We start from the raw sequence: 277,098 nt of genomic DNA, 5'->3' as shown, positions 1-277,098 counted from the left end.
CAAGGCCTCTCCCCAGCCTCGTTGCCCTTCTCTGGACACGCTCAAGCATCTCAATGTCCCTCCTAAACTGGGGGGCCCAGAACTGAACACAGTACTCAAGGTGTGGTCTAACCAGTGCAGAGTACAGGGGCAGAATGACCTCCCTGCTCCTGCTGGCCACACCATTCCTGATGCAGGCCAGGATGCCACTGGCTCTCTTGGCCACCTGGGCATACTGCTGGCTCATGTTCAGGTGGGTATCAATCAGCACCCCCAGATCCCTCTCTGTTCATGTTTATCAAGATGTGCAGGGCAGTGTCAGGAGGACAGAGCCAGGCCAATGACAGGACAAGGAGCAATCACAGAATGTTAGGGGTTGGAATATTATCTGGTCCCAACCTCCCTGCCATGGGTGGGGACACCTTCTACTAGAACAGGCAGCTCCAGGCCTTATCCAACCTGGCCGTGAACACCTCTGGGCAGGGGGCATCCATGACCTCCCTGGGCAACCTGCTCCTGCTTCCCCTGAATCCATTCAGTACCAACATGAGCGTGGCCCAAACAATATGACATCTCATCTCAAACCTCTGCTAGCAAAAAGTAATGGCAATTAATTGTATTGTCTCAAAGTACAGATTACCCAATGCTTACCTGGTCAGGTCAAGCCTTCCTGCAGAAGCCAAAGCTCCAGGGACGCCTAACAGCAGCCCTCCAGTACCTGAAGGGGCCACAAGAAAGCTGCAGAGGGACTGTTTGCAGTGAGAGGAGATTTGGATTGGATGTTACTAACAAGTTCTGCGCCATGAGGGTGCTGGAACACTGCAACCAAACTAAGCCACAAAATGCCAGTGCTCATCTCCCTCCTCCTCCACTGCCTCCCGTTAGGCCCACACAGGCCTGACTGCGCAGCAAGACATTCCCTGCGGCCTTGAGGGCCACAGGCAGGTTACGCCCTCCTGGGTGTGCCGGGTGAGGACTCTCTGCAGAGAGCCAAAGGAAGGGGGAGAGGGAGAGAAAAAGAGGAAGGTTTGGCTTTGCTGCCCACTTGTAAAGTGACAGCAGGATCACAGGGTGGGATAACAGAATTATGATTGCCAGGGTCCACCTCCTGGGCCTCTCCAGTCCTCCTGGAGACCTCCATGGCTTTCTTAAGGGGACCTGGGCCAAACCACCACATTAATCATAGAATCATAGAATCAACCAGGTTGGAAGAGACCTCCCAGATCATCCAATCCAACCTAGCACACAGCCCTAGCCAGTCAACCAGACCATGGCACCAAGTGCCTCATCCAGGCTTTGCTTCAACACCCCCAGGGACAGTGACTCCACCACCTCCCTGGGCAGCCCATTCCAATGCCAATCACTCCCTCTGGGAAGAACTTTCCTCCTAACATCCAGCCTAGACCTCCCTTAGCACAACTTGAGACTGTGTCCTCTCATTCTGTTGCCTGTTGCCTGGCAGAAGAGACCAACCCCCACCTGGCCACAGCCTCCATTCAGATAGTTGTAGGCAGCAATGAGTAGCAACATCTCACAGTATCACACAGTATCACCAAGGTTGGAAGAGACCTCACAGATCATCAAGTCCAACCCTTTACCACAGAGCTCAAGGCCAGAGCATGGCACCAAGTGCCACGTCCAGTCCTGCTTTGAACAGCTCCAGGGACTCCCAGTGGAGCCCTTCTCCACTGGATTTGGTGGGATTGCACCTGACACAGGTTTTGTTTAAGGGTGGACTGAAGGGTCTTTTAAATGCCTATACAAGCTTTAGTCACATCTTGAATGGTCAGTGGATAGGGCATTTCCATGTGCTGCTGAGCGCCTATGTGAGAGAAGGACATGGAAGACATCTGGAGACTTATTCTGCCTCCTTGTTCTGTTGCTGGTTGCCTGGGAGAAGAGACCAACCCCCACCTGGCTACAGCCTCCTTTCAGGTGGTTGCAGACAGTAATGAGATCCAGTTCTAAAATATCTAGTGAAACCACAGTGCTTCTTACCTGTTAAAAATGTGAGAGGCAGCGGGATCGTTGCCCACATTCTCCACCAGCCTGGAGAAGAGGAGGCTCAGAGGTGATCTTATTACTGTCTACAACTACCTGAAGGGGCATTGTAGCCAGGTGGGGGGTGGCCTCTTCTCCCAGGCAACCAGCAATAGAACAAGGGGACACAGTCTCAAGTTGTGCCAGGGTAGGTATAAGCTGGATATTAGGAGGAAGTTCTTCACAGAGAGAGTGATTGGCATTGGAATGGGCTGCCCAGGGAGGTGGTGGAGTCTCTGTCCCTGGAGGTGTTCAAGAAAAGCCTGGCTGAGGCACTTAGTGCCATGGTCTAGTTGACTGGATAGGGCTGGGTGCTAGGTTGGACTGGATGATCTTGGAGGTCTCTTCCAACCTGGTTGATTCTATGATTCTATGATTCTATGATCTCTCTTCAGGTAGTTGTAGGCAGCAATGAGATCCAGTTCTAAAATATCTAGTGAAACCACAGTGCTTCTTACTTGTTAAAATCTCTCTTCAGGTAGTTGTAGGCAGCAATGAGATCCAGTTCTAAAACATCTAGAGAAACCACAGTGCTTCTTACTTATTACAACCTCTCTGGTGTAATAATTCTCCATAAAATGTGTTTAAAAGCAAAAATTAATTCACAACATTTACTATTTGATATCCCCAACCACCTTTTGGAGAAGGTAACTGAAACTACTTTTTCAACCTTTTGAAAGCCTAATTCCAAATAAAAATATGTTATTCCAATTCTTGGATACCAATTCAGTGCTGGCCTGTCAAGAGCTCTTTAGTTTCTCTGCAAATAAATCCTTTCAAAGTAAAAGCTGAGGGAGTGCTATAAAAAAATACTGAAAACAGAACTGTAAATCAAATTCTTTGTTGCCATGCAAACATCCCAATCGTTTCCAGGCTGGTGGCTTTTTTTACTGCTCTGTTTTTTCTCCACCAGAACTGACCTCTGTGTGGAATTGTGGGGAGAGATTATCAGGTTTTCAAATTATCAGCAAACCATGAGGCAAAAGTTCTCTGACTCTAACAAATGAGCAATGTGCTGATGTTGTTTTGGTAAGATAGCTTAGACTGTTGGCTTGGATGAAGTTGTGGAGTTCAGAGAAGCTTCCAAATGTAACCTCTCAAGAGAAGAGAGATGTTTTTTTCTTTTAACATCTTCATCTACTTACTCCATAGTTATTAATAATTATTCACTATTCATAATATCTGCCTACTGCCAGACACTTCCCATGTAAACACGACAGATATTCCTAGCAGGAGCTGTTTATTCCTCTAATATAATAAGCCACATTCTGAAGAGACTATAAATAGGCAGGAATTACATATATATAAGTTTTAAAACTAGTTTCTGTTTGGTGTAATTGACAATCATCACATGCAAGATGCCTTCTTTAATTTTCCTTGAACAGAGAGCTTTTCATCCTAGGAATTCCTATCTCATACATTCAGAGATCCATAAAATGGGTTAGATTGGAAAGAACCTTAACGATCATCCACAGCTCCCCTGCCATGGGCAGGACATCTCCCACTAGACCAGGCTGCTCAAGGCCTCATCCAACCTGGCCTTGGACACCTCCAGGCAGGGAGCACTCACAACCTCCTTGGGTCTGTTCCAGTGTCTCACCACCCTCACTGGAAAGAATTTCTTCCTAGTATGCAGTCTAAATCTGCCCTCCTCAAGCTTCAGTCCATTCCTTCTCATTCTATCACTACAAGCCCTTGTCAAAAGTCCCTTCCTGGCTTTCTTGTTGGACACCTTGAGGCACTTAAGGACTTTTAAAGTCCCTCTCCAGCTTTCCTGCAGGTCAGAAGCTGGAAGGCCACTATAAGGTCTCCCTGAAGCCTTCTCCAGGGTGAACAGAGCCAACTCCCTCAGCCTGTTACCTCGTTGTACATTCCACTGCCCATACATTCCTCCATTCCCATGTACCTATCTTAGTCTGTTTGACATATAAATACATTCCAAGGCTGTCCATCCTCCAGATAACAGGTATAAACAAGTAATGCTCCTGCTCTGGCAGGGTGGTTGGACTAGATGATCTCTGTAGGTCCCTTCCAACCCCTAACATCCTGTGATCCTGTGAATGAACAATGCCAGCTAGCGCCAGGGGAAATTTCGGCTCGAGGTAAGGAGAAAGTTCTTCACTGAGAGAGTCATTGGGCACTGGAATGGGCTGCCTGGGGAGGTGGTGGAGTCGTCGTCCCTGGGGCAGTTCAAGGCAAGGTTGGATGTGGCACTTGGTGCCATGGTCTAGCCTTGGGCACTGTGGTAAAGGGTTGGACTTGATGATCTGTGAGGTCTCTTCCAACCTTGGTGATACTGTGACACTGTGATACTGTGTGACTCTCAGATTTACTCCTATTACATTGCTTGGTTTTTCATTTACTTCAGCATTTTCTGACTGTACCAGCTTACATCCATAAATATCACTGAAAACTCCAGTCAAATATTTAGCTATGTAACCAAGGAACTAACGCAGCTCGGTGTAGAAGGCAAGGTCCACAACCACTGCTCTTCAGCATCACAGCAGCAAATGCCCCCAGGCAGTATATTCCTCCAAAAGCAGAAAATCAGAGATTCATATTCAATGGTTTCAAGCGGTTTGTCATGCTAGCTCATTACTCCTTCAGCAGTACCAGCTACAACTATCAGACTTCTCCATCAGAGGCAGGAATGTACTGCACAGTTTCATGGCTGAATCTTTCAGGTGTGGGGCCATCTTCTTCTCCACAACATCTGAGATTTGAGGGCTCCAAATTCCTAGTTATTCTGTGAGATGACCTTAAGACAAGAGCTCTTCCATCATAGCACAATCTTAATGTAACCCTCATTGGTGACACAAGTGTTGATCTCCTGCCAGTAAGAGGTGAGCCCTCAAAGGGCAAAGCCTTGTCCTAGAAGAGGCTGTGGGAGCCAGCAAGGTGTGCTGCACCACAAGCAGCAGCCAGGGCTCAGTTCTGGACAGGTTTGGCTGGAGAATCACTGATCACCAAGCCTGTGAGTAGAGGCAGCTTGGAGTCAGCCTAATGCTGTTCAGACTACAGCAAGCTCAGGCCTGCTTAAAGAGCTAAGGACATGCTCCAGGGGGTACAGCTGGTGCTGCCACTTGAGAATGGAGCTCTTTCTTCCCCATGCTACTCTGGGAGCAAATACAAAGATGGGAGATACCTTCACCACGGCCAGCACTGCCCTCAGCTCACCCAGCTGCAGAAGCTAAACTGGAACACACCCCATCTGCTAACTGGTGACTACAGACAGGGGGAGAGAGATACTAAACTCCTGGTGATAAATTAACCAGGCTCCATTTGTCAGCACTGGAAGTACCACAACAGAGATTTAAAGAACTGTCAACATATCAAGGGTCGACAGCCTGTATCCCATAGCCTGACACACAGGGAGAAATCAGAGTACCAGATTTTGTCAAACAAGGCTGCTTCCTCATTTCCAAACCAGATAGTTTTTACTCCTCCTGACAGCAAGCCCACTGAACATCTCCAAACTTCAATGTGTGCTTTAGCAACATTGTATGAGGAGCAGCTGTTGCACATCTCTTTTTGTGATCAGGACTATTTTTCCTCCTGCTGTTTTTGCATGAAACGGGAGGAAAATAAAAAGCTGTTTCAGGCTAAAAGATGCCCTTAGTCTGCAGTTTCTGCTCTTTCATGTTTGATGGATGTCTTGCAGTTCATCTGGGGAAGGGAGCATCCACGAGATCCAAATATGGCTTATCAGCTTTGTGTCTTTGTGGAAGCCTTGCACTGAGTGCATGACATCTCTGGACGCCTGCAGAGTCATCCTATCTCTAAGCTAAGATTACAATTTCAAACAAAACTTATTACAAAGCAGGATTTTCTGACAGGGCTGGACACAGCTGTGATGTGGAAATTCCAGATTCATGGTTCAGTATGTCATTTAATCCACGTTTAGATAGGCATAATTGTCAAGTGGTATTTGCCATAATATCAGTGACTCCAGCGGGTGGAGGGGAAATGAAACAGCAAGGAGGGAGACGCATGATGGCCTTGAACAAAACCTGGACCCAAACCTTCCATCTATTCTGATCATTTTTTTGCCTGAAAAGGCTGTGTTCACAGCACTCAGACATCCTGTTCCTTATAAAATGGGTTAGAAGACATTTGGGGAGATTTACCCAGCTCTTACTTACATCTCAGACTTAAATGTGTATGTGGCAACCAAGCAAGCATTTAGATGGGCAAAGGGGAACATTTTTAGTAGCTGTCACTCTCCAGAGCATGTTCACACAGTGTAACTTGGGGAAGTGGTTGTTGTGCACACATCTCAGAATGTTTAGCCAGGAAAACAGAAGAGTTCTTCTGCTCTTGATCTTCACATCCCAGCAGTCATGGTCCAGCAGGCTTCCATGAAGCTAATGTCAAGTGGAAGAGAGGAGGAAAACATCCCCTCTGGTGACAGCAAAGCTCTTTCTGTACTGAACAGGCAGAGAGGGAAAGAGGATTTTAAGAGCACTTTTCTTCCAGTGCATGATGACAGGCAAAACAATCAATAACTTCTGTTTAGGCACATTTAGGGTTGTGCCAAGCGTGAGAGGTGGAAGCTCCCCTATCTCAGCTTCTGCATGGTGCCCGGAGAATAAGGAGGAACCTCCAGCACATTAGCAATGGAAACAGAAGGGGCTGAGAGGCAGCAGTTGTCTCTGTCAGAACTGGCACTGACAGCAGCTTCTGTTCCACAGGATCAATTCGAGGAAGGTCCCCCCTTGCTCCCACCTGCCCTCAAAGATAATTTTGATCAGTTTTGCCAAGCCAGCAGTTAATCAGCACATTAACTTTGTGTCACAAGGTCACACTGGCAGCTGAGGGGCCTTGGCATGCTGAGAAGTGGCTGAGACTGATACAGCCACTGTGGCAGGTTATGTTCTAAAGTGGCAAGTAAATAAGTGACATTCCTGGGTGCATCTATGCCCCTGTTTATAAAGCTCTGGATTTCAAAAACTTCAGAGGAAACTGTGCAATCAAGCAAGCAACCTGAGCAAATCTGTGTCAGAAGCAAAATGATACAATCCAAGGTTCTTATGAAAAAGGAGGGAGGTTTACACAGAATCACAGAATGATTAAGGTTGGAAAAGCCTTCCAAGATCAAGTCCAACTGTCAGTCTAACACCACCACGGCCACTAAGCCATGTCCTGAAATACCATGTCTTTTGAATGCCTTCAGGGATAGTAGCTCCACCACCTCCCTGGGCAGCTTGTTCCAGTGCCTGACCATCCTTTCAGTAAAGACTTTTTTCCTAATATTCAATCTAAACCTCTCCTGGGGCAACCAGAGACTGTTTTCTCTCACCCTATCACTTATGACTTGGAAGATGAGATCAACATCCCACTTCACTCCAATCTCCTTGCAGGGAGCTGTAGAGAGCCAGAAGGTCTCCCCTCAGTCTCCATTTCTCCAAACTAAACAATCCCAATTCTCTCAGCTACTCCTCACCAGAGCTGTTCTCCAGACTCTTCACCAGCTTTGTTGTCCTTCTCTGGACATGCCCCAGCACCTCGATGTCTTTCTTGTAGTGAGGGGCCCAAAACAGAACCTAGTATTCAAAGGATGGCCTCACCAGTGCCAAGTACAGAGGCACAATCCTCTATACCACACTATTCCTGATACAGGTCAGGATGCTGGTGGCCTTCTTGGCCACTTGAGCACACTTCCGGAAAATGCCATTCCCTGACAGTTCTCTCTCCTTTGAGATGCAGCTAGCAGCCATACTGTGCAACACCAACCTTGATTCTAGCCTTCTCATGGAACAAATATTTCACATAAGCTAAAAGAGAGAAAGGAGTTATAGGGTAAGGAAAATAACAGATTTACTTTTTACCCTGTGTGTATTGAATCACTCATTTCTCATAGTTACATTCAAGTGAGATGCACTTTTGGAGGCTGCATCCAAAAACGTAAGTCAGCCTTCTAAGACCAATCTCTGCCACTCCATTTCTAGCAGGAAAATGTCCTGCAGGACAAAGTTCTCCAGCTGAAGCCCATGAAGTGCCATGGGTGGCACCAATTGCATTGATCCTGCAGATACTCATCCAAGTGGCTTTATGCAGGTGTACTCAAGAGTCTGCTTAGAATCTAAAGGTGACAGCTTGAGATGCTGATTTTTCAGACTGGACCTGTCTACAGTCATTTTCAAATAAGTGTTTGGCTAATTACCTAATATGACTTGGGGAGGGAAGGGAGAGGGGGGGTTGAGTCTGTTTCTTTTCTGACTATTGGATATCTGGGATAACAAAAGGATAGTGGATATCTGGGATTACATAAGGATAGTGCTAGAAAAGTTTCCAGGAGTAACTCATCTGTTTAAGGCTGAGCACATGCATGTGTTCGACAGGGTGGATATCTTCAAGCTGAGGACTACACTGCCTGTCAAATGTGCACTCTCCATTTTTCCATGCCTGAACACACTCAAAACCCTCCTGATGGCAGCAGGCCTGTGCCAAGTGCTTCTTTGTTTCTCTAGTTTACAGAGAGATGTAAGCTGTTTTGCCCCGTGTAAATTTCGTGCTGCATAGGTCATTTGCTTGACAGAAACACCAAGAAGTTTAGAAACGTCCCTACTGTACACACACACATTCCTTGGGCATGGGGTAGTTAATCCAACACAATGAGATCTCTGCACTTTGCTAAGATCTAAATTTAGATCTTGTCATAAAGTTTATTCTCCTTCCTACATACCCTAAGACTCTGGGGGGAAAGCAAAAACAAAAAACCCAACAGCTGCAGTTTCCAAGAATGCAAGTTTCCACTCAACAGAAAAGCCAAAATTGCAAACCTTGACCTGTGGGGAAAAGAATAAGCATAGGGAAGAGCCAGCCCGCGAAGTTCTCCAGTCCTCATCCCACAAACACGCCCGGGACAGCAGCTGAGCGTTGCCACGGGCCTGACTCCGCGCCCAACAGGAGCTGAGAGGCGCAGAACTGAATCTCTTGCTGCTTCTCTTGCAGAAACAGGTAATGCAATTTGTCACAAGCAGCACAGTCCGCAAGATTTTGGCTTCGGTCCTGCAAGCGCTTACGCACACGCTTCGCCTTCTGCCTGCCAGTCGTCTCGGGGCGAGTGGAAGAAACACCGAGTTAAAAACGGCACAAAGCTCTCGGCTGACCATAGGGAGCAAGCAAGGCTGCCGCGGCCGAGACGCAGCCAGGGCTCGGCTTGGCGTGCCCACAGCCAGCGCCTTGCAGGAGAAGGCACAAGCAAGCACTGCAAGCTGCTCGCTCCCCTGCCACATTCGCTGGACCCAGCCGAAAATGCCCCATCACCCTTCCAGCCGCATGTAGGGCTCGGCGCAGGGCGCGGCGGGGGACGTGCCCGTGCCCCGCACCGGGCGCTCCGGGCTGCCGTGCTCGCCGCTCTCTCCCACCGCCGCCCACTGCCCAGCCCGGCCCCGGCCCGCCTCAGACCGGCGCTGCGGAGCCGGACCGGCCGTGCCCTCGGCTCCGGTCCGCTCCGCTGGGCCCGGCCCGGCCGCGTCCCGCCCCGCCGCGCTCTGCTAAGTGCGGCCGGGCCGGCGGCTGGGCGCGGGCTGGCTGAGCCCTCCGCCCCAGGGCCGAGGGGACTCCGCGCAGCCCCTGCCCTCCCCCGGTGGGACGGGCCAGGCGGCGGGGAGCTGCGGGCAGACCGGGCTTGCCGGCGGTTTGTTCTGTCATCCGTTTGGGGACAAAGTTTGGGAATAAAGGGAGGGTTCCGCCGCCTGATCCCGGAAAGGAAGGAGAGCTGCCAAGGGAACGTGCGACCGCCTGCTCCGCGCAGTCCCCTTCCCTGCCTCCCGCAACGACAGCGCAGCTCCTTCCTGTGATGCTTGCGGAGCGCTGGAGAGAAGCTCTCGGCAGGGCTCTGCTCTGCTCTGCTGGACTAAAGCAACCAGAAATGCGTCTCCGGGGTCTCTCGGCAGAGCAGTCTTGCTGCTAACCAGAGAAGTTCGATTCTTCGTGTCTGGAAGGATGTGAGTAACTTAGCGCTCCGTGTTGCAGTACCCCCAGGGCACTGCAATCTCCTGGAGGAGCCAACCTGTGGTACATCACGTTACTTTTCCACAAGTCTGCAGGACCGTAGTGCAGCTTCCCTTCTTGCAAGGAGTTTGAAAATAGCGCCTTTCGTTTCTGTTACGAGCTGATACCAGCTGAATTCATTTAAATGATGGTCTGAAGGAGGGAGGGTGCTGCAGAACACATAACTGTACAGTGACATTTAATATCATGCTTGTTGGAACAGGGTATCTAATCAAGGCTTCTTCTTGTAGCACACAGGTGACAAATCTGACCACGTTCTCACTATTTTGCAGGGTAGAGTGAGCCCTGCAGAGGGACCACCCCCCTTTTTGCATCTCACTGAGTGGACTATGGTGGCAGGAAGATGTTGGCTCGGAAGAGTATCATCCCTGAAGAGTATGTGTTGGCACGGATCGCTGCGGAGAACCTGCGCAAGCCACGCATCCGAGACCGGCCACGCAAAGCCCGCTTCATTGCCAAGAACGGGGCATGCAACCTGGCACACAAGAACATCCGCGAGCAGGGGCGATTCCTGCAAGACATTTTCACCACTTTGGTGGACCTCAAGTGGCGTCACACGCTGGTCATCTTTACTATGTCCTTCCTGTGCAGTTGGCTGCTCTTTGCCATGATGTGGTGGCTGGTAGCTTTTGCCCATGGCGACATGGACCCCAGCACAGAAAGTGCTACTAACAGCACCAAGTGGACACCCTGTGTGACGTGTGTCAGGTAAAGTCTAGTCTGTGGGATGAAGAAAGGGGGGAGTAGAGCTGCCTGCTGTCCTGCCAACGCCTGAAATGCAGCTTTTGGTTTACATGAACGGTTGTGTTGGGTTGAGACCATTGAAAAGTGCAGTGTTTTCCTCTAGATTACATACATTCAGCAAGCCTTCTGGGCTTGGAAAATACTGTACTGTAGATTTCTTTGATTCCTTACAGGATCTGAAAGAGAGGGAGACCTGCTGCTTTTCATGTGTCTCCACACTGTGGGTAACATACCTTGCCTGTCGAGCTAAGAGCCTGCTACAAGAGTGGGGTATGTGTTATATGTGTTGTAACGTTTACAGCAGCAGGAGCATCCCCAGCGTGGTGCCTGCTACACATTGCACAGGAGAAAGGTGGCCACCAGAGGCAGGGTACCAGCCGTGGGTGTCAGGCAGGGCACCATTCAGGGCTAGCAGGAAGAGTGGCATTCAGGGCAAAACTAGACATCTTTCAAGATTACTCCCACCAGACAGTAAAATATGAGGTGCTTCAAAACGTTTTGATGAAGCCATAGACTGGCAATTTGACAGAGGAATAGTTTCCACAGAGTGTGTGTGATGCGAAAGCTTAAGGGAGTGCTGGATAAAATGCCACCTGTTAAAGGATTTTGCTTTTCATCCCCAAAGCCATGACAATTTTCCAGGCACTGATAAAACTGATAGGCACGTGGAAGAGAAGAGTGTTTGTTAACTGGGGGTAGAATAAGTGGGAAGATTTCTTTGTCAACTCATTGGTAAAACCATTTTTTATGCCATTGGGTTTTTAATTAGAGGAATCCAGGTTGGGTACCACCAGGCTGCCCCAGAGCAGCTGCCTTTACACATTGCTGTGCTGCAGGGTCAGCTGAGACATCAGACTATCTGCTTCCCTTTTCTCCTGCACTTAGTTTTAAGGTAGCTCGGAAAGTTTGGAGGGATACTGTGTGTGGCTCACGAGGGAGCAGACACTGCATTCTCTCTTTTTCTTTTTTTGATACTTTTCTGCTAAATGGTGATTTTTTCAAGCTGAAGGAAATGGGGATTTCTCCAAGAATTAGGTTGGAGGTCCGGGGCAGGGGGGGGAGCATGAGTTGCTGCCTATTCATTTCCCAATAACTGCTCACAAGCAGTCACCTCTGAAATGAGATGTCATGCTCCAGCTTGCGCCTGCTGAGATGCCACCCCAGATGTTTCTATAACCTGTGGAATTTTGGGAGAGCTTCCTGGGGTAGGTGCCATTACAGGTTCATGGGAAACCTGCCTTTGGCTTTGGAAATTTTAACCAGTGCCTAGAATTTGAGCAGCACTTTAGTTTTTCAAAATGCTGTAGGCATTTCTAGGTCTCATAGCTCTTTGCAACAGAAAGTGAACATTATCCAAAGAGGAAGATTGTTACACAGCTCTGAGGGGAAGGACCTGGGAATAGTGTGGAGTTTTTGGCTTACTCTCTTCATGTGGTCAGAATGCTGTACAAACTTACTGCCTCAGGAATTCAATAGTAAAAAGGTGGATTCTCTTTTCTTGTTTGGGTTTTGTGTGTGTGGGTGTGTTTTGTTTATTTTAAGAGGAGGACTGCTGAGAGAAAACAGAATCTTTACTCCTGAGACCTTTGAGTTAACTTGAATTAAGTTTAAACTAGAAGCTTTGCTCTGCGTGATGCTAAGTATTCATGAACGTAATTAATCATTACATGGATTCTGTTAATTAACTGTTTCATCCCTTGATTTCTTCAAAGGGAAATGCAAGTACAAACCACTCACTACAAGAGAATCTACCAAAGATTTAATAACATAATAGAAAAGGATTTTCTTTTTTTAAGGACAAAGTTCTTTCAAAGAGATCTCTGCAGAAGCTGATTGATTTTCTGAAAGATGAACTTCCTCATTCCACAGAAAATGATCTCTGATCTTGCTTATGCTGTTTTAATGCCTCCTCATGATCCCAACTTTCACTGAAAATATGAATTTGGGAGGAAAGGCAGATTAATTGAAAATAAAACAAGCCCAACAAATGGTTTAGAACCATCTCCACGGACAGGACATTTTTCCACAGGTAAAACCATCTGAAGCATGACAATGCATCAAATGTTGGTGCATTGCACTGTGTTAAAAAGATGGCTGTTGTAGTAGTTCATACGAGAACTGGATCAACACCAAGATCTATTTTAGACATAATAGATTTTGGTGGAGATTATAACTGCTTATAAAAGGACATTAAAGATCCTGGCATATACCCTATGGCGTAGTGGATAATGCACTTGGCAAAGCTTGCAGGCAGCATCTTCTAATGTCCAGCACTGTAGCATATTAAGAACCTTTAACTGAATCCTGCTAAAGGGGATCATGACTCAGGCAGCATGAGCAAAACTGTTTTTCCCATTTTCTTTCCCTGCACAGGCTGGTGAAGGAATCTCAAGGTACCAGCTAGTTGCTCACTGTTAAAACCACTGCTTTCCACCAAGGGCTTTGTGGGGTGGAGAAGGTGGCAAGCCTAGGTGTTACAGCACTGATGACTAATACTGTGGGCTGCATGTGTTCCTGAACAGAGACTCTAGTGATCTTCTTAGGGTGAGCTAATGGTACAGATGCTCTTTTAGGAGCTCAGAACCTGAGGTCTTCCCTGTCACCATCAGATACACCAATCATGCAAAACTAGAATCATTAGGTCTGCAGTGCTTTTGTTGGTGTTAATAGAAGGCTTCCCTCTACCAGGACTGTACAATAGGTCCTTACACTGCTTTCTAGAAAGTGTACCTCAATAGCTTCTCGGTTTGCGTTCAATGTCCTCACAGTTAACTTTGTCCAATCTTCTTCTCCAGGTCTTTCACCTCTGCTTTCCTCTTCTCCATTGAAGTTCAGGTGACCATTGGTTTTGGGGGCAGGATGATGACAGAGGAATGTCCCTTGGCCATCACAGTGTTGATCCTGCAGAACATTGTGGGTCTGATCATCAACGCAGTCATGCTGGGCTGCATATTCATGAAGACTGCGCAGGCTCACAGGCGGGCAGAGACCCTGATCTTCAGCCGGCAGGCAGTCATCGCGGTGCGCAACGGCAAACTCTGCTTTATGTTTCGAGTGGGAGACCTGAGGAAGAGCATGATCATTAGTGCCTCGGTGAGAATCCAGGTGGTGAGGAAGACTACCACCCCTGAAGGAGAAGTCATACCCATCCACCAAGTAGACATCCCTGTGGATAACCCCATTGAAAGCAACAATATTTTCCTTGTGGCTCCTTTAATCATTTGTCATGTCATAGACAAGCGGAGTCCTCTTTACGATATCTCCGCTGCTGACCTGGCGCTCCAGGACCTGGAGCTCATCGTGATCCTTGAAGGAGTCGTAGAAACAACTGGCATCACAACACAGGCCAGAACCTCCTACGTAGCAGAGGAGATCCTGTGGGGCCACCGCTTCGTGCCCATCGTCACCGAAGAGGAGGGCGTCTATGCAGTTGACTACTCCAAGTTCGGCAACACGGTCAAAGTGGCAGCACCACGTTGCAGCGCTCGGGAGCTGGACGAGAAGCCATCCATCCTCATCCAGACCCTGCAGAAGAGCGAGCTGTCGCACCAGAACTCCCTGCGGAAGCGCAACTCCATGAGGAGGAACAATTCCATCCGGAGGAGCAACTCTATGCGGAGAACCAATCCCTCCCTCATTGTGCCCAAAGTGCAGTTTATCACACCCGAGGGGAGCCAAAGTGCCTCAGAAACGTGATACACAGCTTGGTAGGAGGTCGGTGGGCTTCAGGAAAAGGAGGAGGACGCACCTGGGTGCTTCTGTTAACATTTTCTTTTACTTCAGAAAGTGAGGACCCGATGCAGAAAAGAACTGTGCAAGGACTTTTGAGGCTGTTACTGAAAGCACCACCCCGTGGCATTAGGACACACTTGAGCACTTAGTGTATGGGTTAATAAAAAGCGGCACACACGCTGCAGAGAACACAGATCACTCCTGTAAGATCATGTCTCCTGATGCTTGCTTTAAGGGCATGCCATGTTTTTCCATTGTACTTTTCCTGTCAAGGGTTTCTTGCGTATCTTCCCCTGCTGGCTGTCACAAAGTGCTTATTTTCTCCTGTGTAAGTTACTCACCCGCAGGCAGACACGAGTGCTTCTCCCAAACTGCTACACACAGCAGCTCCCACAGAGTTTTTTTGAACAGGACATTTGTATATCAGTCTGTGGGAGTGAATTCCTTGATCTCTTGATCCCCTTCAGCCTGGGGAAGAAAAGGCTCTGGGGAGACCTTGGAGCTACACTTCAGTTTCTAAAGGGGACCTACAGGAAGGTTGGAGAGGGACTGTTCAGAAGGACTTTGAGTGATAGGATGAGAGGCAATGGTTTGAAATTTGAGTAGGGCAGATTTAGGTTGGACATCAGGAAGTTCTTTACAATGAGAGGGGTGAAATACTGGAGCAGGATGCCCAGGGATGAGGTTGAGGCCTTGTCTCTGGAGACATTCAAGATCAGACTGAATGTGGCCCTGGGCAGCCTGATCTAGTTGGAGGTGTCTTTGCTGAGTGCAGGGGGTATTGGACAAGATGACCTTTGAGGGTGCCTTCCAAGCCAGTGCAGTCTGTGAATCTGTAAATTCCTCAATGATTTGAGTAGGGAAGAGCCAGTCTTTTGCCTTCAGTTTTCCATATCTTTTCTTTCCATTGGTTTATATCAGAGGCAAATTCAGGTGAGCTGAAGTAACCTAACCATCCCACAGGAAAACTGGTGACATTCTGGGTAGCACCAGCAGAGAAACCAGTGAAATGACACAGGCTCTTGCAGGGCACTGCTGCTCTTCTCAGGGTGTGGTACTCCACCACAGGACCTCATGCTTGAAACAGTCAAGTCCTCCCAGCTACCATTGGAGGATCTGTTTCATTAAAATTATTCAAGCTGGAAAAAACACATGCCTCTTTAATATATGGCAGTGGAAGACCAAATCCTGGGTTATTTTTCAGAGGATTAAGGCTGTTTGCTTTAGTAGAAGATCACTTTTTGCTACTGGAATGGGAATGAGAGGGAACCATGGCAGTAATAGTAAAGTTAGCATTTTCTTAGATTCATAGAATGGTTTAGGTTGGAAGGGACCTTAAACATCATCTAGTACCAATCCCCCAACCAGTCAAGGTTGCTCAAGGCCTCATCCAACCTGGCCTTGAACACCTCCAGGCAAGGAGCATCCACAGCCTCCCTGGGCAACCTGTTCCAGTGTCTCACCACCCTCACTGGAAAAAATTTCTTCCTAATCTCCAGTCTCAAACTGCTCTCTTCAAGCTTCAACCCATTCCCCTCATCCTATCACTACAGGCCCTTGTAAAAAGTCCCTTCCCAGCTTTCCTGTACCTGAATCACCTTCAGAGACACTTGGATGCTGCTGCTAAATGACTGTTTTTCAGCAGTGTATCACCAGTGTCTTTTTATATGTGATACAGCATGGAGCATTGGTGATAAGCAGCTTTTCTCTTCAAATTTAAAAGGGCATTTCTTATCTAGAGCCTTCCCAAAAATGTCATCACAGCTTTTTCTCTGCAAGACTAAGTAAAAGTATGACAGCTGATTGTATCACAGTTGGTAATGCTAAACTGATGTGTCCTTTTTTTCCTCTCTGAATAAGAAATGTAATTACAGACAAATTCTTGTTCAAATTTCTTACAGAGATTGCCCTGCTATGTGTGTGGCTCATGTGCTGTCACTCTAATCACTTTCCAAGCCACTCAACCTTTTAAATACTTTTGTATTTGCTTATTCTTATCAGGTAAAATATTCAAAGGCACTGCTGAATGCTCATTCTCTGTGGAAAGCAGTTCCTCAGCACTTGTGCAGGCCGTTTGCATGCTTTGTGTGGTGTTAAGTTTTGGCACAGAAGGGCATTGCTCTGTAGTGTAAGCTCTCCAGAATATAAACATTAACAAAGTACTTCATCTGAAGCAGCAGTGGAAACTGAAGTTTCTGCTGAAAGCATTCATTCCCTCACCTACTTCTAAAGTTGTGGGAGGATGGGTGGTGAACATCTGGAGATACTAATCTGTCTATTGTGTGTCCGAGCAAGGAACATCTGCAAAGCATATAGGATTTGTCTCTGGCCTCTCTTTTCAGGGCTGTGAATTTCTCTGAGGCTGTCCATCTGATACCTGGTTCAGTCAAGATGCTATACAAAAGCAGCTTTCCTACAAAATAAAGTGTCAGTAATGATTTCTTCTGTCTCTGATTTTTTTCCCTGTAATTTGCCTTTTTTCCCCCTTTGTATTCTCCACTCATTCTTCTATACTTCTAATGTTTCTCGTAACCCAGCCTTTTCCATGGTACTTTTAAAGACCAGTTGCTTGGCTCCACCCCCAGAAGAGCTAACTCAAGCTTTCTGGGATACTCAAGACATCCTACAGCAAGAGAGCCAGAGGTATATTCAGCTTTAGTTAATACTCATGTATGCAGTAGGCCTATACCCTAACACCACGTCCTAATGTGGGTCTATTGGGTCATTTCAGAGGCACAGAACTTGACTTAGCCTCTTAAATGTATGTCACAGAACCGAGTGCCTCTATCTGTATTGCCTAAAGTTCAGGCAAGGAATTGTCCTTTTGCTTTTCCATCAGGAAAGGAATATGCACACAGCAATCTCATTGACTAGAAAACCATGGCTAATTCTGCTTGTCTTTTCTTCCTTCACAATTAAGATTGAGGACATGTTGTGCAAGCTCTCCACGGATTATTATTAGCAAATGCTTGTTGCTGCAAGCTGAAGAAGTATTTAGTCCAAGACCAGAAGGGAAATTTGACTAGAGAAAAAGACATTAGCCATTATATAATAAAAGGAACAAAGCTTTCATTACTTTTGACAAATTACATTCTCTGTGGTGCCTGATGTTTTCAAAACACTGGTGAGGTTTTGGAAAGCATCATGAAGCAATAAATCATGTCCTGCCAGACTCTTTATTTTATGCTTTGCCACAATTGGCAGAAGAGTTTTGTAGCCCCAGCATGGCATCTTACAACTGTTGTGTTAGCCTGGTGTTCAGATGCTTGCAGTCACTGAACGTGGCACTGGGGATTTGTGGTAGCTGGCTGGCAGCTGACTCCAGGAGCTGTGGTCACCAGACTAAGGGTGGATGTGGGGTTGGGGCTGGAGTCAGCAAGGATCCCAGTGTCAGTGCATTGGGTTGGTGAGTTGTCCCCATAAGCAGACTGGGAAGCAATGCAGCTGCCCAGGTGCTTTGGACGGTGTCCTTCACAGGAAGGTATTGGTCTTCATGGCAAGCTGATGGAGGACACAGCTGCGTGTGACAGGTGGCAGTGAAATAGACAGTGATAAATTTCCACTACTCTAAACCAGATTTCTGACTGTGAGTTGCTTGCATAGGGAGGTAAGAGTTAACGTTTTCTCCATGAAGTGCTTATGTCAGAAGATAAGTTCCATATATGTGTGTTTAGATCATAAACAGACTAAGCTAGGCTGGTAGGTAAGAATTTCTGATACCCCTAGCATATTATTAATCATTCTTGGCTCTATCTCTCTGAATTATGTTTCCTACTTCCCCTTAAGAATTCCATAAACTTGGGGGGGAAAAAAGATTTCTCATGCGATAACTGGACAGTAAAGATAAAATATGTTCCCATATTCCTTTATTGGATGGTGTAGAGGTTTAGCCTGCAGAGACAAGATCAGTACTGTCCAAGAAAAACAGGCACCAAGGCTGGGGCACTGGCAGCACACATCACCAGGAGGCTTGGCTTGGATTAAAAGAAATGTTTTGAAGCAGAAGTAATCAGAAGAAATGTTTTAAAGCAGAAAATCCCATGTTTAAAGTGTGAAGGACTATGCTGTACGTCGCTTTCAGGGGGAGCTGGACAAGTTCCAGGGCCTCAGTCATACCAATTCAAAGAGGTAAAGGCACAAAAATCAGAGAAATTAGAATTTTCAGATGACTGAAATAAGGCTTTATTGGCCATCACTGAATGGTTAGTGGAACAGTCTTCAAAGCAGGGATAGGAGAAACTTTGCTGATGGAGACATTTAAAGTGAGATCATGCACAGTATAATAACTTGGCATGGGAACATGCTGAGAGACAAAAGCAGCCACATCTTGCTCATTTCAAATGCCAACACATGAACACCCATTCATTGAGAGGCTGCTAGTGATGGCCACAAAAGAGAAAGGTCACCTTAAGTAGGTGGCCACCCCTTGTCCAGTGCTTGCAGTTAACTGCAGATCCTACAGCTAGCTGCTAGTCACCATTCCTTATGTTTTCCCAGCAGAGCACATCTGTGTATATTAATGCATTCTTTCCTATTCCACTTCAAGCAGAGGGCTCTTCACTAATCAGTAAATTCCTTCAACTTAATTACTCAGTAAACTCCTTCAACTTAAATTCTCCTTGTATACATTACCAATTTAAAGGAGAAACTCTGGGTTAGGTTGGCTTTTCTATAAATAAGTGTGTGTATATCTATAGCTGTACACTTCTATAAAGGGGTACATGTTTGCACTGCCAGATTTCACACTAAGCTTATTGTTACTTGGGTTTTTCTGCCAGAAGATTCCATGTAAAGCTTAGCAGCTTGCCACACACACACACAAGTTACATATAAATGTTATAGATCCTTATGTCTCAGAGACCTCATTGTGTGCTTCAGAGAGGGAATAACCATCACTGTGATGGACTTCCCTCCCATCCAAGGCCTTAACTAACCTCGCTGACCTTTGAGCAAAGCTACCAGCTCCAGCTGTTTTGGCAGACATAAAGGAAGATCCTACTCAGAAGATGCATTTTTGTTTGGGAGAATAAGCTGTGAAGGGGGAATTTTCATCCTTATATGGGCAACCTAGAAGTGATTAATGTGACCTGATGTCACACGAGAAGCACTGGGTTTGAGACCAATTTTTGCTTGTAACTCTTTGCAATGTGTTGGTTTAGACTTTTGTCAAGTGTCTCAGAAAGTTTCACACAACCACTTTCCTCTTTCAAGTTTCCAAGCTTGACTTATGTTTGGAGAGGTGGAGAAAGGCTGGTACAAGCTGTGTGCCACCTGGACAGAAAATGGGGCAGGATAGTTACAAACTGAAACCTGGGGTTTTTTTTTCTTCCTGCATTAGGATTTCCAGACATTCCTTAGGGGCAATTTGGAAATGTGGTTTGGGTTCTTACATGGGGGAAATAAACTGTGGTGGATGAGCGTGTGTGCATGTGCACATGCAAATACACAAGCAAAGGTTCTTTATGCTTTGTTCCTGAAGTCTGGGGAAAGGTTGCTTTAGTAAAAGGAGTTTTCAGACCTCCTGTTTAGAAAATCTAGCCCTTAGTAATTTGATACATGAAATCATCAAAAGGTTGTGGCCATGCAACTCAGGGAAACTGCCATGTCTGTGGACCCATTGTCCTGAGGTACCCCTTTCTTGTCCCCCCGCACTTCTGCAGGTTTAAATGGGAAAAGAAGGTGTGAAAACTGCTTCTCCTCCCCCCACCCTGCAGGCTTGAAAGGGAAACAGCACAAGGTGCCTTTCGTATGTGGGCTGGGCTGTGTGCAAGCCTGCACTGGAATCAGGCTGGTGGTTGGCTGGGTTTTTGCTCCCAGTATAAATGGTAAATGGATGCTTTGTTTAGAAAAGGATAAATAGAGCAAGGGAGAAGCTGAAAAAGCTCCCTGCCTTGAGAGGTCCCGTCTTGAGAGCTCCTCACCTTGAAAATAGCTCCTGATAGAGTTCCTGACAGGACAGATTCCTGCCGTGACTGGACCCTCCCCGCTTTTGGATGGCTCCTACCTTTTTGTACAGCTCTTGGTTTTACCCCATCCCTGCTTTTGGACAGTTCTCCCCACTTTTGCACCCTTCTCTGCAAACTTGTAGGCTTGGCAAGCCCTGGGATACTTTGAGAGAGAACCACTGGTGACACCCAGACTGGCCCCTCTTGGACCATATCAGCAGCCAAGTTCCTGGCTGCCTGCTGGACTGGGGGGCGCTAGCACTTTTGGCCCTTCCCTGCTGCTGTGAAGGCAGCACCATTCCACAATCATCCCACTCATGGAAGAAGTGCTCAAGACATTTCTGAGTTTGGCAGCTCTGCCACTAGCCTCAGGCTTCTGTTGTGTGGATTTCTTTTATTGGCTATTGCCTGCAGTGTCAGAAGGCTGCTCCTGCCAAGGAATCCAGTAAGGCAGCATTGCCGAATGCCTATCTCACCTCCATGAGTAAGATCTGCTGTTCCCTGCTCAGCCTGGTTGATAGTGGGGTAAAGCTGTGTTTATAGCTTAGCCTTTTCCATTTCCTGACTTCCTAAATATCTAAATTTATCTGTAATATCCTTTTGGAAGAAATTCCTGAGTGAAGCGAATCTGTCAATAAACTAAACTAATTTTTGTGTATAGCTTGGGGGTGAGGTTCCAGGAAAATAAAATAAGTCTATTTTTATAATTCCTGACTCAGCCACATTAATTCCCTGCCTCCACCACACCCATCTACCCAAGAGTATCAGTCACAGCACACACACAAAAGAGGGCACAATTGAACCTTCCAAGGAGTGAAATATCTGTTAGCAAAGACACAGCAGGCTTACCAAGTGGCTTCCTCCAGACAGCTGGGTTGTAAAGGCTAACACTTGCTCTCAGTACCAGCTCATGGCCTCAGGGAGCTCCACAAGTGCTCAGAGCCCTGTGGAGCTCACTGTGCAGGACACGTGCTTCCAGTCACGAGGAATGGTGGTGGCCACACAGCTACGTGCCTCCCTGTTCGCATCAGGCAGGGGCCACTTCCAGCTGGGTCGCACGCTCTGGCCCTGCGAACTTCACAGCGACAGCAGGAACCAGCCCTGGATCCTCTTGTTCTCAAACACATGTGCCTGATGTCCCCCCCAGGGAGGGCTCACTGGGAGCTATCAGAGCACAGTTCGGGACTGTCAGAGACAAAACAGACTTCTCATTCCTTTACCCAGCTGTGCTTTTCCTCTTGCTAAAGACTTGATTGTTGTGTGTAAGGTTCTTGAAACCCTCTGAACTAGGCTAGTGCCTTCTGCCCTCGAACCTGAATTCTCTCTAGGGTGCAAGCTTAAACATATCCTGCAGTGTCAGCAATGATACTGTGGTGATCAGTTCAACAAAAGGTCACTGGGCAAGGAAAGAGAAAAGCCAGGAATGGTAGGACAAGCCACCTTCAGCACAGAGACAGTGCCAGGGCAAGCAGGAGTACTGAGATACCAGAAACCAAAGTACTGTAGCAGACTTGAAACAACACAGCATCCAAGGGAGAAGAAGACAGCTCCCCCAGGCAGCCAGGCTGCTAGGGGAGTGCACTGAGAAGTTCAAGGGAAGGATGACTTTTAAGGAAAGTAGTGGTTCAGTTTTAAAAACACTTCTCTTCTCAACAGTCTGTCCCCAGCCTTTTTACAGGCTCCCTTCAGATACTGACATGTCTGGCATGTAGCTGTAAGGTCTTCCCAGAGCCTTCTCTACTACAGGCTGCACAGCCCAAACTCTTTCAGGCTGTCTTCATATGAGGGATGCTCCAGTCCTCTGGTCATCTTGGTAGCCCTCCTCTGGACCCACTCCATCAGGTCCACGTCTCTCTTGTGTTGGGTGCTCCAGAGATGGACACAGTACTCCAAGTGAGGTCTTCCCAGAGCAGAGCAGAATGGCAGAATCACCTCTCTCCATCTCTGGCCACGCTGCTTTTGATGCAGCCCAGGCTGCCATTGGCCTTCTGGGCTGCAAGTGCCCATTGCTGGCTCATGTACAGCTTCTTATCCATCAGCACTCTCAGGTCCTTTTTTTGCAGGGCTGATTTCCATCACCTCATCCCCCAGCCTGGATCAATGCAAGGACTGTTCCAACCCAGGTGCAGGATCCTGCACTTGCTCTTGTTGAACCTCATGAAGTTCACCTGAACCCATCTCTCCAGCTTGTCCAGGTTCTTCTAGGTGACAACCCATCCCTCTAGCATATTGACAGCACCACTCAGTCCTTTCTCACCCCAAAGTCCCTTTCTGCAGGGCTGCTCTCCATCTCATCATCCCCCAACCTGGATTGATACCTAGGATTGGCCTGACATGGGTGCACAATCATGCAGTTTGCCTTATTGAACCTCGTGAGGCTCGCCTCAGCCCACCTCTCTAGCCTGTCCAGGTCCCTCTGGATGGCAGATTGTCCTTCAGTCTTATCAACCTCACCATTTACCTATTTTATACCTTGTGGTTCAGTACTCTTTTTGAAAGAATTATCTCATTCCAAGTGACCCTGGAAGGGGTTGCCCAGGGAGGTGATTGAGGCCCCAGCCCTGGAGGTGTTTAAGGCCAGGCTGGATGAGGCTGTGGCCAGCCTGATCTAGGGTAGGGTGTCCCTGCCCATGGCAGGGGGGTTGGAACTGGATGATCCTTGTGGTCCCTTCCAACCTTGTCAGATTCTGTGATTCGGTGATTTTTGCCAGAGACAGAACTCCAGACAGTGTTGCTGTTTGCAATGACAGATGTGAAAACAGTACACTGACAATACATTTAGGTGCACCTTTGTGTATTTATTAGACCTGCCCTTCCTATCAGTCTGCAAATGCTATGACTGTAAACAGCTCATATCAGAAAACTGTGCCAGGTAGAAAGTAGAGGTTCAGGTTAGCTTCAATTTGTGATTAGTTCAGACTTTACCTGGATCTTTCTAATCCTGACTCCTAACTGCCTCAATGTGGAGGTCTTCAGGTTCTAGAGGCAATTCTGATGTATTTTACAAGCATTACTCACAGTAACTATCCTGTGTTTGGAGAAAATCGAGTAAATATGTGTTTCCATTTTAGGTACCAAGCAGAGTTTGTTTCCAGTTCAAATATGTAGTAAGTACATCATAGTTATGTCAGACACAGCACTATTGCTGCCCCTGCATGTGTTCCTGTGCTCCTAGATGTTGCTGCTCTGGCAGAGGGGTTGGGCTGGATGATCTTTTGAGGTCGCTTCCAACCCCTAACATTCTGTGATTCTGTGACCCCTAATAACATGGATACTGCCCTGGTTTGCACTCAAGTCTTTTGGCTTTGGCCCCCAAATTCCCTCTGGGATTATTTATGAAAGCAGGGATGGACAACAGCCCAGTATTGAACTGGGGGTTTATGAGCTCCCATGCTACCTGCCACCAAAATGTAGGCAAAGCAGCCCAACCTAACTCAGCCCTGCTCAGAAAAGCATTGAGAGGGTGAACCCCTCTATATCCACTGTCATAAGCCGGTTTAGCTTTAAGCTGTCAGAAAAGAGCCTTACAATTACATCATTACATGCACTTCTTGGAGTCAGGACTTCTCTCATCTGAGCAAAGGCCCAGGAATCACATGAGAAACAAATTGTCAAGTAAGAAACATCTCCAGGGTACTGAGCATTCCCAGAGGAAATAAGAGACACATTTCTTCTCAGGAGATTTTCCCACCAGCCAACAGCAAGGCCATCATGTAGTGTACGTAAGAAAATGTCAGGAAAAGCCCTTTTTGCTTTGGGATTGTTTTGGCTTTTAACTAGTTCATAAACCTGAAATTCAGTATCTACAAAGAGTATTTTCTATTAATTTACTGCTGCCATGGCTTTCTCTTTGCCATTTAAAAGAGATGATTCAAGAATGCAGTGCCAAATCTCATCAGTATCAAAATCAAGCCTCAGTGCACACATCGCTTTCTAACAGACATTGTGGTCTTGTATTGTCTGGAAGACATTGGAACGTGTAATTTAATTTACATGGGCTGGGATACTGCTGAATTCTCCTCCAGAACATAGAAACATAGAATGGTTTGGTTTGGAAGGGACTTTCAAAGGCCATCTAGTCCAACCCCCCTGCAGTGAGCAGGGACATTATCTTTAAGGTCCCTTCCAACATAAACTAGTCTATGAATCTATGAGTCTATGAATCTAGATGAGGGGGCTCAGAGCCTTGTCCAGCCTGACCTTGAATATTCATCTCTAAGGGTGGAGCCTCAATTACTTCCTTGAAGATGACCTTGAATATTCATCTCCAGGGATGGAGCCTCAACTACCTCCTTGGGCAACCTGTTGAAGTGTTCCAGCACCCTCGTGGTAAAGAACATTTTGCAGAGTACAAGAAAGGAAAGCTCTATCTGCTCTTTCTTACATCAGCCAAAACTGGATTTCTCACAAAACCAGAAAAACACCTAAACACCAACAATAGACACCAAAACCAAATAACCTTTCTTTACTGAGGGTCAAACCCCAACATGCTAGGAAGAAGGGTAATTCCTTGTTTTCTCTGTGTGATAAAATGAAGCCCTGGAAACTGACCTTTCTGTTCTCAGTTTGGGTTTCTCACACATGCACACTCCCGTTTTTCCTCTATGATCAGCCTTGTCCTCTCCTACTTCTTGTCCCCATGTGGACAACTCAGAGTCATGGAGCTCCTGATCTAGAGCAACCAAGCCTGGCTTGGTTCACCCTTCTACTGAAGGCAGTGCAACCACGGCTCCACACAGTGATCCAGCACTGACAGTCTTCTGTGCTGGAAACAAAACTAATAATAATTAGAGATGTAATTGAATTCCAAGAATTACTAAAAACTAAATCCTGTACAAAAGGTTGGGAGAAGACAGGGAGGTAAGGTTTAAATTCCATGTCTTACCTCTTTCACTGTTCAGGTCTCCAGGATAAGGCAAAGCTGTGGGAGAATGGAACAGAGTAAGTGGAAAGGAATGGGCCAGGTTGGAAGAGACCTCCAAGATCATCCAGTCCAACCTAGCACCCAGCCCTAGCCAGTCAACTAGACCATGGCACTAAGTGCCTCATCCAGTCCTTTCTTGAGCACCTCCAGGGACAGTGACTCCACCACCTCCCTGGGCAGCCCATTCCAATGCCAATCACTCTCTCTGGGAAGAACTTCCTCCTAACATCCAGCCTATACCTACCCTGGCACAACTTGAGACTGTGTCCCCTTGTTCTGTTGCTGGTTGTCTGGGAGAAGAGGCCACCCCCACCTGGATACAGCCTCCCTTCAGGGAGCTGCAGACAGCAATGAGCTCTGCCCTGAGCCTCCTCTTCTCCAGGCTGCACACCCCCAGCTCCCTCAGCCTCTCCTCACAGGGCTGTGCTCCAGGCCCCTCACCAGCTTTGTTGCCCTTCTCTGGACACCTTCCAGCACCTCAACACTCTTTGGTTTCTGTGCATTTACCTACATAAACCATGCATCTATGTAGCTAAAGGAACAATTCCAGCAGTGAAGATTAAGTTCTCTTGAGTTATCTTCTAAAATCTTCAATGGATTTCTTCTGAATGCCTTTAGAACATGGATCCTGACCTCTGCTGCAGCACTGCCGGGATGGAAGAGGAAGCAGAATGAGAAGGTCTCAACTCCTGGGAGGTGTACATCATAGAATCATAGAATCAACCAGGTTGGAAGAGACCTCCAAGCTCATCCAGTCCAACCTAGCACCCAGCCCTAGCCAGTCAACCAGACCATGGCACTAAGTGCCTCATCCAGGCTTTTCTTGAACACCTCCAGGGACGGTGCCTCAACCACCTCCCTGGGCAGCCCATTCCAATGCCAATCTCTCTCTCTGGGAAGAACTTCCTCCTAACATCCAGCCTATACTTTCCCTGGCACAACTTGAGTCTGTGTCCCCTTGTTCATATTGTCTTTGATGGAACAGTATTAAGAAATAAGCTACTGAGACAGTATGTCATCCTGCAGTGATAAGGAGCCACTAGATCATGCTTCAAGCAGAAGAGAAAGCATACTGCAGCACATTTCTTGTTGCATTCATCAGCAAGAAGGGCCAATCATTTACCAGATGTTTCAGCAACCCAAATTTCCCAGCAAATGTATTGTTCCATACCTTAGCAATGCCATCAACAGTCATCCCTGAAAGTTAGGGGAAGGAATTCATATGAAACTCGCTTGCCTTCCCCATGCTTTTATCCCTGTTTTCACTGAGGCAGATACAGCTAATCAGGGAGAAACAGAAATATTCAATAAACAGAACTCTCCTTTGGTTTGATGATGAGAAAAATGGTAGATGGCTGACCAAACTTCCCAGACTTTTAAGGGTAGCTGGGAGCATTGCATTTTCCAGTAGTATTCTCTGGCCTGCCACCTTGGGGAGTTCATTTCCACATAAATCAAACGTTAACGGGACAGGAGAAAACTGTTCTCACTGTCACAAAGGAGGCAGCTGTCCAGCTCCAAAGGACTAAATCTCTATTCCTCAGGGACATATGGAAGTGGTCATTACAAGACGATATTTATTTATAAACACACTTGGCCCCATCAGCTGGGCTTGAATATATAGAGGAATGGAGCTTATTAGCAAGATAAAGCTTTCCCATGACCTATAGAGGACACTGCATAGGGACCACAGATGTTCTGTATTAGAAAAGCTGGAAAATTCATGTAAATGCCCAGGAAAAGCTCCGCTTGGAAAGAAGTAAATAAATAAATAAGGAGGTCATCGGCAAAGAGAAGGTTATGAGCACTGGAAAATGGATCTTCCAGGATGTTTGACTTTTATTGGTGTCATTAAGTGGAACCCATCTCAGCCTCAACTGCTTCTGTCTCTCCTGAGCGGCTCTGCTGAGGTTACTGTTCAGAACTGGCAGCAGTGCAGAGGCAGGCAGCAGTCTCTGCGCAGAGCACACCTTGAGTGCTGTGTTCAGTTCTGGGCCCCCCAGTTTAGGAGGGACATTGAGATGCTTGAGCGTGTCCAGAGAAGGGCAACGAGGCTGGGGAGAGGCCTTGAGCACAGCCCTACGAGGAGAGGCTGAGGGAGCTGGGATTGGTTAGCCTGGAGAAGAGGAGGCTCAGGGGTGACCTTATTGCTGTCTACAACTACCTGAGAGGTGGTTGTGGCCAGGAGGAGGTTGCTCTTTTCTCTCAGGTGGCCAGCACCAGAACAAGAGGACGCAGCCTCAAGCTACACCAGGGGAGATTTAGGCTGGAGGTGAGGAGAAAGTTCTTCCCTGAGAGAGTCATTGGACACTGGAATGGGCTGCCCGGGGAGGTGGTGGAGTCGCCGTCCCTGGAGCTGTTCAAGGCAGGATTGGACGTGGCACTTGGTGCCATGGTCTGGCCTTGAGCTCTGTGGTAAAGGGTTGGACTTGATGATCTGTGAGGTCTCTTCCAACCTTGGTGATACTGTGACACTGTGATACTGTGATACTGTGTGTGTGTGTGTGACTGCTCTGTCGTGCAGGTGCAAACACACACACAGAGCCTGCCTTGACAGTACAGTTCACACAAATAGTGCCAAGAAAGGGGCAGGGAGGAAATGTATTTCTGATTGTGGCACAGATTGCCACAATCTATGCCACTTTCTGATGCAGATATGGAAAATTCTCTGTCCTCATTGGATAAGCTCCTAAGGACTCAGCTTCAACTGTGTAACTTAAGTCATGAAGCTTCTTAACACAGAATTTGTGGTCTAGGCAGAAAATACTACACCAAAACATCAAGGTCTAATTGTGCCAGCTGGCCTGTCTAAGCTTGCAGATCAATTCTCCATCTGAATCTGGCCCTGACCAAATGCAAACTCTATGGCACTCTGGCTGGCCTGAAGCCTTGAAGCAAAGGTTTTGTGTAGCTGTGCAGCCTGTGCTCAGTGCACACAAGCTGACACTGTTTGCACAGCTGTGGGCTCCTGCTTACAGCACCTCAGCTGCCTCTCCCTTCAGTGTGACATGGAACAATTAGACCAGCACCTCCTCACCTATCTGTATAGCAAGGTGTGCCAGTTTGAAGCTAGCTAGAATGTTTTGGTGAGAAGGACTAGATTACAGACTGTGAAAGGAAAACAATGGTGATGTCTGCTGCCCTCATAGGCTTGCTGAGATGTGTAAGAACAAGATGTGTTTTGATAAACATAGATAAGGCACTTCTCTTGCTGGGGAGCTCTGAGCTGCATCTCTCTCTCTTACCTCATCCTCCATTTCTCTGACTAATCCACTTTGCTTCCTAACCCCCTGGCCAAAACTCCATTCTTCCTTGGGACTGGGGTAAGGTTGAGAGGGGTAGGGGAAAGGTGAAGGAGCAGTTGGGAGCCCCTGCTGGGGACTCAGGTTTCTGGGAGGGCTGTTGTGTTTCTGTATTCCCTTTTACCTTGTCTATTTCTGTCTATAACTGTACATACTGTAAATATCTGCTTGTATATTGTGCTAGCTGTAAATACAAGCTTCATTCAATTTCCAGAGCTGGCTGAGTCTAGTCTGGGTGATTTCCAAAGTGTGGGGGGTGGGGAACACCCAGACCATCACACAGGGACTTTTTTTGTCACATGCTAGCTCCTTGGGCAGTATTGGACTCCCCATCTGGCTAATTACCTTTCAGCAGAGCCTTATGAGATGTATCTAACATGGTCTGCAAGGGGTTTTTTTCAACCACTAGAATGGCCTTGTGCTCAGGTGTGCCAAGCCACTCACTGGTGCAGCAGGAACTAGAGAAAAAATGCCTTTTTTTTTTTCTACCTAGGACTGAGAGAAGTCCCAGTAATGCACCAGGAGTGAGTGTAAGCCCTCAGACCACTTGGGGTGGTGAGACATTGTCCCTACCACAGTTTTGCAATGAAAATGCTGCAGCTGTCTCATGGTTGAGATCACCACAGATGTGTGAGTGTTGGGCTGACCATTACCAGGCATCCAAAGCTGAAGTCTTTCTAAAGCCCTGTGGTGGTGCAGAAGGCTCCCAGCTGTTCCTGACCAGGCAAGCATTCCCAGAAGTGCAAAAGTATGGGTGCACATCTGCTTCAATTTGCCTCATTTTCTCTTGTTTCCTAAGCACCTAAGCAGACACCTCCAACTTTCAGCTCACTGCTGTTTTCCCACAGCACAGAGCTACTGAGCTTGCACTCTTGTCGATTCCCTGCTCTGCAAGAGCAGGAAAGTGTTAAGATGGAAGTAGGGACCCTGTCTCTCCAGAAGCAGTGGTTGGTGAGGCAATGAAGGAGCAGAGGTCTACAAGTACCCCAAAACTGAAGCAAGTTCATCTGTGAGGAAGTTAGAGGGGATAGTGTCAAATGCTTTGCTGAAGACAAGGGACACAATAACCACTCTCTTCTCTCATCAACCAAGCTGGTCACCTGAGTTTGGTCAGGTGTGATTCCTCCTTTGTATATCTGTGCTGACTATTTCTAATCATCTTCCTGTCCTTATTTCCAGCTCCATCACCTGCACAGGAATCAGAGTGAGGCTGGCTGGCCTGTAGTTCCCAGGTGGTCCTTCTTGCCCTTCCTGAAGCTAGGGGTGACCTTTGCTTTCCTGCAGTCCTCAGGAACCTCTGCTGATTGCCACAACTTTTCAAAGATAACCAGGAGTGGCCTCACAATGACACTGGCCAATTCTTGTGGGAGCAACCCCTCGGGCTCGTTTAAATACAAGTATTTCTCTTTGGGGAAGGAAAGTACTGACACCCATTTGTTTTCCTTGCTATTTTCCTCATTTCTCTGTTTTACTTCTCTGGGCTTTTGCTTGGAACAAAAGCCCCGAGCCTGCCTGTCTGTGTGCATTAGTTACACTGGCTCCCCCCTTCAATTAGCCAGCAATATTTTTAACACCACTTTTAACCCCATACTGATGTTAACCTCTCTAGTTCTCACAGGCTGTACTATGTAGAATTAGATGCATGCCAATTAGTCTGTGATCAGAGCCGTTCTTCATCTTCCCATATGATTTTCTGAGCAACCCACAAAGAGGAAAACACTATCACAATGCAACCTTTCTTTCCAAATCCTCTGCTGTCCCTGGATACCATGGGAGATCATTTCAGCCACAGTAGAGACAAAGATATTTATTTTGCTTCATGCTTTCCTATCTGCTTCCTCTTAGCCACAAGAAGCTGATCTCCACCATCTCTGCGTATCTCTGCTCCCCAACCAAACAGTGACCTTAATTCAGGAGTCAAACTGAGATCAAATGTTCATGGGTAAAAAGCCTTTGACTCACAAGAGGAACTAGAGGAAAAAGACATTCATCCTGCACACTGCTGTGCTCACAGCGAGTATGGCTGTTTCCTTTCCCACACAGCCTTGCTGTTTATTTGGGGTTTTTTATTAAGCTAGCATGCATTTCAACAGCTGCTTCCTTGAGAGTTTTAAAACATGTCAAAGACTAGGCCAACCCATTCAGGAGAAAATAGTTCTAAGAGAAAGAGAAATTGTAAACTGTCAGAAGCTGAAGCTTGTTTTTCTCCAAGGGGCTCCATATATTCAAGGAAGTGGAAAGGGAAATGCAGGGAAATGCACATGGGAAGAGTTCACAGAGCATGCAAATGACGACATGGTGTGTGCTGATCTGGCTGAGAATTTGTTACATCTGTGTGATGGCTTGGGTGTTACCTGCCTCCCCCACACTTTGGAAATCACCCAGGCTAGACTCAGCTGCTCTGGAAATTGAATGAAGCTTATATTTACAGCTTAGCACTAGATACAGGCAGATTTTTTATATATATATATATATATATATAGTTACATACAGAAATATACACATTAAAAGGTAATACAGAAACACAACAGCCTTCTGTGATGGTTTGGGTGTTACTTGCCTCCCCCACACTTTGGAAATCACCCAGGCTAGACTCAGTTGCTCTGGAAATTAAATGAAGCTTTGTATTTACAGCTTAGCACAATATACAGGCAGATATTTACAGTATATATACAGTTACATACAGAAATATACACGTTAAAAGGTAATACGGAAACACAACAGCCTTCTGTGATGGTTTGGGTGTTACTTGCCTCCCCCACACTTTGGAAATCACCCAGACTAGACTCAGCCAGCTCTGGAAATTGAATGAAGCTTATATTTACAGCTAGCACAATATACAAGCAGATATGTGCAGTATTTACAGTTACAGACAGAAACATACAAGGTAAAGGGTAATACAGAAACACAACAGCCCTCCCAGAAACCTGAGTCCACAGGAGGGGATCCCAACTGCCCTTCCACCTTCTCCCATCCCTCTACCTTACCCCAGACATTGCCTTGTGCCCAAGGAATAATGGAGGGTTGGCCAGGGGGTTAGGAGGCAGATGGATTAATCAGAGAGATGGTAGGTGAGGTTAGAGAGAAAATGCAGCTCAAAGCCCAGGCAGTGCCTGAATGCCTTATCTATGTTTATACTCCTGTTCTTATACATCTCAGCAAGCCTATGAGTGAAGTAGACATCACCATTGTTTCCCTTTCACAGCCTGTGATCTAATCCTTCTCACCTAAACATTCTAACTAGCTTCAAACTAGCACAGTAAGCAAGGGCATGCTCAACTAGATCGGGTTGCCCATACCTCCATCGTTTGTTGTTTGGATCACTTGTCTTTCTAAACCAGGTCTGCCAGTTATTTATCTTAGATTAAACCAGTGAACCATCCAAAAATAGCTTTAGAAAAAAAGGAAGCATTTGCCTTGGAATTAAGCAACTTCCTAGTACCTGCCCCAAGCTTGATCAGTCCAAACCTATGCCATTTTTAATGGCTGCTCATATTCCTGGTACTGGAGTTTTGAAGTAATTCAGTAATAGGGGCTCAGCCTGACTCCAACAGAAACAAAAGGGAAAGAGTGATTTCTCATATATTGCCCTAGAAATAGCCAACACCATGTGAAAGGCTCTACTTTGTTATGAAACACTGCACTAACACTGTCATATGGCCGCAGTTTGTTTAAAGAGCAGTGGAAACAGGGGGAACCTAAAAGAAAACACAGGTTTACATCTACTCAGGATGGAAGCACAGTTATTTCCAAACACCCAAAAGATAACGTTGCTAAGAGCAGTTTCAAAGTTGACTGGCTTGTTAAACACATCAAGGACTGAAAAAAGAAAGAAAGGGGGAACAAGCAAACGAGTGGGCCAGCTTTGTAATTATAAAGGCATGGTAATCACAAGTAAATGTTCCAAAAGCAATTTGTGTGTCAACTTAAACTAATTCCTAATACACACAGACATATTTTCTCCTAGGACATAGCATGCTAGAGGAAGAACCCTGAAAATGAGCTCTGCAGTATGTATGATGGAGGGGGTTGAGGGAGAGGGCTCTCTGGAGCTGTCCTGGTGTCCTGGGCTAACACAGCCCACTCTCAAAAGCAAGCCACTCACACAAAGATTGGGAGGGAAAGTAACCCAAGTCCTGGGTTGCAATAAAGAGTTTAGTGAGATGATTACAATGCACAATTATCTTAGCAAGCTTTGCAGGAAAACACAGCAAAAGCAGAAGCAGCACCAGAAGCCAGTGGTAAAATGATCCCTCCACCCCTAAACCTGCAGCCAATCCATTGGAAGAAAAAAAGCCAAAACACCACCCAGAAACCAGAAGCAGCAACGGGAGCAGGAAGCCTCTCTTGTCACAATCTGAACTACAAAGCCCATGATGTCCTGGCAGCACTTTCATTGTGAAGCTGGCATGACAGCAGCATGGGATGGAATAGCAGATTCAATTGGCTGAGCCATGACACCTGGCCAGTCCTGAGGCATCAGTTCTCATATGTCCTACAAACCCATGAAAACAGAGGTTGGAGGGGATAAACCACTAGATCAGAACTAGCAACACTTGCTGGACAGACACTGGTGAGCAATCTGCAATGGAGCAGCCCAGGGAAGGTAAGATACTCACTAACAAAAATCCCCATTCTACCTCATACAGAGAATTTTTCTGGTATGTTCCAGCTGCTCCATTCGGATCCTGTTAAAAAGAGTTAAGGCTGCACAGCTTCATCCAGCTTTTTGAGCTTGTAAATTCAGATCACCCTTACTAAGAAGAAGACCTTCAATTTAGCCTAAGCTATGCAGACTCACTAGCTGACCTTCTCATAGACATCAGGCCCTGGGCTGGTTTAACTGGCACACTATGCACGTTGGTAAGTCTGCTGCAAATAGAATCAAAGAATCATAGGATGGTTTGGGTTGGAAGGGACCTTTAAAGGGCATCTATTCCAATGTCCCTGCAGTAAGCAGGGACATCCCCAACTGGATCAGGGTGCTCAGAGTCCCATCAAGCTCCGCAATGCTACAGGTGCTGCCATGAGGACTTGTCATTAAAAGGTTTGGTTGATGTGGGAGATGGATTCACACTCTGCCCATTCTCTTGTGAAGCAGCAAGACAGATTTGGGCATTTCTACCCTAATCCAGTTTTGAACCACTACTCCTCTCCCTATCACTGCAAGCCCTGCACTGTCCACCCATACCTAGCTGCTGTGCTCCCACAGATTCTCATCTCCCATGGACTTGCAGCGTGGGGATAGCTCTCTATGGTTGCTGAACCTGCAAACTCTCTATCAGCTCGTAGAGCCGCTGTTGTTGAGCAAAACCCTAATTTACCTGCCAAATGCAATGACAAATGATAAAGCTTCAGTGCACTCTGCCTTATTTGTTACTAGCTATGGTGTAAGTGTCCTAGGAGGACAATGTTTAATACCACCATCAGCTAACAAAACAGCTTTTTCAGTGTGATTTCCTGGAAGGGCTCATTTCCTTTCAGTAAGTTTGCTTTGACGTTACTGGGAGGTGGTTTGTGGCAGGTATTTACACTCGGCTGAATTCCTGTGGCATCCTCCAAGCTCATTTGACACAAGCTTAGGGCCTGGGCTGCCAGAAGAACAGCAAGCACTTTGCACAGCACCTTATCAATTTGTTGTGCTGAGTGCTGTGATTACTTTGCCGTGGCTGGGGATGCTGACTAAGCCTCCCTGAACTGTTAATCTCAGGACAGCTTGGGCTAAGACAGGTTTCTGCAAAAGCAGACCACAAAGAATGCGCCAGCAAGGAAAAGGTTTGCATCTTTTACAGCTTCTTGACCTCTTCTGGGTGGATTTTTTTTTCCTAATGGGAAGGATTAAACAGAATAGCCTGGTGCCTCAGCACAAGGCAGTGACTGATCTGCACAGCTGGTCTTAGGCACGTCTCCAAACAGCATGGCTGCAAGCACACAACGTAAGGGCCTGACTCGTTGCTGCTTCAGTGTGGTGTCTGACCAGTAGCTCAGATTTTGGGGTCTCAATCCCTGACTTATGCTGGTTGGTTTTTTTTTCTTGGTTTCACTGAGATCAAGATGGAGGGGGGAAATGGAATAAAAGAGCAAAATCAGAAGACCTGAGAAGACTTCTGTTTCCCTAGCACATGTCTTTTGTCTAGTTGGTGATCAGCTATTGGTGGTAAGCCACCTGAGTCCAATAAATCACAACATTGAGTAACCATTGCACACGCAGTAATGTGAGATTTATGATAACAAAACAATGCAACATATCCTACAGTTACAAAATATGAAGTGCAAAAGGGCTTGGAACAATTTGACTCAAGCTGGAAAAAACAAAGCCTCCTACTTTTTAATACTCTGCTAGTTACATAAGTTTCTTTCTTCTTCTGTCCGACCTTTTGTCTGATACTATAGAATATAGCTTATATCTTGGAGGAGAAATGCACTCACCTTATCAAGCAAGTCTCACAAAGCTCCATAAAATTAAGATTTGAAGCAGTAAAGACTGCAAAATATGGAGGTGGTTCTTTCACCAAACCCCATTTTGTAACTGCAATAATGACGTGAGTCTTCATCACAGCTTACAAGTAAGCATTTAACAAAGTAACTCCCTTTATTTTCATACAGTCTTGGGTACAACATCAAATTCACTGTTAAGTGCAATGAACACATAACCAGTTGCACCAGCTGAAGTGCTCACACCAGAAGACATACTAATGGCATTTATTAATGACACTTAGACACAGGAGGAATTAGAATTTTACATCTCAGTATGATCTTTTCCACGCTATGGTTGTTAGCCGGTGCAAGCACATGGCTGCAAATACGAGGAGAACACCTTTGATGACACCAAGTTGAGTGGTGTGGATATGCTAGACCAATGGGATGTCATCTGGAAGGACTTGGACAAGCTGGTGAGGTGAGCCCAGGTGAACCTCATGAGGTCCAACAAGAGCAAGTGCAGGGTCCTGTACCTGAGCCAAAACAATCCTCATCAATACAGACTGGGAGATGCGGTGATAGAAATCAGCCCTGCAGAAAAGGTGCTGGTGAATGAGAATCTGGACATGAACTGACAGTTTGTGCACTTGCAGCCCAGAAGGCCAACGGCAGGCCGGGCTGCATCAAAAGCAGGGTGGCCAGCAGATGGAGAGAGGGGATGCTGCCACTTTGCTCTGCTTTGGTAAGTCCTCACAGATCCATTCTCTTGATGAGCTTTCTGTTTGAAAAACCTTAGTTTTTGGGAAGTGCAAGAAGGAGGAATTGTTCAAGGCAGACTTGAGGGTTCATCAGCTTAAATTTTGTTCCACTGGCACTGAACCAAAGATCAGCAGCAGCCTTATGGCCCACAGCTGCAGACAAAGAAATAAGAAAACAGTAAGATTTTTTTTTTCCTTTAATTACCCCCTTTTGAAAAAAATTCATTTAACATTTTAAAACTTTTTTTTTTTTATTAATTATAATAAATAATTAAAGAAATTTGGGTGGACTTCCAAGTTTTAAACCTTTACACCAGCCGAAGGTGGTGAATATTGCAACACCTGGGTGCTGCTGGAAAAGTGGGAGACAGTGCAAACGTAGGAATTTAGCCATGAATCTAAGCCCTCCAGTCCTTTAAATAGGGAAGGCATTAAAAAAGTGAGTCTCCAGTGAGCAAGCAAACATCCCCTTCCCTTTCCAGTCAGCTGCTCTGTAATTAGCATTATCTGCTCATCTCCAGTTGCTGCAAGTGAGCTGTTTGTGGGGCAGCCACATTCTTTCCCACGGCCAGCCCCCGCTTTCCCTTTCACATCTGAAGCCTGGTGGCTGTTTCCCCCTCGTGTACCAAACTGTCCCCGCAGTGTCACGAACGGCTGCAAGTGTCACTGCTGCCCTCCGAGGGAACCGGCGAGCAGGCAACCGCGTCCTTACCGCCCTCTAGTGGGGCGCTCCTGGCGGGCTGGCAGCAGCCGCTTTGCGTGCAAACCGACTTCAGGGACAGGCGGGACGATGCACACCACTTGGGTGAGCTTCCTTTGGAGTCCTGCCTCTTTGGTGTGGATACAAAAGACTCGCTCGTTTTCCCCACTCCTGCTGCTTTGAACTTGTTCTTAATTCGTAGATTCATAGAATGGTTTAGGTTGGAAGGGACCTTGGAGATCATCCCGTTCCAGTTCACCTGGGCACCTCCCACTAGAACAGGTTGCTCAAGGCTTCATCTAGCCTGGCCTTGAACACCTCCAGAGAAGGGGCATCCACGACCTCCTCCCTGTTATGAAGGGGGCTAGCTGAAATCTGAGTTTGGGGTGAAATGCAATGAGGCAGATTCAAAAGTTATTAAATATTTTATTAATATACACAAAATAATTCGCCCAAACTTACTTACAACTCTGCACACAAGTTCTTGGATGCTGTTAGCAGAACTGTTCTACAGACTGTCTCTGTACAGTGGAATGTTGAAAGGTTTCAGCACTGTCTTTGATGGAGAGTCTGGCAGCTTCATTCACTGCTTGTGAGGCTGATTAAAATCCTTTAGCCACTAGAACAAAGAGTTAAGAATACTCACTGGTCCTGATGTCTGTGGCCCAAAACACAGGCGGCAAAATATTCAACAGAAGTCCTGTGGCGAATTCCACCTGGGCTGCGAAGTGGAATCAGCTGCTGGCTGAGGCGGCTGAGGAGGCTGAGATGGCTGAGGCGGCTGAGGCGGCTGAGATGGCTGAGATGGCTGAGGCGGCTGAGATGGCTGAGGCGGCTGAGGCGGCTGAGATGGCTGAGGCGGCTGAGGCGGCTGAGGTGGCTGAGGTGGCTGAGGTGGCTGAGGCGGCTGAGGTGGCTGAGATGGCTGAGATGGCTGAGGCGGCTGAGGTGGCTGAGGTGGCTGAGGCGGCTGAGGTGGCTGAGGTGGCTGAGATGGCTGAGGCGGCTGAGGTGGCTGAGGCGGCTGAGGTGGCTGAGATGGCTGAGGTGGCTGAGGTGGCTGAGGTGGCTGAGATGGCTGAGATGGCTGAGGTGGCTGAGGTGGCTGAGATGGCTGAGATGGCTGAGGTGGCTGAGGCGGCTGAGGCGGCTGAGATGGCTGAGGTGGCTGAGGCGGCTGAGGCGGCTGAGGTGGCTGTGAGGTGGCTGAGGCGGCTGAGGTGGCTGAGGTGGCTGAGGTGGCTGAGGCGGCTGAGGCGGCTGAGGCGGCTGAGGCGGCTGAGGCGGCTGAGGTGGCTGAGGTGGCTGAGGCGGCTGAGGTGGCTGAGATGGCTGAGGTGGCTGAGGTAGCTGAGGTGGCTGAGGCGGCTGAGGTGGCTGAGGTGGCTGAGATGGCTGAGGCGGCTGAGGCGGCTGAGGCGGCTGAGGCGGCTGAGGTGGCTGAGATGGCTGAGGTGGCTGAGATGGCTGAGGTGGCTGAGGCGGCTGAGGCGGCTGAGGTGGCTGAGATGGCTGAGGTGGCTGAGATGGCTGAGGTGGCTGAGGCGGCTGAGGTGGCTGAGGTGGCTGAGATGGCTGAGGTGGCTGAGATGGCTGAGGTGGCTGAGGCGGCTGAGGCGGCTGAGGCGGCTGAGGTGGCTGAGATGGCTGAGGTGGCTGAGGCGGCTGAGGCGGCTGAGGCGGCTGAGGCGGCTGAGGTGGCTGAGATGGCTGAGGTGGCTGAGGCGGCTGAGGTGGCTGAGGTGGCTGAGATGGCTGAGGTGGCTGAGGCGGCTGAGGTGGCTGAGGCGGCTGAGGTGGCTGAGATGGCTGAGGTGGCTGAGGCGGCTGAGGCGGCTGAGATGGCTGAGGTGGCTGAGGTGGCTGAGGCGGCTGAGGCGGCTGAGGTGGCTGAGATGGCTGAGGTGGCTGAGGCGGCTGAGGTGGCTGAGGCGGCTGAGGCGGCTGAGGTGGCTGAGATGGCTGAGGTGGCTGAGGCGGCTGAGGTGGCTGAGGCGGCTGAGGTGGCTGAGGCGGCTGAGGTGGCTGAGATGGCTGAGGTGGCTGAGGCGGCTGAGGTGGCTGAGGTGGCTGAGGTGGCTGAGATGGCTGAGGTGGCTGAGGCGGCTGAGGTGGCTGAGATGGCTGAGATGGCTGAGGTGGCTGAGATGGCTGAGGTGGCTGAGGCGGCTGAGGCGGCTGAGGTGGCTGAGATGGCTGAGGTGGCTGAGGCGGCTGAGGTGGCTGAGGCGGCTGAGGTGGCTGAGGTGGCTGAGATGGCTGAGGTGGCTGAGGCGGCTGAGGTGGCTGAGGTGGCTGAGGTGGCTGAGGTGGCTGAGATGGCTGAGGTGGCTGAGGCGGCTGAGATGGCTGAGGTGGCTGAGGCGGCTGAGGCTACAGGTGGGTGAGCAGCAGGTGAGCGAGGAACAAACGAGCAGGCCAGCTCCTTATTCACCTGTTCATCCCCTTTTATAGGACAAATGGCTGAGGCTGATGGTCTCGTTGGCCACACAATCACCCAATCACCTCTGGCAATCATCCAAATGGACCCAAAAATGGAAGGACCCACAGGCCGTTGTCTTCCAAAAATGGGGGGTGCATGCGCCTTGCGCACAACAGGGGCATGGTCCCCATGAAACCCCTCTCAGGCAACCGGATTAAACCAGACTGGCTTGTCTGGGTTTCTTTTGTGCTGTTTTCCTGCCTCTGGCTGCAATGCAGACAGGCAGATCACACAGGATCACAGGATCACAGGATCACAGTGTCACAGTGTCACAGTATCACAGTATCACAGTATCACCAAGGTTGGAAGAGACCTCACAGATCATCAAGTCCAACCCTTTACCACAGAGCTCAAGGCCAGACCATGGCACCAAGTGCCACGTCCAGTCCTGCCTTGAACAGCTCCAGGGACGGCGACTCCACCACCTCCCCGGGCAGCCCATTCCAGTGTCCAATGACTCTCTCAGGGAAGAACTTTCTCCTCACCTCCAGCCTAAATTTCCCCTGGCGTAGATAAATGTGTCTGAACAAGACAGGACATGCTCAAGCCCATTTTGTGCCCTTTTGGACTATTCACCACAGGGACCTGTGCCAGTGTCTCACCACCCTCACTGGAAAGAATTTCTTCCTAATCTCCAGTCTAAATCTGCCCTCCTCAGGCTTCAATTCCCTCTCATCCTGTCACTCCAAGCCCTTGTCAAAAGTCCCTTCCTAGCTTTCTTGTAGGACCCCTTTTGGGTACTGGAAGGCTGCTCTAAAGTCTTGCTGGAGCCTTCTTTTCTACAGGCTGAGTAGCCCAAACTCTTGCAGCCTGAAATGTCAGATTCCAAACACTGACAACTTCTCAGTAAATGACTTTAAAGCATCTTTTGCACAGTTTGAAGTTGAATCTGTTAAGAAGCCAACTCTTAGGTTAGACATTAGGCAAGTTTTCTCTACTGAAGGAATGGTAAATTATTGGAACAAGCTTCCCAGGGGAGTGGTGAAGTCACCATGACTGGAGGTGTTCCAGAAACATGTAGACACAGCACTTCAGGACAGGGTTTAATGGCCATGGTGGTGTTGGGTTGATGGTTGGACTTGATGATGTTAAGGATCTTTTCCAACTTTAATGATTCTATGACAATGAGCAAACTTTCACAGTTACTGCCACATACTTCAGTGTCTCTTTGTTCATGGGGGTTTTCAGTAGCCAACATACCCTTGATGAAAATGGAGTCTCAAAGATTGAGAGCAAACTCATCTGTAAACTCTAGCAAAAGAGAAATTGTTTTCTTCATATAGAGGAAGCTGGCCACTGTCTTGACCAGCTTGAAGATGATCAGAGGGCTGGAGAGCCTCCCTGTGGGGACAGGCTGAGAGAGTTGGGGCTGTTCAGCCTGGAGAAGAGAAGGCTCCAGGGAGACCTTAGAGCAGCCTTCCAGTACCTGGAGGGGGCTACAAGAAAGCTGGGAAGGGACTTTTCACAAGGGCTTGTAGTGATAGGATGTCAGGGAATGGCTTGAAGCGTGAGGAGGGCAGACTGAGACTGGAGATAAGGAAAAAAATGTTTACAGTGAGGGTGGTGAGACACTGGCACAGGTTGCCCAGGGAGATCGTAGATGCCCCCTCCCTGGAGGTGCTCAAGGCCAGGTTGGATGAGGCCTTGAGCAACTTGTTCTAGTGGGAGGTGTCCCTGCCCATGGCAGGGGCTTTACAACTAGGTGACCTCTAAGGTGCCTTCCAACCTAAACCATTCTATGAATCTCAAATAGTTACATCCACAGTTGTTTTGCACTGTAGGTGACACCATTGTAACCTCTCCTTATAAGGACAAGCAAAACAAAGGCTCGGTAGGAGAATTACAACGTCTAGAACTCCTCGGGTTGTAATTCATAGTGGCTGGTCAGTCTTCCACAAGCAAACCGCCAGGTCTGCTTTTTAGAGATTGTTTTAAAGCAAACACTTCTGCCCAGCCTCCTGCCTGCTGCTTTGCAGGCTGTGGCAGGCTTTGCCACCAGAGGTCAGCGTGCACCTCGTTAAGAACAGTTTATCCTGGCCACTCTAGTATGACCTAAAGAGGAAAGTTCTGGGCATCCTCCAACCCCGAACAGCCACCTTTCAAAGATGAGAATTAGTCGTGGTGAGCAGAGAAGGGGCTGGGACACTTTTAAATGCTGAGGATGAATGGATGGAGGGAGGGAGGGAGGGATGGGCCAGAGCTTGAGATTTCTCACCACTCGGTAAGACACTCTCCCTTTCCCCCCAGCAGAAGGACATGGAAGATGCAAAGCATACATTTACTGTGAAAATTAAACGAGAAACACAGGTCTGGAGTTCAGCTTTGCTCTGTGTTATCCACAGAAGCATGGCACAATCCATGTTCAATGACAAGAGTTTCTCATCCTTGGCAGGGGACATTTTCCCAAGAATGGTGCTCTCCTTGCTGCTTTCTGGAAGCCATGGTCAAAATGTTCTGTCCTTTCTCCCTCTTCCTCAACCTCTTTCCTCCTCAAGAGAACCCCAAACCCAATGCCAAAGCATTGTGCAATGGCAATTGTCAAGTGCAAATGAAATTGCATTACTTATACAGCTGGAGTCTAAAATGAGTCTTGAAAATACGATGTCCTGTACTGGCAGAACCCTTTTCCTCATCTCTGGACATGGTTTGGGGCTGATGATCTGATCTCTAACTATTAAAAGGAGTCAAAGTCTCATGGAAGATACTGGGGTTGTTTACTGGGGCAACTTGACAGTGTAGCATGAACCCTTTGACCTAAACTTGTTCGTTTCAAAACAGCTATGTAGCCATATAGTCTCTTTATCCTATGTTCATGGAATATCTTCCTTACTCAGTTCCAGGAACCTCAGGACCCAAGGTTTTTTTTCTGTGTGCACTCCTTTCAGGCTGACTGATGCTGCAGAGCAGCTTTGCATCATCAGGGAAAACCCACAGCAAACAGGACTTAGCTCTTCTGTACTGTGGACCTATGGATGGGTCTCTATTACTTGCAGTCTGTGTGCTGTAGAACATGCTTTGGTTAAGCTTGACATAAGCATATCTGCACATTGGTTTTAGCAAGGACAAGATTGTGATTTCTTTTTAATTTGGTGAATGGAAAGGAAATTTGTGAGCTAATCACTAACCTATGTCTGTCATAATCATAGATTGCACCCCAAGTTTAGATAAGGAAATGAAAGCTACACCTCTAAGCCCAGCTTCCTCAGGCAATCTGCATAGCAGAGATGCAGACTGAAATCAGTGAACGCCCTGGTCTGTCAGGTTTAGCAAGGCTGTCTGGACACAGCCAGCATACTACAGCACCTGTAATAGCTCAAAGGAGGGCACTTGAAATATATGCAGGAAGATTATCACAGTATCACAGTATCACAGTATTATCAGGGTTGGAAGAGACCTCACAGATCATCCAGTCCAACCCTTTACCACAGAGCTCAAGGCCAGACCATGGCACCAAGTGCCACGTCCAATCCTGCCTTGAAGTGCCCCAGGGACGGCGACTCCACTACCTCCCCGGGCAGCCCATTCCAGTGTCCAATGACTCTCTCAGGGAAGAACTTTCTCCTCACCTCCAGCCTAAATTTCCCCTGGCACTGCTTGAGGCTGTGTCCTCTTGTTCTGGTGCTGGCCACCTGAGAGAAGAGAGCAACCTCCTCCTGGCCACAACCACCCCTCAGGTAGTTGTAGACAGCAATAAGGCCTCCCCTGAGCCTCCTCTTCTCCAGGCTTAATCCCTTCCTGACTGCAAAGCTTCTGTCATGGTTTAACCTCAGATTGCAACTAAGAAGCAAGAAGCTGCTCGCTCACTCCTGTAATTATCCCAGAGTGGGGAGGAGAATTGGGAAGAAAGAAAGAAAGGGAAAAGTAAAACTCATGGGTTAAGATCATAATAAAGTATCATAAAATAATAATAAGAAGAAAAAAGAAGAAAGAAAATAACAGCAACAACAAACTAGACCCCCAAGAAAAGACAAGAGATGCACAATGCAGTTGCTCACTACCCACTAACTGGTGCCCAGCCAGTCCCCAGGCAGCAAGCAGCTCCTCCAGGCCAACTTCCCCCAGTTTGTGTGCTGGGCATTATGTCCTCTGGTATGGAATATCCCTTTAGCTAGCTCGAGTCAGCTGGCCACAGACACTCACAGCTTCTTTTTCTCCTGCTCACTGGGGCATAGGAAACTGAAAAATCCTTAAGCCCTACTCAGCCACAACTAAAACACCAGGGTGCTATCAGCATTATTCTCATGCTAAATCTGAAGCACAGCACTCTGCTAGCTACTAGGAAGGAAATTAACTCTGTCCCTGTCAAAACTGGGACAAAGAGTTACTAAGAAGTGTTGTAATTGCAGCACAGGACAGCATCCTGGCATTGTTTAAACATTGTAGTATCAAAAACCAGCAGGCTGGCTTCATGCAGGCCCAGTAAGAGTCCTTTCCCTGCTTCTTCATGTGTGTACCTAACTTGGAAACACCTTGGAAATGCTTTCTGCAAAAGAAAGAAAACAAACCTGTGAAACTGTGGTTTGGTCGTAGAATCATAGAATGGTCTGGGTTGGAAGGGGCCTCAAAAGGTCATATAGTGCAGCCCTGTCTGCAGTAAGTGTGGTGGTTTGGGTGTTCCCCACCCCCCCCTCCACTTTGGAAATCACCCAGACCAGACTCTGGAAATTGTATGAAGCTTATATTTACAGCTTAGCACTAGATACAGGCAGATATTTACAGTATGTACAGTTATAGACAGAAATAGACAAGGTAAAAGGTAATTCAGAAACACAACAGCCCTCCCAGAAACCTGAGTCCCCAGGAGGGGCTCCCAACTGCCCTCCCACCTCTCCCATCCCTCAGCCTTACCCTAGATGTTGCCTTGTGCCCCAAGAAAGAATGGAGGTCAGCCAGGGGGGTTAGGAAGCAGGTGGATTAATCACAGAGACAACAGCTGAGGTTAGAGAGAGAAATGCCCAGAGCTCAGGCAGTGCCCCAAGTGTGAATACCTTATCTATATTTGTACTCTTGTTCTTACACATCTCACCAAGCCTATGAGTGAAGTAGACACCACCATTTCTTTCTCTTTCACAGCCTGTGGTCTAATCCTTCTCACCAAAACATTCTACCTAGCTTCAAACTAGCACAAAGGGATCTACTAAAACAGTGGAAAAGGGACGTGGCAGTGCTGCACTTGCAATTATAGAATCACAGAATCGGTCAGGTTGGAAGAGACCTCCAAGATCATCCAGTCCAACCTAGCACCCAGCCCTAGCCAGTCAACCAGACCATGGCACTAAGTGCCTCAGCCAGCCTCCTCCTGGCCACAACCACCCCTCAGGTAGTTGTAGATAGCAATGAGGTCACCCCTGAGCCTCCTCTTCTCCAGGCTAACCAATCCCAGCTCCCTCAGCCTCTCCTCACAGGGCTGTGCTCAAGGCCTCTCCCCAGCCTCGTTGCCCTTCTCTGGACACGCTCAAGCATCTCAATGTCCCTCCTAAACTGGGGGGCCCAGAACTGAACACAGTACTCAAGGTGTGGCCTGACCAGTGCTGAGTACAGGGGCAGAATAACCTCCCTTGTCCTACTGGCCACACTGTTCCTGATGCAGGCCAGGATGCCATTGGCTCTCTTGCCCACCTGGGCACACTGCTGGCTCATCTTCAGCTACTATCTACCTGTACCCCCAGGTCCCTTTCCTCCTGGCTGCTCTCAGCCACTCAGTCCCCAGCCTGTAGTGCTGCTTGGGGTTGTTGTGGCCAAAGTGCAGAGCCCTGCACTTGGCCTTGTTCAATCTCATCCCATTGGCCTCTGCCCACCCATCCAGCCTGGCCAGGTCCCTCTGCAGGGCTCTCCTACCTTCCAACAGATCAACACCTGCTCCTAGCTTGGTGTCATCTGCAAACTTACTGATGCTGGACTCAATGCCCTGGTCGAGATCATCAATAAAGACATTGAACAGGACTGGGCCAAGCACCGTCAGACATCATTAAAGCCTACTCCCTGCCTATTTTTAACAGCTGCCCTCTCTAAAACCTCCTGTTTTCCTAACCATAGCACAGAACACGGTGGAGCACTTCTGAGGCAAACTTTCATGCCCTTGCCCTTTTTTCTAACCACTGGTTTAATGTCATTTCTACCTTTTTTTTTATTTTTTACCTTTTGAAATGGATTTCTTCTCATGGCACCCAAATTTTAGCAGCAGCCTGATGGAATTGCAGGCAGCTGAGTCGTTGCAGAGGACACACAGGCTTGGTACAAAAGGGAGGATTTGGGGTGGTTTGTTTTTAAGGAACATAAGGGTGAGGAGTGTTTTCAATTGGGTTACAGACCAGTTGCTACATGGGCAGGGAAGGTGTTGTAAGCTACAACCTAACAACCCAGTGGGACTTTTTAGTAGTCTGATTAGCTCCTACTGTTTAAAGCCATTCCACAACTGCTGTTCTTGAAGTACTGCAATTTGTTTAAGGTTGTTTTCTGTTGTCTCCCTTGATTTGACTGCTGGCAAGATTTACCTGGGCATTTGTGAGTTTTGCTTCTCTTCCCTTGCAGAGGGAGAGCATGACTTTAAGGCCAGAGACCAGTTCTGGTGCCCCCAGCATAAGAGGGATGTGGAGCTGCTGGAGAGGGTCCAGAGGAGGGCACTGAGATGATCAGAGGGCTGGAGAACCTCCCCTGTGGGGACAGGCTGAGAGGGTTGGGGCTGTTCAACCTGAAAAAGAGAGGACTTTTAGGGAGACCTTAGAGCAGCCTTCCAGTACCTGAAAGGGGGCCCACAAGAAAGCCAGGAAAGGACTTTTGACAAAGGCTTGGAGTGATGAGAAAGGGAATGGATTGAAGTTTGAGAAGGGCAGATTGAGACTGGATATTAGGAAGAAATTCTTTGGAGGGAGGGTGGTGAGAACCACTAGAACAGGTTGCCCAAGGAGGTTGTGGATGACCCTCCCTGGAGGTGTTCGAGATCAGGCTGGATGAGGCCTTGAGCAACCTGTCCTAGTGGGAGGTGTCCCTGCCTATGGGTGATCTGGATGATCATTAAGGTCCCTTCCTACCTAAACCATTCTATGAATCTATGCAGCTGCCTCTTCAGTATGAAAGTTGAGGCTGTTATTTGGGTAATTCCAAAGGGAAAAAAATCCTTAGCCCTTTTGTGGACTGGCAATTCTGAGGTGGATTCCCCTTTGCTCTTCCTTTTCTGTCATGCTGTACCTCCAGGACAGCAATCTGACTTTCAAGTCGGGTGTGTGTTTTTGCTCAACCTACGCAGGTGTTGCAGGGTGAGGAGAGAGGCACAAGGCAATGAAGTATGGGATTGAATTCCTGCTGAACTTTTCCCACCAGTAATTTACATGATCACCTGAAGTGTTTAGAGGGCATTTTCTTGTTATTGTTTCTAAGCAACTCTTGGGCAATTGAGGGTGCAGAAAAGAGGACAAAACAGGAAAGCAAGCAAAAAACCAGAAGGAGAAACTTTCTCTGGGAACTGCATGTTTTTCTACTATCTATTGCCTGCTTCTGTAGGCTATTTTGTGCAGCTACTCTGTATCAGGGGAGGTTTAGGCTGGGGATCAGGAAATATTTCTTCACTGAAAAGGTTCTAAAACATTGGAATGGTCTGTCCAGGGCAGTGGTGGAGTCACCATCCCTGGAAGTGTTTAAGCAGTGTTTGGACCTGGTGCTTAGGGACATGGTTTAGCACTGACCCTTTGGTTCTGGGTCAAGGGTTGGACTGGATGATCTTGGAGATCTCTTCCAACCAGATGTATTCTGTGAATCTGGGATGCTGTGACTGTTTACAGCTAACCAGAAGATTTGTAAAGCATCAGGCTCTGTGTTGTTAGTAAAACAGACTCAGCAAATTCAAAGGCACAGCTTTTTATTTCCCCCAATCCTCCTCCTGCAGCGTGCTACAATAATATTGCACATGCTTGACAAACTCAATTGCAGCAGGCAATTAAGCCAAAGCTTTTATCCTTAGCTCTGGTTATAAGCTAAGTTTGTTAGAATGCCTGTGCTGACAGCACTCTACCAATGGTGTATATACTTCAGCAATTTTTGCATTTGCCCTCTGCTATTTACACTGTGCACTCAGCCATGTGGGCAATGAATTTTGTGTCCCTTCTGCACACGGGTGACTGAACTGTGACAAAGCTTGTGCCTTCCTGAGGCCTGAGCAGCTGCATTTGCTGTCAGTGCCTCACTTCATTTGTGAGCATGCTATTCAGACCAAGCAGAGTCATGCTGCACGTTCACAGGCATCAGTACCTGGTTGTGCAAATGACCAAACAGGGGCCAGATCAAAGTGGTTTAGCAATACCACACTGCCACACAGAATCACAGAAGACACCTCAAAGAATCCAACACTTGATCTAGCACTGAAGGGTCAACAATAAACCATGTCCTTAAGCACCTCCTGGTGTGGCCAGCAGGAGCAGGGAGGTCATTCTGCCCCTGTACTCTGCACTGGTTAGACCACACCTTGAGTGCTGTGTTCAGTTCTGGGCCCCCCAGTTTAGGAGGGACATTGAGATGCTTGAGCATGTCCAGAGAAGGGCGACGAGGCTGGGGAGAGGCCTTGAGCACAGCCCTACGAGGAGAGGCTGAGGGAGCTGGGATTGGTTAGCCTGGAGAAGAGGAGGCTCAGGGGAGACCTTATTGCTGTCTACAACTACCTGAGGGGAGGTTGTGGCCAGGAGGAGGTTGCTCTTTTCTCTCAGGTGGCCAGCACCAGAACAAGAGGACACAGCCTCAGGCTGTGCCAGGGGAGATTTAGGCTGGAGGTGAGGAGAAAGTTCTTCACTGAGAGAGTCATTGGACACTGGAATGGGCTGCCCGGGGAGGTGGTGGAGTCGCTGTCCCTGGAGCTGTTCAAGGCAGGATTGGACATGGCACTTGGTGCCATGGTCTGGCCTTGAGCTCTGTGGTAAAGGGTTGGACTTGATGATCTGTGAGGTCTCTTCCAACCCTGGTGATACTGGGATACTGTGATGCTGTGTTACCAGGTCCACACACTGCTTGAACATCCCCAGGGACAGTGATCCACCACTGCCCTGGGCAGACCATTCCAAGAATGCAAAGCAGAAGAGCTGTGGGAACAGAGTGAAGAAGGACGACAACAACAGATGGATCCTGACCTTGGTTCCCACCAGCTGCTGGCTACCTTATCTCAGAAGGGATAGATAAAGGACACCTCACTAATGAAAATAACAAGGCATGGTTTATGCTGATGGAGTGGGTTGTCCTTGGCTAACTATGCTCATGTGTGGGCTTGTGCTCTACTGGCTGAGTGTTTATATTCAAGCTGTAATGCAACAAGACTGTCTCTGGCATAATTCACACTGAATGGTCTGGAGTCCTGCATGGCAAGGCCTTGATCACACTGCTCTGCAGGCCTTTGAGCCATGGTTCCCACAGCAAGCAACCATAACAAGCAGCACAGTCTGCAACAACATCTGAGAACCCTTTCAGTGGAGAAGTATACTGTGATACTGTGATACTGTGAACCTGGTGCAGATTGAAACCATTTCCTCTAGTTCTGTTGCTTGCTACCAAGCAGAGGCTGCCCTCTCCTCACTCCAACCTCCCTTCAAGGAGCTGTAGAGAACAATAAGGTCTCCCCTCAGCCTTCTTTCCTCTCTCTCAACCCCATTTCCCTCAGATGCTCAGCACAGGCCATGTGCTCCAGGTCCCTCACCAAACTCATTGCCCTTCTCTGGACATGTACAAACTCTCAATGTCCTTCCTGTAATGAGTGGCACAGAACTGAACAAAACACTCGAGGTGTGGCCTCACCAGGGCTGCAATCTTCTGTGGTGTTTTGAGGGGTTTGTGATGTGTAGGTTTCCCCCCTCAAAAAAAAAAAAAAAGGCAGAATAAGCAGAGGGAAAAAATTGCTGTTTCTTTCTTTTTTTAGTAAGTAAATATCTTGCCCTCTGGTGCACAGACAGATTGTGACAGTGACAAGAGTTTGCCAGATTCTCCTCTGAATATTGCATTGCAAAGCCATCTTCCAAAATCAGCACCTTTGAAGTCAGAGTTGGGAGCAGTCAGATTCAACTGATGGCTGCCCCTGGGGGAGACTTTTTCTTGTGTTTGCTACAAAAGTAGATAGTGCTACAAACATTTGGACTTGTGCTTACCCAACAAAGAGCAGGAGCTGGGGTTGGTCACACTGGAGAAAAGAAGGCTCCAGATAGCTCTAATAACCTTCCAGTACCTGAAGGGTACAAGAAGGCTGCAGAGGGACTGTTTGCAAAGGCCTGCAGGGACAGGACCAGGGACAATGGTTTGAAATGAGAGAAGAGCAGATTTAGATTGGATGTTAGGAACAAGCTCTGCACCATGAGGGTGCTGAAACATTGCAACAGGTTGCCCAGGGAGGTAGTTGAGGCCCCATCCCTGGAGATATTCAAGGTGAGGCTTGACAGGGCTCTGAGCAAGGTGATCTAGTGGAGGCTGTCCCTGCTGACTGCAGAGGCAGTTGGACTGGATGAGCTTTGGAGGTCCCTTCCAACCCAGATCACTCTGATTTGCAGGCACTGCAGCTGTAAAATGTAAGCCTCTCGAATGCTGTGTGAGGTATAACTGGTCCAAATATTTCTGGGGAGAAAGTGTTGCTCAAGACATCTGCTGAACCCTTCTTCCAATGTGTGCATAGCTGTAGAAGAAAGGAGATGACCCCAGTAGGATAGAGACAAAAGTCAGGACCCTCTAACATGACCACAGATGAAGTTGCCCTCCCCTGGGGAAGCAGACTGTCCTGCTCCATCCAGGCCCACAAAACCTCTTCCAAACAAGATTCTCCCAGACCCTAACCAAGATGTGAAATGGCATTAAGGTAAAATGATTCTCCTGGAGTCTAGGTAGCTGGAAACATCAGGTCCTCTTGCAATATCATGAGATTAAGGTTGTCCAGCTTTGGGTTACATCTAAGTTCTTCATGTAACTACACAAATAGCCTTGTGTTCATAGAATCATAGAATCAACCAGGTTGGAAGAGACCTCTAAAATCATCCACTCAAACCTATCACCCAGTCCTATCCCGTCGTCTAGACCATGGCACTAAGTGCCTCAGCCAGGCTTTTCTTGAACACCTCCAGGGACAGCAACTCCACCACCTCCCTGGGCAGCCCATTCCAATGCCAATCACTCTCTCTGGGAAGAACTTCCTCCTAACGTCCAGCCTAGACCTCCCCTGGCACAACTTGAGACTGTGTCCCTTTGTTCTATAGCTGGATGCCTGGGAATAGAGACCAACCCCTACCTGGCTACAGCCTCCCTTCAGGTAGTTGTAGACAACAATGAGGAGGTCACTCCAGAGCCTCCTCTTCTCCAAGCTAAACACCCCCAGCTCCCTCAGCCTCTCCTCATAGGGTTTGTGTTCCAGGCCTTTCATCAGCTTCATTGCCTTTCTCTAGACATGTTCCAGCACCTCAACATCTCTCTTGAATTGAGGGGCCCAGAACTGGACACACTCATTTTGTTATTCATACCAGTTTCCAGACAGGCTTCCAGCTCATTATCTTTCCCATCTAAGCCCTTCCTTATCTATTGCCATCTGAAATCTTAATCAAAAAGTCTTCTAAAAGAATGTAAGTAAGTTCTATGTATCTTCTTCTCTTTTGACAGTCATCCTGAAAGTTTAAGAGATAGATCCTTTTACCTTTTTTTTGTTTGCTGGAAATTGTCCTGGCTTTGTGGCTACACAAATAAATCACTACAGATGTCTCAGCACCCACATGGAGTTACAAGAACACCACATCCAGCCATAGTCCAGAAGCTATGGGGATGCTGGGAGCTGAGCAAGGGCTCCTGTTTGTTTTCCAGTGGGTAATTGACTTTAGGTAGAAGGAGGCAAGACCCCTAGCTCTTGCAGAAACAGCTGCTCATTTGTGGTGCCTCTGTCCAGGGTGAGTAGCCCCAGCCCAAGCAAATTCCACATAGCAATGAAAACCAGGCTTTTCCTACTCAGAGTTGGGCAATTAATAGCACCAGCTAATTTTTTCATCCTTTTTGTGCCATTTTGTGTCTGACAACAGGTAATACTATATGCCTCAGTGTGGGAAGCTTCCTCCCGCAGCGGAGCATGAAAGGTAAACATCAGACCCTGTGATGAGAAGTGTCCTTGGAGCCTTGAGGCTCCCAGGGGCCTGAGCCTGCAACTATGAGCAACCCACGCACAGCTGTCAGGGGGTGGAATCTGCCCGCCTCTGAGGTGGGCACGGCCCAGGGGGCTGACTCTGGCCACCCCCCCTGGGTGGGATCCTTAAGGTGTTTACTGTAAGTTAACCTATCTCTGCCTTACACTTAACCTGGAGCCAATCTGTACCCTCCACTTGTACCAATCTTGAACTAAGTCAGTTGTCTACACCCCCTTTGGGGGCTATAAAGGTCGCTGTATCGCCCTAATAAATTGCACTGCTGCGCAGAAGCCACAGAGTCGACTCTCAGTGCCCCGATCTCTCGCCGCACCGGTCTCCGACCTCCAACAGATGGCGCCCGAACACACCGATTGAACCTCCGGACAACTCCAGGTACGGAAGACCCGCACCCCGGGCCCCCCACCGCCAGGCCGCGGAGAAGACGGCCAGGCCGCTTCCCCCCCCACCGCCAGGCCGCGGAGAAGACGGCCAGGCCGCTTCCCCCCCCACCGCTAGGCCGCGGAGAAGACGGCCAGGCCGCTTCCCCCCCCCACCGCCAGGCCGCGGAGAAGACGGCCAGGCCGCTTCCCCCCCCACCTCCAGGCCGCGAAGAGAACCGCCAGGCCGCTTCCCCCCCCCACCTCCGGGCCGCGAAGACAACCACCGCCAGGCCGCTTCCCCCCCCCACCGCCAGGCCGAGAAGACTACCGCCGCCAGGCCGCTTCCCCCCCACCGCTAGGCCGAGAAGACAACCGCCGCCAGGCCGCTTCCCCCCCACCGCTAGGCCGAGAAGACAACCGCCGCCAGGCCGCTTCCCCCCCACCGCTAGGCCGAGAAGAAAACCGCCGCCAGGCCGCGTCCCCCCCACCGCTAGGCCGAGAAGACAACCGCCGCCAGGCCGCTTCCCCCCCCACCGCTAGGCCGAGAAGACTACCGCCAGCCAGGCCGCTTCCCCCCCACCGCTAGGCCGAGAAGACAACCGCCGCCAGGCCGCCCCCCCCCCCCCCCCCCCCCCCCCTCCGGTCACGAAGGACATAGAGGCTCCCACATAAAAGGAGCTGGTGGAAACGCAAGAGATCGGACGCTACTATACCCCCTGCTGGGGAAACACGTCTCCTTTTTTTTTTCTCCTTTTTCCTTTTTTTCTTTCTTTCTATTTTTCCTTTTTTTTCCTTTTTTTCTTTTTTCCTTCCCCCTCGTTAAACCCGTTACTAACCAAGGGAAAGGTGTCTGCCGATACGGACGGCCTATATAGATAGGCGTTTATTAAAAAAGAAAAAAAAAAAAAAAAAAAGAAGAGTCGCCGCCCATAAAGATGGGGGCAAAAATTTTAATAACGGCAGCTGGTGTGACGACAGGTGTGACCATATAGATGGGCACTTCTGGGGGCAGTGATCGTGCATAGTCAGATCCCCCCAGGGCAGTTGCCGCCGGAAGGCGAACGCACCACCCACACCCCCCCCCCCACCCCCCCCCTTCCTTCCTTCCTTTTTTTTTTTTTTTCTCTTTTTCCGCGCGCTTACGGAACCTTGCCGTTACCATGGAACCTCCCAGCCGCCCCTCCCTTCTTCCGCGGTTTTTTCAAAGTATTGGTGACTCCCTTTGGGGAGCTGGCGAACCGACCACACAAGCACTTTTGGATAAACAAGTAGCAATTTCTCTCCTCTTGAACTTTTTGGAAAAGCGAGGAGTTTCCATGTCAAAGAAAAAATTGACTTCCTTAGTAGCATATGGACTAGTAAGAGGACACTTTCAAACTTCAGACTCTCTTTTTGATGAATCTGAATGGCGCCGCTGTGGCGATACTATTTTTGACCAGGCTATTGACGGTGACAAAACAGCCAAAAGCGTACAGAAGCAATGGCGTGATGTCATCAATTGCTTGAAGAAATACAGACTGGAACAGACCCTTGCAGCTACAGCAGCGGCACGGCTTGCTGACGGCTTGGACACTCGGGGGGAGAGACCACTAGAGGCAATGGTTACCCCAGCTAGCTCTCTCTTTTCCGACCTGAAAATTTCTCCAGGCACGGTGGTGCCTTTGATGACTCTCCCCAGTGCATCTACTGTTCCGATGCTGTCCGCAGTGCCGAAGCAACCGGTGCTGCCAACTCCACACACTCCGACGCAGCCAGCAGCGCCCCAGCAACCGGTGCTGCCAACTCCAAACGCCCCGACGCAGCCAGCAGCGCCCCAGCAACCGGTGCTGCCAACTCCAAACGCTCCGACGCAGCCAGCAGCGCCCCAGCAACCGGTGCTGCCAACTCCAAACGCCCCGACGCAGCCGGCAGCGCCCCAGCAACCAGCGCCGCCTCAGCAGGACGTCCCAATGCAGCCAGCGCCGCCTCAGCAGGATGTCCCAATGCAGCCGGTGCCGCCGGCTCAGGACCCTTCGTTATACCCTGCGCTGCCTCAAGACGTTCCCGACGTTCCTGCCGTTCCAGTGCAACCACCAGCACCCCCGATGCCAGCGGCACCAATTCCCCAAAACATCCCTACCATCCCTGCCGTTCCGGTGCAGCCGTCTGCCCCCCCGCTCCCAGCGCCACCGCCCTACAGTGGTCCATTTTCCCCACTCCCGGCTTCCGCTACCATCTCGCCACGTCCGGCGCAAATTCCTTCTGCTACATTCCGACCCGCCCCCCCGGCTGCAGCGGGCCCGAGTTGGACTTCCGCTACGGAAGCCGGTCCTTCCTCTCAAGCCCGGGAACCGCCGCCTGTGATTAACTCGGACGCTAGCGACTCCTCACAGTCCGATGCCGACGACACTATTGACAATGTTGCCGACGACTTACAGAAACTTAGAATAATGCCTTCTGGCAATGCCCAGCCCCTGGCGGCACCACAAGCTACAGAGATCACCGGGAAGACTCTCCAGCTTACACCCGTTGGTCCACAACATCGGTGGCGTGCCGTTATTCGCGACGCCTTGTTACAAGGTGATTGGGAGGCAGCTGCTGCTCTGGAAGGTGCAGCGGCATTCCCAGTTGTGGCAGCACGGACTGCAGATGGACAGCCAGGAGCCACTCACACGGCTCTTGATTGGAAACTGCTTATGCAGTTGAAAACAGCAGTATCTTCCCATGGCTTACACTCACAACCGACTAAGCAATTGCTGAATTACATCTTCTCCGCCTATGTGCTATGCCCAGCAGATTGTGAGACTGTTGCGAGACTGATTTTAACACCATCCCAGTTTATGTTGTGGGAAAGGGCATGGCGCGATGAGTGCAGGAAGGTGGTGGAGCAGCCACGACAACTAGGCGACCCCTTACTCAATGTTCAAGCAGATATACTGCTGGGAAAAGGGGCTTTCAGCTCGCTGGATGCCCAGATACGTCATCCCTTTGAGTGGCATCATGCATCCATGACAACTGCCAGAGCAGCTTTTAATATGGTGCCTACAGAGCCAAAAGCACCCAGCTATACCGCTGTTAAGCAAGGTTTGAGTGAGGACTATAACCATTTCATTGATAGACTAGCAGCTGCAGTTGAAGCAGCCACTGAGTTAGATGCTGCAACCAGACAAGCCTTTTTTCGAACCCTAGCTTTTGAGAATGCTAATAATAAGACCAAGCAGCTGTTGTCCATTCTGCCTAGGGAAGCCTCAGTGGACGATATGTTGGAGCGAGTTGCTCGAATGCCTACAAACCAGCAGCAGACATTTGTTGCAACCCAAATGGATCAAGTTCTAGATAAGCACACGCAGCTCGTAATGGCAGCACTGCAATCCGCAGATGCAAGGAATCGTGGCCGCCGAAACAACAACCCACGGAACCCCTGCTTCCGCTGCGGTCTAACTGGGCACGCGCGCGATGATTGCCCACAGGCTGCAGTCTGGTGTGACCACTGCCAACTTGACTCTCATGCAACTGCGGCCTGCAAGCGCTCGGGAAACTACCAGCGCAGCGCGGCAGGCAGCCGCGCGAGGACACAAGTTGCTGCCCCAGTGATGCTATCTGCCCAGCAACCTCCGGCAGCCTCGGGCTGGATCTTACAACAGCAGTAAGCATCACTTTGATTGACAACCGCCCAGTCCCTATTGCCACCTCCATGAAAGGCCCATTAATGATAAATGGCAAGCCCACTGGCGCATTACTCCTGGGAAGATCTTCTGCCGGGCTGAAGGGATTAATGATTGTTCCCGGGGTGATTGATGAAGACTACACCGGTATCATACAAATTGTCGCATACACTAACAACCCACCTATCGTGGTGCCGGAAGGCAGTCGCATTGCTCAACTGGTGCCCCTGACCAACCTGCTGCAGGACGTGGCCCAGGGCCGCGCCTTGCCACAAAGAGGAGATCAGGGTTTTGGATCTACGGGTGGCCTAGCCATGCTGACCCTGTCCCTGAATAGACGACCACTTGCATCAGCTATCATTAGTAATGGTCAGGACACAATAACCATGGACGTTCTCCTAGATACAGGTGCCGATATAACCATTTTTTCCATATCTGCCTGGCCCTCGCACTGGCCAGCAGGCCCAGCTAAAGACGGTATTGAAGGTATTGGTGGAGTATCTCAGACTCTGACAAGCTCACAGCGAATCAGTATAACCATAGATGACAGGACAGGCCACGTCTTTGCAACCATCGCACCTCTCCCGCGAGGTGTAAATGCGCTGATTGGTAGGGATGTCATGACACAGATGGGAGTCGTGATGACTACTCCGCAGGTAATTTTTCAGCAGCGGCCACTGGACGGCAGCCGCCCATAATCAAACTCCAGTGGCTTTCTAATACACCGATCTGGATAGATCAGTGGCCGCTGCGAAAGGAACGGCTGCAAGAAGCACACAAGCTCGTCGAAGAACAACTTGCTGCAGGCCATATTGTACCTTCAACCAGCCCATTGATTTCTCTAGATATAGACTGGGGTCTTGATAACTATGTTGGACTCTGGGACTTTACCGTTGTTTTTGACTTTAATTGTAATATATTTTGTATTTTGGACATTCGTTGGATAAGGTACTGATACTTATTAATAATATTGAATTTTTAGGATAATGTTGATAATGCAGTAATTCTTAGGCAATCATGATAGAACATAATTAGCTTTTGATAGATATTATACTGATATACTATGGTAAGGCATCATATTTTATACTTATAAGTCCCTATTCACCTTTTCTATACTAAGGATAATATGGTACCATATTCTCTTTTACACACTCACTCACACACCTTTTTTCTTTTCCTTTTCTACTAGGCTTATAAGTTAAGACAGTATTGTAGTTATATGATTTTTTTTTTTTTCTTTCTTTAACGTATAGAAATGTAGAATTTTGTCTTTTATATAAAAAAAAAAAAAAAAAAAAAAGGAGGAAAAGGGGGCGAGGTGGAAGAGGAGCTAGTAAAATAAGAAGAGAGGCATGGAGAAACACTGCAGCCTTTTTGGACACATCATACAAGTAAGATCAGTGGATTTATCAGCTTAGGTATTGAATATGTTCGTATTATGCTTTATCACCTGTCTGTACAGGCCCTAAGGTGGATACCAACTTGAATATGATTGGTTTGTCCTTTCATGAAGTGAGCAGAAAATCTTGCTCAGATGGCAGAATTGTGGTAAGATCTTGGGAGAGTCATAGAGATGATGATCATGAGTATTTGGATTATAAGGCATTGGATCTTGGCTAATGAATTTGGGTATTTTCATGAGCTTCAATGATTGTAGCTTAATGGAATAGATTCGGTCTGGTCCCTTTGATGAAGGCCAAAGCCCACTTAAAATTGGCATAACATGGCAAGTGATTTCTTTGTCTCTTGCAAGGGCCCTGCAAGGGATGAAAAAACACTGCTCCAAATTCTTGAAGTGAATCGAGAGCTGTGGGAAAAGGCCTAAGCAGAATAGCCTGAAAGCAACATCTAAGACGCACTCTTGTATTGTATTTGGGGGTTGGTAGTTCTTAAGCACAATCGTCAGACGCAGCTCATAGCCGAGGACTGCACTGGGAACATCAAGATCTCTGAGAAGTATGAAGTGAACTTGAAGCTATGGAGAGATACTGGACAATTCACTCGCCCACAACATCGGCTACCACAGTGAGCTAATGAAGATGTGACAGACTTGCACCCTCCAGAAGCTGTGATGTTCGTCTGGACTTTTGGGTTTTTGAACATTTGACTCACTGTCGCTTGCAGAAATGGCTTTTGGGATCATTAGCTAAGCTTGGGTGGCTGGTTTGCCAGATTGTTGTCACTAGCAAAATTCTTAACAAATGTATTCTCTTTACTTTAGCACCATTGACCTGCGCTCCCACTGAGCACAGCTCGTTTAAAATCAAACGTGGGTTGCTCAAAAGAAAAGAAGGGGGTATTGTGGGAAGCTTCCTCCCGCAGCGGAGCATGAAAGGTAAACATCAGACCCTGTGATGAGAAGTGTCCTTGGAGCCTTGAGGCTCCCAGGGGCCTGAGCCTGCAACTATGAGCAACCCACGCACAGCTGTCAGGGGGTGGAATCTGCCCGCCTCTGAGGTGGGCACGGCCCAGGGGGCTGACTCTGGCCACCCCCCCTGGGTGGGATCCTTAAGGTGTTTACTGTAAGTTAACCTATCTCTGCCTTACACTTAACCTGGAGCCAATCTGTACCCTCCACTTGTACCAATCTTGAACTAAGTCAGTTGTCTACACCCCCTTTGGGGGCTATAAAGGTCGCTGTATCGCCCTAATAAATTGCACTGCTGCGCAGAAGCCACAGAGTCGACTCTCAGTGCCCCGATCTCTCGCCGCACCGGTCTCCGACCTCCAACACCTCAGGAGGTGCTATGAAGCACAAATTATCTCTGTTTGTAAAGCACTCCAAGGTACTTGACTGAAAGCCATTACACAAGTGTCACCCCTGGCTACCAGCAGAGCTAGGAGCTACAGGAGAGCTTGGCTCTGGAAGCAGTAATGCCTGTAAAACCACTTGCCAGTAGTTGCTGATTAAATCTCAGAGCAGCCAGCTCTGTAAGGCACATGCCCTCTTTGGAGGGGCAATCCAGCATGGGTTTGTGTGCAGGAGCTTTAGCAGCCCCAATGGGGTGTATGCAGCAGCAGGTGTCCACACAACACAGCAACCTTCCACCGTGAATGGACCAGAAGTGGCCATTCTGACAGCAAGCCTGGACCAAAGTGGATCTAAAATATCCCTACTGTTAGTTCATAGAATCATAGAGTCACCTGGGAAGGGACCTCCAAAGGTCATCTACTTCAGCCCCCTCTGCAGTCAGCAGGGACATCTTCCACTAGATCACCTTGCTTAGAGCCTTGTCGAGCCTGACCTTGAATATCTCCAGGGATGGGGCCTCAGCTCCCTCCCTGGGCAACCTGTTGCAGTGCTCCAGCACCCTCATGGTGCAGAACGTTTTCCTAACATCCAATCTAAATCTTCTCTCATTTCAGACCATTGTCCCTTGTCCTGTCCCTGCAGGCCTTTGCAAACAGTCCCTCCACAGCCTTCTTGTAGCCCCCTTCAGGTACTGGAAGGCTGCTACTAGGTCTCCCTGGAGCCTCTAGGCTGAATAACCCCAGCTCCTCAGACTGTCCTCATAGCAGAGGTCCTCCAGCCCTCTGACCAATTTCATGTCCCTCCTCTGGACCTGCTCCACCAGGTTAATGTTCTTCCTGTGTTGAGCACTTCAGAGCTGGACACAGTACTCCATGTAAGTCTAGAGCACTTATAAGCCTCAACATGGATCAGGATCTTGTTGCAGTAGGAACTGTCCAGAGGCAGAACAAGGACAACAGTGGCCTGGGCTGCTTGCTGTCTCAAACAGGAGGTAATAGATGGATGCAGGTTGAATGGAAAATAGAAGGAAACAAGGAGGCAGCATCAGACAGTGCAAGTTATGTCACCCAGTGGTCTTAGCCATTTTCCAAACTCTTGCTGATGTCCCTGCAAGAAAGTTCTGTTGAGGTCAGATGCACCCGGGAAATGGGAAGGGGAACGCCATGTGTGATGGTTTGGGTGTTCCCCTCCCCAACTTTGGAAATCACCCAGACTAGATTCATGAATGAAGCTTATATTTACAGCTAGCACAAGATACAAGCAGATATTTACAGCATATACAGTTATAGACAGAAATAGACAAGGTAAAAGGTAACACAGAAACACAACAGCCCTCCCAGAAACCTGAGTCCCCAGGAGGGGCTCCCAACTGCCCCTTCACCTTCCCCCTACCCCTCTCAACCTTACCCCTGTCCCAAGGAAGAATGGAGGTTTGGCCAGGGGGTTAGGAAGCAAAGTGAATTAATCACAGAAACAGCAGAGAGGTTAGAGAGAGAGAGATGCAGCTCAGAGCTCCCCAGCAGGAGAAGTGCCTTATCTATGTTTTGATTCTTGTTCTTATACATCTCAGCAAGCCTGTGAGGGCAGCAGACATCACCATTGTTTTCCTTTCACAGTCTGTGATCTAGTCCTTCTCACCAAAGCATTCTAGCAAGCTTCAAGCTAGCACACCCTGTTTCTTTGAATGCTCTTCAGAGAGTTGGGCATCTTGCATTGAAGCTGGGGGACATAATGTATGGCTGCTGTGCAGCGTGAGCAGAACTGTAAGTGGCTAAACAGTCTTTGACCAGCAGAAGGGGGACAACAGAAAAGCAACAGAAGACAGCAAAAATACTTGGCAGACACTTACTAGATGACCCTGGAAGACTTCTAAGGGGTCAAAATAATAAGGGGGGGAAAAAGACCATTGTCCTAGACTGCTAAATCCCTAATCCCTAACTTGCTGGATACAGGAAGGAGGAAGCAAGATGCAAAAAACACGAGCAAGTATTTTATCTTAAAAGTTCACTGAAAAAACGTTTGCCATTTTTGTCTTTCACATCTTACAGAGGAATTTAAACTTCTACATGAAGATCAAATTTGGTATCAAAGCTGAGAGTCCTGTTTGAAAGCAGAGGTCCCCTAAGGAAGCATATTAGAAGTCCTAAGCAGCAGGGGGATTTGGGACATTGCAGACATTAGTTACTGCCATCAAGTTTTCATCCTGCTTGCTGGCACTCAGAGACCCACTGCAGTTTTCTTGCAGATCTTACAGGCAGTCCCAGGGACAAGCTTGAAGTCTGAAATCCACAGCCACTGTCAGGCTGAGCCTTCCAACAGTTGAACAATGTGTTTCTGAAAACGTATTTCTCTTGTCTTTATTCACAACTCTTCTCTTTGCCTGTTCCTGCTCTCTGGCTTGTCACACTACCCCTGCAGCCTGCTGCTGCTGCATGATCACTCACTCCTGAATTCAGAGAGCTGAATTCACTCCATAAGCTGAAGATACCCACAGTGCCTGGAGGCACTGCTGGAATCCTCTCCTGAGTACACAAGAGCCCCTTGAAGACCCAGAACAAGTTTCTGAAGCATTTCCTTTCTCTTAAGTCTTGTCTGCACACCAGGAGGATGCAGCTGTGAGCTTGACAAGATGGAAAGAACCAATGCAAGGACAAGATTGAAAGAACCAATGCAAGGTGTAAAATGCCTCTGCCAGCCTCAGGGTACCTGGGGCAATAGCTGCCTTATAGGAATGGCAGCTATTTCCACCACTGTGACCCAGGATCAAAGTCTGATGAACTGCTCCACTCTCACTCTGCTGTGAAAAATTCATAGTAAGCCTTTATCTCTACATTTTAAACATTGCACTGCTACTTGCCTTCTGATTGAGCTTCTGTAGGTTATAGTTGGGATTATTTTCTTTCTTCAAACTCCAACAAAGATGATACAGTCACACAATCTGTACATATCTGTACACAATTCCAATTATCCTGAAACTCCTGGTTGGCAGCGCTGGCTCTTGGAGTGCCTGGACTCTTGTTCGTGTAAGGATGAAGCTTTATGCACATTGCATTTGATTTCACTCCAAGCAAAATTACTCCCTTGTTAGTCATGGAACAATCATAGCCTCACAGAGTTCAGCACATCCTTTATCTTCATTGAATGGAGCTAAGTCAGTTGACAAATGAGATCTTGGCTCTTAATATCAGCTCACCAAAAGACTAAATGCAGTCTGTGTTACAGGGAAAATACTGGAAGAGATTGGAGACCTCTGCTCTGATTATGTCTGGATACCTGCTGTCAGATCTCATCATAGAATCAGAGAATTATGGAATGGTTTAGGTTGGAAGGGACCTCAAAGATCATCCAGTTCCAACCCCCCACCATAGGCAGGGACACCTCCCACTAAAACAGGTCACTCAAGGCCTCATCCAACCTGGCCTTGAACACCTCCAGAGAGGGAGCATCCACAACCTCCCTGGGCAACCTGATCTAGTGTTTCTCCACCCTGATTGGAAAACAATTCTTTCCTAATACCTAGTTTAAATCTCCCCTCTACCAGTTTAAACCTATTACCCCTGGCTCTGCATTACAAGACCTTGTAAACAGTCCCTCCCCAGTCTTCCTGTAGACCTCCTTCAGATACAGGAAGGCCACCAACAAGGTCTCCCCCTTGGGGCAGTAGCACACCAGGAAGGCCAAGTGTGTCTTTCCATCACAAATACCATTAGGAACATCAGCATAGAGCCTTTGATATCAACCTCAATAGCAACACTCACCTGAGTCACAAACCAGCTCAAAAAGAAAAGACTGCCAGAGAGAACAGGTAGGGAGAAACAAAAGTACTTTGCTGGAGGCAAATTGCTACAGCAGGCTCAAGGTTTATCAAGGAACAGAAGGTAAAGAGACCCAGGTTTGCATCCCCACAACTGAGATACCTAATTAGGGGCACAAGCAATGAACAGAGAGAAGCTCCTCCACAAAACAAATCATAACTCTGCTGGGATAAGCTGGGGCAAACATCCTCTTGAGGGGCACATTCCAAGTGTCCAGGCCAACACATCATGGAGGAGGAAATGCAGTGAGAAGCTTCTAAGGACAAGGTCACTGTACTTGCCAGTAGCAAAGGCAGAAATACAAAGAACACTACCTTCTCTCCCAAAACCATAACCATTTGGAGTAACCTTATATCATGAGTGTCATTTGGACACGAGAGGGGAAAGATTAAGACAACTTCTGGAATGTAGAGTGGAGAAGTTATGGAACAAAGTTTTCAGAGAATCACAAGGAAATTGCAAGTTTAACCCTGGATGAAACAGGAACTTGAGCAGAAACTGATCATACTTCTGAGACCTGCGGCAATATGAAAGGAAAATCTGCAAGAAATGAATTTTTTTGATGAATGACTTATTTGGGTCTCGCTTCAGACAAGAGAAATGACAGTCTGAAGAGAGAATTAGTCACACCTCGAGCTCCACAACAGCCTGAAACATGAATGCCACAACTGAAGCTGATCAGGAGAGCTCAGGCCTCCAGAGAGATGTGATTGCCATGAAGCTCTGGAGGTGCATCTCCTGCACTTGAGACACTCTGCTGCTGCTCCATCCACAACAGAGCTCAAAACACTTGGCATAACCTTTACTGTCTGTCTGAATACCATGAAATGCAAGTCAAGTGATTAGTATGTGCAACCATGAAGGCACAACTCAAAGAAGCCAACCAGTGGCAATAGATCTGCAGTAAATAAAAGTGCCAAGAGACAGCAAAGGTGTACCTAAGGGGTATCCCTCCTCACCTCTCTCCTCCTTTTCCCTCAGGAAGGAGCCAAAGGCTGGTGCAAGTCTCCTTGTGGCTACAGGGGACGTCTATCCATAGTTAATGAGCTCCTCTGATTCCTTTATGTCTAACTCAGCTCTTTCATGTAAGGAAACCAAAGGACTTTACAGAGGTTTGCTTTTTTTGCATGTGTCATACAAGATCCCTCAAGGACTGTTCATAGGAGTACAGAAACTAGGAGAAAGGCAACCATTCATGGAGAATGAAAATGCTAATGGCATCAGAAAATGCTCTGAATGAATGCAAACTGCCATAGAATCAAAGAGGATTGGAAGAGACCTCTAAGATCAAGTCCAACCATCAGCCTAAGATCACCATGGCCATTAAACCACATCCCAAAATGCCATGCCTACACGTTTCTTGAACACCTCCAGGGACAGCGACTCCACCACCTCCCTGGTGTGACTGGAAAGTGTAAAGAGTTAGTAATTACTAAGAAATAAGTAGTAAGAGGGAAAATCTCTGTGGTGTATATTCAGCTCTTTCCTCTCATCCATCCTCCATGCATTGAAAACTAAACTGACTGATTGCTTTTTGCTCTATTAAGAAACTGGGAGTAAAAGGAGGCCATGGTAGGGCATAACCCTTCAAGTCAGAAGAAGATTAACCTGGTCAGGCAGCAGACAACTGTTCTTCATTGAACAGGATTTGAAGTCTTTCAGTTTATGCTGTCATATGTAATGCACATTTGTTCTGCCAGAAGAGTTCCCTAAATGTATTAGGTTTCCTCTCTCCCAACATATATCCAGCAGTCTCACCACCCAGGAGCAATTCTAGGTGACAATCCACAAGCTCTCCCATGTTTGGTTGTTTGGTGGTGGTTGGGTTTGTTGGTTTTTTTTTGCTTTGATGTCAGCCAAAGTAATGGTAGAGCAAAATGATAACCAGAACATTCCTTGGCTGCCCGAGGAGAGAGGGAAGGTTCAAGCTGGACCAAAGTTTGGACCAAGGATTGCTGTGTTTGACAATCACTCTCTCCTATCTGTAATTTAGTTAATATTCAACCATTGAGTAAACAAAGCCATGCATCTGGAACAGGTTTTTATTTGATAAGGGAATCATCAGCAAGCCTTTCCAAAGTCTCTCTTACCTGCAAAGACACTTTTGAGACTGTGAGAAGGATGTGGGTTCGTATCTTGCTTAATAAAACATCTCCCCCACATCCCAGGCTAGCTGTGCTCTAATGATCTGCTTCTGAAGGGCAAAACAACCTACAGCTAGCAGAACCAAGTGGATTTCTTAAACAGCTCAGCTCCCTTTCTTCAAACCTTTGCAGGAGGACATGCAGAAAGATGCTAGGTTTGTATTTGGTGCATGAACATGAAAACAGTCTGGTTTTGTAAAGGCTTTATTCGCTGATGTGCTTCCTATTGCTTTGCTAATGCTCTTTGTGCTTCAAAAAGCAGCAAGAGAGCTTCACCGGTGGCACCTTCATCTTAACATCCACCCCCAGATATGGCTTTAAATTAGAGAAAAGGAGATTTAGATTAGATGTTAGGAACATGTTCTTTACCATGAGGGTGGTGGAGGCCCCCATGAGGCCCCATCCCTGGAAATACTGAAGGTCAGGCTGCACAAGGCTGTGAGCAAGCTGCTCTAGTGGAGGATGTCCCTGCTGACTGCAGGGCACGTCATGAGCTTTGGAGGTCACTTCCAACCCAAACCATTCTGTGAACTCGTTTTATTGGCATGAAAGAGTACATGACAATTGCACAGCAAACTCCAGTGGGTGCTTTATAACCTGACCAGTGTCACATCTCTAAATGTCACACATCTCTATTGTCAATGAGCATCCACAGCTGCTCCAGCTCTTGGGGTGAAACAGTTGTGTAAAGTCAGGAATATAACCTCTGGAGCTCCTGGCAGCTTCTGACTGCAAAGCCAAATTAAAACTCCAAGTTTACATCCCGAGGTTCAGCCTGAGTTAGCTCCGTGATGTGAAACAGTCACAGCTCACACGGCAACAAAGCTGCCAAAGGTAAATCTTTTCCTGTCGCGTTCCTGCCACATCTTTCTTCCACCTGGAATTGCCCTTTCCTTGAGTGCCAGCGGTCAACAGAACTGCTAATCGGTGTGGCTTTGTTTTGCATGCCATGGAATCCCCAATTTCCTCCTGAGAGAGGATGTCTGTAAGAGAAGAATCTGCTATTAGCGTCTGTAATCAAGCAGTGCAGCCCGAGAAGCAAACCACTTCTTGGATGAAGAGCTTTGCACCCCGTGTTTTACACCACTCCGCAGCTCCTCGTCCTTTAAATGAAGTTTGACAGAGTTAAATGAAGCAAAGCTCCCTCTCCCTGCAGGCACAGGAAACACTCTATCTCCTAACACAGCTGGTCACACTTTCCATGCTCTCGTTGGTTTTGTGCTTCCTGATTTCACAAAAAACAATAGTTGTGAGATACATTTTAGGTGAAAAGCAAGGCTACAACAAGAAAAACGCATCCTGCACTGAAATCACAGAGCATATGACAAGTGTTTTGGAAAGCACTGTAGTCAGGCTTAGTGGCCAAACGTAATTAAGGTGCTGGCAATACCGCCAGCGTTGCTCCATCTGGCATTCAAACCCCATGCTGCTCCCTAGCCCAGCTTGACTTCAGGCAAAGGACTGACCCAGTGCCTGCCAGGGACTAATGTGAAATATTCCTTTCCAAAATGGCTGGCTTCAATAATACTGGACTGCAGGGGACTGGACAAGATGACTATTGAGGGTCCCTTCCAACCTGTGCTAGTTTGAAGCTAGCTAGAATGATTTGGTGAGAAGAACTAGATTACAGGCTGTGAAAGAGAAACAAGGGTGATGTCTACTTCACTCATAGGCTTGCTGAGATAACAAGAATCCAAACATAGATAAGGGAGTCGTTCTTGACCTGAGCTCTGATCTGCTTTTTTCTCTCTAACCTCACCTTCCCTCTCTCTGATTAATCCACCTGCTCCTAACCCCCCTGGCCGACCCTCCATTCTTCCTTGGGGCACAAGGCAATGTCTGGGGTAAGGTAGAGGGGTGGGAGAAGGTGGAAGGAAGGGTGGTTGGGAACCCCTCCTGGGGACTCAGGTTTCTGGGAGGGCTGTTGTGTTTCTCTATTCCCTTTTACCTTGTCTATTTCTGTCTATAACTGTACATACTGTAAATATCTGCTTGTATCTAGTGCTAAGCTGTAAATATAAGCTTCATTCAATTTCCAGAGCTGGCTGAGTCTAGTCTGGGTGATTTCCAAAGTGGGGGGGGGGGGGAACAGCACCCAAACCACCACACAACCCGATGCACTATGTGAAGTTGTGCATCTGGATCGGCACAGGCAGCCACAGGCGGAGAGGAATACAGGTACTGCTGCTGGGACTTCGGTCCTGATGCAAGGCTCTCGGGTCCTGGCTCTCTTAGCTCCAGGAGGCAGATGTGAAGCTCCGCACAACCCCAGCACAGCCCTCTCTCACAAGCTGTGAAAGAAGACGCTTGAAAGGGCTCAGTGAAATGCAAATTCAGATGCTTCAGAAAGAAAATGAAAGTCAGGGTGGTTGCACAGGAAACAGCCTGGGGTGGGGAAAGGAGACTGAATGCCTTTCATTGAAATGCAAAGTGGACATTTTCCTTCTCAGGAAAAGCAAAACCCGCTGCCTCTTGGGATGCTTCTTTTTTTAAGGGAGCAGGACAGCAACTGGTAGCAAAACCTGTGTTATATTGGTCATGAGAAACAGTGTGAGCTAAACCGTGCCTTGTGTGCGAGAACAGCCAGACAGAGAGGGATCTGGGGGTGCTGATTGATACCCACCTGAACATGAGCCAGCAGTGTGCCCAGGTGGCCAAGAGAGCCAGTGGCATCCTGGCCTGCATCAGGAATGGTGTGGTCAGCAGGAGCAGGGAGGTCATTCTGCCCCTGTACTCTGCACTGGTTAGACCACACCTTGAGTACTGTGTTCAGTTCTGGGCCCCCCAGTTTAGGAGGGACATTGAGATGCTTGAGCGTGTCCAGAGAAGGGCAACGAGGCTGGGGAGAGGCCTTGAGCACAGCCCTACGAGGAGAGGCTGAGGGAGCTGGGATTGGTTAGCCTGGAGAAGAGGAGGCTCAGGGGTGACCTTATTGCTGTCTACAACTACCTGAGGGGTGGTTGTGGCCAGGAGGAGGTTGCTCTCTTCTCTCAGGTGGCCAGCGCCAGAACGAGAGGACACAGCCTCAGGCTGTGCCAGGGGAGATTTAGGCTGGAGGTGAGGAGAAAGTTCTTCCCTGAGAGAGTCATTGGACACTGGAATGGGCTGCCCGGGGAGGTGGTGGAGTCGCCGTCCCTGGAGCTGTTCAAGGCAGGACTGGACGTGGCACTTGGTGCCATGGTCTGGCCTTGAGCTCTGTGGTAAAGGGTTGGACTTGATGATCTGTGAGGTCTCTTCCAACCCTGATGATACTGTGAGACTGTGATACTGTGAGCCTGTGAATTGCAGGTGCACGATGCTGTCCAGGTTTGTCGTCGCTGCTGGTTCAGAATACACAGGGGAAGAAAAAGCCAATCAAGATTTAATGAGAGTAGAAACGATGCAAACAGGAATCCATCCAAACTGATACCAGCATGTCTCAAGCACAACGAGTAATTACCATCTGCCCTTGTTCCCCACCAGCTTTAAGTCACTCATCTCTTCAGACGCTTGTGCTGTGCCACATCTTGGTTACTGAACCTCTTGCATACAAAACCGATGAGCAAATGCAGAGGCCCCTGCTGCAGAGTGCTTACAAGCTTTTGTTTAGCTTTGTCAGGTGGTGTTTGAGTGGATTCATCTTATTTAGGAGATGAGGAAAAAGGAAGAGAATAGAGTTTGACAGGCAGAAACAAAAGATCATTTGGCTTAGTCTGAAACAATTTGATGTGCTGGTTCAAATGGCAGAGAATGTTAGCTGGTGGAGAGAGCAGCTAGGGAGGAAGGAGCCTCTTGGAGAGGACACTGAGTTCATCGGGAGCCAAGCCCAGTGAGCAATCACCTGCACTGCAGATGTGCCAGCGGTGGAAGCATAAACCCTGTCAGCAGCTCTCGTGGAGCACTCGCACCTCTCTTTCAGACTCACTGGTGAAGTGTCTTCTCAGATCAGCCTTACCTTCTGCTTATTCTCCTTCAAGGTTTTGTTTTCCTATTGCCCCTGCCACCTTTTGTGTGACACCGACATTACACAATTGTCTGTCCTGTTTTACCAGAGCCCTACCTTGGCTAAGAAGCAAAGAAAAACAAGCTGTGTAGGCAATGCTCTTTGGACTAATTAAATCAGCTGGGGTTTTCTTACGGTCTCCTGCTTACCCACTTTCTGCTTCCATGGCATGACTTTGCCTGTGTTTGTGTGTGCCAGCCCACACTTACTCTTTGTCCCGTTCCTGCGGCAGTACCATTGCTGTCCTGCAGTGACATCGGTGTCAAAATCTGCTGATTCTTTCATTTCAGCTCGTTCTGATGACCACGCATGGTAAAACAATACTACAGGCTGCAGAGGAATGAAGTTTGGCTTCCAACATCTCTATCGTGTGGATTCTTTACTATCTGGGGGGGCTGGGGGGGAGGGGAAGTAAACTCAGTAACTTTCCTCTTTCCAAGAAGGCATGAAAACACTTCTCACTTCTCATAGTCATTTTTTCTCCCCTTCAACTCTGCTATCATGAGACACCACCTGGAGTATTGTATCCAGTTCTGGTGCCTCCAGCATAAGAGTGACATGCAGCTGCTGGAGCAGGTCCAGAGGAGCCCACCAAGATGATCAGAGGGCTGGAGAACCTCCCCTATGGGGACAGGCTGAGACAGTTGGGGCTGTTCAGCCTGGAGAAGACTGAGGAGACTTAGAGCAGCCTTCCAGTACTTGAAAGGGGCCTACAAGAAACCTGGGAAGGGACTTTTTCCAAGGGCTTGTAGTGATAGAATGAGAGGGAATGGATTGAAGCATGAGGAGGGCAGATTGAGATTGGAGATTAGGAAGAAATTCTTCCCAGTGAGGATGGTGAGACACTGGCACAGGTTGCCCAGGGAAGTCATGGATGACCCTCCCTGGAGATGTTCAAGGCCAGGCTGGGTGAGGTCTTGAGCAACCTGGTCTAGCAGGGGATTGGAACTAGATGACCTTTAAGGTCCCTTTCAACCTAAACCATTGTATGAATCTTGCTGAGCACATAGAAAGTCAGTGGTTTTGAGAACCCATCTTCTGTCCTGATGTTACTGATGTTAGCCAGATGTTAATCAGTAGCTCTTAGGAGAGAACAGAGCAGCAGTTGCACACAGGCAGAGCTTATAAAAATCCTCATGTTCAGTGCTGTGCTGCCTCTTAGGAGACAAGGTGAAAAATTAACCAAGCATCCTAGGAGAGGAGCAAGAAAGTACTGGAACTTTGTGACTCCCTAGCACTGTCCAAAGGGATGGTGAGAGGAAGGTGATCCAGGCCATATCCTGTTTACTGGAGGAGTGAAGACTTTTGGCAAACAGTTTTAGGTTTCTTGTTGACTCCAAAAAGCACAGCAGTTACAATTGCCCTCTTAAGTGCTGGAGATAAAGATTATCTCCAGTATAACTGGAGTCAAGCAGCGTGAGTGCATGATGTTATTCATGGAGCAGAGAGGAACAGCTAAGCAAACTCACTATAGACTGAGGAAACCCAAAGACACTACAGATTTTGTGTGCTAAGTTAAGGCTTCTGGTAAATGTTTAACCTACTCTTTCTTCAACTGTTTTCTTTCACAGAAAAAAGTCTACTTGTAGCTGTGTGAAGAAGGAAACAGAAATTTCAAGTAGAAAATGTAAGATTTTGGGTCTGGGTTTGTTTTTTACCCAGCTTTTATTTTCTGCAAGGGAAGAAATAAATCTGACTCCAGCAGGCCTAAGTGGGAGATGGTTTATACGTACAGGGAAACTTAAACCTCACCAAATTTCATGCCTTATCATTTCCCCCCTGCTGCTATCTTTTGTGTACATTTTAGGCTCTCATTCTGCCATGAAAAAAATGCAGTTACAAAAGACTGAGGCAATCTAAGTTTCCTGTGTGGCTACCTATGTGACAAGACCTATTAAAAAGCAATGTCAGTTGTAAGCAGGGAAGAATTGGAATGACATATTCCTGGATTACTAACACTTTGTGGAGACTTTGTTTTTCTAACACAACGCAGGAATTGACAGTGCTCTCTTCTAAACACTCTTCATTAGTTCTGCTCCTTCTTGGGTTGCTTCTTTGAAACCCTTTCAATGGGTTCAGTGAATCCAGGCTCTGAAGAGGAAGAGCACTGCTTTGTGCAGTTGCTTTTGAATTTCCTGACTTAATCAGAGCTCACTTCTGCCTGACTGGCAGAATGTCTAAATGAATGGTCACACAGACACATTGAATGCTAGGGGTTGGAAGGGACCTCCAGAGATCATTAATCGCTGGCAAAATGTAAATATTTGACATTCTGCTGGAGGCACAACTTATTTAAACAGTGAAAACAAGCAAATACCTGTCCAAACACTAACATGACTGCTTTAAAGAAGTGTGACTAGCTATGAAATGGGTTTTATCTATTAAAGAAATGACTTTTTTATTCATTTTAAGGGAAACCTATAACAAGCCCTGACAAAACGAGCAAATACCTGACCAAACACCAACATAACTGCTTTAAAGAAGCAAATAGAAGTATGACTAGCTATGAAATGGGTTTTATCTATTAAAGAAATTACTTTTTTATTCATTTTAAGGAAAACCTATAATAAGCCCTGCCAAAACAAGCAAATACGTGTCCAAACACTAACATGACTGCTTTAAAGAAGCAAACAGAAGTATGACTAGCTATGAAATGGGGTTTATCTATTAAAGAAATGACTTTTTTATTCATTTTAAGCAAAAACTATAACAAGCCCTGTCAAAATTTGATGATTCTATGATTCTAAGATTAGTATTTCCTCTCCACATTGTCAGCCAGAGATGGCCAAAAGGCAAAGCCTTTGACACTGTCTGCCACAAGAAGCTCCTAGCCAAGCTGGCGCTCATGGTTTGGACAGATTCACTCTGTGCTGGATCAAGAACTGGCTGGATGGCAGAGCTCGAGAGTGGTGGTGAATGGTGCCACATCCAGTTGGCAGCTGTCACTAGTGGTGTTCCCCAAGGATCAGTGCTGGGCCCAGTCCTGTTCAATATCTTTATTGATGATCTGGACGAGGGGATTGAGTCCAGCATCAGTAAGTTTGCAGATGACACCAAGCTAGGAGCAGGTGTTGATCTGTTGGAAGGTAGGAGAGCCCTGCAGAGGGACCTGGACAGGCTGGATGGGTGGGCAGAGGCCAATGGGATAAGATTTAACAAGACCAAGTGCAGGGTTCTGCACTTTGGCCACAACAACCCCAAGCAGCACTACAGGCTGGGGACAGAGTGGCTGGAGAGCAGCCAGGAGGAAAGAGACCTGGGGGTACTGATAGACAGTAAGCTGAAGATGAGCCAGCAGTGTGCCCAGGTGGCCAAGAGAGCCAATGGCATCCTGGCCTGCATCAGGAACAGTGTGGCCAGTAGGACAAGAGAGGTTATTCATCCCCTGTGCTCAGCACTGGTCAGGCCACACCTTGAGTACTGTGTCCAGTTCTGGGGTCCTCAATTCAAGAGAGATGTTGAGGTGCTGGAACATGTCCAGAGAAGGGCAACAAAGCTGGTGAGTGGCCTGGAGCACAAATCCTATGAGGAGAGGCTGAGGGAGCTGGGCCTGTTTAGCCTGGAGAAGAGGAGGCTCAGGGGTGATCTTATTACTGTCTACAACTACCTGAAGGGGCATTGTAGCCAGGTGGGGGTTGGCCTCTTCTCCCAGGCAACCAGCAATAGAACAAGGGGACACAGTCTCAAGTTGTGCCAGGGTAGGTCTAGGCTGGATGTTAGGAAGAAGTTCTTCACAGAGAGAGTGATTGGCATTGGAATGGGCTGCCCAGGGAGGTGGTGGAGGCACCGTCCCTGGAGGTGTTCAAGAAAAGCCTGGATGAGGCACTTAGTGCCATGGTCTAGATGACTGGATAGGGCTGGGTACTAGGTTGGACTGGATGATCTTGGAGGTCTCTTCCAACCTGCTTGATTCTATGATTCTGTGATTCTATGATACCCACAGCAGCCCTGATTACTATGCAAGCAATCCCACTGAGGTAAAAAGAACTAAATAAGGGAAAGATGCTACCCAAGGTACAGAAGATAACAAGCCCTTGAGACAATCAGGTTCCAAAAACAGGACCTTTGTCCTTGCTAGGGGTAATGTGAACTGAGGAAAACAGATTTACCTGCCAAAAGGCTAGGTTATGCAGGCAGTGGTATAGCTTGCTGGTGTTAGTGAGCAGCTTAAAACGTCTGAGGTGATCACCTCCACTCATAGCACCACAATGGGACTTCTGGCTTTGCCTAATAATTATTTCCAAATGTGCATTACTGGAGTTGCCTTCCTAAGAGAAGTTAAACATTTTATACAACTCCAAAACACACAAAGCAGAGATAGCTGTGAGCTGGGTTTTTTTTCTACTGAGGAATAAGCTTGGATTGGATGTTGCAGGTGCTTTTCATTCTCTCACTCTGGAACTGAAGTGCTCCAGTCATAAAATCATTGAATGGTTTGAGTTGGAAGGGACCTCCAAAGCTCATCCAGTCCAAGCCACCTGCAGTCAGTAGAGACATCCTCCACTACATCAGCTTGCTCAGAGCCTTGTCCAGCCTAACCCTGAACATCTCCAGGGATGAGGCCTCAACTCCCTCCCTGGGCAACCTGTTGCAGTGCTGCAGCACCCTCGTGGTGCAGAACTTGTTCCTAACATCCAATCTAAATCTGCTTTTCTCTCATTTCAAACCACTGTCCCTCATCCTGTCACTGCAGGCCTTTGCAAACAGTCCCTCTGCAGCCTTCTTGCAGGCCCTCTTCAGGTACTGGAAGGCTACTATTAGGTCTTCCTGGAGCCATCCAACAGCTCTGACCTTCATTTTCTACCTGAAAGAAACCAGAGGTCAGTACAAGCTGGGCCTTCTCCAGGCTATTTTTCAATCTTCAGATCAGTTGGAAAGGAGTCAGAGTAATCAGCAGACTCTGCACACTCAGAGTGGGAGTGGCAGCAATAAAAGGCTTATAAGAAACTCAGTAGGAAGGTATCCTTGATTTCCTGACCCAGATACCTGAAATAGGTGAGGGTTATGCTAGCTTCAGTGAGGGCAGCACAATGTAAGCATCAGACACGATTAGCCACCCTCAGTGGCTTCTGATGCATGTACTTCACAACTGCTTATTCAAGAGATGTTGCTGTTGCTTGCTGTTTGACATAGAAATGGCCCTAATCTTTTGGAATACCAAATGCTGTCTTACAAGACATTCTATTGGTGAAGAAGCACAGTGGTCTAAATGGCATAAACCTCCCAGAGTAACAGCCAGAAGCAATTAGATTGTCTCTTTTTTCTGTTTCTGGCATGACACCGCTGGTGTCTTTTGCATCCTGAAGAGCCAACCAGCTCCCCAAGGACTGGCCAACCCCAGCTTTACTCTTTTGCAGGAATCCATAGCATCTCATTCATACAGTAACCTAATCTGATTTCATATTTTTATATCTGTTAACAAGCTTGTGACAGAATTCACTTCAGCTGCAAACAGGACTTCCAGCATACAAGCCGCAAAGGCAACCTGAGCCAGAGGTGGCATTCCTAGAGCTGCTCATTTTCCTTTATTAATTTGGATGTTAAACTGCCACATGGCACTGCCTTGCTGCTATAAATACACAGGCAGTCACTTGACCTTGCAGCTGCTTTGGCTAAAATAATTCTCCTTTGAAGCTGGCAGGGGTACAACAGAAGCTCAGTGCTGAGCTGGAATGAATGACCTTCACCTTGCCTCTGAAGGTGCAGCTTCATGACTGGCTTATGCTGAGCTAAGAAGGGCTAGTACCAAAGCAGTCACCCCACCTCCTACTTTTCCCATAGTACCTGCCCTTCCTGCTTTCCTTGTGTGACTGATCAGACTGAACGTTAAACTTACTCTTTTCCTCAGTGATTCCTCAGCTTTCTCAGCCTATCCTCGTAGAAGAGGTGCTGCAGCTCCCTGATCATTTTTGCAGCCCTCCTCTGGACCCACTCCACCAGGTCCATGTCTTTCCTGTGCTGAGGACTCCAGAGCTGGATGCAGCACTCCAGATGAGATCTCAGCAGAGCAGAGCAGGGTGACAGAATCACCTCTCTCAACCTGCTGGCCACACTTCTTTTGACGCAGCCTAGGATGCCATTGGCCTCCTGGGCTGCAGATGCACACTGTTGGTTCATGTCAAGACTCCCATCCAACAGCACCTCCAGGTCCTTTTCTTCAGGGCTGTGTGATGGTTTGGGTGTTACCCACACCCCCACACTTAAGAAAATCACCCGGACTAGACTCAGCTGATCTGGACATTGAATGAAGCTTTATACTTACAGCTTAGCACAATATACAAGCAGGTATTCACAATCTATACAGCTATATACAGAAATACACAAGGTAAAAAAGTAATACAGAAACACACCACACCACACTCCTTCAGAAACCAGAGTCCCCAGGAAGGGCTCCCAACCACCCTTCCGACCCCTGTACCTTACCCCAGACTTTGCCTTATGCTCAAGGTGAGTTTGGAGAGTCGGCCAGAGGGGTTAGGAAGCAGATTAGTCACACAGACAGTTAGAGAGAAAAGTTTGTGCAGCTCCAGAGCCCAAGAGCAACTCCGTTATCTATGTTTGTGTTCTTGTTCTTATACATCTCAGTGAGCCTATGAGTGAAGTAGCCATTACCACTGTTTCCTTTCCACAGCCTATAATCTAATTCTCCTCACCAAAATATCCCAGCTAGGCTCAAACTAGCACAGGCTGCTTTCCATCACCTCATCCCCCAGCCTGGATCAATAGCAAGGATTGTTCCAACCCAAGTGCAGAACCCTGCACTTGCTCTTGTTGAACCTCATGAGGTTCACCTGGGCCCACTTCTCCAGCTTGTCCAGGTCCTTCTGGATGACATCCCATCCCTCTAGCATATAGACAGCACCACTCAGCATGGTGTCATCTGTGAACCTGATGATGGTGCACTGGATCCCACTGTCTATATCATTGATGAAAATACTAAACAGTTCCAGTTCCAGGATAATCATAAAGAACAAAACCAGTAAAATTCATAGGTTGAGATAAAAGCAGTTTAATCACTTAAATAATATAAAATATAATAATAGCAGTAATAAAAATGAGGATAACAAAAAGAAAGCAATAAACCCCAAGAAAAGACAACCAATGCAATGAGCAATGCAGTTGCTCACCACCTCCTGACTGAAGCTCAGCCAGTCCCAGGCAGCAATCAGTTCCTCCTGGCCAACTTCCCCCAGTTTGCCTACTGGGCATGATGTCTTCTGGTATGGAGTATTTCTTCAACTAGTTTGGATGAGCTTGGCCATGGACATTCCCAGCTTCTTGTGCTCCTGCTCACTGGCAGAGCATGGGAAGCTGACAAATCCTCAAATTGGGTAAGCTGTACTTAGCAACAACTGAAACATCAGGGTATTCTCAGCAATATTCTCATGCTAAATTGGAAACACAGCACCCCACTGGCTACTAGGAAGACAATGAACTCTGTCCCTGTCAAAATCGGGACAAAGAGTTATTAAGAACTGTTGGAATTGCAGCAGATAGGTACAGGAAGAATTATTCACAGCCCAAATTTAGCTGAGTGAAGCTAATCACCATCCTGAGTTCTTTCTGTAGTCTGTGGAAATGTAAAGCTTCTCTAGAAGGCAGCTCAGAGCTTGAGCTTAATTTAGGCTGAGGTTACAGGACAGGCAGAGAGCTGATAGAGTGTCTCTCAGCCACAGCAAAGGACACTCTTCTTGTGCCTGTCATCATGGGCATTCCTGAGCTGTTTCTGGCGTTTACTGGACACATCTCTGAACCCAGTTGGCTGCTGAACAGAAAACTACTTCGAGGAAAGAAAAGTGATAGTCTTCAGCTAATTTAATGAGCTGACCCAGCCCATAAAGAAATCAGAGAAGCATCAGAGCCAGTAGGTGTAAAGCATAAATAGGTGTGGAAGGCAGCACTTGCTTGTTCCCACAGCGCTGAGCTGACTCTTTGACTCAGCTCTGATAGGTAACTGCACCCCTGGATGCTCTGTAAGTGAAGAATTTTAATCATGGTGGAAGTGGTTCAAAGGAGTCTCTGCAGCCATTCCTGTTTGCATGCTGCTGTCATTGTCACAGGACCGGGTGACAAAATGACAGAAACTATCTCCCTGCACACAGGGCTTTGCTTTCAACCAGCAGAGTAGCAGCAATACAGACAAAACAGCAGCAAACAGCAATGCAGAACTGGAAGCTGCCAATATGGGGTAGAAACATGAAAAGCTGTCCTGCTTCTGAATCCAGCATCTCTTATTATGTCTTAAAATGGCTCTGGAAGAGAGTTTCTGCTGAATGTAGTCTGGGGGTGAAAAGAGCTTCCCCAGGCAAGAACAAGCATCTGGGAAGGGGCCCTCTAGAAGGCTCTGTTTACTTACTCACTGTAACAGAGAGGGTTCAAGTACACTCTTCTGCAGGCATCTCACTTAGGTGTGAATCAACAGGTCAAAACTGGGAGTCTGCATTATAAGAAGACAGCAGTGGGTATCTGTGGCTGGTGAGGGGTGCCTGGAAGAGGTGGCCTGAGCAATGAGAACATAAGCTGCTTTTCAAACTTGCTTTGGGGCTGACTTGCAGAACTGAGAAACAGTTTCTATGTCTTGGTTTCTTTTCTTAGAAGAGAAGGGTATCAATAAGCAAAATAATGGCACTCAAATGGAGCTAGTCAGACAGAAAGCAACACATTCTGATCTCTGCTGGTTTGACCCAGCTTCGAAGTAATGGTTTTACACTGAAATTATCAGGTCACATTGCCAAGCTCCAGCCATAAAGCATTTCACTGGCTCTCCTCTCAGTGCATCAGCCAACAGTTCTCTTCCTCCACATAAAGCCAGTATCATTAAGGGTAAGATACTTCCCAACATCATCTGATTGCTTTCTGCCAATTGTCATGAGCAGAGCTCTATGATGACAAGTCTCCAGTGGGTTCAGGGAAAAGTGTGTCCTTCTAGACTTCACATGGGACTTGGCTGCAGGTATGGTGCCAAACATCCCTCAGTACTGGGAAATGTATTAATAATGCTTACTGGAAGCTCAGTTGTGTTCACACTATGCTCCACAAAGCTTGCTCTGTGAACTGTAGAACTGTATGAATCCAGAGGGTAATATGGCAAAGGTTAGCTAAGATATCAAGATATCAACTCAAAAAGGTCAATTGACCTTGACCCTTAGCATCAGCAATCTGCTTCAAAGGCAGATCTGCTGGAAGACTCTGGCTGTAGTGGAGAGTGCAGGTAGAATAGCTTCTGTAAAGACATAAAAATCACTTGGTCTGCCTTCAGAATTCTGGTAATTTGGAAACAGGGAAGTTGTGGGATCATGGAAGTCAACAGCTAGGTGGAATTAATCTCTCTGCTCTGTTGTGCTCTGATGAGATCCCACATGGAGTACTGTGTGCAGCTCCAGGGACCTCAACACAAGAGAGATGTGGACCTGCTTGAGCAGATCCAGAGGAGATCACCAAGGTAATGATAGGACTGGAGTACCTCTCCTGTGAAGACAGGCTGAAAGAGTTGGGGCTGTTCAGCCTGGAGAAGAGAACATTTCAAAATCTGAAGGGGACCTACAGGAAGGCTGAGGAGGGAGTGCTAAGGAGGGCTTGGAGTGATAGGAGAAGGGGCAATGGTTTAAAACTGGAGCAGGGGAGATTTAAGTTGGACATTAGGAAGAAGTTCTTTACAATGAGATGGGTGAAATACTGGAACAGGCTGCCCAGAGCTGTATGTGGTTGAGGCCCTGTCCCTGGAGACGTTCAAGATCAGACTTGATGTGGCCCTGATCTAACTGGAGGTGTCCCTGCCGATTGCAGGGGAATTGCATAGGGCAATCTTTGAGGGTCCCTTCCAACTCAATGCCATCTGTGTATTATAATCTGTGTAACACATATATCTGTACAACAGCTTTAAGCAAAAATCAAACAGAAACCAGGCCCACTGCAAAACATAAGGAACCATGCCTTCAAGTAAATCTCTAGCAAAAGAAGCTTGCAAACCTGCCATTCCAAGAGAATTTTTCTTTATGGTGTGATGTACTTCCCCTTTGAATGGAAAATGCAGATGAATAAGCACAGAACTAAAATACAAGCAGACCAGAATCTTAAAGTGGTGCCCCTCAGCATTGTGTGTGTTGGCATTTTGTGATTCCCAGCAGATGAAACTAGTTGTCTGTATTTTGCAGAGCTGGAAAACTAATGCTTTTTTTTCTCCATTACAGCCACGTGAAATAACACTTAAGAGTGTATCCATTCCACAGCCTGATGACCTGATCAGCCAGATCTAACACAGTGAGAGAAGACCAACTCTTACCGTCTGCTCTCCTGCCACCAAGCTTACATCCCATGGCCTTTTTGTGTAATGGGTTCCTTCCCCTCCCAGGTTACCACTTTAGGACTATAGCCATCATCATAGAATCACAGAATCCTAGGATGATTCGAGCTGGAAGGGACCTCCAAAGGTCATCCAGTCCAATCCCCCTGCAGTCAGCAGGGACATCCTCCACTAGATGATTTTGCTCTGAGCTTTGTCAAATCTCACTTTGTCTATATTATGGGATGGGGCCTCAGCTACCTCTCTGAGCAACCTCTTGCAGCATTCCACCACCCTTATGGTGCAGAACTTGCTCCTGACATCCAATCTAAATCTGCTCTCATTTCAAACCATTGTCTCTCATCCTGTCACCACAGGCCTTTGCAAACAGTCCTTCTGTGGCCTTCTTGTAGCCCCCTTCAGATACTGACAGGCTGCTCTTGAGATCTCCCTGAGCCCTTCTCTTCTCCATGCTGAACAACCCCAGCTCCCTCAGCCTGTCCTCACAGCAGAGGTGCTCCAGCCCCTGATCATCTTTGTAGCTCTCCTCTGGACCCACTCCACCAGGTCCATGTCCTTCCTGTGCTGAGGGTTCCAAAGCTGGATGCTTCCATTAGCAGAGTTTTTCAAGTGAGACCTCTGTTTCTTTTGAGTTTGGAAAAAAATGCTTTCATGTATTTTGGAGAGAGGATGGGATGAATGCTACTGACGTCCCTCAGGCTTACCTAATTGCACACTTTGTATACAAACCAAAAGTTAAATGTTGTTAAACTGTACACACAGAAATTATGTTGTAATTGTATGAAGCTTACTAGACAAATTTATTTAGACTGTGCCCCTCAGGGTTTGTTTTTGTGGAGATCTACGCTTCACTAAAAATGTCAGCATTGCCAAAGTGGAGCTGAACTTTGAAACTCTGACCTGTCACCGGCAGACTTCCCCTGTGACCTTGGGGAGATCTTCACCTCTCTGTGCCTCAATTCTCTATCAGCTGAAACAACAAAAAAGTAAATCAGTAAGAGCAGGAAGAGAGAATAATCTTCTTTCTTCCACCATCCACCTGCCTCGTCTGCTTAGATCACAAGCATTTCAGGGAGGGGATTAAATACCCTTTTAACACTGGAAGCAAACTGAAGCCTGATCTAAATTAGGGTCTAGGAGAACTGTTGCAATGTGGGAAATGGTCCAGTCTGCCTCTAAAAGCTTTAAGAACTTGTAAATAGGAAAGTGACATTTTCCTCTCTACTTAATTACAAATTCTAATACAATAACTGATTGTTAATTGCTTTATAAGCTAAGAGAAGGATCCTGTCCAAAGAAGACATAATGCAGCAGTGAATGTTACTCACGACAGGCACTGGCAGAACACCTTAGTTCTGGTTCAGGAATGAAAAGCCTTGCTCTGACCCTTCCCTAATGTTTCCTGTACCTTTTCTTTTATCTTCCTCCTTTATTTTCCTCCAGTTCAGCTGTGCATGTTCCCATATTCATTATACAGGATAGATTCTATTAACCTTATATTTAATTGTGTATACAGGATAGATTCTATTAACCTTATATTTAATTGTGTCATTATAATTTACCACCAGCTCCCATTTTATAGTTACCTAAGTCTTATTTCCTTACAGCAATCTGCTATCTGGTGTGCCATGTGGATAGCTTAATTCATTTCTTTCCCTCAAAGGGGCCCTTTGCTATGTCAAATTACATGAATAGGACAGGATAGGATAGGATAGGATAGGATAGGATAGGATAGGATAGGATAGGATAGGATAGGATAGGATAGGATAGGATAGGATAGGATAGACCAGGTTGGAAGAGACCTCCAAGATCCTCCAGTCCAACCTACCCCCCAGCCCTATCCAGTCAACTAGAGCATGGCAGTGCAGTAGCTCATAGTCAGTCATTTAAAGCAAGCACGAATCTGTCCTGCTGTGCAGAAAAGAAGCTTTTACACTTTCCTCACCACTTGCACTTGCCACTGCTCTTGTCCTGGCACCAGCATTTGTTTGGCTGCTTGGTGAGCCAGAGGGAATTAATCCAATTCTTACTAAGCTGGCAAAGCACCTGTCAAACCCCCAAATCAATAAAACCCTAAACCAGCCACAACAACAGCAAAAAAAAGTAACCCTAGTCTCAGATGGGACGAGCTAGGCTTTCCACCTAGTCACATTTAACCCAGTGACTTATCTGAGGGGACTCTGGAATCTACCCTCTGGTTTGCCTCCTGTGAGAGACAATACTGTGTGAAGAGAAACCTAAAGCTTTCTTCTCTTTCCTTGGTGAAGCTAAATGTGTGCAAGTCCTGCTTTCCCTCTGCCCACTTTCTTCCTTTACAGCTAGAAACAAGTCATGTTTCTATGTTACAGCTAGAAACAAGTCATGTTTCTATGTTACTGCATTAGGAGAAACGAACATTCCATTCGTGCCCCAGGGGCTCATTCCACAGGTCCCAGACACGACCATTTTAAAGTGGTGCGGTGAAATGGTCAGAGTGTGATGCGGAACAGGGCAGCGGGGGGATGGGGAAGCGGTTGTGGCACTGCATCACGTTACACTCCTTTGTTCCTGCCAAAGAATTTCAGTGTGACTCCATTCGTGCCATCGTCCCCTCCGACGTGTTCAACCCCCCCAAAACACCCGAAAATCTGCGGCACTTCAGTTAGGTGACGGGCACGGAGCAGAGAGCAGAAGCATCAAACCACCACCAACTTGGGCAGCTTTGCCCCCAAAGATCATAGGACATGCTTTCGGTTTGCACAACTCGTTAAACACAGCAGCAGGCTCTCCGGGAAGCGGTTGCATTCCTGCGCCTGGAGGTATTTGGGAGGCAGAGATGTGGTGCCGAGGGACGCGGGTTTAGCCCCAGCCGTGGGAGTTACGGTGGTCGCTGGAGGCTTTTCCAACCGAAACGCCTCTATGATTCTGTATCTTCTTGTGTGCAACGATTCCTCTGCCATGTTCCCTCTGGTCTCATGAAAGAGAAATGAGGCATCCTGACCTCGTTAGCTAACTGTGAAGGTCAGCTCAGAGACGCCTGTAAGACCACCGGTCTCTGTCACCGCCACCAGCGGAGTGGCGGACTGCCGCACCGCACTGAGGCCTACAGCGCGCCCAACCGGGCAGCTACCGCCCCACCGGCTGGCCGCCACCATCGCCTCCTCCTGCTGCCGCCGGCACGAAAAGAGGGTCGAGCCTGCGCTCCTCACCCCGCTCAGGCGACTCCTCGGGGACTGGCAGGCAGGAGAAGGGCGAAAAGCAGAGGACAGCGAGGGGAGCCGAGGGCGGGGCAGCGGCATCCTTCAGGCTCCGTCCTTGACGGGGATTGAGCGCGGCGGCCACCGCCCCCCGAAAGCCGCCCAGGCACGCCCAGGAAGGCGCGGCGAGGGGCGGCCCAGCCCGCTCCGCTCCGGCCCGCTCCTGCCCGCCCCTTCCGCTGCGGAGTCCTCATTGCGAGAGCCTCGGAGGAGCGTGACGTTGGTTTTCTTGCCTCTCCCCAGCCTGAGCCTAACCGGTGGGTACGGGACGAGGGCAGCTGGTGGGGTGCCCCGGCTCAGCTTTTTATTTCCTGCGGGCGGCTTCGCCCGGGGCCGAGCATTCCCGCACGGGGGGGGGGATGGCACTGAGGCAGGGAGCGTGGGATGCGCTAGGCAGGGGTCAGAGCCACGCTAAAGCTCCGGAGGGTTTGGATGGGATGGCGATCCCTAGCTCGGCCTCCGGTTGTGCGTAGAATCCCTCTGGGCGGCCTCGTGTCGCTAGGCTGCGACTGGTGAGATGGGGGCGGCGGCCCCAGCGCGGCGCTGCTGGGCTGGGGTGGTCGGAGGCGCCGCGCAGGCTTCTGTGGGTTGGGCGAAGGGACCCTTCGGCCTGAACGTAAAGGAGCGGGGGAAAGCCCTGGGGTATTACTGCACCAGACTGGTTCGTAGTTTCATTACCAGCCCCGCAGCCGTGCTGGGATTTGTGAAGGGGGGAAAGCCAAGGAGCCTTTGACGCGGAAGGGATGTCTGCCTTTGGAGCGGCTCTGGAAGCTCCCAGAACAAAAGGATATTCTATTCCGTGCTTCCAAAACCGCCTCTGCCCCGCTTCAGCCCTTCAGCTGGCACCAGCGAATTCAGAGAGGGAGCCCTGTCCTCCAGGCAGGAGTGGGTGTGTGGGTGAGCTGGTAACTCGCGGGTGGAAGGGCTCGGTGGGCAGGGGCACTGTGCCCGCCTCTGCCTTACGTAAACCGCCGCCCGCAGCGCTTCTGGCGGCAGGTTTCCAGCTGTGCCAGGTGACCTCTTCAATCCAGAGGCTTCGTTTTGGTTTAACCTGGCTTGCCTTGAACCATGCCTTTCCGTCTTTCCTTGCAGAACACCATGGCTACCCTCAAGGACAAGCTGTTTACCCCCATTGCTGCAGGAAGCACAGTTCCAAACAACAAGATAACTGTTGTGGGGGTTGGACAGGTCGGGATGGCCTGTGCTATCAGCATCCTTGGAAAGGTACAGCTCAAGGGCAACATGTGCAGCTTCCCACTGCTGTAGTGCTCTGCACTGCCTGCCTGTCTTAGCAAGCAGTGAAAAATTGGGTAGGTTAGTACAGGAATGAACTGTTTGCTGTTGGTGTAAGCAAGCAGTGACCTACAGCGTTCATGCAAGGCTGACCTCCCCATTTGATTTCTCCTTGTTCTCTCAGCTTTCCATTCATTTTTGTTACTTAGCAATTCGTTTCTCATTACTCAGCTTTCCATTCATTTTTGTTACTTAGCAATTCGTTTCTCATTACTCAGCTTTCCATTCATTTTTGTTACTTAGCAATTCGTTTCTCATTGGGCAGAGTTATTTTGCAGGCTGCTGCAAAATACATTGAGCAGTGGCTTTGAAACCTCTGCTAAACATTTATCCTTTCAATTTTCTTGTTTTTCCATAACAAAGATGGGATTTGCTGAGTGGGAGAGCTCTGCTGAGCAAAGAATGCAGGCAGAATAGAAGCCCATGTGAAATAGGGGGTAGGGATCAGTACTGTGTTTGGTTTTTACTCTTTGAATGCATGTGTGACGTAATAACTGAAAATACTGCTGTCCCCAGGCTTCTTTATTTCTCTTAAGCCCTTATCACTTGGTTATATGAGTTTATTTTTTCCATATTGGTTTTAGTTAGCATTCCAAAAACTAACAGGGGGCTGGACTTAAAGGTTATTCTGACTCCTGCTGGTTTCTGTTTGTTTTGGTTTGTAGTTGGGTTTTTATTTTCTTTAAAGCAAAGTCTCATGTAGTCTTTGAGCAAAGCAAAAGCTTATTATGCAATAAGGATCTCTTTTACTTTGCCTTTTGTTTTTAGAGACTTATTGTGAATGAAGTTAAATTTGACTCCTGTTAAGCTCTTTTTAAAAGACAAATGGGAACTGTTTTTCCAAAGTACTGCAGCAGGTACACCTTACCCACCTGCAGCCTTCTAGTACTTGAAAGGGGCTTACAGGAAAGCTGGGAAGGGAGCTTTGAAAAGGGCCTGTAGTGACAGGACAAGAAGGAATGGATTGAAGCTTGAGGAGAGCAGACTGAGACTGGAGGTTAGGAAGAAATTCTTCACAGTGAGGGTGGTGAAACTCTGGAATATGTTGCCCAGGGAGGTTGTGGATGCCCCCTCCCTGGAGGTGTTCAGGGCTAGGTTGGATGAGGCCTTGAGCAGCCTGTTCTAGTGGAAGGTGCCCTTGCCTGTGGCAAGGGGGTTGGAATTCAGTGATATTTGATGTCCCTTCCAACCTGAACCATTCTATAGATTTTAAATTAGGTGGCTCACAGCAAGAGAAAACTTCTATGTACTACTAAACCAGCTGTATTATATTTGGAGCTGATCCTTCTTGTTACCTTGAGGATGCATGAGGGGTCTTAATCATGAAAAATATGGAGGGTTTTCAGTTGTTCATACTCATGAGCCTTCTGAGAAAGGAAAAACTGACAAAAAAGGCTATGGTGAAACTAAATACTAATGTGAATGTAATGAGTAGTTTTTAAACTGTGTCACTAAAGGAGACATTTAATGGAAAAACAATGACAGTTCACTGTGTGGGTGTGAGGTTATTTTTAAGCAGATGTTGCTGCCTTGTAGTCTGAATCCATTTTTTTTTTGAAGCACTGTAACCTGTAAGGATGGCAGGGAGCCAGGTGAAATTTACCTCATACTTCCTTGCAATCCAGCATCAGTCTATTTAATACACTGATCTAAGGAGGATAAAAACATACACAGAAAACACAAAAATCTAAGCACAGAGTTTGACTAATCACAAGTTGCATGCACCAAATTTAGAGTGAAAATTTGGTTTCATTTTTTCTACCTTGGATTTTAGTATCATGGAGTTTATTTCAACCAGGCTTCTGTTCTCCCCTGTGTTCTCACAAGTAGAAGCTGCAGTATAAAGCATTTTTATAGCATAACCATTTGATTCTTGTCACTGAAATAGAAATGTTTAGCTTGTTAAAGACCATTAAGATCAAGTCCAGATGTTGACCTAGCACTGCAACTCCACCACTAAATCAGATCTCTAAGCACCAAATGTAGATGCTCTTTAGATACCTCTAGGAGCAGTGATTCCACCACTTCCCAGGACAGCCTGTAGTCATGCATTGAAACATTTTCAGGGAAGAAACTTTTTCTGAAATCCAAACTAATCATCTCTTCATACAGCTCAAGACGATTCCCTCTTGTCCTATTACTTGGCACTTGGGAGAAGATACTGACACCTTGCTACAACCTCCTTTCAAATAGTTATAGAGAGTGGTAAGGTTTCACCTGAGGCCTTTTTTTTCCCCAAACTAAACAACTCCACTTCAGCCACTTCTCAGACTTTTGTTTCAGGCACTTTGCTTTTCTCTGGATATGCCTCAGTACCTCAGTGTTCTTGTTAGGGGCCCAAACGTGGGCACAGTGTTTAAGGTGCGGCTCCACCAGTGTTGAGTACAGGGGGACAATCACTTAGGATAGATTCAGTTGAGACCTTTAAGATCATCAGGTCCAGCCATTATCAGTTTCTACCAGTTCTGGTACTAAATTGTGTGTACGGTACCACTTAGAATAGAATCATAGAATCAACCAGGTTGGAAGAGACCTCCAAGATCATCCAGTCCAACCTAGCACCCAGCCCTAGCCAGTCAACCAGACCATGGCACTAAGTGCCTCATCCAGGCTTTTCTTGAAGACCCCCAGGGACGGTGCCTCCACCACCTCCCTGGGCAGCCCATTCCAATGGGAAATCACTCTCTCTGTGAAGAACTTCTTCCTAATATCCAGCCTATACCTACCCTGGCACAACTTGAGACTGTGTCCCCTTGTTCTATTGCTGGTTGTCTGGGAGAAGAGGCCACCCCCCACCTGGCTACAATGCCCCTTCAGGTAGTTGTAGACAGTAATAAGATCACCCCTGAGCCTCCTCTTCTCCGGGCTAAACAGGCCCAGCTCCCTCAACCTCTCCTCATAGGATTTGTGCTCCAGGCCCCTCACCAGCTTTGTTGCCCTTCTCTGGACATGTTCCAGCACCTCAACATCTTTCTTGAATTGAGGGGCCCAGAACTGGACACAGTACTCAAGGACTTTCCTAATCCTGTTGGCTCAAGTATTTCTCATACGAGCCAGGATGCTGTTGTCCTTCCTGGTCACGCTACTGGCTCATATCCAACCAGATATGGAGGGATACAATACGGTTTTGACTCGTACCAGGTGGTTGGCTTCCCAAGATGTCTGTTAAATCATGGTGTCCATACCATACTGTAATATGCAGATGCAGTGGAGTTTGAGATGGCTTTCAATTTCATAAAATTAAACAGCCTGATAAACCTGAAGGTGACCCAGGGGCTGGAGCACCTCTGCTACAAAGGACAGGCAGAGGCAGTTGGGGTTGTTCATTCTGGAGAGGTGAAGGTTCCAGGGAGACCTGAGAGTGACCTTCCAGTACCTGAAGAGGGCTACAAGAAGGCTGTAGAGGGACAGTAGTGATAGGACAAGGGACAATGGTTTGAAATGAGAGAAGAGCAGGTTTAGATTGGTTGTTAGTAACAAGTTCTGCACCATGAGGGTGCTGCAACACTGTAATAGGTTGCCCAGGGAGGGAGTTGAGGCCCCATCCCAGGAGATACTCAAGGTCAGGCTGGACAAGGCTGTGAGCAGGCTGCTCTAGTGGAGGATGTCCCTGTTTACTGCAGGGGGGTGGACTGGATGACCTTTGGAACTCCCTTCCAACCCAAACCATTCTGTGGTAATACTGATTTCAGTTTATTGCTGTAATATTCTAATATATAAATTTGAATGACCCCCAAACTTCCACGTGGGTTATTTGTAGCTCCCTTACAAGTCCCTGGTGTTGCCATACTTTTCTACAAAAGGAGACATCTCTGCAGCCACAGGTCAGCTGTTTTCAATGAGGATATTAAGCTGCATTAGGTTATTTTGTAAACTTCATTCCTGTGTGTGTTGATGACAAGCTGAGATCTCTAGGCAACACGGATGACATTGGTCATTTGGGCTGTTCCAGATGCTCTCTTGTTTCAGTGAAAGCTGGCTCCATGAACCTGCTGAGTCTGAACATTGGCCTAGGCATCTGCCCTGTGGTGTCAGATTGTGTGTATGAATCTGCCCATTCACATACGCACATTCTGATTACACCACTACCATAGTTTTGCACCAGTGACTTCAGCTAAACGTACTTAGAATGTTTAAGATTGATTTTTGGCCTGCAAGTAAAGATTCTTAGAGTTCTTCCCTTACAGGGAAGATGTTCCACTGCCTTCAGCATCTTTGTGGCTCTGTGCTGGACTTCCTTAAGCAGTTCCCTGAGGTCCTTCTTGAGCTGAGGGGGTCAGAACTGGACGCAGTATTCCATTGTATGACTTTGTCTCCCAGCTTAATCGGGCTGGAGAACAAACATGCATGCCTGAATCTGTTCTGCAGAGTAGATACAACATAGCAGCTGTAGCAGCATAAAGTTAGGTGAAGAATCTGCTTTGCCCTGATGCTGGTTTCATTATTGAGGAAGGTAAGACTGCTCTGGTTCTATTTTTTTGTGAAGTGAATTGGTTGGAGGAATTGGAATACTTTCTCAATAATCATATGGTGTGTTTTGTTAGGGTAGGTTTGTTACAGGTCTGAGAAGTGCTGCTTGTTTCCTGAGACACTGGCTAGTGTCTTGCTACCTAGGGGTTAGCTGTGCACTCAAACTCAGCACCAATAGTACCCTTTTTACGTTTAAAAAGTCTGAAAGAGTTCTATGCTGGTTTAGCTTCTGTCTTTGTTACTCTGAGATGCATCAGAGCCCCATGATAGTCTTCTCTTACTGCCTACCTTTGGGGAAGAGTTACATTCAGATGTGTAACATTCATTTAAAATGTACATGTCAAGGGTAAAATTAAAATTCAAGTGAACTGGTTCACTGACTCCTCCAAATTGCATTCTTTGCAGGATCTTTGTGATGAGCTTGCTCTGGTTGATGTTTTGGAAGACAAACTCAAAGGAGAAATGATGGATCTGCAGCACGGGAGCTTGTTCCTTCGCACTCACAAGATCGTGGCAGACAAAGGTGATCCTCAGTTTCTTGTCTTTAACACTGATGTTCTGTGAATTTGCTCAGGAGTGGACCACTGGCTGTGTAATTCTAGGAAACTCTAATGACTTCATGGTTAAATGTAGAAGTGTATGAAGTGGGGTGAGAGTTCGATGAACACCGTAACAATGGGAGTGGCTCTTACCTGGGCTTCCCTTATCTCTAGTGACCACAGTTTTGAGCTGGTTGAGTGAAATAAATTTTAAGGGCACTCTGATGCCTCTTTGTAGAGTGAAAAGTGCTGATACTTGAATAATGGAAATGAGATTGAGGGCTCGATTGTACTGTCAAGACCCATACATTGGGATAATGTGAAGAGATAGAGGATAGGCTGAGGGGGCTGGGGTTGTTCAACCTGGAGAAGACAAGGCTTCAGGCTGACCTTTTATCAGCCTGCCAGTACCTGAAGGGAGCTACAAAAAGCTGCAGAGGGATTGTTTGCAAAGGCCTGCAGGGACAGGATGAGGGACAGTGGTTTGGAATGAGAAGAGTAGAGTTAGACCAGACGTTAGGAACAAATTCTGCACCATGAGGGTGCTGCAACAGGTTGCCCAGGGAGGGAGCTGAGGCCCCCATCCCTGCAGATATTCAAGATGAGGCTGGACAAAGCCCTGAGCAATCTGCTCTAGTGGAAGATAGTCTCTGCTGACTGCAGGGGGCTTGGACTGGATGACCTTCAGAGGTATCTTCCAACCCAAACAATTTTATAAGTGCTGGCTTTAGTATGGATGTCTCTTGGGTTTGGGGTTGGAATGTATGTGCAGCAGAGAAGCTACCCATGATACCTGTATGGACACAATGCTGCTGAAAACAGTGATAAGTCTAGCTAACATTCTACATCTTCTCCCCCATGCTCTATTGTAGACTATGCTGTTACAGCCAACTCCAAAATTGTGGTAGTAACTGCAGGAGTTCGTCAGCAAGAAGGAGAGAGTCGACTCAACCTGGTTCAGAGGAATGTGAACGTCTTCAAATTCATCATTCCTCAGATTGTCAAGTACAGCCCCAACTGTACCATCCTAGTGGTTTCCAACCCAGGTAAGGCAATTGCTTTTAGAAGACTTAGTGCTTGTGTTTGTTGGAGAATTAGTGGTTTATCTTACCAGTGTTCTTAAATACAAATTCAGTGTCAGAAATGGCTGGGTTGTGTGGCCATCTGCCATGTGTTTGCTAACAGCAGGATACAAACATTCTGTACTTTCTGGTGCTTTTTGTTCAGAACTTCTCATATTTTAAAAGCATGCCTCATGGTAAATAATAGTTCAGGTCTTTACATAATTTGGCTTAAGCAGCAGGTAGCTAAAACATTTTATCACTAAAGGAGATGTTCATTTTGCTTGTAAACTGATCAGAAATCAGAGCTTTCCTTTCTGGCTGGATATGATATTTCTCAGAGGGAAGATCTTGCCCTGTAGTCTTGGCTGTCTTTTCAGGAAAAAGAACTGCCGTGCTGTCTTGGCTTGATTTGACATCTGAGTGAAGCCTGGGAATGAAGTGGCACTGTTCTTAAAGATATTTGTCAGTCAAAGCAGTGCATGGAGAGCTAGCTACTCAGATGGTGGTAAATAGCTGGTGTACAATTAGCACTACTGAGTAGCTAGGGACCAAGTGGCTGCTGTGCAAGTACAATGAGTTAGGGCAATTTTAAACACTTATCTAAAAATCAAGGCCAGTCTAAGGTCAAATTGTTCTTGCTCTAGCAAGGCTGAATTCAAGCTACAGCCTTCTCTCCAGTGAAGCAGCTGCAGGAAGAGGACTGCATATTACTTTATCAGAATTATTTTTGCAGTGCTTTGTTTCCTCACTGTGTGGTGTTTTGTCCATTAGTCTGAAACAGTGGAAGTTACTGGGAGCCCATTAGAAGGGACTTTGGGGGTGTCCAGTGTGCATGTGATGATTTGTGACCTCCCTGTCTTTGCCTGATTTACTTCCCTTGATCTGCATGGGCTCTAGCTCAGAATGCACTGCTTGCAGCTGGTCCTGTGGAAAGCCTTACTGAAGGCAAACTATGAGATCACAAAGCAGAGCTCAAAGTCTGGGTGCTGTTTCTCATTGAATCATAGAATGGTTTGGGTTGGGAGGGACCTCCAAGGGGTATCTAGTGCAACCCTCCTGCAGTCAGCAGGGACATCCTCCACTAAATCAGGTTTCTCACAGCCTTGTCTAGTCCAGCCTTGAATATCTCCAGGGTTGGGGCCTCAGTCCTCTCGATTGCCGTACTACTTGCTGTAAAGTAGCTGTTGGAACATTCTTGGTCTATGTGAATGGCTTTGTAACTGCATCTGTTTCTTTTCAGTGGATATATTAACCTATGTCACATGGAAGCTGAGTGGCCTGCCAAAACACCGTGTGATTGGAAGTGGCTGCAATCTAGACACAGCCAGATTTCGCTACCTGATGGCTGAAAGGCTTGGCATCCACCCAACCAGCTGCCATGGCTGGATCTTGGGAGAACATGGTGATTCTAGTGGTAAGGTGCACTCTCTATTTCCTTTGGGAATAAGCAATATAGTGTTAGAGGTTGGAGCCTAATGGATGTTAGGGAATTCTGAGGGAATGGATGCAGACAAGCTCAAGTAACTCGAACTTGGCTTTATTTTTATGAATATTGGAGTTGAGACAGGTCCAGGAAATCTAGCAGCACTTTTCTCATGAAAGTGATTGTGGTTGCATAATTAAACACTGCACCATTAAGACTGATGTTATTATCTAAAGTGGTATGTCCCAGAGGCTGCATCTTACCACTGCTGAATGAATCTGTGAGTTGGTACTTATATTGGTCTGATTGAAGCTTCCCACAGTCTCAAAACCTAACAGAACTATACAATGCTTTCCCCTCTCCCCTGCGTGAAGGGGAGAAGGGGTGAAAAGGGGTAAATCACCCAAAGAATAATCTTGCTTCAGTTTGAAAGTTAAAAGGAAAACTTTAACAATAAATAAAAAGTAGGGGAGTTACAAAAAGGTATAGGAAAGGGAAACAATATAAAAATATACAACCAGGTTGATGGCAATGGATGGAGGTAGATTCAGGAAGGGGTTGTCCACCATGTGGTGGGGTGGCCACACGGCAAAAACAGGAGTAGCAGGAACCAGGGTGCTGCAGGTAGGAGAAAGAGGAAGTTCCTCTGTCTTTATAGGGGGTCTAGACAGGAAGTGGGAGTGGGCTAACCACTACACCTGGGGTCAGATTCAGACCACTCTCAGGGAGGAGTCAGGAGGACCTGGGGTCAGGTCCAGACCACCCCCAGGAGAGTTAACCCTTTACAACACTGCTCTATATTATAGTGCTGTGTATTTCTAAGGGAGCCACCTCTTGAATGTCCTGATGAAACTTGTATCCTCTCTCTGTTACAGTGGCTGTTTGGAGTGGAGTTAATGTGGCAGGTGTTTCTCTCCAGGAGCTGAATCCTGCCATGGGAAGTGACAAAGATAGTGAGAACTGGAAAGAAGTGCACAAACAAGTGGTTGAAAGGTACACTGATTTGAAGAGTGGCTAAATCACTTGTCACACCTGGGGAATAAGGACTATGCTGCTGTAAAGTGTATGCAGATCTTGGTTTAAAAATGAAGCGAGGAGTGCATGGCCTTGGCTCCAAATCATAGAATGGTTTGGGTTGGAAGGGACCTTTAAAGGTCATCCATCCCTGCAGTCAGCAGGGACATCCTCCATTAGAGCAGTTTTCTCACAGCCTCATTGAGCCTTAGCTCAAGTATCTCAAGGGATGGGACCTCAGCTGCTTCCATGGACAACCTCTTGCAGTGTTCCAGCACCCTCATGGCACAGAACTTGTTCCTAACATTCAGACTAAATCTGCTTTTCTCTCATTTCAAACCATTGTCCCTTGTCCTGTCCCTGCAGTTTTTTGCAAAGAGTTCCTCTGCAATCTTCTTGTAGTCCTCTTTAGGTACTAGTAGGCTGCTATTAGGTCTGTCTTGAGCCTTCTCTTCTCCAGGCTGAACAACTCTGTGTACCCAAAATGACTGAACTGCTGACTTGAATAGAAAATTCCTTCAGTTGTAGATGTCTGTTCTTCTACTTAACCCTAAAAACTGTTAATGGATGAAAGCTATTTTTCATCTCAGCCAACCTTGTGAGAACAATAGGGCTTCTTTATATACGTATGGGATGATGCAGACTTCATACTTTCTCCTCTGATGCTGAAATCTGTGACTCTGACATTTTAATTCCATAACTTAGTGTCACAGGTTTCATGGTTTTTTACATGGAAAATATTCATTCACTTGAAGACTTGTTGCCTACACAGTGTCTTGAACACATCTTAATGCAACTGTTTCCATATTTCCTCAGTGCCTATGAGGTAATCAAACTTAAGGGATACACAAACTGGGCTATTGGCCTTAGTGTTGCTGACCTCTGTGAGTCCATGCTGAAGAACTTGTGTCGGGTGCATTCGGTCTCAACACTGGTAAAGGTAAGGAGTGGTGGCTAGTGGGATGCTCAAGTTCATTTGTTGTTATGGAAAAGCTAAATAATCTCAATTTGCAGCTAAATGGAAAAAGGAAAAGCTAAATAGTCTCAATTTCCCTTTTAAAAAGGAGACTTTGTCAAATACTACTTGAAATTTAAAATGGAAACTTATTATTGCAGCTTTCTGTAGTCTGAACTTTAGTCTACCCTCCTCAGAAACTAAATTCTCTGGACTCTACTTAATGCTGTATTACCCTTTTGTAAAGTTTATGGTGTGTGACATGCACATGCATTAAAAGGAATTTTCCATACAAAAATGCAAAATCCGTGGAGGCTTAACTGTAACTCCATGAGCCACTGCCTATAAAGGTGTTCGGGGGAGAAAAGCTGAGTCCTTTTATAGCTGGTGGAACTGGCTGCATATAGCCTGTACCAGCTGTGCAGCAAGTACTCTGAGCAGGCTGAACTTACTGCTCCCTCTACAGTAGAAAAAAAGATGTGCACTGATGCTGTGTCTGAATTTTGTCAGCTGCTTGCTGTGAGGGGTTTGGAGATGGAGTTTCTGAAGTGAGCTCTCTCTCTGGTGCCAGTCACTTGGTCTAAACCAGTTCATTCCTCAAATATATTGACATTTTTTTACAGATTGCAGAATTATAGTCTGCTCTGCTCTCAGAAAGCTTCCTACTGGGTAAAGTAAAAGCAGGTCTAGGTGATAGGCTCATGTTTTGAGTGATCTGTTGTTTGTGGCAGGGCATGTATGGCATTGAGAACGACGTCTTCTTGAGCCTTCCTTCTGTCCTAAGTGCCTCCGGACTGACAAGTGTCATCAACCAAAAGCTGAAGGATGATGAGGTGGCTCAGCTGAAGAAGAGTGCAGATACATTGTGGAACATCCAGAAAGATCTTAAAGATCTGTAACTCACGAATATTAGATTCCAGCAATAGAAAACCAGCATGGTGTGTGCTGATGTGGGCACTGCACATCTCTGAATAACATTTAGTGCTCTTCCAGACTGAGCTTTGTCAACAGTAGCTAAACTTAGGCTTGCTGTAACGCACAGACTTTATGAACAAATAAAGCAAGTTTCAGGCATTTGTTGTCCTAATGAGTTATTTTCAGTATTTAAACTGTGTAGCTTGCTCTAGGATTCTCCTTTAATTGTAGGCTGCATAGAAGTGTAGAGAGAAATGTCTCTACACTGACCTTTGAAAAGTCAAACTATGTTGGAATCACTTATGGTGGGATTTCACTGATGCAGTATAACTGGAAGCCTTCTTTTGTGTGATTTGGTTTCAGCTCAGATGCTGAGTGTAGCTGATTCCCAGACTTGTTTTTGATGCAGTACTACAAATGTTTTACTAGTAGGCAGAGGACCTGGAGTGAGGGTCTGCCTCTGGGCCACTTACCAAAAATTTGGCAGCATTAAGGTTCTGTGTGCCTATGGCCTAGAGAAAGAGTTCTGCAGATCTTTGTCTTCTGGGTTCAATCCTTTGCCTGTTACCTGTGTCTGGTTTTTACAATGTTTAGATCAAGATTCTTTCCTGCTCAATTACCAAAACCCAGCTTTTTTTTTCTTAGAGTTAGGCTGGAGTCCCAGAGTGCTCTAGTGTTCAGTTTTAAATCCAAAGTGTTTCTTTTAACAGCTGTTCCAGAATTCTAGGTGATTTAACCACAGAATAACTTGGCAGGCCCAGAACTGGTCAATCTAAATGTCCAGGGGAGAAACAGCATCAAAACCATCTTGTATTATAGCTGGGGGTCCTGCAGGTCTTGTTTCATAACAAATGGTCTGAGACTAAATTGGAGCCATTAGCCTTTTCTAGGTCCATTAAAGTGCTCTGCATATTGGACTAAAACACTTTGACGAGCAAGTAGCCTAATTTCTGTAGTTCCCTTTGAAACAAAAGGCTATGCAAGCTCTGCTACATTGCAAGGTAACTGCTACTCTGTCATTTTGTACCGTGTGGTTGGTGAGGCACCATGCGTGGGGTGCTGGTGCAGCATTGTTTACAAGAGGTATCCTAGGGAGGCCTTAGAAGGTGTTTTGTTTTCAGTTGCTGGCTTGATGCCAGACTTCTGGAAGGAGTGGGACTAAGAAGAGTTTCTACTTTCATAATTTGATGTGGAAATCTTCCTGGAAGGCTTTCCACATCTGCCTAGATCCTGCTAAATGAGCTGTCAGAAGGTAAATGGCATAAGCAGCTGCTGCTTTCAGGGCACACCTACTAGCAATTTTCACCTGAGCACACTTAGTTGGCTACCTTGCACAGTTCCTTCCTGACACTGTTTTGTTAATGAAAGCATTCAAAGTTACACTTGTGAGACATTGTAGGGCTTTTGAGAGGGTAATTTTTATTAGAAATCCTACCACCCCATCTTGTATCTTAACTTCATTGCAGTTGCATGGCTGTGTAATGGCTTCTGTATGTGTGCTTAACACCAGCCTACTGCTCTCTGTTGCTTGGAGTCTATCTCAAATAGCCTCTTATCAACCATATCAGTTCCTTAATAACTATATTGCCATTGTGCTTTATCTCTAAAAGATACCTATGTTTTTTTTCTGACCATAATAGACTCGTGTTTATCTTGTGTATGCTTTGTACAGCACACTGATACATGAACTTTGCTCTTGTCATAGCCTGCAGAAGGTAATACGTGTGGTTTTTTAAGCATATTCATTTGTAACAGGAGGTACTTTTGCCACTCCTTGGTCTAATAGAAAACATTGTGATGCTGGGGGACAGAGTAGCACTGCTGGTAAAAAGCAGCAGAGCAGAACACTTCAGAAAGTGCTGAGGACAATTTGCTTGACTCACATGAGGTAAGATCAGCAATGCTATTTTAATTGCTGTGAGGACCTAGACCCCTTAACATTTGCAGGTGTAAATAATTAGAGGCCATGGAAAGAAAGTCAGACTACCCTGCAACTGTTGAGACAGCAGGCTGGTGTGTTGTTCCCATGGAACCTCCTCTGCTCCAGCTTGCACCCATTGCCCTTTGTCCTGTCACTGGACATCACTGAGCAGAGCCTGCCTCTCTCCTGACACTGCCCTGCACATCTTGATAGACATAACTGAGGTCACCCCTCAGGCTGCTCTGCTCCAAGCTGAAGAGCCCCAGCTGCCTCAGCCTGTCCGAAGCAGGGAAACGTTCTACAGCCTTCAGCATCTTAGAATCATAGAATCAGCCAGGTTGGAAGAGACCTCCAAGATCATCCAGTCCAACCTAGCACCCAGCCCTAGCCAGTCAACTAGACCATGGCACCAAGTGCCTCATCCAGTCTCTTTTTGAACACCTCCAGGGACGGTGCCTCTACCACCTCCCTGGGCAGCACATTCCAGTGGGAAATCACTCTCTGGGAAGAACTTCCTCCTAACATCCAGCCTATACTTTCCCTGGCACAACTTGAGACTGTGTCCCCTTGTTCTGTTGCTGGTTGCCTGGGAGAAGAGACCAGCCCCACCTGGCTACAATGTCCCTTCAGGTAGTTGTAGACAGCAGTGAGGTCACCTCTGAGCCTCCTCTTCTCCAGGCTGAACACCCCCAGCTCCCTCAGCCTCTCCTCATAGGGTTTGTGTTCCAGGCCTTTCACCAGCTTTGTTGCCCTTCTCTGGACACCTTCCAGCACCTCAACATCTCTCTTGAATTGAGGAGCCCAGAACTGGACACAGCACTCAGGGTGTGGCCTGACCAGTGCTGAGTACAGGGGAAGAGTAACCTCCCTTGTCCTACTGGCCACACTGTTCTGATGCAGGCCAGGATGGCTACCTGGGCACACTGCTGCCTCATCTTCAGCTACTATCTACCGGTACCCCCAGGTCCCTTTCCTCTTGGCTGCTTTCTTTGTGGCTTTGTGCTAGACTCAGGCAGTTCACTGAGATCCTTCTTGAACTGAGTGGCCCAGTCTGGGCACAGTACTGCAGATGCACAGTAAAGACCTCGGTGAATTCATGCTACTCCCACCAGTGCCACCCACTGCTCTGTGCAGAAGGGTGTGTGTACATCAGTGATAGCTACAAACTGTTGTGGCTTCCTCCTGTAACATTTGACTCAATGTGTAGGAATATTTTTAACATCTCTTCGACTTCTTGTTGGTGTGGGCAAACCTTGAAGGCTCATTTCTATTTAGCACAAGCCACACCTAGACAATTCTTTCATTATTAACTCCCACACTTTGAGGTGTTTCTTCCCCTAACAGTCTTACATGCAGCCAGGGAGGCTGAAGGCGATTTTCCAACTAAAAAGCTAGTCTGAAGTGGTTCTTCACTGTGCTGGGATAACAAACGTCTGGGTGAATTTAATGACTTTGAAAATTCTTTCACTGTGAGGGTGGCAGAGCCCTGGAGCAGGCTGCCCAGAGGCTGTGGAGTCTCCTTCTCTGGAGACATTCCAAACCCACCTGGATGTGTTCCTGTGTGACCTGCTCTGGGTGGTGCTGCTCTGGCAGAGGGGTTGGACTGAATGATCTCTGCAGGTCCTTTGCAGCACCTAGCATCCTGTGATTACGTGGCATGGCTCCTAAAGGTTTAACTGCCATCTGGAGAGGTGGCTGTTGCGGGCAGTTTGACTTCGGTGTCCTGAATGAGGTTCAGTGCTTGTCCAGCCAGCGGTGCCCGAGGGGCCCATGCACCAGCAGACCCCGGTGGCTCCCCTCTGGGCAGGTGCAGCTCTCAGCAGTGAGTGCCCCTGGGAGGAGCGGCTGTTCGTTCCTCCGCTAGGGGGCGCATTCTTGCTACACAAGAGCTCGAGCGTGCCGCCTGGCTGACGCAGCGCCGCTGGGACATCCCCGCCGCTGCCACACGGCGGCGCCCTGCCAGCCGTGCTGCGAGCCGGGGCAGCGGCCCGGGGGGCGCTTGCGAGGCGCCGTCTGGCGCCGCAGGGGGGCAGCAGAGGGCCGGGTGTGCCCCCGCGGCTGCGCTCTGCGGCCTGGGCCAGCGGCCCTGCTAGCGAGGCGGGCGAGGGCCATGCGCCCCTTTTGGGCCGCCTGCAGCGGCTCCTTCTGCAGGGAGCGCCTGGGGCTGGCGGGGGTCTGCTGTTCGGCTTGGAGAGAAGGAGCCTGAGCGGAGACCTCATCGCCCTACCACTGCATGAGAGAAGGTTGCAGCAAGGTGGGGATCAGTCTTTTCTCCCAAGCGGCAATAGGACGTGAGGAAATGGCTTCAAGTCGTGCCAGGGGAGGTTTGGATTATTAAGATAGTAGGGGGAATTTCTTCACTGAAAGGGTTGTGCGGCACTGGAACAGGCTGCCCGGGGAGATGGTGGAGTTACCATCCCTGGAGATGCTCCCGAGACAGATGTGGTGGTGAGAGGTGTTGTAGTGGTGACTTGCCAGGGGTAGGTTAATGGTTTGACCTGATGATCTTAAAGGTCTCTTCCAACCAGAACGGCTCTGTGGTTCCATGCTTCCAGCAGGCTCTTGGGCTCCTTTGCTCATACCTCCTCCACTTGCCGCCTTGAGGCTCGCCTGGGACTGGCAGCTGTCAGCCTCAGGGCTTCCAGGCAAACCTGAAAGCGTGACTTGGGCAGATGTCCTGTTTCAGAAACGAAGTCACCCTCAGAGGGCTGCTGGGTTTAATTTTAAGTAGCATGATTTTTAACCTGTAGGATGATCTTGGTTTCTACCCACTCCACAGTTGCTCCAAAGATACTCATTCTTGGCCAGGCTTGTTTTCACAGATCAGTAAGCAGGGCAGCTCGGATCACGGAGACAGAAAGATGGGCAGGCAGGAAACCCCATCAGCCTTCCCTGGGCAGGTCTGCCAGCTAGCCGAGAAGGGAAACCTTCCTGCAGCCCAGTCTGTGGCCAGAGTGTCACAGGGCAGCCGAGCCAGCTGCAAAAGCAAAGCAGCAGTACCTCGCACCTCGCCCTGTGCCCAGCTGTGCTGCTCCTTCCCCTCTTGCAAGGCTCTCTCCTGACAGAGCTCCCATTCCTGACTTGGGAAAAAAGGTTTCCTTAGGTGAGTCCAGTGAGCTCGGTGATGGCTCTGACTGCCGTAAGAGCAAAGAGGGCATGAGAGGAGCGTTACGAGTCAGTCTTTTGGGAGATAGTTAGCCCTTGAGGTCGGCTCAGCTATATTACATTGTGTCAACGCCATTTTTATGCAGACGGGCTGCCTGTCTTGTAGACCAGCTACTTGGAACTGCTTTTGTCTTAAAAGGAGGCCAAAAACTTCCCCTCTCTGCTACTATAGAGCCCCTACCTGCTGGTGCAGTGTTATTCTCCATAGTGCCAGAGATGCCCTGGATCTCACCTGGAGATTTGCTCACTGCTGAACTGCAGATTTTGGGCAGGTTGTGCTCTAAGCTCAGAATCGGATTGAACTTGCACAGCTGTCCCAGACGCACTGGCTTCTCAACCAGACGTGTAAGCACATAAGCATCTTCCAAACAGGTGACAGCCTATGAAGCTTTGAGGATCTCAGGTTAGGGACTGACATCTCTGCAGATGCACCTGCAACACTTAGAGCATGCCATGTCTGTGCCCGAGCGAGACAGAGGCATACTGTTCTCAGACCTGTTAGTCACAAGTTTCTTTCAGCAGAGGACATGGATCCAGGGACCAGCGGCATAGAAAAATTAAAACCAGGTAGAAAGTCAGGCACCAGGACTACAAGTAGGGCCAGAATGTGTCAAAGTCAAGATAGAACCTTTGTAGCTCTGTCTGTGAAAGCTGTCAGGGCTGGAGGGCTGCTCGAGAGCAGAGTGAAGCCAACAGCTTGTGCAGAGCCCTAGAAACACAGCTGAAGTCAATTGCAGAAGAAGGGTGTGAGATAAAGTAGTGCTTACAGACTGGGGAACTGAACAAGAACAGCTGACAGCTTTTAGCCCAACAAGTAATCTAAAAGACATCGTGAGTCTGCTAACCCAGTCAGCAGGTGGCCAGCAGATAGAGAAGGTCCGTGGGTGTTAATGGGAGGGTATATCTCGGTGGGAGGACTCAGGGGCAGAACTCACATCAGGTGATGAACTCAGTGTCCTCCCTGCTGGAATTTGCTCAGGGAAGTGCTGGATTTACAGTCGTCAAGTTTCAGTTATCCCTGAGGTGGTAGATACTGAATGCTGTGGCTGAAGACCTGAAACCCATTTTTTGCCTCCCTCTAAGAGAAAAGGAGCAAAAAAAAAGGAGCAAGCCTTGGCCCCAAAAGAGTCAAGACCTTTCTTAGGTCAGCCTTAAATTCTTACCCCTACCAGCAGCTGTTTCTCAAGCCCTGAGGATTTTGCTGAGCCAATTTAATGCTGGTGGTCAGACAGTTTAAACCCATTAGCTCCCAGCTATCTGAATAATTTTCTCCTTGGAGCCCAGCACAGCAGCAGATTGCTCAAACCAGAACGGCAGAGAACTGCTACGTTAACTGGACGCTCGCTAACCCTTGTAGCCTGCGTGGTGAGCATCCAAGGGCTGAAGAAGATGCCGCTGGCTAGATCCATGTCCATAACTTCTCTTAATGGGCTTCCTCAGTGGGAGGATGAAGACCTACCAGTGGAGGATCTGCTGCTCTTTGAAGTTTCTTGGGAAGTTACCAACAAAGGTTTGTGCAATGCTTTTAAGAATTAGTATCGCTGTTTTCATAGGAGGCATGAAGGGCTTGGACAGGAAAGGGAGAGCAGGCTGCAGAGCTGCTGTGCTGGAAGGAGTGCCTGTGTTATCCGTGTGTAATCCTGCATCTGCCTGTGCTTGTGTGGGGCGAGCATGTCAGGATGGCCGTGTGTCTTTGCATGGTGCACCACCAGGGTAGGCTGTTTAAACGTCTGAGTGTAATGCCTGGGTGTGCAGTTGTCTGAATACAGAAAATGTTGCTTTAGACATGTTTATATTTTGCCTTCTGTGTGAATTCACTTGGGAATACCATGTACAAAAATGAGCTGTAAAATAGACAGGGGATTCAGAGCAATTTAGCAGCCTCTATCAGTCTTCTAGAGCAGTGTGGAGGAGAGGCCAGATTTGAAACGGGTATAAATAAACATAGCTGCGTTGAAACAGCTGAGCAAAAACCAGATGTCAATGACCAGCAGTCTTTATACCAGCTGAAAGCCTTTTGGACTGGTCTTTGCAAACAGGAGTGGTGCCAGACAGCAACTTCATCCATTGTGCATGCGTCCAGCGCATGCAGCTTGGCAGGCAGAGTGCATGCCGCTCATTGTGCAAGCATCCTCTGCCTCCATTTCTCATTCCATCATCAGATCACCCCCTTTCAGCTAGCTCTTGTGCAAGGGAAAACAAGCCTTATTTTCACCAGAAATGTAAGTAAATGATTGACATCATGTGTCCTCCCACATTTAGGAGAAGGGGATGTAGAATCTATAAGATCTGAAGTCTAGAGGGCAAATGTGTGTGAGAGAAACAGTGCAAGGGTTTGTCCCCATGGTGAAACTGGAATTACTGTTCTGTGGCAACTGTTGATATTTAATCTTCACTGCAGTGCAGTTTTTCATTGGTCATTTAAAGTTGGTGAGGACTATGAATACCTTTCAGTAGTACAAAGTAGCTTTTTCACCTCAAATCCTTATGGGTTTCAGTACCTTCAGTCAAGCTTTTTGAGTTAATTCCCTATACTCTGAATTTGGAGCACAAAGCATTTACTTCTGCAGCATCCATGCTAAATAAGGTGCTAGCAAGCAGATAGCAGCAGAGATATAGGAAATTTGGGCGTCCTCATAGAATCAATGAATGTTAGGGATTGGGAGAGACCTCCAGAGAGCATCCAGTCCAACATGCTGCCAGAGCAGCATTACCTAGAGTAGGTCATACAGGGATGCATGCAGGTGGGTTTGGAATGTCTCCAGAGGAGACTCATCCACAACCTCTCTGGGCAGCCTTCTCCAGGGCTCTGCCACCCTCACAGTGAAAAAAGTTTCTCTTTCTTTTCCAGTGGAACATCTTCTGCTCCAGCTTGCACCCATTGCCCCTTGTCCTGTCATTGGACATCCCTGAGCAGAGCCTGGCTCTGTCCCCCCAGTACTGCTTTTCACATCTTGATAACCGTGAATGAGGTCACCCCTTAGGCTCCTCTTCTCTGAGCTAAAAAGTCCCAGCTCCCTTAGCCTGTTCTCAGCAGGGAAATGTTCCACTGCCTTCAGCATCTTTGTGCTTCTGTGCTAGACTCTCACAAGCAGTTCCCTGAGGTACTTGAACTGAGGGGCCCAGATCTGGACACAGTATTCCAGTTGTGGCCTCACCAGGGAAGACTAGAGGCAGTAGGAGAACCTCTCTCAACCTACTTACCACATCCTTTCTTATCCACCCGAGGATGCCCTTGACCTTCTTGGCCACCAGGGCACATTGCTGGCTCATGGGCAGAATCCCAAGGTCCCTTTCCCCAATAGATCAGTCCCTGGCCTGTACTGGTACATGCAGCACTGAAGCAAAATCTACTGACACAGCTAAAATGTATTAATCTCACATTTTGGAGAGAATTACTGGTGTTTATTTAGTTAATTCTAAAATAAGATACTGTTAGTTGCACCACTTCCCAAACCTATAATATGCAAGCAAGGCTGACTGAGTTACTGATGGCAAACAATTTCTTCAGCAGAACGAGACCTCTCTGCAAAGTTTCCATTAGCCAACCTTGACTGAAAACATTCTGCTTTATGTTTTTCATGGTAAATTCTTGATACTGAAGTTTGGGGCTTGGGGATTGAAAAATATTTTCTGGGCAAGTGAATGTGCAAGTCACATGGTGAGAGTCTGTACCCTGGTGACCTAACTTCTATGAACAGTTTCTGGAGAACATTAGGGCACTGTATTTCTTGGGAGAGAGGAGCCAACAAAATAAAGGGGGGGGAGGATGTCATCACAGATGCTACCTCTGCTTAGGAAATCATAATCATAGAATCAGCCAGGGTGGAAGAGACCTCCAAGATCATCCACTCCAACCTAGCACCCAGCCCTAGCCAGTCAACCAGACCATGGCACCAAGTGCCTCATCCAGGCTTTTCTTCAACACCTCCAGGGACGGTGCCTCCACCACCTCCCTGGGCAGCCCATTCCAGTGCCAATCACTCTCTCTGCCAACAACTTCCTCCTAACATCCAGCCTAGACCTCCCCTGGCACAACTTGAGACTGTGTCCCCTTGTTCTGTTGCTGGTTGCCTGGGAGAAGAGACCAACCCCACCTGGCTACAACCTCCCTTCCCGAGGTCACCCCTGAGCCTTAACTTACACTGCATGTATCCCACCTCCTTCAGCAGAAGGAAGAACTATTTAAGGAGGCTGACCCCACATAGATTTAGTATTGCTACACCATTGAATGTTTTTGTTTTAAACACGTTGGAAGGGACCTCCAAAGATCATCCAGTCCACCTCCCCTGCCAGAGCAGGATCACCTAGAGCAGGTCACACTGGACTGCTGCTGTGTACATTCCTGTGATAGAGCAGAAGACAAGCATTAGCTGTGTTTGTTGCCTGAAAAGCAAATCTTGAGTATTTAATGTGAAGACTTTTCTTTCTTCCTTTCTGACAGTCCAAAGGGGTGTCAGAGTAGTTCAGCATATAGTTGCTTTGCACTGCTAAAGTGGTGTAAAGCTGCTGCTGTCTGCAGGAGAGAGTTAAGTCATTACATTAACTCCATGCATGTCACTAGGTGCTTGGCTATGAGTACATTTCCTCCTTCCATCTTCTTAGTAGTTCTTCCATTTCTCTGTGGCAGTGACAGTAAGGCTGAATGTGTTCTGCACAGTGAGAATGAGCTACCAGAGCTATCCCCACACCTGTAAACAGTCTTGTTCATAAGTCCTGATCGGTTTTCTGAACTCTTAACTTTATTCTCCTTCAGAGCTTGGGTCCTACAAATCAGAGCATGTTTGATCACATCTAGTGTGAGAGGATCTTCATGTGCTGGGCTGCATATGGAGAGCAGGTGTTCTCTAGAATTTCCCTGGTGGTGCTGCTTGGTACTGAGGCATGAGGTGCAGCTGTAGAGGACAAGTCAGTTGCCTGCATTCAGTGCTCAGAGATCTACAAATACCCATTATTTCCAGAGTCTCATCACTCAGTTTCTCAGCAGCTGTCACAGTGAAGGTGTCTCTTTTTTTCAAGTCTAGGTCATTTAGTAAATGCTCTGAAAAGGCAGAGCTTTCAACTTCTGCATGCTTCCTTTTTATATTCTCTGTCCTGGCTACTGCCTGTGCTAATAGCAACCTCTGACACGTGTTGGAAAGCACCAGCATCTCAGTTACTCTTTCTCCTCTTCTTTTGTCTGGAGCAAGCTAAGATAAAGTAGCCAAGGGGGAGAATGAGAGATGAAAAAGGCTCCTTTGCCAGTGTGGTTCCCCCTCCCTCCCACTCAGTAGGAAGGAACTTGCCACCTAACCCAAGCACAACAATGAAACCATCTTGCATTGAAAGACTTCTGCCGAAGACTTAGAAAGGCCTAATTTGTTTTGTGTGGTTTCCCTCACTTTGACTGCTCACTAATGGACAAGACTCATGCTGTGAAACTGATCCACCTGTGTTTCTGTGGCAGAAGGAGAAAAGAGCAGGCAGGGAAGGGCCCCAGTGCACTGCAGTGCCACACAATCTTGTGATAATCATGGGGAAGCTCAGTGTTTTTCATGCTTCCCCTCCTCTCCTGGCCACAGTGATGTGCTAAAGTCAGGTCTGGTCATATCTCTGTGCAGAAGATTGGTTTTCTTTCCTTCATAACATGGAGACCAATAAAAACTTAACGTACAGGAGTACAAACCATGTTTCTGCAAGCTATGTAGAAGCTGTGTCTGAAGCCCCACAGATGGAAAATATGAAAAGTGATCAGCCATGGACGTGACAGCAGCTCTGCACATTTCCCACAATGAAAATGGCTCCATCCTCTTCAACCTCATCTAAATGTTTGCCCAGGGAAAACTGAAGTGCTTCACCTGTGTGGAGGGTGCATGTCCAATTCTCTAAGTTAGAATAGCATTTAGCTGTAACTTAGGGTTTTTTCTGATGCACTGAGAAGAGCTGAGAATGTTCTAGTTCTGATGTGTGCTCCATAAAAATGCCTTTAAAATCATTCCAGTAATATTTAGTATTTTCTGCTGTACAACTAACAGCTTTTAGAGAGAAAATAGAAGAATGCTTAAAAATGCTGGGCAGGCAGCCAGTTTGGATCATTATTCAGCCAGGAACAGATTAGCTCAATAACCATTGGTAGATGAATCCTAAATTCATCCCTATTGGCATGAAGACTCTGCTGAAAACCAAACCTTAGTTCAGCTCACCCTGACGCAGCAGAGTTGTGTATGCAGTTTCTCTGGTGAAAATGCAGGCTCTTGGAAACTCAATGCTGAATCCAATGGAGACAGTAGGGCCAGCATTTTACCTCCCCTGTGTTGAACCAGAGAAGGGCAACAAAGCTGGTGAAGGGCCTGGAACACAAACCCTATGAGGAGAGGCTGAGGGAGCTGGGGTTGTTTAGCCTGGAGAAGAGGAGGCTCAGGGGTGACCTCATTGCTGTCTACAACTACCTGAAGGGACATTGTAGCCAGGTGGGGTTGGCCTCTTCTCCCAGACAACCAGCAACAGAACAAGGGACACAGTCTCAAGTTGTAGGTCTAGGCTGGATGTTAGGAGGAAGTTGTTGGCAGAGAGAGTGATTGGCATTGGAATGGGCTGCCCAGGGAGGTGGTGGAGGCACTGTCCCTGGAGGTAGAATCATAGAATCAACCAGGTTGGAAGAGACCTCCAAGATCATCTAGTCCAACCTATCACCCAGCCCTAACTGGCTGGGGCACTTAGTGCCATGGTCTGGTTGACTGGCTAGGGCTGGGTGCTAGGTTGGACTGGATGATCTTGGAGGTCTCTTCCAGCCTGGTTGTTTCTATGATTCTATTGAAGTTCCTTGACAGAAAGCGAATGCTGTCATCTGTGACACACCTGAGCTAAGGCACTCTGGGGAGCAGGGATGAGCTGGCATCAGCTTGGCATAAGCACAGCATCTTGAGCTGTGTGCATTCGAGTGTGGGGTGGTAGAACAACGTCAAATCGGTCTCGGATGAAATCTTGTGCATTGGTGATGATGTACACAGAAATAGCTTCTGTATTGTGGACATCTGTCAGAAATTTCAGTGTTTAGTATTATCTCAGAAAATCTTTGGGATGCCAACATTTCATAGAATGTAGAGACCTTCTGATGAGTCTTGGCCACAAACACAGGCAAAAATGACATGCAAATCCTGTGCTGTCTGAAGATGCTGGGGGGGGAGGGGTTTCACCTGACATATTTTGCAATGTTAGTCTAGAAATTGCTCCCAGATACCTCAAAAGGCAATCAATCAATAGAATTCTAGTCAAACATTAAAGAAAAGTTGAAAATGCAAGTGCAATTTTACCACAATGAATCAGAGTCATATTGTGAGGTGAAAAGGCAGTCAAATGTAACTAGTAACGTGGGAGTGAAGTCGATTTGAATCCCAAACCCGGGGTTCCATTGCTCTCTTGGGTTCCATGGCAGCCATTGATTCACAGAATGGTATAGGCTGGAAGGGACCTTGAAGATCACTCAGTTTCAACCACCCCTGTCATGAACAGGGACACCTTCCACTAGACCAGGCTGCTCAAGACCTCATCCAGCCTGGCCTTGAACAGCTCCAGGGAGAGGACATTTATAACCTCCTTGAGCAACCTACTCCAGAGTCTCACCAACCTCACTGGAAAGAATTTCTTCCTAATCTCCAGTCTCAATCTGCCCTGTTCCAGCTCAAAGCAATTGCCTCTCATCACTACAAGCCCTTGTTAAAAGTCCCTCTTCAGCTTTCTTGTAGGTCCCATTCAGGTATTGGTTGCTCTGAGGTCTCCTTGGAGCCTTCCCTTCTCCAGGCCAAACAGCTCCAAAGCTTTATCATCTTCAGTGATGGTACAATATCAAGAGACTGTTCTTGACTTTCAGAGTATTGATTTAGATAGTTCTGATATCTACCTTGGAAGGCTCTGATTTCTGTTGTATCTATAAAATCCAAGCAGCAATAATGCACCAGAACTTGAACCGAGGAAAGAAGAAAGTGGCTTGAGTGTTGGAGATAACTCCCTTAGACAAATTTGTAGTGATAATAATGTATTTGAAAACATTCAAAACCTTAAAAATAATTCAGTGGACTATTCTCTGAGAAAATACTTTATTTTCATCTTCCTTTTTGTAAAGAGATCACTAAAAAAAATCAAACTTCTCTTAAATGAACACATTACTTCATTACTAAGCATTTTATTTTCCCCTTTCCATGCCAGGTAGTTGTTGTTTTTTTTACCCAGAGCAAAAAGGAAGAAAATAAATGGGGGAAATGATTTGTTGTTGATTTCCTTCAGTCTGCTGGAAAAGTTAAAAAGGCATTTAAAAAAGAAATAATAGAAATGCTTTTTTTTCTCTAAAGGGCTTTTTGCAATGATTACACCTTCAGATTTAATAGAAGTATTTTTGTGGGGAGAAGAGCTTGATCCTGTCCCTGCATTTTACTGCTAATTCCCCGTGTTTGTGACAATCTGAACCAATTCTCTGGCTCCAGTCTCTCCTCTTTCTACATCTATTTCTCATTGTGTCTTTTCTTGTTTGTTTTAAAACCTGTTTCAAAGTACAAAACTTCAGAGGCTGCGTACAGAAGCTTGCAACATCATGGGATGTTGGTATGGCCTTGTTTGCAAAGGTTTTCTGTTTATGACATTGCAACATCATACTAATAAACAACAACCTGTTCACCAAGTTGTTGTAATTCTGTTAGGCTCCAATCTGTGATCTAGAATAGAATAGAATCAACCAGGTTGGAAGAGACCTTCAAGATCATCCAGTCCAACCTATCCCCCAGCCCTATCCAGTCAACTAGACCATGGCACTAAGTGCCTCAGCCAGGCTTTTCTTGAACACCTCCACTGATGGTGCCTCCACCACCTCCCTGGGCAGCCCATTCCAATGCCAATCACTCTCTCTGTGAAGAACTTCCTCCTAACATCCAGCCTATACTTCCCCCAGCACAACTCTTTTTCTTTTAGTAGGGGATGTAGTGCATTGGCTACTGGCACAGGTGTTTCCATGGAATTCCAAGTAACTGAGCTGATATAAGCGATCTCTTCACAGAGTCACAGAATGTGAGGAGTTAGAAGGGACTTCCAAAGAGCACCAGGTCCAACTCCCCTGTCAGAGTGGCATCACCTAGAGTAGGTCACACAGGAATGCATCCAGGTGGGTTTGGAATGTTTCCTGAGATCTTCACAACCTTTCTGGGCAGCCTGCACCAGGGTTCTCACACCCTCACAGTGAATAAGTTTCTTACTATGTTCCTCTGCTCTAGCTTGCACCCACTGCCACTTGTCCTATCACTGGGCATCACTGAGCAGAGCCTGGCTCTGTTTTCCCAACACTGCCCTTTATATCTTAATAAACATGACTGAGGTCACCGGTCAGGCTGCTCTGCTCCCAGCTAAAGAGCCCCAGCTCCTTCTGCCTGTCCTAAGCAGGGAGATGTTCCACTGCCTTCAGCATCTTTGTGGCTTTGTGCTGGACTCTCACAAGCAGTTTCCTAAGGTCTTCTAGACATTCCTCTGCTCTTCTCAAGATGTCTTTTAAGTTATGCCCAACACTTTCCACATAAATAGTTTCACTTGCAACTTCTCTTCCCTGTCAAATAAAGCACAGAGATGCTTTGTGACTCATATTTCCACAGTAAAAGAGAAGACAAAAGCAAGCTTTCAACCAGATAACCCAGAGCTTTTATGACATCTACAGAATCATAGAATTGGTTTGGTTGGAGAAGACCTCCAGGATCATTGAGCCATCTTCAGAAGAATTTTCAGTCTGCAAAATGTACTCCTTTGTTTTCATCCTAAGTACTTTTCATTGCACTTCAGGCAAGTCAGTGGTCTGAAATGTTCTTTGCTTGCTGTGCATCAAATTATGATGGCAGAGCACAGCATACTGCATACCCCCTGCTCTTTCCCTTGGAACAGGCCTTCTGTACATCTTTGTCAGGGCATGCTTCAGGACACAGTGATCCTAAGCAAAGCCTTGTGCAAGGAAATACTCAGCTGCTGGCTATGCAAAACAAACACCCAGGCTCTTCGCAGCTGCTGAGCTGCAGCTTTCTTATTACTCTTTGCTCTGGTGATACTTTACCTCGAGTACAATTTCCAGCTCTGGAGCCCTCAACACAGGAAGGACATGGACCTGATGGAGGAGGCCATCAAGATCATAGAATCAACCAAGTTGGAAGAGACCTCCAAGATCATCCAGTCCAACCTATCACCCAGCCCTATCCAATCAACTAGACCATGGCACTAAGTGCCTCAGCCAGTCTTTTCTTGAAGACCCCCAGGGACGGTGCCTCCACCACCTCCCTGGGCAGCCCATTCCAATGCCAATTACTCTCTGTGAAGAACTTCTTCCTAACATCCAGCCTATACCTACCCTGGCACAACTTGAGACTGTGTCCCCTTGTTCTATTGCTGGTTGCCTGGGAGAAGAGGCCACCCCCCACTTGGCTACAATGTCCCTTCAGGTAGTTGTAGACAGTAATAAGATCACCCCTGAGCCTCCTCTTCTCCAGGCTAAACAGGCCCAGCTCCCTCAACCTCTCCTCATAGGATTTGTGCTCCAGGCCCCTCACCAGCTTTGTTGCCCTTCTCTGGACATGTTCCAGCACCTCAACAACTTTCTTGAATTGAGGGGCCCAGAACTGGACACAGCACTCAAGGTGTGGCCTGACCAGTGCTGAGCACAGGGGAAGAATAACCTCCCTTGTCCTACTGGCCACACTGCTCCTGATACAGGCCAGGATGCCACTGGCTCTCTTGGCCACCTGGGCACACTGCTGGCTCATCTTCAGCTTACTATCTATCAGTACCCTCAGGTCCCTTTCTTCCTGGCTGCTCTCCAGCCACTCAGTCCCCAGCCTATAGCACTGCTTGGGGTTGTTGTGACTAGGGGGATGGCATCCAACCCCTCTGCAGTCAGCAGGGCCATCCTCCACTAGATCAGTTTGCTCACAACCTTCTTCAGTCTGACCTTGAATAGTTTCAGGGATGGGGCCTCAACCACCTGCTTCATCAGCTCCATGTCCTTCATGCAGTGAGAGCTCCAGAGTTGGATGCAGTACTGCAGGTGAGCTCTCACCAGAGCAGAATGAAGTGGCAGAGTCACACTGCTTTTCATGCAGACCAGGATGCCACTGGCATTATACATTGTGAGTGCACCTTGCAGTGTTCAGTTTTAAAACACACCGGATTTTGGTGGAAGGTGCTGTAGGCATTTATCTGGGCAATGTAAGCTACATTCAGTGCAACTTTAGAATGGTAAAGGAACAGACACCCTTTGCCTTGAGGATATTGGTCCAAATCCATTTTTATAGTCAGTAGTCAATGAAAGCCATCAGTGCCTCACCTTCTCTGTGATTTCTGTAAAACAAGTTGGAAGTGCCAGCTTAGTTCTCACCACATGTGTTTCCACATCATCAGGTGTATGTTTCAAAAATGGTAGCTGCTGCAATAAAATAGTAGAAGGCTCTGCTTGGGATGCAGGAGAATCCAGATGAGGCATGGGAGAGTGAACACATGAGCCCCAGGATCTGAATCTCACAATCTTCGTGTAAAGGTTTCACAATCCAGTGAGGGGGAAACAACATAGAAATAAAACAAGATGTTGGTTAAATATTTGTGGTGGGACACAGAACACCTGAAAGACATTCTTTAAAGATGACTGACTAGATAAGAGTAACAGTTTGAGATCTGCATTTGAGATTGGAGGAGAAATTCAGGGAAGGCAAATGCAGTCATCCAGGAGTAAGTAAAACAGTCTGCTTTCAGTGCATACTCCTCAACTGAGCCAGGAAGCTCTGATCCTTTCCGGAGCCTGAGCTTGTATTGATTTGATAGAACCTGAATGTCTGAAGTGATTTACCTACAGACTTATCTGTCCTAGGGGTGTTTATTCCAGAGTTCTGTGGCCTGTGCTCCTACCTTTTGTGCTCTTCTTTTGCAGTGGGAGGCATTTACACGGTGATCCAGACAAAAGCCAAAACTACAGCAGATGAATGGGGTGAAAACTATTTCCTGATTGGTCCCTACTTTGAGCATAATGTGAAGACTCAGGTGGAAGTATGCGAGCCTCCAATCCCTGCAGTTAAGAAGGCAATGGACACCATGCAAAGCCAAGGATGTCAGGTAAATCAGATGTGTTACTGCTTCCCAGGGTGACAAAGGTGACGCTGAGGAGATTACAGTTTTGGTTAATGCTCTTGCTAGTGTGATTCCACTTGACACAGCAAACCTGGTCAATGTCACAAGGGGAAAGGCTCAGCAGCCGCTGTTGGAGCAGCAGAGTCAATTCATTAAAGGTTATTTTCGAGGAAGAACTGCTTTATCCAATTACAGGTTTTAACACTCATTTATCTGCAAGTCTGCTTAATTGGATTAATGACTTATTTATCTAGTCTCTAAATACAGTGAGATTTTAGTAGATATAATATGACCTTACTTTGAATGAACTCTTACATTTGATGTGTTTGTGACAGAGAGAGAAGGGTGTTCCACTAGCTCACAAATCTGCTGATGTAACTTCACGTTGAATTGAGAACCAGCAAGGGACAAAACACAGGGACAAAAGATCTGCTTGCTCAGATCGGTGCAACCAGCTGTCTCTTTTCTGGGAAGAGAGGATAACTCGCAGCACAAGGAGTGAATTCATCCATTTCCTAGAAAACTTTAAACCAGTGTTGTCTGTGTCAAACCTGATAGACTTGTCATTGGCTCAGTTTCTCCATCAAATAAAGGTGATCTGTTGAAAGGAGTAGACTCTGCTGTGTCAGTAGACAAACCTACTAAGCTCTAAGCAGTTGCAGCCTTGAGGACAATTGATTACTAGGAAATAGGTGGAAGGGAACACAGGCTAAATCTGACCTTCTTCCTGGAAAGTTCTCATCAGAGATATAGAACTCACCCTCACTCATTCAGCACCAAGTCCCTCAGAGGTGCTAATCTGCAGAAGAAAGAATTGTCTGCTTATAATCTGTGCTGAATAGATGTGAAAAGCATTGGGAGGCAGCAGCAAGGAAGCATTTGTACCAATTTGTGTTACTGAGGGGCAAGATACACTTTAGTGTAGAAATTCATAAAGTTCTTGGACTGTCATCTGCTGTGGCACTGGCAATGTGTTATCTTCCTTTATAGCAGCAGTTCTGCTGTCATTAGGATCTAATGTCCTGCTGCGTGTCGTGTAGAAGTGCACTGCTGGATGTTCTGTGTGGCACAGCTTGGGAAGGTGTTGGGGAAACTAACCTCATATGATGTTTGTGCTATTCAAGCTGAGGGTCATGCTAAAAGGTCCAATCTGACTGCTGGTTTGTATTTCTGATCAGATTTTCACATGTGACTGATAAAGTTTTCCACGTTGCTTACAAAGAGATGTCTCTGCAAGTCATGTAGCATGCCCTTGCTTGGAAAACAGCTATAAGAAGAGTGGTGGGGCAGACTAATTGCAGTGCTGTATACATGTACTTCATGCTGTTCCAGCAATATATTCCATTTCATCAGCCTAGCATTGTGCTGCTGGAGCATTCATACACAGCAACAGCACTGGGTACTGGGTACATGAAGTCTAGCTTTGATCTTCAATAATGATGCTCCACTGCCCAGGAGCTGTGCTGATCCTATTAGCTTTTATGTCTGGGTCTTGCTTGTGCGTCACAATGTTCCCTTTAAACCAGGGGACCTAGGAATGCTGTCTCAAGTAAGAAGTGTTTCTTGCCACAACCTGACTTCATATTTAGGTGAAGTCTGGGTTCACACAATCTCCCTGCTTTTTAGCTTCCTTCTCCTGAGTAAGAAACCTGGATAGCCTGAAATAAGCAGGCAAGGATGTATGTCTCTTTCACAGACATGCACACAGAGCCCCACAGAATGCATTAGGGTTGAAAGGAACCTCAAAGGTCATCTTGTCCAACTCCCCTGCAGTCAGCAGGGACACCTCCAACTCCATAAAGTTTGATCCTGAATGTCTCCAGGGATGGGGCACCCACCACATCTCTGGGCAACCTGTTCCAGTGTCTCAAAGCACTCATTTTAAAGAAATACCTCTGGATGTCTAACATAAGTCTTGGGTTTAACACTGGGCACTTCAGTTGTCACCTAAGACACTCCACAGATGGGATGCCCAGAACTACTGTTGCACAGCACTGGCCACCTTGGAAGAGTCACACAGTTCCAGCTGACCATGTCAGCTTCCCACACATTGAAGTGAAAAAACAACACCACAAAACCAACCAAACAAAAAGTAACAGGCACAACAATATTCTCATGGGAGAAGAGGGCAAGAGGCATCTTAATATTCTGAATCACCAGACCACTCACAGCAGAGAAAGACACAAATTAAAACTTCCCTGAAATTCAGACTTGGATTTAATCCTCTGACTGCAGACACAAACTTGAATTCATCAAGCCTTCTGAAGGGCTTGGCTAGAGTTCAGGAAAGGCAGGTTAGCCTCAGTGCTCAGGGAAGCCTGTTCTGCACACACCTGTCTTTGGTACATTATGCAGACAGGTCTAAGGGCTTTCATGTCATTGTTTTCAAGACTTGACCTCTCTTCAGCCTGTTCTAGTGCCAAGGCTGGATTCAAATCCTGAGGTTCCCAGGGGCTGGTGAATGAAAAGCAATTGAACAGTCACAGAAAGCTTGCTCTGTGTAGGGTGTAAACTGCCCTAGCTTGCCTACAGTACCTTGCTCTCTCTGGTTAAGGGATCTCTCTCTGCTGCTGTAGCCATGTTGATGGTAGTGGGGTAACATGAAATAATCTGTGCAGACTGGGACAATCTGTAGTGTTGGCCCAGCTGTGTTCTGTTCCCTTATGCCACTTCAGCCAACTCTCTCGTTTGAGCAGCTAAGTTACACCAGTGAAGTTCTGAATACTTGTAGAGATGTTCGTTATACTGTTGCACATGAAGCACTAAAGCTCTATTTTTAGGCTGATATGGGTTTAGGTATTATTACACCTTCTGGTTGATCCTTCCACTCTGCCAAATCAGAATGTTAGGGGTTGGAAGTGCCCACCAAAGATCATCCAGTCTAATGCCCCTGCCAGGCAGGATCACTGAGAGCAGGTCACACAGGAACACATCCAGGTGGGTTTGGAATGTCTCCAGAGAAGGAGACTCCACAACCTCTCTGGGCAGCCTACTCTAGGGCTCTGCCACCCACACAATGAAAAAGTTTCTCCTTATGTTCCTGAAGAACCTCCTCTGCTCCAGCTTGCAGAAATTGCCCCTTGTCTTGTCATTGGACATCCTTGAGCAGAGCCTGGCTCTGTCCTCCTGACACTGCCCTGCACATCTTGATAAACATGACTGAAGTCACCCCTCGGGCTGCTCTGCTCCAAGCTAGAGAGCCCAACCTCCCTCAGCCTTTCCTCTCCTCGTAGCAGAGGTGTTCCAGTCTCCTGATCATCTTTGTGGCCCTACTCTGGATCCTTTCCATCAGGTCCATGTCCTTCCTGTGTTGGAGGCCTCGGAGCTGGACACAGCACTGTAGATGCAGAGCAAAGGGGCCTGGATTGATACCTAGGATTGCCCTACCTATGTGCAGGACCTTGCTCTTTGCCTTATTGAACTTGCTGAGTTTCTCCTCAGCCCACTTCTCCAGCCTGTTCAGCTCCCTCTGGATGGCATCACATCCTTCAGAATTATCAACTGTGCTAGACAGCACTCAAAATGTTCCTAAAGATTGCAGTTTCTTTTTACCTCTGCCTTTGGTGCAGGATTACTCCACACATTTTGCAAGGGAAATGACCAGTCCTATGTCTATAGGGCTATGATCACAGGATGCTCATGTCAAACACTTAGTGTCTGATGGATTTAAACAGTTATGCTACCTTCACTTTGGTATTTTCTGCTTTCTTTTTCTTTCCCACAGGTCTTTTTTGGAAGATGGTTGATAGAGGGCAGCCCATATGTCTTACTGTTTGATATAGGATCAGCAGCTTGGAATCTGGACAGGTGGAAAGGTGAATTTTGGGATGTCAGCAACATAGGGATCCCTTTTCATGACCGTGAAGCCAACGATGCTGTGATTTTTGGATCACTTACAGCCTGGTTTTTAAAAGAGGTACAGATTTTCAATCTAGAAATTTGATTTACATTGGGTATAAACCTTCTTATACACACAGTTTTCCAATTAGAGATTAGGAGCAACATCCCAAAGCTTTTTCCCTGCTGACAAGGCTGAGGTCTAAAAATTTCTGCAGAATTATCTGTGCATCATAGGTGCTCCTATGAGTTTCAATAGCAGAAGAGTGGCAGAGCTTCCCAACAATCTAGGATGGATACTGTTCTGAGGCAATAGTGAGACTCATACAACTCTTAGGCTAAGGATGAGAACTGGTAGGAATCAAGACACATGACCATTGAAAATGTTATACTGGTGGATGTGGGAGGCCTGTGGATGTGCTCTATCTGGACTTCAGCAAGGCCTTTGACACTGTCCCCCACAGCAAACTGCTGGCTAAGCTGTCAGCCCATGGCTTGGATGGCAACACTCTGTGCTGGGTTAGGAACTGGCTGGAGGGCTGAGCCCAGAGAGTGGTGGTGAATGGTGCCACATCCAGCTGGCAGCTGTCACTAGTGGTGTCCCTCAGGGATCCGTGCTGGGCCCCATCCTCTTTAACATCTTCCTAGATGATCTGGATGAGGGCATGGAGTCAGTCATCAGCAAGTGTGCAGATGACACCAAGCTGGGGGCAGATGTGGCTGGGTTGGAGGGCAGAAGGGCTCTGCAGCGGGACCTTGACCGCCTGGACAGATGGGCAGAGTCCAAGGGGATGGCTTCAATAGCTCCAAGTGCAGGGTGCTGCACTTTGGCCACAACAACCCCATGCAGAGATACAGGCTGGGGTCGGAGTGGCTGAGAGCAGCCAGACAGAGAGGGATCTGGGGGTGCTGATTGATACCCACCTGAACATGAGCCAGCAGTGTGCCCAGGTGGCCAAGAGAGCCAGTGGCATCCTGGCCTGCATCAGGAATGGTGTGGCCAGCAGGAGCAGGGAGGTCATTCTGCCCCTGTACTCTGCACTGGTTAGATCACACCTTGAGTGCTGTGTTCAGTTCTGGGCCCCCCAGTTTAGGAGGGACATTGAGATGCTTGAGCGTGTCCAGAGAAGGGCGACGAGGCTGGGGAGAGGCCTTGAGCACAGCCCTACGAGGAGAGGCTGAGGGAGCTGGGATTGGTTAGCCTGGAGAAGAGGAGGCTCAGGGGAGACCTTATTGCTGTCTGCAACTACCTGAGGGGAGGTTGTGGCCAGGAGGAGGTTGCTCTCTTCTCTCAGGTGGCCAGCACCAGAATGATAGGACACAGCCTCAGGCTGCACCAGGGGAAATTTAGGCTGGAGGTGAGGAGAAAGTTCTTCACTGAGAGAGTCATTGGACACTGGAATGGGCTGCCCGGGGAGGTGGTGGAGTTGCCATCCCTGGAGCTGTTCAAGGCAGGATTGGACGTGGCACTTGGTGCCATGGTCTGGCCTTGAGCTCTGTGGTAAAGGGTTGGACTTGATGATCTGTGAGGTCTCTTCCAACCCTGATAATACTGTGATACTGTGATACTGCTTGGTCATGTGAAAGCAAGCAAGCAGGCAGGAGGCAGCACAAGAAACAGAGCTTTCTGGGGCTGGGATGGTTGGCAAGATAATGTCTATTTCATGTGTGTTCTTTCTGATTGTTTTCAGCTTTCCTGTCAGTTTGAGGACAAGCCCAACATAATTGCCCACTTCCATGAGTGGCAGGCAGGAGTGGGCTTAATACTGTCTCGGTCTCGGAAACTTCCTGTCGCCACCATTTTTACTACCCATGCCACTCTGCTTGGGAGATACTTATGTGCAGCCAGTATAGATTTTTACAACAATCTTGACCAGGTGAGAGATGTTTTTTCTCATTCCTTCTTGTTTTTTTAAAGCTAATCAGCTCCCAGGTTCTCTTCTGTGTACTGGGCCACATTATGTATTGGGGGCAGATGTGACTGAGTTGGAAGGCAGAAGGGCTCTGCAGTGGGACCTTGACCGCCTGGACAGATGGACAGAGTCCAATGGGATGGGGTTCAATAGCTCCAAGTGCAGGGTGCTGCACTTTGGCTACAACAACCCCATGCAGAGATACAGGCTGGGGTCGGAGTGGCTGGAGAGCAGCCAGACAGAGAGGGATCTGGGGATGCTGATTGATACCCACCTGAACATGAGCCAGCAGTGTGCCCAGGTGGCCAAGAGAGCCAGTGGCATCCTGGCCTGCATCAGGAATGGTGTGGCCAGCAGGAGCAGGGAGGTCATTCTGCCCCTGTACTCTGCACTGGTTAGACCACACCTTGAGTACTGTGTTCAGTTCTGGGCCCCCCAGTTTAGGAGGGACATTGAGATGCTTGAGCGTGTCCAGAGAAGGGCGACGAGGCTGGGGAGAGGCCTTGAGCACAGCCCTACGAGGAGAGGCTGAGGGAGCTGGGATTGGTTAGCCTGGAGAAGAGGAGGCTCAGGGGTGACCTTATTGCTGTCTACAACTACCTGAGGGGTGGTTGTGGCCAGGAAGAGGTTGCTCTCTTCTCTCAGGTGGCCAGCACCAGAGCAAGAGGACACAGCCTCAGGCTGTGCCAGGGGAGATTTAGGCTGGAGGTGAGGAGAAAGTTCTTCCCTGAGAGAGTCATTGGACACTGGAATGGGCTGCCCGGGGAGGTGGTGGAGTCGCCGTCCCTGGAGCTGTTCAAGGCAGGACTGGACGTGGCACTTGGTGCCATGGCCTGGCCTTGAGCTCTGTGGTAAAGGGTTGGACTTGATGATCTGTGAGGTCTCTTCCAACCCTGATGATACTGTGATACTGTGTATTTTCCATCTTGTGTGATCACATATGATTGACCCACAGCTGACTAAAAGGTTGTCAGTTCCAGAGAACAAGAAATTTCATATGATTCTATGATTCTATTGTAACATCATGCTGTCTTACACAGGAATGTGTGCCTTTATGTCATGTGACAGATCTTAAAGCTCAGTGGAATCTAGAATTAGTTGCAGTGCCTTCAGTGAGCTTTCTTGAACCACGTTCACACTGCAGAGCCACTAATATTGCAGCAGTATGGGATTGCCAACAGAGATTCTTAACCTTCCTTTCAATGGCTTGGGGTGCTTCTCAACAGCAAGGGGAGAGTTAGAGACCCAGACATCACTGCAAGCCAAGTGTCTTTAAGAATCTTCCTCTTTGTGTTCAGGAAAGGCATCCATTGCTTGAGCTGATTGCTCTGGTTTGGGAGTTACTGCTAGTAGCAAGAGTAACCAGTGAATGTAAAACCTATTCAACTGTAGTCATCTGACACTTCAGATGCAACCTCCTGGTACTCTTTCTTAATGAAAGTCAGTACAGAAAACAGCCAATAGCCCTCTTCTTGCTGAAATTACCCTGGAACTCCATTGAAAGTTTCTTGTTTTTTTTTCCTTTCCCCATCCTACTTCTTGCAAGCCTAATAAGTCCTTTTACTTTTAAGCTTTTCAGGTTAGATTTAATCATAAGTGGCAGGTGTAGGAAGTATTTTGTGAGTTCAAGAGACTTGCATTGGTATCTTGGAGTTTTGGTAACCTCCCTAGTGGATTTGGGTTTCACTGTCCCCTTTCCCCTCAAAGCATAACACAAACAAATGCTTCAGGCACCCAGATGTCTTCAGCACTGCCTTGTGCAATCTGGGATTTCTAATATGGTTACAGACAGACTGAGACAAAGAAGTTTTTGCTTTCCAGCACTTATTGGTGGTAAAGGTAGTCAAAAGGCTAAACCAACTGCTTTATTCACTGTCCATGTGTTTCCTTGGCTAAAATCAGTGAAGCAAATTACTCAGCTGATAATTGTCAGCTGGATGTTTGAAGCATGATGCACTGCAGAACAGTGTCTTCCAAAGACTAGGCCTAAGCAGTAGTGTGCTGCTGGCCTTATTCAGAAGCACAGAACAGATTCCCAGATGGGAGTGATGGAGCTGTAGTATGTGCTGTGCCAGGTAACACAGGAGGATGGCTGCAGTGCAAAAAAGAAAGGATATGGCCTAATTGTGCCTAGAGACAATCAGGCATGTGCAGATCATGCAGAGAAAAGAGGAAACCTCATGTTCTCTTTTCTAATCCCCAGCACAGTCCACAGAATGCTGACTAGAACACCTCTGAGGCCAAGGGCTTTTCTGCAGTGTTGAAGGATTTAACAAAGGGACCCACAGACAAAACCATGACATGATTGTTTGATGACTGATGAAAGATCAGTCCTGGCATCTTCACAGTCTCTCTTTTCACAGTGCCCAGGGCATTTATGACCAAAGTGTTGTTCTTCACTTAGGTATTTTCTGTTAGCCCTGACACTGTAATGCTCTCTGGACTCCACTGTGCCTCTGCCCTGACTCCTCTGCACACATGTATGTGTGTCCACACAGCGTGGCACTCTTCCACTTCCCTGTTAAACCATCCTTGTAGATAAGCAGGACCAGAAGATATGAGATGAGTTGAAAGATTTCTTTTAAAAATACATAGGGTCACAGAGAGTTTCTTTCTTTCTCTGGATTCCACAGCAGAAAACAGCACTTCAATTCACCTTCCTAGCAACAGCTCAATAGGTGCCAATTGGCACAAGTACAGAAGGGACAAATGTATTCTCTGAAGTAAGCTTTAGACCACAGAAGACTTTGTCCTGTGTCCCAAACTGTTTGAAGTGAACATCAATATCAATGATCAGGCAAAGTGATGCACACTCCATGGTGGCTGATATTTTCTCTAGCATTCCTATGAACAAAGGGCACCATCCCCTGTCAGGTGGCAAAACTGGAGAAGAAGGCTCCAAATGGTCCTCTGATAGTCCTCACAAGCACTGGACCTGTGCAAACTTGACCTGGAGCCTGACTTGTTTTGTAGGCAAAAGGTAAGAGTGATTTAGTGAAGGGCTCTCACACTGTGATGATTCTTTATGGACTCCCTACATCACATAGAGGTCTGAACTGTAGGCTACCAAAACTCTTTCTTTTGTGGGCTGAGGGCACATGTCAGCCTGTAAGCTATAAAAGGACCTTTTCTGGGAACTGAAAAATCTAACCAACCTAGTAGATTAGAGCTGTAGGTTGCTGCAAGATAGAAGGGTGCACTTTAGATGTAAAATTGTAATGTTGCCTGACTCCTGACCTCTTCCTAAGCCATCTGCACTTTGTCTCTGAGGCAAGGTCCTGGCACTTACACAGCATTACTCTATGAAGTTATACAATTCTTATAGCCTTACAGTCTTAACTCAGTTCACCTGGACTGGGAGATATTTAATTGCCTCTACTCCAGTGGAAACCTGGATGTTAAACCCTTAACAGTGTGCACAGGAGCATGGTGAACACTGGAATTAACACTGTTGTTTATTATAGGCTGTTGAGGACACAACAGATGGGCTATGCCTGAGCTAAGGAAGTTCAATGCAGTGTATGTTTGAGTTCCTAAAACTTGGAGGTGCTGCTGCATGAGAAGCTAGACATGAGCCAGCAATGGGCACTTGCAGCCCAGAAGGGCAATGGCAGCCTGGGCTGCATCAAAAGAAGTGTGACCAGAGATGGAGAGAGCTGATTATGCCTCTCTGCTGTGCTCTGCTGAGACCTCACCTGTGGACCCCAGGGAGGACATAGACCTGATGGATGAGGTCCAGAGGAGGGCCACCAAGATGATCAGAGTGCTGGAGCACCTCTGCTATGGGGACAGGCTGCCAGAACCTGGGCTGTTCAGCTGGGAGAAGAGAAGGCTCTGGGGGGACCTCATAGCTACATTTTGGTATCTGAAGGGGCCCTACTTGAAGCCTGGAGAGGGACTGTTTAGAAGGATTTGGAGTGATAGGACAAGAGGCAATGGTTTGAAACTGGAGCAGGGTAGATTTGGGCTGGATATCAGGAAGAAGTTTGTTACAATGAGAATGGTGAAATACTGGAACAGGAACCAAGGATGTGGTTGATGTCTTGACCCTGGAGACATTCAAGATCATAGTTGCTGTCTACAACTACCTGAAGGGTGGTTGTGGCCAGGAGGAGGTGGCTCTCTTCTCTCAGGTGGCCAGCACCAGAACGAGAGGACACAGCCTCAGGCTGGAGGTGAGGAGAAAGTTCTTCACTGAGAGAGTCATTGGACACTGGAATGGGCTGCCCGGGGAGGTGGTGGAGTCGCCGTCCCTGGAGCTGTTCAAGGCAGGACTGGACGTGGCACTTGGTGCCATGGTCTGGCCTTGGGCTCTGTGGTAAAGGGTTGGACTTGATGATCTGTGAGGTCTCTTCCAACCCTGATAATACTGTGATACTGTGATCAGACTCAATGTGACCTATTTGGACGTGTCATTGCTGACATGGGAGGTTAGACAAGATGACATTTGAAGGTCCCTTCCAACCCAGTGCAATCTGTGAATCTATGAGTGAACAGCTGCATCAGAGCTTGATAATCCTGTCTACTGGCATGAACTCTTCTAAAGTCACTGCTTTCTGATTTCAGTAACAAGCAGAGTATGTGATGAGCTTCATTTCTAACAGATTATTATCTCAGATAGTATCTCTGCTCAAGAATCATAGAATTCACAATATCACAGAATCAAGCAGGTTGGAAGAGACCTCCAAGATTATCCAGTCCAACCTAGCACCCAGCCCTATCCAATCAACTAGACCATGGCACTAAGTGCCTCAGCCAGGCTTTGCTTGAACACCTCCAGGGACAGCAACTCCACCACCTCCCTGGGCAGCCCATTCCAATGCCAATCACTCTCTCTGCCAACAACTTCCTCCTAACATCCAGCCTATACTTTCCCTGGCACAACTTGAGACTGTGTCCCCTTGTTCTGTTGCTGGTTGTCTGGGAGAAGAGACCAACCCCACCTGGCTACAGCCTCCCTTCAGGTAGTTGTAGACAGCAATGAGGTCTGCCCTGAGCCTCCTCTTCTCCAGGCTGCACACCCCCAGCTCCCTCAGCCTCTCCTCATAGGGTTTGTGTTCCAGGCCCCTCACCAGCTTTGTCGCCCTTCTCTGGGCACCTTCCAGCTCCTCAACATCTCTCTTGAATTGAGGGTGAAGTTTTGTGGATCTGACTAGTCCAGTTGGCAAGGCTTTTTTGCCCCCTGTGTCCACTGTGGCTTTTACATTGGTGAGAGTAAGGTTATGTTTGTTGCTAAAGTAAACCAAACCAAAATAGCTAGTCCAGAAGGCAGGAGCTTCTGTGAAAATTTCTGAGCCTGTGGTGCCTTTTCCTCTTTAGGAGGAACTAAGTTCTCAGATAGAGACTTAATACTTTGCTTTCCCCATTGTTTAAGGGAACTGCCTTGTTTAGGCTTTTTTTGTTGGTTGGAGTTGGGTTTTTTTGGTCTCATTTCACCCTTCTAGGGCTTGAAATAAATCAAAACCTTTGATAAATTGTCAGAGGCACTGATGATGCAGGCTAGTTCATAGGTGAATAGACAGCTCTATTGGGAACTGCCCTTTTGGCAAGTGATCTAACCTGGAATTGCATCTGGAAGGTGACCATCTGAAATGGTTTTGTGGACCACTGGCCTGGCGTGATGGAGAAGTTTGCAGGCTTCAGCCTCTGATGCTTCTTATTAAAACAATCACTTTGAATGATAATGGGAAAAGTGCTCTAAGGAGGAGAAGAAGGAAAACATTGGTCTCATTCTTCACTGCCTTTTTTTCCTTACATAAGGTTGCCATGCCAATGCATAACACTTTAATTTAGACCTACCAACATTGTAAATTTGGCTCATACAAGTACAGCTGAATCTAGTTTGCAAAGAGGTGGAGAATTCTGTCCCAAGAAGTCTAAAAGAAAAATACAAAAAAAAAAAAACCCAATCCCAAAGAAAATGAATTATCAAGAGCCTTAGTGCTGACAAGACAGGAGCAGCAGCTCTCATCATCTCAGTCAGTACAGTCCCCTCACAGCTGTTACTGAGCTCACTGTTATGCAAAGCTGATCCGCTTTGTTAGTAGAGCAGCTCATGGAAATCTGATTTAAAGCAGGAAGGGCAAATTTCATTCTTTTTTATCATGGCAGAGGTATACCAGAATGAAAGTGCTATTTGCACAAGGTAACAATGGATGGGAGTTACATTTGGTGTAAACTGGATTTGAAAAAGAATAATCCTTATGTAATTCAGACAATGGCAGTGAGGCTATGCTAGGAGTAAAGATCTTTCCATTCTACCTTTTGGTAGATAAGACATTTTAACTTCAGGCCTGTCTCTGCTCCTGATAGCACTGCTGAATCAGCTTGTGAACCTGAGTCTGAAGACCAAAAGAGATCATTTCATTCTCTGCCTAAAATCCTCAGCTGGAAATTCATGCATCAGACCTATACACACACACAGTATCACACACAGTATCATCAGGGTTGGAAGAGACCTCACAGATCATCAAGTCCAACCCTTTACCACAGAGCTCAAGGCCAGACCATGGCACCAAGTGCCACGTCCAGTCCTGCCTTGAACAGCTCCAGGGACGGCGACTCCACCACCTCCCCGGGCAGCCCATTCCAGTGTCCAATGACTCTCTCAGGGAAGAACTTTCTCCTCACCTCCAGCCTAAATCTCCCCTGGCGCAGCCTGAGGCTGTGTCCTCTTGTTCTGGTGCTGGCCACCTGAGAGAAGAGAGCAACCTCCTCCTGGCCACAACCTCCCCTCAGGTAGTTGTAGACAGCAATAAGGTCTCCCCTGAGCCTCCTCTTCTCCAGGCTAACCAATCCCAGCTCCCTCAGCCTCTCCTCGTAGGGCTGTGCTCAAGGCCTCTCCCCAGCCTCGTCGCCCTTCTCTGGACACGCTCAAGCATCTCAATGTCCCTTCTAAACTGGGGGGCCCAGAACTGAACACAGTACCCAAGGTGTGTTCTAACCAGTGCAGAGTACAGGGGCAGAATGACCTCCCTGCTCCTGCTGACCACACCATTCCTGATGCAGGCCAGGATGCCATTGGCTCTCTTGGCCACCTGGGCACACTGCTGGCTCATGTTCAGGTGGTTATCAATCAGCACCCCCAGATCCCTCTCTGTCTGGGTGCTCTCCAGCCACTCTGACCCCAGCCTGTATCTCTGCATGGGGTTGTTGTGGCCAAAGTGCAGCACCCTGCACCTTTTATCTGAGATACAAACAGCTTACAGAAACATTACCCGCTCCTGAAGTAAGGTTCAAGTGGTGAGGGGATTCTGTATTATTTATGCAAAGGTGTCACAAAGTTGCTCCTTATAAAAACTATTCTAGTTTGAGCTTGTGGTTTAATTTCCACTGCCTTTTATCATGCTTTTTTTCCCTTTCTGCTTCATGAAAGCATAGAACAGTATTGGCATCAGGCAGGAGCAAATAATTTCTCCTTCAGAGAAGTGTTTCCATAGCTAGTATATCTTGCCTCCTTTTCTGCTCTCAAATCATTCCTCTTGTGCTTTTTCAAGTCCTTTGTAATTTGTCTTTATCGTTTTGAAGTAAGACTGTCTGTTTTGGACTTGTTACTTCAGTGAGCATTCACTGTTTCCAGAAGAAGCAGAAGACCTGTATCCTACAACTGCTTCATATCCTCCTCTTAGGCGTTCACAGACTGCCTTAACCGTCTTACGATGTCACACTGAGAGGCTCAGTGATTACCTACTGCATCCCCTAACATACTACCTTTTAAAGACAGGAATGAAATGTTACAATTATCACATGGATCCATAGGAAGAACAGAAATGAGCTGAAATTTTTCCTCCAAATTGCATTGCAGCAGATGTAAGCTTTACTCCGAAGCATTGGGGTTGTTTGGCCTGGAGAAGAGGAGGCTTGGGGTGACCTCATTGCTGTCTACAACTACCTGAAGGGACATTGTAGCCAGGTGGGGTTGGCCTCTCTCCCAGGCAACCAGCAACAGAACAAGGGGACACAGTCTCAAGTTGTGCTGGGGTAGGTCTAGGCTGGATGTTAGGAGGAAGTTGTTGGCAGAGAGAGTGATTGGCATTGGAATGGGCTGCCCAGGGAGGTGGTGGAGTCACCATCCCTGGAGGTGTTCAAGAAAAGCCTGGATGAGGCACTTAGTGCCATGGTCTGGTTGACTGGCTAGGGCTGGGTGCTAGGTTGGACTGGATGATCTTGGAGGTCTCTTCCAACCTGCTTGATTCTATGATTCAGCCTGTGGAGCATCTTCTTGTTTTGCTTTGAAATTATAGTGGCCTTCTAAGGGAGGCAATTTCCCCTCTTTGCCATCATGTACATTCCTAATAATCTGCTTGGTCTATAACAGTCAGTGTAGAAAGGGGGAAATCCTCACTGGGGGAAACAATAGAAATACAGGGAAGTTATTACTCCCTGAAAGTCACAATAGAAATATAGGGAAGTTATTACTCCCTAAAAGTCACAATGGAAATGTAGGGAAGTTATTACTCCCTAACAGTCACAATAGAAATGTAGGGAAGTTATTACTCCCTAACAGTCACAATAGAAATGTAGGGAAGTTATTACTCTCTAACAGTCACAATAGAAATGTAGGGAAGTTATTGCTCCCTAACAGTCACAACAGAAATGTAGGGAAGTTATTGCTCCCCAACAGTCACAATAGAAATGTAGGGAAGTTATTGCTCCCCAACAGTCACAATAGAAATGTAGGGAAGTTATTGCTCCCTAACAGTCACAACAGAAATGTAGGGAAGTTATTACTCCCTAACAGTCACAATAGAAATACAGGGAAGTTATTGCTCCCCAACAGTCACAATAGAAATGTAGGGAAGTTATTGCTCCCTAACAGTCACAACAGAAATGTAGGGAAGTTATTACTCCCTAACAGTCACAATAGAAATACAGGGAAGTTATTGCTCCCCAACAGTCACAATAGAAATGTAGGGAAGTTATTGCTCCCTAACAGTCACAATAGAAATGTAGGGAAGTTATTGCTCCCCAACAGTCACAATAGAAATGTAGGGAAGTTATTACTCCCTAACAGTCACAATAGAAATACAGGGAAGTTATTGCTCCCTAACAGTCACAATAGAAATGCAGGGAAGTTATTGCTCCCCAACAGTCACAATAGAAATGTAGGGAAGTTATTGCTCCCTAACAGTCACAATAGAAATGTAGGGAAGTTACTGCTCCCTAACAGTCACAATAGAAATGTAGGGAAGTTATTACTCCCTAACAGTCACAATAGAAATACAGGGAAGTTATTACTCCCTAAAAGTCACTGAAGAAGTTCAGTTGCTTCCTCAGTGACTTACAAAGACTAAACACTTGATCAACCCTTAGACTCCATGGGTTAGACTCAACAATCTTAAGGGTGTTTCCCAACCTAAATGATCCTATAAACATCTATAGTCCCTCAGAGGTGTTTCTTCTCTTCATGCAGCTTTCAGTTGTGCCTTTGTTAGTGTTCCCATCTGCTGAGAACAGCAAACGAACAAGAGGAAGCTTGAGGCACTTCCCAGAGGTTTTGATTTACTCTTGGTGAACATGAATGCCATGGAGCATAGTTCACAGGTGCCTGAGATGGAGCAGGCAAGCCTTCAGACAGAGCTGAGCAGAAACGCTGGTCTGGAGGGTGAAGAGCAAACTCTCTGCGCTGGTGTCCTGATTGATTTCGGCATGTTGGCTCAACACATCACCATGTCCCACCTTGCTCTAATTCTGGAGCTAATACTGTCACAGCAAGCTCAGCTGTCTTGGTGCTGTACTCTGTGGACTAAATTTGTCTCCTGCACTGTCTCATCAATTAAGTTCCATTTAACCTGTCCTTCAACTTGTCTAAGGCTTATTTGCTGAAGTGACCCATCTAGCCTGCTCGTAAGTGCACAGTGAGGTTTCTTACTCCACTCTAAAGGGGAGGTCAAAGGTCAAGGTCTTGCTTTACTTATGGATGAAGGAACCTGCTGAAAAGTCAGAGAAAATGAAATGTGAGAACTCTCTGACCTCAGTTTATACTTGTCAATAGACATGGAATTCTTGAAAAACATTAAACAGCTCTGGCCCAAACACAGCCCTTGAGGGACACCACTTGACACCTGTCTCCATCTGAACATCGAGCCCTTTGGATCCAGTCACTCCTGAGAAAGACTCCAGCCCTCTTCATACACCTCAAACATGCAACAGTCCTCTGAAAGCCACTGACTAAGGAGAGTGGTGGTGAATGGTGCCACATCCAGTTGGCAGCTGTCACTGGTGGTGTTCCCCAAGGATCAGTACTGGGCCCAGTCCTGTTCAATGTCTTTATTGATGATCTGGATGAGGGAATTGAGTCCAGCATCAGTAAGTTTGCAGATGACACCAAGCTAGGAGCAGGTGTGGATCTGTTGGAAGGTAGGAGAGCCCTGCAGAGGGACCTGGACAGGCTGGATGGGTGGGCAGAGGCCAATGGGATGAGATTTAACAAGGCCAAGTGAATCCCAAGCAGCACTACAGGCTGGGGACAGAGTGCCTGGAGAGCAGCCAGGAAGAAAGGGATGTGGAGGTACTGGTATATAGTAGCTGAAGATGAGCCAGCAGTGTGCCCAGGTGGCCAAGAGAGCCAATGGCATCCTGGCCTGCATCAGGAACAGTGTGGCCAGGAAGACAAGGGGGTTGTTCTTCCCCTGTACTCAGCACTGGTCAGGCCACACCTTGGGTACTGTGTCCAGTTCTGGGCCCCTCAGTTCAAGAGAGATGTTGAGGTGCTGGAAGGTGTCCAGAGAAGGGCAACAAAGCTGCTGAGGGGCCTGGAACACAAACCCTATGAGGAGAGGCTGAGGGAGTTGGGGGTGTGCAGCCTGGAGAAGAGGAGGCTCAGGGGTGACCTCATTGCTGTCTACAACTACTTGAAAGGAGGCTGTAGCCAGGTGGGGGTTGGTCTCTTCTCCCAGACAACCAGCAACAGAACAAGGGGACACAGTCTCAGGCTGTGCTGGGGGAGGTCTAGGCTGGATGTTAGGAGGAAGTTGTTGCCAGAGAGAGTGATTGGCATTGGAATGGGCTGCCCAGGGAGGTGGTGGAGTCACCATCCCTGGAGGTGTTCAAGAAAAGCCTGGATGAGGCACTTAGTGCCATGGTCTGGTTGACTGGCTAGGGCTGGGTGCTAGGTTGGACTGGATGATCTTGGAGGTCTCTTCCACCCCGGTTGATTCTATGATTCTATGAACAAAAGAGTTGTAAGCTGTTATCCTGGGTTAGGCTGGATCCCTCACCCAGTAGAATAAACTCACCACAACACGGATTTTTTCTTGGAAAGTCAGGGAAAGATGAAATTGTATTTCTTATAGTTTAACTATAACAGTATAAAGAGAAATAAACTACTAGAGAAAAAAAATGTAATAACCTTAAGGAAGATGGGAACGGGGTCAAGCGGTGGCAAAGCAGCAAAAACAGCAGCAGGGGAAGATAGGAGGCAGGCACAGCTCAAGCAGCAGAAGCCAGCAAGGGGGGGAAAGAACAAGCTGTGCTTCTAGACATAAAGCTCTTGATGCTCCAGTGAAATTGTATTTACTTATCCACTGTTGCCATTTTATGGCCTACCCCTGGAATGTTCACCTCTCCCCTATGTCTGAGCTAGAAAATCAGCTCAAACAGCCACAGATATCCACATGTGTAGATAGACACTTAAAAATAATGAAAAAAAGGGGGGGGGAGTATTTGCTTAAATCTTTTTCCCTGAAGTGGTTCAGATTTGCTGAACTTTCTTAACATATGTTCTATACCAACCTTAAGCAAGTAAATGAAGAAGGAAAAAAAAGTGATCTAAAATAGCTTTACTTCTGGCTAAGCTCTGAAGTACTGAAAGCAAGCAGCCGTGGCAAAGGTTAGCCTGGAAACTCTAACTATAGCAAGTGCTGTTTGCCCAGCCTCTAATAGTGGTTAAATCTATTATGGTCAATGAAGTTGCAGAGTCAAATGCAATCAAAATCAGACTGCACCTAGCATTAGGCAGAGGTAATGACAAAGCTCACTGAGAGTCATTGTTACTCTCCATGGAACTCGGATGCCTCCTTGGTGCCCATGCCGTTGACCTTAGGAGATCAACACTTCTGCTGCCTGAAGTGAAACACCAGGTAAGACTAAGAGGATTGTAATTTAATTGTCATCATTGGCATCCCCTTAGCCTTATTCTTTCTTAGCCTACATTGTAAGATTTTTGCAGTGGGCATCATTAATCAGTGATAATTAGTGGGAACCTTTAAGCATGAGCTCACTCAGTAGGCATTGTGCATTTTCTTCCACCAGGATAATGTAAACTCAGTTTTTAAAAGAGCAGCTGCAAGGCTTAAAGGTGACTTAGAAATGCTTTAGTGGTTGAGATGATCATATCTGACAATTTAGCTTACATCTGCCTCTAGAAATTAATGGGGCTCAAATTGAAGGAAGAGGAGCAGCAAGTAACAGTGACTGAGTTGGGGGAAGCGCATCTGGAGGAGTATCAGAAAGTATCTCATAATCTATTTACTTTGTTCCCTTGGGATCTGTGACTGAATTACCTGTCCATCACAACTCCATTTCCCTCTTACCTAGCCATGACTCCCAACGTTCTGCTCAGTACCCAGGTGTTATCCTCATCCCCATTCCATTTTTATTTCTCAACCCTATATCTTCAGCTACCAGCAACTTTCCTGCCCTCCTAAGTTTTCCTGAAAGCCCAGGCAATATGCAGCATGACTTACTCACAGAATCACAGAATATTAGAGGTTAGAAGGGACCTTGAAAAATCACCTAGTCCACCCCTGCCCCTGCCAGAGCAGGATCACCTAGAGCAGGTCACACAGGAACACATCCAGGTGGGTTTGGAGTATCTCCAGAGAAGGAGACTCCACAACCTCTCTGGGCAGCCTGCTCCAGGGCTCTGCCACCCTCACAGTGAAAGGTTTCTCCTTATGTTCCTGCAGAACCTCCTCTGCTCCAGCTTGCACCCATTGCCCCTTGTCTTATCATTGGATATCCCTGAGCAGAGCCTGGCTCTGTCCTGACACTGGCCTTCACATCTTGATAACCATGAATGAGGTTACCCCTCGGGCTCCTATTCTCTGTATTGCCAGCCAGCAGGCCAAACAGCACAGATCCCTACCTTTCATAGGATCATTTATTTATGGTTTTCTTCCCTTGCAGAGCTGCCATCATCTCATTAACATGCAGGAACTCAGACCTCACTTGCTTCTTCAAACTCTTTAAAATTGATAAAACAGTTCAAAAAACCAGAAAGACAACACCATAATCACCTGATGCATATTCCCTGGGGAAATCAAGCTTAAAAGAGAGACCTTCCTTGTGGTGATGAGCACATCACACAGGTGTCTTTTCTCTTGTTCTATTATTTAACAGTTTGACATTGACAAGGAAGCAGGAGAGAGGCAGATCTACCACCGGTACTGTATGGAACGGGCGTCTGTACACTGTGCCCATGTGTTCACCACAGTCTCACAGATAACAGCTGTAGAAGCAGAGCACATGCTTAAGAGAAATCCTGGTAAGTCTTGAATTGCCTTTGGGGTTTGATGATGATGATTGTTATTATAATATTTCCTCTGAGTACATTTCCTCAGACTGAATGAAAGTAATAGAGACAGGTATGCCAACACAGAGAGCAGTGCTAATGTACATGCAGTATGTCTGCCTGTACTGCAGAGAAGAATCAATTTGCCAAAGAAATACCACTTGAAAAGCATTCCAATAGCACATACAATGCAGAAGAAATCAAGTTCAGCACCACCATCACCTGCAATGCAGAAGTCAAGTTCAGCACCATCATCACCTGCAATGCAGAAGTCAAGTTCAGCACCATCATCACCTGCAATGCAGAAGTCAAGTTCAGCACCATCATTACCTGCAGTGCAGAGGTCAAGTTCAGCACCACCATCACCTGCAATGCAGAGGTCAAGTTCAGCACCATCATTAGCTGCAATGCAGAGGTCAAGTTCAGCAGCATCATCACCTGCAATGCAGAGGTCAAGTTCAGCACCATCATTATCTGCAATGCAGAAGTCAAGTTCAGCACCATCATTAGCTGCAATGCAGAGGTCAAGTTCAGCACCATCATTATCTGCAATGCAGAAGTCAAGTTCAGCACCATCATCACCTGCAATGCAGAAGGCAAGTTCAGCACCACCATCACCTGCAATGCAGAGGTCAAGTTCAGCACCATCATTATCTGCAATGCAGAAGTCAAGTTCAGCACCATCATTAGCTGCAATGCAGAGGTCAAGTTCAGCACCATCATCACCTGCAATGCAGAAGTCAAGTTCAGCACCATCATCACCTGCAATGCAGAAGGCAAGTTCAGCACCACCATCACCTGCAATGCAGAGGTCAAGTTCAGCACCATCATTATCTGCAATGCAGAGGTCAAGTTCAGCACCATCATCACCTGCAGTGCAGAGGTCAAGTTCAGCACCATCATTAGCTGCAATGCAGAAGAAATCAAGTTCAGCACCATTACTAGCTGCAGTCAGTACCATTTCAGGAGCACATCAGTAGAAGTCCATGGATCTTAGGCTTTCTTTGCAAAGACTTAGCTTCAGGAGTTATGTCTATAGCAGGATTTCTAGTGATGGTAGCATACTCAGTTCAAGTGACAAAAGCAGAAGGTGGAACCTTTGTAAACTGGGGCTGTTTAGTCTTCAGAAGAGAAGGCTGAAATGGGATCTTATCAATGTCTGTAAGTATCTGAAGGGTAGATGTCAAGATGAAGGTGCCAGGCTCTTTTTGGTAGTGCCCAGTGATAGGACAAGGAACAGTGGGTACAAGCTGGAACCTCAGTGGGAAGGGGCACTTCTGTATGGTGATGGTGCCAGAGCCCTGGAGCAGGCTGCCTGGAGAGGTTGTGGAGTCTCCTTCTCTGAAGACATTCCAAAGCCACTCAGATGGATTCCTGTGTGATCTACTCCAGATGCTGCTGCTCTGGCAGCGGGGGGTGGACTGGATGTTCTTTGCAGGTACCTGCCAACCCCTGACCTTCTGTGATTCTGTGCTACTTTTCAGCAGCTGTTGCAGTGTGAGATGTGTTGCTTTGCTAGAGATGAGTGCTACATCCTTTTAAAACTTAACAAAAATGTTCATATGCTGTGCTAGTTTATGGCAAATTGGAATATCTTAGTGAGAAAGATGAGATGATAGGCTGTGAGAAGGAAAGAGTGGTGATGTCTACTTCACTCAGAGGCTTGCTGAGATGTATAATAACGAGAACACAAACATAGATAAGACAGAGTGGGAGTGTCAGTGTGTGTGTGTGTGTGTGTCTCTGTCACAGGGGGTGCCCTGGGCTGCTTCTGTGTAACTAATCCTTCTGCTTTCTAGCCCCCTTGCTAATCCTCCAAACTCACCTTGCATGATAAGGTAGAGGGGTGGAAAGAAGGTGGAAGGGTGGTTGGGAGCCCCTCCTGGGGACTCTGATTTCTGGAAGGGTTGTTGTGTTTCTGTATTACTTTTAACTTGTATAGTTCTGTGTAGACTGTAAATATCTGCTTGTATATTGTGCTAAGCTGTAAATATAAAGCTTCATTCCTTAACTTCCAGCTGGCTGACTCTAGTTTGAGTGATTTCATAAGAGTGAGGGGGTGGGTAACTACCAAACCATCACAGTATGCCAGTTGAGAGAGAGTGAAGTTGTGGGGGCTGGTGCAGAAGTCCAGATAGATGACATCCATAGCTCTTCCCTTATGTAGTCACTCCATCTTAAAAGGCCAGGTGAGACTTGCCCTCTGAATATCACACTTTTGAAGCTGGTATTAGCCTTCTCCTCACATCACCTACTCTTAAAAGTCCTATTTGTGTTCTAGGATTTTAGGAGACTGAAGTGAGTCTGAATCCAGTTTAATTTGTGAAGGTAAATCTACAGTCTGCTCACAGGTAGAACATCAGTTCAAGCTGAAGAAAGTTCCATGCACAGAGGTTCAGAGGCCTGGGCCTTTTTTTTGTGTCTATTCCTGTAACTTTGAAGAAAGCAAGTAAATATATTTAATGTTTGGGTTAAAAAATTGTTGACAAGTGTCATGCTTCATATTGACAGGGCTAGAGAAAAATTCAACTGGCACTCTAAAGCCTAGGAGAAAATCAGGAGTGGAAAAATGTTCTAGTGGGATTCAGTACTTCAGTGCTTCTGCAGATGACACCAAGCTAGGTGGGAGCATACATCTGCTTGAGGGTAGGGAGGCTCTACAGAGAGACTTGTATGAGGCTACGTAAGTCCTTGTTCAGAGCAGTTCCTAGGGCTGGGCAGCAGTTTTCTTGTGAGGCTCACCAAGATCCTCCTTTTTTTGGTCACTGGGAGCCAAACCCAGAGTACCTAACAAGTCAAGATTTCCTGGTTGCAAATGTGGTATTTCAAGAGAGATGCAGTAAAATTGTTGGTATTTCATGGTTGCAAGCAAAGGTTATATTTTTACCTATTGCTGCCTAACCTGGAGAGTCTCAAACCACTTTATAAGACTAAGATCTTATAAAGATCTCTTATAAAGAGATCACTTTACCTGGCAGGGAAATAGAAATACTGCTGAAGCAGACTACGTTTCAAAGAATTCATTAGAAGTAGCTGTGGTGTCTGCATGAGAAATGTCAGACAAGAATCCTGGACAGCATATGGAGAACTGATTGTACTTAAGATCATCTTGAGTCTCTTGGTTTGCATTAGGTCAGATACCTAATACTAGACATGAAAACATCTACTTCTGGGGAAAGGGACAGGAATCTCTGAATGTCAGGCATCCTTAACTGAAAGCAATGTTCAAGTCCTGTATCATAGGCAAGCAAGAGATTGTACTCCCACCAGTAGAAGGAGGAATGTGTGTGAGGAGTTAACCCTGTGCATTGGGATCCCAGGAGAGGCTGGTCCCTGCTGTGTGTGAGGAGCTAACCCTGTGCACTGGGATCCCAGGAGAGGCTGGTCCCTGCTGTGTGTGAGGAGCTGACCCTGTGCACTGGGATCCCAGGAGAGGCTGGTCCCTGCTGTGTGTGAGGAGCTGACCCTGTGCACTGGGATCCCAGGAGAGGCTGGTCCCTGCTGTGTGTGAGGAGCTAACCCTATGCACTGGGATCCCAGGAGAGGCTGGTCCCTGCTGTGTGTGAGGAGCTGACCCTGTGCACTGGGATCCCAGGAGAGGCTGGTCCCTGCTGTGTGTGAGGAGCTGACCCTGTGCACTGGGATCCCAGGAGAGGCTGGTCCCTGCTGTGTGTGAGGAGTTAACCCTGTGCACTGGGATCCCAGGAGAGGCTGGTCCCTGCTGTGTGTGAGGAGCTGACCCTGTGCACTGGGATCCCAGGAGAGGCTGGTCCCTGCTGTGTGTGAGGAGCTGACCCTGTGCACTGGGATCCCAGGAGAGGCTGGTCCCTGCTGTGTGTGAGGAGCTAACCCTGTGCACTGGGATCCCAGGAGAGGTTGGTCCCTGCTGTGTGTGAGGAGTTAACCCTGTGCACTGGGATCCCAGGAGAGGCTGGTCCCTGCTGTGTGTGAGGAGCTAACCCTGTGCACTGGGATCCCAGGAGAGGCTGGCTGTATTTTCATGTCAGAACATACCTCTTTGGTGCTATAGAGTGTAGAATACCTTCAGCTTTCAAGAGCTTTCAATCTCTATTGATGAAGCAGACAGCAGTGCAATCAAGAACAAAAAGGTAAAAGGCATATTGCACCCAAACCATGTGCCTCAGTGGAGACATTGCTTGAGGCTTGACAGGACAAAAGGGCAAGGGGACACCTCGCCGGTCATCAGGGTGTATGCTACAAGGTCAAAATGGTACAAAGCCACTTCAATGCTATAGACAGCAGAGTGCCATATGCAATAGACTTCTGGAGTTCACCACTGTGCCAGACAGTGGGTTCCATAAGTGTCCAGAGAAGGGCGACGAGGCTGGGGAGAGGCCTTGAGCACAGCCCTACGAGGAGAGGCTGAGGGAGCTGGGATTGGTTAGCCTGGAGAAGAGGAGGCTCAGGGGAGACCTTATTGCTGTCTACAACTACCTGAGGGGTGGTTGTGGCCAGGAGGAGGTTGCTCTCTTCTCTCAGGTGGCCAGCACCAGAACAAGAGGACACAGCCTCAGGCTGTGCCAGGGGAGATTTAGGCTGGAGGTGAGGAGAAAGTTCTTCCCTGAGAGAGTCATTGGACACTGGAATGGGCTGCCCGGGGAGGTGGTGGAGTCGCCGTCCCTGGAGCTGTTCAAGGCAGGATTGGACGTGGCACTTGGTGCCATGGTCTGGCCTTGAGCTCTGTGGTAAAGGGTTGGACTTGATGATCTGTGAGGTCTCTTCCAACCCTGATGATACTGGGATACTGTGATATGATATGATACTGTGATAATTCCAGTCCATAACCTGTTCAGTTACCCAGAACTGAAAGACACATTGGTTCTTTTCTTAACGATTTCCCTGGCTCTGAAGATGTCTACCTCTGCCTTTTCTCTGCTTTTCCAGATGTTGTCACCCCAAATGGCTTGAACATTAAGAAATTCTCAGCAATGCATGAGTTTCAGAATTTGCACTCCATGTACAAGGCTAGGATCCAGGAGTTCGTCCGAGGTCATTTCTATGGGTATGCTTTTGCTTTTCAAACCTTAGCTGTAGTGGTCCTACAATAGGTAAAGCCAGAACCAAAGCAGCAAGACCAACAAGTACTTCACACAGGAGGTGAAATGTTGCCTGCTTCGTTCAGTTGAGATCTAGACAGGCTAGAGAGTTGGGAAGGGAGAAACTGAATTACATCCAACAAGGACAAGTGTAGAGTCTTCATGTGGAAAGGGACAATCCCACATACCAGTATAGGCTGGGGACTGACCTGCTGGAGAGCAGCTCTGGGGAAAGGGACCTGGTGGGCAGAAGGATGCCCATGAGCCAGCAATGTGCTCTGGTGGCCAAGAAGGCCAGTGGCATCTTGGGATGGATTAGAAGGGCTGTGGTGAGTAGGTTGAGAGAGATTCTCCTGCCCCTCTACTCTGCCCTGGTGAGGCCACATCTGGAATACTGTTTCCAGGTCTGGACCCCTCTGTTCAGAAGGATCTCAGGAAACTACTTGAGAGAGTCCAGTGTAGAGCCACAAAGGTGCTGAAGGCAGAGGAACATCTCCCTGCTGAGGAGAGGCTGAGGGAGCTGGGGCTTTTGAGCTTGGAGAAGAAGAGATTGAGGAGTGACCTCAGTCATGTTTATCAAGATGTGTGGACAGTGTCAGGAGGACAGAGCCAGGCTCTGCTCAGGGATGTCCAATGGCAGGACAAGCTGGAGCAGAGGAGGTTCCACAGGAACATAAGGAGAAACCTTTCTCTGTGAGGGTGGCAGAGCCCTGAAGCAGGCTGCCCAGAGAGGTTGTGGAGTCTCCTTCTCTGGAGATATTCCAAACCCACCTGGATGTGTTCCTGTGTGACCTGCTCTAGGTGATCCTGCTGTGGCAGGGGGGTTGGACTGGATAATCTTTGGAGGCCCTGGCAAGGGGGGTGGACTGGATAATCTTTGGAGGCCCCTTCCAACCCCTGGCATTCTGTGATTCTGTTGTACATGCTCAAATATCTGTTTGGAATTTCTCAGTCAGAAGCTAAAGGAATTGTAGACACTGGTTCTAATTCTGCTTCACAGGTTGTGGGATCAGGCTGGAATTCTTGATTTGTTTCATCATTTCCCCAGGATGAAGGCAATCATGCTAATCCAAAGAACAGCAGAAAAGCCACTTTCGTTATATTTGGGATCAAAGAGCCCTCCAGACTAGACAGCTATTACCTGTTTTGTTTTATTATCTCTTGTGAAACACTTTGTACTTGTCTGTTTCCTTGCTTTCAGACACCTTGACTTCAGTCTTGAGAAGACCTTATTTTTCTTCATTGCTGGGAGATATGAGTTCTCCAACAAAGGAGCTGACATGTTTCTAGAAGCCTTATCAAGGTTAAACTTTTTGCTGAGGGTAAGGAAGCTTCTGCAAATGTAGTTAACACTGAGCTTATGCTCAAACTTAATTTACTATGGAAGTCACTTGCAGGAATTTCCATGCCATACCCTGGTTTCTAGGAAAATCATTACAGGACATTCAGAGTCTTCATAAAGCTCTCTCTGAACCATCAGACATTATAACAATCTCAGGCTGCTTAGAAGTAATTGATTATGTAGCTCAAGAAGTTAACCCCTGGTTACCTCTTTTTGTTTTCAGAGGAAAATATTGAAAGTATGATTCAGGAATTTACCCTGAAGGTTTACATGAAGGTGCCATGGGCAGTGGCACTGAGTACACCCTCAGCAAGTTTGCTGATGACACCAAGCTATGTGGTGCAGCAGACAGGCTGGAGGGCAGGGATGCCATCCAGAGGGACCTGGACAGGCTGGAGAGGTGGGCACAAGCTAACCTCATGAGGTTCAGCCAGACCAAGTTCAGGGTCCTGCATCTGGGTCAGGGCAATCCCAAGCCCAAATCCAGGCTGGGCAGTGACTGGCTGGAGAGCAGCCCTGAGGAGAGGGACTTGGTGGTACTGGTGCATGAGAAGCTCAACATGAGCCAGCAGTGTGCACTTGCAGCCTGCAGGGCCAACCAGAGCCTGGGCTGCAGCAGCAGCAGTGTGGCCAGCAGGTCGAGGGAGGTGATTCTCCCCCTCTGCTCTGCTCTGCTGAGACCCCACCTGGAGTACTGCATCCAGCTCTGGAGCCTCTATTACAAGAGGGATGTGGATGTGCTGGAGCATGTCCAGAGAAGGGCCAAGAGGATGCTCAGAGGGCTGCAGCAGCTCTGCTATGAGGACAGACTGAAAGAGTTGGGGCTGTTCAGTCTGGAGGAGAGGAGGCTCCCAGGTGACCTTACTGTGGCCTCCCAGTATCTGAAGGGGGACTACAAAAAAACTGGGGAGGGACTTTTTAGGCTCTCAGGGAGTGACAGGACTGGGGGGAATGGAGCAAAGCTGGAGATGGGTAGATTCAGGCTGGACCTGAGGAGGAAGTTCTTCAGCATGAGCGTGGTGAGAGGCTGGAATGGGTTGCCCAGGGAGGTGGTTGAGGCCCCATCCCTGGAGGTGTTTAAGGCCAGGCTGGATGAGGCTGTGGCCAGACTGATCTAGGGTAGGGTGTCCCTGGGCATGGCAGGGAGGTAGGAACTAGATGATCCTTGTGGTCCCTTCCAACCTGACTGATTCTATGATTCTACATATGAGAAGGCAAATAAAAATAATCCTTGAATGATGAAACTAAAAAAACCCAACTTGTAAAGCAAATTACTTAATTCACTGAAAGCTGACCATGGTGGTTTAAATCTTTGAGTGCTTTTATCACACTGAGTAAGAATATTGCATTAAAATTCACAGTGTGGCAGTGGCTGGTGAATAAGCATTGGGGAACCACTCACTTCTCCATGCTTCTGCTTTCTTAGGTACTGCAATGTTTCTAAATGCCTTAATAAGGACAAGACCTAAGCCTTGCATGATTGAAGAGCAGAGTGAGGTCACTGAAAATGTCTCCAGACTGATACATTTAAAACAAAAACCCAAGAAAATTAATAATAACCAATTTTCAGCTCTGTTTTGTACTGTTTCATTTAAATGATAGAAAGAAAAATCTTGATACCATATTGTCAATAGAGCCAAAACAAACCCTGATTTTCAAAGCCTTAGGTACACTTCTTCACCCTCCACCTTTTATTAACACACCATTAGAGCCTAAGAACTTTCTGGAAAGACTTTCATAGTATCATCATCAGGGTTGGAAGAGACCTCACAGATCATCAAGTCCAACCCTTTACCACAGAGCTCAAGGCCAGACCATGGCACCAAGTGCCACGTCCAATCCTGCCTTGATCAGCTCCAGGGACGGCGACTCCACCACCTCCCCGGGCAGCCCATTCCAGTGTCCAATGACTCTCTCAGTGAAGAACTTTCTCCTCACCTCCAGCCTAAATCTCCCCTGGCACAGCCTGAGGCTGTGTCCTCTCGTTCTGGTGCTGGCCACCTGAGAGAAGAGAGCAACCTCCTCCTGGCCACAACCTCCCCTCAGGTAGTTGCAGACAGCAATAAGGTCTCCCCTGAGCCTCCTCTTCTCCAGGCTAACCAATCCCAGCTCCCTCAGCCTCTCCTCGTAGGGCTGTGCTCAAGGCCTCTCCCCAGCCTCGTTGCCCTTCTCTGGACACGCTCAAGCATCTCAATGTCCCCCCTAAACTGGGGGGCCCAGAACTGAACACAGGACTCAAGGTGTGGTCTAGCCAGTGCAGAGTACAGGGGCAGAATGACCTCCCTGCTCCTGCTGGCCACACCATTCCTGATGCAGGCCAGGATGCCACTGGCTCTCTTGGCCACCTGGGCACACTGCTGGCTCATGTTCAGGTGGGTATCAATCAGCACCCCCAGATCCCTCTCTGTCTGGCTGCTCTCCAGCCACTCTGACCCCAGCCTGTATCTCTGCATGGGGTTGTTGTGGCCAAAGTGCAGCACCCTGCACTTGGAGCTATTGAACCCCATCCCATTGGCCTCTGCCCATCTGTGCAGGCGGTCAAGGTCCCGCTGCAGAGCCCTTCTGCCCTCCAACCCAGCCACATCGGCCCCAGCTTGGTGTCATCTGCAAACTTGCTGATGACTGACTCCATGCCCTCATCCAGATCATCTATGAAGATGTTAAAGAGGATGGGGCCCAGCACTGATCCCTGAGGGACACCACTAGTGACAGCCACCAGCTGGATGTGGCACCATTCACCACCACTCTCTGGGCTCAGCTCTCCAGCCAGTTCCTAACCCAGCACAGAGTGTTGCCATCCAAGCCATGGGCTGACAGCTTAGCCAGCAGTTTGCTGTGGGGGACAGTGTCAAAGGCCTTGCTGAAGTCCAGATAGACCACATCCACAGGCCTCCCACATCCACCAAGCGGCTCACCTGATCATAGAAGGAGATCAGGTTAGAAAGGCAGGATCTGCCCTTCCTAAACCCATGCTGGCATTCACCCAACAAAGGTCACCTCACATTAACTTAATCATTTCTTCCACAGCCTCTAACATTCTGTGATTCTGTTCCTTTTGCACCTTCAGGATCTTTAGATGGTCTCGAACCTGAGCTTTGCTTGTAGTGGGTGGATCATAGCGTGATGGACTTTGAGGCTGCCTTGAAGGGAAGGAAGAACCTTAAGATGACAGATGACTCCCATAGGTTTATGCAGTAGCTCAGTCTGAGGCAGCATGCTGACAGCATGTTTGTGTGTCTGGAGTTCAGAATGGAGGCAGTTCTAAACAATTGCATGTTTACAGCTCTGAACACTTTACTCTTAGCTTTCACTTAAATAGTTGCTAATGTGATACCATCTCATTCTGCTCCGTGCAAGGAATGCCTCAGGGGCTCTGTTTCCTGAACATTGTCAGGGACAGCAGAAACCAGCAGGTGAAACCATCAGATTTGGAGCAAATGCTTTTCTCAAAGGATTCACAGAATGTTAGGGGTTGGAAGGGACCTCCAAAAACCATCCAGTTCAGCCTCTCTGCCACAGCAGGCTCACCTAGAGCAGGTCACACAGTAATGCATCCAGGTGGGTTTGGAATGTCTCCAAAGAAGAAGATTCCACAACCTCTCTTGGCAGCCTGCTCCAGGGCTCTGCCACCCTCACAGAGAAAGATTTCTCCTTATATTCACATGGTACCTCCTCTGCTTCAGCTTGCACCCATTGCCCCTTGTCCTATCACTGGGCATCCCTGAGCAGAGCCTGGCTCTGTCCTCCTGACACTGCCCTTCACATCTTGATAAACATGACTGAGGTCACCCCTCAGGCTGCTCTGATTTGACAAAACTTCATAGCTAAAGAATGAAACATCAGATTATAGCCTTCCTGGAGAACAAATCCAGCTGCATTGTCTTTGCCTACTGTTACCTAACTCCTAGTGTTGAAGTTGGTCTGGATACCTTGCACTGAGATGTTGTTTTGTTCCTCTCCACCTTGTGCCCATGTAGGTTCACAACGCTGATGTTACAGTTGTTGTGTTCTTCATCATGCCAGCAAAGACAAACAATTTCAACGTGGAAAGCCTGAAAGGACAAGCAGTCCGGAAGCAGCTCTGGTAAGTGCTGTTCCACTGAGGCAGCAAGTTGTGGAGACCTGCAAAGGTTTCTAAGGAAGAATGGTGCCCTTTCTTTTTTGCTCTGCTGGAACTGAGCTTTTTGGGTAACTCAAATGTATTTGTGGGGTTGAAAGTGATGGGAATGATAAATAAGGACAAATATTTCCCTTTTTTTGTCTTAGGTTGTTTTTTGTAGACCTGCCTTGTCATTCTTTGCAACAAGTCAGCAAAAGGTTCTTGTTTTGCAGTCACAAAGTCTCAGCCCCTAGAAAATACAGTCCTGGTTCCGGACATCAGCCTGTTTATGATGTCCACTTGGACATGCCATTGAGTTCCCACAGAATAAGGACTGCCTGCTAAGTTGATAGATTCATAGAATGGTTTAGGTTGGAAGGGACCTTAAAGTTCCTTCTTCAGCCAGATGAGTGTGATGGTTTGGGTGTTCCCTGCCCCCCCACACTTCAGCAATCACCCAGACTACACTCAGCCAGCTCTGGAAATATGAATGAAGGTATTTATTTACAGCTAGCACAACACACAAGCAGATATTTGCAGTATGTACAGTTATAGATAGAAATAGACAAGGTAAAAGGTGATACAGAAACACAACTCCCCTCCCAGAAACCTGAGTCCCCAGGAGGGGCTCTCAACCAGCCCTTCACCTTCCCCCTGCCCCTCTCAACCTTACCCCAGTCCCAAGGAAGAACAGAGGTTTGGCCAGAGGTTAAGAAGCAAAGTGGGTTAGCCCCAGATGGAGGGTGAGGTTAGAGATGCAGCTCAGCCAGCAGCCCCAGCAAGAGTGGTGCCAGGAGAGTGGTTATCTGTGTTTTTATTTCTTGGTCCTATACTTCTCAGCAAGCCTGTGAGGGAAGCAGACATCACCATTGTTTTCCTTTCACAGCCTGTGATCCAGTTCTTCTCACCAAAACATTCCAGCCTGCTTCACACTAGCACAATGAGTGAGGGAATCCTCTAATCTGGGCAGGCTGTCACCACTTGTGGAGGATCTGTGCAACTGTCTCAAACTGTAGGTGGCTAAAGTGGTGTAACACAGACAGAGGTTTTAAGGAGGGCTCTGTAGGCAAGAACTGTAGGAAATAATATGAGTGCAGTGAGAAACAGCCATGCTTGTAACATGTACTTTTGGCCTTTGACACAAAGTGTGTAACGTTTGACTGGCTGATCCTGGTGGTCCTTTCCAACCATAGCAATTCACAGTGATTAGATGTTGTGCTGAGGTGTTTGGTTTAGTCAAGGACTTGTCAGTGTGGAACTAATATTGGACTTGATGATCTTGAAGGTCTTTTCCAATCCAAGAAATCCTGTGATTCTGTAATATAATGCAGCAGGTGCATGATAAATAATTGATGTAAGGATATTAGGAAAGCTTAAACTAAACTAAATATGCAAAGGCTTTTCCCTGTTGTGTCTCTACTGCATGGCTCTCAGTAATGCAGGCACAACAGTAACAGTGAAGGGAAACCTAAGATGTGGAACTATGCAAAAAATGCTGCTTCCAGCTGCTGTTCCCACTGTGCTCTGTGGAACACAAGAGACCCTCTGCATCATCACATGCAACATTATCATAGAACCATAGAATGTTTTGGGTTGAAAGTGACCTCCAAAGGTCATTGAGTCATCCCCCCACCCTGTAGTGAGTAGGAGCATCCTCAACTAGATCAGGTTGCTCAGAGCCTTGTTGAGCCTCACCTTAAATCACAGTATCACAGTATCATCAGGGTTGGAAGAGACCTCACAGATCATCAAGTCCAACCCTTTACCACAGAGCTCAAGGCCAGACCATGGCACCAAGTGCCACGTCCAATCCTGCCTTGAAGTGCCCCAGGGACGGCGACTCCACCACCTCCCCGGGCAGCCCATTCCAGTGTCCAAATATCTCCAGGGATGGAGCCTCAACTCCCTCTCTGCACCTTCATGGTGCAGAACGTGTTCCTAATGTCCAATCTAATTCTCCTCTTCTCTCATTTCAAACTATTGTCCCTTGTCTTAGACCAAAGTATCATTCTTAGCAATCATAAACCCAGGGAAAGTTCCATGAAGAGGATGCTTCACTCAGATTGACTCGAGTGCATTTGCTGACTTGCCAGGAGCACTTGCAGCTATACTTCTCCAAGTTATTTCAACTAGGAGATATGGATAGTAGGGACTAGAGAAATAGAAATGAGTTTTTGCATCTAGAACTGAACCTCCTGATTAGTTCAAACACAACACCTATTTGCTACAGGCTTTATTATTAGCTTAAAACACAGCCTGAGTTTTCCAGCTACCTTATAGTCTAACATTCGTTCTCAGAGATCTTCGAGTCAGGAAGTAGGGCAGAAATTGAAGGGAGAGGCTTGCTTTAAAATCTCTGGGGTTTTGATTCTTAAATCTTTTTACTAGATTAGGTCAAACTGTAGACTACTCAGTCTTAACTAATGTCCAGTGTTAACAATCATGTCTTTCTACACAGAGTCACATACATGTGCTCTTTTTCATAGCTGAGATGAAAGTGTGGTCTGCTAATCAGAGCAAAGTATTTGAAGTGATCATTAGTGAGGTCTGCTTCTGGCTCTCACAGTTCAGTCATCTCTGGATGCAGGCCAGGTTCTCAGCTGTGTTGAAATGCATCAGGAAGGCTGCTGACTAAAGGAGCTTCAAGAATCAGAGCCCTGTCTCCTTCTGTGTTCTTGGTTCCGTCAGTAGAGATGAAAGCACAACTTAATTTCCAGCAGCAGGAATCTCTCTTATTCTGTGCTTGTCCTGGATTCTCCTGTTTTCTGACATACACTCATTTATTTCCCCAGGGACACTGCCCAATCTGTGAAAGAAAAATTTGGAAAGAAGCTCTACAATGCCCTGCTAAAGTGAGTGCATAGATGGCTTTGCTCTGCCTTACAGAGCCACATACTCATCTGGCTTACCTGGGACGTTTCTCTGCTTCTGCTTCTAAAAAAAAATAGACATCCATAAGAGGGAACATCCATAAGAGAAGGATATGGGACCCTCTGTTCCATATACTTGTTACTTATTCAACAGGAAAATCACAAAGAAAAGAATTAAAGCTACTAGCATACCATTGTGGAAAGAGTTTTGAGGGATGTCCAAGTGACATAAAGGTTTACTCACTGTCAAAAATGAACTGTCTTAGCTTAAAAAAGCACCAAAGTAGTATGTATTTGTGACATAGTTGTATCCTTTCAACAAACAGTTGGAAGCACAGACAAGATGACTACAACTTTGGCCACAACAACCCCAATCAGTGCTACAGGCTAGGGACAAAGTCACTGGTGGGCAGCCAGGCAGAAAAGCACCTGGAGGTGCTGGTAGATAGTAGCTGAAGATGAGCCAGCAGTGTGCCCAGGTGGCCAAGAGAGCCAATGGCATCCTGGCCTGTATCAGGAACAGTGTGGCCAGTAGGACAAGGGAGGTTATTCTGCCCCTGTACTCAGCACTGGTCAGGCCACACCTTGAGTGCTGTGTCCAGTTCTGGGCTCCTCAATTCAAGAGAGATGTTGAGGTGCTGGAAGGTGTCCAGAGAAGGGTGACAAAGCTGGTGAGGGGCCTGGAGCACAGCCCTGTGAGTAGAGGCTGAGGGAGCTGGGGGTGTGCAGCCTGCAGCAGAGGAGGCTCAGGGGTGACTTCATTGCTCTCTACAGCTACCCAAAGGGAGGCTGTAGCCAGGTGGGGGTTGGTCTCTTCTCCTAGACAACCAGCAACAGAACCAAGGGGACAGAGTCTCAAGTTGTGCCAGGGGAGGTATAAGCTGGATGTTAGGAGGAAGTTGTTGCCAGAGAGAGTGATTGGCATTGGAATGGGCTGCCCAGGGAGGTGGTGGAGGCACCGTGCCTGGAGGTGTTCAAGCAAAGCCTGGATGAGGCACTTAGTGCCATGGTCTGGTTGAGTGGATAGGGCTGGGTGCTAGGTTGGAGTGGATGAGCTTGGAGGTCTAGAAGAACCAAGAAAACAAAGGATAGAATCATAGAATCAACCAGGTTGGAAGAGACCTGCAAGATCATCCAGTCCAACCTAGCACCCAGCCCTATCCAATCAACCAGACCATGGCACTAAGTGCCTCATCCAGGCTTTGCTTGAACATCTCCAGGGACAGCAACTCCACCACCTCTCTGGGCAGCACATTCCAATGCCAATCACTCTCTGGGAAGAATTTCCTCCTAACATCCAGCCTAGACCTCCCCTGGCACAACTTGAGACTGTGTCCCCTTGTTCTGTTGCTGGTTGCCTGTCAGAAGAGACCAACCCCCACCTGGCTACAGCCTCCCTTCAGGAAATTGTAGACAGCAATGAGGTCCCCCCTGAGCCTCCTCCAGGCTGCACACCCCCAGCTCCCTCAGCCTCTCCTCATAGGGTTTGTGTTCCAGGCCCCTCACCAGCTTCATCACCCTTCTCTGGACACATTCCAGCACCTCAACATCTTTCTTGAATTGAGGGGCCCAGAAAAACCTGTTGACATTAGCCAGACCAAACCCTGTTTGTCTTTTATTCTCTTTCTTTGTATAGCTGATAATCACTGATGTAGTAAAACAGGCTCTGTGTTGTCTCTGCAGAGGAGAAGTTCCAGACTTGAACAAGATTCTTGACCGAGATGACATAACCATTATGAAAAGAGCCATCTTTTCAACTCAGGTCAGACAATGTATTACAGACACCAATATCTACTGCAAATGAGAAATGTGATTGTGTAGAAGGGTTGAGTAGTAAATATAGTGCTATGAGTGCCCTGAAAAAAAAGGTTGTGGCAAACACACTTCTCATCAGTACCTCTGAAAGGTCAGCTGTGATTGATTGGTTTGAATAAGAATGGGATCCAAATTAATTCTTTTGGGGAATCCATGCAGAATTTCTCTGTGCAGGACACCAGAATTCCCAACTGTTTTGCACTAAGTGTGAACTTTGCATTGTTCCTGAGGCTGAGGCTTTCCATTTTTATTAAGTATGTAAAATCAGGCTCGTAAGGACGTGGTGTGATGACTAACTCTTTAAAATGCAGGGGCAGACCTTCCTAAACGTTAGCACAGAAACAGTTGTTTTTATGTCAATGAAACAAGTCCTGTGACAGGTTTTTACAGTCTCATTCGTGGCCTTTGTGAAGCAGAAGACAACACTGTATGATCACAACCTGTCTTTCTAACCTTAAAGTGAGAGAGGGTAAAAACCCAGTAACATTGATGACAAATGTGGTGGTTTGGGTGTTACCCACCCCCCACACACACTTTGGAAGTCACCCAGACTAGACTCAGCCTGCTCTGGAAATTGCATGAAGCTTCTATTTACAGCTTAGCACAATATACAAGCAGATATTTACAGTATATACAGTTATAGACAGAAACATACAAGGTAAAAGGAAATAGAGAAACACAACAGCCCTCCAAGAAACCTGAGTCCCCAGCAGGGGCTCCCAACTGCCCTTCCACCTTCTCCCACCCCTCTACCTTACCCCAGACATTGCCTTGTGCCCAAGGAATAATGGAGGGTTGGCCAGGGGGTTAGGAAGCAGGTGGATTAATCAGAGAGATGGAAGGTGAGGTTAGAGAGAAAATGCAGCTCAAAGCCCAGGCAGTGCCTGAATGCCTTATCTATGTTTATACTCCTGTTCTTATACATCTCAGCAAGCCTATGAGTGAAGTAGACATCACCATTGTCTCCCTTTCACAGCCTGTGATCTAATCCTTCTCACCTAAACATTCTAACTAGCTTCAAACTAGCACAGTAAGCAAGGGCATGCTCAACTAGAGTGGGTTGCCCATACCTCCATCGTTTGTTGTTTGGATCACTTGTCTTTCTAAACCAGGTCTGCCAGTTATTTATCTTAGATTAAACCAGTGAACCATCCAAAAATAGCTTTAGAAAAAAAAGGAAGGGTTTGCCTTAGAACTAGTACCTGCCCCAAGCTTGATCAGTCCAAACCTATGCCATTTTGAATGGCTGCTCATATTCCTGGTACTGGAGTTTTTGTTAGAGACAAATCCAGCCTGGACAAAGAGCAACTCCCCTATCTATGTTTGGATTCTTGTTCTTACACATCTCAGCAAGCCTACAAGTGAAGTAGACATCACCATTGTTTCCCTTTCACAGCCTGTGATCTAATCCTTCTCACCAAAACATTCTAGCTAGCTTCAAACTAGCACAACAAAATCTCCCACTGTCTTCCACTAACCTTAGAAAATGCTAACAGGACTCCTTCCCCACAGTTTTGTCTGGCTTATGGATTGGCTTTTCCCTCCTTAGAGACACTGCCTGCCTCCAGTGACCACCCACAACATGATTGATGATGGCAATGATCCAATCCTCAACACCATCCGACGTATTGGCCTTTTCAACAACCGGACAGACAGAGTAAAGGTACCTCCTGTCATCTGCACTCTAGGTGGAACATGGAATTCCCTGGAACAGGCTCCTTCTGCATCAGCAACATGGGGAGTGCAGTCGAGTTCTTGATAGGCAGCATTACACTAACAAAGAACTTCTTCCCTCTTTCTTCCGTCCGGGGTTGACAAGCAGACACTTCACAGATATTCTCGTGTCACAGAATGTTTAGGTTGGAAAGGAACTTAAAGATCATCCAGTTCCAACCCCCCTGTCATGGGCAGAGTCACCTGCCACTAGACCTGCTCAAGGCTTCATCCAACCAGGCCTCAAACACCTCCCCCAGGAAGGGGGTGTCCATGACCTCCCTGGGCAACCTGTTCCAGTATCTCACCACTCTCACTCCAAAGAACTTTTGCCTAATCTCCAGTTTCAATCTGCCCTCCTCAACCTTTGATCCATTCCCTCTCATCCTGTCATTACAAGCCCTTGAAAAAAGTCCCTCTGCAGCCTTCTTGTAGGTCCCCTTTAGGTACTGGAAGGCTGCTCTAAAGTCTCCCCAGAACCTTCTCTTCTCCAGGCTGAACAGCCCCAACTCTCTCAGCCTGTCCCCATAAGGGAGATTCTCCAGCCCTCTGATCATCTTGGTGGCCTACTCTGGCCCTGCTCCAGCAGCTCCACGTCCCTCTTATTCTGGGGACACCAGAACTGGAGGCAGTGCTGCAGGTGAGGTCTCAGCAGAGCAGAGCAGAGGGGCAGAATCCCTTCCCTGTGCTGCTGCTCTCCCTGCTTTGGATACAGCCCAGCACACAGCTGCCTTCTGGGCTGCCAGCAATAGGTTAGGTGTATGTCAAGTTTGTACAGAACTGTCAAGACCACTGGAAAACTCCCTGCTGCATGAACAGGCTGAATACTTCCTGAGATGAGCAGCATGGGCAAAAATTCTGTAAGTTCAGGTGGAAAGTAATTTTGAGAGCTGTATGACACAGCCATACAGATGCAATTTGTGTGTGAACTGCAGCCTCAGCAATGCCATTGGAAAATGATATTTGATCCACTGGGATCACTTTTCCAGTGGATTTTCTGGGGACCAGGGAATGCATGCACAGATGGGTTCCCCCCTCAGGGTACAGTTTCAACACTTTATTATAGCTCAAATACTAGAATCAGAGAGAGAAAGGTATACTGGAAACTACAATGCTTGTAGCTCAAATACTAAAATCATAGAGAGAAAGGTATATGACAAGGAATGCCAAGCAGCTCTATTGATCAAAGAGCAGGTTACACTCACTCTATCCAAGCAACTCTACTGATCAAAGAGCAGGTTACACTCACTCTATCCAAGCAACTCTGCTGATCAAAGAGCAGGTTACACTCACTCTATCCAAGCAACTCTACTGATCAAAGAGCAGGTTACACTCACTCTATCCAAGCAACTCTACTGATCAAAGAGCAGGTTGCACTCACTCTATCCAAGCAACTCTACTGATCAAAGAGCAGGTTGCACTCACTCTATCCAAGTGACCAGCAAAACTCCTGAGATGTGTAGATCGCAGGGCTGGGAGACTCTTAGGAAGATAAGGTAGGCATCCCCACCAGGAACCACACCATCATGGTGGTAAGATTGGTGCTGCTCCAACCCAGCTACCCAGGCTCTCGCTATATATGGGCTCAGAATTCTGTGAAGTGTGGCCAGGACATCCCAGAAGGCCAAACAAAGGAGAACACAGCTCCTCCATTATTGTGGAATCTGTTACACACCACCTTTCCCTACTGCTCATGCACATACTTGCAAGCCCCCTTTCCCCCAGCTCTTACCTTTTAATAACCTGCTGGCTATCAGCCTGCTGTAATTTCTGATCTAACACATACCAACTCTTCCCTCTTACAATCACATCAATTTCTATAATGAACTATTTACTAGTTAAAGACATTCATCTGTTGATTCACTCACTAATTGGCACAAGTGTATTATTAAGGCAGGATAAAAGCATATCCTGGGTATGGAATAATCACTGCAGTATGTTTATATGGGGGGTGGGAAAGCTCAGAGAAGGTTGACCCCTTCCCTCACACTTCTTCCTCCCAAAGCTGACTGGATGGCATATACAAAGCATTTCTCCACTCAGCAGGGACATATAGGGCAATGATCCCAAGCCCTTCAGAGTCACACAGATAAATTATCTTGAGTCCTGAAAGCAGAGCTTCAGCCTAAGCTGATAAGCTCTGTCTTTAAACAAGACTGGTCAGCCTAGGCACAGAAATGTGATGCTGGGGCTAGAACTTGTTTTCCCTCAAAATTCTCTTGGTTCTTGAGACCCACTGAATACTGTTAGCATTTCTGTATTTATGATGGCTGCTGTGAAGCTCTGAAGTGCTGTGTCCTTCTGAGGCCTCCTCTGGAACAAGTCTTGGGGAGGGGAAATTAATTGATGTGAGATGATATTTTCCAAAATCAATCTTGTTTATGAATTTTGCTGTTCAGAACTCTCACCACCCCTGACCACTCCTTTTAATGATATTTTGGTTCCTACATGGCCATGGAAACATTCTATGGATGCTATCTAGATCTAGCAATAACCAGCAAAATGTATAAACATTAATTGAACTGGAAGAGAAGGTTCTGTGGTCAAATGCTGCTTGAGGTCAATATGCTGCTTGCCCAGCAGATGGGCTCAGGCTCTTTCTGCTCTATGGCAACAGGCAGTAGAGAATCACAAAGAGGTGTTTAAGTATTTACTCACAAATTATTGTTACCCACTCGTGGGGCTTAGCCACAGTCCAGACAGTGCCCAGATACTTTCAGGGGACTCTGCATTGTTGGAGATTGAGGCATGAATCTTCCCAGCTTCTGGGGAAAGGGCACAGACTCTGTCTGCTGGCTCCTTCTGGATGGTCTGTGTATATGTCCAGGAATTCTAGGCAGGACCTCCAGGTGCAGAGGCAGATGTGGTGCAGTCTCAGCACGATGTCACACTGGCCACACAGGCTGACCACATGCAGACATCCAGGGTCTGCTCCTGGTAACTGGCAGCAGTGGAGTTTAGCAGGCAGCAATAAGGCAGTGTGCAATAGCAGCAGGGCTGGGCACAGCAGAGAGAGCAGAGAGGCAAAAGCACATTGTTCACCTGTGTATCTCCTTTTATCAATGTGGGCTGAGATTAATTGCCCTTTGGACACAGAATAGCCAATCAGGATGGCAGTTAGCCAAACCAGACCATATTAGGCTAAGCCACAGGCTCACTTTTCCCTAATTTGGGCAAAGCACAGACCTTGCACCAGGCAGGCACAAGCTAAGTGTGTGTACCTTACACCACAGGGCCCTGGGCAGGCCAGACTCAGTGGCTCCAGGTTCTTTTGTGTCCATTTCCCACGCTTGCCTCTCTGGTGGAGCAGAAAAACTTGCCTAGGCAAGGCAGGACATGTAGAAGCCTATTTTGGCCTGTCAGGCCTACCACAACAACAAGACATCCCAGTGCTCTGGTACAACAAACAAGTTGCTTGGTATGACAAGCCAAGAGAACCAATTTCATAGATTGATAAAATGGTGTGGGTTGGAAGGAGCCTTGAAGATCATCTAGTTCCAACCCCCCTGCCTTGGGTAGGGACATCTTCCCCTAGACCAAGTTGCTCAGCCTGGCATCATTAACTGCCACAGCCTTAGATGTCATTCTCAATGCACATGGTTTCCATGATCCACAAGGGTGAAGCTGAAGACCTGTTCAAAGGGTTCAGTATCAGTACTTTTTCTAGCACAACACTGCACACAACATATTGGTGTGAGAAGTGAAATAGAGAACAGATGGGCAAAGGAGGCATTGTCCAGCTACTTTGGAGAAGACCAGAGTGAAGAAACTGCTTAAGCTTAAGCTTATTGATAATTAAAATGCACTGAGGTTTTCTTTCACCTCTAATCTAAGTTTTGAATCCCCAGGTGATACTACATCCAGAGTTCCTCTCTTCCACAAGCCCATTGCTGCCCCTGGACTATGAAGACTTTGTCAGAGGCTGCCACCTTGGTGTATTTCCATCATACTACGAACCCTGGGGTTATACTCCAGGTAGGCCATCTGTACACCCAACTTACACCAGAAGATAAGCACCCATTCTCTTTACCCATTCTGTTGATGCAGAATAGCTTTGCAGCCACTTTCTTCTGGAGTGATGACAAAGCTCTTTTGGCTCTGTTTCCTCTACAGTGCAAAGGTCCTACCTGCTGACAAAATCATGGTGCTGTAAAGTGGCATCTAGTGAGTGACAGCTACTCACATTTGACCCTGTGCTGGACTTTTCCCATACCAACTTGCAGTCTTTTGGTTTTAAGGTGGCTTTAGAACAAAAGATATATAATCTCTTATACCATATTCTTCATTCAAGATTTTTCAAAGATTCAGAGGAATGTACAATTGGAAAAACAGTAGGAAAATAAATCTTATGCTATCATCTGACATCATAGATAAATGGATTTAAATTCAGAGAGTAATTAAGTTTGATAAAATTATGACCACAGAGAGAACCTCAGAGAGTTCAGTGGAAATACAGAATCACAAGTGGCAGTTAAACCCTGATGAATTCAGTGCAGACTGTCAGCTTGATTCATGGACTGGGTTAGGTTGGATCTTAAAGATCATCTAGTTCCAAGCCCCCTGCCATGGGCAGGGACACTGTCCATTAGGCCAAGGTTGCTCAAGGCCATATGAATATCTGTGAAGATCAAAGTGAGGTGCCTGGGGGTTTTTGTGTCCTCCAAAATACCTTCTTGACATGCATCTGAAACTTGGGATGCCCTCCCCCGAGAAGCATTTGTTGTAAGCCAATAAATCAGGACAGAAATCTGTAAACTTAGCCAATCTCCAGAGCTGTTCCTCTCCAAGTAAGAGTTCGTTCAGTTCCAGTTCTTCAAATCCAAGTGAGAAATCTGTTTTTCATTTCAGCAATGTCTCTTCCTGTTCTGATCTCAGCTAACATACAAAGGGTGATGGTCAGGGATGATTTTAAAGTGCAAGTAAACCTGGACAGATCCATTAGGCTGGTACTTGGCAGTTTAGAGGAAAACTGTGATTTACACTTGTTAAAAGGCTAATTTCTCTTTTGTTTACTAATGCTTTCGTTGAGACATGTTGAATTTTCCCAGAAAGAAAAAACGGGGGTAGGTTTAAGGTGAATTTATAGCTCTGTTTCATAGATACCAGATTTATTGTCCTATCAGTGAAGGCCATGTAGATGGCTTTCAGCATTCCAAAGATAAGCTACTTTTTCTAGATGGTTAGACTTAAGTTCCTTGGCAAAGTTATTCTGACAGAGATGACAGAAATCACTGCAAATGATGCATCCTTTTTCTACTTTTCTAAAACCAGCTCCACTTTTATTTTGAATGCAGTTCTGAGTTGATGAGGAGGTTGGTTGCTTGGCTACAGGGACCAGTTTACAAACAAGGAATATCAAAATGCAAAGCTTAACATACTCCTGTACTCAAGAGGGTCAGTTTTGTGTATAGCTGTGAGTAACTAAGGAATATGTCTGTATCTGGGGCTTCAATGTAAAATCCAACCAGTATAGACCATATATTTGGGTTCACAGATTGCATCAGGTTGGAAGGGACCCTTAAAGATCATCTTGTTCAACCCCCCTGCACTCAGCAGGGACATCTCCTACTAGATCAGGCTGCCCAGGGCCAGATAAAGGTTGATCTTGAAAGCCTCCAGGGACAGGGCCCCAGCCACATCCCTGGGCACCCTGATCCAGTATTTCACCATTCTCATAGTGAAGAACTTCTTCCTGATGTCCAACCTGAATCTGCCCTGCTCCACTTTCAAACCATTGCCCCTCCTATCACTCCAAGCCCTTCTAAACAGTCCCTCCCCAGCCTTCCTGTAGGTTGCCCTCAGAGACTGAAAGGTATCTGAGAAGGTCTCCCTAGTGCCTTCTCTTCTCCAGGCTGAACAGCTCAGATTCTTTCAGCCTGTCCCACTCTTCTGATCACCTTGATGGCCCTTCTCTGGACTCACTCCAGCAGGTCCATGTCTCTTTTATGTTGAGGGCCCCAGAGCTGGACACAGCACTCCAGATAAGATCTCACCGTAGTAGAGCAGAGGGGTTCTCTGTTTCAACACTGGACTCTCAGAAACTTTTCAGCTTAGATGCTGTGGAAGAAAAGTTATGTTCACAAAACCCCTGTGAAGTTTTCCTAGTAAGATTTCTGTTCTTCTCTAAGTCCACGACAAAGCATAACAGTTTTCACTCGATGCTATCAGAGCAGCTGTAATATAATGGGACCTTCTGGCTGCCTATTGCTTTTCCTTTATTTCCTCTCAAGCTGAAACCATTTCACACACACACAGAATCACACACAGAATGTCAGGGGCTGGAAGGGACCGCAAAAGCTCATCCAGTCCAACCCACCAGTAGGATCCAGTAGGATCACCTATGTCAGATCACACAGGATCGTTCCCAGGTGGGTTTTGAATACCTCCAGAGAGGGAGACTCCACAACCCCCCTGGGCAGCCTGTTCCAGTGTTCTGTCACCCTCACAGCAAGGAAGTCACTCCTCATGTACATGAAAATTCCTATGCCTCAACTTGCACCCATTGCCCCTTGTCCTGTCATTGGACATCACTGAGCAGAGCCTGGCTCCAGCCTCCTGGCACTCACCCTCTTTATAAACATTCATGAGGTCACCTCTCAGTCTCCTCAAGCTAAAGAGCCTCAGCTGCCTCAGTCTCTCCTCGTAAGAGAGATGTTCCATTCCCTTAATCATCTTTGTGGCTCTGTGGTGGACTCTCTCGAGCAGTTCTATGTCCCTCTTGAACTGGGGGGCCCAGAACTCAACACAGTGCTCTGGATGGAGCCTCACCAGGGCAGAGCAGAGGGGCAGGAGAACCTCTCTTGACCTACTCACCAGACCCCTTAATTTTAAGCACACTGCCCTGAACTGCTTTTTGTCTGTTTCTTTTGGCAGCTGAGTGTACTGTGATGGGCATTCCCAGTGTGACCACAAACCTCTCTGGGTTCGGCTGTTTCATGCAGGAACATGTTGCTGACCCAGCAGCTTACGGTAAGTCTGTTAACACCGTATCAGAACAGCAGCTCTGTGCTAGGAAGGCAAACCTTGCAGCAAGGATGCAGTTAGTCCTCAGCTGCATGCTTCCACTACTGCAGGGGAGTATGTTCAGAGCTCTGAATATCTTGTTCTGTTCAACAAGCCATTCCAGCTTTTATATTTATCCAAACACCTTTCAGGTTCTCTCTTCTTTTGTCTCCTTTTTTTCTGCTTTAACCTTCCAAACTCAGACTATTCTAGAGTCTCTCACCACTTCCCTGTAATGCCTCTGGCTACACTCACAGTATCACCAAGGTTGGAAGAGACCTCATAGATCATCAAGTCCAACCCTTTACCACAGAGCTCAAGGCCAGACCATGGCACCAAGTGCCACGTCCAGTCCTGCCTTGAACAGCTCCAGGGACGGCGACTCCACCACCTCCCCGGGCAGCCCATTCCAGTGTCCAATGACTCTCTCAGTGAAGAACTTTCTCCTCACCTCCAGCCTAAATCTCCCCTGGCATAGCTTGAGACTCTTAACACTTGAAGCCTTTCAAAAGAAGCATGGAAATTTTGCTTCTTTTTGAAGAGTCTGAGGAGGCAGCACTGGGACATCAAAGCCACTCATCAAACAAAATGTGATTATCATAGAATGGTTTGGGTTGGAAGATGACCTTCAAAGGTCATCTAGTCCAACCCCCCTGCAGTCAGCAGGGACATGCTCCACTAGATCAGGATACCTTTAGCCTTCTGGGCTGCAAGTGCATGCTGTTGGTTTATGTCCAGCTTCTCATCCACCAGAACTCCCAGGTCCTTTTCCACAGGGCTGCTTTTTATCACCTCATCCCCCAGCCTGTATTGATAATGAGGATTGTTCTGACCCATCCTCAACTCACCAGCACCCCAACTCGTCTTCAACTTTTTTGTGTCCCTCAGGCATCTACATAGTTGACAGGAGGTTCCAGTCACCTGATGAATCGTGCAACCAGCTGACTCAGTTCCTGTATGGATTCTGTCAGCAGTCCCGCCGCCAGAGGATCATCCAAAGGAACCGAACCGAGAGGCTCTCAGACCTGTTGGACTGGAGATACCTAGGCAGGGTGTGTGAGTCATAAAGAATAACTATCACTGCCTGAGACAAATGCTGGTTGCCATCTTTAGACATCTTAGCCTTACAGAAACCTCCTTCATCTTCTGCTCCAGACTCTGCTTCAGTGTGGATCTAACATGAATGGCTCACTGCTTCCCAACACTATGTTCATCACATGTCAGCAGTGATATCAGTTGGATTCTGCTTAGATGAGAACATGTTTAGCCTTTGTTCAGCATTCTCTTTTAGAAGATTGATGTTCTCTTCTTTTTCCAGCCTCGTCTACCAAGACATCCTTCACTGGTAAAGGCTTCTCTTTTATTTTGCAGTATTACATGCACGCCAGACACTTGGCCCTCAGCAGAACATTTCCAGATAAATTTGAGATGGAACCAAATGCTCCACCAAAGGTAAACTCTGCTTTTGAGCAGGAGTTCATCTGCATTTCAGCTGTTTACAAGGAGAGAGAGAGAGAGTGTCTGTGTCTGCATGTGTGTCTGGGAAGAGAGAGAAGAAAGGAGAAGGTTTTAAATGAAAGGAAATAGGAACTCAGTTAAAAGCTCAACAAGTTATAGTCCGTAGCTCCAGCTGAAATGGTATCAGATGCAAACATTGAGGGTACCAGGTGCAACACAGGAACAGTACTTCAGATGATTTAGGGTGAGCTGGATGGAACTAGGCCACTTCAGAACAGCTGAGGAACATGCCCTTGAAACTCCTATTTGAGAAGTGTCAGCTTCTGATTAAATGCTGTTAGAGATGTTCTGCACAAACCACAGAAAGAGGAGCTGTGAAAGGATGTTCTAGGGAAAGCAAGGCAAAGCATTGCCTTCATCTAAATGTGGTATGTGAGCAGAGGACTGTGGCTGGAGCTGCATGGGCTGACTTTAAAGGCATACCTTCAAAAAAGTGCTTGCACAGTAAATATTAGAACGAATTTGAGAAAGGAGGCTGCTCAGATCCAGTGTTGCTCTGATGCCTCAGAGAGCAACTCCTGCTTTTTTAACTAAGGAGAAAGAAGGCTCAGACCAAACCCCCTGGCTTGGTTCTGGCTTTGCAGGTATTGACATTCTAACTAAAAAAACCTTTTAAACCTTTGGACTGAATTCTGACTACAGAGTAGAGAAGAATTTTGTGTCTTGTTGATGGTTTGAAGGCTGAGTACAGATACTCATATTTGTCTAAAAGCAGTGCTGGCAGGGCAGAATACTGCTTATGACACAGGCTAAAGATCCCTGCCAAACAAGCATGTACTCACTGTCAGAGCAGGACTGATGTGATCTGGGTTCAGGCTTAGTTTTGAGAGTGCAGCACAGGTCTAACTGATATCCCATCACTGGTTTCTTTTGAAGTGCTGACAGCCATAAACTACTAAGCAATACTCTGATAACCTCATGTACAACTTGCTTCTCTCTCTGCCAGACGGAAGGTTTCAGGTACCCCAGGCCTTCGTCAGTACCACCATCACCTTCTGCCTCTCAGCCTTCCAGCCCTCGCCATAGTGAAGATGAAGATGAGGATGAAAGATACGATGAGGATGAGGAGGCTGAAAGGGACAGGCAAAATATCAAGTCTCCCTTTTCCTTTGGAGCATTGCCACAAGGAAAAAAGAAGCAGCATGGAGAATACAGGAACTGAATGAATTGCTCTTGCCCTGGCAGGGTCTCTCTGTCCATTCAGCAGCTTCTCCTGTAGACTTGGCAAGCTTTGTGTTAAGGTCAGTGTGATATAATTAGGGAAATCTTAAATGTCACTTGAGCTACACTGTTTGAAAACCTAGTGCTGCTTCACCTTGACAGTAGTTTGAAATCACAATCCTTCTGTGCCCTTTGGAGGTAGAAGAGATTTCTCAAGTTTAATAAACCTAGAGAATGCAACAATCCCCTCAGGAGCTTATCCAAACTGCAGATCACACCTTTATCCACATAATCACCTATATCAATCATAGTCTATGCTGACAGATCCACTATGGGTGTCCCAAATGCATTCCTGCTTCATTTGTTTCCCCTTTTCCTCCCAAACTAACATGAACTTTAAGCCAGAGATCAAAAATGTTAGACAAAGAAACCCAAACGAACAACTTTGGCGGGGTAAAAAAAGGTACACTGAAAAGAAAATGGTCTTTCCTTTTCCTTATGCTGTTTATTGTAAGCTTAGTTTCCAACTTTTTTTTTTACAACACACAGAAGTGTCTTGATCCAGTGGCAAAAAATAGTTCCTGTATGTCTTCTGCAGTGGGCATTTGAATTTTGGAGATGAATGAAGTCATCTTTCTGAAGTCATTTAGACCCACAATAAACAGCAGACCATTTATTTTCTGATTTCTCTGGTATGTCTCTTTCATTGGTTTCCTCCTGCCTTTGTTAATTTAACAAACGACTTTGGGAGGTAATGAAGGTTACTTGGCTAAAGAGAATGGCAAAATGTCCTTCAGTAATGCCATCCCCTGCAGACAAACCTGTGTGCCACAGAGCAAGGTCACAGCATTCAAAGATGACTAACTCCAGTCTGTCCACTTGCCCCAGCAGTCCATGTTCTATTTCACTTCTAGAAGAGACCTTGTCATGCTAAGGGGGCCTGCAAGAAGGCCGCAGAGGTACTGTCTGTACAGATAGGGAGAGGGACAATGGTTTGAAATTAGAGAAGGGTAGATGTAGATTGGATGTTAGGAACAAGCTCTGCACCATGAGGGTGCTGGAACACTGCAACAGGTTGCCCAGGGAGGTAGTTGAGGCCCCATCCTTGGAGACATTCAAGATGAGACTCAGTGTGGCCCTTGGCAGCCTGATCTTGTTGGAGGTGTCCCTGTGGTGACTGAGGGGGGTTGAACAAGATGACCTTCGAGGGTCCCTTCCAACCTGTGAATGTGTGAAATCCATCCTGAATGCCCTCTGCCACACAACATACACTGCTGTTGATCAAAAATGAGCAAACAAGGACATTCTGATTTCTCCTGTTGTGTTCCTCCATGAAATGACATAGATTGTAAACAGCACTGAAAGTGCCTATATAGCTCCATGATCAAAATTAACTCCTCTGTTCCTTCAGCTGTGTTTCTTTGTGTCCAGGAGGAGCAACATTACAGCGTCAGTTACCTTAATTAATTGGCAATGTCATGAGAAAGATCAGAATAAAGCAACATTAAAAGATGAAGAGCATGACTAAGGCTAAAGGTTAAAATAAGAAAACATCATTGCTTGGACACAAGAATCATGTGGCTGCAGAGGGCTTCCAAGTAAGACCACAGAACTACATCAGTAATGTTAAAAATATCCTTATCAGCATGGAATGATCATTAATTTATCTGCAATTCCAGTTCTGCAGCTAAAAAAACAGGCCAACAACAAAGCACAACAGTGATGCAATTAACACTGTGTGCCTCTTGTCATGCGGGACTCGAGATCTGTGGCTAGCCCACCGCACCAGCTCCAACAGCACCGTGCCTCCTGACAGCAGCAGTTAGTCTTGGCCATAGTCATTCATGAGGCTCTGTTCATCTAAGTCCTACCCCCAGGCAATCTTTCCGTGGTTAGACTGGCTCAGCAGGGCTGTTCAGAATTTAAAGTCATAGAATGGCTTGGAAGGGACCTCCGAAGGTCATGAGTCCAACCCACCTGCAGTCAGCAGGGACATCCTCCACTACAGCAGCTTGCTCACAGCCTTGTGCAGCCTGACCCCAACTATCTCCAGGGATGGGGCCTCAACTCCTTCCCTGGGCAGGGTTCCAGCACCCTCATGGTGCAGGACTTGTTCCTAATATCCAATCTAAATCTGCTCTGCACTCACTTCAAACCATTGTCCCTTGTCCTGTCCCTGCAGGCCTTTGCAAACAATCCCTCTGCATCCTTCTTGTAGCCCCCTTCAGGTCCTAGCAGGCTGCTGTTAGGTCTGCCTGGAGTCTTCTCTTCTCCAGGCTGAACAAGCCCAGCTCCCTCAGCCTGTCCTCACAGCAAAGGTGCTCCAGCTCCTGATCATCTTTATGGCCCTCCTGTGGACCCTCTCCATTAGGTCCATGTCCTTCCTATGTTGAGGGATCCAAAGCTGGATGCAGCAGTCCAGGTGAGATCTCACCAGAGCAGAGAGGCAGAATCACCTCTCTCCATCTCTGGCCATACTGCTTTTGATGCAGCCCAGGCTGCTGTTTGCCTTCCAGGCTACAAGTGCACATTGTTGGTCCATGTCCAGCTTCTCATCCACCAGCACTTCCAAGCCCTTTTCCACAAGGCTGCTTTCTATCACCTCATCCCCTGGCCCCGGTTGATAATGAGGCTTGTTCTGACCCAGCTGTGGGACTCTGCACTTGCTCTTGTTGAACCTCATGAGGTTCACCTTGGCCCACCTCTCCAGCTTGTGCAGGTAAGTAACTGGAGCAGCAATGAGGTGTGACTTAGTGGTGCTGCCTGTTCTCTGTGGTGGCAGATGAAAAATAATCCCTGTCTTTGCAGTCAAAGGTAGCTGCATTGGTTTCATATCTCACTGACTTCACTGATCATCAGCCACTGACATGGACAGCCATGAGGTGATGAAGGAATTTACCTTCATCAGAAATCAATGTACAGCTGAGGGGAAGGTGTTAAAGTTTCCCAATGACCACTGAAAAATTGATTTCAATGAAGAAGTTGTTTTAAAAGACAATTTTAATCATCTTTTCAGGTAAGATGGTACAGTGTGGTTTAAGTTTTGGGTAGGACATAGGAAATGGTCTTAAACAGAGCAGGAACTTAAGTACTTCCCTTATTTGAACTATTAAAGGTTAATCATTCTAATAACTCAGAAGCATTCACGATTTTGCGAGGTGTATACACAGCACCCCTCGGGAACTGAAGTGAGGATGGAGGAAATACACAAGGCATGATCTCAGGGCAGTACAAATGTTAAAGGTCCTTGAGGTATTTCACCAGTTAGACAGTTTATCTGTCGAGGAGCCAGGGTGATGATCACCGGTTTCTTCTTCAGCTGTTAAGACACAATGGAGAAACATGAGCTGTAGATAAAGGCATGTTCGGGCAGCTAAAGCTTTGAGGAGAGGTGTGGCTCAGACACAGGTCTAGGCCTAGCTGAGAGATGCAGGTGTCTGTAGAAATAATCACAGTTTCATAGAATCATAGAATCAACCAGGTTGGAAGAGACCTCCAAGATCATCCAGTCCAACCTAGCACCCAGCCCTAGCCAGTCAACCAGACCATGGCACTAAGTGCCTCATCCAGGCTTTTCTTGAACACCTCCAGGGACGGTGCCTCCACCACCTCCCTGGGCAGCCCATTCCAATGCCAATCACTCTCTCTGTGAAGAACTTCCCCCTAACATCCAGCCTATACTTCCCCCAGCACAACTTGAGACTGTGTCTCCTTGCTCTGGCATATCCCTGGTCTGAGGAGGAAAGGAGAAGCATAGCAGGGTGAGGGAGCTGGGAAACACAGGACTTCTCATTTAAGGGAGGACAAGGTGGGTAAAGGAAGTGAGCCAACACAGGTTATTTAAGCCTGCCTCACTAGCTGGGGTCTGCAAGGGGTGTTGTGGACAGGTGTTCTGAGGCTCTGAAATTAGAATCATAGAATCAACCAGGTTGGAAGAGACCTCCAAGATCATCCACTCCAACCTAGCACCCAGCCCTATCCAGTCAACCAGACCATGGCACTAAGTGCCTCAGCCAGTCTCTTCTTAAACACCTCCAGGGACAGTGACTCCACCACCTCCCTGGGCAGCCCATTCCAATGCCAATCACTCTCTCTGGCAAGAACTTCCTCCTAACATCCAGCCTAGACCTACCCCGGCACAACTTGAGACTGTGTCCCCTTGTTCTGTTGCTGGTTGCCTGGGAGAAGAGGCCACCCCCCACCTGGCTACAACCTCCCTTCAGGCAGTTGCAGACAGCAATGAGGTCACCCCTGAGCCTCCTCTTCCTCAGGCTGCACACTCCCAGCTCCCTCAGCCTCTCCTCATAGGCTTTGTGTTCCAGGCTGAAGTGGAAGCATGTAGCAGGTGGGGAGGAAGCAGGTAGTGAGGAGGCCGAACACATGAATGAATTAAGGGATGTTTGAGGCTATTTCAGGACTCTGCCTCTAAATGTCATTTGGACCCTTTGTCAGTTGTGCAAGTGACAGAGCTCTCAGGAGCCAGATGTGACTCCCACAGTTCCTCTTCTGGGGCTTTTTATGATTCTTTTAAGCCTTTTTGCCAGGACATAAAGGCAACAGAGGAACTAAAATCTCACAAGCAAACAATATTCTGGAGAAAAAGGAGCCCCTGAAGAGTTTAGGGTTTGAAAAGTGCATTCAAAATAGCCACTCCTTTGAATCTAAACCAATAAAGGAATCACAAAACCAAACTAAAAGCAGAATATACAAAAGTTCACCTGCTACCATGAATCTCCTTTATGTTCCCATCTGTACACCCCAATGTGTGCACTCTGTGGATTGATACCTTTTGCAAATAAGGACTTTCAGATCAATTTACTACATGGTTTAGTAAATGAAACACTGATAAACTCCTTTTAAAAAACTCAGACAAAACATTCATTTACCTCCTTCTTGTGTATTCCACAAGGAGCTAAAGATGAGTGCTGCAGCTTCAGAAAGAGATAAAGGATTTGTGTTTTGGCTGCGTGTTTCTAGAAGCAGAAAATCAGAGGTGCATGGTTTGTTACTGGCATTTATATATCTCTCTAACTGAAGACCCAAAGAGAAAAGAATCTTAGTATCCCTTTCTCTTCCTAACATTCTCTGCCCAGAGCAGCCAGATAAAGACCTAACACAGAAGAGATTGGCAATCTGTTTAAAAAGAGGCTGGTTTTAAGGTAAAAGGTAAAAAGAACCTTTCTTTTTTTTTTGCATATCCTTTACTTTGTTGTAACATTCTGTTTCCTCCAGAAACCTTTTCTAGCATAAATAGTTTTATAGGATGGTTTAGGTTGGAAGGGACTTTAAAGATCATCCAGCTCCAACCCCCCACCATAGGCAGGGACACTTCCCACTAGAACAGGTTGCTCAAGGCCTGATCCAGCCTCAAACACCTCCAGAAAGGAGGCATCCACAGCCTCCCTGGACAACCAGTTCCAGTGTCTCACCACTCTCAACATTTTTTTCCTAATCTCCAGTCTCAATCTGCCCTCCTCAAGCTTCAGTCTATTCCCTCTCATCCTGTCGTTACAAGCCCTTGGGAAAAAATCCCTTTATTGTAGCCCTCTTCAGGTACTGGAAGGCTGCTCTAAAGTTTCCCTGGAGCCTTCTCTTCTCCAAGCTCATCAGCCCAAACTCTCAGCCTGTGCCCACAAGGGAGGCTCTCCATCCCTCTGATCATCTTCAAGGCCTCCTCTAGACCCACTCCAGCAGCTCCATGTCCCTCTTACACTTGCAGCACCAGAACTGGAGGCAGTGCTGCAGGTGGGGTCTCAGCAGAGCAGAGAGGCAGAATCCCCTCCCTGTGCTGCTGCTCTTCCTGCTTTGGATGCAGCCCAGCACACAGCTGCCTTCTGGGCTGCCAGTGACCATTGCTGGCTCCTGGTGAATTTTTCATCAGCTGACATCCCCAAGTTTCAGAGCAGTCTCCACAAACACATCACATCAGGGACAAGACCATAAAGAAGCCTTATCTTCACAGAGTAGGTTTGGTTTGGGTGGGAAGGGATCTTAAGGATCATCTATTCCAAATCCCCCTGCGATGAGCAGGGACACTTCCTTGAATATAATTACAGAAAACCAAATCACCTACAATTTCCACAGATTTCTCCCACAAACTGAGGACAGGTTGATGTGTTCTGCCCACCCATGCACATGAACTCACCAAGCTGCATCCTCTCGTACAGATTCTTTTGCTGGTTCTCATCTGAGATGAATCGACGTCCCTCTGCAAAGCAGTGAAAAAGAGTGGAAAACAACCTCCCAGACCTCTTGGAATTCCTACTTTACAAGCCCCTACTTCTCAAAAGACAGAATTGGAGCAATACTTTTACAAACTTAAAGATGAAAGGCATCAATCCACCCCAGGCTCTTTCCAAATAGGCAACAGCCACTTCTGAGCCCAAACACACAAGCCACACTTCATTGCACACAACTGGTGCTGCAGCACTTTTCATTTGTATTGCCCTGCTCTAGGAGCTGTACAGAGGGAAGTCTTTTCTTGACTGCTGTATGGTCAAAAGCCTTCACTCTCTTTGCTGGACTGTCAAGTCTTACATTTTAAAGGGCTATTTCTGTTTGACAAAACAAAAACCCAGGCAACTAAGAAATCAAATTATATTACTTTCTATGCAGCCAGAGATCAGTACAGAAGTACCACAGAGCATTATTTAGTTTGAAGCATTAAACAACCAAAGGCAAATCCTTTGCTTATGTGAATAAAATGATTTTATTAATGTCATCAGAACTTAATTACACTTAAGAGCCATTTGGAGCCAGGGTAGGGGGTTTTTTCCCAGTGGTATTATTATTGCATCTCTCTCTGGCTCTGAATTTTACCTTTGTATTTAATACTTCTTTAGCTCTATGAATCATAGAATCATAGAATCATAGAATCAAGCAGGTTGGAAGAGACCTCCAAGATCATCCAGTCCAACCTAGCACCCAGCCCTAACCAATCAACCAGACCATGGCACTAAGTGCCTCAGCCAGGCTTTTCTTGAAGACCCCCAGGGACGGTGCCTCCACCACCTCCCTGGGCAGCCCATTCCAATGCCAATCACTCTCTCTGTGAAGAACTTCTTCCTAATATCCAGCCTATACCTACCCTGGCACAACTTGAGACTGTGTCCCCTTGTTCTATTGCTGGTTGCCTGGGAGAAGAGGCCACCCCCCACCTGGCTACAATGCCCCTTCAGGCACTTGTAGACAGTAATAAGATCACCCCTGAGCCTCCTCTTCTCCAGGCTAAACAGGCCCAGCTCCCTCAACCTCTCCTCATAGGATTTGTGCTCCAGGCCCCTCACCAGCTTTGTTGCCCTTCTCTGGACATGTTCCAGCACCTCAACATCCTTCTTGAATTGAGGGGCCCAGAACTGGACACAGTACTCAAGGTGTGGTCTGACCAGTGCTGAGTACAGGGGAAGAATATGCTAACAATAGAAACTCACCAGGTCATCTGCACACCCTTAACACCAGAAAAGTGGTAACACTGACATCCAAGCTGTCCTTAGAAGAGGATGCTTACTGCCAACTCTAAGGTAAGATGCTTGGAATAGGGATTTGTGTTTTCCTCTCGTTTGAAAGATGTTTTAATAAAGGCTGAGTATGAATAAGGAGTAACTTCATCCAGTGTGCCTTAAACTCCCTTTAAGGTTATTTCAGACAAGAAAAGTTATCCTCTGGTTGGTTTTACAATCAGCCTTCAAACTCTAGGAACTTTCTGTGCTTTGTTTTGCTTTTCTTCTTCCTATGCTTGCTCTCTTTGATTTCTCCTAGATAAGCAAACAAGCAACTAATTAAATACAGTAATGCCACTGCTTCAGAGACAAGAAGAAGTAACTAATTAGCACAGTCCTGCAGGCCTCAGCACTTACAGCTCCACAGCATTCCTGAGGATTTACTGGTTGCATGGAGCCAAGCAGGTGAGGAATACTCCAGTAGTAAAAAAAGTTACCTCTTCAAAACAGAAAGAGCCTGGGACTTACGTGCACCCTTCAAATACAGCATGGCCTGAGGAGTCCAGTTTCGCCTTTGGAAATGAGCCTTGTGTCAAAAAAAAAAGGGAAGATGCCTGTCAGTGCTGTGTGCCATTGCTAAGTGGTACAACACTTACAGCCCAGCCCCCCGTGACTGCCTGAGGGAGCAGTTTACCTGAGGTGCACTCCAGGAGAAAGATATGAAGGACGCTGCCAGGAACAGAGCCACTGCAGATGCTGCCACTTTGCGCAGTCCCTGTGCACAACAGAAGACACCAAGGCACGGGAAAAGCCTTTCAGATTTGCAGATCACCTCAACTTCAGATCTAAATGTGAGGGTGTTTCCAGTAGCTCTGTTCTCCCTGCCTTACTGCCAAACCTCCTCTTGGTCAATGGCTATTTCAGCTCCAATGCAGTGATCTGTTGGGAGGATGAGTATTAAATCGGACAGACTTGACTCTCTCCACTCATGGCCATCATAAAGAGTGCTGCTGAGAACTGCTATCACACAATCATAGGCTCCTACAGTGGCTGAGGCTGGAAGGAACTTTGAAGGCCATCTTTTTACAACCCCTTGCCATGGGCAGGGACACCTTCCACTAGACCAGGTTGCTCAAGACACAGAGTCATAGGTTTATAGAAGGGCTTGGAGTAGGAAGTTGGAAGGAGTTGGAAGGAACCTCCAAAGGTCATCTAGTCCAACCCCCTTGCAGTCAACAGAGGCATCCTCCACTAGATCTGCTTGCTCACATCTTTGTCCAGCCTCACCTTGAATATCTTCAGGGATGAGGCCTCAACTCCCTCCCTGGGCAACCTGTTGCAGTGCTCCAGCACGCTCATGGTGCAGAACTTGTTCCTAACATCCATCACCTAGCCTGGCCTTGAACATCCTCCCTGGGCAACCTGTTCCAGTGTCTCACAACCCTCACTGTAAAGAACTTCTTCCTAGATTTCAGTCTGAGTCTACACTCCTCAAGCTTAAGGCCACTGCCTCTCATCCTCTCGCTATAAGCCCTTGTAAAAAGTCCCTCCCTAGCTTTCTTGTTGGTGCCCTTCAGGTACTGGAAGGCTGCTCTAAGGTCTCCCTAGAGCCTTCTTTGCTCCAGGCTGAACAGCCCCAACTCTAAGCCTGTCCCCAGTGGGGAGGTTCTCCAGTCCTCTGCTCTTTGGAGTGTCCTCTGGACCCTGGCCCAGCAGCTCCATGCCTCATGCTGTGGGCACCAGCTTATCGAGGTAAGCACCTTTTGTGCTCCTATTTCCAAAGACATGGTAGCCTTCAGAAATGAGAATAATGAAGAAACTAAGAGAGGGAAATGATACAAAGCATATCTTGAGTTTACCAAACCTTAAATCATACAGTTTAGACAAAAAGGAAATGTAGAGGATCTGTGATTCCAAACAAGCAAACCAACCAACTGGGAGAGTGGATCACTACTTCCTCAAGAAAATAAAGTTCTTAAACTTAGCATCCTACTTGCACCAATCATGGTTACAGACATCACAAGACAGGCTTTCTGGACTGTTGGAGTTGTTCAGTGCTGTTGCAGATGCAAATCAAAGCAAGGAGCATGCTTCCTCTGCCAACAAGCTGTATCTCTGCTCGCTTGCACAGCCCATGTTGCTATTCACCTATTGATAACAGAGATGGGCAACAGAAAACCTCTGTGATTCACAGTGATTTATTTCACCCTGGGTCTGAGAGCACATTCTGCTATTCCTGTTGTTACAAATACTGGAAGCACACTGCTATCACCATCTCTACTTCTCACAGGTCATTTCTGAGTTGAACTTATTAAGCACCCCTGCTCTACAGTTCCTACATATTCTACTCACATGAGAAAGCATAAATTACAAACTAAACATTTCTCACGCACCGAAAGAGTCTCACTCACCTTCATACTTAGTTCAGTGGCAAATCTTTGGTCTTCTTTTCTTGGGATAATGTGTCACAGTATCTTCTACAGGTTTGGGGGTCCCTTTTTAAACCTTCGGAGTGAAAGTACCCTCCCTTCTGTGCCAAGGCAGAGGAGTCTAAAGGGATATCTTGTCAGCCCTGTACATGGAGAAGTAGAAGGTTCTGATGACTCCTGAGGGAACATGTAGTCTTGTAGGATGCCAGAGAAATGATTGAAAGATGGATACGCTTGGAGGTGCACCCATTAGCCAGGTGAATAGCTTCTGAGTGCACCAGCGTCAGCCCTCCGCGTTTGCAGTACGTCACCTTCCTGCCCGGCGATCCATACCCACAGCCAGAACAAGCCATTAGCATGGATGGGCAGTGCTGACCTTGGACAACAGAGCATGTATCGGATTGCTGGCCACTCTGAGAGCTGGGGAAGTTAGCAGAGCACTCTCCACTCATAACGTGCCAACGTGATGAGACCTTAGAGCAGCAACCTGAACGGGGCCCACAGGAAAGCCAGCAAGGGACTTCTGACAGGGGTTCGTAGTGACAGAACAAGAGGGAATGGATTGAAGCTTGAGAAGGGCAGACTGAGACTGGAGATTAGGAAGAAATTCTTTCCAGTGAGGCTGGTGAGACACTGGCACAGGTTGCTCAGGGAGGCTGTGGATGTGTCCTTCTTGGAGGTGTTCAAGATCAGGTTGGATGAGACTTTGAGCAACCAGGTCTATGCCCATGACAAGGGGGTTAGAAGTAGATGACCTTTAAGGTCCTTCCCAACCTAAACCATTCTACAGATATCAAATAATTACATCCAGAGTTTCAGTTCTGGCCTATTCCAGCCTAAATCATTCTTTGAATCTGCAGATCTCTGTAGGAGGCAGAACTGCACCATGCTGGGTGCTATTCAGATGCTAGAGAGAAGTGAGATTATTTCCCAGGGGGTTAACAGACTATCAGGTCAGCACAGAGGAGATGAGAATAAGCACCAAAGGTCATAAATCTCAAAAGAACATGTAACAATCCAAGGAGAGTGCACATCATATTTGCTGGCACACCTACAGGCCAGCTACACACAGCAAACAGCTTCACCTTTTACTCAGGAGCAAGCAACAGATCACTGCTGTCCTGACCAGCAATTTCATAGAATAGAATCACAGAATCACAGAATCAACCAGGTTGGAAGAGACCTCCAAGATCATCCAGTCCAACCTAGCACCCAGCCCTAGCCAGTCAACCAGACCATGGCACTAAGTGCCCCAGCCAGGCCTGTCTTGAACACCTCCAGGGATGGTGACTCCACCACCTCCCTGGGCAGCCCATTCCAATGCCAATCACTCTCTCTGCCAACAACTTCCTCCTAACATCCAGCCTAGACCTACCCCGGCACAACTTGAGACTGTGTCCCCTTCTTCTGTTGCTGATTGCCTGGGAGAAGAGCACAACCCCCACCTGGCTACAATGTCCCTTCAGGTAGTTGTAGACAGCAATGAGGTCACCCCTGAGCCTCCTCTTCCTCAGGCTGCACACCCCCAGCTCCCTCAGCCTCTCCTCACAGGGTTTGTGTTCCAGGCCCCTCAGCAGCTTCGTTGCCCTTCTCTGGACACCTTCCAGCACCTCAACATCTCTCTTGAATTGAGGGGCCCAGAACTGGACACAGCACTCAAGGTGTGGCCTGACCAGTGCTGAGTACAGGGGCAGAATAATCTCCCTTGTCCTACTGGCCACACTGTTCCTGATACAAGCCAGGATGCCATTGGCTCTCTTGGCCACCTGGGCACACTGCTGGCTCATGATCAGCTGCTATCTACCAGTGCCCCCAGGTCCCTTTCTTCCTGGCTGCTCTCAGCCACTCTGTCCCCAGCCTGTAGTGCTGCTTGGGATTGTTGTGGTCAAAGTGCAGAACCCTGCACTTGGCCTTGTTCAGTCTCATCCCATTGGCCTCTGCCCACCCATCCAGCCTGGCCAGGTCCCTCTGCAGGGCTCTCCTACCCTCCAACAGCTCCACACCTGCTCCTAGCTTGGTGTCACCTGCAAACTTACGGATGTGGACTCAATCCATTTAAAACCAAACAGGCCAAATAACTGTAGCCTGTATGCTTAGGGCAAGTTTAGGGGAAGGTACATGGTCCTCACACAAATCAATGGAGTATGACCCCATACAAGAACTTTCTCACCCACCTCAGCACTGAACTTCAATCCCTGAAATTAGCTTTTCATCATTTAGAGTATTGGGATAAGCAGTCCCTGCCCTTTAGCTCATCTTTATGAATAGGAATAGGTTATGTTGTTTCTAACAAGGGGCCCTGCTGCTCCAGCAAGCTTCACTCCACTGCCCTCACCTAGGGTATCGATTACATGCCAAAGCCACTTCCTCTGTTACGTGAATCACTGCGAAATGGCAGCACTGAAAAGCAGTGCTCCACGCTCAGCTCACCGGCCTGAGCAGCTGTCATTTGTTAGTGTGTTATGATCCATAACCCACTTACAGCCTACTGCAGCTTTCAAGAGTACAAGCTTGCATATGCCTGTCGTGGAGCAGGTTAGCTTGGGGGTGATAAGAGCGCACCTAAGGGATGGCAAAGGGCTCAGGTCCAGCCAGCATGGGTTTAGGAAGGGCAGATCCTGCCTCTCCAACCTCATCTCCTTCTATGATCAGGTGACTGCTTGGTGGATGTGGGGAGGCCTGTGGATGTGGTCTATCTGGACTTCAGCAAGGCCTTTGACACTGTCCCCCACAGCAAACTGCTGGCTAAGCTGTCAGCCCATGGCTTGGATGGCAACACTCTGTGCTGGGTTAGGAACTGCCTGGAGGGCTGAGCCCAGAGAGTGGTGGTGAATGGTGCCACATCCAGCTGGCAGCTGTCACTAGTGGTGTCCCTCAGGGATCAGTGCTGGGCCCCATCCTCTTTAACATCTTCATAGATGATCTGGATGAGGGCATGGAGTCAGTCATCACCAAGTTTGCAGATGACACTAAGCTGGGGGCAGATGTGGCTGGGTTGGAGGGCAGAAGGGCTCTGCAGCAGGACCTTGACCTCCTGGACAGATGGGCAGAGCCCAATGGGATGGGGTTCAATAGCTCCAAGTGCAGGGTGCTGCACTTTGGCCACAGCAACCCCATGCAGAGATACAGGCTGGGGTCGGAGTGGCTGGAGAGCAGCCAGACAGAGAGGGATCTGGGGGTGCTGATTGATACCCACCTGAACATGAGCCAGCAGTGTGCCCAGGTGGCCAAGAGAGCCAGTGGCATCCTGGCCTGCATCAGGAATGGTGTGGCCAGCAGGAGCAGGGAGGTCATTCTGCCCCTGTACTCTGCACTGGTTAGACCACACCTTGAGTCCTGTGTTCAGTTCTGGGCCCCCCAGTTTAGGAGGGACATTGAGATGCTTGAGCGTGTCCAGAGAAGGGCAACGAGGCTGGGGAGAGGCCTTGAGCACAGCCCTACGAGGAGAGGCTGAGGGAGCTGGGATTGGTGTGATACTGTGATACTGTGAGAGGAGTCAAAAAGAGCCCAAGCCTCTCTTTGAATCACTGAAGTAGAACTGACAAACCTGGATTTCTTGGTTCTGCATGCAGACTTCTCACAGCTCTCAAGGGAAGTGGTTTTGAAACAGATTTTCTTTGAAACACCAAAGTTAATGAGAATTGCTGGTCACAGTAAAAATAAATGATTTCAGGGCTCTAAGCCACAAAGGCACAGAGAATCTAAAGGAAAAACAGAAACCTTCTGCCAAAAAAAAATAAATCAAAGCACCAAACATTATGGAAATCCACAGAATCACAGAAAAGACAACTCAAAGATCATCCAACTCCAACCTGCGACCCAGTTGAGGGGCAATCCTAAACCATGTCCCCTAGCACCAGGTCCACAGGCTGCTTAAACACCTTCACCACTGCCCTGGGCAGACCATTCCCCTGTTTGAGAACCCTCTCTGAGAAGAAATATTTCCTAACATCCAGCCTGAGCCTCCCCTGGCACAACTTGAAACTATTTCTTCTAGTCCTGCTGCTTGCCACCAAGGAGAAATGACTGCACAAAGCCTATTTAGCCTCTTACTACTCTCTTACTGTACTGTCTTAGTACTGTTTTGCTGCTTTGCAAGGAGAGTTTTTTAATGCTTGTAATGCTTTGCTTATGGACAAATAAAGGCTGTTCTTTTCATAGAATCATAGACACAGTCAGGGTTGGAAGGGACCACAAGGATCATCTAGTTCCAGCCCCCCTGCCATGGGCAGGGACACCTCACACTAGATCAGCCTGTCTAGAGTCTCATCTAGCCTGGCCTTAAACACCTCCAGGAGTGGGGCCCAAACCATCTCCCTAGGCAACCTGTTCCAGGGTCTCACCAACCTCACGGTTTGAGATAGGGCTTGTTTCATCTGCTGTCTGTGTAAAATGCTGTCTGCAGCCCGTGAAGAGACACAGGCTATGGCTCCCTAAAGTCCAGTTTCATGTAACTCTCTAGGAGTCATCCAGCTTCTAACCAAAAGCAGTGAGTGGCATTTTAGGTGCTGTAGGGATCCTGTCTGGCCTTCAGCTGCTTCTGCACAAGTCTTGAGTCTCTTGAGCTCATGGTTGTCTGACCCAACAATAAGCCAGTTGAGATTTTCACCTGCTCAGTTCAGCTCCTTGCAGCCCCCCCAGGCAGCCTCAAGCCTCAGTCTCTCCAAGATCATCCAGTCCAACCTAGCACCCAGCCCTAGCCAGTCAACCAGACCATGGCACTAAGTGCCTCAGCCAGGCTTTGCTTGAACACCTCCAGGGATGGTGACTCCACCACCTCCCTGGGCAGCCCATTCCAATGCCAATCACTCTCTGCCAACAACTTCCTCCTAACATCCAGCCTAGACCTACCCCAGTGTAGTTTGAGACTGTGTCCCCTTGTTCTGTTGCTGGTTGTCTGGGAGAAGAGACCAACCCCTACCTGGCTACAGCCTCCCTTCAGGTAGTTGTAGACAGCAATGAGCTCTGCCCTGAGCCTCCTCTTCTCCAGGCTAAACACCCCCAGCTCCCTCAGCCTCTCCTCATAGGGTTTGTGTTCCAGGCCCCTCACCAACTTTGTCACCCTTCTCTGGACATGTTCCAGCACCTCATCACCTCTCTTGAATAGAGGAGCCCAAAACTGGACACAGTACTCAAGGTGTGGCCTGAACAGTGCTGAGTACAGGGGAAGAGTTGAGTACAGGCAGTGGAACATCTCCCCACTGAGGACAGGCTGAGGGAGCTGGGGCTCTTGAGCCTGGAGGAGCCTGTAGGGTGACCTCAGTCATGTTTATCAAGACGTGCAGAGCAGTGTCAGGAGGACAGAGCCAGGCTCTGCTCAGAGATATCCAATGACAGGACAAGGGGCAACAAGTGCAAGCTAGAGCAGAGGAACTTAAGGAGAAATGTGAACATAGAGCAGCTTTTTTGTTGTGAGGGTGACAAAACACTGGAGCAGGCTGCCCCAGAATGCTTGTGGAGTGAGTTTCCTTCTCTGGAGACATTCCAAATCCATCCCAGGTACCTGAGCTGAGGAAGAGCCATTATTTTCCTGTTTTAAAAGTAAGGATGGGCTAACAGGGAGACCTGAGAATGCATTGACACTTAACATAGTAATTTAACAGCTCCAGGAGAGATGTGAGGATGAAAAAACAAAGGTTAGAAAGCTGGAAAATGATGCTTGATTTGCAGCTCGTTGCCTATCTCAGCCCTGGAGCTGAGTGGCAAGCAGCAGCAGATGTACCTTGTAAAGCTCATTTTCCAGCTAATACACCTGCTACCAATTTGAGTGGAGAAGTTCATTTAGGAGGTCTTCATGGAGGGAACCCCCAGGAGAGCTTTTGTTAATCTGTGCTGTCTCTACTACAGAGAAACAGGAGGCATTTTCCCCACGTGTTAGTGTAAGTACAGGGGTTTGAGCTGTGGGGTTTGGGTTTTTAATGATGAGTTACAAGCAATATTTAAAAACTCACTGTAGATAGAAGGCCCTAACAGAGGGTTCCTTAAATCTGCTTGGAGGCTCTTGTGTGCCCTAAGTATGTGCAGATGCTTAAATTTACCTGCAGTGGTTTTAGGCTGTTTTCTTTTATAGGGTGTCTTGTATATCTAACATAATAGGCTGCTTCAACTTCCTCCATTTTTTAGGAGTTCATCTTTGAAACCAACCAAGGTGTTAAAAATCAGCTGATCCTTTAAAGTTGTTCAGGGATTCCTCCCATTGTTGGGCTTTCTTAGGTATTGCTGTGGCTAAGGACAAGTTCATGAAGGTGTTATTACTTAGAGAAACAAAGGTAGAAAAATAAACTTGGAGGTCTTGACTCTGCATATGTAAAACCACATAAAGCCAAGCAGCTGGCATGTAGGAAGCCTGCATTTAGGTAAGATACCGAGTATTTGTCTACTGCTATCTGTTGGAATGTAATATTTACATGTGGTTTTCCTCCCAGCTTCACAAGATTATAGAAGTGGAAAGTTGTGTTAAATGCTGGTGATGCAGGTTGCTACTCTTGAGAACAGAACTGTTGTGTTTTTCTAGCTAAAAGAAAAGCAGGAGCTGAATTCTTGGGGAAGATGTGGATGCTTTATTTTGTTTCTTGATGCACAGTTTGAGCGAAGACATGGTTCAGTGAAGCCTATATCCTTCTGAGGGCAAGCTGGTACTTGTACTAAGCAGGGGGAAATTCCATTAGGGTCACAGGGTCTGGTGCCTCACCCCTGCAGGCGACCACAGCAGTGCCCCTTGCATGCACAAACTGCCTTGTGAGTTTGCTATACAACTGTGTAGTTTCCCTCTTCAGCTAGTCCTAACAGAAGCCTGGTCTGTGGTGGTGTTCTGGCTATGAGTAAAGCCTGGTCTTAGAGGATCTGAGGACAGTCTCTGCCAGTCTGCAAGTGTCTGTTACACAGTCAGCATACACTGGTCTCTTCATTGCTTCCCTGCTGCTTGCATTTGCTTGCTTGTCCACAGCTCTTGAGAGCAACTGAGCACACACCAGTGCAGATCAGCAGTATGCTCTTGCACAGCTTCTTGAAGTGGCCTGCAAGACCTTAGTCTTGTATCTGTTCTAGGAAATGCAGCAGTTTCCAAGAGAGGTGGTTAATTGAGGCACACAACTTAGCTGGATCTTGGATCGCAGTGGTCTTGAAGAGTTGTGCACCTTGCTTGATCTGGATCAGAAAGACATCTCCATGGACCAGGAAACATTTCACACTGTCATGAAAGAGTCCATTGAGGACTGCAAGAGAAAATGGTAACAGCTTTTTTGTCACTCTACCTCCTAAAAGCTCCTGTGAAAACAGAGTAGAAAATGCTCCTCTGGCTTGTGCCTTCCCTGACCCCAAACAAAGATAGTATCAGGATACTGAGACCACATTGTGGGGTTCAGCTGAAAGCTTTTTAAGGTTCCAAGGGTGTTAGGCAGTTGTGTGCCCTGCTGATTTTTGTGACTCTTGATGCTGCCTTGTTTCAGGGAAGACAGTGTCACTGAGGGGCCAACAGCAAGCATGGAAGTGCACAAAACCACCTCTGAAGGTACAGATCTTTTTATTCTGTTTTTATTCTGGAAAACTCCAGCTTTCTCACTCTATAGCTAAAAATCAGTCCTGTGACAATACTCCCATACGTTCTTCTAGCAGATGTCAATTTTAGGCAGATACATTGAATTCCTCCAAGAAAAGACTGCATGAGGCACTTAGTGCCATAGTCTAGTTGACTGGATAGGGCTGGGGGATAGGTTGGACTGGATGATCTTGGAGGTCTCTTCCAACCTGGTTGATTCTATGATTCTATGTTGTCATCAAGAACCTGATTATCCACATTGGCCACTATGAGCATTGCCAGGAGGAACACTAGTGTGGTCTGCTTTTCCATTTTCTGTGGGGGGGAAAAAAATCCAACCAGCAACAAAACCAGAACACCACGGAGAGGGGCCTCAGAGCTTTTAAAACCAGGCTTGGTGGCTGGAAGTCAGGGATTATCCACTGGTCACTGTGATGGTAGGCCTTTCTGCTTCCATCCAGGGCTTCCCAGGCATGCAAGCCTCTGGGTTTTGCTAGGTCATGGGTATAGTACCAGTGGTGGGCAGTTTGACAGCGACAGGCTTGCCCACATGTATCTTCAATGAGAGCTGGTCCTTTTGATTGTTAAGCATGGAGTGGTGACTCTTTAATGGTCCTTTAGAACAAAACACTCAGATTTCTGTCCTTTTGTAATTTCTCCACTTGTTAGAACAGTAAAGGCTGCTCGTGGTAACTCCATATCCCAGTCAGCTGCAAGACATCAGCTTGTGTCTTAAATTGTTGGTTTGACTGCTGCATTGGCCGGGGGACAACGTGGTGCATGGAGCAGCCATTTAATGCCTCCTGGTGCTCAGCCTTGCAGCACTGTGGCTGTGAGATGTGACCCACTGTCACTCTGAGTGTGTGAGCAATGGGCAGAGTGCTAAACCACCAATGCAAAACTTGGATTGTCTGAGCTCTGCTGGCTTTGGCCACGCATAGCACTGGTACCACCTGTTATGTTTACTGTCTTCCTTGATGGTTTGGTTCCTATCAGCTTGTTGTTTACTTAAAACACTAATTTGAGCCCTTCTATGTGTAAGTTTAGGATTCTTAATATACATACTCCTGAGAGTCCAAGGAGAATACAGTAGTAAGTAGACCACTGGCAGGTATTCATCAGGTGGAATGGGAGGCCCAAACTCCACATGTGGCCAAGGCCAATGGTATTCTAGGGTGCATTAAGAAGGTGGTCAGCAGTTCCAGGAAGGTTCTCCTCCCCTTTGCTCTGCCTTACTTGGGAGTATGGTGCCCAGTTTTTAACTCCTTGAGTTGAGAGAATGTGGAAACTACTGAAAAGAGTCCAGTGGCAAGCCACGAGGATTACCAGGAGACAGAAGCATCTGTTTCAGGAGAGAGCTGGGGATGGGCTGCCTGGGGAGGTGATGGAGTCGCTGTCCCTGGAGCTGTTCAAGGCAGGATTGGACGTGGCACTTGGTGCCATGGTCTGGCCTTGAGCTCTGTGGTAAAGGGTTGGACTTGATGATCTGTGAGGTCTCTTCCAATCCTAATAATACTGTGACACTGTGATGTTTAGCCTGGAGAGGAGCAGCCTGAGCAAGGATCTTACTAATGCACATAAGTATCTATAGAAGGGTCAAGAGCGTGGGGCTGAGCACTTTCGGGTGGAGCACAGACAGGATAAGGTGCTGCAGACCCAAACTAGAGCATAGGGGGTTTCACTCGAACATGACGTGTGTGGATGCTGGAGCGCTGGAACGGCTTACCCATAGAGTTCCCCCTGGAGACTCATAACGCACCTGGATGCATTCCTGTGCAACCTGAGCTAGGCGAAGCTGCTCTAGCAGGGGGATTGGACCAGATGATCTCCAGAAGTCCCTTCCAGCCCCTTACCATCCTGTGTGCAACGCGTGGTTTAACCCCTTCTGTTCACCCGCAGCGTTGCGCAGGATTCACGCCTCCTTTCCCGCGAAGCGCAGTTGCCGCTTTCCTTGTGTGCTCCGCTTCCTCCCCTAGCGATTCCACAGGCTGCCGGATAAACCCACGGGCTGCCACTGAACACAGCTCTGCATGTCCCTAGCTAACGCTTTCCCTACTCAGACCGACAGTTTGACCCCGGGCAGGCGGCTCAGCCCGCTAAGGCTGCGGCCAGGGGCGGACCGCAGGTGGGTTTGCGGCCGCCCCCCTCAGCGCTCTGCCTCCCGTCGGCTGCGCCCGCCCCACTGGCGCCCGGCAGCAGTGCGTCGTGTGGCGGCTCCGCCCCAGGCAGCGGCTGAGCGGGCGGGCTCGCAGGCTGTTGCCGAGTGCGCGTAACGGCTCTCGAAGCTCTTTCTCTGAGGCACACTGCATGCATTTGTAAAGCGTCCGGTAGTCTCCTAATAAGGGCTCCGCGGGGGCACAACAGCCGCGGTCCGCCGTGCAGCCCCCTCGCGTCTATCGCCTCAGCACGGGCGGCGCTTCGCGCTCCGTCCGCCAGCTCCCACAGTCCCTTAACGGCCACGGCGGCGCTGCGCTCGCTGGGAGCTGCGCCCGCCCGGCGCCGCGGGGCTCAGTCGGACGGTGGCCGAGCAGCCTGCCCGTCAGCGCCCACCTTCCCTTCTCTCTCATCGTTACTTCACAGTCATTGATCGCGCCTGCCCCTTGCTTTGGGACTCTTCACTCGAGGTCAGTTTTGCCCAGCTAACACAAAAGCCTTCCTTGGAGTGCCCTGAGCTGCTGGGGGCTGCCATGTGGGCAGTGGTTTGGGCTCCTGGGCCTTGCAGCCCCATGTGCCTTTGTGTTTCAGTGATGGGCTACGTGCCCCTTTTAACGGCTGCTTCGGAGCTGTTCCATCAGGCTTAAACCAGAAACGGCTTATGCTCAAAGGAGATTGGTTCTAACCAAAAGTACTTAGCACTCCGATCGCGCTAAGCTGCAGGTGCAGATGGCAGCTACGGAGGAGCTACACAGCCAACTTCATCGTATGCTGAAGAGACGATCATCCGAAATGCACAGGAGGCCTCTCAGCCTTCACAGGGGTTTCCTCAGCGTGCCAATCCAAGGGCAGCCCCAGCTCCAGCCCCGCTGCTCCAGGCAAGACAGGCTCTATTTTGTCCTGAGCAGAGCTCTGTTCATACCTGTTATAAATTGAGAATGACTCAAAATCAAAGTGTCCAGATTACAAATTTATTCAATTAGGCAAGTAGAATATGAGCAAAGTTACAGTGCTGGACGACAGGGGAGTCACCGCTCTGTCACCGCTCCGCCACCTGCCGTGTCAAGTCTCTTAATTAGCCTATATTTATACTATGTTGTCTGCGTTGTTCCACCCAGCAAATTACATAAACCCATCCTTTGCATGTTCCTTCTTTTGGGTTAGGGTCTGCCTTCCCTTCTGGTGGTCGTTGAGGATGAAGTAAGCAGTCCTCCTCAGGTGTCCTCTGGTTAACCCGTCTCCAAATATGGACTTCCTTTGGCTGGTTAATGTCCCCAATCCCACTTCTCAAAATTAAAGCTTAGTCCTTGGAACATGACTGATTAATGTCCGAGTCCCACATGTGGCATGTTCTCTCTTAGCTCAAAATTAAGGATGCACCTAAAGCTTAGTCCTTGGGATATGACTGATTAATGTCCCGAGTCCCACATGTGGCATGTCTCTCTTATCTCAAAGTTAAGGATGTACCTAAAGCTTAGTCCTTGAAATTTTTAGCAATTAGCTAGCTTATTCTTTGCACATTATCATATCTAGCATGACCTCTGCAGTTAGGCATATTTCCTGATTTGCAACAGCTGTATCTACACTGCTGTTTGCGGCTAGGCATACTTAACACTCTATTAAAATGTTTCTTGATTAAACAATTACAATTACCTATTAATTACAGGGGTTTCCTCAGCGTGCCAATCCAAGGGCATCCCCAGCTCCAGCCCCACTGCTCCAGGGAAGACAGGCTCTATTTTGTCCTGAGCAGAGCTCTGTTCATACCCAAGTCAGATCTGGTCCGTGATTGCATGTGGTCAGCTTCTTCTCTGCTGAGGGCTTTGGTTGATTGAAGGACATTACCTTTCCTGTTTCTTCACCTGGGTGTGCAGGCTGGGCACATGGCTGGGCTGAGGTGTGTGGGGGTCAGTCAGCATCGTGCTGTTGTGATCACAGCTTTGAGCTTTTACTCTTTGCCCAGGGAAGAGTTGATCACTCTTCTTTGCTGTTTTGGCTTTTGTTTGGGTGGCTGTACCTGCCATGAAACGTTCTCTGAATTGTCTTTCAAAAAGCATTAGTATGAATGTAAGCAGTGAAGAAGTGATGAGCCAAGTTCAACTTTCTCACGTTTGCTAATTCCTTTCTATGGATAAGAGATTTTGTGATTAATTTAGTCTGCCATTGTAAAATAAATAGGGGTTTTGGTGTAGTTTTTACACTGTGGAGTTGTTGCTTGGTTGGTTGTTCTTTAGGGGCTGTTTTCTTGTCTTAATTGCGACGGTTTCTCTGCAGTAGATCTGAAGAGTGAAGAGAAGAAATAACTGGCCTGCTAAAATGTTGAGTTTGCTGTATGCAGAAGAACAACCAGAAATGCACGTGTAGAAATAGATGCCTAAACCAGTTCCTAGCTCAGGGGGCTCCGGCTGTGAACAGATCCCAGTGTTGTTTGGCTGAGGGGCAGGAGCTCTTTGGTCTGCTTTGGGTTTTTTATCGTCTTAGAAATAAAAGAAAATTCAGATGTTGTCCCAGCTCTGGTGTGTGGTGTGTGCTGCTGCTGTAACAAACATAATACTGTAGTTGGAAGCTGCGGCAGGTGCATGTGTTTGTTATGGGTTGTAACAAACTTATTATTCATAGGGTGGAAGCATTCACTGATGTATGAGGCTGACAACATGGATAATGTAAGCTTGATCTCTGAAGAAGACCTACTGACCACTATCTTCTGTGCGTGTGACACACAGCGTACAGGTTTGTCAGTGGATTTTCATTGCTGTTTTATTCTTCTCTCAACACATTTTCAAGGCTGAGATCCTGTTATGATTCCTGACATGTGCCAGTCTCTGATGTGCTTGAACTGACTAGTTGCCTTAGCCAGGTGTCTGTGAGAGTTTGTTACCTGTCCTCCCTCCCCCCTGCCCTTGTATAAAATTACCCAGACTAGACTCAGGTGAAAATTAAAAATGAAGCTTAATATTTACAGCTTAGCACAATATACAAGCAGCTATTTACAGTATATACAGCTATATACAGAAGTATACAAGTAAAAAAAGTAATGCAGAAACACAGCACCCCTCCCAGAAGCCAGAGTCCCCAGGAGGGGCTCCCAACCACCCTTCCACCTCCTTTCCACTACTCTACCTTATTCCAGGCTTTGCCTTACATTCAAAGTGAGTTTAGAAGATCAGCTGAGGTGTTAGAAAGCAGAAGGATTAGTTACACAGACAGCAGGTTAGGGAGAAGAGTGCAGGCAGACAGAGACACACAGCTACCGTGTTATCTATGTATGTGTTCTTGTTTTATGCATCTCAGCAAGCCTGTGAGTGAAGTAGACATCACCAGTTTCCTTCTCACAGTCTATAATTCTTCTCACTAAAATATTCCAGCTAGCTTCAAACTAGCAAGGTGGCTGTATATGTGGCAGATGTAGAATGAATGTGTGTGCCTCTGCTTAATTCTTTTGTGCTTCCCTCAGTCAGAAAAGATAACTTCAGGTAACTTGGGAGCAGTAGACAGTTCCTCTGAATACTGCCTGCAGACATAACTAAAAGTGGTAAAGAAAGGAATGATCTAGTGACAGTTTTCCCAGTTTGATGAGACACTTGAAAGTAGTAGCATTGCATGTGTTGAGTTTGGTTGTCTTAAGCTGAACTGAACTTCACCACGCTAGTAAACTGCACTTTTCACACTCATGTATTAAAAAAGTTAAAGCTCTAAATGATTCCTTCCTATGTAACTCCAGATCTGCAGGCAGTATTCAGAGGAACTGTCTACTGCTCCAAAGTTGCTCACAGCTCTGGAGAAGGCAATTGAATACACAGTAGTGCTGATCAGCAGCATTCTCCCTTACAGCTGTGAAATGGCCTACAAGACTTCACTCTCATGCATCCACACCTGTGTCTGTTTCAGGAAAGGTAGCCGTTTCCAAGATAGTTGATTACTTGAGACACACAACCAGTCAGGGATTGGAAGACAATGGTATTGAAGAGTTGTTCAACATGCTTGACCCAGATAAGAAAGATGTCTCCATGGACCTGGGAACATTTCATGCTGTCATGAAAGAGTGGATTGAGGACTGCAAGAGAAAATGGTAACAGCTTTTTATTGTCAATCTACCTTCTATAAAAGCTCCTGTGAAAACAGGAGAGTAGAAAGTGCTCCTCTGGCTTGTGCCTTCCCTGACCCCAAACAAAGATGGTATCAGGATACTGAGACCACATTGTGGGGTTCAGCTGAAAGCTTTTTAAGGTTCCAAGGGTGTTAGGCGATTGTGTGCCCTGCTGATTTTTGTGGCTCTTGATGCTGCCTTGTTTCAGGGAAGACAGTGTCACTGAGGGGCCAACAGCAAGCATGGAAGTGCACAAAACCACCTCTGAAGGTACAGATCTTTTTATTCTGTTTTTAGTTTACAATTAAGAAACTGGAGTTTTGCATAACCAAAACCTCTGCCTCTTTCAGCAAAGGAGATGCTTGTGCAGATGAACTTTACATCAGGAAGCTTGGAGGCCTTTGGGGGTGATGTGTCCAAAGGAGATGTGTGAGTTCCAAACAATCCTTTCTCCAAATTTAACGCTCCCGGCATTGAATTGTTTGAGAGTAATTCCTAGAAACATTGTTTCAGCAGGTTGTCTTAGCAAAGTTTTTAATGTTGAACTCAACTCTGCTTTAGGTCCTGATTATAGAATGGCTTAGCTTGGAAGTGACCTCCAAAGGTCATCTAATCCAACCCTCCTGCATTCACCAGGGACGTCCCTCCACTAGATCAACTTGCACGCAGCCTTGTGCAGCCTAACCTTGAATATCTCCAGGGATGGAGCTACAACTACGTCCTTGGCTGCTATTAAGTCTGCCTGGAGCCTTTTCTTCTCCAGAATGAACAGTCCCATCTCCCTTGGCCTGTCCTTGTAGCAGAAGTGCTCTGGCCTCTTGATCATCTCTATGTCTCTCCTCTGGACCATCTCCATCAGGTCCATGCCCTTCCCATGGGGAGGGCTCCAGAGGTGGACACAGCACTCCAGCTGAGGTCTCTCCAGAGCAGAGGGGCAAAATCACCTCTCTCAGTTAGCTGGCCATGCTGCTTTTGATGCAGCTTTGGATGCCATCATATTGTTTTTCAGAGATTCATCTCAGACTTAGCCTCAGGCTGTGCCAGGGGAAATTTAGGCTGGAGGTGAGAAGAAAGTTCTTCACTGAGAGAGTCATTGGACACTGCAATGGGCTGCCCGGGGAGGTGGTGGAGTCGCCGTCCCTGGGGCTGTTCAAGGCAGGATTGGACGTGGCACTTGGTGCCATGGTCTGGCCTTGAGCTCTGTGGTAAAGGGTTGGACTTGATGATCTGTGAGGTCTCTTCCAACCTTGGTGATACTGTGACTTAAATACATTTGTAATTTTTCCTGCTGATAGCTTGCTCCTTCTGTGTCATTTTTAATTTCCTGTGAACAGTTTTGCTTTGTGTTTCTTTTCCTTTTAAAACTGGCTCCTTCCCTCACCCAAGTTCTTAACCTGTATGACAGTAGAAGACTTTTGTTCTGGAAATCTGATCCTTAGTTTTTGGTGGTGTTTTTTTACTTTTTATAATCCTGACTCTGACATGGATTTGATTAATAGCAAAGCAACTAGTAAACAGCAGAGGTTACAGTGCTGACTTCTGCTTTCTGATGCTTCTTTATCCTGTCTTGGGATCTCAAAATGGTGATCTTTGTTCAAGTTTCACTTGAAAGCTTAAGTGGGGAATGGTTTAGGGGGAAAGTATCCAAAAATCGTGCAGTAAGTACCGAAGTATTAGTGATGGCCTAAGAGGAGATTAGCATTACAAGCTCTCTGTGGCATCTCCTCCCAACTCTTTAATTGGTGCGGCACAGTATCAGGATATTTAGAAACTCTAAATGAGGTCAGATTACCTTAGTCAATCTCTCCTGGTTTTGTTACTGGAACAGGGACATTTCTGACTTGATAACCTGTGTTGCGGACCTGCAGTACAAGAATCAGAAGCTTCAGGAAGAGAACCACAAGCTGAAGCTCACACTGGAAGCTATGGATGAGACTAACAATAAGCTGTTGGCAGACAATGAGGATCTGCGTCAACAAACAAAAAGGTGGGAGACCCTGACTGCACCAAGTCTACAAGCCATGGGCAGAACTAGCTTCTTCCATGCATCATGCTTTTAAGCCACACAGTAGCCCCCACTAAGTAAAATAGCTGCTTCATTAGCTTCATTCTGATTCCCAGAGTTAACTAACAGTCACTCCAAGTGAATTTGCCCCATGTTGGGCGCCAGATAAGAATATGTGATGGTTTGGGTGTTCCCTGCCTCCCCCCCCACACACACTTTTAAAATTACCCAGACTAGTCTCAGCCAGCTCTGGGAATATAAGTGAAGCTATTTATTTGCAGCTAGCACAATATACAATATACAGTTATTTGCAGTATGTACAGTTATATACAGAAGTATACAAGGTAAAAGATAATACAGAAACACAACTCCCCTCCCAGAAACCTGAGTCCCCAGGAGGGGCTCTCAACCACCCCTGCACCTTCCCCCTGCCTCTCTCAACCTTACCCCAGTCCTAAAGAAGAATAGAGGCTCAGCCAAGAGGTTATGAAGCAAAGGTGGGTTAGGCCAAACAGAAGGTGAGGTCAGTCGGCAGCCCAAGGCAGAGTGAAAAATGGTGAGAGTGTTATCTAATGTTTTTGTTTCTTCTTCAGCAAGACTCTAAGGGGAGTAGACATCACCACTGTTTTCCTTTCACAGCCTATAATCTAGTTCTTCTCTCCAAAACGTTCTAGCTAGCTTCAAACTATCACAAAGCCTCACCAGTGCTTTATGACAGCAGCTTCCATGGCTTAATGCAGTATCTGTAAGGTTTAACCTTCTTGTGTGCTCTCTGCCTCCTGATTCTTGTGAAATCAGTCATTCATTTTACAGCTTGAGGTGCTGTGAGTGCACACAGACTAAATCTTAGGGTAAAGCAGCATCAAACTAAACTAATTCAAAGTAATTAAAAAAAAACAAGAGAATGGCCAAGCATTAGAAGGCTTCCAGTCCTAGACAACACATCTGGTGCTGTGCAGAGGGGAAATGAGCCTCTTTCCTACTCCCTTGAGGAAATCAAGTGGATTTTCTCACTAGCTTAGTATTGCTGCAGTTTGAGGACATGTAAATGCCCTTGGTATGAGCCTATTATTGCAGTGAGTTTAATGCTTACCAGACCCAACTAATTAAAATGTGGTATACTATCCACTGTCAAACCATCTCCTCAGAAGATACTGGGAGTGAAGGTGAGAGTCCTGCAGTGTAGGTGTCATGGGATGTGTGTTCTCATGTTGAACCATGTACTCTGGTGTGCTGGAGCCAACCAGGAAAAGGGCCTTGCCCAGTTGGTTAGGATATCAGATCAGGATAAGAAAATGATGCAGAGCTTATCCTTAAACTGCACTAACCACTAACAATGAACTGTTGTAAGCCCAGGTTTATGTGCTGAAATAGCCTGATCTATTTGACTATAACAAACAAGACTGTTAGGTGGGTGCAAACAAAAGCTTGTTATCTTGGATGCTGTGTTTATCTGAGGTGGGTGATAAATAGAAGGTGAGTCCATGAGCTTTTACTTACTGGACAGAGATGATGGGTTTAAGCTCAATTGTTGCTCTTCTGTTAAGAATCTGTGCCAACTAGTATATCCCTAGTGGTTTCTAAAAATACTGTTCTTGGTATTTCAAGTCTATCTAATGACCAAGAGTAAACTCACTCAAACTTCTCTGGATGTATTTCCACCCATGCAGCATCCAGCATTCTGTGCTGCAGGCCAAGTCTCTGGAAGAAGAACTAGAAGAAGTAAAAACTAAGCTGAACCTGTCAGAAGAGAAGAGAGAGCAGATTCTCTGCCAAAATAAACAACTAGTAGGTGCTCTTGTTTCTTAGCTTGCATGGCACAGCATTTCACACTTTGCTGTAAAAATGGCAGAACCAGGCAGACTAAACATCAGCAGTATCAGCAGGTAATAAGGCTTTTTGAGGATGCTTGATATAGTTGTTGAACATGAGCTAGCAGTGAGCTCAGGTGGCCAAGAGGGCAAACAGCATCATGACTTGTATCAGCAACAGTGTGGCCAGCAGGAATAGGGAAGTGATCACGCCCTGTACTAGGCACTGGTGAGTGCAGCTTGAATGCTGGGTTCTGTTTTGGGCCCTTCCCTCCAAGAAGGACATTGAGGTGTTGAAGCATGTCCAGAGAAGGGTAACAAAACTGGTAAAAGGTCTGGAGAATAGATCTGGTGAGAAGGAGCTGAGGAAACTGGAGTTCTTCAGTCTGAAGAGGAGGAAGCTGAGACCTCATTGCTCTCTACAACTTCCTGAAAGGATGTTGGAGTGAGGTGGGGGTTGGTCTCTTCTGCTAAGGTGCAAGAATGAGAGGAAATGGCTTGAAATTATCCCAGATGAGGTTTAGGCTGGTTATTAGGATAAAAATCTTTCCTGAAAGAGTGGTCAGGCATTGGAGCAGGCTGCCCAGGGATGTGGTGGAGTCAGCATCCCTGGAAGTGTTTGAAAGACAAATAGACATGTCACTTTGAGACATGGTTTAGTGGCCATGGTGATCTTGGGCTGATGGTTGGACTTGATCTTAAGGGTGCTTTGCAACTGAAACAATTCTATAATTTGACATTTCTGTGTGTGATTTGTTAGTGTTATAAAAACATTGTGAAGGTTTTGCATGGAAGCTTCTTTAAACAGTTGTCTGTTGCAATGAAAACAACAAAATGTCTTGGCTCACATCCAACTATAATTAAGGGCAAGAGATCTTATGCTGCCATCCTGGAGCCCTGTCTGTTTTGCTGTTGATGGTGTTCTACCAGTAATTCACACTTTTCTAGAAGAAGCAGGGACAGGAGATACAGTTCAGATGGCCACAGGAGTAATTGTCCAAACCTCTCTTAGGTTATTTTCAATGCCTGCATGGGCTTGCAGTTAATGATAATGGCCTGTGAAAAACCTGTCCAGACTGGACTGATCGCTAGAAACCAGGCAGCACAGCTTTGTGAGCCTTAAAGGACACGAGCTGCCTACATGAGAGCATCTGAGCTGCACCCCAGGTGCCTAAGTAGCAAAGCCTTTGGCTATACTGTGTAAAGCAGCTGGCTAACAAGGCCCGTGTGGCTGCAGCTTTCACAGGTGTTGCCAGAGTCAGAGTACAGGTTTTCTGGAGAATCTACACTTGCATCAATGCTGTGCACGTTGTTTACATCTCTGAGGCTTGCAGTGTGAGTGTAGCTGTAAATAGTTCTTCCATAGCTCTAGGTGTTGCTGCTGCTGGGTATTTAGAAATCCAAAGTCTTCCCTGCCAAACAAGAATGCAAGCATTTTTCTGGTGCTACCCCGTTACGGTGTGTGCATATTCTTGTTTTGGTATGTCTTCAGATTACATGCAGAATTCCTCTTGTGAGAGGCAGAAATATTGTTAGTTGTGCTTGTAAGTCCCTTAGTTTCAGATGTGTCTCAACTCAAGCACAGACACTATAGGTTTGCTTGTTCTGGCCTTGAATACCTCTTTGCTGTGCTTTCTGAAGCAGAGAAAGACAACACTACTGCTTTGTACTGGGTCCTGGATGTGTTTGTGATCTGTTACTTTTTGGCTTGCTTTGGTTTTAAATGTTGAACTTGACATGCTGAAACTATTTTGATTTTGCTCTTGTTTCTTTTCATTTTTACTTAATCCTGATCAGGAAAAAGAAAATCAGTCTCTCATCATCAAAATTACTTCTCTCCAGGAAGAGGTAATACAAATCATGACTTTGCAAGTCTAGCTAAACATCTGTCAGACTTTGAAGCCTGGCATGCTAATTGAGTTATCTTATCATAAGTCTTTGTGTCTTGAAGTTGTACTGTTAGAGAATTTCCATTTGCTGGCTAAAGATAACAGGGTTAGGAAAGCATGGGGGACAGGGAGCTTTTATTTCCTCTCATTTTTAAAGCTTCACAGACCGCTTCCAAACATTTCTAGATAACACAGCTATAAAAATACTAACTCTATATTAAAACTCTTTTGTTGTTGTTGTTCAGAGGGGCTTTATTCTTATTGGCCCTTATTTCATTACAGTACTTCATAAACTAGTTTATCAGGTGAAAAAAAAATTAATACTTACAGCCTTTATTTTAGACTATTTAGGATGAAATAGACAAACAGGTAACAAAACACCTGCTGCATTCAGGAATCTTTTACCTAAGTGTTCTGCATCTTGTTCAGAATATTAGGAATAGCATGGAGACTGATGGACTTCAAAAGAAGATTGTGGAGCTGTCCAAAGATGCAGCAGAGCTTGAGGTAAGTATTTCAACTCCAGGAGGATCAAAAGGACAGCCTGTAGTTTACACAGGTCTAGTGCAGGAAATTTCTGCCTCTGGAAGGTAGACAGCCCTGAACCTGTTGGTATTGAAGAACTGCAGTGCAGTCACAGCTTAGCGCAACAGTTGTAGCTAACAGTTGCTGTCTGGAGGATAAAAGTTAGGAATATATAATCTATAAACAAATCAGTTCTTTTTTTTTTCATTAAAATTCTAGGAAACAGTTTCCTTGCTCTTTTGAGAAGATGGATTAGAAGGTCATGCATTGGCTGATGTTGCTGAAACATGCATGTGTCTGTAGTGATAGGACAAGGGGCAGTGGTTTGAAACCAGAGCAGGGTAGATGGACATCAGGAAGGAGCTCTTCACGATGAGAGTGGTGTAATACTGCAGCAGCCTGCCCAAGGATGTGGAGGCCCCATCCCTGGAGACACTGAAGACGAAACTTGATGGGGCCCTGAACAACCAGATCTAGTTGGAGGTGTCCCTGCTGACTGCAGGGAGGTAGGACAAGATGACCTTTAGTGGTCCTTTCCAACCTAATGCAATCTGTAATTCTCAATTACCAGCCTCAACAGACAAGAGGGGAAAAAAGGTGGCTGAGAAAGTTGAGAACACTTTCTCTTTCAACTAGGTGCAAGAATTGAACCTTGAAATCCACTGTGCAAGGAAGAACTTGATATATTTTTTTTTTAAAGCAAGGAATGTTGATCCCCTTTTTCTTTTCCATGTAGGAGATAGGGACAGACTTGTATTATAGAGCATATTGATGACTGGAATGATTTTTAATATTTTAATTCTTTAGGTCCAAGCACATATCTATGAGAGTACTGTGGTGAATAAAGAGGCAAGTTTGGTGCAGGTTAGTTGCTTTTATTTCCTGATTGTCTTTACTTAAAACACTGACTGTGAAACAATTTGTACAAAGGCGCAGCAATTATCTTCGCTGTGGCACTTCTATTTCTACTGTTCTCACATCGCAGAACCTGAGCCTATAAATGGCTTCAAAGTAGGCGAGATCTGCTTCAAGACCTGGTTATGAGTCAGTGCAATTAAAGGTTTCAGGATCTGCTTTTATTTTTAAAAATGGATTTAAAAAAAAAAAATCACAACCTATTAAAACAAAATAAATTTAAAAACTTCAGAAAAAAAAATGTACAGGGGCTTCCAAAGGCTGCTTCCTTTCAACAGCTGGTGGAAGAATGTACCTTCAAAAGGTCCTTTCCTTCATGTCTTCTACTGAAATGACTTAATTTCTGTGTCAAACTGGAAATGTCAATTCAGAAAATGGAGAAGCAGACTTGTCCTTCCTCAATAGAGAGCTGTAATCACCTAGGATTTGCTCCTACCTATATGCTTAATTGTGAAAACTAAGAAGAGTAATCTCAAAACATTGCAACTTGCTTTAAGGCTCAGTTGTGATTACAACTTGTTGTGATTAAAACTTGTGCCAGGCATTATACAGTCCAGGTTTTCAGCTAAAACTAGAGTGCTTCTGTCTGGTTTAATCTGTTGCTGCTCTCACAGAAACCAGGGAAAGAATAAAGTAAAACACAGCACATGGAGAAGAGTTTTTCTGTCTCTTTAAATTTCAGGCATTACATAGAAAAGGTCTTTTGTTAGCCAACATGCAGGGTAACTGACTGTATGCTTTTAAATTTACAACTGTTTTTCTTACATAATTGGGTTGTTGCTCAAACATAACTTGAGCAGCTTACTCAAGCCTGCAGTACAGTCTTATTTTGGTTACAAAGCATCTTTGCCTTATTGAACCTCATGAATACTCATGAAGGGTATTTTTAATACTTATGGCTAAGTCCAAGGTCCTGAACCTAGTAGGGCACTCCTAGATGTTAATTGAGGCTGGGGGATGAGGAAATCAACAGCAGCCCTGCAGAAAAGGACTTGGGGGTGCTGCTGGATGAGAAGTTGGACATGAGCCAGCAATGGGCACTTGCAGCCCATAATGCCAGTGGCAGCCTGGGCTGCGTCAAAAGCACTATGGCCCTGGTGAGACTCCATCTGGAGCTGAGCTGTGTCCAGCTCTGGAGCCTTCAACACTGGAAGGACATGGGGGTTGGACCAGATGATCTTTTGAGGTCCTTTCCAACCCCTAACAATTTGTGATTCTGTGTGACCTGATGGAGCAGGTCTGGAGGAGGGACACAAAGATGATTGGGAGCTGGAGCACCTCTGCTATGAGGCCAGACTGAGGGAGCTGGGATTCTGTCTGGAGAAGAAAAGGCTCCAAGCAGACCTAATAGCCTGCCAGGACCTGAAGGAAGCTACAGGAGAGCTGCAGAAGGACTGTTTTCAAAGGCCTTCAGGGACATGACAAAGGACAATGGTTTGAAATGAGAGAAGAGCAGATTTAGATTGGGTGTTAGGAACAACTTTTGCACTGTGTGGGTGCCAGAACACTGCAACAGGTTGTGCAGGGAGGCAGGTGGTTGAGGCCCCATCCCTGGAGGTACTCACAGTTAGGGGCTGGACAAGTCTGTGAACAAGTTGATCCAGTGGAGGATGTCTCTGCTGACTGCAGGGGGTTGGACTTGATGACCTTTGGAGGTCTCTTCCAAACAAACCTACGATTCTATGAATGTGTTAGTTATCAGATTGCAAACTTTGAATGTATGCTTGTATGCTTGTTTGTTTGATTTCTCCACTCTCTGTGCAGAAGGAGCAGGCCATCAAAGAACTGAAGTTAACAGTTGTGGAATGTTCTTCAATAATAGAGGTATGGACCCTAGTCTAGTTTTTGACACTGTGAGGGGAAAACCATGCATATCCTGTGGTTATTCTGCATGACAGTCTAACACTGCTCTGTGCTGTGTTTTAGACACTGCGGGCAGAGAAGAAAAAGCTACTGGAGAACATGCAACACATGCAGCAGGAGCTGATCTTGTGAGTGGTGTGGCCTGGTCCTAGGAAAGGCAGTGTCTATAAGTAAGAAAGGACTGATGTCTGGGCTTTTTTTCTGCTTCTCAGAAACGGCTTGAGTCTCCCCTCGTTATGTAAATGTAACAGCAGTGTTCCTGAAGGGATGAATTCACTGCACTCCGAACTGGAACTTGCTCAGTCTTCTGAGGTATGACTCAAATCTTTATTGATTCTTATCCCAGTTGTCTTGTGCCAGTAAAGGAAGACCAAAGGTCATCCCCTGTAGACCATTAGCAATTCCGCATCTGGAAGACCTTGCTCCTGGCATGCAAGTATAGAATGTGAAAGTTACAATATTGTCCCATAGACAATTAAAGGAAAAGCAAACAAAACCCTTAGACCTGAACAAAGAGAGCCACAAAGACATTTGCAACAGCTAATGACATCCATTTAGCTGGCTGAAGAACAAACTGGTAGAAGAAAGGAATCTGTATACATGTACCTGTGCCAAAGAAACAGTCTGTTCTTGTACTGTCTACAAAGAACACAGACAATTACCTTTTCCATTGCAGGAGGGAAAACTTCTTGTCTATTAAATCTAATGTATTGAAAATGAAAATTAAGCACCAGGGTGTTGTGGAGTCTTCATCTAATTTATTCTTTTTAAAACTCAGTTAAGTATTTGTCTGTAGATACTATTTCCTTGCCCCTGAGTGGGGACAATGGAGAACAATCTTTAGAAGTCCTGTCCAGCTCCTTTCTTCTCAGATCTTTGGATGATGACTATGAGGAGGACAAGAGGGAGGATTCCTGCTGTTGAGTCTGGCATAGGCTGACAAAATAATGTCATCATCTTGTTTTGGAGTTGTAGTGTCCCCCATGTCCTATGTGGAACACCTGGCAGGTAGTTTGGTGATTTGGGGGAACTACATTTTTCATCAGATGCTCTTTATAACCCTGGAAATGTGGTCTCTAATTCAGTGCTCTTGGAGCTATCCAGCAGTACAGAGGGGAAAAAAAAAAAAAAGGGAAAACCCAACCTGCACCACATTGTGTGAAAATCATAGCTTTGATTCCAGTTTTCATCCAAGCTGTTCTATGCATGTTTCCCAAGGCATTCCATGGAGTTGCGCAATCACAGGATCTTCGGGGCTGGAAGTGACCTCCAAAGGTTATTCAGTCCAACACCTCTGGCACAGCAGCATCACCTAGAGTAGGTCACACAAGAATGCATTTAGGTGGGTTTGGAATGTCTCCAGAGAAAGACTCCACAACCCCCATGGCAGCCTGCTCCAGGGCTCTGCCACCCTCACAGTAGAAAAAGTTTCTGCTTCTGTTCACGAGGAACCTCCTTTGCTCCACCTATTGCCCCTTGTTCTGTCATTGGACATCCCTGAGCAGAGCCTGGCTCTGTCCTCCTGACACTGCCCTGTGCATCTTGATAGACATGACTGAGGTCACCCCTTAGGCTGCTCTGCTCCCAGTTAAAGAGCCCCAGCTCCCTCACCTGTCCTCAGGAGGGAGGTGTTCCACTGCCTTCAGTATCTTTGTGGCTCTGTGCTGGACTCTCTCAAGCAGTTCCCTGAGGTTCTTCCTGAACCAAGGGGCCTGGAGCTGCACACGATATTCCAGACATGGCCTTACCATGACAGAGTAGAGGGACAGGATAACCTTTCTTGTCCTCCTCACCACAGCCCTACTAATCCACTCCAGGATGCCCTTGGCCACCAGGACACATTGCTGGCTCATGGGCATCCTTCTGCCCGCCAGGATCTTCAGGTCCCTTGTCCCAGAGCTGCTCTCCCACAAGTTGGTCCCCAACCCATCCTTCCCAGTGGGTTTTTTCTTTCCCAGATGCCAGATTCTACACTTGGCATTGTTGGATTTCACTCAGTTTCTCCTCACACAGCTTTCCAGCCTGTCTGGTTCTGCCTGAGTAGCAGCCTGAGGGGTGTCAGCCACTCCTCTCAGTTTGGTGTCATCAGCAGACTTGCTGATTGTGTCAGGTCATTCATGAATACACTGAATGCCACTGTTCCCACTGCTGGCCCATGAGGTACTTCACTAGGTACAGGCCTCCCTCCATCCTTCTTACAGAGCTGTCTTCAGTTCAAATGCAAGTTGTGCAGCAGAGCTGACAACAAATAGGTGCCATTGTAGTGACTTTCCTTGTAAGACTTGCTTTTGTAGGTGGTATGTTTGCAGATAGCTACTTGTGCAACAGAAAAACACTGAAATGAGAGAGAGGTCTGCTTGGCCAGGGAGCTCCCAAGTAGTGTGTTGTCCTCTGCTGCATCTCACTACAGTGAGTCAGTAAGTTCTGTGAGGAGACACAATTCCACCAAATCACTTGTAAAGCAACCGAGAACTCATTCCTCACTTGAAGAGATTCTCCTGAGTAAAGATAAGTAGTCACTGACTTCTTTTTGCCTACTGCTGATGTGAAGATTAACACTGTATCTCTCAGCAGCTTGGCTGACTTGCTTCTATTTAGAGTCTCATGACATGGTTTTGTAAAGCTTTTACAAGCTTCAGCTTTCAGTAGCTCTGACCTTCTGGTAAATACTTCAGAAAAGTCTAAATGTCACTAATCCTGGTTTGCTATAAGGTGATGTCAAAATATGTTAGCTGGCTCTTCCATTTCTTCAAAGATCACCAAGAGTGAGTGGATGTCCCTAGATGAAACGCTGGACCGTGAAGTGCTGTTTTTACTGCAGGGACCTGAATATGCAGGAGAAAATTTCAAGGCAATCGTGCAAAACCTGGTCAGTAAGAAAGCTTCCATGAGTAAATGTAAGGGTCTTCTGTCAGCTCTTTAATGGGGAGTTCTCCAAGCACTGATTGTCAGATTATGTTTACTCTTCTTCAAAAAGTGAGAGCAGCTTCTTTGGGAGTGGGGCACACTTTAATCCTTGACACCTATTCTAACACTGTCACTGACAACCTGGGTAATTCTAGGCAGCACTCTGTCAGACTAGGATTAGAAATGTCACTGTTTGATTTGGTTGTTTTGTATGGCTTTATTTACTAATAATTACTTTTCAGGTAGAGGAAGCCTCTGAAGCAGAGGAGCTTGTCATGACTTCTTTAGACTGGGTGAAAGACGTTGATGTCAACATGCAGCAGGTGTGGGAAAGAAAACTTGAGGTATGTAATTGTTTCTTTGAAGCTGTTGTATGAAATAGTAAGGTTGTGTAAAAACTTCAGCTGTATGCTATGCTTGTTAATTACTTGAGATTACAGCAGTGTTGGATATGGAACTTGCTTATGTTAAGCCTTCTCCCTGTCTGTTCTGTACCCATGGTACTCGGCCTGTGGCACAGCAGTGTACTTGGAGGTCAGGGATGGCTGTTTGGAGAGAAGGAACTTCTGTAATTGTGTTTTGAGGAGGAAGGGGATTATAGCTTTTCACATAAATGCTGTTTGTGTTTTTCCTGACTTGTCTTCTGCAGGATCCCACTTTGTTAAAACTATGGTTGAAGGAAATAGTAGGTAAAGCAAGTGGATTTAAAGAGGAAAATGAGCTCAGGTGACAGCACTATACTGTGTGAACTGTGAAGATTTTTTTCCTGCTATGTGTATGTGTGCCTCAAGCACTCATTTTCCCCTCTGTCTTGAATCTGACTACAGTAGTGGATGGTTTCACCATCAAGGGGAGGAGAGATGTGACGCCATAACCATATTTCCAAATCAAACCCCCCACAGAGTTTGCTTCCATGCCAAGGGCCAAGTGTGTGCACACTTTCCACAGGAAAAGATCCTACAAAACATACTTTACAACTTAACTTTGCAAAATGATTTTTCTACACTTCTAGTGAGGTTTGGAAGTAAAGATTTTTTTACTTAATTGGGTAAAATAACTTCCCCACATGGTAGCAGCAGTTTGTGGCCATGGCTCAGCTCTTGCTCTTGTTCCCCTCTCCCTATCCCAGCCAAACCCAGGACACCATGTACCAGTAGAGTTTCTGAAAAGTTCATCTTGCTGGGTACAGCTTTTTCAATACTCACTTGTTAGCAGTGCTACAGGAAATTCCACCAATCTGGATATTAATGCTGTCTTTTAGCTCCTTAATAGATGACAAACCCTCAGTTTCTCCCACTTAAGTAGGAGCAGTTGGCACCACAGTGTGTACTGCTGTAAGTTAATATCTTTTTAAGCAGAAGGCTGCCCTTCATTTCCTCTAGTGCTGCAGAATGTAGCTGGCCCTGTTAGAGAATAATAGAATGGTCTGGGTTGGAAGGGACCTCCTAAGGTTATGTATTCCAAGCCTTTCTGCAGTAAGCAAGGGGGATCTTCCAATAGATCAGGTTGCTCAGGGCCTTGTTGAGCCTGACCTTGATTATCTCCAGGGGTGGGGCCTCAACTGCTTCCCTCGGCAACCTGTTGCAGTGTTCCAGCACCCTCATGGTGCAGAACTTGTTCCTAACATCTAAATCTGCTGTTCTCTCATTTCAAACTCTTGTCCCTCATTCTGTCCCTGCAGGCCTTTGCAAACAGCCCCTCTGTGGCCTTCTTGTAGCCCCCTTCAGGTACTGACAGGCTGCTATTAAGTCTGCCTGGGCACATCTCTTCTCTAGACAGAACAAGCCCAGCTCCCTCAGCCTGTCCTTGTATTGGAGATGCTCCAGCTCTCTGATCACTTTCATGGCTCATCTCTGGACCTGCTCTATGAGATTCATCTCCTTCCTGTGCTGAGGGTTCAAGAGCTGAATGCAGTGCTGCAGGTGAAATCTCACTAAAGTCAAGTCATCTCTCAACCTGCTGGCCACAGGGCCAGTGAGAGGAATGACTGGAGCCATCTAGTCCTGCAGCCACCTTTGTTTTTTTGTTTCTGTAAATCCTGAAGTCTTCCCCTTGGAGAAGGTGCAAGCATCTCCCTTTCTTCACTTTAGTGTGACTTTAGGTAGACTCTGGAAAAGTGGTGGTTCATGCCTTGCCCTAACTTCCTCCTTCAAAGATGAAAAATGGTTGTTAATTTACCATTCACATCGAGATCAAATTGCTCTTAAACATGTGAAGCTACAAACTTCTGGTGTGGGTGTTGGAATTGATTGTGCCAAATGAATCCTACTCTAGCTGCTAGAGAATGATGCATCTGGAAACTGAGCTAACAGAGAAGCAAGGAAGAAGATTCTTTAAAAATTGAAGGTCTTGTTCTTCATGGACCTGTGAGGAGTGACTTCATGCCAAACAATACTGTCCTACCTAGCTAGAAAATGCCAGATAGTGTCAAATTGTTTGTTATTTCTAAGAACAAGTGCTGCCTGCCTTGCCTGAGAAGCTCTTCAGGATGTGGGCTTTTTCACATAGTCACATCCCATGTCATCCTAGTAACATTATATCTAGTGGAACTGCTCAGGCTCTCTTTTGTTGTGTGGTTTGTTGGGGTTTTTTTGGGGGGGGGTGGGGAGTGGTGTAGCATGATACTTTCTGCTGTGCTTCTTGGTTTGAAGCTCATGGGACATCATTGTGGCCTTGTGACCAAGAAGGTCTATGGTATCCTGGGGTACAATAAGGAGAGTGTAGCCAACTGGTGAAGGGAGGTTCTCCCACTTACCTATTCTGCCTTAATGAGGCCCCATCTGGAATATTGTCATGTGTTCTGGGCTCCCCAGTTCAAGAGGATCAGGGAAATATGAGAGAGACCAATGGAAGCTATGAGGATGATGAAGGGTCTGGAGCATCTATCTGATGAAAGGCTGAGAGACCTAGGTCTCTCTTGTTCTAAACAGAAGACTGAGAGCAGGTCTTACTAATGTTTACAAATATCTGAAGGGTGGGTGCCAAGGAGAAGGGCCCTCAACATGAGGGAGAACTTCTTTGCTGTAAGGCCCTGGAGCAGACTGCCCAGAGAGATTGTGGAGCTCCCTGCTCTGGAGGCATTCCCAAGCCACCAAGATATGTTCCTATGTGACTTGCCCTAGATGATCCTGGGGATTGGACTGGAAGATACCTGGAGGTCCCCTAAACCCTAACATTCTGTGACTCATGAGCAGTGTGAGGGTCTAACTCTAAAGTAGTTAACAGTATTTGTAGGGTGGATGTTTTCTCCTTTCAATTAATATAAAAGCCCAGAAATGCCAACCTGACTTATATCTCTGTTTGGCTCTCATTGAGCATTCCTTAAAATCCAGGGACTCTGTTATATATGTTCAGTCAAATGAGAGCAGAGAAAAAGGATTGGATTCCTCTTTCTCAGAGTTTTCTACTGCAAGTCACAGCTCAGAGAAAGAGTGAGGATACAGTGCTATTTAATGCTTCATTTTTACTGTCTTTCCCTTTTTTCTTCCTACAAATCAGAGGTAAAGCTTGAAAGTGTTTGTTACAAGATCCTCCTGTGGCTGGGTTTCATCTAGAGGTATATGGCAAACTGAAGTATGGATTGGTTGGGTTTTGGGCTTGTTTTTGTTTTGCTATAACACAAATTCCTATTGGTGCCCATGGACTTAGTTGTACCTTGAAGAAAGGTGATAGAAATATAAACTAGCAGTTTTAGGGCTTCCTGCAAGATGGTCATTATCAACACTTCTTGTGGAATAGCACTTTTACTGCTGTATCTGGGGATGGAGATTGCCTGGGGAAAGTTGAGAAGGCTTCCCTGTGCACCATGTAACCTCCTGCCACACTCAGCATAACCACTTGCTCGCAGTATGCTAAAGAGGAGGAGGGCTACCTCTGGGCTCTAGATCTGCCCAGAAAGAGAGGCTGAGAGTGGCTTTTGATGTGTAAGTGTCCTTTTGGAAATGGTGGAAGCCATTCATCAAACCAAACTGTCTTACATTTTCTTGTGCAAACTATTAATGGATTGTTCCATCTTAAAATAAGTCTTAAATTACTGATACTTGACAGGAGTCTGGGCTGTCTGTCTCCCCATCCCATCAGACTGAGGGGTTAGAAGGCACTAATTTGAATTTTAGGTAGCTTTGTTAACCTACTAGACTGCATAAAACAGTGTTTTGTGCAAATGAAAGTCTATTTGCCCTTTATAAGCTCTTCATTATTAAAATGCATTTTTACTAATTTCTCCCTCACTCTCTCCTGTCTTCTCCAACCAGTAGATTGCAAAGTATCATCATCCATCTTAGAATCAACCAGGTTGGAACAGACCTCCAAGATCATCCAATCCAACCTATCACCCAGCCCTGTCCAATCAACTAGACCATGGCACTAAATCCTCTTTCTGATAGTGTTGGATGTAGGTGATGATCCAAAGTTGTTGTGGTAGGGTTAAAAGTACTCCCCAAAAGAAAATCACCAGGCTAGCTCAGAAGCTTTGGAAGCAAATGAAGCTGTATATTTACAACAAGATAAAATCTTAAAAGCATAAAATACAATGAATATGTACAAAATATATTTACAGCTTCAAAATGACAGAGATCCCCATCCTGGACAAAGCCAGAAGGAGCTAACAGCTGCCACCTTCTGCCCCCACCCAGGGAGAGAACCAGGCCTCCACTGTTACCTACTCAGCCAAGGTTAATGTGTAGCCATGTAAGATCAGCCAGTACAGGGAAGAGAAGAGGAGGAGGAGGCAGGAAGTGAGGAAGAGTTTGTGCAACAAGTTATATCCTAGTCCAACAAATGAATGAAATTATATAGACTTACCTATTTTTCTACTCAAAAATGTCCAGAAAATTGCTGTCCAACCTGCTTGATTCTATGATTCTATGTTTGCTGTTTATAGTTTAGGACTTGGCTGGAGCGTTAGCTTTAAACCATGACAATGGTTGAGCAAGGAAGTGAATTCTCATCATGTAAACTGGGGCTCTGGTTTACTCTCTGACTCTGCTTCTCATCTAACCACTGTAAGTTTAAAAAATTCCACAGGTTCTCAAGCAAGAGCTAGGAGAAAAAAAACACCTTTGGATCCAGAAACTTAATCTCTTGGAAAAATACAAAGAAGCCCTAGAGAGGGATTTCATTCGCATGGCAGGCAATCTGAGGAGGGCCAAGACAGAGGAGTTCCACCTAAGGAAAGAGCTCTCTGCCAGGTACCCTTGGCTTAGCTGGGTTTTGTTTGTTGGGGCTTTTTGTTTATTTCTGTTTGCTTTGGATCTTTTGTGGTGTGGAACAAAGCTTAACTGAATTCTGCAGACGTTTTTTGACAGAGGGCATTATCTGTGGGTTTGGAGAGTGGTTTTAGCATAACGTTTTCACTGTGGGAGTGAAGTGTATGAAGTAACATCTTGGAGATGTTTGTGAGAGCACCAGGGAGACCACACACTGAGCAGTCAGAGCAAGAGGGCTCTGCATAGCTAGCAGGTGCAACCATTAAATAAACTGCTGCTGTGTTTGTGTGAAGCACCTGTGAAATGTGCCTGCAAGTATCATTGGTCTGGAAGACAGTTGTTAATGCCAGACACTATGATGTCTCCCTTTCTCTGTGGTATAGCTTCAAGGAGTTACTTTAAGTGTGACAACATTCTTTGAATTCCAGTTTATTGGGTCCTGCTAGGTGAGTTTGGCTGTTACAAATATGGCAGCAAAACCCAGGCAGTGTAAACCTCTACTCAGCCATTCTAGAAAGCAGACAGTCCGGTTTGTAGAGTTTTATCCAGAGCAAATAACCTGAATTTGTTGTCTTTGTGGAACCCAGGCTCACTGACAGTGTCAGCCTTCTGGGGTACATTTTTGCAGGCAAGCCTTTACCTAGGTTTGGAACTTAAACAGCTTCCTAGGACTTGGCATCCCTGAGACTTAGCATGGAGCAGCCATACTGCACGACTTGTTTTTTACCTAGTCTTGTTAATGTAGAGCTCCCAACAGGAGGTGCTTGGAAGTTAATCACCTTTAGTACTGGTTCTGATGGCATCTGCTTGCTGTCAGGTGAAATACTCTCTGAAATACTGGGAAATGAATCTGAGAAGCTGTGTATCTGCAGTACTATCTCCAAAAGATCTTTTCTAGAATGACTGGCTCTATATCCTCTTATTATTTCTCCCAGACTATGAGGCAGTGCATTCTATTGACCAAATTGCAGAAGTTTACACCACTAAGCTCTTGCTGTTGGAGTGTTGTCTGGATATTCCAGAGTCTTCCACTCTGATACACAGCTGGCTGGAACTGGCACAGCCAGGGAAAACTTCTATTCCTGTCTGCTTAATGGTTTAAATTGTGCTTAGCAAAGCCTAAGTACCTGGTGCTGGATCCTTGGGAGCTGCAGTTTGCAGCAGCTCAGCGTGGTTCTTGATGTCTCAGCTAGCATGTGTCATCTCTCCCTGCCATGTCTGCTCTAAAATGTCAGTAACACCACTGTGGTTTCTGCTGTCTCACCCTGCAGGCAACATGAGATTAAAACTGTCAAACAGTTACAAGCAGAAACGGCTGGCCAGGCAGAAGCCCTTGGGTTAGAGCTGCAAAAAGCTACAAAGCAGCTTGAAGATGCTAGCAGACAGGTAAGGGGCAGTCTAGTTCCTTCTGTGCTGGAAACAAGCATATGAAAAAAGGCTACATGCAATGCATTGCTGCTCTTGGGAAAGGAAATTGCATGTTCAGAAGATACTACCTCATTTCAAAAGTGGAACTGGCAGAGGAAGTAAAATTTGAGGGGGTGGTGACAACAGTTTGCTGATGAAAGAGGCAGCATTGCATATTTGTGGTGGCTTAAAAAAAAGAGAGAAAAAGCCCAAAATAGCTTCCATACACAGTCCACCCCAACGTAGAAATGCAGAAGTTCAGAGGGAGCTTTATCACTTCCTGAGAAAGAGCAGATGCAGTTTGGTTTCATGTACGCAAACTGCAGAGACTCCTTCTCTTAGCCTCTACATCTTTTTTTCTTCTCTTCCCTCCTTTGTTTGTTGAATGTTGTTTTGTGCTTAGGTGGAGGATCAAGCTGAAGCCTTTCACTCTGCTTGTGAGGAAGCTGCATCCTTGAAATGCAAGTTAGAGGAAGCCACTTCTGACCAGCAAGAACTCAGGGATGTAAATGCAGCTTTAACAAGCACTTGCCAGTTGCTGCAAGAAAAGGTGGACAACCTGAAAAGTGAGTAACTACTTCATTGTGCTCTTGCATGGGCAAATCTTTCATACTTCAGTCTCATTACCCCTTGCCATAACTAAACTGCAGGGCAGCTGGTAAAATGTTTAAAATGTTCTGTGGAGTCTTCTCTCTCTCTCTCTTTTTTTCCCCTACCCTCTTTTTCCTTCTCATTTTAAGAAATCTGCAACTTTGACAGGAGAGAAAGCTCCAGGGAGACCCAATAACAGCCTTCCAGTACCTGAAGTACAGAAAGGCTGCAAAGTGACTGTTTGCAAAGGTCTGTAGTGATAGGATGAGGGGAGATAGTTTGAAATGAGAGAAGAGCAGATTTAGATTGGATATTAGGAACCAGTTCTGCACCATGAGGGTGCTGGAACACTGCAATAGGTTGCCCAGGGCAGTAGTTGAGGCCTCATCCCTGAAGATATCCAGGGTCAGGCTGGACAAGGCTCTGAGCAAGCTGCTCTACTGGAGGATGTCCCTGCTGACTGCAGAGACTGGAGTGGATGGCCTTTGGAGGTCCCTTCCAGCCCAAGGTGTTCTATGGTACCTCAGCTGAAATCAGGTGGGATCCCAGTGAGTGGGTGTTGGGCTGGACCAAAGCTGCCAAACCTCCTAGCAATATCCAGTCCCATGAGGAAAGGGTTAGTTCCTCTCTGAGTGCCAGGGGCACTCCTTTACCAAAGGTGCTGTTCCCATACTCTTATTCCCAACAGTCAAAGTCATTCCTCTTAAGCTTCCTATACCAAATAGGTCTGATTTTATAAATTGTTTTAAACTTTTCTGTAGCCTGCAGTGTGCTTGCTGCTTGTTTGCTTTGTGTTTGTCTAACTGCATGGTAGTAGAGCTGCTCTCTTTAGTGGAAGGCAGTTCTCATTGCATCTTATACCTGCAGCTATTGCCAATAAAATGTGGAAACTTCATACTACCTCTTGCTTCCTTGCACCTCAAAAGCCTGGGCAGTTGAGGAATGCAGTGGTTTGGTTCCTGGATGTGTGCCATTTTCTTTTCAAACTCTGGAGTGCATATGCCTTGCTGTTTGCAAAAACATTTGAACTGAAGCCCACCAAATGCTTGGCCTCAGACATGCCTTTCCCAGGACTGACTGATGCTCATCATACACAGCTGAGACAGTTTTGTGAAAGTACAGTTTGTCTTGTAGGAAAGATCATTAAATCATAGAATGTTAAGGCTTGGAAGGGACCTCCAGAGATCAAGTCCAACCCTCCCACCAAAAGCAGGATCACTGAGGGCAGGTCACACAGGAATATGTCCAGACGACTCTTGATAGTCTCTAGAGAAGGAGACTCCACAACCTCTCTGGGCAGCCTGTTCCAGTGCTCCAGCACCCTTGCAGGAAAGTTTTTCCCTCTTGTTGAGAAGTAGATCTTAGGATGTGTGGCATTTCTTTCTTAGACCTTCACCCCTTATCCCCAAGCTTCTCTGTGCCTTGCTGTGACCTGTGTTTTGGAGAATGAATGCATCAATAACCGGATGCACCAAAAAAGGAAGGCTAAGATAATCATCAGAGGCAAGGAGCAGCTCCATGCTAATTGTAGCTATAAATTAACTAAACCACCTTCTTTCAGCAGACAGGCAGCATGGTGGAATCAGAACAGAAACTGTCAGGGAAGCCACTGTGCACCTTTTTCTAGTTGTACTTGTTCTCAGTTGCATGACAGCTTTATACTGACCTGAAAGCCATGTGGGGTGCAAACTTAGGCTGTGCCCAACTGGGCTGTACTCTCATCCTGCAAAGTCACTTCATAGTGACGTGGGACCCTGTGTCTTAGCTTTAAGGCACAACTGTAAAGTACTGCTGTGGCAGAAACAGCTCCAGGCTGTGCTTGCTGATGTGAGCAATGCTGAAGTGCTGGGCAGATGTATGTGCTGGTGTTGCTTTGCTGTTTACTGTTCCTTTCAATAGTGGGGCTGTTTTTTTAGCAAGAGGCACAAGAATGGAAACGTTTTGTCATTTTACAGCCCCAAACAGACAAAGCTCTTCGGTTAGTCTAGTGTGGTTTGCAGAAGAGAGTGAACCCCACACACATGGAGCAAACTGATACCTCTGTGACTCAAAAAAGAAGAAAAATGTAGAATTAAAACCCCAAAGACACCCCTCCCCAAAACCACCCACCCTGCCTCCCCAGAAGTGGCTGAGACTGGCTCTAAATGGGTCTGAGTAGCTTGCAGAAATAGCTATCTTTAGATTAATGAAGTGGCAGATATGTAGAGAAGTTGCAAAGTGTTCTGGAAAAAAGGGCTGACAAGGATGTGAGTAGGGGAGGAAAATGCTTTATATTCCTGTAGAAAGGCAGACAGGTCTAGTGCTGCTTCTGACTGAAGGGCTGAGATCTCTCCCCTGACCACATACCCACTCCATTCCTCTACTTCCTGCCACCTGTGTGGTAAGAGATGAGAAATTAGGAAACCCGTTGGCCAAGGAAGCTGCTACTCACCTGAAGTCAACCTGCCACAGCATCTTCTGATTATGCCTTGCCACAAAGTGCTGCAGCCCTCATCCAGTGAAAAAGCTGTGCAAGCTGCAGAGAGCTGTGTTTCATTTTAACTTGGGCAATGAAGTGCTTGTGAAAAGACAGCAAAAGTGTGAAGTGGGCCTGGAGAAGGGTCACAGCTGGTGAAATCTCAGGACAAGAAGTTCTGTGAGGAGTGGCTGAGGAACCTGGGATTGTTTAGCTTGGAGAAAATGAGGCTGAGGACATGCTTTGTCTCTCTCTGACTACCTGAAAGTGGACTGTAGAGAGGTGAGTGTTGGTCTGTTGTAGCAAGTGCCAAAAGGAGAGGAAGTGGCCTCAAGTTATGCCAGGAAGGGATTAGGAGAGGATTGTCAGGCACAGGTATGGGCTGCCCAGGGAAGTGGTTGAATTGTGGTCCCTGAAGGGATGTAAAACACTTGATAGTGTTAGGTTAATGGTTGGACTCTATGGTCTTAAAGATGTTTTCCAGTCTTAAAGTCTATGATTCTATGAAGTAACAGTACTAATGAAATTTCTTTTCACCACCCTGCCCCATTATTAGCTGTCTTATGAAAGCTGTGATGGGCTTAAATCAATATAGAAGTCAGCAGGGGCAGGCCCTGACATTACCAGATTTCAACAAAGCATGTTTTAAAGTGTAACATTAAACCCCCTGACTTCAAAACTTCTGTACAGGATATCATGTTGTAAGGACAAATACCTCTCTTCCAGTAAGTCATAATGGAGCCACAGGGAGCTGTGGCACCTTAACCTGACATTATGGGGAAGCATTGATTTTCCTCTCCATCCCCCCCTTGCTAACTTAATCACAGGGAGGAAAAAGTGCCCAGTGTTTTCTGGAGGGTGAAACTCGCCATTTGGAAGTTCTGTTCCCTATGAAAAACTGTTGTGGGTATAACCAAACTAAAGCAAGCATGGTGGGTTTGTGATGGGTGGCAGTCAGATTTAAAGATGCTGTAATATCAGCCTGCTTGTTATCAGATGATAAGGAACCACTCCAGACTTGTAAATGTCTCTTCTTAGCAACTGCCAATCTTCTGAGATGGGAACTGCTTCAGAGGCGACTCTGTGAATTGCTATGTCAGGTACGATGCTTGCTTGATGGAAGAGGAAAAGGTAGGCTTGCACAGATGTGCTCTGGTGGAGGAACAGTCACAGCTGAGGTGAACTGCATCTGATTTCTTCTTTTCTGATGTGCATAACTGTGGAGGCAGTACTCTATGTACTGGTCTGCACATGATATTTCCTTCAGCCTTGTGGGGAAAAAAGGGGCTAGAACTTACAGGTGTGGTGTTGGTCTTTGCTCCAAACAATTGCTGGTGCTCTTATCCAGTGGGGCTGAAGGAAAGGAGACTTCAGCCTGGAAAAGAGAAGGCTCCAGGGAGACCTTAGAGCAGCCTTCCAGTACCTTAGAGGGGTGTACAAGAAGGCTGCAGGTGGACTTTTTACAAGGGATTGTAGTTGACTAGGCAAGAAGGATTGAAGGTTGAGGAGGGCAGATTGAGACTGGAGGTCAGGAAGACATTATTTCCAGTGAGGGTGGGGAGATGCTTGAACGGGTTGCCCAAAGAGTTTGTTAATGTCCCTTTCCTGGAGATATTCAGTGCCAGGTTGGATGAGGCCTTGAACAACCTGATCCAGTGGAAGGTGTCTCTGTCCATTGGAACTAAATCATCTTCAAGATACTTTCCAGCCTAAACCAATCTATGAAGCTTTCTCTGATGCATTGCTATGATTTGTGCCATACAGTCAGCCCTCTCTTCTGTGACAGTCTGGAAAACAACTGTTTAAAATCTTGTAATAAAATATTTGTCAGTATGCAGGCATTGGCCTGGGCAGTGAAACAGTTCCATCTTTGTGCCCTTCTGTAGGAATATGTAGGAAATTATATAATTCTGGCCTGCTTTGCATAAAAATTCTTCAAGTTTAGAAGGAGATGGAAGGGTAGGGCATTGTGGGAAGACTTGTTCCTTCACCCAGCTCTAGTAAGGAATGTTGTAGCTCAGGGTCTGAAAGGCATGGATTTAACATCAGGTTATTTATAAGGACAAACAGAGGATCCTGAAGTGTGTCTTAGGCTATAATGGGGGAATCAGAGGAGCAGAATCAAAACTGTGGACCCATTGCATGTGAATATCACTTGTGTTTGTGTGTCAGGGACTGCAGAATTAAAGGCTAAAAGTAGCAAGGGAAAGCAACTACAGAGGTTTTCTGATAGCTGAAAAATGAGTTCAGTTAGATAAAATTCTACTTTGTAATCAGATGTGTTTCTTATTTCTCTTTTTTTATCCCTGTCTGCCTGCCTTAAACTATTTCTCTGTTGCAACAGTGCTATGCAGAGCTAAAATCTGACTACAGTCTCCTGTCCACATCAGATGAGCTGGTAAAGGGGAAGGTAAGTGTGCTTGTTGTGACCGTTGCACAGCCTGTTTAAAATGTGACACTCGTTCTTAGGAGTTTATTTTGCCAGGTGTGGTCTTGTTGAGTTTACTTTTTGTGTTGTGATCTGAAGGAAGTAATAACTTCATTGTGAGAAACTTTGTCAAGTTACACACTCAGTAAAAAAAGCTGAGGCACATTCTTACATGTGCATGCACATCTACATCCACGTACAAAAGTATATTCAAAACCCTGTTGCAAAAGTGGTCTATTACTGTTTCTGTGGCAAACAGCAGGCTTTTGGTAAACTGCCTTCTAAGAAGGATCAGAGGCTGAAGGTAGGCCTACAGTTTTCAATCTCAGCTTTTCATAACTTAAGCAACATGCTGTTGCTGGCTAAGCTGTCAGCCCGTGGCTTGGATGTAAACCCTCTATGCTGGGTTAGAAACTGGCTGGAGGGCCAGACCCAGAGAGTGGTGGTAAATGGTGCCACATCCAGCTGGCAGCTGTCACTAGTGGTGTCCCTCAGGGATCTGTGCTGGGCCCCATCCTCTTTAACATCTTCATAGATGATCTGGATGAGGGCATGGAGTCAGTCATCACCAAGTTTGCAGATGACACCAAGCTGGAGGCAGATGTGACTGAGTTGGAAGGCAGAAGGGCTCTGCAGTGGGACCTTGACCGCCTGGACAGATGGGCAGAGTCCAAGGGGATGGCTTCAATAGCTCCAAGTGCAGGGTGCTGCACTTTGGCCACAACAACCCCATGCAGAGATACAGGCTGGGGTCAGAGTGGCTGGAGAGCAGCCAAACAGAGAGGGATCTGGGGGTGCTGATTGATACCCGCCTGAACATGAGCCAGCAGTGTGCCCAGGTGGCCAAGAGAGCCAGTGGCATCCTGGCCTGCATCAGGAATGGTGTGGCCAGCAGGAGCAGGGAGGTCATTCTGCCCCTGTACTCTGCACTGGCTAGACCACACCTTGAGTCCTGTGTTCAATTCTGGGCCCCCCAGTTTAGGAGGGACATTGAGATGCTTGAGCGTGTCCAGAGAAGGGCAACGAGGCTGGGGAGAGGCCTTGAGCACAGCCCTACGAGGAGAGGCTGAGGGAGCTGGGATTGGTTAGCCTGGAGAAGAGGAGGCTCAGGGCTGACCTTATTGCTGTCTACAACTACCTGAGGGGAGGTTGTGGCCAGGAGGAGGTTGCTCTCTTCTCTCAGGTGGCCAGCACCAGAACAAGAGGACACAGCCTCAGGCTGTGCCAGGGGAGATTTAGGCTGGAGGTGAGGAGAAAGTTCTTCCCTGAGAGAGTCATTGGACACTGGAATGGGCTGCCTGGGGAGGTGGTGGAGTCGCCATCCCTGGAGCTGTTCAAGGCAGGATTGGACGTGGCACTTGGTGCCATGGTCTGGCCTTGAGCTCTGTGGTGAAGGGTTGGACTTGATGATCTGTGAGGTCTCTTCCAACCCTGATGATACTGTGAACATGAGGTCAAATGCAGCTGCCGAAGTGTTGCTTCAGAAGTTTCCTCTAGCCGTCCTCAGATGGCACCTTCAGCACTAAGCAGCCAGCAAATGGTGTGCATTCAGGGGCAGGGGATGGTGGAGCAATGTTTTGTCTTCACGCTGTTGAGCTGGAGTTGTGTTTCTGCAGAGGAAATTCTGTGGATGAATGTTATTTTTTCCAGTGTTTCTGGTTGGTTTGCCTTGGCCCAAAAGGGGGCTTTTTGTTTGGTTTGTTGGTTTTTATATAAATGGTTGGGAGTGATGAAGTTTGAGGTTTTGGTTTTTTAATAGGATTGGTTTGTTTCAGTGAGACTTGGTTGGGTGTTTTTAAAAGGGATATGTTTGGTTTTTCATGGGGTGGTTTGGATGGAGTGTGCTCTGGTTTGCAGTACCTAATTCCAGATGTAGTTGAACCAACACCTCTGTTGCAAATGGGAATTTGAATTATTCTACTTCTTTGTGTACCTGTTCTGCCCGTTAAGGATGTGTGCTTTTCTAGACAAAAGAAGTAACAGCTGAATACTAACAGTTCCACAAACGCAGATGCAGCTGTGTGGGGGCAGGGAAGTTGGTGGCCTTAGTGTATTGAGTGTGACTGAACAACACTTTGTTTTGCAATTAGCAGCATCATTACTCTAAACAGCTGTGGAGTGGAGGATCCAGCTTGTGCACTGAACTTCCCAGGACACTGGACTTGGATGTTTCCAACTGCTGTAGTACACCTCTGCTAGGTAAGGCCTGGTGGCATTGGCCATTTTTTTGTCTCTCTCCTGAAGTATCAGAAGAGTTGTTAGAGCAATAACAATGGTGCTGAAGCTCCTGGTAGTCTGGAAAATCTTTTGTTGGCTTCAACCTATTTCTGCATGTAAACCAGATGTGAAAGGCCTGAAGCGCTGGTGACCTGTCAGCCTAGGAGGAGTCACACACAATAGCACAGATAATTAGGGGTTGGAAGGGACCTCCAAAGATCATCAAGTCCAAATCCCCTGCCACAGTAGCATCACCTAGAGTAGGTCACACAGGAACACATCCAGGTGGGTTTGGAATGTCTCCAGAGAAGGAGACTCCACAACCTCTGTGGGCAGCCTGCTCCAGAACTCTGGCAACCTCACAGTGAAAACCTCTCCTGGAGAGTTCCTCATGTGGAAGCTCCTCTGCTCCAGCTTGCACCCATTGCCCCTTGTCCTGTCATTGTCAATCGCTGAGCAGAGCCTGGCTCTGTCCTCCTGACACTGCCCTGTGCATCTTGATAGACGTGACTGAGGTCACCCCTTAGGCTGCTCTGCTCCCAGCTGAAGAGCCCCAGCTCCCTCAGCCTGTCCTCAGGAGAGAGATGTTCCACTGCCTTCAATATCTTTGTGGCTCTGTGCTGGACTCTCTCAAGCAGTTCCCGGTGGTTCTTCTTGAACTGAGGGCCCTTTTAACTGGGCACAGTGTTGCAGATGTGGCCTTACCAAGGCAGAGAAGAGTCCCCAGAAGCTTAAGGAGCTACTGGTGTAAGTCATACATCCCAGTATGTTCCTGACAAGATGCTTGTCAGTCTGGATTGAGAGGACCTGACTTATGTTCTTCCCATTCACTCTGACTCACACACACTAGAATACCAAGTGAAGTCCTGCTGTGTTGCTACTGAGATAAGGTCCAGCCTGGCTTTAAAATTTGAACAGAGAGAAGTAATTGTATTTGTTGGTTTCTGTTGCATTCATGAGGTGTTGGTACTTCCCTGCTACTCTAAAGCTGTATGAGGATTAGAAGCCACTGGCAGATGTGCATTGCAGAGCTACAGAACTGCAGTGTGCTTTTGGGATTTCTTCCAGCAGTGAACTAATACAGCATAGAGTGACTTCTCACACAAACTATAAGGTGCTCAAATGTGGTTCTAAGTCATACTGGAGGAAGTAGAAGATGATGTTGCCTGATTGCACATGCTCTTTACAAGAGCGTTCTGCTCTTCTGCAAGGGCTGTTCCAGTGGGCCAACTTAGAGCACTGTTGTAGCTTACTGTAATAGCACAACTCAGGCACAAACAAGGCAGGTGTTCTCAGTCTGCAGTAGTCTAGTGTTGATACAGAAAAATATACCTATTTCCCATCTCTCTTTGCTACATGAAACAATTCACTATTGAAAAGCTGTCCTGAGTGGAAGTTCCTGTAACCTGGCTGATGGAAAATCCCCATCTCCAGCTGCTGCAGAGTCTTCATCGACAAAATATGTTAGCATTACATAACCTAACCCTTTCATGCCAAAATGGAAGCTGCCTTATTAGCAATCTGTATTTGGCTGGTCTGTTTCTTGATTAACTTAGACTTAGTTGAAATTTAACAACTGACCAAATCCCACTTTGCTCCAGTAACTGCCATTCCTCACATTTGTCTGTTGTGACAGATGCTCTGACCTTGGAGACATCATGCCCTGTGCACAGCTGGGACTGGCCTTGTAGACACAGCTCTGCCAGCTGGACGTTTGAAAGCTGTTACCTGGCACATGCATCCGCTTCAGATGTGACAACATTGGGGTGCAAGTAAGATGGCAAAATAATCTCTGAGGTTAAGAGTGGAAGAGTCCACAGGATCTAGCAGGTTCCAGGGGAAAGCTGTGTGCCCAGCACATGCTGAGTTCAGCAGCAGGGCATCCATCCCTTAGAGGAAAGACTGGATGCTCAGTGCTAGAGGGCAACACTTTGCTTCTAATCACCAAAAGGAATTCAACTGTTGCCTAAAACTATCAGTGAAATACTGGGATGCTCTTTCTATTTCTTGCCGGAGAGCTGGAGCATAATGCAGGCATTCTTGTGTCTATTTTCAGTGTTTTAACTTGCAACTGACTCTCATGTTTAGAAGCCAAATCTTACTGGCTTTGGGGAGTCACATTTTTTCAGAGTTTAGAGCAGGAATTCTGAAGACTTCACTTATCAAGCTGCCTCCTTATGTATTTAAATAGAGACTGAGCTGCTTATGATGATAAAATCTAGCTGAGTGCTGTCAGTGAATATTTTAAAAGATTAAGATGTTCCTGTAGATGCAGAAGCAGGCAATCTGCAGCAAAGGCTCAGCAGCTCTTGAAGCTTTTGCTGCTGGTGTTCTTGTAGACTTGTGCAGTGTGGAGGAGGTTAGAAGGACTGTTGGTGGTTCTTGCTGTTTGGGGGAGGAGGGATTGATGTTAGTGATGAATTTGCCTTTCTTTTCAAGAGACCAGCTGTCTGACTACACAGCCAGCAGTGACTTCAGTTATGTACTTAAGGAAAATGGGTGATATAGCTCGCTGCTGTTTGGGCACTATGCAAATCAAATGTGTATTGCCAGGTGGAAAATATGCTGTGCTCATAACTGTACTGCTGCAGACCTTCCTGTTTCCATTACAATGATGGACTCTTCACTTACTGAGGTGAGTGCTGTCTCAGATACCCAAAACGTGGTTTTGAATGGTTTCAAGCATGCATTGCCTTGCTCAGATCCAGATTGAGCAGCTATAAATCAGCACTGCTTCAAGATAAATAGAGCTGATGTCACATCAGTCAGCAGGGTGCTGTGACATCTCATTCTCTGTGGGGTGGTCCCTTCTGTTTGGAAGAACTCTGGAGTGCTGTAGTTACACAGGTGCTTCCATCATGTGCATCTAGGTCATGCTTTTAGCTAGAGAGCATTTTAAATATGGTTTCAAGGCTTGAGATAGTGTTGCTTGTTCAGACTTCCCTGTGGCAGAACCGAGTGCCTTTCACTTTGTTCATCTACCTGCAAGGAACCACAGGATGCTGTAGTTGTGAATGTTGCCTTTCTTCCACAGCTGAAAAGCATTTTTGCTGTATGAAAACTTTGCCTGAGCTAATATGCTCTGAGATGCCTTCACTACTGTTTTGAATCCTGCACGTAGAGCTTGAGCTGTCAGTTGTCTTCCTCACAGCAACAGCAAGATGAGCTGCAGCTCAGCACACATAGTTGTGCTCTGTGTTTGTGCCATATTACTCACTGTTGAAATCTAGATCCCAGCCCTGCCTACAGGGTTTCTAACTAGCTTCACAAGCTTCAGTGTTGGTCTTGGTGGTGATGAGGGAGGAATGTTCAGTGGTTTTGTGAACACTGGAGATAACTTTTGCAGGGCTGATGAGCAGCTCAGACCTGCCTCAGACAGTGTGTAATGCTTTGCAAGTGCGGCAGTGGCCCAGCTGTAGCAGCATGTCAAGGCTGGAAATGCAGCGAGGGTAAAAAGTAGGAGTGGTGGGGATGCCCTGTGGTTTCAGCACACTGCTCAGTTGGGATAAGGAGGAACCCTCTTAGCTTGTGTTGCTGCTACTTAAGATTATCCTTTTTAAGGTAGCCTGAAGGCTCTTGCTTTATCCAGTCCTTCTGGAAAGTCACAGCCTTGCAAAGTTGTCTGAAGTGCCTGCGCTTCATTGTTTTGGAGCTTTCTGTATCTCCAGTGGGGCTCAGAAAGGTCATTTCCATTTTTTGCCTTTTTCTTAGTAATATATAAACTTTCCATGTGAATATTCTAGAGGAGGGGAAATGAAAATATTGAAGTTTGCTTCTACATAAAAGGCAAACTGTGTCCAGCATTTCTTCTAAACACTGTGACGTGCAGAAAAGAATTTGAATAGCCTTGTTGAATAGGAAAAGTTTCCCTGGTGGGGTTGGTTATTATGCTGTGGTTGCAGGTGTTTGAGCAGCTCAAGCCATTCAGCATGTAAGTATCTCAGATTATTCTATCAAAACGTTGTCAGTGCCCTAAACTCTAGGATTTTTAGGAGCTATTTACTGTGGGAGTTCTTGTGGGTGTCAGGTGAAGCTTGGGCTATTTCCACTTGTTTTGATTTATAAATATGAGAGTCATCTCACAGTCTAAATCTGGTGTTAGGCCTTCCAAATGTTCCTGCTTCTTTGAGAGAAGTTATACAAGACTGTGGTCAGAATTTGTCGTTATCCTTGGTTTGTTATGCTAATTAGAAGAGGTGAAAATAGAAGGGGCGAAAAGCCCCTAGGAATGTACTGCAGGGTCAGGTGTGATCCTTTTACTAGAAGATCAACCATTCTCTAATGTCTTGTGAAAACAAATTTTACTAGAAAATCTGGGAAGTGGGGTTTTCTTGTTGCTGTTTCTCTGTGTACTCTGCTATCCATGGGAGCTCAGAATCGTACCAGTATGGAGCTTTAAAACCAGGGTTGAGGGTTTTCCTTTGTTGCAAACAAAAGCCACTTACCATGTGGTTACCTGGGGAGAGAGAAAGTGTGCAGAACAATAATAAAATGGTTTGGGTTGAAGGGACTTCCAAAGGTCATCCACTCCAACCCCCCTGCAGTCAACAGGGACATCTTCCACTAGATCAGCTTGCTCATGGCCTTCTCCAGCCTGACCTTCAATATCTGCAGGCATGGGGCATCACCCACCTCCCTAGGCAACCTGCTACAGTGTTCCAACACCCTCGTGGTGCAGAACTTGTTCTTAACATCCAATCTAACTCTGCTCTTCTCTCATTCCAAATCATTGCCCCTTGTCCTATCACTGCAGACCTTTGCAAATAGTCCCCTCTGCATGTGGCCCCCTTCATGTAGTGTGTTGTGTTCCTTCCCTCCCATCACCTGGAATTGAGTAGTGGTTTGGCTTTGGTTTGGGTGATGTGTTGTTTGGGTGTCTGTTTTGGAAGCCCTGTAGATACCTTCTGTTTTCATTCCAACATGTTGATTGTTTTTCACTGCCTTCTTCCTCACTATTCCTGTAGACCTAATGGCCTGAACCAGGCAAATGCAGTGCTGGACTTCCTGAAGCTGAACAGGGAATTCAAATAAGACTTAAAAATAGCCTGGATTTGTATTGAAGGAAACATCCAGCAAGTCTCTGTGAGTGTAGTGGAGCTCCAATGGATGGGCAAGCAGAGAGAAAAAAAGAGAAGGCACTCACTGGTGCTGGGAGCAGTCACTTGCTCCTGGAAGTGACTGGAGGGTCTTGGCCTCTTCCTTTTCTACTTTTCTGGGTCCTGTGAGGATATTGGTGGGGGGAGGGAAGGTATCAGAAAATAGGCAATCACTCATTGATGCGTGTTTTACGTTGTTGTCCATTGCTTCAGCAGTGCTTTTGGTCACTTGATGTGTAGGGAGCTACCCAAAGCTGGCTAGCTTCATGCTTTCTCTGCTTGGAGAAAGGTTTGTTTTTTCTTTCTTCTGTCTTTCATTTGTTTGCTTGGGGTTTGGTTTGGTCTTTTTCTTCTCTTCAGCAGCAGGTGACTACTGACAGAACCCTTTAAACCTGTTTCTCCCTGTGTTTTTCACCCATAAAGAGAGACCAGTCTGTCAACTGAATGAGCAAGCTGATGCTAAGTAGGGCAAAATAAGGAAGAGGGATATTTTCCAGTCAGTATCCCTCTTGCCATATTGAAAAGCTTAAGAGGATGTTGGTTTTGTCTGTGGTAAAGGGTTGGACTTGATGGTCTATGAGGTCTCTTCCAACCTTGGTGATACTGTGATACTGTAACTCTGGGTCTAGAGCTGCACTGTAGTGGCTAAAGGAATACAAACAAAGCTACTTAGCAGCATTTAGCAGCTGAATTCCTCTCTGCTGATTGCACAGAAAGGAGGAGGGCTGAAGCCTTCTCAGGTAGCTAGGTCATTGTCACACAGAATCCTGAAGTCTTGTGTCCTCCAAAATCAGGCACTCAGATCTGTTCAACAACATGCAAGCTTTCTGCATCCTGATCATCTTCTTGGTTGAGCTGTTGATAGCAAAATGCTTTTATTGACCAGAACAAGTCTGAGAGCTACAGAGTGAAGCTTTGTGCACTGCACCTTGCTCATAGGGCTTGAGGTCAGGACCTTGCAAATGAGTATATCACGATGCACAGCGTTAAGATGGAGCAGTGGTGTGCTAACATGTATGTTTGTCTCTTGTAGATGTGGGTTAGAAGCAAATGTGAGGTCATGAGCAAAAATACACCTCTAAGGATCATAGGATGCTAGGAGTTGGAAGGGTCCTCTGGGGATCTTCGAGTCCAACACCCTTGCTAAAGCAGGACTATATAATCTAGCGCAGGTCACACAGGAACACATCCAGACAGGGCTTGAAAGTCTCCAGAGTAGGAGACTCCACAACCTCTGTGGGGAGCCTGTTCCAGTGCTCTGTGACCCTTACAGTAAAGAAGTTCTTCCTTGTGTGGAAGTGGAACTTCCTGTGCTGAAATTAACATCCATTGCCCCTTGTCCTATCATAGGGCAGAAATGAGCAGAGGCTGTCCCTGTCCCTTCCTTCCTGACACTCAGCCCTTAGATATGTATAGACATTTATCAGATTCCCTCTCGGTCTTTTCTTCTCTGGACTAAACAGCCCCAGGTCTCTCAGCCTTTTCTCATAAGGCACTGCTTCAGTCTCTTAATCATCCTGGTAGCCTTCCCTTGGAATCTGTCAATTAGATCCCTGTCCCTCTTGAACTGGAGAGCCTAGAACTGGGTGCAGTATTCCAGGTGGAGCCTCACTAGGGCAGAGTAGAGGGGGAAGAGAACCTTCCTCCATCTGCTGGACATACTCTTCTGAACGCATTCCAGGATCCTGCTGGCTCTCTTGGCCACAAGGGCACACTGCTGTCCCATGGATAACTTGTTCAGCTGCTGATAAGATTCCTAGTTAGCACTGCAAGTGATGGTGAAATGCTAGGCTGCACTCTGTAGGTAAGGATGGCTTGAGCAGCAGGTGAATCTGCATGCAGTGCACTTACCTCTAGTTCTACACTGCTCAAATCACTTGAGCACAGCTGGCAGAATTACTTGACTCTTTGACATACAAATTTTCTGCTCCCATTGCAGCACTCCCTGATACTAACTCTTCTGTTTCTGTTAAGATTGACTGTGAAGAGCCAACACTACCAACCACTCTGATCCCATCCAGGTCAGGTCTTGTGCAAGCCTTTAAAAGCTTTCATTAAGACTGTGTAACACAGGTGAGTTCTGAAAGAATTCTGTTTTAACAGTGACCACTTAACTGCATCCCAAGAAGTTCTTGCTTCCTCTTTGGAAAACACTTCAGCAGTAACAGGTAAGCCCTTAATTAGGGGCACAGATGTGTGATCTTTTTGCACTGAAAGCCTTGGAAATAGATGGTGATAAGCTAGGTCTGTGCATTCACTGAACTGAGAGCTGTCTTCTGTCTCCTGATGCTATTGTAGGCAACCTTGCTGCCAAGGAAAACTCACTGAAGTGCTCCCGTGGAAAAGCTGATGATGTGCTAGCTTCTGCAGCCATGGAGAACAGCACTGATAAGGATCCTGCTCCTCTGTCAGGTACCACAACATCTGCACCCCATTGGTACTGATACAAAGCTGATCAGAGGGCTGGAGAACCTTCCCTGTGGGGACAGGCCGAGCGAGTTGGAGTTCTTTGACCTGAAGAGAAGATCTGGAGAGACCTTAGAGTAGCCTTTTAGGACCTGAAAGGGTCTACAGGAAAGCTGGGAAGAGACTTTTGGCAAGGGCTTGTAGTGGCAGGACGAAAGAGAATGGACTGAAGGTTGAGCAGGTCAGACTGTGACTGGAATTTAGGAAGAATTTTTTTTCCAGTGAGGGTGGTGAGACACTGAAACAGGTTGCCCACAATCTCCCTGGAGATGCTTAAGGCCTCATCCAACCTGGCCTTGAACAACCTGTTCTCAGGGAAAGTATCCCAGCTCATGGCAAGAGGATTGGAACTGGATGGTCTTTGAACCTAAACCGTTCTGTGAATCTCTGAACAAGTGCATATCTGAAACGAGTGAGAAAAGTAAGTTACTGGCAACTCGTGGTGTTCTGCTGTGCAGGTCTTGCCTGCGTGTGCTTCCCTCATTCCTTCTCAGTTTAGGGGAGAGTGGCTTTACCCTCTGACAGGAGGCTGATAGCCTACAGCACTGCAACTTGTAAACATGAAATGCTTCCTCAAATCTTGGTGCACACTCATCTGGAAAAACATTTGTGGGTACTGAAAACCAGGCAATTTTGTGAGGAGAGAGAATGTTTTCATGGTTCCTTTCTCTTAGAATTGATTCTCAGCACCCAAGAAGTGGGGTTGGGTCAAGAAGAGAGGTAATAGAAGCCTGTTCACAGAATGTTAGAGCTTGGAAGGGACCTTCAAAGATCATCCAGTCCAACCCCCCTGCCGGGAACAGGGTCACCTGGAGCAGGTTGCACAGGAATGTATCCAAAGGAGGAGACTCCACAACCTCTCTGAGCAGCCTGTTCCAGGGCTCTGCTACCCTCACAGTGAAAAAGGTTTCTCCACATGTTCACATGGAATCTCCTCTGCTCCAGCTTGCGCCCAGTGCCCCTTGTCCTGTCATTGGACATCCCTGAGCAGAGCCTAGCTCTGTCCTCCTGACTCTGCTCTGCACATCTTGATAACCACAAATGAGGTCACCCCTCAGGCTGCTCTGCTCCCAGCTCAAGAACCCCAGCTCCCTCAGCCTGTCCTCAGCGGGGAGATGTTCCATTGCCTCCAGCATCTTTATGACCCTGTGCTGGACTCTCTCAAGCAGTTCCCTGTGGTCCTTCTTGAACTGAAGAGCCCAGAACTGGACACAATATTCCAGATGTGACCTCACTAGAGTAGAGAAGATGGGGAGGACAAGCTCTCTGGACCTACTCCCCACACCCTTTCTAATACACCACACTGCTGTTGTGCATGGTTCTCTTTTGCTATAGCCATGAAGACCTAAAGGATTCTTCTTTCCAGTTCTGATGGTGCTTCTTTCACTTAAACACTAAAAGCAAAACAAGCCTAGAGTAACTGTACACAGTGTCTTCACTATATTTTTAGCAAAGCTCACCTGAGTAAGCAGCACAGGATGCCTGCAGCCCTGTTTGCAGCCATTCTTTAACTTGTACCTAAATTGAAGACTTTTGTCATTGTGTCTCCTTTTGGTTTCTTTAGTGCCATCTTCCTGAAATCCAATTCAATCCCCTCAATAAGAGTACTTTTTTGCACATTTGCTTCTCCTGCTCATGTTCATCTGTTGTTTAGGTGCCTTTGGCAATGAGGGCACAGATATATAAAGCAGAGTCCAAGCAGCTGTACAGCCTGAGCAGCCTGCTGCCCTTTGTACATCTCTGCATAGCACAGAGACCCTGATGCCTCTCCCCTTTTGCTAGTATCTGACCCCTGTCTTCTAAAGGTGCTTAGAAGCCTGACAGGTCAGATATGCAGGGCTGCTGCAAAAACCAGTAGGGACAAAAGTACAAGCAATGGTGTGACCAGCAGGAGTAGGGAGGGGATTGTCACTCAGTACTCAGCATTGGTGAGGCCACACCTTGAGGACTGTGGTCGCTTTTGGGCACAAAAAGGACGTTGAAGGGCTGGAATGGGTGCAAAGAGGAGCAGCTGAGCTGGTGAAGGGCCTAGAGAGTAAGTCTGATGAAGGCTGAGGGGAACCAAGAGTGGTTTGAGGAAGGAGAGGCTGAGAGGAGACCACATCTTCTCCAGGCTGAACAGCCCCAGTTCTTTCAGCCTGTTTTCATAGGAGAGGTGTTCCAGGCCCCCAGTCATCTTCATGGCCCTCCTCTGGACTCCCTTAATCAGGTCCATATTTTTCCTTTGTTGAGGGCTCCAGAGCAGGATGCAGCACTGCAGGTGAGGTCTCCTCAGAGCAGAGAGGCAAAATCACCTCTCCCCATCTCTGGCCATGCTGCTTTTGATGCAGCCCAACCTGACATTGGCCTTCTGGGCTGCAGATGCCCATTGCTGGCTCATGTCCAACTTCTCACCCAGAAGCACCCTCAAGTCCTCTTCTGCAGGGACTGCTCTCAATCTCCTCATCCCCTAGCATGGATTGATATCTAGGATTGCCCTGGCCTAGGTGCAGGACCTTGCACTCTGCCTTATTGAACCTCATGAGATTATCTTCTGCCCATCTCTGCAGGCACTCCAGGTCCCTCTGGATGCCATCCTGTCCTTCAGTCTTATCAACCACACCACTCAGCTTAGTATCATCTGCAAACTTGCTGAGGGTGCTTCAAACTCACTGTTGCTATCATCAGTGATGTTGAACAGCACTGGTCCAAATACAGGCCCTTGAGAGACACCACTTGTCTCCATCTGGATGTCAGTCCTTTGACCACAACTCTTTGGATGTGATCATCCAGCCAATTCCTTGTCCACCATCAAATCCACACAGCTCCAGCTTAGAAGGATGTTGTGGGGGACCATGTCCAAGGCCATGTTGGCCCATGGGTGGCACACTGGGTGTTGGGGACTTGCTGTGTGTTTATTGTTACATTTGGGTATGGAAATGTTTTTCCCCAGGAGCAAATCTGGCCAAGAAGGAGGAGTCCTGCCCTGTCATGGAAGAACACAAAACTACAATTCAAAATGCTTTAAAGCAAGACCTGGTAAGAGCCCTGCAGCCAAACAGAACTGGTTTGGCTGATCAGTGACAGAATGAAATCCTTCAGGAGGGGACAAGCACCTCCAGTGGTGGTGTGGCTACTCCCTTGCTGTAACTACTCTTTGACATGTCTGCAGGAAGGGGAGCATGAAAAGAGAAATACTGAAGAGCAAGGCAAGGACACAGCAGCTCTGGTTTCCATCAGGAAAGGTAAGAGGGCTTTGTGTCACACATCTGTGTGACTCACTGGAGCACAGGCCTTGGTCCTCTGGGTCAAGATCTGTGTCTACAGGAGTAGGTTGCTGCCTGCTCCGCACCAATTGTTATGAGATAGTTTTGATTTAAGGAATTGTAGCTGCAAGTAGCACTCAAAATGGGTTTGTAGTGGAGAGAAGGAAAATGTGACCATGAGCCAGCAATGAATGTGCCACAAAGGCCATGGGCATCCTGGGGTAGTGGCAAGTAGGTTGAGAGTGGTTCCACTACCCCTCTGCTCTGTCCTTGAGGCCACATCTGGGATACTGTGTCCAGTTCTGGGCCGCCTATAAAGCAGTATCCTGTATTCTAGCAAGGGTTTGGAACAAGAGAGGTGAGCAGAGTGTTTCTACTGAACCATGCCTAGGCATCCCCACTCTTCTGCTTGCCTCCCCTTTTGCCCTTGAAGCTCATTAAAAGCTGTGCTACAGTAAGTCATGTAACATCCTAAATCTGTCATTACCCATTCCTGTACTTGTGTCTAGCTAAAGTCAGCTGCGTGCTGGCTTTTGGGGCTTTTTGCAGTGCTAGGCTCTTGCTGACACTGGAGTGTGCAGGTTTGATTGAGAAGAGATTAACACTGGCAGTCTTTAACACTGGCTTCCATTGAAGCTTAAAAGACAAGCTGGTTTTGGAAGGCTGCTTTGCCACTCTTGCCTGAACCTTTTCCTCTCTTCTCAGGAAGCTCTCCCGTTGCAGGTGGCATTAAAGGAGATAAAACAAAGCCAAATGAGCCGTAAGTGTTTTGACTGACAGTGCTCACCTGCGGGTGTGAATTGAAAGCTGCAGGATGTTCCATGTTTGCTGCTTCTTGCCCCACAGTGACTCCCCTAACGAGAAAGAAGTGGAGGTAAGTCTCAACTGCTCCTATCTAAATATCTCTGACGACAGAACGACCATGTAGGTAAGCCCTAATTGTCCTGTGTAGAAAGAATGCTGTTGGGTAGCTTAAAGTGGCTTCATTTCTCCAAATTGGCTTCTGAAAGCTCTTTCCAAACCCTATGGCAATTTTGGAGCTATGAGATAGGGAAAGGTGGAAATCTGTAAAGCTAAACAAAAGATTTCTTACTACTTGAACATTTCCTTTGCAAACATGAAGGGGCACAGCCGTCACCCCCTCCCAGGCAAAATGTGACCCTTTAAGAGACCTGGCATACTGCATCCTGCCAGGACATCTCACCTCTTCTAGCTCCAGATGATTGCCCCCATCACTACTGATGAGCAGTGGGCTTTGGGCAAGTGGCCCATGTCTACTTTCTTTTCTGTATCGGGGGGGGGATATAGTCTTAAATGTCATGTTAACATCTACTTCAGAAGCTTCTCTATCACTTGGATTAGGCTGAAATCTCTTCCTCTCCCACAACAGGCTGAATTTCTGAGGTTGTCTTTAGGTTTCAAGTGTGACTTGTTTACACTGGACAAGAGAGTAAGGCTTGAAGAAAGGTCCCGAGACTTGGCTGAGGAAAATCTGAAAAAGGAGATCACAAATGCTCTGAAGATGTTAGAGGTTAGTATGGGCCAGGGCTAGGATGGATGGAATGCTAGAGGCTGGTACAGGCCAGGGCTGCTAGGATGGATGGAATGCTAGAGGCTGGCATGGGCCAGGGCTGCTAGGATGGATGGAATGCTAGAGGCTGGCATGGGCCAGGGCTGTGAAAGTGTCTCTCCCTTTTTTAGAATGTGTACTACATTAAAGCACATCTGAATGAGGTTTTTAAGTGGTGCACTTGAAATATGAGGCTTTGCCCCAAGGGTTAGCTTTCAGCCAAGTGTATTGTGTGCTGTAGGTGGGGAATTTTCTATTGCACAGATGCTGGGCAGGAGCAAGTCTTCAGCTGGTGGTTTGGGTTTTTTTGCTATCAAGATGAAGTCTCTGCCCACTGGAGGTCTGTATCCAAGTTACACTGATGGAGGGTGTAGGATGCTGTGACTGTGTGGGCCTGAACACAACTCCTCAGCGTTGTGTTGTCAGTTGGGTTCACTCTTCTTTACTGATAGCCCACATTGATTTTCTCACCAATATGCCTTTAGGCTTTAGCTCCTTTGTGTGAAGAAGATAACCAAGCACAGGAGATAATTAAGAAGCTGCAGAAGAGCTTGCAGTTCCTTAGCCAGTATGCAGCCCGAGTTGCCAGCAGAGCAGAGATGCTGGGAGCTATTAACCAGGTAACTCTTGCCATATGAATGTGTTATGTATGCAGCTAAAAGCCTCTGGCTGTAAAGGGGCAGAAGTGCCTGTTTGCTGGGCTTCTGGTTGCAGAATTAGAGCTGGGAATCCCTTGGATGCAATGCAGACCAGTACAGCTTACTTCTGTCTTCCTCTTCTCGCAGCACTGTGTTGTTAAGGGGAATCTGGGCACTGAGAGCAGCTGCATGGCACTAGAATTGTGCAAAACCACACAAGAAGATACACAGTCCTGATTTCAAACAGAAAACCCCCAAATAACAGTTCAGGAAAAAAGGCATCTGAAGGGGGATATGTGCAGTAGGGAGCACAAGAATGCAATGTGGTAACAAGTCTTGATCACAGAATCCTTTTGGTTGGAAGAGACCTTCAAGATCATCCAGTCCAACCCAAAAAAGGAATTCCTAAGAAAACCAAATTCCCCTAAAGCAATCCACACAAGACTAGATAACCTCTAAACCCCCAGTTATCCCCAAACCTAACCACATTCTGCTTCTACAGATGCAAAAGAATCAAGGGATCTGATGATTCCTACAGTGTAAAAGGCAGATCCACCTTTTAGTGTGGTTTTTAGCATTGTTGATGCTCTCATGTTAATTCTGTGCCTTATTAAAGTCAATTTATGGACATCTACAGAGGCCTACTCACATGTTGTGTAATTGTGTGTGATGCCACAGCCTGAAAACACGTTCTGGCAAATGCTAGCAAAAGCATGGTGAAGCTGGGGCTGGAGATCAGAAAAAGAAATGAGGAGGAGTTGCAAGGGCTCAGAAAACAAAGACTAACTTATTTTAAGATAAGAGCAACGACTGAAGAAATGAGTCCTGTGTGACTTAAACGTGTGCTGGGAGGTGTGCTGCACTGAGGGTGGACAGAGATGAGGGGATGTTGCATCACAGTGATACAAGATGAGAGCAGGAGGTTAAGGGGCCAGGCTGGGGGCAAAGTCAAACTCTAAACGTGATGCAGTTGCTCTTTGCCACCGCTGTGGCACCTGCTCCGTTAGGAAAGCCGTGTCAGCAAGGCGGTGGAAGTCATGATTCAGCACGTGGAGAACCTGAAGCGCATGTACGCGAAGGAGCACGCCGAGCTGGAGGAGCTCAAACAGGTCCTGCTCCAGAACGAGAGGTCTTTCACTGCTCTTGGAGATCGAGGTAACTAGAATCTGCCGGACCTGGGGAGTTCTATGACTGCAGCAGCAATTTCCTAGCATTAATAGAAACCAGTCTCTGAAGTCAGTCTTGGCATGCAAACCATTGCAACTCTCAGGGCAGGAGGGAATTACTGCCGGTACGCAGCATCGTGCTGGACTTCAGCAAGTGGTGCTGATAATCTTAGTCCTTGTAAGCAGCAGCTTTGGGTGCTTACAGACACTGGAGCACTGTCAGACGTTATTTCTAGGTAGCTGAGGTTTGACTGCTCACTGTAGATGTTTCCTGCTCTTTTCTAAAGAAGGATTATGAGCACCTTAAGTGCAGGTGCTCTGCATTTCCCCTTCTAAGCCTACAGTAGAGTGGTCAGGGTTTCAAACGGTGCTGTGCACTTGTGGCTTGGCCAGAGAAACATTAAATTCTTCTGAAAAGGAGATCCTGTGGTTCAAGCCAGGAGAGGCAGCCTTGCAGACTGCTAAAAGCCTCGTAGGAGCCTTCTGAATCACAGGCTGCTCTCCTTCCTGAGTGCTGAAGATTGTCCTGTAACAGGGCACTGCCTTAACAGAAGGATGCATGTAATGACAGCAACAGAAGCTGGTGCTTGTATAGGATGTGCAACGTGTGAATATTATCAACTTAGCTAATTCAGTAGAGATCTTAGTCCTGCCTTTTGAGTGTACTTTGACACCCTCCTTGCTTGAACCAGTACTGCACCAAGTCAGGTTTCCAATGAAGCTTACTGCATTGCTGTGAACCTTTCTGATTCTGATCTCTTCACAGATGAAGCTACAAATAAAAAGCTATCAAATCCTTTTAACTTTAAGGTAATGCCCCTTGCAGCCTAACACCAAATTTCAAGTGTCTCTTTATGTGTTTTTTCTTTGTCTGTCCTGTGCTGGTGCTCTGCTACATGCTTGACTTAAGATATGGGCTGATGTCATCAAACACGAGGATACAGTTTGTTTTTCACCCCTACCTCCCACCACCACCCCAGGGAAAGTGCATGTGGGCACACTTAGGAGATAGTGTTCACAGAGCCTAAAATGACCATGCTGTCAGCAGTGGTTAAGAAGTACCCATCACAAGTGGCTCACAGATTGCATTGAGTTGGAAAGGACCCTCAAAGGTCATCTTGTTCAACCTTGGGGTTACAGAAGGGGAAGGCCACGGAAAGATGGGCAAATAGATGGGAGCAATTCAAGCTGTAAGAATTCCTGTGAGCACCACTGGGGGAGTTTAGACACTTTGAGTTTGGGTATCTTGCCAGGAGCTGTGTAGTCAGTCTCACCTCGGATCCTCAGAGGGGAGGGGCAATCAGCTGGTGTGGAAAGATGCTGCTCTAAATAATATGCTTTGAGCTGTGCTTCTGATCTGATTCTTTAGTGTCACTTCCCTCTATAGTTTGTATAAAACCAGAAGTATTTTATGTGACCAGTGTGTAATGCAATCATGCCTTGATAGCATTCGTAATGCCTCCTCTTTGTACAGCCACCAGCATCCCTGCGACGAGTTAGCATTGCAGCATTGCCCAGGAGCGCTGCAAATGCAGGCATTGGGTTGCAGCTGGTAAGTGAGGAGTCCCGGGTGGGACTTCACTCCTCAAAACTGGCTCAGCTGAAGCATGACAATGGCAGTGCAGTCAGTGTGTCAAACTTCTCCTCTAGGCCCAGCTCCGTGAGCCTGATGGAGATGAACACGGTGATAAGTTCCACAGAAGATCAAGCAGCTGGTAAAGTTACTTCAGCTTGTTGTTGAGTAGGGATGATTTTTCAGCTCAAACTGTGCCTGTATTCAGCAGTTTACAGAGCACCTTGGTATATAATAAATAACAGTTATTCATAGAATGGTTTAGGTTGGAAGGGATTTGAAAGATCATCCAGTTCCAACCCCCTGTTGCGGGCAGGGACACCTCCAGGGAAGGTGCATCCGCAGCCTTCCTGGGCAGCCTGTTCCAGAGTCTGACCACTCTCACTGTGGAAAGAATTCCTTCCTCATCTCCAGACTGTCTGCCCCCATCTTTCATCTCAATTCCACATGCCTCAGTAGATAAAGGAGCCTTTGCTGCAGCATGTGTGGGGTTTTAACTCCTTTGGCTGTGTTGCATTAGGACTAGAATATGAAAACCAGCAGCTGGCATTGAAAGGTTTGTGAGTTTATTAAAAAACCCAAAAAATAACCATTGCTTCATTTCAGACAACTGCTTTGGACACTTGCTGAAGGCCTGCTCAGAGGAGTAGGCTGCTGCATAATTTCTCATTTCATGCTGTGTATCTGATGGGGAAGTTAAGGCAAACTTTGTTGAAAATGTGACAGGGGCAGACTAGGAGCGAAGCAAGCTGAGAAGCGTCCCTCACTGCAGCGCTTCATGAGCACCTACTCCTGGGCAGAGTATGAAGAGGAACATACTGAGACCAAGTAAGGTCACCAGCAGCCCCTTCTGAGGGGTGTGTAACATGGGCTGGGTAGTCTTTAACGAGCTCTCAACTGCCCACCACCTGCAGGGCTTTAAAGTGAAGCTCTTGTGAGCTCTGTCAGCTTGAGTGCCTGACGGAGTCGTTGCTGCTTCCTTGCAGGCGTGAGCAGTCAGAATCGCCTGAGGCACAGGAACCATCCGCGGAGGAAAGTGTCTCTGAAAAAAGAAAACAGGCATCCAAGTGGAACCTGGAGGCAGCGTAAGTGGTATCACTGGGGTGCTTAAGCAGTGGTTGGGTTCCACTTGCCTCTTTTGGAAGAGGAAGCAAAGCTGTAGCTTTGGTTTGGTTGTTACTGACCACTTCTTAAGCCAGCTGGGAATGAGTGATCTCGAGAGCCACACTCTCCTCACTAGGGACTCATCAGTAACCCTGAATCATGAGTTAATAAAGAGGAGCCTTCTGAAGGCTGGCATCTCCTTTTCTGCTGTCTCCTAGGCTCATAGATGATGTTTGGAGGCCTGTGCAAAACCTTCCAGCAGTTTTGGCACAGACTTACACACAAGTAGTCATCAAGGCTTACTCTAGGCTATTCTGGTGAACTTCTCCAAGTACCTCAGCTCAAGGAGACTGCTTCCCTTGGAAGCACCTCCCAGGAGAGGAGGTCTGCTGCTTGTGCAGAGAATGTCTGTTCCATGTGAATAGCCACTGGGAGGATTCCAAAGCAAGGAAGAGACAAGATAGTTGTGCTGGTGTGTAAAACTGAGAAGACAGCAAGAACAAATATAAACTCTTGTAGCTGATAAAAGATGGAGGTACCAAATAGCATGAGAGGTCTGGGCTTGGGATAGTCAGTGACAGCAGGACTTCTTCCTCACCTCAAGGAAGGCACCAAAGCCCTAGAAACAATAAAACCTGAGACAAACACTTTCACTGGTTTCTTCAAGCAAGAGTTTTTGATCTACAAGGCAGCTTTTGTGGACCTGTGTGGGTACAGGCATGGACTCACAAGTTGGCCAGTCTCCCAGACAGCTTAGGAAGAACTTGCCTGGTGCAGTTCATTTAACCCCAGAACTCCACATTGCTCCTGCTACACTAACAACCTTGCCAGGTTTCATTGTTAAGGGATTGGCTGTTTGCTTGTTGGGGGGGTGAAGAAGGCTTGCAAGCTTTGAAGCAGGACTGGTCCAATCTATGACTTCTTCTGTGCAGGTGCAAGTTAATGTCATCCTGGGTCTCCCATTTCAAGGCTTCCTTTTCCAACACCAACAAAACTTTCTGGTTCTCCGTTTCCATCCTGGTACTGCTTGCTGCTCTTACAAGCTTCCTCACTGGGCTGTCTCTTCAAAGACCAGCAGATGCAGCACCTGTAGGAACTGGGGACTCCTGGACTCTACTACAGCAACTCTTGTGGCCATATGTAGGACTTCAACACTATGGGCCACCCCCAATATAACAAAGGTTCTGACCCTGTGTAGTTAAGACTTCCAAGCTGTGGGTGACTGTGAGAACCTGAGTAGTGTATTTAAGCTTACATGTTTGGGTTTGTTTTGTTGGGTTGTGGGTGGTTTACTGGGGGCACTGGGTTCTGAGGGGGTTGTTTTTCTTTTACTGAAGCATGACTTGAAATCTGAAATTTATTTTTCTTCCTCATTTAGACAAAAGTAATCTTTGTAAGTACCTCAAAGGGTCTCAGTTCCATCCAGGTTTACAATCAAATAGTTCTTTTGGATATAGCTAACACTCACTATGGTTAAGTGGTCTGGTCAGAAAAGAATAAAGAACTTCTTTTACTTAAACCAGAATGTTGGCATTTCAGTCATAGAAATTGGTCTCATTATTTGAACAGGAAATGATTGAAGGCTTGAAGTGTAACTTTATTGAAAGCTTTTGATAGTAAAACCTGAGGGAAAGCATGCAGTATTTAAGAGTATGTTAAAACTCTTGTAGCAAGGAGTAGCTGATACACAGCATCAATAAACAGGAAGCTGGCTCTTGCCACTTGCTCAATTGCTTCTTTGCTTGCAAAGTCCTTAAGCATGTGGTAGAGTGTGGAGTGAAATTCAGAATCTTCTTCCAGCTCCTCTGAAAAAGCTTCACTGCTTTCAGTGATCTTGAGCTTTTGTGCTCTCCGACCATTGAACAGGTACAAAGACCAGGCTTGGGCAGAATCTGGTTTAATATGCTCACTTACCTAGTGTGGGAAGAGAGAGGTGCTGTAAGCTAAAGCTGCCATGCCACTGACAGCAAGCTCTAGTATTGCAGCCCAATTCTGGTCTGCTTAGCAGTGCAGTACAAGAGCAAAGCCAAGATGCTGCTTTGAACCACTGAACTAGTGCCAAAGAGACACTGTAACAGGTCTACCCACACTGCAACCTCACATCTAGTTTGCATTTTACAGAGGCTAAGTTTGGCTATTCCTGCTGCTGCTCTTGCCTCCTGGTGGGGCAGCACAGTAGGCATCACTTGGTTTAGTTTAGTTCTTGCTCCTGCAGTTCAGTATTAAACACTTTGTATGTCACAGATATAACTCAGGAGGGGGAGAGCCACTCAAGATCTCAGCAGCAGGGTACGTTCTGTATCTACAGCCACAACTGGAAGTGTTTTTCTTTCTGGGAAAGTCTTTAACCATGTGTGTTTTAGTTCACAGATGGAAGATCAATCAATGCTTCATTGTTGCTTATTTTCCCTCTTTACAGTAGGGAACAAATGAAGCCCTTGTCAACAAAAAAAGGACTTCTAGCTAGTAACTAAACTTGCAAAACAGATTTCTCTTCAGACAGCTCCTGCTTCATGAAAGCAGCATTGGCTAAAGCCTCAGAAGCTGATGCCACAGAATTAGAGAATGTCAGCAGGTGGAAGAGACCTCCCAGAGATCATCTGGTCCAACTGCCCTGCCAGAGCAGCATCACCTAGCGCAGGTGACACAGGAACACTTTGAGGCAGGAGCCTTGGTCTGTCCTCCTGACAGTGCCCTTCACATCTTGATAAACATGACTGAGGTCACCCCTCAGGTTCCTTCTCCAGGTTGAAGATGTCCTAGCACAGTAGCAAGTGTCTCTGAGGCATGTCTCGTTAAGGTCTCACAGCTGTGTGAGCCATGAAGCAGCAGGCTCTGCCTTTTTATGGACACTGAGGCTAACTCCTTAATAGCTTTGAAATAATGAAACTGCAGCAGTAAGGGCACAGGCAGGGGCTGAGCACTGTATATGAGTGTCACTTCTAATCACTTCTGGTTTCTGTCACTCTAACTGATCAGTGCTGTGCTGGTTTGCTTTAGAATCCACAAACCTTGAACACGACTTGCTTCGGGCCTGCTTCTAGGTTCCACTTGCTCCTGGCAAAAGCAAAAGCAGATGCAAGTAGTGCCATCTGCTGATAGGCACCGAGTTCTGCCAGGGGAACCTGAAAAGCAAAAGTACCAAGTCAGAAAACTTAGATCTGTCCCATTCCTTGGCTTTTACAAAGGTAAGAAAAAGCTTGCTGGAACCAGTACCCACTGGCTGCCCTGGCAGGATTCATGTACCTGCTTCATCTGATTCTGCCCAACAGCTGCAGACAAAGTGCTACCCAGGAGAAAACACCCAGGCACACCACCCCCTCCTCCACTCACCTTCTTCTTCACACAGACATAGTTGTGAGAAAACTCTCCTGGGAAAATATTCACACCAGCTTTTTTCAGAACTGCTCTCAGGCCAACTGGACTTAGCCATTTTCCTGTGACGTAGGAAAGCAAATCCTCCTCTTGCGTTGCTACTGAGGACAGCATACACTGATGATCCTGTTGTACAAACCAATGAAAGCAACTTAACTGGGCAGGAAAGCAACTTACTGCTCTTGACAGCTGTTTTCTACTTCAGGCATCAACTAGCTTTGCTGTTCTGGATGTCACATACATTACAGAATGTTTTGGGTTGGAAAGGACCTCTAAAGGTCATCCAGCCCAGCCTCCCTGCAGTCAGCAGGCACATCCTTTATTAGAGCAGTTCACTCTCAGCCTTGTCCAGCCTGGCCTTGAATAGCTCCAGGGCTGGGGCCTCAGAGCCCTCCCTGGGCAACCTGTTGCAGTGTTCCAGTACCCTCATGAGCTAAATCTGTTGTTTCTCATTTCAAACTATTGTCCCTCATCCTGTCCCTGTAGGCCTTTGCAAACAGTCCCCTGCAGCCTTTATGTAGCCCCCTTCAGGTTGTGGAAGGCTGCTATCAGCCACTGTGGGCTGTAAACCTTCCTTCACAGACCCTGAAGAAAGCCACTGAGCTGGAGGGTTTCAGAACTGATAGTGCAGGTCTACTGGCCAGTGCTAGTGCTCATATACACTCAATCAGGTCTGTTGCTGAACTGATTTATACAAATGAGTGTCTCGCATGTAACCTGAAACTTTAGCAGGAGCAAGCAGCACTAAGGTGCTTGAAATGCTTTCACCTCCCTTGGTCCAGTTGAGGAGAGATTAAAAAACTAAGTCTCCAGCTGCTGCCAGAGGCTTCAAATCAGCAAGGTGGCCCCAGTAGCTAAAGCACTTGGTAGACCTATCCAGAATAATCCCATGGAAGCTTTCTTCTGACTCCTTCACAGAAAAAGTAACTGGCCAGGCCTGGTGCTTGGGAAGGGAGAGCTCCCCTCTCATTCACCAGCCAAGTGTGAGATTCAGACTGCTCTTGTGGGAGCATCCCAAGGCCTTACCAAAGGACACAACTGACTTCAGTTTTAATTTTCCCTTTAAATCTGCAAATGTTCCTTTAAAAAACAAGTCCTTGAAGTACCTTAATTTGTATGTGAATGGTTGCAAAGCCTGTAGTAACTACAAGGAGTGCTTCATCCACACCAGTAGGTCTCAGTTCCCATGCCTGATAGGGCATGTTGAGATGAGCATCCTGGAGAAGGGTTACTGTGGAAAAGGTGCCCATCTGGAAGGTGATTCTCCTCTCCTGCCTTTCATAGACTACATTGCTGATGCCATCAGTTCTCCAGTGCTGCCCTTCACAAAAAAGACCAAGGTGTACTTGTAAAGCTTCTGCTTGCAGCACCAGGCAGAATTCTTTACCAGGAGACAAGTAGTAAATAGCTGTAGGGTCAATTAATATTCACAAGGAAGGTAAAACACTGCCCACAAAGATCATAGAATCATAGAATCATAGAATCAACCAGGTTGGAAGAGACCTCCAAGATCATCGAGTCCAACCTATCACCCAGCCCTAGCCAGTCAACGAGACCATGGCACTGAGTGCCTCATCCAGTCTTTTCTTGAAGACCCCCAGGGACGGTGCCTCCACCACCTCCCTGGGCAGCCCATTCCAATGCCAATCACTCTCTCTGTGAAGAACTTCTTCCTAACATCCAGCCTATACCTACCCTGGCACAACTTGAGACTGTGTCCCCTTGTTTTATTGCTGGTTACCTGGGAGAAGAGGCCAACCCCCACCTGGCTACAATGCCCCTTCAGGTAGTTGTAGACAGTAATAAGATCACCTCTGAGCCTCCTCTTCTCCAGGCTAAACAGGCCCAGTTCCCTCAACCTCTCCTCATAGGATTTGTGTTCCAGGCCACTCACCAGCTTCGTTGCCCTTCTCTGGACATGCTCCAGCACCTCAACATCTTTCTTGAATTGAGGGGCCCAGAACTGGACACAGTACTCAAGGTGTGGCCTGACCAGTGCTGAGTACAGGGGAAGAATAACCTCCCTTGTCCTACTGGCCACACTGTTCCTGATGCAGGCCAGAATGCCATTGGCTCTCTTGGCCACCTGGGCACACTGCTGGCTCATCTTCAGCTTACTATCTATCAGTACCCCCAGGTCCCTTTCCTCCTGGCTGCTCTCCAGCCACTCAGTCCCCAGCCTGTAGCACTGCTTGGGGTTATTGTGGCCGAAGTGCAGAACCCTGCACTTGGCCTTGTTAAATCTCATCCCATTGGCCTCTGCCCACCCATCCAGCCTGTCCAGGTCCCTCTGCAGGGCTCTCCTACCTTCCAACAGCTCCACACCTGCTCCTAGCTTGGTGTCATCTGCAAACTTACTGATGCTGGACTCAATGCCCTCGTCCAGATCATCAATAAAGATATTGAACAGGACTGGGCCCAGCACTGATCCTTGGGGAACACCACTTGTGACTGGCTGCCAACTGGATGTGGCACCATTCACCACCACTCTCTGAGCTCTGCCATCCAGCCAGTTCTTGATCCAGCACAGAGTGAATCTGTCCAAACCATGAGCTGCCAGATACTACTGAAGGCAAACAATTCCCCTCCTTTTGACTGGCTTTGCAAGTGTGGAGTCTGGCAGCTGGGAAAGAACCACCCCATGGACCAGTAGAGATTGGGGACTGACCTGCTGGAGAGCAGGTCTGGGGAAGGGGAGCTGGGGCTCCTGGTGGACAACAGGATGCCAGTGAGTCAGCAATGGGGCTTGGGGCCAGGGCTGTGGTGAGCAGATCAAGAGAGGTTATCCTCCTCTCCTACTCTGCCCTAATGAGACCACATCTGGAACCTTGCGGCCAGCTCTGGGCCGCTCAGTTCAAGGAGGACAGCAACAGTGAACTGCTTGAAAGAGTCCAGCACAGAGCCACAAAGATGCTGAAGGCAGTGGAACACCTGCCAGCTGAAGAAAGGCCTCATGAGGGAGCTGGGGCTCTTGAACTTGGAGCAGAGCAGCCTGAGGGGTGACCTCTTTCATGTCGATCAAGATGTGCAGGGCAGTGTCAGGAAGACAGAGCCAGGCTCTGCTCAGGGATGTCCAATGACAGGACAAAGCCAATGGCTGCAAGCATGAGCAAAGGAGGATCCACATGGATGTAAGGAGAAACATTTTCCATTGTGAGGGTGCCAGAGCCCTGGAGCAGCAGAATGTAGGGCCTCCATCTCTGCAGCCACTCTCACAAGGAAGATGTTCCACTTCCTTCAGCATCTTTGTGGCCCTGTGTTGAACTCTATCAAGCAGTTCTTTCTTAAACTCAGGGGTCCAGAACTGAACACTAAGTATCACGTCCTAAATTCATACCTGCAGGATCCCATCGTGCTACCACAGGATCCACAAAATACACCACGTGGTCAGGAAGCCTGAGGGTTATCTGTATGGGTGGGTGTGTGGCCTCTTCGGCCTCTGCCGGGGGATATGGGTAAGCCTCCAACCCACCATCGAGAACCTGGTGGCAAGATGGGGAAAAGACAAACACTTTGGTTAGAAAATGCACTCTGTTTATTCTTCCTTTCTTTAAGTCCACCTAATCACTGCTGGAGCTTCTCACCACCATTTAAAATGCATTAGTATGAATGGTTTGCTATTCTGTACGTTTCCAACTGATGCTGAAGACAATATAAGGGTGACCACCTGCAGGACGTTGAGCCCTTTATGTGTTACTGATGGCACCCTTAAAGCAGTGCCACACACAACCCCTGGTCATTTTTCAATAGATCCACAGTCTCAGAAAAAACAAGAGTACCTAAGAAGCAAAAAGGGATGTAATGCCCCTTTGACCACCCATTCATCAGAGGGAATCAGTGAAAAGGAGCAGAGCCAGCAGACCAAGAGGTGATTCTGCCACTTTTCTCTGCCCTGGTGCCACCTCACCTGGAGCATCACATCTAGCTCTAGAGCACTGCCCTGGTAGGGCATAAATCCTGCTGGGCAGGTTTAACCCTAACTCTCCTCCTGTTGTGCTGGAGTCCAGGAGTGAGTAAATCAGTAAGCAATAAGGGTTTTGCCCCAGCAAAGCCTTGAGGGCTGGGGGGGCTTAGCACCTCGTGTCAGGTGTCTTGTGCTGCCCTCAACGTCCCTGCATAGTCAAAGGCAGCACAAAGCTTTGAATTCATTGGCCAGAACAATGGTGCTAGTGCCTACTGGCCAGTTTGAATTCAAAACCGAGTATATAAAGGGGGATGATTTAGAAACAGCCTCTCTCCAGCAGCCTTCCTACGTTCTGCTTCCTGCAATTAGCCTTTCTGCACGGTGCCGCTGTCTGCACGGAGCATCTCCTCGTTCGCGGCTCGTTAACAGGCGGCCACAGGTGTGCAGCTCACACTAGTGGCTTAGCAGCATCAGATTTGTAGTTTACCCCGGGATCATCACGAGTTTGAAAGCGTCTTTCATACAGGAGACTTACTCAGGGACCGAAGGCGCCGTGAGTGTATGCTGGAGTGGATGCCCAGACTCCAGAGGCATTAGTTAGAATTTCTCCTGGTCCTGTGTTATTGTTTTCCACGTTCTGATTGGTTAAACTGTTTCATCCTATGCAATTGCTTCTTGTCGGCCAAAAATCCAAAGAACCTCAGGAGATTTCCCCGATTTGTAAATATTAATATTCATACAAAAATTAATAGTCATAATTCATAACCTAGTATTAATTTCTGATACAAGCCCTCAACACAGGAAGGACATGGACCCCATGGAAAGAGTCCAGAAGAGGGCCACAAAGATGATGAGGGGATGGAGCACCCCTGCTACACGGGCAGGCTGAGGGAGCTGGGCTTGTTCAGCCTGCAGGAGAGAAGGCTCCAGGCAGACCTTAGAGCAGCCTGCCAGTACCAGACGGGGACTACAAGAAGGCTGCAGAGGGACTCTGCAAAGGCCTGCAGGGACAATGGTTTGAAATGAGAGAAGAGCAGATTTAGATGACCTTTGGAGGTCCCTTCCACTTCAAACCATTGTGTGATTCTGTGATATTGGTGAGTTGATAACACAAAGGCATTTTGCAGCAGAGCAGCCTGTGCCAGTGAGCCATGCTGCTGAGCAGGCACCAGTGCAAGCTGAGCTGTTCACCCCTGGCTGCTCCAAGAATTGGCTAAGTGTTATTGAAAAAGGATTTCACAACTCAGTCCTTCTAGTTTGCTGCTTGAGGAATAATGTCCATGGAGATGACACACCCTACAAACAGCTCTTCAAGCATGACACCTCTGGGATGCTTTCCTTCACTTACCTTCACCATAGTCCAACCCCTGAAGCGTCTGACCGGAGGTGGAAGCTGCAGAGCATCGATATGGTATACACCACCCAGTGGGACAAACTGTTGCAAATCAACAACGTTCTCCTCAGCTGTCACTGCTCCTCCTTCCTTCACCTCTTCAGGCAATAGTGGATCAGCTCTTGATGCTCCTCCTTCTTTCACCTCTTCATGCAATAGTGGATCCTGAACTAAAATAGAACCAAGCACCACCAGATAGTTTGGTGCTTCAACTAAGGCACTGAAGTTTCCCACTTCCCTTACTTTTCACTTTTGCACAGACAGACAACGTGCTTGAAGTGCTTCTCACATGGTTCAAGAAGGACCTCAGGGAACTGCACAGAGCCACAAAGATGCTGAAGGCAGAGGAACATCTCTCTGCTGAGGACAGGCTGAGGGAGCTGGGGCTCTTGAGCTGGGAGCAGAGCAGCCTGAGGGGTGACCTCAGTCATGTTTGTCAAGATGTGCAGGGCAGTGTGAGGAGGACAGAGCCAGGCTCTGCTCAGGGATGTGCAGTGACAGGACAAGGGGCAGCAGGTGCAAGCTGGAGCACAGGAGGTTCCATGGGAACAGAAGGAGCAAGGTTTTCACTGCGAGGACGGCAAAGCCTTGGAGCAGGCTGCCCACAGCTGTTGTGGAGTTTCTCGGGAGACAACCCAAACCCACCTGGATGTGTTCCTGTGTGACCTACTCTGGGTGATGCTACTGTGGAAGCAGTGTTGAACTGAACGACCTCTGAAGATCCCTTCCAACCCCTAACTTTCTGTGAGACACTGCACAGCATTTCAGCACCACCTACTGGTGCTGCTCACCTCTTTCACCACTTCATTGAAATGTGGAGAAGTGCAGGCAGCTTGGGTCAGTCAATCGGACCCAAAAGAATCCTGAAGATTTGAGCTGGCAGACTCCTAAGGATTGTCTCACTCAGTAGACATATGGATGATAACACACAAATGTGCATGAACAGAACCAACACATCTTGGAACAGAAAGAATAAACCGAGGGCCAAAGTAACTTTCCTGTCCTATTTTCTCTCTGCATTGAACAATCATTAACAGAACTGTCAACAAAACTCAAAAGTGTTATCAAAACACCAACAGCACAGAGTCATAGAAGGGGTTGAGGTGGAAGGGACCTCCAAAGGTCATCCGCTTCAACCCACCTGCAGTCAGCAGGGACATCCTCCACTAGAGCAGCTTGCTCACAGCCTTCTCTAGCCCAACCTTGAATATCTGCAGGGATGGGGCCTCAACTCCCTCCCTGGGCAACCTGTTGCAGTGTCTTCATGGTGCAGAACTTGTGCCTCACATCCAATCTAAATCTGCTCTTCTCTCATTCCAAACCATTGTCCATTGTCCTGTCCCTGCAGGCCTTTGCAAAGAGTCCCTCTGCAGCCTTCTTGTAGTCCCCTTCAGGTCCTAGCAGGCTGCTATTAGGTCTGCCTAGAGCCTTCTCTTCCCCAGACTGAACAACCCCAGCTCCCTCGGCCTGTCCTCATAACAGAGGTCCTCCAGCCTCTGATCATCTTTGTGGCCTCCTCTAGACCATCTCAATCAGGTCCATGTCCCTCCTGTGTGGAGGGCTTCCAAGCTGGACACAGCACTGCTGCAGGTGAGGTTTTGACAGCCTTTGCTCCATTCACACCCAGCTCTATAGCAGCTGTTGTTACATTTCCATCTATAAAACAAACTACTTAGAGTAAGTACTTGTCTAATGCTGCACACAACAGCTGGCCAAATACCTTCTAAAGGCATGTCCAAGGTTTCCAACTTCTTTTCAGCTTCCTCCTCTGACTCCTTTCTTTCAGCTGTGCTGTTGCTGATCTCTTTGAAGGAGAGCATGCTCTGTATAAAAGGACTTTTCCATTAGTCAAAGACAGACACACTAAAGGAGAAAGCATCACTTCCCTCAAGGAGGCCCAAGGAAAGAGAGTGGAGTTCCACTGCTCCAGCAACATCTGCACCAATCTTGCTACATGATCAAGGTTTTAGGAGAAATATCAGCAACCCCCACTTCTGCTTAAAGGACTCTCCAGCTCTGGAACTGCAAACACAAACAAAAAAGCTATCACTCCACTTGCACAGCAAATTCACAGAGTGGGTTGGAAGGGAACCCTACAGACCATGCAGTTCCAACCTCCTGCCATGAGCAGAGGGACATCTTCCGCTACAACAGGTTGCTCAAGGCCTCATCCAGCCTGGCCTTGAACACTCCCAGGGAAGGGGCATCCACAATCTCCCTGGGGAACCTGTTCCAGTGTCTCACCATCCTCATGGCAAAGGATTTCTTCCTAAGCTCCAGTCTCAATCTGTCCTCCTCAACCTTCATTTCCTACCGTTCTGTCACTCCAAGCCCCTGTCGAAAGTCCCTTCCCACCTTTCCTTTAGCCCTTTCTAGATACTGGAAGGTTGCTTTGAGCCTGAAGAGAAGGCTCTGGGGAGACGTTAACAGCCCCAACTGTCTCAGCCTGTCCCCACAAGGGAGGTAGTCCAGACCTCTCATCATCTTGGTGGCCTCCTCTGGACCCTCTCCAGCAGCTCCATGTCCCAGATACAGAACTGGACACGGTACTCCAAGTGGGGAACTTAGCAGTCTAACTGCACTGCAACTCCCATACCTGCTCCACTTCCCTTTCTACCTTCTGTCCACCAGTTGCTGGTCATTCACCCCCACTTTGGGAAGTTCTGTGGCAAAGAGTTGCCTTTTTCTATGGAAGGTTTCAGAATCTGACACCTCCAGGCTCAGGACACCTTAAGCAGCTGTGACACTGCAGCTGGGCCTTGAGTAACAGCAGCAGTGCGAAGCACTCTGTGGAAAGCTTGGTTTTACCTACCTTTCTCCCTTCAGAAGGCACTCCTTCCTCAGCACCCATGCTGGACTCTTCTCTGGCTTTCCTTTCCTCCTCTTCTGATTCTTCTACATTATGGTTTGCAAGCGGAGTTAACTCCTTACTCTCTGAGCTCTGCAGCTCCAGCAGGCTGCGGCACTGCAGCCACAGCGGCGATACATGATCATAGCGAGTGTGCAGTATCCGAACAGCCACACGGCTCTCAGCCAGGGACTCAGGCAGCTCAAATCCATGCTCTGCACCACGAAACATCCTGTAAATAACCAGGGGGAGTGGGGGAAGATCATTTCCTAGTAATGCTGGCAGCACTTTGGTATTTTCTAAGCTGAAAGTCACCTAAATTCTCTTTGGTTGCGCAGCATAGACTAGGCAGAATGCCAGGACAGACTTCCTGTCTTGGACTGACAGCTGTCTGTAAGCCTCCCCAGAAAAGCTGCAGCTGCATTAAGGGGATTAAGCTGCAAAAATAACAGTGCTCATAGGATGACAGTGAGGCAGAATCAGGCCCCAGCTCTTCAACACGGTACACTTCTGCCAGGGGTGGCTAATTTAATGGGCAAATCTTACCCAAGTAAAGTCACCAGCTGGCTGTGCTACAGCAGGCTCACCATCTTCCACAGAAACCCAGATTTAAGTTTGCTAATCAACAGGCAAACCTAACTTGTGACTCTGGCTCTTTTCATCATCAAAGTGGTGTCCCTCAGGGGTCTGTACTGGGACCAGAACTATATTAACATGTTATCAATGCTATAGACCATCGGCAAGTCTGTGAGTGACACCAAGCTGAGTGGTGCTGTCAATATGCTAGACAGACAAGATGTCACTCAGAAGGACCTGGACAAGCTGGAGAGGTGGGCCCAGGTGAACCTCAAGAGGTTCAACAAGAGCAAGTGCTGGATCCTGCACCTGGGTCAAAACAATCCTCAGCCCAGACTGTGGGATGAGGTGATAGAAAGCAGCCCTGCAGAAAAGGACTTGGGGGTGCTGGTGGATGAGGAGTTGGACATGAACCAACAGTGTGCACTTGCAGCCCAGAAGGGCCCTGGAGGCAGCTGAGCTCCCATCCCTGGAGATATTCCAGGTGAGGCTCTACAAGGCTGTGAGCAAGCTGATCTAGTGGAGGATCTGCACGGAGTTGGACTGGATGACCTCTGGAGGTCCCTTCCAACCCAAACCACTCTATGGTTCCATGATTATGAGAAACTGGCTCTCAGTCTTCACTCAGCTTGGCTAGACAAGGCCAGGCCTCACTTCAAATGAAGAACTGAAGTGTGCTGTACCTCATGGACTTGGTCAGATTGGCCCAAAGACAGAAAGTAACATTTTTATCCTTTATGACTGCCTGCATATTCCCAGTTGGAGAATCTTTGTACATATCAGCATTCTGTAAAGAAAAAAGGCAATTAAATCATGCTGTCTTCCTAAGGACATCTCTTTAACTGACTCACAACTGGGCTTGACTAAACAAAGAGAGGCAGAAATAAAAACACACCAGAATAAGCTGGTGCATCTTGTACTCATGTACTAAAACACAGCAGCTAAAGACTTGGATGTGTGTTCAAACCCAAGTTCTGTTCCTCCCCAACAGTCACTGCACACAGCATTGCAGCATCTTCTCACTGTGTAACTTGTGAAATGACAATTACAACACTAGTTGAATCCTAAACTCAGGAAAGACAATCAGCAGTGCCCACAAAGATTATCAGAGACTTGGAAACTTCCCCCTGTGAGTTGAAAGAGTTGGGGCTGCTCAGCCTGGAGAAGGCTCTGGGGAGATCTCAGAGCAGCCTTCCAGTAGAAAGGAACTTTTGATAAGGGCTTGGAGTAGTAGGATGAGAGGGAATGGACTGAAGCTTGAGGAGGACAGATTGAGGCTGGAGATGAGGAAGAAATTCTTTTCAGTGAAGGCAGTGAGACACTGGAACAGGCTGCCCAGGGTGGTTGTGGATGCTCCTTGCCTGGAGGTGTTCAAGGCCAGGTTGGCTGAAGCCTTGAGCAACCTGTTCTAGTGGAAGGTGTCCCTGCCTGTGGCAGGGTTGTTGGAACTAAATGATCTCTAAGGTACCCTCCAACCTAAACCATTCTATGAATCTGTGAACAATGTAACATTACTAACAAATATCTGTTTGCAACTTGCACATTTTCAGTTGTGCAGCTCCCTTGAAATCACAGAATGTCAGAGGTTGGAAGGGGACTCCAAAGATCATTCAGATCAATCCACTTGCCAAGGCAGGATCACCTAGAGCAGGTCACACAGGAACACATCCAGGTGGGTTTGCAATGTCTGCGGAGGAGACTTCACAACCTCTCTGGGCAGCCTGCTCCAGGGCTCTGCCACCCTCACAGTGAAAAAGTTTCTCCTTCTGTTCACATGGAACCTCCTCTGCTCCAGCTCACTGAAATAACAGAGGAAACAAATTCCATACAGTGCCCTTGTTTTCAGCATCTCCAAACCTCAACAAACCCCAACATTTAGTGTCAGATATCTTAACAATGTCAGGTTCCACTGTGAAGCTAAGATTTGCAATGGTTTTGAAGAAACCCAAGCCTGGTGCCTGCCATACACAGGTTCAGAACTAACAAACCCAAGCCTGGTGCCTGCCATACACAGGTTCAGAACTAACAAACCCAAGCCTGGTGCCTGCCATACACAGGTTCAGAACTAACAAACCCAAGCCTGGTACCTGCCATACACAGGTTCAGAACGAACAAACCCAAGCCTGGTACCTGCCATACACAGGTTCAGAACTAACAAACCCAAGCCTGGTACCTGCCATACACAGGTTCAGAACTAACAAACCCAAGCCTGGTACCTGCCATACACAGGTTCAGAACGAACAAACCCAAGCCTGGTACCTGCCATACACAGGTTCAGAACTAACAAACCCAAACCTGGTACCTGCCATACACAGGTTCAGAACTAACAAACCCAAGCCTGGTACCTGCCATACACAGGTTCAGAACTAACAAACCCAAACCTGGTACCTGCCATACACAGGTTCAGAACTAACAAACCCAAGCCTGGTACCTGCCATACACAGGTTCAGAACTAACAAACCCAAACCTGGTACCTGCCATACACAGGTTCAGAACTAACAAACCCAAGCCTGGTACCTGCCATACACAGGTTCAGAACTAACAAACCCAAACCTGGTACCTGCCATACACAGGTTCAGAACTAACAAACCCAAGCCTGGTACCTGCCATACACAGGTTCAGAACTAATAAACCCAAACCTGGTACCTGCCATACACAGGTTCAGAACTAACAAAACCAAGTGCCACAAGCAGACACTTGTAGCTACCCTCACGTGTGTTGCCTATCAGAACTTGGAAGCAGCAAGTCTTACCTTCAGCAGCTCTTCTGTTGCTCCATTGTACTTCTGATGAAGCAGATTCTGCAGTTCTAGAATAGACTCTTGGTACTGGATTGCCTCTTTTTCTGTCATCTCACTTGGTGGTGTGTCCAAGAGAAGAAACTGCAACTTCTCAATTAGCTAGAAGAAGTTATATCAATACAGGCTGATATCAGTCCAGGCTGGGGGATGATGAGATTGAGAGCAGCCCTGCAGAAAGAGACTTGGGGGTGCTTGTAAAGGGTTAATCCTCCTGAGGGAGTGGACCCTGACCCCAGGCCCTCCAGAATCCTCCTGGGGGGTGAATCTGAACCTTACTCCAGGTGTAGTGCTTAGCCCACTCCCACCTAGCCCTCTATAAAAACAGAGGAACTCTGTTTCCAGCTCTCATGCCCTGCCTCCTTGCCTGACAGCACCACCCTTTTGTTCCTGCTGCTCTTTGTTTTACCACAGGGCCATCCTTCCACGAGGTGGACAAACCCATTGCCATCACCCTGGTTGCATATATATCTTTTGTATCTTGTTTTCCCTTTCCTATACCTTTTTGCAACTCCCCAACCTCAGACAGCATTTATTTAAAGCTTTCCTTTTTTAACTTCCAAATCAAAGTAAGTCTATTTATTTGGGGGTGTTTTACCTTTTTCTCTCTACATCTAGTTCCTTCCTTTGCCAAAAGAAGGGGAGAGAGGTGAAGGCATCCTATACTTGTACTGGTTATATATGTGTAGTGGCTTGGGTGTTCCCTGCCCCCCCCCACTTTGGAAATCACCCAGACTAGACTCAGCTGGCTCTGGAAATTGAATGAAGCTTATATTTACAGCTTAGCACAAGATACAAGCAGATATTTACAGTATATGCAGTTATAGACAAGGTAAAAGGTAATACAGAAACACAACAGCCCTCCCAGAAACCTGAGTCCCCAGGAGGGGCTCCCAACTGCCCCTTCACCTTGCCCCCACCCCTCTCAACCTTACCCCAGTCCCAAGGAAGAATGGAGGTTTGGCCAGGGGGTTAAGAAGCAAAGTGGATTAATCAGAGAGATGGCAGAGAGGTGAGAGAGAGGAATGCAGCCCAGAGCTCCCAAGCAGAAGTGCCTTATCTATGTTTGGATTCCTGTTCTTATACATCTCAGCAAGCCTATAAGTGAAGTAGACATCAGCAGTTTTCTCTTTCACAGCCTGTGATCTAATCCTGCTCACCAAAACATTCTAGCTAGGCTCAAACTAGCACAGGTATATGCATATATATTTGAGTCTCTGGGAAATTTAAACTAGAACTGAGACAGTGCTCCTGGATGAGGAGCTGGACATGAGCCAGCAATGGGCACCTGCAGCCCAGAAGGCCAATGGCAGCCTGGGCTGCATCAAAAGCAGCATGGCCAGAGATGGGGAGAGCTGATTCTGCCTCTCTGCTCTGGGGAGGCCTCACCTGCAGTGCTGTGTCCAGCTCTGGAGCCCACAGCACAGACAGGACATGGACTCTACGGAAGAAGTCCAGAAAAGGGACACAAAAATAACTGGGAGGCTGGAGCAGCTCTGCTCTGAGGTCAGGCTGAGGGAGCTGGGGGTCTTCAGCCTGCAGAAGAGAAGGCTCCAGGCAGACCTTAGAGCAGCCTACCAGGACCTGAAGTAGGCTACAAGAAAGCCAGGAAGGGACTTTCTTCAAGGGCCTGTAGTGCTAGGATGAGAGGGAATGGATCGAATCACAGAATTGTCAGGGTTGGAAGGGACCCCAAGGATCAGTTAGTTCCAATCCCCATGCCATGGGCAGAGACACTCTCTAATAGATCAGGGTGCCCAGAGCCACATCCAGCCTGGCCTTAAAAACATCCAGGGATGTTTTTTAACTTGAGGGGTGCAGATTGAGACTGGAGATTAGAAAGAAATTGCTGACAGCAAGGGTGGTGAGACACTGGAGGCTGGATAAGTCCTTGAGCAACCTCCTCTAGTGGGAGGTGTCCCTGCCCACAGCAGGGGATTTTGAACTGGATGATCTTTAAGGTCTCTCCCAACCTAAACCATTCTGTGACTATGAAAGTTGCAGCACCCAGCAAGCCTTGCAAGGCAGGAAGATGAACACTCAGAGGAGCAAAGCAGCCCAATGAAACTCCCATTACACATGGAAGACCTCATTGAACTTTCTGAAAAACATTCTAAAAAGGTAAGATTATGTTTTCATTTATGCTGAGTTAACAAAGCAGCCACAGCTTGCTTCAAAACGGCTCACAATGCATCAGTGGTTGGCAGCTTGCTCTTTGGGAACTGCCCTTACACCACTCTTTACTGGGTGGAAGCATTACACAGCAAGGCTGCCATCCACTGAAACATCTGGGTATGGCAAGGGCTTCCATGCTCTGGTTCAAGACTGCTCAAAGTGTACAGACTCATCTTCTTTAGAGGCACCAGAAACTCGTCAATCACAATAAAAAGGCAAAAACTGAAGAGCATATTCTGGGGTGTGAAGGTCAGAAGCAACTTCAAGCATTTGGCTGAGGGGGAAAAAAAAGGGGAGAGGTGAAAAGGGAAGGGGAGGGGACTGTAAAGGATGTGTTCTGGTAAGCTTAAACTGAATCCCAGCGTTTTAACACTTACATTCAGCACCTGTTCTCCCTTCTCCATCACGAGCTGAATGTCCTTATTTTGATCTTCACGCCATAAGCTTATGAAAGTGTTGATTTCCTGCAGCACAGCTGGGTCAGGACTTCCATCACAACTGAGGTAATGCTCCCACTACAGAAAAAACACAGAATCTTAGGGGTTGGAAGTGACCTCCAAAGAGCATCCAGTCCAACTCCCCTGCAACAGCAGCACCACCTAGCGCAGGTCACACAGGAACACATCGAGGTGGGTTTGGAATGTCTCCACAGAAGGAGACTCCAAGGATCTCAGGGAACTGCTTGAAAGACTCCAGCACAGAGCCACAAAGATGCTGGAAGTAGCAGAATGTCTCCCTTGTGAGAGTGTCTCCAGAGAAGGAGACTCCACAACCTCTCTGGGCAGCCTGCTCCAGGGCTCTGCCACCCTCACAAGGAAAAAGTTTCTGCTTCTGTTCCAGTGGAACCTCCTCTGCCCCAACCTGCACCCATTGCCCCTTGTCATTGGGCATCCCTGAGCAGAGCCTGGCTCTGTCCTCCTCACACTGCCCTGCACATCTTGATAACCATGACTGAGGTCACCCCTCAGGCTGCTCTGCTCCCAGCTCAAGAGCCCCAGCTCCCTCAGCCTGTCCTCAGCAGGGAGATGTTCAAAGAAAAGCAGACACAGGCAGGTGGTGCAAATGACTCATTATGAGAACAAAAAACCCTAAAGGACTCTGACAAATTCACACCTGCATCTCAACAGGCCTGTGATGCCACCTGGCTTGTCTCTATGCCGGAAAAGAATCGGTTTGCTTTGATACTGAAGTGCTGGAACACTTCTGCCCACCCAACACTTGCTGTTTATACTTACTTATTTAGAAGTGGTTTCTGTTCTAGGCAGAACTCCTGGATACTGACTGACGACACTGGAGACCAAATCTATATTTCTGCCTGAGGTTTCCTGAGGCTAAACTGCATAAAGCTCAGCCCTGTCCAGTTTGGCTGAAATCTGTGATCCCTAAAGGCAGCAACCACTCAATTTTTCCTTTCTTTTTCCAGTTAATTCCGAGTGGTCCTTTCTGAGCTGCTGTTGCAGAACACTGCATCTCAGACAAGCTTTTATTGGCAGCTTCTTAGCCAGAACACTACTGAGACAAAAATTGTTCTAGACCCCCCCATGAATCGTGTGATCTAAAAGCAGGAGGAGGTGGTCAGGCTTTAGAACAAGAGCCTCAGGGAGGTGGTGGAGTCACTGTCCCTGCAGGAGTTGCAGGAACGTGTGGATATGGACACATAGAATCACAGAATCAGCCAGGTTGGAAGAGACCTCCAAGATCATCCAGTCCAACCTAGCACCCAGCCCTATCCAGTCAACCAGACCATGGCACTAAGTGCCTCAGCCAGGCTTTGCTTGAACACCTCCAGGGACGGTGCCTCCACCACCTCCCTGGGCAGCCCATTCCAATGCCAATCACTCTCTCTGCCAACAACTTCCTCCTCACATCCAGCCTAAATCTCCCCCAGTGCAGCTTGAGACTGTGTCCCCTTGTTCTGTTGCTGGTTGCCTGGCAGAAAAAACCAACCCCCACCTGGCTACAGTGTCCTTTCAGGTAGCTGTAGACAGCAATGAGCTCTGCCCTGAGCCTCCTCTTCTGCAGGCTGCACACCCCCAGCTCCCTCAGCCTCTCCTCATAGGGTTTGTGTTCCAGGCCCCTCACCAGCTTTGTTGCCCTTCTCTGGACACCTTCCAGCACCTCAACATCTCTCTTGAATTGAGGGGCCCAGAACTGGACACAGCACTCAAGGTGTGGCCTGACCAGTGCTGAGTACAGGGGCAGAATAACCTCCCTTGTCCTACTGGCCACACTGTTCTGATGCAGGCCAGGATGCCATTGGCTCTGCTGCCCACCTGGGCACACTGCTGGCTCATCTTTAGCCTACTATCTACCAGTGCTCCCAGGTCCCTTTCCCCCTGGCTGCTTTCCAGCCACCCTGTCCCCAGCCTGTAGTGCTGCTTGGAGTTGTTGTGGCAGAACACAACTACCTGAGGGGAGGTTGTGGCCAGGAGGAGGTTGCTCTCTTCTCTCAGGTGGCCAGCACCAGAACAAGAGGACACAGCCTCAGGCTGTGCCAGGGGAGATTTAGGCTGGAGGTGAGGAGAAAGTTCTTCCCTGAGAGAGTCATTGGACACTGGAATGGGCTGCCCGGGGAGGTGGTGGAGTCGCCGTCCCTGGGGCACTTTAAGGCAAGGTTGGACGTGGCACTTGGTGCCATGGTCTAGCCTTGAGCTGTGTGGTAAAGGGTTGGACTCGATGATCTGTGAGGTCTCTTCCAACCCTGATGATACTATGATATGATACTATGAAAAAGAACCCAGATATGGCATTCTGGGACACATTCTGGTGGTCATGGTGCTGTTGGGTAGACAGCTGGACTTGATCATCTTAGAGGTCTTTTCCAGCCTTAGAGATTGGTAGGTGAGTGGTTGGACTTGATGATCTTTTAAAGGTCTTTTCCATCTGAAACCATTCTGTGATATCTCCCCTGTATGTCTACAAAAGCAATGAATTCAGTCAGTACCTGCCACAAATGAAAGGCTGAAAATAAGTGACCAAGACCATAAATGAGGAACCAGTGCAGACAGAAGAGGCAAACAAACAGCTCTCCAACTGGATTCTGCCAGAAAACCTGACAATCCCTACACTGCAATAAAGCTATTTAAGAGCCTTCTACTCCAACATATTTATTCCTCCTTTCTTTGCTTCTGAATGAAATTTCCTCCCCCTTACCAGCCCAGCTGAGCTGCTCTCTGGTGGGAATGTGAAGCTCTAGGTCTTTCCTTGAACAACTTCATTTTCAAATCTCTTATTGATTACTCTTACAGGTGAGAGAAGAAAACCAACCACCATCAGTGACAGGCTAAATCCACTTACCTCTAGACAGGAGCCTAACACTGGCTTTTAGGATCAATTTATCACCTAGAATGTAGAGTTTTTCCCATGTGGATAGTAAAATATTACGGAACCATTGCTCCTTTTGCCCTAAATATTCTCAACAGCAGAGAAACACAAACTCTGGTATAGCCTATAAACCATTAGTACTTAATGTGAGGATTCATTTTAAAAGTAAGAGTTCTCTTTTGCCCTTACTTTTAAACCAACCAACCTTATGTTTCTCTTGTCAAGAAATACTCCTCATAAACATCCATAACCAACAACTCTCCCCTTTCAAAATGACCAACAGACTTTCTTGCTTGCAAGGACAACAAAGCTAGAGTTTATCATCACCCAAGAAAGGTCACAAAACTGATGGAAAATGTATGAAGACCTGAGTGAGGAGCTACCATGCTGCACCCTTGTGGCAAGGAAGGCTAAGGGCACACCAGGAATGTTTGAATCTGTGACCATCAAACCACAAACGGTTCTGTCTGCAGGGCTCCTGAGGTCAGGGTTGGAAGGGACCTCCAAAGCTCATCCACTCCACTAGATCTGATTGCTCACAGCCTTCTCCAGCCTCATCCTGAGCATCTCCAGGGATGGGGCCTCAACTCCCTTCCTGGGCAACCTGTTGCAGTGTTGCAGCACACTCATGGTGCAGAGCTTGTTCCTCACATCCAATCTAAATCTACTCTTCTCTCATTACAAACCATTGTCCCTTGTCCTTTGCAAACAGTCCCTCTGCAGACTTCTTGTAGTCCCCTTCAGGTCCTGGCAAGCTGCTCTAAAATCTGCCTGGAGCCTTCTCTTCCCCAGACTGAACAACCCCAGCTCCCTCAGCCTGTCCTCACAGGAGAGGTGCACCAGCCCCTTGAACATCTTCATGGCCCTCTTCTGGAGCTGTTCCATGAGGTCCACATCCTTCCTATGTTGAGGGCTCCAGAGATGGATGCACTACACCAGGTGAGGTCTCACCAGAAGACAGAGGAGAGCTACAACTTACAGCCTTCAGATGGAACTTGAAATGCAGCCAAAGCACACAGTGACATGCAGGGAATGGGAGCACTCCTGGATCCTGTAATAGAGGCACAGCCTCAAGTCTCTTCATTGCCATACTTCTACAACCCTGGCTAGGCTCTGGAAGCCAGCTCACCTTTGCATGTGCTCTAGAATCTCTTTTCCACTGCTGAGCAGACAAAAACTTGTGTTCCAATGAACAAAGTTCTGCTAGTTCAGACTCCCTTCGTTCTTGATCCTGTTAACATACAGAGCAAAACAAAGGAGTTCAACATTTGGCTTACTTCTTACAGTTGTTTTATATCCAGGAGAAAAAAAACATGGGATATTGGAATGAGTTAACAATGAAACTTATGCAAACAGAGTTCCCAGGTCATCACTCTAGAACCACTTCTAACATGAGCTGCTAAAGCATATAGCCATGTGCTGGGGAAAAGTGTCCAAGGTTATTTTTTCCTCTCTAACTTGAATTTCCTTTTCTCCCTAGGGAGGTAGGAAATCCCAATGACATTCTGTGACAGATATGTAGCACAGGCAAAAGTCACTTTGCTCTGGAGGGAAAAAAAGAAAGAAAAAGAGGGGGGAAAAAAAGAAAGGCAAAGAATATTTTTGTTGTAAATCATGGAACGCTTTGGGTTGGAAGAGGCCTTCAAAGGTCATCTAGTCAAACACCCCTGCAGCCAGCAGGGACACCCTCTGCTAGATCAGCTTGCTCACAGCCTTGTCAAGTCTCATCTTGAATATCTCCAGGGATGAGGCCTCAACTCCCTCCCTGGTCTGCTATCAGGTCTGCCCAGAGCCTTCTCTTCTCCAGGCTGAACAGTCCCAGCTCACTCAAGCCGTCCTTGTAGCAGGGGTGCCAAATACTGCTTAGTAAAAGAACGGCACAGAAAAAAATTCAGCACCATTTCTCTTGACTTTATGTCATGTGGTTTACTCAGTTACAGCAAAGGACTTGGGGGTGCTGGTAGAGAAGCTGGACATGAGCCAGCAATGAGCACATGAAGCCCAGAAGGCCAATGGCAGCCTGGGCTGCATCAAAAGCAACACGGCCAGAGGTGGAGAGAGCTGATTCTGCCTCTCTGCTCTGGGGAGACCTCACCTGCAGTGCTGCATCCTCAACACAGGAAGGACATGGACCTGATGGAGCAGATCCAGAGAAGGGTCACCAAGATGAAGCAGTTCTGCTATGGGGACAGGCTGAAAGAACTGGGGCTGCTCAGTCTGGAGAAGGCTCTGAAGAGGACCTACAGGAAGGCTAAAAAAGGACTGTTTAGAACAACTTGGAGTGATAAGACAAGGGGCAATGGTCTGAAACTGGAGCAGAGCAGATTCAGGCTGGACATCAGGAGGAAGTTCTTTACAATGAGAACGGTGAAATAGTGGAACAGACTGCCCAGGGATGTGGCTGAGGCTCTGTCCCTGGAGACACTCAAGATCAGACTGGATGTGGCCCTGGGCAGCCTGACCTAGATGAAGGTGTACCTGGTGAGTGCAGGTAGCTGGGACATGATGACCTTTGAGGGTCCCTTCCAACCCAATGCAGCCTGTGAAACTCTGGTCCAGCTCACTACTTCACAACTCCCAGGACCTTACCCAGGACTACCTTTCAGAGGCTTGACTGGATTTTTCAGGAGTGATTTTCATTTAGTGGTCTAGATCATTCCCTCCACACTATTCCAGATATTAAGCACACCAGGGAATTTCCCCCCCCCCTCCATTAAAAATCAGTATTTTACAGACCTTGCCACATGTTCAGAGATAGGGTTAGAACTTTTCAGCAGCTACTGAGTATGAACTAACTTTTGCCTCAAGCTGTGCCATGCGCTCCTGAAGAACTCTCTGCTTTTCAAGTCTTGCTGCTTCTTCTTGTTGGGCTTGCAACTGGGCTTCCTCTGAAGATTGGGAAATACACCAACACATATTTTACTCACTTGCAAACTAAGCATAACAATGAGTAACATAAAGTTCTATTATACTACCCAGGAATCTTCCAAAGGAGCCAAAACAATCTGAATCAAAACACTCAAACACACTCTGGCTCTACCCCATCAGCTTCTGACAAGAAGCCCAGCAGGCAAATTGTACTCCAGACTGCATCAAGAGCAATGTGGCCAGCAGGTCAAGAGAGATGGTTCTTCCCTTTAACTCTGCTTTTGTGACACCTCTTCAGCTACTGGAAGACCACTGTTAGGCCTCCCTGGAGCCTTCTCCAGGCTGAACAGCCTCAAGTCTCTAAGCCTGTCTTCAAATGAGAGGTGCTGCAACCCTCTGATCACCTCTGGACCTGCTCCAACAGGAACAAACATTTATCAATTCAATTCTGTGATCCATTAGATGAGGATGGAGACCTTAACCTGAAGGAGATTCACTGCATACAAGGAAACTGAGGCACACAGGTGTTCAGCACTTTGCTTCAGGTGTTCAAGAAGTCAACAACCAAAGCAGGATCACCTCCTGCCTCCATGAGTGTTGAGCTGTACTCACCCTGAAGGGCAATTAATCTTTCAGACACCATGATAAGCTCAGACACTGAAGGAGTGGGAGAAGAATCAACCACTCAGTAGACACAGAAGCAGCCCAAGCAAACCACATTTCAACCTATCTTAGTTTGTAGTCACCTTAACTGCCACCCTTCAGATCCCCAGCCAGCCCTGTGCCAAAAGAAGTACCCTGCTGGCCCTTTCCTGGGAAAAAACCTTACCAGAGAACTTCTTTTGACTCCTAAAAGGCTCGAGAGGGAAAAACAATACAGAAATCAAACCTCTTGTGATCTTGCTGACAATATTTTAAGAGTTAATGGCACAAGAGAAAAAAAATCCACCCAATGCTTTCAGCTGTTTTGCTTCCCAAGCTCTTAACTGCAGTGGAAATAACTAGAGAAGAGAGTATGGCACTGACAGGAAAGTGAGATACAGTAACAGCAAATAATTTGGCCCACACGAAAAAAAGAGAGAAAAAGCACCTGTGTTTGTGAAATAGACACAAATTAAGGCATTGCTTAGCAAATTACTTCCTGTCCATCAATTTAAAATCAGTGCTTTGTGCCACTGTGTCCCTACAAATGAAGTGCACCCTGCACACAGTACCTTCCTCTTTCATCTTCCTTTCCTCCTCTTCTTGCTGCAATCGCAGTTTTTCAGCTTTCCTTCCTTTCTTTTTGCCACTGGACTTAAAGTTTGCAATAGATTAAAAGAAAGCAAGCATCAGTATCATTAACAACACATTTTGGGAGGTATTTACCCTCTCTAAGTCTGTCCTTCTAGTGTGATCCCTGAATTAAGATTTCAGACTCTTCACACAGTGTGCAACCAGAACAGCAATCCACAACCTGGACAATTCCCTTAGCATTCTCATGACACAACTTGTGCTCTTACCACACATCATTCTAAGCTAGAGATTCAGCAACAGGAGAAGCAGCAGGCCCTGAGAAGGACCACGAAGATGATCAGGGGCTGGAGCACCTCTGCCCTCAGGACAGGCTGAGGGAGCTGGGAGTGTTCAGCCTGGAGGAGAGAAGGCTCCAGGCAGACCTAATAGCAGCCTGCCAGTACCAGATGGGGGCTGTAAGAAGGCTGCAGAGGGATTATCTGCAAAGGCCTGCAGGGACAGGATGAGGGACAATGGTTTGAAATGAGAGAAGAGCAGATTTAGATTGGATGTGAGGAACAAGCTCTGCACCATGAGGATGCTGCAACACTGCAACAGGTTGCCCAGGGAGGGAGTTGAGGCCTCATCCCTGGAGATATTCAAGATGAGGCTGGAGAAAGCTGTGAGCAATCAAATCTAGTGGAGGACATCCCTGCTGACTGCAGTGGGGGTGGACTGGATGACCTTTGGAGGTCCCTTCCAGCCCAAACCATACTACAACTCAATGACTATTACTAAAATCACTTGGCCTTGTTGAACTCGATGAGGTTGGCCTGGGCTCACCTCTCCAGCCTGTCCTAGTCCTTTTGGATACAGCCTCCTTAAAAAAACACAAATAAACTCAATATCCTGCAGATGCCTTTCAAATCTGAGCCCAACCAAGCTGCTCTGAAGAAATACAAACTAAAAACAATGTTTAAAATATGTTTTTTTTCTTTTTAAAAACCACACTTGCATATGGTGATGGTTTGGGTGTTCCCTGCCCCCTCCCCCCCCCCTTGGAAAAATCACTCAGATTAGACCCAGCCAGTTGGAAATTGAATGAAGCTTTATACTTACAGCTTAGCACAATATACAAGCAGGTATTTACAACACCTACAGCTATATATGTTTAAAAAGTAATGCGGGCACACAACAGCCCTCCCAGAAACCTGAGTCCCCAGGAGGGACTCTCAACCACCCTTCCACCTTCCTCCCACCCCTCTACCTTACCCCAGACTTTGCCTTATGCTCAAGGTAGTTTGGAGGGTCAGGCAGGGGGGTTAGGAAGCAGATGGATTAGTCACACAGATGGCAGCTGTGCTAGTTTGAAGCAGGCTGGAATGTTTTGGTGAGAAGAACTAGATTACAGGCTGTGAGAGGAAAACAATGGTGATGTCTACTTCACTCATAGGCTTGCTGAGATGTATAGGAACAAGAAATAAAAACACAGATAACCACTCTCACTGGGGCTGCTGCCTGAGCTGCATCTTACTCTCTAACCTCACCCTCCCTTTTGGACTAATCCACTTTGCTTCCTAACCTCTGGCCAAACCTCCATTCTTCCTGGGGACTGGGGTAAGGTTGAGAGGGGCAGGGGCAAGGTGAAGGGGCAGTTGGGAGCCCCTCCTGGGGACTCAGGTTTCTGGGAGGGCTGTTGTGTTTCTGTATTACCTTTTACCTTGTCTATTTCTGTCTATAACTGTACATACTGTAAATATCTGCTTGTATATTGTGCTAGCTGTAAACATAAGCTTCATTCAATTTCCAGAGCTGGCTGAGTCTAGTCTGGGTGATTGCTAAAGTTGGGGGGGGGGGGGGGGCAGGGAACACCCAAACCATCAAGAGACAGAGAGCGACTCCCTTATCTATGTTTGTGTTCTTGTTCTTATATATCTCAGCAAGCCTAGGAGTGAAGCAGACATCACCATTGTTTCCTTTTCACAGCCTATCATCTAATTCTTCTCACCAAAACATTCTAGGCTCAGACTAGCAGACATACGAGCATCACAACACCCTTATTATGACAGATCTTCTTAAAGATGTGGTTTTGCAGACCTGAAGTCCAGAAGTAACTGCTGCTTCCTTCCATTTGAGTAGGATGTGCTTTGAAAATTCACTGATTTCCAAAATAACAGAACTGTGCTGGCACCCTTTCTAAAAGGCCACTGCAAGGATCAAAATGCTGTATGTGAACTGGAGCATACTTCTGCCTACCTACCTTCTTTTTCTTTTTAGGGCCCTAGAAGATCAAGGGGAAAAAAAAAACCAGTAAATAAATAGAAAATGAGCATCAGAGAACAAGATACCAAGTAAAAAGGAACAGTTAGGAAATACAATTAGATAACTAGAATAATAAGTTCATAATGCAGAAAATTAGCCACTAATACACACCTCCATCATGGCTTATGGGGCAGGATCACAGCTATAGAAGTGTAGCTACTTAATCCCCATGTTAAAAAACTACAGCACAAGCTGCAGATCCTTCAGTCTGAGCTACAATTTAGAAGTGTGTTCTGAACTCAGCTGTGTGCTATTCCTGTGAACACTGAATGGCAGCAATGACCCAGACCACAGACACAGAAACACCATCAGGAATGGTGTGGTCAGCAGGAGCAGGGAGGTCATTCTGCCCCTGTACTCTGCACTGGTTAGACCACACCTTGAGTCCTGTGTTCAGTTCTGGGCTCCCCAATTTAAAAGGGACATTGAGATGCTTGAGCATGTCCAGAGAAGGGCGACGAGGCTGGGGAGAGGCCTTGAGCACAGTCCTACGAGGAGAGGCTGAGGGAGCTGGGATTGGTTAGCCTGGAGAAGAGGAGGCTCAGGGGAGACCTTATTGCTGTCTACAACTACCTGAGGGGTGGTTGTGGCCAGGAGGAGGTTGCTCTCTTCTCTCAGGTGGCCAGCACCAGAACAAGAGGACACAGCCTCAGGCTGTGCCAGGGGAGATTTAGGCTGGAGGTGAGGAGAAAGTTCTTCCCTGAGAGAGTCATTGGACACTGGAATGGGCTGCCCGGGGAGGTGGTGGAGTCGCCGTCCCTGGGGCTGTTCAAGGCAGGATTGGACATGACACTTGGTGCCATGGTCTGGCCTTGAGCTCTGTGGTAAAGGGTTGGACTTGGTGATCTGTGAGGTCTCTTCCAACCGTGGTGATACTGTGACACTGTGATAACACTATGAGGAACTGCAGCTGAAGTGAAGAAATGCAATCAGGGGACTGCTCCGAAGAGCTGCAGGTGGTAAGCAGAGGCTTGGAGAAAGCCAAGCAGCACACAGCGACTCCTTTACTCGCTTTACCAAACGACTCTGCCTTCTACGCAATGTCTAAACACTGTCATGTGAAGCTACCTGGCTTCAGCGTACCCACAGGACACTACTGCCCGTGGGGGGAGGAAAGGGGCAGCAGGCTGTGCTCCGGAACGCGGAGAAGCCTGCTGCTGCAGCGTGACTACAGCAAGCCCTCGGTTATCTCCAAGCTGGGTTTCACGCTAGGCAACCACACTAACAAACCATCGCCCGCGACGGCAGCTCGGGGGACTACAGAAAGCTAACCTGCCTTCAAGTGACTTTTGCCTCCCCCTTTTAAATCCCTTTTCTCCACATGCCAGTACTTCAGTAGTCGACATGGAATACTCCAGCCCAACCCTCACCCGCTTCGACACCTATCAGCGCCTCACAACGCCTTTTACCTGGGCTCCTCGTTACCTGCAGGAGCTCAAAGCCCTGCGGCTACACCGGTCGCAGGAAGGCACCCGCGCACAGAGGCTGCCGCCCGCAGCAGCTGCTGAGAGCGCAGGTACGGCTGGCAGCCGTGCCCAACAAACCCTGTCATCCGACCGGGCGGCAGCAGCCTCAACCCAGCGCCGTGCAAGGCCCCGGAATAAATCACCGTAACGGGGAGACAAGGCGAGCCGAGCCGACCCGAAGCACCCGAACCAGCCGCTCCCAGCCCGCTCTCACCATGGCGCGGCCGCCGCCCTGCCCAGACGCCGGCCCCTGCTCCGCCCTGCGCCGCCTGGCGCGGCCCCGCTGCTGCCCCCGGGCGGACAGAAGCAGCCGCAGGCAGAGTGACGCCGCTGGCCTTTGTGGCGTGCGGGGGGGCCGGTGCGTCCTTGGCGTTCCTCTTCTCACGGAATGTCAGGGGCTGGGACGGACCTGGAAAAATCCTCCGGTCCAGTCCTCCTGCAGAGCAGAATCTCCTATACCAGATCACACAGCAACGCGTCCGGGCGGGTTTTGAACATCCCCGGAGAGGGGACTTCACGCTCACCCTGGGCAGCTGTTCCAGTGCTGTCACCCTCACGGTGAAAACAAATCCTCCTCATGTCCACATGAAACTTCTATGCCTCAGCTTCCACCCATTGCCCCTTATTCTGTCATCGGGCATCACCGAGCAGAGCCTAACGCCATGCTCTCGGCACTCACCCTCTACATATGTGTAACCATTGGCGAGGTCACCCCTCGGTGAGGAGCCCCCAGCCCCCAGCCTCTCTAAGCGCAGTCCCCACTGCTGTACTGCTGTTAGCCTGCTACTTGGGGTGTCTTTCTTCCTTTCCTTTCTTTTCTTTCTTTCCTTTCTTTCCTTTCTTTTCTTTCTTTTCTTTCTTTTCTTTCTTTTCTTTCTTTTCTTTCTTTTCTTTCTTTTCTTTCTTTTCTTTCCTTTCTTTCTTTCTTTCCTTCCTTCCTTCCTTCCTTCCTTCCTTCCTTCCTTCCTTCCTTCCTTCCTTCCTTCCTTCCTTCCTTCCTTTCCTTCTTTCTTTCTTCCTTTCTTTCTTTCCTTCTTTCTTCCTTCCTTCCTTCCTTCCTTAGAATCATAGAATCAACCAGGTTGGAAGAGACCTCCAAGATCAGCCAGTCCAGCCTAGCACCCAGCCCTATCCAGTCAACCAGACCATGGCACTAAGTGCCCCATCCAGGCTTTGCTTGAAGACCTCCAGGGACGGTGACTCCACCACCTCCCTGGGCAGCCCATTCCAATGCCAATCACTCTCTCTGCCAACAACTTCCTCCTAACATCCAGCCTAGACCTGCCCTGGCACAACTTGAGACTGTGTCCCCTTGTTCTGTTGCTGGTTGCCTGGGAGATGAGACCAACCTCACCTGGCTACAGCCTCCCTTCAGGTAGTTGTAGACAGGAATGAGGTCTGCCCTGAGCCTCCTCTTCTGCAGGCTGCACACCCCCAGCTCCCTCAGCCTCTCCTCATAGGGTTTGTGTTCCAGGCCCCTCACCAGCTTTGTTGCCCTTCTCTGGACACCTTCCAGCACCTCAACATCTCTCTTAACTTGAGGGGCCCAGAACTGGACACAGCACTCAAGGTGTGGCCTGACCAGTGTTGAGTACAGGGCAAGAATAACCTCCCTTGTCCTACTGGCCACACTGCTCCTGAGCCAGGCCAGGATGCCATTGGCTCTCTTGGCCACCTGGGCACACTGCTGGCTCATCTTCAGCTACTATCTATCAGTACCCCCAGGTCCCTTTCCTCCTGGCTGCTCTCAGCCACTCAGTCCCCAGCCTGTAGTGCTGCTTGGGGTTGTTGTGGCCAAAGTGCAGAACCCTGCCCTTGGCCTTGTTAAATCTCATCCCATTGGCCTCTGCCCACCCATCCAGCCTGTCCAGGTCCCTCTGCAGGGCTCTCCTACCTTCCAACAGCTCCACACCTGCTCCTAGCTTGGTGTCACCTGCAAACTTACTGATGCTGGACTCAGTCCTCTCGTCCAGGTCATCAATAAAGATATTGAACAGGACTGGGCCCAGCACTCATCCTTCCTTCCTTCCTTCCTTCCTTCCTTCCTTCCTTCCTTCCTTCCTTCCTTCCTTCCTTCCTTCCTTCCTTCCTTCCTTCCTTCTGTGTTTGTGTGCAGTGCCCAGGCCACATCCGCTTGCTGCTCACGAACCTCTGCGCACCTCTGCCCCATGCTATAGGCTGAGCAACAGCTTCTCAGATTGTCACTTTTCCTCCTCGCCTAATGCCAAAACAAGAGGACCATTGGGTGCCTGGTTTGTTCCACATTCTCTTTGGCATTCTGGATGATTTTATGATTTACAGAGCAAAGCTGGAGGTTCAGACTGGACCTGAGGGGGAAGTTCTTCACCATGGGAGTGGTGAGAGCCTGGAATGGGCTGCCCAGGGAGGTGGTTGAGGCCCCATGGCTGGAGGTGTTTAAGGCCAGGCTGGATAAGGCTCTGGACAACCTGATCTAGAGTAGGGTGTCCCTGCCCATGGCAGGGGGTTTGGAACTAGATGATCCTTGTGGTCTTTTCTAACCCTGACTGATTCTATGATTCTGGATGATTTCTTAAAGTAAAGGACATGCCAGCTGTGGTGGTTCGGGTGTTCCCTGCCCCCCCACACTTTATAAATTACCCAGACTAGTCTCAGCCGGCTCTGGGAATATAAATGAAGCTATTTATTTACAGCTCACTTGTTTTATCTTCCTCACAAGGTCCCAACCAATTCCCAACTATGGAGCTCCAGGACACCCTCTTGCCCGTCCCCTGCCTGACCACTTGAAGCCACCAAAACCAAGCTCAAAGTAAAACTCCCCTGCCTGCCTGTGCTCCCCACCATGTCAGGTACACAAAGCAACTATAAACCCAGAACTTTTTTGCATCAACTTTAAACAATCTGAAGTGGTGAATAAAGAACTTTTCTGTGGCTTAATGCATCACACCAAGCCAGCAAAATGGGCCAGAGGAGTTCAAACCTATTCTCTCATGTGCACGAGTGTGTGTGCATTAAAAAACTGCTCTTGAAGACTGTGATACTGCCTTGGGGGGAATGCAGCATCAAAAGGATCTGGAGTTCTTCAGAAAAAAAAGACTGGAAATGGAAAAGGAGAGAAAAGGACTTCTCTGGTCTGTGCAGCTCTGGAAGAGTTCCCTTTCATAGGCCAGCGACTGCATGGTTTCAGTTGGAAGCACAAATGGCCTCTCGCTGCCCCCTTCCTGTTTATCACACTCATCTGAAGCACTGCCCATGATGAGGTTTGACACTAAAAGTCAAACACTCTTCAGCAGGAAAAAGTGATTAAAAGACCTTGAGATGGAGAATGAAGAGGGCTACACAGAACTTTATTTCAAAGGAAGGAAGAAAGGCTCCAAGGCAGGTGAGCACATAAGCCTTTATGCTATGCCTTTGGACTTACTCTGTGAGTACAATCATAGAATCATAGATTCAACCAGGTTGGAAGAGACATCCAAGATCATCCACTCCAACCTAGCACCCAGCCCTAGCCAGTCAACTAGACCATGGCACCGAGTGCCTCATCCAGGCTTTTCTTGAACACCTCCAGGGACGGTGCCTCCACCACCTCCCTGGGCAGCCCATTCCAATGCCAATCACTCTCTCTGTGAAGAACTTCCTCCTAACATCCAGCCTATACTTCCCTTGGCACAACTTGAGACTGTGTCCTCTTGTTCTGTTGCTGGTTGCCTGGGAGAAGAGGCCAACCCCCACCTGGCTATAAAAATAATGTAGAGCCATCAAAACCACACTGCCTCAGCCCAGCCACAAGCTGTAGCCAACACTCAAGAGGAATTCTCTTGATCAGTCATGGTTAAACCTGCATTAGCATCTAAATTGAAAAGTAATCTCATACATAGGTCTGTTGTTTAAAGAATCTGCTCTTCATTATTCTGTGATGTGATGAGCAGGAATCATTTATTATTTCTTCCCTAAAAACTTAGTCTGACTCTGGCTGGGTATTTCTCCTTTCCCTTCTGTTTTTACAGTAAGTCAGGTAGTGGTGGGTGGTTAAGGACTGACTCTGAAAACTGAAATCATCAAAGGCATGGTGACTTTTAGTGACTTCCACAGAGAAGTACCAGGCTGTCTGGGTCAAACCACCAGTGGCTCTCCAAGCCACTACCATCATCATGCAAGGGAGCTTTAGTGAGAGCCATGTCCCTGCTTTGCACACAATGTTGCTCTACAGCTTCCAATCCCCCCCCCGAGTTTTACTTTCTCAGTCTTTTATCTCAGCAGGGTCCTATTTATTTTGAGCTTTTACTTACTCAGCTTTACTTCCAAAGCCTGAATTTCCCAGTCTAGCCTCTGTGTCATTGATCACATTGCCCATCTATTGCCATGCTTGATCTCCTGACAGGAAAGCTCTGATATTAACACTACAGTTAGCAAAATCTTCCCCAGTGTCTGTGTTATGAAAGTGTGGGTTTGAGTGCCTGGCATCCCTCTCCACCAATTTCAATAGTCCTTATGAAATGGAGATGGAACATCAGCAAGATGCTTTCCAGGAACACGGAAAGACAGTAGCTGCATTCCAGGTCTTCTGTGATCACTGGAAGCTTTCACAAAAAGCCTGTAACACTCAGCCCTATTTATGGTCCAAGAGGAAATTGACACCTGATATACAGCCAATAAGTCACTGTTCAGCTAGGTAAATGTGCTAGTTTGAAGCAGGCTAGAATGTTTTGGTGAGAAGAACTAGATTAGAGGCTGTGAAAGGAAAACAATGAATCATAGAATCATAGAATCAACCAGGTTGGAAGAGACCTCCAAGATCATCCAGTCCAACCTATCCCCCAGCCCTATCCAGTCAACCAGACCATGGCACCAAGTGCCTCATCCAGGCTTTTCTTGAAGACAATGGTGATGTCTACTTTGCTCACAGTCTTGCTGAGATGTATAGGAACAAGAAACAAAAACATTTGATAATCACTCTTGCTCGGGCTGCTGGCTGAGCTGCATCTCTCTCTAACCTCACCCCCCATTTTGGGCTAGCCCACTTTGCTTCTTAACCTCTTGGCCAAACCTCCATTCTTCCTTGGGACTGGGGTAAGGTTGAGAGGGGTAGGGGGAAGGTGCAGGGGTGGTTGAGAGCCCCTCCTGGGGACTCAGGTTTCTGGGAGGGCTGTTGTGTTTCTGTATTACCTTTTACCTTGTCTATTTCTGTCTATAACTGTATGTACTGTAAATATCTGCTTGTATATTGTGCTAAGCTGTAAATAATAAGCTTCATTCATATTTCCAGAGCCATCTGAGTCTAGTCTGGGTGATTGCTAAAGTGTGGGGGAGTGGGGAACACCCAAACCATCACGGTAAAGCTGTAACAGTCTGATCAGAATAGAAGAAATTATTAGTTCAGTTACAGTCCCACACAGCCCAAATGATCAGAAAAAGCCTCATTAATAGTGCATTCCAACTGCTGACATAACTTTCTTCTTGGTAGAGTTTTCCTTGCCATTGCAATACCCCAGGAGTCCTAAGTTCATGGTACCTGTCTTCCACAGGGTAACCTTACTGTTACAGGTGCAAAGCAGGATAAAAGATGGATAAATGAAAGACTATCAGCTAGCTCAGGGTGGGGTTTGTTTCTGTTGTGGACTGGATCGTGTTATGTAGACATCACTTCCAACAGATGCAACTGGTTTGGCTGTGTCTGGTAGGGTGAGGATGAGGGGCAGTGGTTTGAAATGAGAGAAGAGCAGATTTAGATTGGATGTGAGGAACAAGTTCTGCACCATGAGGATGCTGCAACACTGCCACAGGTTGTCCATGGAGGGAGTTGAGACGCCATCCCTGGAGATATTCAAGGTGAGACTTAACAAGGATCTGAGCAAGTGGAGGATGTCTCTGCTGACTGCAGGAGGCTTGGACTGGACGACCTTTGGAGGTCCCTTCCAACCCAAACCATTCTATGGTTCCGCATGAGCTGGTCACAGAATCACAGAATTTCTTAGATTGGAAAAGACCTTCAAGATCATCACCAAGTCCAATCATTAGTTTCACACTGACAAGTCTTTGACTAAACCAAACCCCTCAGCACAACATCTAATCACTATGAATTGCTATAGATGGAAAGGACTACCAGGATCATCCAGTCCAACCTTCATCCCAGCATCCTTAAGCAGTAGACCATAGCCTCAAGCACCACATCCACTCTCCTCCTAAACACCTCCATGGATGGTGACTCCACCACCTCCCTGGGCAGCCTGTTCCAGTGCCTGACCACCTCATCAGTAAGGATCTTCCTCCAAACATCCAATCTAAACCTCCCCTGACACAACTTGAGGCCATTTCCTCTTGTCCTATCATTAGTAATTCAGGAGAAGAGACCAGCTCCAGTCTGTCTACAACCTCCTTTTTAGGTAGTTGTAGAGAGCAATAAGGCCCCAAGATGAACAAGCACTGGTGCTGCACAGGTCTGCAGCTGCAAGAATTAACATTTAAATCTCGAAATGCTATATCTGAAGAAGGGAGGGGAAAAAAAGGTCATTGATGGTTTTGTTGTTTTGGCCACAACAACCCCATGCAGAGATACAGGCTGGGGTCGGAGTGGCTGGAGAGCAGCCAGACAGAGAGGGATCTGGGGGTGCTGATTGATACCCACCTGAACATGAGCCAGCAGTGTGCCCAGGTGGCCAAGAGAGCCAGTGGCATCCTGGCCTGCATCAGGAATGGTGTGGCCAGCAGGAGCAGGGAGGTCATTCTGCCCCTGTACTCTGCACTGGTTAGACCACACCTTGAGTGCTGTGTTCAGTTCTGGGCCCCCCCAGTTTAGGAGGGACACTGAGATGCTTGAGCGTGTCCAGAGAAGGGCAACGAGGCTGGGTAGAGGTCTTGAGCACAGCCCTACGAGGAGAGGCTGAGGGAGCTGGGATTGGTTAGCCTGGAGAGGAGGAGGCTCAGGGGAGACCTCATTGCTGTCTACAACTACCTGAGGGGAGGTTGTGGCCAGGAGGAGGTTGCTCTCTTCTCTCAGGTGGCCAGCACCAGAACAAGAGGACACAGCCTCAGGCTGCGCCAGGGGAGATTTAGGCTGGAGGTGAGGAGAAAGTTCTTCCCTGAGAGAGTCATTGGACACTGGAATGGGCTGCCTGGGGAGGTGGTGGAGTCGTCGTCCCTGGAGCTGTTCAAGGCAGGATTGGACGTGGCACTTGGTGCCATGGTCTGGCCTTGAGCTCTGTGGTAAAGGGTTGGACTTGGTGATCTGTGAGGTCTCTTCCAGCCTTGGTGATACTGTGTGATACTGTGATACTGTGATCCTGTGAAAATGCAGTCAGGTACTTGTAGTTGTCAAGAGGCACCGCTAGAGGGCACCAGAAGGTTGCGGGGAAATGCTTTTCGTGGTCTTAACTTGTTCCCTAGGCTGAAAATTACACAGTAAGGGCTGGAGAGCCCCCAAAAGGCTCCCTTGGTCTGGTATTGATCACAAGCCTCTAGGCTTCTTTAAACTTCCAGAGGGGAAAAAAATAATTACAGAATCATAGACCCATCAAATAAAAGGGGAAGAAAGGCTCTCTGGAATCTCCTGCTTGCAGCAAGGCTAAGTTCAACATTAGATGGTGTCACTCAGAGCAGCTCTCTTCTTCCTGTGGGATGTAGCTAAGGACAGCAATCACACAGCCTCTCTGGGTACCTGTTTTAATGCTTTCAGTACTCTTATGAAGGAAAAAATTCTTCCTCTGCAGCCCTACAGCTTGTGCCCATTGCATATCTGAGAAGAGCCTGGCTCCAACTTCTGCAAATGCCTCTTCCCATGAAGTGATGAATGGTGTCAAACTAGACCTTCTTCCCCTTAATCTCATCTTCTCCAGGCTGCCTGGACCCTGACTCTGGCACATCCTCACCTCCTTAGCTGCTGTCCACTGGATTTGTACCAGCTTGTCAATGCCTCTCTTGAAATGGGATGCTGAAAAGGATCTGAGGTACTGCATCTGCTGAACGAAGTGAAATAAGTGCTTGATAGCTGTGCTTTTCTTCACCACTGCAGACTCTCCTTCTGCACTGGGTTTTCACTGTCATGCTGCTTGTCATTTTTAGGGACAACAGTTTTAAACCAGAGCAGGGTTGGACATTTGGACATTCTTCATGGTGAGGGCAGTGAAGTACTACAACAGTTTGCCCATGGACGTGATTGAAGCCCCAGCCCTGGAGATGACTCAAGGTCAAACCTAATAGGGCCCTGAGCAGCCTGGTCTACTTAGACATGTCCCACCAAAACTAGGACACCCTGTTTGCTTCCCACCTACTCCAAGCCCTACCTGCTGAGCATGAATCTACTGGCATGGAAACACTCATCCTGCAATCTGCAAGTACTGCTGGCTCAATAAGTCCTTTTTGGGGGTCTTTTCCTTGGTAAACCAACAGGTTTGCTCTGTTTAGATGACTCTCTTTTTTTACTGCAATGTGCACAGAGTTTCATTTATGGCAGGAAGTATCTTTGATTGCAGCCCTATCTCTGATCATGTCTTCTGGGTGCTGCTCTTGCACCTCCCTGCACATACAGGCTCTGCTGTCACGCAGGGTTTAGGACTGGAGATTCACTCATGGGATTCACTCAGGTTAGCTTGGAAGTCTCTGCACTGCAGCCCAGGCTCATTTTGTTGTCAGAGCAGAGGTTCAGGCTCTTCAAAATGTGCACCATGAGGCAGCTGGAAGCCCGGGATGTGCTGCCTGTTCTGTGGCAGAGGGTGCTGAGATCTGCTTTGCAGCCCACATGGCTGTTTTCAGTTGGCTTTTGCCTTTGCTCACACTGAAGGACACAGTCACACCCACAGCAGTGTTATCTGCAGCTGCTGTCACACTCACTCCGGGCAGGAGTGGAACCAGTAACTGTGCTAACACCAGAACATGACTAAGTGGCATTACACAGCTCAAAGTGGAGAATCTGTGTGCAGTCAGGTGGGGAAAACCACGAACCTGCTTTTGTCTGCCTCAGCAGAGCCACTGAGGCTCCAGAGTGCCAAACTCAAAGCAATGCGTAGAGGGAGCCTGCACAACTTTCCTCACAGAGAGGTCCTAACCAGCAGACAGCTCTGTGCTCTGGCAAACAGGCTAAAACCATCCCTGCCACCCTCCCTGAGATGTGGCTGACTGACAGACAGCAAGCTCTGCTCTGCCACAGGCCTCAGCAGCGTTTGTGTCCTGCAAGCTAAAGTGGGAGCAGTGCTGTTTGACATCTCTGTCAGACATGGACAGTGGGCTTGAGGCACCCTCAGCAAGTCTGAGCATGAAACCAGTTGGGTATGTGGGGTGGTTGATATGCTGGAGGGAAGCGTGGGGCTTCCCACCAGAGGGACATGGACAGGATGGAGAGGTAAGCCCAAGCCAACCTCATCAGGTTCAACAAGGCCAGGTGCAAGGTCCTGTACCTGGGTTGGGGCAATCCCAAACACAAATCGAGGCTGGGTGAGGAGAGGAGAAGGACATGAGCATGTCAGCTGGTGATAAACTCACCATGAGCCAGCAGTGGTCACTGGCAGCCCAAAGGGCAGCTCTGTGCTGGGCTGCATCCTAAGCAGGGAGAGCAGCAGCACAGGGAGGGGATTCTGCCCCTCTGCTCTGCTGAGACCCCACCTGCAGCACTGCCTCCAGTTCTGGTGCCCCCAGCATAAGAGGGACATGGAGCTGCTGGAGTGGGTCCAGAGGAGGTCATCAGGATGATCAAGGGTCTGGAGAACCTCCCCTGTGGGAACAGGCTGAGAGAGTTGGGACTGTTCAGCCTGGAGAAGCGAAGGCTTTAGGTAGACCTTAGAGCAACCTTCCAGTACCTGAAGGGGCTACAGGAAAGCTGGGAAGGGACTTTTTCCAAGTGACAGGAAAGGGAGTTTTCCCAAGTGTTTGTAGTGACAGGATAAGAGGGAATGGATTGAAGCTCAAGGAGGGCAGATTTAGACTGGAGATGAGGAAGAAATTCTTTCCAGTGAGGGTGGTGAGACACTGGCACAGGTTGCCCAGGGAAGTCATGGATGCCCTTTCCCTGGAGGAGTTCAAGGCCAGGCTGGATGAGGCCTTGAGCAACCTGTTCTAGTGGGAGGTGTCCCTGCCATGGCAGGGGGTTGGAACTGTCTGATCTTTAAGGTCATTTCTAACTTAAAGCATTCTGTGAATGTTAGGTAAGGGGGTGAGATGAACAAAGAGGATTAGGCAGGGCTCTATCTGGTGAATCCAAAAGATGTGAGCCGGTAGCAGATCCTGGGAGGAGTTAAGCCTCGTGGGTGGCCAACCCACAGTACAGCCTGTGAAGATGCATTTTGGTATTCCATGGCTCTTTTCCCCAGGAGTAACAAACCTGAGAGACTGACATCTGAATGTGAAAAGATGACAGTGGATGATGAGCAGGCTGAAGCACTGCCTGCTTTTGAAGCACTGGTTTTGCAAAATCATAGAATCATAGAATCATAGAATCAACCAGGTTGGAAAAGACCTCCAAGATCATCCAGTCCAACCTAGCACCCAGCCCTAACCAATCAACTAGACCATGGCACTAAGTGCCTCAGCCAGGCTTTTCTTGAAGACCCCCAGGGACGGTGCCTCCACCACCTCCCTGGGCAGCCCATTCCAATGCCAATCACTCTCTCTGTGAAGAACTTCTTCCTAATATCCAGCCTATACCTACCCTGGCACAACTTGAGACTGTGTCCCCTTGTTCTATTGCTGGTTGCCTGGGAGAAGAGGCCCGCCAGTGGCACAAGCAAAAGGTCTGTTCAGATTCTGGAGACACTCACGTGGTGAAGGTGCAGCTGCAACCCTGTCTGAACAAACCAAAGCAACTCTCTCCTGTGGAATTTGTGTGTATTCCTTAACAGGAGCCTGCCAGCTTGTCTGCAGTGTTCTGCTAGGGAACGGACAAGAGGGTTACAGAGAAGCCAGAGGTGGTGTCTTCTCAAAGGGGCAGAAGCAATGGGTAGAAGTTGCAGCCCTGAGATCATGATCAGGCAGAAGGAAACCAGATTCTTACTTTATAAGATTGGAGCAGCAACCACAACGCGTTCACAGGGAGGCTATGGGATTGCTGTCCAAAGGGATCACTAAAATCTGCATGGATAAAGCCCTGAATTACCTGATCTAACTGGAGTCAGCCCTGCTTTCAGCTTGGGTTAGACTAGAAGACTGCAGAGGTCCCCTCTTCTCCAGAGGACTCCATGATCCTGCAGGCTGACAATGAGCTCATCCCTGCAGACCTGCCCCGTTCTGAGTGGAATCATAGAATCGTAGAATCAACCAGGTTGGAAGAGACCTCCAAGATCATCCAGTCCAACCTAGCACCCAGCCCTGTCCAATCAACCAGACCATGGCACTAAGTGCCTCAGCCAGGCTTTGCTTGAACACCTCCAGGGACGGTGCCTCCACCACCTCCCTGGGCAGCCCATTCCAATGCCAATCACTCTCTCTGCCAACAACTTCCTCCTAACATCCAGCCTAGACCTACCCCAGCACAACTTGAGGCTGTGTCCCCTTGTTCTGTTGCTGGTTGTCTGGGAGAAGAGGCCACCCCCCACCTGGCTACAACCTCCCTTCAGGTAGTTGTAGACTCATGGGCTGCAGAGAGGGAGCTTTCCGTTGCCTGTGTGGGCAGTGAAAGTCACCTTCCTTTGTATAATCAGCCCTAACGGTGAGCACAGCACTTAGACTTCAAATAGGAAACAAGAACCTGAACTCCTTATGGCTGTTCTATGAATTTGCTCTGGAAAATAGCTGCATGCACTCATCACTTCCTTCAGGCAAGTGGCAATCTGCGAGATCACAAAGGATATAACTGCCTGGGCTGAGGTCACTCCTGTGTCTGAACATGTGTTTTTCAAAGGAGAGGGGAGGGCAGGGCAGAGCAGGGACACATCTTCACCCAAACCAGAAACACTGGGGGTTTTTCCACTAGCTCAGAAAGACCTATGCTTATACAAACCATACAAGATTGTATCTTGATGGTTTTGAATCATTTAGGAGACAATGATCTGAGAAAAGACTGCTTAGGTGTGTATCTGGGTGCTGGAGCACCTCTGCTACAAGGACAGGCTGAGGGAGCTGGAGTTGTTCAGCCTGGGGAAGAGAAGCCTCCAGGCAGACCTAATAGCAGCCTGCCAGTACCTGAAGGGGGCTACAAGAAGGCTGCAGAGGGACTGCTTGCAAAGGCCTGCAGGGACAGGACGAGGGACAGTGGTTTGAAATGAAAGAAGAGCAGATTCAGGTTGAATGTTAGGCACAAATTCTGCACCATGAGGGTGCTGGAACCCTCCAACAGGTTGCCCAAGGAGGCAGTTGAGGCCTCAACCCTGGAGGCATTCAAGGTCAGGCTGGACAAAGCTCTGGACTACCTGATCTAGTGGAGAATTGGACTAAATGGCTTTTGAAGGTCCCTCCCAACTCAATGCATTCAATGTTTCTATATGCAATGATGGCAAGAGAGAGTTCAAGCAACCATTTCGGCCTTCCAGATCTCCTTTATGGACTGAAGTTTCAACAAAACCAAATCAGGAAAGTAGGTTTTTGTTTGCATTTTTGTTTCAGGTTTTGGCTTTTTTTTTTTCCATTTCAGAACCTAAATCTCCTGCTGTACAGGATGGTGAGAAGCTCAGGAGGAAGTGTCGGGAACTGATTCAGCCAGGGGAGAGTTCTGTTGCATGTTATGGCCAGGATGTAGGTTAGCACGAAACAAACATTCTCAATATCCAGTTAGCAGTATCCACATCTGCATGCTGATCACTTTGTGGCTGATGACAGAGCACCAATGATCTAGGCGGCCAGGAACTTTTACTTGAGAGGCACTTCTGAGTAATCTGTTCCATGACTAGCAAAGGCTCTTTTTCCTTTCCCTAAACCTTTTTGTTTCTGCACTGAACACTCTTACTAATGCTGAAAGTAAGAAGGAGAATGGTCATGAGTGGAATATTGCAACAACAAACTTTTCTAGAGTTTTTTAAGTCCCATTGAAGGTAACAGAAAAAGCAAACAGGATCTATCACAGGATAGAATCACAGAGTGGTTTGGCTTGGAAGGGACCTCCAAAGGTCATCCAGTCCTACCCACCTGCAGTCAGCAGGGACATCCTCCACTAGATCAGCTTGTTCACAGCCTTACCAAGTCTGATCTTGAATATCTCCAGGGATGAGGCCTCAACTCCCTCCCTGGGCAACCTGTTGCAGTGTTGCAGCACCCTCGTGGTGCAGAGCTTGTTCCTCACATCCAGTCTAAATCTGCTCTTCTCTCATTTCAAACCATTGTCCCTCATCCTGTCCCTGCAGGCCTTTGCAGACAATCCCTCTGCAGCTTTCTTATAGCCCCCTTCAGGTCCTGGCAGGCTGCTGTTAGGTCTGCCTGGAGCCTTCTCTTCCCCATGCTGAGCAACCCCAGCTCCCTCAGCCTGTCCTCAGCAGAACAGAAAACCGCTTCTCAGCTGAAAATGTCGGGACTGTGCACACACAGGACTTTGTGTGTTCTGAAATGTATGTTTAGGTTTTAGAAGGGCTGTAAGTTTCATTTCAGATCTCTGGGGATTTTGGGTGTTTTGGGCTGTTTCTTTCCGGAACAGAAGACAAAAACACTGCCACCAAAATAACCTGCAGCTGACACAGGCGTTGTGAACTAGGAGTTAAAGGCAACTCAGGCTTTCTGCCTGGGGAGTTGCTGGCTCAAGCAGCAGGTGGCTCAAGCCCTTGTAACTGCTGTTACAGCAAAGTGCTGAAGCATTCTTTTAAAAGGCATTGCTCACATCACTTTACCATGAGGGTGCTGGAACAGGTTGCCCAGGGAAGTTGTTGAGACCCCATCCCTGGAGATATTCAAGATCAGGCTCGACAGGGCTCTGAGCAAGCTGATCTGGTGGAGGATGTCCCTGCTGACTGCAGGGGGTTCTACTATTTGACCTTCAGAGGTCCCTTCCAACCCAAACCTTTCTGTGATCCTATGATATTACTTTATCTGGAGTTAAATTTAAAGGATCAGTAATATAACCTAAATTCAGTTGTTAAGCCATTATGGTAATCAGTGGAAGAAGCAGGCTAGAATTTGAACTGTATTTTTATAGCTCTAACTGTGGTTGCAGTTGAATTAGCCCCACATCACCTTATACTTCTATATATCCTGTTTGTCTTCCTTTTAGGTGAAGAAGATCATGCATGTGGGCATAATATATCCACAGGACAGATCTGTACTGTGGTAGCAGCAAAAGTTTTGTTCCCTTTTTTCTTATTCCTTAGAAACTTTGCTCTGCTTCGGCCAACAAGAAATGGTTTATATTAATAAAAATACTGGGGTTATATCTTCTGGGGTTTCTTTTTTTTTGGTGATGTATTCTGAAGGGTAAGAGCTGACACAAGAAGAGTCAGAATGGCGGCTGAAAATAGGCTTTGAAGCTGTATTGAAAGAAGTAACTTCCTTCCTTTGATCTCGTTGCTCAGCCTTCCTCATGGGCATAGCACGGCATATGTACACTTCTGGAGGCAGGCAAAGGCAATACAGGTTGCAACCCACTGTGTTAAGCCAGCTCTTTCCATAAGCCAGAGGGACTTGCTCATCAATGGCAGATGAGATCACATATGCAGACGTGGTGATGCTGCCACGGGAAAGGCAGCAGCTTCCTGCTCGGGCATCGGTTCCAGGTAAAACCTCTCCTCAGCCCTTGGTCATCCACTGTTTTCTCGCTGTTTCTCTACCTCTCTCTTTCTCTCGTGCTTTAAAACCTGTCACTGATACCAGAATAATGCTATAAAATGCTGCAGAGAAAGAGTGAAAAGTTGCAATGGGTGCAAGGGATCACCACGGAATACAAATCGGCAGAGCTGCTCCTCAGTCAGTATCACTGTGGGGTATTATCTCAGTCCTGATTGCCTGCTCTAACTAACAGACTCAGAAGCAAAAAATGCTCATTTCTGAATATGGGGCATCATCTTTATTGGTTTTTTAATATGAACCTCACCTATGGGGACAGGCTATGAGAGCTGGAACTATTGAGATTGGAGAAAAGAAGGCTCTGGGGAGACCTTAGAGCAGCCTTTCAGAAAGACATGAAAGGACTTTTGACAAGGGCTTGTAGTGTAAGGATGAGAGGGAATGGATTGAAGCTTGAGGAGGGCAGATTAAGACTGGAGATTAGGAAGAAATTCTTTCCAGTGAGGGTGGTGAGACACTGGAACAGGTTGCACAGGAAGGTCATGGATGTGCCCTCCTTGGAGGTGTTCAAGGCCTGGCTGGATGAGATCTTGAGCAATCTGTTCTAGTGGGAGGTGTCACTGTCCATGGCAGGGGGATTGGAACTGGATGGTATTTAGGGTCCCTTCCAACCCAAACCATTCTTTGAAATCTGATGAACAATCTATTAGAATATGCTCCATAAAATGACTGTCTAGTCTGGAAATCTGACCAGTGATCTGATGTCTCTATAGAATAGGAATAGTAAATTAACTCATGTCAGAATACCAGAGGCAACCCAAAGTGCAGACAGTCATTGAAGGAAGCACTGCATTACTGCTCTTCCTCTTTCATTTTCCAGTAGGGATTTTTCCAGAATCACATTTTCAGTCCAAAAGTCATCCAGTCCAACCCTCCTGCAGTCAGCAGGGACATCATCCACCAGATCAGCTTGCTCAGAGCCTTGTCCAGCCTCACCTTGAATATCTCTAGGGATGGGGCCTCAGCTCCCTCCCTGGGCAACCTGTTGCAGTGTTGCAGAACCCTCAAGATGCAGAACTTGCTCCTAAAATTCAACCTAAGTCTGCTCTTCTCTCATTTCAAACCATTGTCCCTCATCCTGTCGCTGCAGGCCTTTGCAAACAGTCCCTCTGCAGCCTTCTTGGTACCGGCAGACTGCTATTAGCTCTGCCTGGAGCCTTCTCTCCTCTGGCCTGAACAACCCCAGCTCCCTCAGCCTGTCCTCAGAGCAGAGGTGCTCCAGCCCTCTGATCATGTTTGTGTCCCTCCTCTGGACCCACTCCATTAGAGGGCTCCAGAGCAGGATGCAGCACTCCAGGTGGGGTCTCACCAGAGCAGAACAGAGGGGCAGCATCACCTCTCTGGACCTGCTGCCCGCACTGCCTTTGATGCAGTCCAGGACTGCTGCAGAAGCATCTCTCTGAGTTGCAGTTTTCTGTTTGGAGTCTCCCTGCTCCACGAAGTGGTCACCACCATGCCCTTTAAGCCCCTATGACATGACACCAAATAGGATGTTTCTTATGGATAGCAGCCAGGTCTTACCCATCCCTCAGGCAGTCTGTCTGCCTCCTGGTACAGCCACACATGACCCAAGTAGTTCAAATGAAGGTTATGGAGGAGGCTTTTAGTTACTTCCTGGCAGCAGCAGGAAAATTTAAGTCATCATCTTATCTGTTGTTTCTGACCAAAAAGAAAAAGGAAAAAAAAAAAGCTGAACCAGCAGCTCTGGAAGCAGAGGTGCAGGCCTCTCCTTTATTGTTTCTCCACTTCATGGCTTGCACAACCACAAATGTCAGCATTTCCCTGCTCCTTACAGGAAACGCCATCACTTACGCTGAGCTGCCTGTGAAGCTGAAACCCAAAGGGAGCTGCAGTCCAGAGACCTCCACCTCTGGTAGTGTGCTCTTTTGTTTGATTGTTTGTTACCCATTAGAGATCACAGAATCACAGCATCACAGAATGGTAGGGCTTGGAAGGGACCTCCAAAGATCAGTCTGATCCCTGCCAGAGCAGAATCACCTATAGTAGGTCACACATCCAGGTGGGAGGTGGTTGAGGCCACATCCCTGAAGATACTCAAGGTAAAGAATGACTCCAGAGAAAGAGACTCCACAGCCTCTCTGGACAGCCTGCTCCAGGGCTCTGACACTCTCAAAGTGAAAAAGTTTCTCCTTATGTTCCCATGGAACCTATTCTGCTCCAGCTTGCACCCATTGCCCCTTGTCCTGTCACTGGACATCACCAAGCAGTGGAAATGGCACCCTGACCCCAAACCACCTCAGTTCATCCTCTTCCTGAGTGCTTCACTCTCATGAGCTAATGCTTGCCAAATAGCCACAGAGATGTTTACTCAGATGTTCTTCACTGGGCTGTGGTGTCACCACAGGGTATTTTGCTTTCTCTTTGCATTCAGTTAAGTTGGTTTTCAGTTTTCACACGTTAATACGGGAGAAGGAGACCAGAGAGGAGGAACCAACTGAAAGGGCAAACATAAAGCCCATCTTCAAGAAGGGAAAAAAGATGACCCTGAGAACTACAGACCAGTCAGTCTCACCTCTGTGCCTGGCAAGATCATGGAGCAGACCCTCCTGAAGGCTCTGTTAAGGCAGATGGAAAACAAAGCAGAGGTGATTGGTGGTAACCAGCAATGGCTTCACTGAGGGCAAATCATGCTGACAAACTTGGTAGCTTTTTATGATGAAGTCACAGCAGGAGTGGAGAACGGAAGGGCAACTGACATCATCTACCTGGACCTAAGTAAAGCATTTGACTCTGTCCCACATGACATCCTGGTCACCAAGCTGGAAAAACATGGACTTGATGAGTGGAGCACTGCTGGATGAGGAATTGGCTGGATGGCTGCACGCAGAGAGTGCTGATCAACAGCACAATGTCTGCCTGGAGACCAGTGCCAAGTGGCATCTCTCAGGGGTCAGTGCTGGGACCAGTGCTGTTTAACATCTTTGTCAGTGATATGGACACAGGAATCAAGTGCACCCTCAGCAAGTTTGCAGATGACACCAAGCTATGTGGCACAATTGACTTGCTAGAGGGCAGAGATGCCATCAAGAGGGACCTGCACAGGCTGGAGAGGTGGGCCCAGGCCAACCTCATGAAATTCAACAAGGCCAAGTGTAAGGTCCTGCACCTGGGTCTGCACAAACCCAAGCACAGATACAGGCTGGGTGGGAAATGGTTGAGAGCAGCCCTGAGGAAAAGGACCTGGGGGTCTGGGTTGATGAAAAGCTCAACATGAGCTGGCAGTGTGCACATGCAGCCCAGACACAACCCTGTGCTGGGCTGCAGCAAGAGCAGTGTGGCCAGCAGGGCAAGGGAGGGGATTCTGTCCCTTTGCTCTGCTCTCATCAGACCCTACCTGGAATACTGAGTGCAGTTCTCGAGCCAAGAAGGACAGCAAACTGTTAAAGCCAGTCCAGAGGAAGCCACAAAGATGCTCAGAGAGCTGCAGCAGCTCTGCTATGAGGACAGGCTACAAAAGTTGGGGCTCTTCAGCCTGGAGAAGAGAAGGCTTTGAGGAGCTCTTACAGTAGCCTTCCAATATCTGAAGGGGGCCTACAGGAAGGCTGGGGAGGGACAATTTACAAGGTGTTGTAATGACAGGATGAGGAGTAATGGGTTTAAACTGGCAGAGAGGAGATTTAAACTAGATGTCAGGAAAAGGTTCTGTACAGTGAGGGTGGTGAGACACTGGCACAAGTTGCCAGGGACGTTGTGGCTGCTCCCTCCCTGGAGGTGTTCAAGGCCAGGCTGGATGAGGCCTCGAGTGACCTATTCTAGTGGGAGGTGTCTCTGCCTATGGCAGGGGGTTGGAACTGGATGATCTTTGAGGTCCCTTCCAACCTAAACCATTCTATGAACCTACCACAGACCATCCCAAATACATTGCTCTGGATTGTTCTGCAGGTTCTTGCAGGGTGTCAGTGGGTAGATGGGAGGAGGCAACTCCTGGGAAGCCCAAAGAGGAGCAATGGAATCGTTAGTGGCACTGTGGATCAAAAATCACTTGCTTTTTCTGTCTTTTTGATTTCACTTTTATGTATGCAAAGTGGATGCAAACTGGTCATAAGTGAAATGTGCCCACATCCTTCACACAGCAGACTGCCTTCAGCAGGTGGTTTCTCTGTTGTTTCCATGTAAGAAATGGAGATTCATAAAGCAGTGCTGATTTCAACAGGACAAAGACCTTAATCTGCTCTTCCTCCTGCCTCCCTCCAGGCTGCCAGCACAGGCACTCAGTCTGGTTCTACACAGCAGTGGCCCTGGGAGTCCTTGTGCTCGTCCTGCTAAGCATCATAGTCATGCTAGCCAAGCCATGTGAGTAATTCCTACCACCCACTTCATCTCTTTGCTGTATGTGTGACTGAGCTTCATGAGCAGAATGATGTCAGGAGAAAAATTCTTGTAGGGTTGCAGTACAAGTGTCAAGTTATACAGGAAAATTAATGGAGCATCCCAAAGGGAGAAACTGGCATCTGTCACGGACATAACAAGCATATAGTGCAGATGGAGGGGAGCTGCTGCAGTCTGCTGTGTCCTCAGTGATGCTGAGAGGCTCTAGAAGCAGATTGCATAGAGTCAGAGGTTCACAGAGCTGTTTTGGTTGGAAACACCCCTTAGGATTACTGAGTCCAACCATGCTCTAACTTGACCAAGTCTGGTGCTGAATCACATCCCTCAGCACCACATCTTTGCTTCCTGAAGCATGCCCAGGGCTGGGGATTCAATCAGCACCTGGGTGGGGCTCTTCCAGTCCTTGAGAACCTTATAAATGAGGGATTTTCTTCTAATATCCAACCTAAACCTCCTCCCCTGGTGCAGCTTTCAATTCATTATGAAAAAAGATCCTTCTGCCTTACAAGATAAAAGTTGCACACATGATGATTCTTTGAGATCATTTCACTTAAGTACTTGAGATCTGAACAAATAAAAGTCAAACTTCAGACAAATTCATTTAATCACATTTCCTTGGTATTAGCAATATCATAACCCATAGCAAGTTTGTAGTGGTAGGACAGTGGGCAATGGCTTTAAATTTGAGAAAGGCAGATTTAGAGTGGAGATTGGGAAGAAATTCTTTACAGTGAGAATGGTGAGAAACTGGAGGCCAGGCTGGATGAGGCTTTGAGCAACCTGGTCTAGTGGAAGGTGTCCCTGCCATGGCAGGGGCTTGGAACTGGATGATCTTTAAGGTCCACTACCTGAAGGGACATTGCAGCCAGGTGGGGGGTGGCCTCTTCTCCCAGGCAACCAGCAATAGAACAAGGGAACACAGTCTCAAGTTGTGCCAGGGTAGGTATAGGCTGGATGTTAGGAGGAAGTTCTTCACAGAGAGAGTGATTTCCCATTGGAATGGGCTGCCCAGGGAGGTGGTGGAGGCACCGTCCCTGGGGGTCTTCAAGAAAGGACTGGATGAGGCACTTAGTGCCATGGTCTGGTTGATTGGATAGGGCTGGGTGCTAGGTTGGACTGGATGATCTTGGAGGTCTCTTCCAACCTGGTTGATTCTATGATTCTATGATTCTATGACTACATCTCCTTGACCCTCTTGTTAACCATGATCTTTTTTGTTGTTGTTGTTCAAGTTTTGAAGGGCAGAGCTGGAAAATCAGAAAGCTTGTCCCAGCATGGTGTAAACAGCAGTGGCAACCATATTTTGCCTGAGAAGACTGTCTCAGTGGTGCTTCTGAAATGGCTCATGGAGGAACTGTGTGAAGATGGGCAGGGTGAGGAAAGTCCTTTCACAGCAGAGTTGGAAGATGTGTTGTATGTGCACTTCTGTTGTGTCTCTTCCCCTTTCTGTGACACCTGTAGTTTAGGAGAACTCACTGGCAGAATCACAGAATGGTAGAGGTTGGAAGGGAGCTCTGGAGATCATAGAGTCCAACCTAAAGCAGGATCACCTAGGGCAGGTCACACAGGGACACATCCAGGCAGTTTTGGAATGTCTCCAGAGAAGGAGACCCCACAACCCTGCTGGACAGCCTGCTCCAGGGCTCTGCCACCCTCACAGTGAAAAAGTTTCTCCTTCTGTTCACTCCCAGGCAACCAGCAACAGAACGAGGGGGAACAGTCTCAAGTTGTGCCAGGGGAGGTCTAGGCTGGATGTTAGGAGGAAGTTCTTCACAGAGAGAGTGATTGGCATTGGAATGGGCTGCCCAGGGAGGTGGTGGAGTCGCTGTCCCTAGAGGTGTTCAAGAAGAGCCTGGCTGAGGCACTTAGTGCCATGGTCTGGTTGACTGGATAGGGCTGGGTGCTAGGTTGGACTGGATGATCTTGGAGGTCTCTTCCAACCTGCTTGATTCTATGATTCCATGACATGGAACTTCCTGTGTGCCAGTTTGTGTCCATTGCCCTTTGTCCTATCACAGGACACCATTGAAAAGAGCCTGGCTTCTTCTTCTTGACACCTGTCACTCAGATATTTGCAAACATCTCTCAGTCTTCTCTTCTCCAAACTAAACAAGACACAGCACTCAAGCAGAAAGCAGAGTACGAGGTGCACCCCATTTGCTCCTGTGACGACCATTGTGGAGTACTTTGAACCCAGACAGTCTGAGCAAAACTACCCTGCACCACAGATGTTCTGTATCCCTGAATTCAAACAGGAACAACGAGGCAACAATGAACTGCAGTCATTTCCTCAGCAGCAGCTGAACTTTGAAGATCCTCTTGAGTTTCTAAACACCATGAGTGATCCACATCCAAGAGACTACACTGCACTGCCCAGAGGGCATGGTGTTCCTGTAGAGAAGTGATGACAGTATCCAAACTAACATTTTAATGACAGTATTTTTCCTCCTCCTTTGCTGTAAACAGTTTCTGGTACTTTCTTTACATTTCTTCCTGCCAGGCCTTGCTGTCAGCAATATCATATAGAGTAGCTCATCTCATTGCCCTGGAGAATGCTTTCCAGACAATAATTGGTCACAAAGAGTGGGAGGGACTCTAGCTCTTCTATCCTTTATTTTCCCCCAAGGATTAGGAAAAGACCCTCCTGCTCCTCTCACTGTGGATCTCTTGGGTCTGGGGAAATGTTAATGCTTGTCTATGGACTGAGACCAGTGATGTTAACTTTGAAACATTAGAGGAAGCCAAGACAGACAATGCAAGACAGGAGGTGCTCCTCCCAGATGCTCTGAGTGAAATGGGAGGTAGCAGTGCTTCCCTTATGTCACACAGGTCCTTCAATAGCTCCATGAGAGTAGTTTGGATGGCTTTTCTGCCTGCATTTTCCAGTCACATCATGTGCCAAATCCACAGAGTTCACAGCACAGTATCACAGAACCATTCAGGTTTGGAAAGACTTTTGAGATCATCAGGTCCAATCAAAACCCTTGAGATCATTACGTCCAACCATCAACCCTACTCTACCGCGTTCATCACTAAACCATATCGCTGAGTGCTGCATCTAAATGACCTTTAAACACCTCCAGGGATGGTGACACCACCACCTCCCTGGGCAGCCTGTTCCAATGTTTGGCCATTCTCTCAGGGGAAAAAAAATATCCTAATGTGTAAACCTCCTCTGGTGCAGTTTGAGACTGCTCCCTCTTGTCTGTCACTGATGACCTGTGAGAAGAGACCAGCACCTACCTCTCTCCATTGTTCTCTTCGGGTAGGTGTAAAGGATGATAAGGTCTCCCTCAACCTCCTCTACTTCATATTAACCAGTCCAAGTTCCCTCAGCCTTCATCAGACTCATTCTCTGTGCCCTTAACCAGCTTAGTTGCTTTTCTTTGAACCCACTCCAGCAGCACACTGCTCCAACATGCCACATTGCACAGTGCCTGCTAGCAAGTACATCATGTGGGAGGACCAGATGTGTCTCTGCAATCCCCTATGTCCTTCTGGTGCTCTTCACTGAGTAGGCACACAAGAAGGCAGAGAGCCTGGTGACATGCAGTGGGAGTGCAAAAGTATGCAGCATCATGGCAGGGGAGTTAGCAACTGGGGAGTGGCACTGGAGCCTTCAAACCTCCCTTTGCATGCAGAAAACACATGCTTGGGACTGAAGACTGGCCACTTACAGACCAACCAGGCAAGCACATGAACACAAAATGCTAAAAGGAAACTGGAACAAAATCAGGGTATGAGCTAATAGTTCCCTCTCTCCACCCACAGAAACAACATGTGAGCTGTGTCCACCTGGGTGGCAACTCCACAGAGGCAGATGTTACTACTTCTCTGAGGAGGCTGTGAGCTGGGATGACAGCCAGAGAAACTGCTTGGCCAGGAAATCCCAGCTTCTTGTCTTTGAAGATGAAACTGAGATGGTGAGATGCATCAGCCTTAAACTCTGCAACAGGCATCTGCCTTAGTCAAACCTTTCACCTACATGGCCCTGGTGTCAGGCATACCTGCAGGCAACTGCAGAGCATCTGATTCTCCATGGGCAGGAGCTTGTTTTGAGAGTGGCAAGAGTAGGGCTGAAGAGAAATGTAAGAGATGCAAAAATGGAAGCTAGAGTAGTTTTACTGAGGAGGAAATCCTCAAGGCTTCCCAACCATTTCCAGTGCTTTGCTTTAGGAAGGCAGGTCTGATTGAACCACTAAATGGAAATTCAAAGAGCAAAACCTCCTTCTCATTTTCCTTTGGGATAATGAATAGCAAGAAATCACCAAATGGCTCTTCTGATAAGCTCACCATCCCCTTTTGCCTTTTACTTAAAAGACCAGGCCTTGCATCCTGGTTCATCAGGGTGAGGAGAACCACTGAGGGTTTTTCTGACAGGAAGCTACCAAACCAGAGTGCCAGCCTGAACAGAATATCTGTGGCTGGTCACAAGCATGTGGACCACTGTAATGTTTTACCATGGCTGCCTCTCTGCCCTTGCTTTTCATGAGAGGGAGTATATAGAATTGTAGACTCATTAATGCTGGAAAAGACCTTTAAGATCGTCAAATCCAACCATAACCTAACTACCATGACCACTAAACCATATCCTGAAGCACCACACCCACAGCTTCTTGAACACCTCCAGGGATGGTGACTCCACCACCCACCTGGGCAGCCTGTTCCAAGCCCTCACCACTCTCTCAGTAAAGAACTTTCTCCTAATGTCCAATCTAAACCTCCCCTGGCACAAACCCATTTCTTCTCATCCCATCGCTGGCTGCTTGAGAGAAGAGACCTACACCAGCCTCACTCCAACTTCCTTTCAGGTAGCTGCAGAGAGCAACAAGGTCTCCCCTCTGCATTCTCTTCTCCAGACTAAATGAGCCCAGCTCCCTCAGCTGCTCCTTGTACGATGCACTCCAAACCCTTCACCAGCCTCACTGCTCTACTCTGGTCATGCTCCAGAACCCCAATGTCTTTCCTGTCCTGAGGCAGCCAGAAAACCTGTGCAAGAGGCAAGGCAGTGACCTGAGCACCGCAGAAAATCTCTGCTATTGGGTAACATGACTCTGCTTGTTCCACAGGAATTTATAGACAACAAAGAGAAAGATACCAAATACATCTGGATTGGGTCAAAGATGCAGGACATGAAAACACAATGGAGTTCAGCTGCAGATCCCAGAGCCAAAGGAAACAGGTGATAATTTGGTGAGGGTTGGGGGGAGAAGCTGTCTCTGGCAATATCGAATGGGTGGTTCCCTGCACAGAAATACAACTCTGAATTCAAGCTCATTTGCCAAATCACAGATTGATCCCTGCAGCTCTAAGCACCTACTCGGGTCTATTTCATGGCCAGTTCCAGGTTAACTGGTTCCTGATGGGCACCTTTGGGAACAGATTTGTTTTCTGCCTGCAGGACTAACCACACTCAACTTCACATCTATATTAGTACAGACAGACAGCAACATACACTGCTCCCACTGAAAGCAGCCAACAAATCCTCTCACTTCACACACTGTGTGTTGACTTCCTCCTTTGAATGTGACACTTGCACATCCATGCAGCTGAAGGATGCTTCCCCTCCCTCTTACAGTGCCTGTAGTTCAGCATTTTGGCTGCAGGTAGAGGTTTTTTCCTCCAAATGACTCCTCTAAGCTCACCATCCCCTCAGAAATGGCTACTTTACCTTAAAGACCAGGCTTTGAAAGTCAGGTCATCAGGGTGAGGAGCATCACTGAAGGCTGTTTGACAGATGACAGGAAGCTAACCAGCCAGTGCACCAGCCCAGATGGAAACTCTGTGGCTGGTCACAAGTGCATGGGCTGGTGTAATGGGCTGCTCCACCATGATAACTGCCTCGGTTCTAGTTTAAATTCCCAGAGACTCAGATAAAGTTGATAGAACCAATAACAACTTTATAAAGTGCCCTTCCCTCTTCCCCTTCTTTCCCAAAAGACAGGGATTAGATGGAGAGAGAGAGAGAAGTAAGCACACCCAAATAAATCAATCTCACTCGATTTGGAAGTTAAAAAGTTTAGCAATAACTTTAAAAGGAATCTGAGGTAGGGAGGTTACAAAGGAAACAGGGAAGGGAAAGCAAAATACAAAAGGTATGAATACAACCCGAGTTTGTGATGGTGGCTTTGGCTGCCTCGTGGGAGAGGGCCACGTGGTAAAACAGCTGGTAACGGTGGTATGATCGAGGCAGAGAGCAGAGTGATGCAGAGAGCGAGCAAAATAGGCAGTCCCCCTGCTTTTATGGGACTGGAAGGGGGAGTGGGCTAACCATCACCTGGTGGTGTTCAGAGCCAGCCCTGGGGAGGGGTCAAGACCCCTAGGACCAGGTTCAGGGTTACTCCCCCTGGAGTGCTAACCCTATACAATAACTCAGACTGATACTTCTGAGCATCCATCCCTCAGCAGCCAGCATTCTGTTACAAGCACTCATCTCACCTATGCGTGGCTGTTGGAGCTTCAGTGGGTTACTGAACGGGCATCACCCAAACACCTCACGCAGGATATTATCAGTATTTTTGTCCAGGACTGAATTTAAAGCTGACAACTCTCTGCATCCCTTTTGTTCTCTCACCAGCATAGCTGAAAATAGAGAGGAGACTGAGAACTGTGCCGTTTACAGAAGAAAGGACATGATCCAAGAGGATAACTGCCAGACTCTAAAGAAGTGGATCTGCAAGAAGAATGCAACTTTATTGATGCTCTGAGCCAAGCTGTCAGACAACAGGCAGAGCTTTCTGTCAGAATGTAATGTAAATAATTTTCTGAGGCTTATGCAGAAATTTGTACTTTGCCCTAAGACTTTGTCTGATGCAAAGAAGGAGCTCAGAAGCTGCAAGGAGTTCATGTGAATGTCACACAATAGGACTGCAAGTCAGCATGTGTGGATTTAGGAGGGCTGAGCCCTCCCACAGACAGATGTAGGCAGCAACTGCCTCTAGGAAAGGGCAGGGAGAAGAGG

General features: G+C 47.4%; 7 protein-coding genes across 16 annotated transcripts; 5 read left to right on the top strand and 2 right to left on the bottom strand.

The window, feature by feature from the left end:
* Positions 1–8,874: 8,874 nt before the first annotated feature.
* Positions 8,875–15,508, top strand: KCNJ8 (potassium inwardly rectifying channel subfamily J member 8). Of its 2 annotated transcripts, none has more exons than XM_064155935.1 (3): positions 8,875–8,979; positions 10,311–10,746; positions 13,578–15,508. In XM_064155935.1, the coding sequence occupies exons 2-3, from the start codon at positions 10,382–10,384 to the stop codon at positions 14,476–14,478; spliced, it is 1,266 nt and encodes a 421-aa protein (XP_064012005.1). In that variant the 5' UTR covers positions 8,875–8,979; positions 10,311–10,381; the 3' UTR covers positions 14,479–15,508. The 2 variants fall into 2 exon arrangements, with proteins under 2 accessions (XP_064012005.1, XP_064012004.1); XM_064155934.1 differs by lacking the exon at positions 8,875–8,979 and adding an exon at positions 9,586–9,971.
* Positions 15,509–81,568: 66,060 nt separating this feature from the next.
* On the top strand, positions 81,569–93,252 carry LDHB (lactate dehydrogenase B). Its single transcript, XM_064155933.1, has 8 exons — positions 81,569–81,677; positions 82,513–82,644; positions 87,589–87,706; positions 88,595–88,768; positions 90,027–90,200; positions 91,085–91,202; positions 92,040–92,163; positions 92,910–93,252. The coding sequence occupies exons 2-8, from the start codon at positions 82,519–82,521 to the stop codon at positions 93,075–93,077; spliced, it is 1,002 nt and encodes a 333-aa protein (XP_064012003.1). The 5' UTR covers positions 81,569–81,677; positions 82,513–82,518; the 3' UTR covers positions 93,078–93,252.
* A 3,849-nt stretch (positions 93,253–97,101) lies between these two features.
* On the top strand, positions 97,102–156,820 carry GYS2 (glycogen synthase 2). The gene is made up of 17 exons (XM_064155931.1): positions 97,102–97,268; positions 99,537–99,689; positions 110,100–110,281; positions 114,021–114,212; positions 115,825–116,010; positions 129,388–129,532; positions 134,465–134,582; positions 135,818–135,938; positions 139,936–140,042; positions 142,850–142,909; positions 144,611–144,689; positions 146,292–146,405; positions 150,304–150,430; positions 153,329–153,424; positions 154,346–154,509; positions 154,829–154,909; positions 155,922–156,820. Exons 2-17 carry the CDS (start codon positions 99,569–99,571, stop codon positions 156,135–156,137), a joined length of 2,109 nt encoding a protein of 702 aa, XP_064012001.1. The 5' UTR covers positions 97,102–97,268; positions 99,537–99,568; the 3' UTR covers positions 156,138–156,820.
* A 2,367-nt stretch (positions 156,821–159,187) lies between these two features.
* Positions 159,188–165,992, bottom strand: SPX (spexin hormone). The gene is made up of 6 exons (XM_064156013.1): positions 165,987–165,992; positions 164,270–164,350; positions 164,104–164,161; positions 162,282–162,344; positions 161,023–161,109; positions 159,188–159,455 (listed from the first exon to the last, which is right to left on the bottom strand). Exons 1-6 carry the CDS (start codon positions 165,990–165,992, stop codon positions 159,394–159,396), a joined length of 357 nt encoding a protein of 118 aa, XP_064012083.1. The 3' UTR covers positions 159,188–159,393.
* A 5,809-nt stretch (positions 165,993–171,801) lies between these two features.
* Positions 171,802–224,590, top strand: IRAG2 (inositol 1,4,5-triphosphate receptor associated 2). 4 transcript variants are annotated; one of them, XM_064155921.1, is made up of 41 exons: positions 171,802–171,883; positions 173,052–173,233; positions 173,453–173,514; positions 178,315–178,425; positions 179,584–179,764; positions 179,991–180,052; positions 180,133–180,211; positions 181,611–181,769; positions 183,458–183,575; positions 185,396–185,446; positions 185,917–185,994; positions 186,820–186,876; positions 188,692–188,751; positions 188,854–188,918; positions 189,003–189,102; positions 191,546–191,659; positions 191,940–192,041; positions 196,723–196,886; positions 198,176–198,290; positions 198,715–198,877; positions 202,396–202,457; positions 203,702–203,767; positions 205,879–205,984; positions 207,639–207,774; positions 208,556–208,637; positions 213,073–213,119; positions 213,202–213,266; positions 213,397–213,510; positions 216,497–216,582; positions 216,716–216,788; positions 217,515–217,569; positions 217,656–217,683; positions 218,200–218,340; positions 218,865–218,999; positions 220,025–220,172; positions 220,950–220,993; positions 221,658–221,735; positions 221,834–221,898; positions 222,483–222,584; positions 222,743–222,841; positions 223,793–224,590. In XM_064155921.1, the coding sequence occupies exons 2-41, from the start codon at positions 173,172–173,174 to the stop codon at positions 224,034–224,036; spliced, it is 3,879 nt and encodes a 1,292-aa protein (XP_064011991.1). In that variant the 5' UTR covers positions 171,802–171,883; positions 173,052–173,171; the 3' UTR covers positions 224,037–224,590. The 4 variants fall into 4 exon arrangements, with proteins under 4 accessions (XP_064011991.1, XP_064011992.1, XP_064011990.1 ...); XM_064155922.1 differs by having other exon boundaries at positions 205,876–205,984; positions 217,533–217,569; XM_064155920.1 differs by having other exon boundaries at positions 205,876–205,984.
* DNAI7 (dynein axonemal intermediate chain 7) lies at positions 224,437–251,415 on the bottom strand. Of its 6 annotated transcripts, none has more exons than XM_064155925.1 (16): positions 251,338–251,415; positions 249,596–249,616; positions 247,335–247,416; positions 246,049–246,140; positions 244,382–244,483; positions 240,306–240,443; positions 237,709–237,855; positions 235,640–235,743; positions 234,345–234,612; positions 233,253–233,355; positions 231,488–231,702; positions 229,573–229,717; positions 227,342–227,556; positions 226,194–226,361; positions 225,872–225,985; positions 224,437–224,774 (listed from the first exon to the last, which is right to left on the bottom strand). In XM_064155925.1, exons 1-16 carry the CDS (start codon positions 251,338–251,340, stop codon positions 224,505–224,507), a joined length of 2,187 nt encoding a protein of 728 aa, XP_064011995.1. In that variant the 5' UTR covers positions 251,341–251,415; the 3' UTR covers positions 224,437–224,504. The 6 variants fall into 6 exon arrangements, with proteins under 6 accessions (XP_064011995.1, XP_064011997.1, XP_064011996.1 ...); XM_064155927.1 differs by lacking the exon at positions 251,338–251,415 and adding an exon at positions 251,067–251,189; XM_064155926.1 differs by lacking the exon at positions 249,596–249,616 and having other exon boundaries at positions 251,338–251,405.
* A 14,220-nt stretch (positions 251,416–265,635) lies between these two features.
* Positions 265,636–276,844, top strand: LOC135181600 (killer cell lectin-like receptor subfamily F member 1). Its single transcript, XM_064154839.1, has 7 exons — positions 265,636–265,717; positions 267,583–267,660; positions 270,003–270,101; positions 271,370–271,510; positions 273,909–274,060; positions 275,207–275,319; positions 276,715–276,844. The coding sequence occupies exons 1-7, from the start codon at positions 265,636–265,638 to the stop codon at positions 276,842–276,844; spliced, it is 795 nt and encodes a 264-aa protein (XP_064010909.1).
* The last annotated feature ends 254 nt before the right edge of the window (positions 276,845–277,098 follow it).

This window comes from Pogoniulus pusillus, chromosome 15 (assembly GCF_015220805.1).
Source record: "Pogoniulus pusillus isolate bPogPus1 chromosome 15, bPogPus1.pri, whole genome shotgun sequence".
Lineage (NCBI taxonomy): Eukaryota > Metazoa > Chordata > Aves > Piciformes > Lybiidae > Pogoniulus > Pogoniulus pusillus.
The sequence above is the reverse complement of the archived record's forward strand: the minus strand, read 5'-3'. Positions and strand labels throughout refer to the sequence as shown.

Excerpts from the sequence above, each read along its gene's own strand:
- KCNJ8 (XM_064155935.1), top strand. The coding sequence starts at position 10,382 with ATGTTGGCTCGGAAGAGTATCATCCCTGAAGAGTATGTGTTGGCACGG. Across the intron at positions 10,747-13,577 it reads CCCTGTGTGACGTGTGTCAG|GTCTTTCACCTCTGCTTTCC; the intron begins GTAAAGTCTAGT and ends CTTCTTCTCCAG.
- LDHB (XM_064155933.1), top strand. The coding sequence starts at position 82,519 with ATGGCTACCCTCAAGGACAAGCTGTTTACCCCCATTGCTGCAGGAAGC. Across the intron at positions 88,769-90,026 it reads CCTAGTGGTTTCCAACCCAG|TGGATATATTAACCTATGTC; the intron begins GTAAGGCAATTG and ends GTTTCTTTTCAG. Across the intron at positions 91,203-92,039 it reads CACAAACAAGTGGTTGAAAG|TGCCTATGAGGTAATCAAAC; the intron begins GTACACTGATTT and ends ATATTTCCTCAG.
- GYS2 (XM_064155931.1), top strand. The coding sequence starts at position 99,569 with ATGCCGCTGGCTAGATCCATGTCCATAACTTCTCTTAATGGGCTTCCT. Across the intron at positions 116,011-129,387 it reads TTTACAACAATCTTGACCAG|TTTGACATTGACAAGGAAGC; the intron begins GTGAGAGATGTT and ends ATTATTTAACAG. Across the intron at positions 142,910-144,610 it reads CTCTACAATGCCCTGCTAAA|AGGAGAAGTTCCAGACTTGA; the intron begins GTGAGTGCATAG and ends TTGTCTCTGCAG.
- SPX (XM_064156013.1), bottom strand. Across the intron at positions 164,162-164,269 it reads TCTCCTGGAGTGCACCTCAG|GCTCATTTCCAAAGGCGAAA; the intron begins GTAAACTGCTCC and ends TTTTGACACAAG. Across the intron at positions 162,345-164,103 it reads GCTGTATTTGAAGGGTGCAC|AGGGACGTCGATTCATCTCA; the intron begins GTAAGTCCCAGG and ends ACTGCTTTGCAG.
- IRAG2 (XM_064155920.1), top strand. The coding sequence starts at position 173,172 with ATGGACCAGGAAACATTTCACACTGTCATGAAAGAGTCCATTGAGGAC. Across the intron at positions 198,291-198,714 it reads TTGAAGATGCTAGCAGACAG|GTGGAGGATCAAGCTGAAGC; the intron begins GTAAGGGGCAGT and ends TTTTGTGCTTAG. Across the intron at positions 203,768-205,875 it reads ATGAGCTGGTAAAGGGGAAG|CAGCATCATTACTCTAAACA; the intron begins GTAAGTGTGCTT and ends TTTTGCAATTAG.
- DNAI7 (XM_064155925.1), bottom strand. Across the intron at positions 235,744-237,708 it reads CAACAGAAGAGCTGCTGAAG|AATGCTGATATGTACAAAGA; the intron begins GTAAGACTTGCT and ends TTTTCTTTACAG. Across the intron at positions 224,775-225,871 it reads CGAAGCAAGTCGTGTTCAAG|GTAAGTGAGCATATTAAACC; the intron begins GTTTGTGGATTC and ends TTCCCACACTAG.
- LOC135181600 (XM_064154839.1), top strand. The coding sequence starts at position 265,636 with ATGGCAGATGAGATCACATATGCAGACGTGGTGATGCTGCCACGGGAA. Across the intron at positions 265,718-267,582 it reads TGCTCGGGCATCGGTTCCAG|GAAACGCCATCACTTACGCT; the intron begins GTAAAACCTCTC and ends TGCTCCTTACAG. Across the intron at positions 275,320-276,714 it reads CCCAGAGCCAAAGGAAACAG|CATAGCTGAAAATAGAGAGG; the intron begins GTGATAATTTGG and ends TTCTCTCACCAG.